The sequence below is a fragment of the Rhinolophus hipposideros genome, assembly GCF_964194185.1.
Source record: "Rhinolophus hipposideros genome assembly, chromosome: 21".
NCBI classification, from domain to species: Eukaryota; Metazoa; Chordata; class Mammalia; order Chiroptera; family Rhinolophidae; genus Rhinolophus; species Rhinolophus hipposideros.
The window spans coordinates 37,680,829-37,928,640 of NC_138067.1; the positions used below are offsets into that span (position 1 = coordinate 37,680,829).

Genomic DNA, 247,812 nt, shown 5'->3' on the forward strand with positions numbered 1-247,812 from the left:
GTGACCAATATCACATATCCATTGGGTTTTATCTGGTCTGTTGGCTCTGCATTTGTTTAGGTACATGAACGCACAGATTTTGAGTACGTGTGTTTTTTTCTTTTGCCTCGATGTGTCATGCTTAACGTATTTTTTTTAATTGAAGTACAAGAAAGAGCACAAATCGTACGTGTTTAGGTTGGTGAATTGTGACAAACAAGCATATCCATGTGACATTCACACAAATCAGGAAACAACATTCCCCATCAGTCACCAAACTCCTCAAGCCCCTTCCCAGAGCTACTTCCCAAAACATAACCACCAGACTGATTTCTAGCAGAGTAGTTTTGCCCCGTTTTGAGTTGTATATAAATGGAATAATTTATTGTGTCTGGCTTCTTCCATTCAACATCATGTCTTTGTGATTCTTCTATGTAATTACATTTGGTTGTAGTTTCTTTCTTTTTGTTGCTGTATAAACCGATTTTCCTGTGATGGGCATTTGATTTGTGTCCATTTGGGAGCTGTTGTGAATATTGCTGCTGTGAGCATTCTAGCACCTTTCTTCTGATGAACATTTAGTGTGTGATTCGAAAGGGTAGTACCCAGGAGTGGAATAAATGGGTCACAGTGATTCACATGATTCTGCCAAACCTAGTATATTAGTCAATTCAACCAAAGCTCTCTTAGCAATATGTTTTTGCTCCTTTCTTTTTCTCACTAAATGAAGTCATCATGGATGTTTTTTTCACAACAGAAATTTAGACAAGCACAGAGTCCATTCTCTTTAGCTTTTCCATGATGTGACATACTATATAGTTTCAGACCCCCTCTCTGCATCTCTTCTTCTTTCTTCTTCTTTTCCATTTTCTCTCCCCTGGTCTCAAGCTGTGCTCTCCATGACGTGCTGTCTGTCTGTCTCTTAGCCCATGTCCTCAGCACCTGCATCTCATGAGGTGATGGAACGCTCCTGGCTGGGCCCAGCTTGTAGTGTGAGAGTGTCTCCAAGCCCCCGGGACTCAGAGAAGCCTCATGGAGGGAGGGAGGTCAGAAAAGGTCCTGGCATTGGTGTATTTGCCGCCCACAAGGCCCGCAGGGATGGTCAGCACCAACAATAACAAAGGAAAACCACAAAGGAAAAGATTTCTGAAGCAACCACAAAAACTCAAATGGCATAAAAAGGGTGTATTTGATAATATCCAATTTATCTTAACGAGGACACCATGGGACAAATATCAGATGACAGAGCAGGGAAAGGGATTTACAATGTCTAAAATCAATGAGACATTACTATTTAGAATGTAAATGCAACAGCTGCAAATCAGCAAGGAAAAAAGACAGCAACTCTGATAGAAAAATGGGCAAAGAGCAGGTGACAAGGAAATGCAAAACTCTGACAGGCATCTGAGAAGATGCTAGAAATGACTGGTAACTGATCAGGGAAGGGCAAATTAAAACAACAGTGAGTCATCCAACAGTGAGTCTGGCAAAAATTTGAGGTTGGAAAATGCCAAGTGGAGTTTGGGGATGTGGGGACCTGGGGATCCTCACACATTGATAGTGGGCACCCATTCTCCAGGGCACTACTTAGTCAAATTAAGTATGGCATGGAGCTGTCACCCAGTAGTTAGCTCCTGGGTGTGCAGACCGAGACATCCTTCCTTAGTTCCATAAGGGGACATATTCAAGGATATTCACTGTAACGTTATTGCCAGGGAGCTGCGGGCAGCCTGTGTGTCCATCCCCAGAGGAGGGAGTAGCTAAACAGAGAGGGACAGGCCCCAGGGAGTTCCTGCAAGCCCCCCAGACACAGCCCAGGGCCCACAGAGCAATATGAGTAGGTCTTAAAATACATGATGACTGCCAAAAAAAGAGAAACACTATTCATAACTTATGATATAATGCATAATGACACCGAATAATTTTATATATAAAATTCTAAGGAAAAACAATATTTAATGTATATGTGTATATTATGTAATGTATAATAGGTAAACATATAACTGTATTGTACTATATAATTGTATTAGCCTAAAGATATAATTATGCATCATATAATTCAATAATATGGTAAAACTTATGTGCTATATATTACAATTGTATCAATATATCAATACTTAACTATGTAATATGTAGCAACTTATTATACACTTAACATTTAATGTATAATTTTAATGAACTGAAAGATATTGCTTTGTATACTTAATAAGCACCATTAAGTGTTAATAGTTTTAATAGCTCCCTGTATCAATCAGTTACCATTCCTCATGGAAGCTTTCCCTCGACCCCAGGTGGCGGGGACTATTCCAAATTAGCCCAGTTGACGGAGGAGGAAACTGAGGCCCAGAGGTATGAATTTGCCTCTCTGGCAGGAGGCCCAGGTGTGTGTGCTTCCTGAATTGGCCCCCCGGCCTCACAGCTACCTGTTTCAGGGAACTGCAGAGGCCTTCCACCTGAGCTCCCAGGACAGAGCTGGATACCCTTCACCAGACTCCGTTAGTATTTATAAAGCCCAAGGTTCAGAATCTGCATAAAGGAATGGCTCAGCTAATGGAATCTGCATAAAGTCATGGAGGGACTCAGGTGGCCTCTGGTAAGACGGAGGGTTAGAACACTGGAGTCAGGGTCTGGCCCTGGGGAAGTGGGTTTTGTTATAATTAGGAGATTTTAAAGAAATATCAAGCCAGTAAAGCAGAATAGTTAAGAACCCTGGCTCTAGGTTCAAATCCCTGGTTCAGCCGCTGTGTGACCTGGGGCAGGTCACTCTACCTCTCTGTGCTCAGCTTTCCTCATCTCTAAAATAGGCTCTGTGAGAGTACAAGGTTGAACAATTAAGTTTGCGAACTTATCCTAGAAAAAACGCTACACACCTCATTGCTGAATATCACTGCAGTCACCTTCGAAGTCCTCCCCTTGGGAAGCTATGCTCTGATGCCAGTGCCTAGTCCACCCCTCATGCAGTTTTGGAACTCTTTTTTCTGGAATGGCCAACAGAGGTGTCATCATATTACCTTTGATGTCCTGAATGTCATCAAAATGTCTTCCTTTCAATATTTCCTTGATCTTCGGGTAAAGAAAGAAATCACTGGGGGCCAGGTCAGGCAAGTAGGGAGGGTGTTCCAATACAGTTATTTGTTTACTGGCTAAAAACTCCCTCACAGACAGTGCCGTGTGAGCTGGTGCATTGTCGTGATACAAGGGCCATGAATTGTTGGCGAACAGTTCAGGTCGTCTAACTTTTTCATGCAGCCTTTTCAGCATTTCCAAATAGTAAACTTGGTTAACTGTTTGTCCAGTTGGTTCAAATTCATAATGAATAATCCCTCTGATGTCAAAAAAAGGTTAGCAACATCGTTACAACAAGTTTGCGAACTTAATTGTCACACCTCTACTGGCTTCACAAGATTATTGTGAGAACTATATCATTTATTCTGGTCGTGATCTTACAACTATACATGGTAAGGACCACACATTTTTAGATCCTTCTCTAAACAATGTGAATAATGTCAGGATTGTTGTGAGAACTAAATGAGACGCTGTAAAAAGATCTTAGCTCAGGACCTGAAATGCAACGCGCACACAAAAGATATCTGCTATGGCTATTATTCCTGCTTCATCAATTTTAACAATAATAATAATAGTAATAATAATAATAAAATAAGAAACAACAGCAATAATAGTAACACTTACATAACATTTACTATGCATTGGTACTGTTTTAAGTGCTGTAAATAAATGATCTCATTTAATCCTTGCAACAGCCCTGTGAGGTAGGTACTATTAATATCCTTCTTGCCAGTTGAGGGAATCTGAGGCAGAGAAAGGTGAAGTGACTCGTCCAAGGTCACACAGGGGAGTGACAAGGATGAGACTCGGATCCGACTGTCTAGCTCAGAGTCCTTGCTTTTAATCACTATGTATGCTGCTTTTTAAAGTCAGGAGAGCTGGTGCACATCTCCGCTCTGTTGTATGACATCAAGCAGGGGCTCCCTGCTCAGACCCTCAGTTTGCAGTCTGTGAAATGGGAGGATGGCCACTTCTTTACCGTGGAGGTGGAGAGAGGGCAGCTACCTTCTAGACACTCCTACACCCTGCACCATGCCACGCTTACCTCTGGCTAACGTTTGGGGTCTGTGGGCGAGGCTCTGGCGAAGGGGCGGGGCCTGTGTCGTCCTGGCCCAATGGGGACCGGAGGGCGGGGACCTCCTTCCAGCTCTGTCCAGCACGCAGGTCCTCTTCGCAGTTCCATCTGCCTCGCGGGTGCCTCTGACGTCCCCAGAGGTCTCTGACCCTGGCCCGCCCAGCCTGACTCCCCCTCCTCCTATTCCTCGACCTCAGCACCGGCCCCTTGGGCCTCGACATCATGGGTGACGGAGGAGAAGGCGAAGACGAGGTCCAGTTCCTGCGGACGGTGCGTGCCTCTGTGTTATGGGTCTCTCGGACTATCGCTCGGGTCCTTCTGAATGTCTCTCTGTCTCTAGATGTCTGTCTTGATTGCTGGTAGTCTCTGAGACTCGGGGTCTCCTCCTCTGTCTTTTTGGGTGACTGTCACTCTGTCTTTCTCAGTGTTTGTCTCTCTTCGTCCCCCACACCCCCCACCTTTCTCACCACAGCGAATTAGCAGAATTTGTTACTGCAGAATGGGGTGGGGGATCTTCCGTCGCCTTCTCTTCTGACATTAGCGATTTGTCCCGGAGAAGGGGGCTGGTGAGGGAGCACCCCCTCCCACCACCCTGGAAGCAGGCACTTAGGGGAGGTGGTTCTAATTCCTGAGCTTAATTTAGCCGCCCCCCCCCTCCCAGCCCTAATTCTCTTCTTGCTCCAGACTCTGACCTATTTCAATTCTTGGGAGGGGGCTGGTGGGCTGGGAGACCCATCTCCTTTGAACTGCAAGTCCTGAGGGGCTTCTGTGGGTCCCTTGGGTTTTCGGTCTTCTTTCTTCTCCCCTTGGTTTTGGGGAGGAGGGTCAAATATGGCTGTTAATGGTCTCTGAATAGTGTCTCTCCCTATCAGTCTCTTTGGGTGGTCTCTGTGTCTCTGTCTCCCTGTCTCTGGCTTTGTCTTTGTTTGGCTTCAGGCCCTCTGCATTTGCTCTGCCTCTCTAGCTCTGTCTCTCCCTGCATCTCTGATCCCTGGCTGGGGGCAGGGATGGGAATTGGAACAACAGGTGTCTCTCCCAGAATAGCCCACTTTTCTGGGGCCTGGGCAGGAGACAGGGAGATGGGGGGAAGGACTGCCCATCTTGGAGTCCTTCCCACTTTTCCCTCCCAGTGGCTCAGCTGAATGTGGGGTGTGAGTATGGAAGGAGATGTTCTCTCTTTTGGGCCAGGTCTGCTGACCCTGCACTAGCCCGTCCCCTCCCCCCTCTGGGCCCTGGGAAATGCTGACACAGCATTCGGGACCCAGAATAGGACCCTGGTAAGCCGGTCTGGTTTCCTGGGAGGGAGGAACAAACAGCTGGGGCTGCTAGTGAAGGATAGGGACAGCTGGACATGTGGCTGTGGGAAGAGGCCTAGCTTCACCCTAGACTCTTGCCCCAGCTCCAGTCCCTTCATAGACACCATGATGGGTTGGGCTCTCCCTCCTCCCTGGACCTAATAAGACCATGGCCGTGGCTATCAGCCCCTGAGCCACTCTATGTCAGGCCCTGTGCCCAGGGCCTCGGCCTTCCGAGGCATCTAATTATATCCTCACTGCCCTATCTTCTGAGGTAGGGCCCTATCTTTATCTTCCTGGGAGATGTGAGGGAAACCGAGGCCTGAGTGGTGGAGTCATTTGCCCAAGGTCAAGGCCAGGAAGTGTCTTCTCTGGATGCCCCTGGAGGCCAACCCTCTTGCTTTCACAATTGGAAAACTGGGCTCAGTGTTAAGTTCTAGAGTCTTGGCCCTGGTATCTCTTGGCTACGGAGTGTGTTCTCCTGAAATTTATTGAGGTTGTGTGGTGGTTTTCTCAAACTTTTTGGACCTCATTCCACCAGTAAGAAATATATTTTACATTGCAACCCAGTACATGCACATACACACATACATTATTAAAAAATCAACTTTATTTAAGTATAATTGACATGTAGTAATTATACTCATTTTAGGTGTTACAGTTCAGTGAATTTTGACACACTGTGCATAGTTATGTAACCACCATCATAATCAAGACAGAACGTTTCCTTTACCCCAGAAAGTTCCCTCTTGCTCTTTGAGGTAATCACCCTGCCCATCTATTTTATGTCACTATAGATTCTATTAGTCATTCTTGTATTTCATATACAATATACGCTTCTTGTCTTGCTTCTTTTGCTGAGCATAATGTTTTGACCTTTATCCAAGTTGCGTGTATCAAAAGTTCATTTCTTTGGTGCTGAGTAGTATTCTATTCATTGTGTAAATATGGCACCATTTGTTTATCAGTTCAGGTGCTGACAGACATCGTGTTGCCTTCAATTCATGTTATTATGGATAAATTAGGTGCATTCACAAACCTATTTTTAACTGAAACAAATTTCATAAAATGTAGGTAGCCCTGAGAACACAGAGCATTGTTGGTATTTTCTGTTCTTGCTCTACTTATTTCCCCTTTTAATCGTGGTGGCCATGGACCCCCAAACTGATTTCATTTCCCTTTAATGGGTGGCGACCTCTAGCCCCACCCTGTCTGGGGTTTCTCAAAGCATGGCCTATGTCAGCACCTCCTGAGGGTTGGTTAATGATCCAGATTCTTTGTTCACCATACAGCCACTGAATCAGGCTCCTGGTGTTGGTTGGGGGGGCGGGGAGGAGTGCTGGTGGAGAAAGGAAGCTGCAATTTAACCAGGCCAACACCCCTTCATTCTGCTGCAGAAGTTGGAGAATCATTGATGCAGCAATTAGGCCTCCTGTCTTTGGTTTATATCCTGGCTTTGCCATTTGCCTGCTTCCTAACTTTGGGCAAGTGATTTTTCTTTTTCTCTCTGAGCCTCAGTTTCCTAATCTGAAAAGTGGGGACAGTGCTCCCTTCAGCAGTGCACAGACTAAAATTGTGCTATAAGGATTCAAGGAGAAAAATATGTACTACAAGGATTCAAGGGGTCCATGCAGATATCTCTCTGAGCTCATCTCCCACTCTCTTCTTCATTCCTGCTGCTACCACCATCCTGTCCCCTTTGCTATTCTTCAACACATTTGGCCCCTTCTAGCCACAGGCCTTTGCACAGGCTGTCCCTTCTTCCTGGAATGTTCTTCCCCCAGAGATGATCAGGCCTGATTCTTTCTCATTACTTGGATAAGCTTTACAGTTTGGGATAGAGTGTTAGGCTCAGCTTCAATGACACCTCCTTGGAGAGGCTGTCACTTCACCCCCTCACTGATGTCATTCCTACCCCCAAAACCACTCTCTTACATCACCCTGGGTAATTATTTCCGTTACACTTATCATTGACATTAAAATTAGAAATCTATTCACCTATTTACTGCGTCTCCCCCACAGAACGTCAGCTCCATGAGGACGGCTTCTGCCTATTTTGTTTACTGCCCTATGTCTCGTACCTAGATCAGTGACTGGCAATGGTCGATGCCTGATCGGTGTCTGTCAAACGAGTGTAAAGCCCTGAGCATAAGGCATAGTGGACCACCCTGCTAAACAAACGCAACTGTATGCTGCATATGAGTACACACCTGCTACGATGTCCCTGTTGGGGCTTATAGAGTCGAGCCATTGTAGGACCTCCTGCCAAAGGGTCGCCTCTCACTCCCTCCTCCTCGGCTGGATAGACAGACTGAGGGCTGCCTGTGTGGGGTGAAACTGAGGGTTGGAATGTGTTTGTGTGATATGCTGGGAGGGCTGGAAGCCATATGGCCTCAGGCGGGACACCTAAGCCCCGGGAACCTGTTTCCTTGGCTATAAGATAGAATAACCACTGCCTTCCTCAGCAATGAAGAACTGTCGTCTCCATCACTTTAGATAGAGACCTCTATCAGTAAAAATGATGAGCACTCCCCGTGTGTATTTATATGCATTATAAATGTAGATGTGGGCTACATAGTAATATGTTAAGAGGTGGTCTAGTGTTCTAAGAGTGTGGCATATAGAGCCAGAGAGTTGAGATCAAATACCTGGTAGCTATACCGTATGCCAGCTATGTGACTTCAGGCAAGTTACTTCGCCTCTCTGGGCCTCAGTTTCCACAGGTTCACATAATAGGACTTACCTTAGAGGTTTATCGTGAGGATTCAATGAGTTAATGCATGTTAAGTTATTGGATGGAAGGGGACCCAGCACATAGAAAGTGCTTCTTTTTTACTTAAAATTTTAATTTATAATCTTGAAATCATTTCAAACCTAGAGATAAGTTGTAAGGTTAATTCAAAGAACTCCCATATGGCCTCCCGTCATTTTCCCCAAGTGTTAAGATCTGGCACATCTGCTTTCTCCCTCTCTCTCTCTCTCTCTCTCTCTCTCTCTCTCTCTCTCTCTCTCTCTCTCTCTCTCTCACTCTTTTTCTCTCTGTCTGTCTCTCTTCTCTCTCACTCTCTCTCCATTTTCTTTCCCTGAACTGTTTGAGAGTACATTGTGGACATGATAGCCTTAACCCCTAAGTACTTCAGTGTCTGTTTCCTAAAAAACAAGGCTAGTCTCTTACAAACAGCAGTAGTTACCACAGTCGGGAAATTTAGTATTGCGACACCATTGTCTAACTCACAGTCCTTATTCAACTTTGACCTCAGCGGCAGCACTGTCAATTCATGGTATTATGGATAAGTTAGGTGCAATCACACTCCTGTTTTTAACTGAAACAAGTTTCATAAAATGTAGGTAGCCCTTAGAACACAAAGAGCATGTTGCTATTTGTGGCATTTCCCCTCCATCCAGGATCCTGTCCAGATTCTGGCATTCTGTCCAGATTCAGAAAGTGCCCCTTAAATGATAGCTATTATTAAGATCAGTACACAGAAGAGAAATCAGAGAAAGCTGAGCTTAAAGGCCATTGAACTTGAGGTGATCAAACTTTCTACCCTCTAATGGTTCACCTTGGGGACCCCACCTGGGAGGCCTCTGGAGCCAACTGGACTGGGGTTCAAATCCCAGCTCCTCCTCTTCTCAGTGGGGTGGCCTTGGACAAGCCATGTCCCCTCTTTGAGCCTCAGTTTCTCCATTTTAAAATGGGGACGACACTGGCTCTTATCTCATGGGAATGCTAGCCGTATGTGGAGCGTTCAGCAAAGGCCCCTACTTGATAAATTGCAAGGGTGGGTCCCTGGTTCGTGAGAAGCGTGGGGTGAGTGGCCAAGGTATGAAGTGCATGTGTGACGTGGGCGCCAGCAAGCCCTGACCCCTGGGTCTCGCCCCCAGGAAGACGATGTGGTCCTGCAGTGCAGTGCCACTGTGCTCAAGGAGCAGCTCAAACTCTGCTTGGCTGCCGAGGGCTTTGGCAATCGTCTCTGCTTCCTGGAGCCCACCAGCAATGCCCAGGTCTGCTCTGGAGGGAAGGCGGGGCCAGGCGGGTGTGGACAGGAGAGAAAACGGGGAGGGGGCGAAGAGGAAAAGGGGCTGGGGGTCTGAGGTGGGTAGGGGGGAGTTCTGAGGAGAGAGGGGCAGGGGGCCCGGGGGTCTTAGAAGGAAGGTTTCTGAGGGAGCAGAGGGCCTTGGATCCAAGGTGACAGGCCCTGGAGGGTTGGGGGCATGCTGGCAATGGGCTAACTGCGGAGGGGGTGGAGGCTGAGAGGTGGAAGGAGCCTGGAGACTGAGGGTGAGGTGGACTCCTGGTCTGAGAGAGGAGTTGGCCTGGGGGATGGGGCAGGGGCAGGAAGAGGGAGGGGATGTGGGGTCTGATGGGGGAAGAAGCCAGGGTCTGTAGGGGGCCCAGAGCCTTGGGTCCAAGAGGGAAGGTGTCTAAGAGCCAGAGGTGACCGAGGTGACAGGTGGGAGACTGGGAAGGGGGTTAAGATTGCCCTCCTGTGATTTTGCAGCGGTGTTCACAGGGTCTGAGGGGGCAAGCAGGAACTGGGGCGGCGCTGGTCATGGCAGGACATGGGGATCCCTCTGGGGGTGGAGAGATTTGGGTTACCTGCAGGGAAGCGAGAGGCGCCTCCTGGAGGTGGGGCAGGCACAGTGTGTCTGAGGGCAGAGGCACAGGCTGAGGCTCCCTCGGAGATTAGGTTTAGGGGGTTTAGGGGACCTAAGTCGGAGGGTGGCGTGGAAGCTTCCGTGAGGTTTGGGCAGGGTTCAGGTGTTTGAGGGAGGCACAGCAGAGGTGATGTTTGTGAGGATTCAAGGTGTTTGAAGCCGGTGGCAGAGGGCAGGGCTTCTTGGGGGATGGGGGTCAGGTCTGGGTCTTTAAGAGGTGTGGGCATTTAGACTAGGGGCAGGCGGTGCCCCAGGTCTCCGGGCCTTCAGGTCCCCTGCTCACATCTGTCCCCCACCCCAGAAAGTGCCCCCAGATCTGGCCATCTGCTGCTTCATCTTGGAGCAGTCCCTGTCCGTCCGAGCCCTGCAGGAGATGCTGGCCAACACAGTGGAGGCCGGTGTGGAGGTGAGGCTCCAACCGCGGGCCCGACAGGGGGTGGCGTGACGGGAGGGCGCGCCCGGGCTCATTTACCATCTGCTCTTCTTCCTCTCTCTGCCCTGCCCCCAACAGGCCCTCAATTTGGATAAGTGGGTAGGTCTGGCCTTGGGTGTCACCTGTCTTTCCCACATCTCCTGACCCCAGGCCTGCCTCTTGGGCCCACATCCTGCACACCGGGGCTGGGGTGTCTCCCCACCCCAGCTGTCAGGGGCTGTGGCGCCCAGAACAGGCCAGGAAGGAAGGCAGGAAGGGGGTGGAGGTTTCTGAACCCCTGTCCCCCTCTACTGCTCCTTCCTTCTCTTTTGCATCCTTTTCCCCGACCCTGATTCCAGCTCTGTCTGCATGGGACCTATCCCGTCACCTCTCCCATCCTAAGTGTGGGTCCCCTCTGGTCCAGGAGTGGGTCCATCATGTGATTACGTGGCCCCAACACATGGCCCCCTCAGAGTATGGGCATGTGAGAGCGGGATGGAAGGCATGTGCAGTCGAGCAACCGGGTGTCACCCCCCCCAGAGGGCCGAGTCTCCTTGTGCTTGGGGGTGTGCGGCAGCACAGGGCAGGTCCCGATGGGTGATGTTCAGATCTTTAACGACCGGAAGGACTGTACCAGTGCACACTGGCTGCAGCTCAGCCATGTTGTGACAGGTTAGCGCAGAGGGGCCGAGGTCCATGGAACATGAGATACTGGGGTGTCCCTGGTACCTAAGAAGGGGTCCAGCCTCCCTATGTGACTTGGGGGCCTGGTTAACAAGGTGAAGGAGGACGGGAGGACAAAATGGGCTTTGGGGAACATAGAATATCCCATCCACAGACTTCTCAGAGACAGAGCCCCGGCTTCCATGGGTGGGGAAACTGAGGCAGAGAATCTGTTGAGAGTCTAAGCGGAGGCTTCCTTCATCTAGGCCTGAGCGTGGTATTTTATAGGATAGGCCAGGTGTGTTGGGGGCCACCTGTTCTCACTCTGTGCCTTCCCTCCCCAACCCCACAGTCTTCTCAGGGTGGGGGACACAGGACACTCCTGTATGGCCATGCTATCCTGCTCCGGCATGCGCACAGTGGCATGGTGAGTGCATCTGGGGGGGCACGGGGGGTGAGGATGGGGGAGCAGGGAGCCGAGAGTGCAGTGCCTGCTAGGAGGAGGCTGACCTCCCTCTATGACCCTAGTACCTGAGCTGCCTGACCACCTCCCGCTCCATGACTGACAAGCTGGCCTTCGACGTGGGGCTGCAGGAAGATGCAACAGGTGTGGGGGCTGAGGGGGGGGGTGTGATGGGCACAGGCTAGGCAGGGAGTTGGGGTATGAAGGTCCATAGAGCTAGGGGGTGGGCATGGGAATGCTCTGGGGGTAGCAATGGGGGCCTTGGTGGCAGAGAGTCTGCGGGTACAGATGGATACATTTGGCTGGAGAGAATTGGGCCAGTGTGGGGGAACACTAGGGCAGGAATGGGGAACTGTGAGTCAGAGAGTTGGTGGCAGCAATAGGAGAATTTGGGGCAGAAGGCTTGAGAGGCTCAGGCCTGGGAATGACTGGGGAACAGGTTCTCGGCAGCCATCATCCTGACAGCCCCCTCCACAGGTGAGGCCTGTTGGTGGACAATGCACCCAGCATCCAAGCAGAGGTCGGAAGGAGAAAAGGTCCGTGTTGGGGATGATCTCATCCTCGTTAGTGTCTCCTCTGAGCGCTACCTGGTGAGCAATCCCACCCCTGTCATGGCTGCTACTGTCCCTGGGGCTAGAGGCGCAAGGGGTCAGCCCCATCTCATCACTGGTCTCTGGCCCCAACATCCTGACTCCCAATTTCCGGTTTCCTGATGTTTGACATCCAATTCCTGCTTTCTGACTCCCCCATTTCCTGACTCCATCCCGGTTTCCTGACCTGTGATCTCTATTTTCTGTCTCCCATCTGCTGCTCCTCCCACTTCCCATCCCACTTCGGGCTTCCACCCCTGGTTTTGGCTTCTGCCTCTGGAACTATTCCCCCACCACCATTGTCTCTGACTGCCACCTCCTGGCTGCCCCCAGCACCTGTCAACGGCCAGTGGGGAGCTCCAGGTTGATGCCTCCTTCATGCAGACACTGTGGAACATGAACCCCATCTCCTCCGGCTGTGAAGAGGGTAAGACCCCCAGACTTCGGGCCCTTAAACTGAGGCCCCCCCAAACAGATCTCCCACATTGCCCCTCAGACATGTCCAAACAGAGCCTTGTATCCTCAGACCCCCCAAACTATGACCCTCACACTTAGATCTCAAACTGACCCCAAATCCAGAACTCAGTATCAGATGCCCAACCTCAGACCCCAAAGTGTTGGTCCCCAAAGCTCACACCCCAAACTCAGGTCCTGGAGACCAGACCCCTAAACTTAGATCCAAGCTTAGAACATTAAATTTAAAGCTTATCCCTGACCCCAAGCCTCAGCCACCAAACCCAAAGCCCCTAAATTCAAACCCAGATCCCCAAACCAAGACCTCTAATTAAGACTCCAAACCACAGTCAACCCACCTCAGACCTTCAACTTTACCCTCAAATTTCCAAAGTCATCTCCCCAACCCTCCATGCTAAGATCCCAAAGTGTGACAACAAAACTTTGACTCCAACTCTCAGAGCCAAGGCCAGACCCAAGCTGAGACTCAAAGCACAGATCCTGAATCTCAGACTCACCTACTTCAGAGACAACCATCATAAACCCGGGCCCTAAGTTAAGCTCTGGCATTCAGACCCAGTAAATATCAGAGAACATGAGACTCAAACTTCTAGCCTCAACCTCAAAAATCCAAACTCAGACCCACAAAGCCCCCAACCTCAGCTTTGCACACCCAGACCTCCCAAACTTATATCCTCAACCTCAGACCCTAAACTAAGCCCAAACTTAGCCTAAATCTCAAACCCTGAAACTCAGATCTCCAACTGCAACCCTGAAGCCAACCCGCAGCCTCCCGCAGGGGAGAAGCAGGTCCTCGGACTCTGCTTTGGCTCCTGGGACTGTCTGGGGCTCCAGCCCTACAGTGACCATCTTCCCTTGCTCCTCTGCAGGCTATGTGACTGGGGGCCACGTCCTCCGCCTTTTTCACGGACACATGGATGAGTGTCTGACTATTTCTCCTGCTGACAGTGATGACCAGCGCAGGTCTGGGCGGGAGTCAAGAGACCCTGGAGGAGGGCAGTGAGGGAGGGCAAAGTTTGGCTGGGGATCTGGGGTCCTATGAGTGGCATTAGGGATCAGATTCTTGGGGACTGGAAACTGAACCCCTGACCTCTCTGTCTCCCTTGTCCCTAGACTTGTCCATTACGAGGGGGGAGCTGTGTGCACCCATGCCCGCTCCCTCTGGAGACTGGAACCTCTGAGAATCAGGTGAAGGCGGTGGGGGCTGGCTAGGCTGGGGAAGGGGTTAGGGGCTGTGGGGGCTGGGCGGGGAGAAAGGGTCTTGAAGGAAGAACTGAGGAAGAGACTGGAGAGCTTTGAGGGAAAACCAGGGGAGCACAAGAGAGCGATGAAGTCCTCAGGATCCTGGAATCCTGGAGGAAAAGGAGGTCTTGGGAGACGGTGCGGTGTTCCTGAGGGAGAGATTGGGGGTCCCAAGTGAAAGTGAGGGGAGTGGAGGGGAGAAAACGATGGGCCTGGGCAAACTGGAGCCATGTGGGGAGCTTAGAGGATGCTGTGAGGGCCTGAGAGAGGACTGAGTTTCCTGGGGAAGGACTGGGGGTCCTAAGAGAGATTTAGGGGCCCTGAGGAAGCTCTGGGTCTGGGAAGAGGGCTGGGGGCTTGAGGAGGTTTGGAGCTCCCTGTGGTGTCCGTGGGAGGCTTGCGAGGGGGTCCTCTGACCCCCTTGCCCTCACCCTCTGCAGCTGGAGTGGCAGCCACCTGCGCTGGGGCCAGCCGCTCCGCATCCGGCATGTCACCACGGGGCGGTACCTGGCGCTCACCGAGGACCAGGGCCTGGTGGTGGTTGACGCCAGCAAGGCCCACACCAAGGCCACCTCCTTCTGCTTCCGTGTCTCCAAGGTCGGTGGGGTCAGGGTGCCCTCCTCATCTGGAGCCCCAAATTCTGCCCCAGGGCCCACTCTGCAGTCTGTCAGTGGGGCTCCCCCATTAACTACACAGGCACAGGAAGCTGACCTCTGCCCCTGCCCCTGCAGGAGAAGCTGGATGTGGCCCCTAAGCGGGACGTGGAAGGCATGGGCCCCCCTGAGATCAAGTATGGGGAGTCGCTATGCTTTGTGCAGCACGTGGAGTCTGGCCTGTGGCTCACCTATGCCGCTCCAGACACTAAAGCCCTGCGTCTTGGCGTGCTCAAGAAGAAGGTGGGTGCCTGGCAGGGGGAAGGCGTGGGTAGGGACAGGAAGGGGCCTGCGGGGTGGTCAGGCCTGAGAGTTCACGAGTTTGAGGACAGGACTGAGAGAAAGACCCAGACTGAGAGAGAAACTGAGATTGAGAAAGACAGGCAAAAAGGTAAAGGCAGAGGCAGAGATATGGAGACAGAAAAATAGAGAAAGACAGAGAGAGAGATGGAAAAGACAAAGTGACAAACAGACTGAGAATAGCATTGAGCAAATTAATGAGTACTCATGTTGTTTTGGACGTGTGTGTGTGGAAAAATAGGCAAGATATACACACCTGTTCCCTGCCCTCCCAGTGCTCAGAAATGATGAATAAACTGCTTTAATGAAGTATGTAGTTTTATACCTGAAGAGTAGGAAAGTTACTTTTGTCCACAGGCCTTGAGGTTGGTTTGTTGCAAAAACAGAAAGAAGATCGAATTTGTCTGGAGCAGAGTGAGTGAGGGATAGTAGAGGGGCAAGATGAGGACAGAAAGGAGATGGGAGAGGTCATGTAGGGCCTTGTCGGCCATGGAGAGGGTCCTGCCCGAGTGTCCTTTACCTTGCACGAGAGTGAGTTTTGAGCAGGCGTGGGTGGTGACCTGACTCAGGTTCCTTAGCTGCTTGTGGGAACAGACTGGGGTGGCAAGAGCTGGAGCTGAAAGACCAGGGAGAAGATTGCTGCAAAGGTACATGTGGGAGATGACAACAGACAAAACCATGGTGGGGACGGTGGCATGGGGAAAGGTGGCAGATTCTGGGTATATTTTGAGGGTAGGGCCAACAGGTTAGAAATCAAGGTAAGAGAGAGAGGGGTTGAGGATGATGCCATGATTTTCGCCCTGCAACTGGAAGGTTGGAAGTGCCATTAACCAACCAAGTTGGGGACAGTCAAGTAAGTGTCAGCTTAGGAGGACAGGGATCTGGTGTTTTACCGCCAATGTCTAGCGCAGACTCACTCAATAAAGACTTGCTGAGTGAACGCGTGGGAAGACTAGGGAGGCACTTGTTTGCAAAAAAAGAAGCTTGTACAGTGGTACCTTGGTCTTCGAACGTTTCTGTTGATGAACATTTCGGTTTACGAATGCCATAAACTTTAGGGATCTATGGTATCATTAGATAGTCAAATTCATGCTAAATTTGCAGTTTTAGGGGTTGATTTTAAAGGTCTGGAACGGATTAATCCATTTTGCATTACTTTCTATGGGAAAACCGTGCCTCGGTTTTTGAATGTTTTAGAACTCCAACGGTCTTCCGGAACAACTACATTAGAAAACTGAGGTACCACTGTAGTTGGAAACATGAGCAGAGGATGATATTTACAGCCACAGACTAAACGAGGCCCTGGAGAGATCAGCTCTGGGGAAAGCCAGCACTGTGATGGCCTCCCCTCCCCGAGGGGTGGTCAGGCATTCTGTTGGGAGAGCGGGACAGCGCTGTGGTGGGGGAATGTTGAGTCAGTTGTAGATACAAGAGGAGAGGGTGTGGCCTGGAGACAGACAAGATAGTAAGAGACAGAGAGGGAGAGACAGGAAAAAGAGACACAAGTGTGGGATAGAGATGAGAGAGAGACAAGGAGAGAGAGAGAGAAACAAAGATGGGCAGCCAGAAACAAAGTGGGACACAGACAGACAGAGATAAAGGAAAAAGAATGAAAGACACAGACGAATAAAGAGGCATAGAAAGAGGAAGGGACTGGCAGAGAGATTTGGTGGAGGAAGGAGGCAGCTTCAGGGCTAGAGTCCGGGGTTCATGGCCCTGGGTGGTTGGGCAGCCTCCTGACTTCTCTGTCCCCTATTGCCAGGCCATGCTGCACCAGGAGGGCCACATGGACGATGCACTGTCGCTGACCCGCTGCCAGCAGGAGGAGTCCCAGGCTGCCCGCATGATCTACAGCACGGCTGGCCTGTACAGTCAGTTCATCAAGTGAGCGACGTTCCCACTCTGCCCTGGGAGCCAGGCCACACCTTGAACCTCATGCTCTTGGGGTTCAGGCACCTGACTGCACTTATCTCACCTCTGACATCCACACCCCTGCTACCATACATATGACCACTGACCTCTAAACTCCTCTACATACTTGACCTCTAATCTGACCTTGATAACCATCTTTGACCTGGCATCCCTGACATCTAGACCCTTGACCCTGGCCCTCCCCAGCCGTGACTCCTGCTTCCACCACCCCGTGCCTACAACAGGCTCGAGACCTAGCTCCAGCTCTGCCCTTGGCCACGATGCGACCTCAGACCAATGCCCTTCTCTCTGAGTCTCAGTCTTTCCCTCTGTTAAATAGGTGTGTCTGTGGGAGTCCTGGGGGCTGGGGGTGATACGCGAGACAGCGCCTTACAACCACAGTCAGCGCTCCAGGCTCCAGGCTGACAAGTGTGCGGTTCCCGCAGGAGCCTGGACAGCTTCAGCGGGAAGCCGCGGGGCTCAGGGCCGCCGGCTGGCACAGCGTTGCCCATCGAGGGCGTCATCCTGAGCCTGCAGGACCTCATTGGCTACTTCGAGCCGCCTTCTGAGGAGCTGCAGCACGAGGAGAAGCAGACCAAGCTGCGCAGCTTGCGCAACCGCCAGAGCCTCTTCCAGGAGGAGGTGAGGGGAGGGACGGGGTCTGTGGGCGTAGGGGGCGGGGCATAAGGGAGGAGTGGGGTGGGGCCTGAGGGACAGAGAAGTACAGGTCTGAGAGAGCGCGGGGCGGATGGAGGGACAAGAGGAAGGCTCTGCGCCTGTGCCAACAGGGCGGGGCGAAGGATAGTGGAAGACACGCAAGGGGGCCGGGCATTGGAGGAGCCGGGATGGTGTCTGTGGGGGTGCGCCCTGCGGGGTGGGAGGTCAGAACCAGAGTGGGGCCTGGGCCTGGGGGCAGGGCCAGAGGTGGGTCTTCTGGCGCCGGGGAAGGACCTCAGCCGGGGTCGGGGCTGGGAGTTTGCGAATACGAAGGGAAGATATATGGGGTCTGAGTGGGAGGGGCTGAGAGGTGTTGGAGGAGGGGGCTAGACAGGTCAGAGGATCTGATGTCTCCACAGGGTGATGGGGGTACATGTTTATTGAAAGGCTTCCAACTTGGTCCCCCTCCTCTTCACCGGCTCCCAGTCTGATGGGGAAGGCAGACCCAGAAACGATAGTAGTAACAATAGCAAAACTTACTTACGGAATGGAGTTAGTATACGCAAAGTGCTTAGAACAGTGCCCGCACGTAGTAGATGCTGTATAAGTGTTAGTGGTATTTATTACCTTGAATATAGCTTTTGCTGTGTATTTAAGAGTGCTATATACATTACATCCTCTGATAGTCCCATCGGGGATAGTAATTTCCGTATTACAGATGGGTCACTGAAGCTCAGAGAGGTTAAAAAAACGCATCTGATAAATAAATATGGTAGGGGATATGGCGGTCAACAAAACAGACAAAATGCTTGTTCTTATGGAGATGACATAGGGGAAGGATAGATGATCAAATAAAAGAAGAAAATTATATGGTATAGTAAATGATGATAAGTGTAAGGAAAAAACTAAAGCAGGGCAGCAGCAGGGAGTGCTGAGGGTGTTGCAATTTAAAATGGAGCGGTCAAGCAGGGAGCCTGAAGGAAGAAGGAAGGGAGCCATGTGCACACTGGGGGAAGGATAGAGAGGAGACAGAGGAGTGAGCAAGTGCCCAGGCCGTGCGGTGGGAGTGTGCTTGGCAGGCTCCAGAATAGTGAGGAGGGCAACTGGAGCAGAGTAAGCTGGGAAAAATGGGAGGAGATGAGGACGGAGAGGTGACAAGGGCCAGGCCATGGTGAGGACTTTGGCTTTGGAGCCACAGGAGGGTTAGGCCTTCTAAAGTCACAACTGGTTAGTGCCAGAGCTAGTCTTTGTGACCCCAATCTAGTTGTGCTCTGAACCATGAGGCACTGCTTCTCTTCCTTGTGATACGGGCCCCAGGGTATAGATGCAATTGTCACAGCAGCACTGTTTGTAATAGCCTACAACTAGAAACAGCCTGAATGTCCACTAACACTAGAATGGACCCACAATGTGGCATATCATACAATGGATATGAATACACTCAGCAATGAAGATGAACAAATTACAGCTACAGGCAACAGTGTTCTTGAATCTTAAACCATAATATGGAGCAAAAGAATCTACGTACAAAAGAATACTTACTGTCTATCCCAAATTCAAATATAGGCAAAAGTCCATTAGATTGTTTTGTGATGCATACATAGGTGTTAAAAATAGAAAAGCAAGGAAAGGATTTCCATAAAAGTCAGGATGACGGTTTATCCCTGGCAGAGAGGATTGTGCAATCAGAAGGGGCATCCAGGCAACTTCTGGGTGGCTGGCAATGTTCTCTTTCTTGACCTGGGTCATGGTTATACAGGGATTCTTGATACTGGTTTGTTAAACCATATACATTTGATCTTTATTATTCGCAGATTCTATATTTGCAAATTTGCCTACCTGCTAAAATTTATTTGTAACCTCTAAGTCAATACTAGCAGCACATTTGTGGCCATGTGCAGGCTGGCAAAAAATCTTACTCATTTGACATGCGTGTTGGCAGCTGAGGTGGAACAAGGCGATACTCTGCCCTCTCGTTTTGCTCGCATATTGTAAACAAGTGTCCTTTTCACTGTATATTTAGTACCACATTATTTTGCATTTTTGTGCTTTTTGTTGATTTTGCTGTTAAAATGGCCCCTAAGTGTACCGCTGAAGTGCTGTCTGGTTTCCCAGACACAAGAAGGCCTTACAGGGAAAACGAGTGTGTGAGATAAGCTTCATGCAGGCATCAGTTAGAGTGCTGTTGGCTGTGAATTTAATGAATCAACATTATATATTAAGTCAGTGTGTTTAAACAGAAATACACATAAAACAAGAGTCTGTATTGATTGACTGACAAACATGTGCCCAGGAGGAAATGTGCTCAGAGGAACTGCCTGTGTTTACGCCGGGAGCCATGGTTCAGTATTCACTAATTCAGTCCTCACGGTGACTTAACAAAACCTAAACACCACGAGTGACAACAATTGACTGTATATGTTCTAGGTGCTTTTCTGTATGTCTGTTATAATTCACAATAAAAAAAAGACAAAAGATTAAAATATAAATTAAAAAAAAAAAAAAGAGAAAGCGAAAAAAATCTCTGATGGCTGGTATGGAGAGTAAACCGGGCCAGCTGGGACCAGGAGTGGGGTGCTTGGAAGTGGAAAGGATAGAAGGAACACTGGAAAGGAGAAGCCCAAATTCAGTCCTGATGTTAATAGGCTGCGTTATGTTGGGGATAGAGGCACAGAGGACAAGGACCAACTCCTTGTGGGGAGCCAAGGAGGAAAGGAGGGTGACAGAAATGAAGGCGGATGGAGCTAATGGTACTGGTTAAATCTGGGAACTCACTGTCACTAGTGTTGAAGGAGTATGAAGTCCAAGAAAGGCCAGGAAGGGAGGGCCTGGGACTCCTGTGGTGACCCCTTGTTTTCCCCACCTCAGGGGATGCTCTCCCTGGTCCTGAATTGCATTGACCGCCTAAATGTCTACAGCACCGCTGCCCACTTTGCTGAATTTGCTGGGGAGGAGGCAGCGGAGTCCTGGAAAGAGATTGTAAATCTCCTCTACGAACTTCTGGGTGAGTGCCCTAGTCCTGACTCCTCCCGGAACTCCCCAGGTGCCAAGTCCTATTGGGTCTGACCCCTCTTTCCACCCTTAGCCTCTCTGATCCGTGGCAATCGTACGAATTGTGCCCTCTTCTCCACCAACTTGGATTGGTTGGTCAGCAAGCTGGATCGGCTGGAGGCCTCATCTGGTAGAACCTAGGGGAAGGGATTGGGACTTGGGGACGGGAGGGCCACAATCACCTCACCTCACTTGATTATCTGTGCAGGGATCCTGGAGGTGCTGTACTGTGTCCTGATTGAGAGTCCCGAGGTCCTGAACATCATCCAAGAGAACCACATCAAGTCCATCATCTCCCTGCTGGACAAACACGGGAGGAACCACAAGGTCGGCCCCTCACCCCTGACCTATCATCCCCTGAACTCTGAACCCTCACCAAACCCCTTGGTCTCAGAACTTCTTACTCCCCTCTTCTATCTTATCTCTTAACTGACTCCTTTTCCATTTGCTTACATCTCAACACAAGGGTCTCCAACTCATGGTTCTTATATGGATTCTGGGTCACAGATGTACTTCATTAGCTCTTGAAATAGTTTTTTTAATTTCCTATATTTTTCCAATTTTATATCCTTTAGGTGGGGTGCATATACACTCTTCACGTTGCCACAGGTCCTACCGGTTCCCACTGTATTATTTCTAACCACTTCACAGATTTACATGATCCACCTGGCCCCTGAAGATACAAGGTGTCAACCCCTGCTGACCCCTGTGCCCTCTCACTGACCTGACCCTTTCATTCTTCCCTGACTTCTAACCTCTTACTCTAGTCTCTCCTTTCTTACATTGCTAATGCTTTATCTCAACTCATGAGGCCCCTAGTCCCTTGTTTGACCTTTGTCTTTGACCCTTGACCTTTTTCTGTGATCCCTGACCTCCTACTTTCTCTACCTCCCCTCGGTCAAAATCCCAATCTCCTGTCCTGACACACCACCCTGACACAGCTTCCCACCCATGGCCTCCCATAGACTCCTGCCCTGGTGCCCTTGCTTTCTGACCTCTGACCTTGACTTCCAGGTGCTGGATGTGCTGTGTTCCTTGTGTGTGTGTAATGGCGTGGCTGTGCGCTCCAACCAAGATCTCATTACCGAGAACTTGCTCCCTGGCCGTGAGCTTCTGCTGCAGACAAACCTCATCAACTATGTCACCAGGTCTGGCCCTAAGCCCTGACCCCACCCCAATCTCACCCTGTCTCAGAGACTTCACACCCAGGTGGCTGTCCCTTCCTCCATCTCCTACCCCCAGACTTAACACCTGGTCCTCACAGATGGCTGTCTGTCTGTCTGTCTGTCTGTCTGTCTGTCTGTCTCTCTCTCTCTCTCTCTCTCTCTCTCACTCTCTCTCTCTCCTCCCCACTTCCGTCTCTTTCTATTTCTATCTCTCTCTATTTCTCCTCCATCTCTTTCCCCTATCTCTACCATCTCTTCTCTGTCTTTGATGTCTTTGCTTTCTCTCTTTATCTCTTACTGTCTATCTCCATGTCTGCCTCTGTTTTCCTGTGTATTAGCTCTTTCTCTCTCTCTGTCTGCCTGTCTCTCTGTCTCTCCTTCTCCCCCGCCCTGCAGTAGCCTCACTCTCCTCCCCACCTCGCCCTCATCCCCTCCTTCGTCCCCCCTCTCTTGCAGCATCCGCCCTAATATCTTTGTGGGCCGAGCAGAGGGCTCCACGCAGTATGGCAAATGGTACTTTGAGGTGATGGTGGATGAAGTGACTCCATTCCTGACAGCTCAGGCCACCCACCTGCGGGTGGGCTGGGCCCTCACTGAGGGCTACAGCCCCTACCCTGGGGGCGGCGAGGGCTGGGGCGGCAACGGCGTTGGTGATGACCTCTATTCCTATGGCTTTGACGGGCTGCATCTCTGGACAGGTACCTGGACCCTTCCAGGGGACCCTCAACCCTGACCACTGAACCTAGTTTCTAAGCCTCTCACCACACACTTGGGACTCTTGGGATACTGACCCCCCAAACAGGCCAACTTTTGACCCCTTACTCCTCGTTTCCCAAGACCCTAACATGTTTCTTCATAGTCTCCAGAACTCTGACCCCAGAGCATGTACGATCTCTGACCCTAAAGATCCCAGGAAACTGGCTGGATTATTATGATCTCTGCTGTTTGACTTCTGACCCCAAAAGCTCCAGAACCCTAACTCTAGGAGAGCTTTCATCTCTGAACCCACAGCTCTCAGAATCCTAGCATCAAGGGAACCTTGACCTCTGCCCTGATTGCAGAGCTATAGGACCCTCCCTGGGAACATTTAATCTTAGGGTTTCCAACGTCCAGACCCCATAGGATCCTCTAATACCTGCCCTTTGTTTCTTGAGACCATTGGTCCCATGGAACTACTGACTTCTGACCCCTCCCTCCTGGTGACCCTGGTGCAGGACATGTGGCACGCCTGGTGACTTATCCAGGGCAGCACCTCCTGGCCCCGGAGGATGTGGTCAGCTGCTGCCTGGACCTCAGCGTTCCATCCATCTCCTTCCGCATCAATGGCTACCCTGTGCAGGGGGTCTTCGAGGCCTTCAACCTTGACGGACTGTTCTTCCCTGTTGTCAGCTTCTCGGCCGGTGTCAAGTAAGGACTTACCCCTGCCCCTCGCCAGTCCCCAGCCCTGGGACTGTCCCGAGATGGCTTCCCCAAGCACTCCATAGCCTGCTGTGAGGCCAGGACCCAGCAGCCCACTCTTAGGACTGACTGGCCAGACCCGTATGTGAAAGTCCCGGTGACCGTGACATGATCCCAGACACTTTCAGTGTCTTCCCCATGACCCAGACCCTCGCACTGACCGCAGCTTCTCCCCAATTTCATGTCCTTCCATGTCCCCAAAATTTCACAATGACCTTCTAATAACTCCAGACTCTCCCGGTGACCTCTTAAATGCCTTCAGACTGTCCCAATGACACTATGCCATTCCAGTGACCTCCAAACGACTCCAGAACCTGACAGTGATCTTCTAATGACCCTAAACCCTCCCACTGATCCCTCCCAATGATCTTGGACTCTCCTAATGACTCCATGCTCTTAACAGTGTCTCAGGGACCCCTGCGTCCCCAGGGATCTTCCAGTTGTTCCGTAATCTATCTCCCAGTGACCACTCACTGACTCCAGTATTTCAAAGACCTCTCAATAACTCAGTCTTTTCCCAATGGCCCCATGCTCTGTGAATGACTTCCCATTCACCATTTAGTGACAATTACGGTTATCTCGAAGTTACGCCAGATTCTCAGTGACTCCCAAATGACCTTATTCTTCATCTTCCCCAAATCTTCCAATATCCCCAAATGTTCTGTGGACCTAGCTCCTCCCAAAGACCATCCCGTGACCTTGCATTGACTCCCCAGTGACCCCACACTTTCCTTCTTTTGCTCTCCAATGATTCCCATTGGCCTCAGACATTCTCTTTGACCTTAGAATTTCCTTTCTGACTCCTAAATGACCTCCATGACCCTATGGCTTCCCAGTGACCTCAGGTATCCCCAGAACCTTCCACTGATCCCAGGATTTCTCCTGTACCCTTACTGAGCACAGACTGCTCCCTGTAAGCTACCCCACCAGTGACCTCATTCTTCCATCCAGGGTGCGGTTCCTACTTGGTGGCCACCATGGCGAGTTCAAGTTCCTCCCCCCTCCTGGCTACGCCCCATGCCATGAGGCTGTGCTCCCACGAGAAAAACTCCATCTGGAACCCATCAAGGAGTATCGGCGGGAGGGGCCCCGGGGGCCACACCTGGTGGGCCCCAGCCGCTGCCTCTCACACACCGACTTTGTTCCCTGCCCTGTGGACACTGTCCAGGTACTGCCTACCCTGCAAAGGTTTCCTGAAGAAACAGACTCCCTTAGGAGGCAGGCAGGTGGGGAGCTGAACTGGAAGATGGGAACCTTGTTTAACAGATCAGGAAACTGAGGCAGAAAAGAGGCAAAGGACTCTCTTAAGGCAGACTCCCAGTTTCAGGGAATCCTCATTGTAGCTCTCTAAAAAAGGATTATTGTTACCCCCCAATTTACAATTGAGGAAGGCAAGGTCCAGAGACGTTAAGCAACCTATCCAAGTCACACAGCCGATTTGAACTCAGGTGGTCTGATTCCAAAGCCTATAATTTGTTGGGCACCTTGCCTATTCCAGACCTCTCCCACTCCTCTTATCCCAACCCTAACACCTCACCTTCCCTCCAAGCATGTCCCTATAGGAGGGGATATAAGTCATGTTCAAGTGCCTGACCAGAAGGGTTTGATTTTTAGTATGTCACCGTGGGCATGTGGCTTCACCTCTCTGTGCCTCAGTTTCCTCATCTGAGGAAAAGGGGATAACAATAGAACCTGTCTCATAGCATTGTTGTGAAGATTAGATTAATTAATATATGTGAAGTACTTAACAGAGTCCCGAATAAGTACTCAATATGGTTCCTGTTAGTAGCAGTAGTAGAAATATTATTCCCAGGTGAACTTGCCACCCCCTTGTAGCCAGGCCAGAGCCCTGGGCCTCCTCCTGGATATCTCCCCACCCCACCCCCCAACCTGTCAGCCTCATGGGCTGTCCCCTTGGCTTCCTAGACGTCCTTCCACCCACTTCTTTCCTCTCCACGGCCCACCCTGGTCCAACCATCATTATCTCTTGCCTGCAGAAGAGCAACAATATAAATATTTATTACACAATGTGCCAGGCATTTATATAAACTATATAACATTTAGTAGTTTATGAAAGTGACTTCACTGAATCCTTATGAGGTATTATGAGTTAAGTAATGTTCAGATCTTCACTGCACAGAGAAGAAAAGACTCATTCATTCATTCAGCAAACATTTCCTAAGCCTCTCCTCTGGGCCTGGCTCTAGGCTGGGCAAGCCTGGGAAAATGGCAGAGACTTAGGAGGCCCCAGGTCCTGTCCTCTTGGAGCTCCCAGGACACAGGGAAGACAGACCCATTTCCAGATAATCCCTTAATTCTGATGATGCTAAATCTTTATTCAGCTGATGTCAGTCTTAGAGTCAGGGCGAGGTAATGGGGAACAGGGCTCAGAATAGCAAGAAAGGTCAGAAGAATGTGCTGGGGGACTGTTCTCCGGACGAGGGGTCACAGCGCAGGTTGGAAGTAGCTCTGGGACTCACAAACGTCCCCTGCTCCCAGATTGTCCTGCCTCCCCATCTGGAGCGTATTCGGGAGAAGCTGGCAGAGAACATCCATGAACTCTGGGCACTGACTCGCATCGAGCAAGGCTGGACCTATGGCCCGGTAAGGGGCTGCCTGCAGATGAGGGAGTCAGGCTAGAGTTGCTGTGGGGCAGTGAGCATGGCGGGGACAGTGGCTGGGGGAAGGGCCTCTAGGGCACTGGGAGAACTTGGGGTTAGGGTGGCAGAAGGAAGGGTGGGAGGTTAGGGGTCGTAGTCCAGGAGTGTTGTGGGAAGGGAAGTGGAACCAAAGGCTTGACCCTGGGGTTTCTCCAGGTTCGGGATGACAATAAGAGGCTGCACCCATGTCTTGTGGACTTCCACAGCCTACCAGAGCCCGAGAGGAATTACAACCTGCAGATGTCAGGGGAGACACTCAAGTGAGCGGCGTACCATGGAGCAAGGGCTGGGCCTGACTGCTGGTGGGGGGGACAGCAAGGCGAGGCAGAGAGACAGAGACTGAGAGAGAAGGTGAGAGAGACAGACAAAAAGAGAGAAGAAGGAGGCAGGGATTGTGAGGCAGAAACTGACAGAGAGTGAGAGAAACCAAGGCAGAACGCAGGGTAGTCAGTGAGAGAGAGAGAGAGAGAGATAGAAAGAGAGAGAGAGAGAGAGAGAGAGAGAGAGAGAGAGAGAGAGAGGCAGAAGGAGACAGAAAGAGGCAGATGGGAAAAGATAGACACAGTCAAAGAGATAACGAGACAGAAACAGGGAAAGACAGGAATCAGAGAGACAGACTGAAACAGAGAGGTAGGGACAAAAACACCCAGAAAGCCAGGAAGAGATGTGGAGAGAGCTGGAAATCCAGACAATGGCGACAGGGACTGTGGGAGAGGAGCCAGGGGAAGGGGCCTGTGTGGTGTGACCCGTCCCCCTGCCCCCTGCCCCAGGACTTTGCTGGCACTGGGCTGCCATGTGGGCATGGCAGATGAGAAGGCGGAGGAAAACCTGAAGAAGACAAAACTCCCCAAGACGTGAGTGTGGGCAGCAGGTCCCATCTGGGGAATAGAATGAGGGGTGGGGGTGCCATGGTGAGGGTTGGGAGCTCGAGGGGTCTTGTGGGGAGGCTGAGGTCAGAGACGAAGGGGCTGAGGGTTAGGGTGAAGGTCATAGGGTCAGGGGTAAGGGCTCTGGAGTCAGTGGAAGTGCCCTGGGGAGGTGTCAGGGTTGGGGAATCAGGAGTTCTGCGGGGGATGGAGTGGGTTGGGACTCAGGGTCGTACTCTGCCGTGGAGGCAGGAAAATGAGCGAGTAGAAGACGTTTCTCTAAGTTAGAGGCCAGGGATCAATGGAAAGAGGTGAGGAGCTGTCGGAGTTGTAAGTAAGGGGGCTAAAATGATAGGTGAGCGGTCAGAGATCCTCAGAGGTCAAGGACTTCCAAGCCAGGAATCTGGAGCTATAGGGTCCTGGGGTCAGAGGTAAGAAACCTCAAAGCTAGAGGTGAGAGGTCAGAGTGTTCCAGGGTCAGAGATAAGGCTCCCCAAATCGAAACAAGGGGGTCACAGAAACCAGAGGTCAGTGGAGTGAAAGCCCTTGCTAGGGTCACAGGATTGGAGGTCAGGTGTCTCAAAGCTTATTCGAGGGAGTCATAGAACCCTGATGTCAGAGATCAAAGGTTAGAAATTCCCAAACTCAGGGCTCCTGAGGTCCTGGGAACAAGAGTCAGAGGCAGGGACCCCATAGCACAGAGCCAAGAGTGGAGGGGAGGGTCCCCTCACCATCGCAGCCATACCCACAGGTATATGATGAGCAACGGGTATAAGCCGGCGCCCCTGGATCTGAGTCACGTGCGGCTGACGCCGGCGCAGACAACACTGGTGGATAGGCTGGCAGAGAACGGGCACAACGTATGGGCACGAGACCGCGTGGCCCAGGGCTGGAGCTACAGTGCTGTGCAGGATATCCCCGCACGCAGAAACCCTCGCCTCGTGCCCTACCGCCTGTTGGACGAGGCCACCAAACGCAGCAACCGGGACAGCCTCTGCCAGGCCGTGCGCACCCTGCTGGGCTATGGCTACAATATTGAGCCACCTGACCAGGAGCCCAGTGAGTGCTGACCTCTGGCCCCTAACCTTAACACCCACCCTGACCCCGACCCCTGATTTCTGACGCAACGTAACTCAGCCCTGGATGGGTTACATCTACAACATGGACCTCTACCCCCAACCCTGACCCTTACTTGACCCTGACCCTGAACCTGATCTTGATTAACCTTGACCTAATTCAAGCTGTGCCTGGGCTATGGCTACGCACCGAGCAGCCAGACCAGGAGCTCAGTGAGCACTAGCCTGACTTCTGACTCCAGTCCCTGACCCCCAGCTATGACCTCTAACCCTTAACCTCTGGACTATAGCTACAACATGGAGCCACCCAACCAAGGCCTCAGCCTCTAACCACACTTCTTACCTATCCCTGACCCCCATTCCCAACCTTGACCCCCCACCCCTGGCTGTGTTCCTCAGCCTTCAATTTCTCAAGCCCTGGCTCCAGCCCTAGTTTCTATCCCCTCCCTGACCCTGACTCTGATTTCCTCTCTCTGATCCAGTTCTCAACCCTTGATTCTAAACATAGACCTTCATCTTGACCCTTAACCCCAGACCATGACCATGACTGACGCAAATTCCTCCCTCTATGTCTCTGTCAGTATCTCTTCTCTGAGCCTCTGACTGCTAAAGACAAGAGGGGAGGAATCTCACTCAGTAGGTCCCTCCTACATTTCTCTGACTAGTCAGAGATGTTCCAATTCTTCTCCTCTGACACCAAGGAATTGTTCCTCTTTCCCCAGCTCCCCAAGGTCCTTACCTTCTCTGGTCTCTCCCACTAAATTTTTGGTGTCTTGGGATTCACTCCCCACCCAGTCTCTTTAACTCCGCCTGGCACCATTTGTAGGTATGGTGGACAGCCAGTCCCGTTGGGACCGGGTACGCATCTTCCGGGCAGAGAAATCCTACGTGGTGCAGAGTGGCCGCTGGTACTTTGAGTTTGAGGCAGTCACGACGGGCGAGATGAGAGTGGGCTGGGCAAGGCCTGAGCTGAGGCCTGACACGGAGCTGGGAGCCGATGAGCTGGCCTATGTCTTCAACGGACACCGCGTGGGTATTTCCCTCAGCTCCACTCTGCCAGGCCCTGTATTCCCTCCCACAACTCATACACTCCAACCCTGCCTCTATCTGTGCCCCACTCTGTTCACACATCCCTGCATCTACCTTACCACTCATCCATGCATCCATCCATCCTCTCCTTTCTATGCTTATATCCGTCCATCATGCATCTCTCTATCCAACCATCCATTTGTCCGTTCATCCATTTATCCACAAATGCAATTATCTGTCCATCTACTCATCTACCCAGATAATCACTTTCCCATCTACCTTTTCACCTATTTATTCATTTATTAGTTTAGCCTCACACCTATTTAATCAGTTTGCAATTTCAATTATCTATCCATTCATTTATCCAGTAATTTAATGCATGCATTCATCATTCCATCTATTTATCCATCCATGCATCCATGCATCCATCCATCCATCCATCCATCCATGCATCCATCCATCCATCCATCCATGCATCCATCCACGCATCCATCCATGCATCCATCCATCCATCCATCCATCCATCCATCCATCCATCCATGCATCCATGCATCCATCCATCCATGCATCCATGCATCCATGCATCCATCCATCCATCCATCCATCCATCCATCCATCCATCCATCCATCCATCCTTCCATCCATGCATGCATCCATCCATGCATGTATCTATTTGTCTGCCGTTACTTTCTCCCTCCCTTGCATCAACCCATGGGGACTCGGTTTTCATTTCATTCTTCTATACAAACACCCTGCTTCCCATCCTCCCATCTCATTATTCACTTACCTATTACGGGGGCATAGGGGTATATATGGGTCTGTATGAGGGACACTAATAGGCTCAGTTTTCATTTCCATCCCTCCACTTGCTGCTGCCCCCCACCTCCCACTACCACTGTAGTTGTCTGCATAACCCCAGCTCCAGCTGTGGACACTGTAGAGAACCCAGGCAGAAGGGGTGAGATACAGAGATTAGTGGGAAGTGAAAGCATGAAAACCTGTCCCTTATATTCCAAAGATCACGGGTGCAAATGTGGGGAAAGATGGGGGACAGTGTGGGGTGACCTCTTCTGTCCCACATGAAGACATACATGCCTTGCATGTATATCTTTACATGTCTGTTCTTGTTTCTGTACATCTGCATTTCTCTGTGTCTCCCCCACGCCACGTTTTCCCCTTGCCTACTCACAGGGCCAGCGCTGGCACTTGGGCAGTGAGCCATTTGGGCGTCCTTGGCAGTCGGGTGATGTTGTGGGCTGCATGATCGACCTCACAGAGAACAACATTATCTTCACCCTGAATGGCGAGATCCTCATGTCGGATTCCGGCTCTGAAACAGCCTTCCGGGATATTGAGATTGGGGATGGTGAGCGCTGGCCTCATCGCCCCCTTCTGGTTTCCTTCTATTGGATCGAACCCTATACTGCGCCCTCCAGCCTCCCCCTCTTCCACCCCTTCCTCCCATGGTACCTCCTCCCCATAACTGCCCCTGCCCTGCCCACCTATCCTCACCCTGCCCATCCATCCCCTCCCACCAGGCTTCCTGCCCGTCTGCAGCTTGGGACCTGGCCAGGTGGGTCACCTGAACCTGGGCCAGGACGTGAGCTCCCTGCGGTTCTTTGCCATCTGCGGCCTCCAGGAAGGCTTTGAGCCATTCGCCATCAACATGCAGCGGCCGGTCACCACCTGGTTCAGCAAAAGCCTTCCCCAGTTTGAGGCCGTGCCCCTTGAGCACCCCCACTATGAGGTGAGGAGCAACCACACTCAGTACCCTCTGCTCTGCCTCCAAACCTCATTCTTCCCACAACTGTCCTCTCCGAGTTTCTCCTTTTCTTCCTTGTTAACCCATAAGCCATGTACAAGGGGCTGTCAGGGCAATGGGCTCCCCGGGCTGCCTGGTAGGGTGTCACCTTGGCAAACCACAACATTTCTGAGCTCTAGGTACCTCACCTATAAAACTGGGGAAGGGAGAAAAGAGAAACTGGAGTAAGTGACCCCAATGGAAATTTCCAGTCCTTGTAATTAATTACCTGATCCTAGAACAAAGTTTAATGAAATGTAAATCCTTGGGTACCTTTTGACATTTTCCTTAGTAATTGTTATGTTTGTTTGTTTTTAGTAGCTCTTTATTAATCTGAGCATCCTAATTTTTAGATGCTAGTACTTCTCTTTCCCAAAGTTTAACTCAGGATCAGACTCTGATCCTAAGTATCCCACATAGACCAAAATGATAGTATGTTGTGCTTGTGGTAGTCCTCTCAATCTGGGAAGAACTTGAGCTCTGTGGGACTGAGGTTCAGCTTTAGAATCAGACAGATCTGGAGTTGGCCTCATACCTGCTGTGTGGCCTGTTACCTTGAGCATGTGACTGTCTCTCCTGAGCCTCAGTTTTCCCATCTGTGGCAGTGTTCGAATCTCCCTCTCACATAATCTTCCTCTTTCTCTTTTCTGAATCATTTGAGTAAGTTGGAGTTATCATGTCTCTTTGCCCCTAAATAGTTCAGTACACATTTCTTCAGAACAGGTTCTGCTCTTACAAGACCTGCACGCAGTAGTTATGAAAATCCGGAAATTTAACACTGATACGTATTATTATTACCTAATTCACAATCCATATTCAAAATCTGTAAATTGTGGTCATAATGTCCCTTTCTATTTTTTGGGTGTAGGGTCCAATCCATGATTACATGTTGCATTTCATTATGTCTTTTTAGTCTTAAGATAAAATGTTTTTGAGTCTTTCTTTGTCTTTTATGGCATTTACATTTTTGAAGCGTATAGGCCAGTTATCGGGCAGACTCTCCCTCAGTTTGGGTTTGTCTGATGTTTCCTCACGGCTGGGCTCGGGGACCGTGTATTTGGCAGGAATACTGCAGCAGCGATGCTGTGTGTGTCCTGCTTGCTGCAGGAGAGCAGGAGGTACGTGGCGTCACTGTCTCAGTACCGATCAGTTAACTCTGACTCTTTGATTAAGGAGGAATCTGCCAGGTTTGTCCGCTGCAAAGTTACTATCTTTGTCTTTATAATTACTAAGTAATTTGTGGGGAGGCATTTTAAGACAGGGTAAAAATGGAAGGGTTTTAGGCAGGGGAATGTCCAGTTTAGATCTGAATTTTGGAAAGGTCCCTATTGACAGTGGATTGTCGGGAGCATGAGTGGAAGCAGAGAGACCAGAGAGGTGGCTGGACCGGGAGGTGGAATGGATGTGAGCCTCCCAATTCCTGCCACTGCCACAGGCTATTCTCAACCCAGAGAACAGAATGCTAGACAGCAGTGAGCCTGAATGAACTCACGTACACACAACCCTGCGGCTGAGTCTCACAGACATAATGTTGAGTGAAAGAAGCCAGACGCAAAAGAGCACATCCCGTGGGATCCCATTTGTAGGAAGTTCGAGAACAGTCAAAGCTGATCTGTGGTTTGATAAATCAGGAGCGTGTTAGTGTGAAAGGATCGTGCAGACATTTAGTTACTTTGCACACAAATCACAGGAGGGAGATGGTCAGTTGCCGGCTGTCAAGGAGCAAAGGCCAAACAGGATTAAGAAGAAAGAGGAGAGAGAGCAGACTGCAGACAGTCTGGCAACAGCCAATTTTAGTTACACAGTTTTGGGGTGAATTCTTTGGCTGTCGAGGAGGACAGACATGTGTTTCAGTAATTGGTCCCTGAGGAGGTCAGCTTGGGAGGGGCATCAAAGAAAGGGAAACGCTCCAGGTGTTTATGGAGTCTCCAGAAAACTTTTGAGAGTCTGTACTTGGCAGGCACAGGACATGCAGCTACCAGCTTCTGTCTCTTAGTTAGGCCAGGTTGTGGCATTTCCCTCATCAGGGTCCTTCATGGTCTTTGAGAAGGTAGTGACTGAACAGGCACCAAGGAGGTTTGTAGGGGCTGGTTGTTTTCTGTTTCTCTTTCTGGGTGCTGGGCACACAGGTGTATTTACTCTGAAAACTCATTGTGCTGCGCACCGATGATGTGTGCGCTTTTCTGAGTGTTATGTTTCCACATATAAGTATAACAACAATTTTTCTGGGGAGATTTTATAAAACTCTGACCCTTCTGGGCTGGGCTGCTCTCCCTAAGAGATCAAGATGACAAGGCCTTTGCTCTGTTCACTGCTGTGTTCCCAATACCTGGAACAGTGTCTGACACACAGTAGGTATTCAGTAAATATTTGTTGGATGGATGGATGGATGGATGGATGGATGGATGGATGGATGGATGAACAGGTGGATGGATGGATGGATGGATGGATGGACAGGTGGATGGGTGGATGGATGTGTAGATGGGTGCATGGATGGATGGGTATGTGGATGGATGGACAGACAGATGGGTGGTTGGATGGGCAGACAGACGGGTGGATGGATGGATGGATGGATAGATGCATGGATGTACAGGTGGATAGATACAGGGATGGACAGATGGGCAGATGGATGGATGGACAGATGGACGGACGGATGGATGGATGGGTGGATGAAGGGCAGGTGGGCAGATGGATGGATGGATAAGATAGATGACTTGATCTGGGGTAAGGTCTGTACATAGGTAGGTTTTGAAAGCTCCCCAAGCTTCAGTGTCTGACCATAACTGCCACTGTACAAGGTGCCCAGACAAAGGGTAACAGATGGCTGAACACACCCGATGGCCAAGCTGTGTGCCCCACAGAGAACTCATCCACCCAGAGGAGGGGACTCCTTTAGCTGAGGTACTCTAAGGCCTAATGGTGGCTCTTTGTGTAAGCAGGTTTAGGACCAATGGCCTAGCCTGCCCGCTAGGCTCAGTGCTTCCTGCCCCCACCCTCAGGTGGCCCGTGTGGATGGCACTGTGGATACGCCCCCCTGCCTGCGCTTGACTCACCGCACCTGGGGCTCTCAGAACAGTCTAGTGGAGATGCTCTTTCTCCGGCTGAGCCTTCCAGTCCAGTTCCACCATCATTTCCGCTGCACTGCAGGGGCCACACCCCTCGCATCCCCTGGCCTCCAGCCTCCTGCCGAGGACGAGGCCCGGGCAGCAGAACCTGACACCGACTATGAAAACCTGTGCCGCTCAGCTGGGCGCTGGGGCGAGGCTGACGGAGGCAAAGAGGGAACTGCCAAGGAGGGGGTGCCTGGGAGCACCCCTCAGGCTGGGGTAGAAGCCCAGCCTGTCAGGGCGGAGAATGAGAAGGATGCTACCACAGAAAAGAGCAAGAAGAGAGGGTGAGTCAAGGGTTGGGCAGGGCGGGGCCTGGGGTCTGTCCTAGGACCCCCAGTTAGGAATCCTCAATAACTTGAGAAACCCCACTGTATCCCAAAGTAGCCCCATATATGCTAAGTGAGTAAGACTACTGAGGGATCTTATCATGTCTCAAGTGAATGCCATTATTTTCCTGAGAAGCTCTAATTTCCCTGAGAATGTAACATTGGGGTGCCACACTGTATCTATGGAAAATTCCACTGTTCTTGGGGTACCTGTTGGGCCTCAAAGCATCTTACCCAATGGACTTCATTAACCATGGACACTAAAAGGAGCACCTCAGTATCTTGGGAGAGTTGACTGCACCCCAAGGTATATCAGTGAACACCAGTGGTTTTCTAAAATAGGGTAATTTCTGTGTCTCAAATATACCCCCAAAAAACTATTTCAAGGGAGACCCTCAAAAGGCATTAAACTTGAATTGAAATGAAATCTAAATTCCTCCTACTATGGTAGTGGTTTTCAATGGGATGTATTTTGGGGAGTGTTTGGAAATGAAAGAAAATTTTGGTTATCAGTTTTGGGGGTGCTGCTGCTGGGGTCTCCAGGGATTCTTCCTGCTTTCAGTGTACAAGTCAGTGCCACACGTGAAGAATTTTCTTTTCCCAAATTCTTTTAGCACCCAAATGAGAAATGCTGCCTTAGGGGGACCACTATATGCCCAAAAGGGAACCTCCATGTTCCCAGAGGCACCGCTAACACTGGGTGACCCGGCACCCACAAGTACAGAGCACAGTACCTCCTGAATGGGTTAGGCTGGCTCAGCTGGAAACTCCATTCCTCTAGAGGCAAGGCCTTGGGTATTGGAAAGAGGGTGTAGTTAGGATGGATGTGGGGGCCATGGATGTTGTGCTGGGAGGACTGGGGGACTGAGCTTGAGATCTGATTCTCATGCCACCTCTCCCCACTACCAGGTTCCTGTTCAAGGCCAAGAAGGCTGCCATGATGACCCAGCCACCAGCCACGCCCACTCTGCCCCGACTCCCTCGCGAGGTGGTGCCTGCCGATGAGCGCGATGACCCTGAGATCATCCTCAACACCACCACGGTGTGAACCGGGGCCCTCCAACTTCGGGGACCCCTCCGCTTTCCAAATGTCATGCTGTCATCCCCAGTAACTGCCCAGGCCAGAGAATACCTCAGTGTACACAGGAGACCCTCTAATACAGCACACACTGATTTAATCTTTTGAACCCCTAAATCCGTAGAGCGAGGGGCCTAAAAATTGCCAGGAACACAGTGAAGCTATAAGGAACATTAATATAACTCTCAGGCTTCCCCAAATCCAAGGGATAAACCGTTATAGACTCGGGACTCCAATATTTGTCTTCATCCATATAAACTTAATACCTCCAAATTTAATAGCTATTCTAGTATATTCCTAGGAACCAAAAATTAACAGTTTTCCCAATATAGTTTTGGGATTCCCCAAATCTGGAATATTTTCTGAGACAAACAGCCTAATGGTTAGGATCATGGGTGACCTGGATGCCACTTGGGTAAGTCACATCATCACTCTGTGCTTTCTCGTCGGTGGAAACTCTATGGCTTTCCAAATAGTAAAGTGGGGATAAAAATTATACCCACTTGATGGTGATTGTAGGCATTGAGTTCCTTGGTAAGCTAATTAGTGAGCTATTTGTCAGTCATTATTTATTTGTAACTTTTCTGCAATCGGGGGAAGGACCCAAATTTGGGGTTATCACAAAATAGTCCCAAAGGATTCCCAAAGTTAGAAATACACCAGTAGACAGAAACAAAGGGACATAGACCCAGGGAGTCTCAAATCCAGCAACTCCTTATTAAATTCCCAGAAGACAGTGAGAATCCAGAGAAAACTACATCGAGTTCCAGGGAAGCCCTGTGTCATCATTCTTCCAGAATGACCACTGGTATCCCCTTTGCCTCTCCAGTACTATTACTCCGTGAGGGTCTTCGCTGGCCAGGAGCCCAGCTGCGTGTGGGTGGGCTGGGTCACCCCCGACTACCATCAGCACGACATGAACTTTGACCTCAGCAAGGTCCGGGCAGTGACGGTGACCATGGGGGATGAACAAGGCAACGTCCACAGCAGGTGCCGGCACGGGTGGGGATTGTGGGAGGCGGGCGGTCAGCTCTGGGTACTTGGCTCAGAAGCTTCCCTTCTTCTCCTCCTCTCTTTCTGTTTATTTTCCTCCAATGCCTCCTGCTCTGTTTTTTCCCTTCTTTCCTTTTTCCATTTCTTCTTTTCCATTTACTTCTCCTTTTTCATCTCACCTTCCTCTTTCTATGTTACCTCCTTTCTCTGTTCTCTTCTACTGCTCCCCTTTCTTCTCCTTCCAGCAGCCCCCACCAGCTTCTAAACTCCAAGGGGCTCACGTCTGCAGGTGGTAGTCTGGGGAAGGGCTCTGAAGGCGTGGTATTCTAGGAGCTCAGGGAAGAGAGTGCCCATGGTGCAGAATGCATCGGCTAAGGATTCATGCACTCACCACCCCTGTCTCTTCCAGCCTCAAGTGCAGCAGCTGCTACATGGTGTGGGGCGGGGACTTCATCAGCTCCGGGCAGCAGGGCCGGATCAGCCACACGGACCTTGTCATTGGCTGCCTGGTGGACTTGGCCACTGGCCTAATGACCTTTACGGCCAATGGTAAAGAGAGCAACACCTTTTTCCAGGTAAGCCCAGCCCTCTGCAACTTAACGCTAGCATCCTCGTGTCCCAGTATGCTGGGACAACTGTCCTAGACACCCCTGGAGGCCAGACCCTAGAGAGACAGGACAAAAACAGCACCTGGTCAGAGTTGGGAGGCTCCTGGGAGACCGCCTCATTGAACCACCCATGGAAATGAAGCTTAGAAAGGACGAGACAGAGCATAGCTTTGACCTTAGATAGGGGTCCATATTACCTATGGGGCTAGGTGCCACAAGCGCTGCCTTTCACCAATGGGAACACGCTAGGGTGGACCAGAACCTAAGGTGGGCTTTTCCTTTTCAACATTTGATTATGAAAAATTTCAAACATACAGCAAAATTAAAGGAATTGTACAGTGAACGCCCATATACCTACTACCAAGAATCTACCATCCACGTTTTACTACACTGGCTTTTTCACATATTTATTTACCTATCCACTCATTAATCCATCTAAAAAAACTTTATTTTAAACGGAGAACTTTAAAAAGTACAAAACAGGAATAGTGTAACGAATCTCCATGTCCCCATTCCGCAGCTTCAGCTATCACCCACTCACAGCCAGCCTGGCTCCATCCTTTTCTCCCACACTCACCTTCACTTCTGTACCGACTGGATGACTTTGAAGGATATCCCAGACATCATATCGTTTTGTCTCTTTTCAGTATACATCTATAAAAGATAAAGATTTTTCTTTTAATAAAGCATAACCACAATACCACTATCACCGTTAAAAAGTGCTAATACTTCCTAAGTATCATCAAATACCCAGTCCATGTTGAAATTTCTCTGGTTGCCTCAAAAACATCTTTATACCGTTTGTTTGAATTGGAATATCAATAAGGTCATATATTTTAATTGGTTGTGATGTCCCTTGAGTCTCTTTTCATGTGTAGATTTCCCCCTCCATCTCTCTCTCTCTTTTTTCTTTGAAATGTATTTGTTGAAAAGACCAGGCTGTCTGTCCTACAGAGCTTTGCTCCTCAAAGTGTGGTCCCCGGACCAGCAGGGTCTGCTTCACCTGGGAGCTTGTTAGAAATGCAGAATCTCTGTGAAAAGATGATCAACGTCACTAATCATCAGAGAAATGCAAATTAAAACAATGATTATCACCTCATACCTGTCAGAACGGCCATCATCAATACATCAACAACCAAGTGTTATCCACGATGTGGAGAAAAGGGAACCCTCTGAACTGTTGATGGGATTGCAAATTGGCGCAGCCACTACAGAAAACAGTATGGAGGGTCCTCAAAAAATGAAAACTAGAAAGAACTATCAGAATGACCCAGCAATTACACTTCTGGGTGTTTATCCAAAGAAATCCAAAGCACTAATTCAAAAAGACATATTCATCCCTATCTCCATTACAGTATTATTTACAATAGTCAAGCTAAAGAAGCAACCTCAGTGTCCATTGATAGTCAATTGGATAAAGAAGATCTGATACACACACACACAGACACACACACACACACACACACACACACACACACAGAGGAATATTACTCAGCCATAAAAAAGAATGAAATCTTGCCATTTTTGACAACATGGACGGGCCTTATGCTAAGTGAAGTAAGTCAGACAGTGAAAGATAAATACCATATGATTTCACTTATATGTGGAATCTAAAAAACCCAAAATAAATGAACAAACAAAACAGAAACAAATTGATAGGTACAGAGAACATTTTGATGGTTGCTATTATAGATGGGTTGGGGGGTTAGGGAATATATCAATATTATTGTAGCAACTATGTGTGGTGTCATGTGGGAACTAGACTTATTGGGGTGATCACTTCATAAGGTGTATAAATGTCTAACCACTATGTTGTACACCTGAAACTAGTATAATATTGTATATCAACTGTAAAGGAAAAAAATTTTTTTAAAGAAAAATGCAGAATTTCAGGCCCCTCTTCAGACCCACTACTCAGAATCTGCATTTTAACAAAGCCCAGGGGATTCTTGTGCACGTTGCCATCTGAACAATGCTGGCCTAGTTCCCCACAGTCAGGTTCTGTGGTGTCATTTTAACACTTTCCTCTGTCCCCTGTTTTTCCTGTAAACTGGGAGATGGGTCCAAAGGTGCGATTAGATTCAGGTTTGGTTTTGGCCAGATTGCTTCCCACATGGTGGTGTTTGTGGTGATGGAGCCTGGGTGGGTTCCACTGGGAAGGTCGAAGGGGCTGGAGGGAAGGCGCAGTCAGAGAACGCTTTCTGGATTTTAGAGAATGAGTACACTTGGAAGAGAAACACGAATGGCATTCACGGTGGGGGACATGATGTGAGCAGAGACCCAGACAACAGGTTGCCCTGGGGGAGTTGGAGGAGGTTGTCCTGGCTGGATCAGAGGTAGTGTAGCCCAAGAGGGACCTCAGGGTCCCTGTGGAGCCCGCAGAGCTGAAGCTTGGATCTTCAGACACCAGCAGGGTCAGGATGGGGCAATGAGCCCCAGAGTTTGGGTTCTAGAGTCAACACCACGCCCAGCTCACCTTCCTCACCCTGCCCTCTTCTCCCTTGCCAGGTGGAACCCAACACGAAGCTCTTTCCTGCTGTCTTTGTCCTGCCCACCAATCAGAATGTCATCCAGTTTGAACTGGGGAAGCAGAAAGTAAGAGTGCAGTGATGGAGCATGCTGAGGCGGGAGGTGCAGGAGGCCAGGCTGGCAGAGTGGCCAAAGGGGAGGGGCAGTCGGGAGATCTCCTCGGAATCCTGACCTGTGCCCCATGCCCCCAGAATATCATGCCACTGTCGGCTGCCATGTTTCTGAGCGAGAGCAAGAACCCGGCCCCACAGTGCCCGCCGAGGCTGGAGGTGCAGATGCTGATGCCCATCTCGTGGAGCCGCATGCCCAACCACTTCCTGCAGGTGGAGACATGGCGAGCCGGCGAGCGTCTGGGCTGGGCCGTGCAGTGCCAGGAGCCGCTGATCATGATGGCGCTGCACATCCCTGAGGAGAACCGGTCAGGGCCAGCCCAGCCACGCTGTGGAGGGGGGGAGGGGTTCTGCAAGCCCTCTGGGGTCTGAGTCCAACTCAGTGCCCCCCATCACTACCACAGGATTTTAGACAACACCTCAGAAGGCCCCAGACCTACCTTGCTATCCCCAGATAACATCCCAGGGGGCCTGAGAGCCATCTCAGTGGACCCTAGACCCACCTCAGGGGACCCAGCCCCAGCCCAGGCATCCCCAGATACACTCCAGGTAATCGCAGACCCACCTCAGGGACCCTAGGCCCTTCTCAGAGGACTACAGACTTATCGCATGGGGCTCCACATCCATCTTAGGGAGCTCACGCAACACGACGGGGACCTCAAGTGCACCTCAGAGGGTTCTGGACATGACTCAGAGAGGCCTGGCTGCACCCCAGATCTCTCAAAGCCACTACAGGGAACCCAGACACACCTGGGCAGAGGTCCGTTCGCATGGATGGCAGGAATGCTCTTAAGGACTGAACATGGCCAGGGATCTCAGGCTCACCCCAGGAGGCCTCTGACATGCCTGATCTTTCCTCTGTTCATTCATTTGACAAATAGCTGTGAAGTCCTCCTATGTGACCGGTGGCGTCCTAGGCTGGAGACACCAAGCCCTTGTGAAAGGACATTCTGTTACGTGCACACATAACTCAGTGGGCTCAGACCCATCTTCAGGGGTCCAGACAGATCCATGTATTCATTCAACAAATATTTATTGAGCACTTACTATGTGCTAAGTCCTGTTTAGGTGTTGGGAACGTAGCAAAAACAAACAAAAAACCAAACAAGCAGAAATGTCTTGCCCTGGTGGTATTTACATTCTAGTGATGCTCAGATGTAACCAGGGTACGAAGACTTGCCAGAGTGGGGTTCAGGCCCAATCCCAGGATCCCAGATACATCTCAGGGGCACCAGATCTTCTCTGTGGAGTCTCAGATACCCCAGAGTGCCAGGTCTTCCCAGGGGGCCCTCAGACCCCATAGGGATTTCCAGAACCATTCAGAGACTCCTGCGACCCAGCTCCACAGACCTCACAGAAACTTGGCCTAGCGGAGCACGAGGGCCACCAGCACTCACCTGAGCACCTGTTTCCCTCTCTCTGGTCCGTGTCTCTGTCTCTGTCTGTGGCCCGTGTCCTTCGCAGGTGCATGGACATCCTGGAGCTGTCGGAGCGCCTGAACCTGCAGCGGTTCCACTCGCACACTCTCCGCCTCTACCGCGCAGTGTGCGCCCTGGGCAACAACCGCGTGGCGCATGCTCTGTGCAGCCACGTGGACCAGGCGCAGCTGCTGCACGCCTTGGAGGACGCTCACCTGCCGGGCCCGTTGCGAGCTGGCTACTACGACCTCCTCATCAGCATTCATCTCGAAAGTGCCTGTCGCAGCCGCCGCTCCATGCTCTCCGAGTACATCGTGCCCCTCACGCCTGAGACCCGCGCCATTACCCTCTTCCCACCCGGAAAAAGCGCAGAGAATGGGCCCCGCCGCCACGGCCTGCCTGGCGTTGGCATTACCACCTCGCTGCGGCCCCCACACCATTTCTCCCCTCCCTGTTTCGTGGCTGCCTCGCCAGCTTCTGGGATGGCAGAAGCACCGGCCCGACTCAGCCCCAGCATCCCGCTGGAGGCCCTGCGGGACAAGGCACTGAGAATGCTGGGGGAGGCGGTGCGAGATGGTGGGCAGCACGCGCGCGACCCTGTCGGGGGCTCTGTGGAGTTCCAGTTTGTGCCGGTGCTCAAGCTTGTGTCCACCCTGCTGGTAATGGCTTCCTCCTGGTCCCCTCTGTCCCACTCTTCCACATTTCAAATAGTCTGTCCACATGTACCTCAGCCCCTCTCCCATTTACACAGTCACCCATTTGTCTCCCCACCCATACGTCCTCCACCTTTCAATTTACCCCTCTATTATCTACTCATCCTTCATTCGCTTGTTCTTCCATCCATTCATCTGTCATCTATTCATATGTTTATAACCCTTCTTTCCATTCACACAACCAACCATCCATCACTCAAGGACGGAGGATCCCTCCATCCTCCAACCCTCTTCCATCCATCCATCTATTCATTCAAATGTACCCCCATCTTCCCATCTGCATCTGTATCTACTTATCCTTCCATGCTCCACCCACATATCAATCTATCACCCGTCCATGTAGCAATCTGTCCAGTTTTCAATCTCGTTGTCTATTCCCCCTTCCATTCACTCATGGACCTTAGTCTGTCACCATTGCATCTACCCATCTATCCACCTACCCACTTGTTTATTAACCTGCCTTTCCTTTCATACATGCTGTCGTCGTTCTTTCTCCCTGCGCATCCATCCCCCCATCCGTCCTCCACAGACCCACCCAGTCTTTCGTTTTTCACCTACCTGTCCACCCATTCATGCGTCTCTCTATCCACATGCGTGGTCCCCGTCCACCTACCTACACATCTATCTGGCCACGCCCACCTATTCAGCCACTCACCAATCCATCTATTCTTCATCCTTCTAGTCATCCTTTATTTCATGTACTGTTTCATTCACATACCCATTTAATAACTCACCCATATAACCAACGATCTTTTCATCCACAAACCTATCCACCCATTCATCCGTCCATCCTGACCCACCCATGGCTATGTACCCATTTGTTTATTTACCCATCCACTCATTTACTTGCTCATGTATCTATCAAACCATCCATCCACCTACCCACTTATCTATACATCATGTATCCTCTGTCATCCATCTACCCACCTTCTTTTCCTCCACCTTGACTTCACCTCTCCCTCCATTACCCACCCATCCACCCATCTCCCCTTCAAACCTTACTCTTTCATATTTTAATTCAGCCATGCAGTCACCCTGTCCTTCCCCCATTCAGCCACCTCTCTCTTTCCCAACTCTTCTTCTCTTTTATCTACCCACTCTCCGTCCATGTGTTAGCATTTTCATTATGTTGACTGACAGCTGGCATATGCTGGGAGTTATAAGAGCCTCCATCAGGTGGAGGGTGTTCCAGAGTCACATGTGCTCAAGCGTGGGAGAAAAGACAATTACTTGGGAAGGAAGAGGTGCTCATGTTTGGCTAGTGGTCTGGGCCACGTGGGTGGGACACAGGGTGTGGATCTGGGGAAATCTTAAAGAGGATGGATGGCAGGGCAGTGGGATGCCATTCCTGCTTGTGGGAGGAACCATAGAGCCAATGCAGGACTGAATCTGTCATGTGCAGAAGAAGCAGGTCTGGGAAGTGAGGCTGGGACTTGATTAGAGAGGCTTTGCAGGCCACAGTGAAGGACCCAGGCTTTGTCGTGTAGGTGATGGGAGTCTTTGGCGATGAGGACGTGAAACAGATATTGAAGATGATTGAGCCTGAAGTATTCACTGAGGAAGAAGAAGAAGTGGAGGAAGAAGAGGAGGAGGAAGAAGATGAAGAGGAAAAGGAAGAGGATGAGGAGGAGGAGGCACAGGAGAAAGAAGAGGAAGAAAAAGAGGAAGAAGAGACAGCAGAAGGTGAAAAAGAAGGCTTGGAGGATGGGCTGCTCCAGATGAAGTTGCCAGAGTCTGTGAAATTACAGGTGGGCTGGTTCTTCCTGTTTTCCACCTCCACCCAGGTGGGCTGGGAGATACAGGGTCTGGGACGTCGTGAGTCTGGGTTTGTCCCCAGGCAGTGGGGAGCTGTGGAAGTGCATAGAGCAGTGGCGTGCTGCTGGCTTGGAATGATCTCTCTGGTTTCCAAAAAGGAAGTGAGTTGGAGGAATGAGACCATGGAGAAGTCTGGCTTAAGGATCCAGGCAGGAGACAACGGGGACTGGACCAGGGCAGCCCCATGGGGAGGGGAGAGAAAGCAAGACAAATTTCAAGGAAGTCCTAATGGTCTCATTACCATTCCTCCTACTGCATGGCTGTCTATGCAGATGTGCCACCTGCTGGAGTATTTCTGTGACCAAGAGCTGCAGCACCGTGTGGAGTCCCTGGCCGCCTTTGCAGAGCGCTATGTGGACAACCTCCAGTCCAACCAGCGGGACCGCTACAACCTCCTCATGAGAGCCTTCACCATGTCTGCAGCTGAGACTGCCCGACGTACTCGCGAGTTCCGTTCGCCACCCCAGGAGCAGGTCCTCTGACCCCTGGCCCTGGTTGGCCTTACTGTCTAAACCCCAACCTCAACCTGTCCCCTACTCTAATCACTAATGGTGCTTTACCTCTAAACCTGTTCTTGATCTCTGACCCTGATATGTTAGTCTCTTACCTTCTCTGAATCAACCTGACCTCTGAGTCATACAGACTGACTGATCCCTTTCAAACCTCTAGTCTCCCAGATAGTCTTCATTGACTTACTCTTTGACTCACAAACTTAGACATGGACTCACAATTGGATCTGTGATCCTTGACCACAGTGTTCCTGCTCTGGGGTCTCTGACCCTCATTCTAACCTTTGACCTTCTCTTAGATCAACATGCTTGTGCACTTCAAAGATAGTGAGGAAGTGGAAGAATGTCCTGTCCCTGAAGAGATTCGACAGGATTTGCTTGAATTTCATCAAGACCTGCTGGCACACTGTGGTAAGGAGAGGGGAATCAGACAACCCTCCTGCCAAACTTTCTTCTAAAGTTTCCCTAAGGTTTCCTGATCTTAAACATCTGTAGTATTGGTGTTATATAACTGTTGGTTGGTTGGTTTGTTGGTTGAATGAATGAACGAACAAATGAATGAACGAACGAATGAACGAATGAATGAATGACTGACTGAATGAATGAATAGATGTATTAGTGAACAGATAGATGATGAGTGGAAGGATATGTTTATATGGGTATTTGAGTGGATGTGTATATGAATGGGTGGCTATAGGCAGATGGATGAGAATGGAGAGATGGCTGGCTGGAAGGATGGATGAATGACCTTCATTGTTCCTGATAAGAAGTCAGCTGACAATCTTATTGAGATTCCCTTATAATGCGTTGTTTTCCTCTGGCTAGCTTTCAAGTTTTTCTATTTGCCTTTGTCTTTAAATAGTTTGAGTGTGATCTGTCTAGGTGTAGAGCTCTTTGAATTTATCCTACTTGGAGCTTGTTTAGTTTCTTGGATGTGCAGATTAATATTTTTCATCAAATTTGGGATTTTTTGGTCATTTTTTTTTCTGCCCTTTGCCCTTCTCTCCTTGGACTCCCATTATGTATGTATTTGTATACTGGGTGGTGTCCCACATGTTTCTGAGACTCTGTTAGTTTTTTCCCCATTATTTTTCTGTTCTTCAGCATGGACAATCTCTATTGTTCTACTTTCAAGTTCACTGATTCTTTCTCCTACCAGCTCAAATACCATGTTTCCCTGAAAATAAGACCTAGCTGGACAATCAGCTCTAATGTATCTTTTGGAGCAAAAATTAATATAAGACCCAGTCTTATTTTACTATAATATAAGACCAGGTATATAATATAATATAATATAATATAATATAATATAATATAATATAATATAATATAACATGGGGTCTTATACTAATTTTTGCTCCAAAAGATGCATTAGAGCTGGTTGTCCAGCTAGGTCTTATTTTCGGGGAAACACGGTATGTGGTCATACCTCTCTAGTGATTTTTAAATTTATTTATTTATTTTTAAAATTTATTGGGGTGACAATTGTTAATGAAATTACATAATTTCAGGTGTACAATTCTGTATTACATCATCTATAAATCCCATTGTGTGTTCACCACCCAGAGTCAGTTCTCCTTCCATCACCATATATTTGATCCCCCTTACCCTCATCTCCCACCCCCCAACCCCCTTACCCTCTGATAACCACTAAACTATTGTCTGTGTCTATGAGTTTTTGTTTCTCATTTGTTTGCCTTGTTCTTTTGTTGTTTTTGGTTTATATACCACATACCAGTGAAATCATAGGGTTCTCTGCTTTTTCTGTCTGACTTATTTCGCTTAGCATTATACTCTCAAGATCCATCCATGTTGTCACAAATGTTCCTATATCATCTTTCCTTAACGCCAAATAGTATTCCATTGTGTATGTATACCACAACTTCTTTATCCATTCATCTATCGAAGGACATTTTGGTTGTTTCCATGTCTTGGCCACCATAAACAAAGCTGCAATGAACATTGGAGCACACGTGTCTTTATGTATAAATGATTTCAAAATTTTTGGGTAGATACCCAGGAGAGGGATTGCTGGGTCATATGGTAATTCTATTTGTAATTTTTTGAGGAACCTCCACACTGCCTTCCATAGTGGCTGCACCAGTCTGCATTCCCACCAACAGTGTATGAGGTTTCCTTTTTCTCCACAGCCTCTCCAACACTTGTTACTATTTGTCTTGTTGGTGATAGCCATTCTGACTGGGGTGAGGTGCTATCTCATTGTGGTTTTCATTTGCATTTCTCTGATGATTAGTGATGTTAAGCATTTTTTCATGTGCCTATTTGCCATTTGTATGTCCTCTTTGGAGAAATGTCTCTTCAGGTCCTCTGCCTATTTTTCAATTGGGTTGTTTGTTTTTTTGTTGTTGAGTTTCATGAGTTCCTTGTATATTTTGGATATCAGACCCTTATCGGAGGCACTGTTTGCAAAAATCTTCTCCCATTCAGTCGGTTGCCTCTTTATTTTGTCGATGGTTTCTTTTGCTGTGCAGAAACTTTTAAGTTTCATATAGTCCCATTTGTTTATTTTAGCTTTTACTTCCATTGCCTTTGGAGTAGTCAAATTCAGAAAATGCTCTTTGAACCCAAGGTCCATAAGTTTAGTACCTATGTTTTCTTCTATGCAGTTTATTGTGTCAGGTCTTATGCTTAAGTCTTTGATCCATTTTGAATTAATTTTGGTACATGGTGACAGATAACAGTCCAGTTTCATTCTTTTGCACGTGGCTATCCAATTCTCCCGGCACCATTTATTGAAGAGGCTGTCTCTCCTCCATTGTATGTTTTTAGCTTCTTTGTCAAAAATTATCTGTCCATATTTATGTGGTTTTATTTCTGGGTTCTCAATTCTATTCCATTGGTCTATGTGTCTGTTTTTCTGCCAATACCATGCTGTTTTGATTATTGTAGCCCTGTAGTACAAGCTAAAGTCAGGCAGTGTGATACCTCCAGCATTGTTCTTTTTTCTTAAGATTGCTTTGGCTATGATTTTAAAATTTTTTATTGTACTTTTCAAACCCAGAATTTCTATATGATTATTTTTATACTACCTACCTGTTTATTAATAATCTCTATTTGATAAGTCACTGTCATCATATTTCTCTTTAATACTTTAGACATGGTTTCTTTTAGTTCTTTGAACATATTTACAGTAGCTGAGTTAAAATACAAATGCTTTAAAGAATGAATAAATGAACAAATATATGAACATACGAGGTGTGATCAAACAATATGGTGAATGTTTAAATTTTAAAAAAATGTGTTACAGCAAAAGAACATATTGCCATAAATCTTCCTCAAAATACTCCCCCTTGCTTTGAACACACTTATCCCATAGTTCTTGCCACTTTCTGAAGCAGTTCTGGAAGTCCTCTTACGTGAATGTCTTTAGTTGCAGTGTCATGACTGCCTCAAAGTCCTGAATCATTTTGACTTTGAGGAAGAGCCAGAAGTTTCATGGTGACAGACCCAGTGAATAAGGTGGAGGAAGACACACTGTAATGTTTTTATTTGACAGAAATCGCCACATACCAGAAGCGATGTGTGACACAGAGCATTGTCATGATGGAGGATGATTTAAGGCACACTTTAAAATCCACCTTCTCTCAACTGTAGCTCACACCCGACTGACTACACTGAACAATTTGAAACTTGTCACACACTGTTACACTAAGGTTTGATGTACCACTTTCCATATTGAAGGTCACCGCCTTTCTGTTGGATGGCACTCGGCAGCAGCATTCACCATATTTTCTGATCACAATGGAAAGGCTCCATGTCACACATCACTTCTGGTATATGGCAATTTCTGTCAAATACAAACATTATGGTGTGTCCTCGTCCACCTTATTCACTGGATCTGGCACGGTGCGACTTCTGGCTCTTCTCCAAAGTTGAAATAACCATGAAAGGTAAATGTTTTGAATTGGTTTTGAATTGATTCAGGACCTTGAAGCAGCCATGACAACACTACTAAAGACACTCACGACAGAGGACTTCCAGAACTGCTTTAGAAAGTGGCCAGAACAATGGGATAAAAGTATTTGAAGCGAGGGGGTGTATTTTGAGGGGGATTAATGGCAATGTGTTTTTACTGTAACAAATTTTTTTTATTTAAACTTCACCACATTTTTGGATCATACCCCGTATAAAGAAATAAATGAAAAACTCCATGAACGCACACATGAATGAATGAACAGATGAAGGACTGAAGAAGCGAATGATTAAGCAGTTGAATAAGCAAACAGATGAGTGCAACCCCTTCCCTTTTTGACCACCGGCAGGAATTCAGCTGGAGGAGGAGGAGGAGGAGCCAGAGGAAGAGGCCACCCTGGGCAGCCGTCTGATGAGCCTGTTGGAGAAAGTACGGCTGGTGAAAAAGAAGGAGGAGAAAACCGAGGAGGATCTGCCTGCTGAGGAGAGCAAACCTGGTGAGGGCTGGGCCATTAGGGAGGGGCCAGAGTGGGGTGGACGTCCCTGTGCTTAGGGAGCCTGTGGGTCCAACACGGGCCATGAGGAGTCGTGCAAGGGAAGAGTAAATGGGTATTAATGAGAGGAGGAGTGGCGGGCAGGGTGAGAGAGGGGGCATGCTGGAGGTGTGGCCCAAATGTGGGGCCTGCGTAATATGTGTGTTGGACCAGGATGGCATGTGGCCCTCTAGAGCAGACATACATCCAACCTTAGGATGATGGCAACTCCTGCACCACTGGGGTTTCCATATCCTTGTGGCGTTTCTTTGTTTTTCTTTCTTGGTGAAACAATGACCATGCTGAGGGATTAGAAAAGCAGTTATGATAAATGTTGGGCCAGTGGGTCATTATGCAAACTGTATATTAAACCCCATCTAACGAGGGTAGAGTCCCTGATGTTGGTACAGGGTTTATTCTACAACATTTAGGAAACTTTTATTGGGCCAACCCTGGGCCAGGCACTGTTGTCAAGGCTGGGAAATCACAGCCCCTGCCCTCAAGGAGTTTAGAATATTACAACAGATACAAATATGCATATACCATAATGTCAGGTGGCCATGGGTACTATGAAGAAAAACAAAGTGAAGAGAGAGGGCCAAAGATGAAGGGGTCAGAGTGAGAGAGTGAGGCGTGCAATGAATGGTCTGGGGAAGGATGATTGGTACAGAGAGAACAGCCAGTGCAAAGGCCCTGAGACAGGATCGAGCTTGGTGCATTTAGAGATCAATGTGGCAGCTAGAGTAGAGTGAGCAGCGGGAGAGGGGCAGGAGTTGAGATCAGAAGTGATGGGCCAGATTGTTTGGGCTGCAGGAAGGAAGGTAGGATCAACACGTCACAGGTCATGACCTGACACCATCGTTCAATGCCAGTGCCTGGCAGTTTCTCTTAACCTTGAGACACAGGAGACATCTGTCTTCTTTACCAGAAATCCTGGGAAGGAAAAGTGTTGGGAGAGAAAGAGAGATAAATGTATGCTGGCTGTAGGAAAGGTGAGGCCCAGGAAGAGGGCCAGGGAAAAGAAAACTGAGTTATTCTGACATCATTTTCAAGTGCTGCTGAAGTCCTCACAGTTTTTCTTAGTGTCTGTTGACTCTTGTGATGAAAAGTTGGCAGTATTTTTACAAAACAAATATAATTGAGGCTTGTGCTTTCACAAGGTGCATAGCTCAGGTGTTCTGTAGTGATTCCATTTCTTTTTCCTCTTGAAACTTGTAGGCACCCTTATGAAAAGAGTATTAGGGTGAAGAGAACAGATAGACTCTTAGGGCAATAAAAAAAAAACCTGCCAGCATCCATGTACTCCTGACAGGTGGAGGGTGGGGAGGGTTAGTCACTGAGACGCCTCTGGAAATAGGGGCACCTTCTGCATTGCTCAGGCTCAAGGCTGTGTCCAGGCAAAGTGTTCTGATCCTTGCTTCCCATTCCCAGAATCGCTGCAGGAGCTGGTGTCCCACACAGTGGTGCGTTGGGCCCAAGAGGACTTTGTGCAGAGCCCTGAGCTGGTACGGGCCATGTTCAGCCTCCTGCACCGACAGTATGACGGGCTCGGGGAGCTGCTGCGTGCCCTGCCCCGGGCGTACACCATCTCGCCATCCTCCGTGGAGGACACCATGAGCCTGCTTGAGTGTCTCGGCCAGATCCGCTCACTGCTTATCGTACAGATGGGCCCCCAGGAGGAGAACCTCATGATCCAGAGCATTGGGTAAGGCACAGCCCCCTCCCCTGACTGCACGTCTCTGGGGAAGGGAGGTGAGCCTTCCTGGCTCCGGCTTGTCCCCTGGGTCATGTCCTCTGGATACAATAATGTCTCTCCCTCACTTTTGCCCTCTCTCCCTCACTCCTCAGAGTGATATATTCCTGATCCCAGTAGCTCGCCCATCTCCCTGGGTAATGTCCCCTCCCCTTACCTCTCCACCCACCCCTGGGGAACAGCTTCTACTCAGCTGGGACTCTTGACACAAAGGTCATCCCCCCCCCCCAAGCTCAAACGGGATGGAGCCATGCCTACCTCGTAGAGTCCTGGTGCAGCTTTAGTGAGCTCATGCTCACAGTACTAGGAATAATAACAGCATTGAGCACCCACTTAGTGTCAAGTGTGCCTCATTCATTCAGTCAGCAAACATTTACTGAGCACCTACTGTGTGCCAAGTCCTGTAGGGGATACAATAAGTAGTATGACAGAGGTCCCCTCCCTAGGGGAGCCCACCTGGTGACGGCTCCCCGAAGCGTCTGGGGGCTCGCCCTGGACTTGTGCCCAGCTCTCCATCTGTCCACAGGAACATCATGAACAACAAAGTCTTCTACCAACACCCGAACCTGATGCGGGCGCTGGGCATGCACGAGACCGTCATGGAGGTCATGGTGAACGTCCTCGGGGGCGGCGAATCCAAGGTAAGGGGCCTGGCTGGGCCAGGGAGCACAGGGGCGGGAGCAACAGGAAGTAGACGTTGACCACTGGCCCACCCTGCCCGGCCCAGGAGATCCGCTTCCCCAAGATGGTGACGAGCTGCTGCCGCTTCCTCTGCTACTTCTGTCGCATCAGCCGGCAGAACCAGCGCTCCATGTTTGACCACCTGAGCTACCTGCTGGAGAACAGCGGCATTGGCCTGGGTAAGCACCCCAAGGCTGGGGCTGCCCCCCAGAGTCCACTCCTGGCAGTCCATCCAGGCCTGCCCCACTCTCCGCTGGCTCACTCATTCATTCAGCAAACACTCACTGGCAGCTCACCCTGGATCTGGCCCTATGATGGGCAGTGCTGGGGGCACCCACACAGCCCTGGGCCTGGCCCTCAGGGGGCGCACAGTGCCGTGGGAAAGACAGACCCGTCCCAGACATTGACAGCCCAGAGTGGTCAGGCCTAGGATGGGAAAGCCCAGGCCATAGGAGACACCTCACCCAGGATGGAAAAGGGGTGGTCAGGGAGGGCTTTCCAGAGGAGGTAAGATACGCAGGAATGAGACAGATGGCTATGAACCTCTGAAGAACATTCTCACCACTTCTCGCCCCCACAGGCATGCAGGGCTCCACACCCCTGGATGTAGCAGCTGCCTCTGTCATTGACAACAACGAGCTGGCCTTGGCGTTGCAGGAGCAGGACCTGGAAAAGGTGTGGAGGGGGCAGGTCTGGCGCCTGCGGGCACCTGCTGATTCGGGACCCATTCTCAGGGGTGAAATTATTCAGAAGAGGAATCATTTGCAGGGAATGATAGGACCCAAGCACTTATTCATGCGGCTGGGGACAAATCCGTGCCCCACCCTCCCCCTGCATGGCCTTGACGTGTTTTTTAGCCTTCTGTGGCCCCACGTCTATGTGCAGTGATGGGTGTGGGCTCTGGAGTTCAGCAACTTAGATTCAGTTCTCCCCACTCCCTTGCTGTCTGGCCTTGAACAAATGACTTAAACTCTCCAGGTCTCCATCTCCTCATATGCAAAGTGAATATAATAATAATAAACAACTTCACAGAGTTCTGAGTTTTAAATGAATTAATCTGTGAAAGCATTTACAAAACAGTAAGCTCTCGATAACAGTTATCCACTATTATATTATTATTTATTTAACAAACATTTATTGAGCACCTACTGTGTGTCAGGACCTGTCCAAGGCAGTAAGGGTATGCTAGTGAATGAGACAGTCAAAAAGTGTTGTCCTTGTGAAGCTGATGTTCTAGTTGGGATAATAAACAAGATGAATAAATGAAATGCGTGGTGTACAAGGTGTGATCAAACCATACGGTGAATATTTAAATTTTAAAAATTATTGCAGTAAAAGACACATTGCCATTAATCCCCCTCAAAATATTCCTTCTCACTTCGAACACACTTATCCCATCGTTCTTGCCACTTTCTGAAGCACTTCTGGAAGTCCTTCCTCTTTCCTGAGTGTCTTTAGTTACGCTGTCATGGCTGCCTCGATGTCCTGAATCAGTTTGACTTTGGGGAAGAGCCAGAAGTCACACGGTGACAGATCCAGTGAATAAGGTAGTGAGGACACACTGTAATGTTTTTATTTGACAGAAATTGCTGTACCAGAAATGATGTGTGACACGGAGTGTTGTCAGGATGGAGGATAATTTATGGCGCACTTTAAAACACACCTTCTCTCAACTGTAGCTCACACCCGACTGACGGCACCGAACAAGTTGAAACTTGTCACACACTGTAACTAGGTTCAACGAGCCGCTTCCCCTATTGAAGATCCCTGCCTTTCTGTTGGATGCACTCAGCGTATTTTCTGATCACAATGGAAAGGCTCCGTGTCACACATCGCTTCTAGTAGGGCAATTCCTGTCAAATAAACACATTGCAGTGTGTCCTCATCCACCTTATTTGTTGGATCTGGCACTATGCAACTTCTGGCTCTTCCCTAAAGTCAAAATGACGACGAAAGGTAAATGTTTTGAATTGATTCAAGACATAAAGGCAGCCACTAAAGACACAAGATTCAAGATATAGAGACAGCACAACCGCTTCAGAAAGTGGCAAGAACGATGGGATACGTGTGTTCATAATGAGGGGGCGTATTTTGAGGGGGATTAATGGCATTGTGTCTTTTAGTGTAATACATTGTTTTTAAACATTCACCGTATTGTTTGATCACACCTCATATTAGCTAGTGACGAGTGTTAAGAAGAAAACAAGTGAGCAGGAGAGAGAAATATCAAGTGTCAGAAGGGTGTCGAAGTTCAGACAAGAGTAGTCAAAGCAAGCCTTGCTGAGAAAGTGACTTTCAAGTAAACTCTGAAGGAGGCAAGGTGCTGTATAGACAGTAGGGGGAAAGAGCATTCCAGGCAGGGGAACAGTCAGTGTGAAGGTCATGAGGCAGGAGCGAACCTCATGAGTTTGTGGAACAGCAAAGAGATCAGTGTGATTGGAGCAGAGAAGGTGAGGGACGAATAGTGAGAGATGAGGCAGGAGGTGATGAGGGTGGGCAATGAGGGTTATTGTTTGCCGAGGGATCCAGAGATAAATCAGATTGCGGAGCTCCAGGCATGAGCAGGGGAAGAAGGCAGTGTAGGTCTGGCCTCAGACTGAGCCCCACCCTCCACCCCTAGGTGGTGTCCTACCTGGCCGGCTGTGGCCTCCAGAGCTGCCCCATGCTCCTGGCCAAAGGCTACCCAGACATTGGCTGGAACCCTGGTGGCGGTGAGCGCTACCTGGACTTCCTGCGCTTTGCTGTTTTTGTCAATGGTGAGGCAGGTGGTGGTGGGGGGGCGGGAGGCTGGGCTCACTAGCCAAGGGCTCACTCGGGTGTGGCCCATATCTTGAGCCACAGGTCTGGCCTGGGCAGGGAGTAGGGTCACAGCCCGGCATGAACCCTTGAGGAGCTGGGTCCAGGGCTGCATGGGGAGAGAACCTGGGCAGTGGCTCACGGGACCTCCTGACCCCGCCTGAGCCGCTAGGTGAGAGTGTGGAGGAGAACGCCAATGTGGTGGTACGGCTGCTCATCCGCAAGCCCGAGTGCTTTGGGCCGGCCCTGCGGGGTGAGGGCGGCTCGGGGCTGCTGGCTGCCATCGAAGAAGCCATTCGCATCTCCGAGGACCCTGCTCGGGACGGCCCAGGTGTCCGCAGAGACCGGCGGCGTGAGCAGTGAGTCTCCCACCCATTCCTCAACAGAACAGCCTGTCCTCCTGTGCCCCTTGCTGCCTCCCCCATACCACCTGCCTTCCCCTGCAGCTTTGGAGAGGAGCCTCCTGAGGAAAACCGGGTGCACCTGGGACATGCCATCATGTCCTTCTATGCGGCCTTGATCGACCTGCTTGGACGCTGTGCACCAGAGATGCATGTGAGACCCAAAGGCCGGGGTGGGGGTTGTGTGTGCATGGCCAACCTTGAACCTCTTCAGTCAGGCATTCAGCAACATTGCTTGAGCTCTCACTATGTGGGTGGTCCTGGGCTAGGCAGTGCTGAGGACAAACCAGGGACCAAGAAAGCCCCAGGCCCTGCTCTCCCAGAACTCCCAGTCCCGGGGGGTGGGGGGAGCTAGGCATTGAGAGCTGGGGTGGTCAGTGCTGCAGTGGAGAAGCACAGGCAGGCGTCAGAGCTCAGTATCCTAGAGTTAGCCCCACAGAAGGGAGTCCTGTTCCCTCTTGGGTCAAGAAGGGATGGAATGGGGTAACGACCAAACGGGGCACAGATTGCCTCATGACATGTCCACCTCCCTGCTCCAGCTAATCCAAGCCGGCAAGGGTGAGGCCCTGCGGATCCGTGCCATCCTGCGCTCCCTCGTGCCCCTGGATGACCTCGTGGGCATCATTAGCCTTCCACTGCAGATCCCCACCCTGGGCAAAGGTGTGGAGGGGGCGGGACTCAGCAAGGGAGTGATGCTGGGAGGGGGTGGGTGGGTCCGAAGGGCACCCCTGACCCCCTGTGTCCTTGCCCACAGATGGAGGTCTGGTACAGCCGAAGATGTCGGCGTCCTTTGTGCCAGACCACAAGGCATCCATGGTGCTCTTCCTGGACCGCGTGTATGGCATCGACAGCCAGGACTTCTTGCTGCATGTGCTGGACGTGGGCTTTCTGCCCGACATGAGGGCAGCCGCCTCACTGGACACGGTGAGCAGCCCAACCCACCTTCCTGCCTCCAGAGTGGGAATAGCAGCCGCACTCTTGTTTGTTCTGAAATTGTATGCATATCCTGATCCTCCCTCCTCCACCATTAAGATAGAAAACAAAAACCAAGAAAAATTCTGAGTTCTGGTAAAGGGGGTATGGAAATCTCCAATAGCTTAGGTTATGAGAAATAATCCTTCTCAATGACGGCTCAACGTCATGGAGGAGACACAAAGACCTGTGCACAACAATAATAACAGACGGTGACAAGGACAAGGAAGATGAAGGCTGAGCACTGACCACTGGTTTGGCCAGATGGAGGTCGCTGATGACCTTGGCAAGCAGTAAGGCGGTGGGTTGAAAGCCTCACTGGAGAGCGTTTAAGGAGCCTGGGAAGTGAGGGACAGGGGACAGTGAGTGTTGAGTCTTTACACAAGTTGGTGACAGAGGAGGCAGAGAAACAGCGATGTGCTGGAGGGGTGACCTTCATCAAGAGAAGGCTCTTCTTAAGGTGGGAGAAATAACTGTTGGCCATTAACTGGGAAATTGAACACAGAAACTTGAATCTATAACCACAAGCTTGTCAGAAATACAGAGAGCAGAGGAACAGTTAACTGGCACCGCCAGGAAGTGACTAGCCAAAGCCAAAATGTATGAAATTCCACGGGATTCGTGACCCAGTTTCTTCAGCAATAAAAAGTATTAAATAGAAAAAAAAAAGTATTAAATAGGGGAGAAAAGGGGATAGGATAGTTACAGATAAAAAGACCTAAGCGGTCCCATCAGCCACATACAGTGTACTGACCTTCCTGGGGTCTGATCCAAACAATCCCAGCTAAATGCAAAGCAATTTTTGAGACAATTGGAGAAGGCTGATCATGAATATTAAGACTGTTAATTATGTGAGATGTGATAATGGCAGCCTGGAATATTAAATAGAAGTACTTGTCTGAATGGAAGTACATATTTAAATATGTTTTGGTAAAATGATATATGGCCGGGGGTTGCATGGAAATATTACAGGGAAAAAGATGGAGTTAGAGGAAATAAATGTGCAGAAGGTGGACATCTGCAGTACAGTCTAATCTGGGTAATGAGGTTTCATTAATTGGCTTCTCCACTTTTGTATGTGTTTGCAAATTTGCGTAGTCCACAGTAATAAGGGAGCAGGTTTGGGGAGAAGATGAGAAGCCTGGGTCATTTGCCCAGAGTTGTCCAGTGGGGTGCCAGGACAACCCCAGAAGCGCTCAGTGGGCTTGATGTCCCCACTCTGCACCCCAGGCCACTTTCAGTACCACAGAGATGGCGCTGGCACTGAACCGCTACCTGTGCCTGGCGGTGCTGCCACTCATCACCAAGTGCGCACCACTCTTTGCGGGAACGGAGCACCGTGCCATCATGGTGGACTCCATGCTTCACACCATATACCGCCTGTCCCGTGGCCGCTCGCTCACCAAGGCACAGCGCGACGTCATCGAGGACTGCCTCATGGCACTCTGCAGGTGGGGCTGGACGGGAGGGCATGGGCCGGCCCCCGGGGTGCGGCAGGCCTCGAGGTGAGAGCCCACTGTCCCCCGCATTTCCCCGCAGGTACATCCGCCCGTCCATGCTGCAGCACCTGCTGCGGCGCCTGGTGTTCGACGTGCCCATCCTTAACGAGTTCGCCAAGATGCCCCTCAAGGTGAGGACAGATGTTCTTTAGCGCTCTCACTCTCGTTTCCTTGTCCTGCCACCTGTTTGCTCCGCCCTCGGCCTATGGGGCTCATTTGTATCAGCACCGCCCAGGCCGTGGAACCTGTAAATACGAAGGCATTCGTTAGCATTCTCATTTGCATACTGGGATTCCCAAGACATTCACTTTTCGTCATGGATGCGGCTAACAGGCCCTAATTAGCATTTAATTTGCCTAACAGTGAACCAGCCCACACCCATATGAGCATAGATTTGCATGGGGTACACCACGTTTGCTAATTAGCATGCTTATTCTCATGCCCAGACCACCAGCCTTCTACTATTATTATGAGTGCATTTCTTTGAATAAACAGTACCACAGCTGTTCTGAATATTTGCACACTATGTCCCATTATTTTTTCATTTGCATGCTAGTTTGCATGATGAAATATGCCTAACTCAGATATCGTCAGTATTTTGTATAATTCATCTAAATCAGTTCCTATTTTCAAATTTGCATAGTGGATGTGGAGGCCCTCTTTCCAATTACCATATATTTGCGTGGGGTGCTGCTTAAGTTTCTGTTCAGCATGATAATTCACATAAGAGCAGATCTCTCTATCTTTATGCCCATTTACTCACAACCCTATTCATGAATTAATATTAGCATGCTTATTTGTGTAAAGCAACACCAGACAAATCCAGTTCTGGTTTAATGCCCATCCTGACTCTAAATTAGAATGCTAAATTTGCATAATAAACGGTTCAATACCACTCCCCACTAAGCACACCATTCCCCTTTATTAACATATCATTTGCCTACATCTCCTTCTTAATGTAAAAGCACTGGCAGCCCTGGGCCTCTCTGGACCTCATTTGCCTGCTAATTGCTTACCCCCCATCACTTACATATTCCCCTCTGGCTCCCCCTCAGCTCCTTACCAACCACTATGAGCGCTGTTGGAAGTACTACTGCCTGCCCACAGGCTGGGCCAACTTCGGGATCACCTCAGAGGAGGAGCTGCACCTCACAAGGAAACTCTTCTGGGGCATCTTTGACTCGCTGGCCCACAAGGTCTGAGCACCTGGGGTGGGAGGCCTGCAAGGAGTCTGTTTGAAGGGTTTGGGGTCCAGAATGAAATCCCCAAATGTGGGGGTCTAGGGAGGGAGGCAGTTCTGCATGTTTGGATCTGAATCTACGAGTTGGGTCTCTGGTTCGGGTGTCATGGAAGAGGGGATGGGCCTCTCATTTGGGGGCTTGGAGAGGGTAATACATGGGTGGTTTGAGCGTCCAGATTGGGCTGAGGTTTGGGGTTCAAGAAGAGGGACCATGATTTGTGTTTGGGAGCTCGGGGTGGATGGTTGCAGATGGGAGGGGTGAATTTGAGGTCCTAGGGCTCAGCCAGGCCTACCGTGACCCCCCGTCCCTGGCATCCTCAGAAGTATGACCAAGAGCTGTACCGTATCGCTATGCCCTGCCTGTGCGCCATCGCAGGGGCCCTGCCCCCCGACTACGTGGACGCTTCATACTCTTCCAAGGCCGAGAAAAAGGCCACGGTGGATGCTGAAGGCAACTTTGATCCTCGGCCTGTGGAGACCCTCAAGTGAGTCCTAAGGGCAGGAGGGGTTGGGGCCTGTGGACTGGAGGAGAACATGTCAGAGATGGAATGAGGGGCCAGCTCTAACATCTGCTGACCCTATCCTCCTCCCTCATAGTGTGATCATCCCAGAGAAGCTGGACTCCTTCATTAACAAGTTTGCAGAGTACACACATGAGAAGTGGGCCTTCGACAAGGTTGGCACATTAGGGTCTTCTCCTCCCTAGGACCCCCCACCCTTACCAGCCTTCCTCAAGACCCCAGTTTTCCTGAGACCCTGACCTCTTCCTGGGACCCATAGCCTCTTCTGAAACCCTCAGCCCCTCCAGGGTTCCTCCTTTGTGTCCCCCAGCTTGCTGTCTACCCCTCATCCTGCCACCCCCTCCCCCAGCTCCATAGTGGCACTGCCTCCACCCATGCCCTCTCCATCTCCAGATTCAGAACAACTGGTCCTATGGGGAGAACGTAGATGAGGAACTGAAGACCCACCCCATGCTGAGGCCCTACAAGACCTTCTCAGAGAAGGTGAGAAAGACTTGGGGCCCAACATTGGGGGTCCAAAATGAAACCTTCAAATTTGGGGGTTCATGGATGAGTGAGTCTGCTTCACGAGCTTGGATCTGGCTGGGTCCCCCTCCATGGATTGTGCCTTCCCTTGAACTTGGTTGCCTCCCCTAGACCTGGGATTCCTTGTGTTCCTCCTGGAAGAGTCAGAGAGACTGGGTTTGATTCCTTGACGGTACAACTTCTCTGAGTCTCATGTGTAAGATGGAATAATGAGAGTTTGTTTGGGAGGCTCTGGTACAGAGCAGGGAAGAGACCTGGGTTCAAATCCAACCAGACCACTTCCTAGCCAAAGTGCTCGGGGCTTTCCCCTTCTTGGGACACAGGAAGCCAAGGAGGCTGAGCAGGGGCTCCTAGCTCTGCCTCCCTTTCATCCCATTCCACCAACTACACCTCAACCTGTTTACCCCAGGACAAAGAAATTTACCGCTGGCCCATCAAGGAGTCCTTGAAGGCCATGATTGCCTGGGAATGGACGATAGAGAAGGCCAGGGAGGGTGAGGAGGAGAAGACGGAGAAGAAAAAAACGCGGAAGATCTCCCAAAGTGCCCAGGTAGAAGCGGGGTGGGGGCCAAGGGAGGAACCATGGGGGTGAATGATAGAATAAGGGGTGGGGCCAGGAGAATGGGGGGTCAGGTAGGAGATGGAGTCAGGGGAAGGCTCAGATCTGGGAAAGGAGAGGGCATGGGTCTGAAGAACTACAAAGGGCAGAGGGAGCCTTAGAGACAGGGTCTTGAGGAGAAGACACAGAGCAGGGGTCTGGGGCCAGGTGAGGTGGGGCCTGGGCTTCCCATCAAGTTCCCCAATCTTTCCCTTGTCCACGCAGACCTATGATCCCCGAGAAGGATACAACCCCCAGCCTCCTGACCTTAGTGGAGTTACCCTGTCCCGGGAGCTGCAGGTGAGACTCCTGATCCTTTATTTGGGGGCGTGGAGGTTTCTGTTAGAGTGGGGATGACATCCTCTGATTCTGGGCCTTAACTCCTACGCCACTCCCAGGCCATGGCAGAACAACTGGCGGAAAATTACCACAACACATGGGGACGGAAGAAGAAGCAGGAGCTGGAGGCCAAGGGTGAGGGTGCCCATCCGACCACCGCACAGACACCCCCCTTCCCACTTGTTTGCGGTCCCCTAGTCATAGCCTCCCGAATCATAAGGACCTAAGTTAGAGTTGTGACTTTCATCTTCAACAATTGCTTTTTAACCCCCTGATCCTCCATTTCAGCATTTCTACTTGGGGATAATAGCGTTTACTACCATAGGGTTGTGGTGAGGATGTGACGAGCATCAGAAAGCAATGTTTTGGTTATTCTTATCTCTGCCTTTATTACTATAATTCTACAAGCCCTCAACTGCAGGAACCACTTCAATGAGAGTGGCCTGAGTCCCTCTTTGCTGTCACAGGTGGTGGGACCCACCCCCTGCTGGTCCCCTACGACACCCTCACGGCCAAGGAGAAGGCACGCGATAGAGAGAAGGCCCAGGAGCTGCTGAAGTTCCTGCAGATGAACGGCTATGCGGTCACCAGGCACGTGGGCTGGGAGCTGGGCCTGGAAGCGGCGGGAAACCGGGGCAGAACCTGCAGGACAGAAGCTAGGAGAACCAAGGGCAGGGTAGAGGAGGAGGGGACGAGGGGAGGAGGCTAGGAGGGTGGGATCTAGAGAGCAGGGGCGGGGTCAGAGCCCGAAGGAGGCTTAGAGGGTGGGGCCTGGAGAACAGGGGCGGGGCCATGTAGAGGAGGAGTCTAAAAGAGTGGGGCGTGGGGAGCAGAATTGGGACAGGAGAGGCCGGGAGGCTAAGAGGATAGGGAGTAGAGAACAGGCAAGTACAGTCCAGGGAAGAGCAGGGAACTCTAGGGGACGTGGGGTGAGGCAGAAGCTGGCAGAAGCAGGGTCTGGGGGAGCAGGGGTCGAGATAGAGGAGGGTGGGAAACAGGACGTTCTGCCTGTGGGCTGACCCCTCTCTCCACCTGTCCAAGCAGAGGCCTTAAGGACATGGAGCTGGATTCGTCTTCCATTGAGAAACGGTTCGCCTTTGGCTTCCTGCAGCAGTTGCTGCGCTGGATGGACATTTCTCAGGAGTTTATCGCCCACCTGGGTACCCAGAAGTCCCTCCCTGATGCCTGCCCTCCCTGGAACCCAGTTCCTGCATGTGTCCTTCCTCCCTTCATCTAATTCCTGTGCCAGATAGTGTTCTAGGTGTTGGGAGTAAGCAGTGAGCAAGATAGACAAACACCCCTGTCCTCGCCACTTAGAGTCCTGTGGGGGGATTCGGACAACTTACATCAGAAATAACTAGATCACTTAGCATGTTGGAAGGTGTATAGTGTTATGGGAAGAAGAATTCACTAGAGCCAGCTAAGGAATGTGGGGAGGGGAGTATTCCAGGAAGACCTTGCAGGAACCGGGGAGGAGCAGTGGGACATCTGGGGAGAGTATTCCAGGCAGAGGAACAGCCAGTGCAAAGGCTCTGAGAGGTCTCTAATAGGAATAATAGGCCCGTGTGGCTGCAGCAGAATGACTGAGGGGGAGAGTGAGAGGGAAGGGGGTCAGAGAGGTGACAGGGAAGCTCATGGAGTGGAGTGGCTTAAATGTATGGAGATCTCACATTTATTTCAATGTGTCATATTAGAAGTTTTTGGGTCTTTATTTAGAAGTTTGGTGATGCTTTTGTAACCAGAAATATGCCGTAGGAACTTAATTCTTATTTATATCAATTAGACTGTGGTCAAAGTGGTTTCCTTAGATGTCATTTTGCTTCAAGTTGCAATTTCTAAGAACCTATTGAGGACGTTAGGTGAGGACTTACTGTATACAGACCTCCAAGGTGGGAGGAGTAGTACAAGGACTTTTCTCACAGCACCAGGGACATAGGAAGTGTTTAATAATGAGAGTCAGCATTATTATTTTAACAGTATTAATTACTCTCACCATTATGTTTGAAATTGATTTCCATTTTAAATTGAATGCTAACAATATCAACTTCTAGTTTCATTTGATCCATCATTCTTTTATTCCAAACTTACTCAGTGCTGGGTATTGACGTTTAGGAAGAAAAGGGCTTGTGATAGGTGAAGAGGGGATCCCAGTCTGTCCTCTTCCCCATTTTCAGCCTCAGGAAGGGTTTGATCAAGGAATTAGAGGAGCAGATGAAAGGTAGGAGAGAGAGGTTTATCTCAAAGCCAACAGAGGTGATTTCATGTCAAGAGTTTATCTTCCATCATATCCTAACTGCCCCATCAGAATACTCTGAGTTCCCTAGCCTTGAATCCATCATGACCTCTATTTACCCTCCCCCACCAGAGGCTGTGGTCAGCAGTGGACGAGTGGAAAAGTCCCCACATGAACAGGAGATTAAATTCTTTGCAAAGGTCAGAGGTGGGCTCAGAAGCTGGAGGGGGCTGGGGCTGGGTGGGCTCTCCTCACCCTTCACTCAGTCCCCTTCATCTCTTCCCCGCCCCACCCCCCAGATCCTGCTCCCTTTGATCAACCAGTACTTCACCAACCACTGCCTGTATTTCCTGTCCACACCTGCCAAAGTGCTGGGCAGTGGCGGCCATGCCTCCAACAAGGAGAAGGAAATGATCACCAGGTGGGCTGCCCTGTGACCTCTGACCCAGACCCCTGACCTCACAGTGTTATACTCCTAGACCCGTTACTCCAACCTTGGATCTTAGGGGCTCTGTCCTGGGTGCTGGGCAATGACCACTCTACCTGCAGAGGCCGTTACAGGGCTAGGGTGACCAACCATCCTGGTGTGCCCGGGACTGAGGGGTTTTCCAGAATATAGGACTTGTAGGCAAACTAGGATGAACTGGTCACCCTGTCAGAAAGGGAGACCAGCCTCCCCACCCCCCAACATGCCAGTTATTGCCTGTAACTTTCAAGGTTGCTCATCTCTCTGCCCCACCCTTCTGTCTCCTTCATTTTCCTCCCCATCCTACCTCCTCCTGGCTCTGTCTTCTGTCCCACTCCCCCTGTCCTTGCCTCTGCTAATGTATCACCACTCTCCTTGTCCCCTGGGAGTCCTCGCTGTGTTTCTGCTGTTCTTCTGTCCCTTTCTCTATCGTCAGCCTCTTCTGCAAGCTTGCTGCTCTTGTCCGTCACCGAGTCTCTCTCTTTGGTAAGTAGCGCTGTTCCCAGAACCCTACTTCCTAATCTTTCCTCTCTTCCCCTCATCACCAACGCCCCCTGAAGAAATATGGCCCAGGTTCATGCCTTAATTTGAACAATCGTCACTGTTCTTCCTCAGGACCCAACATGGCCTGGGTAGTCCTGGGGACAGGGCAGTGACTAGGATAGCCCTGGTTCCTGCCCTCATGGAGCGCCCGGGCCAGTGGGGGAAAGAGACGCATCACCAGACAGTGACGGCCTAAAAGATCCGGGTTGGGATGAAGGAGGGTCAGGGAGAGGGGTCAGGGCGCAGATGGGAGAGGGACAGACAGGAGTCAAGGCATGAATGGGGAAAGAAAAAGGGCCTATGGGAGTTCAGGTGGGATGGGGGTGGAGGTGGGGATGGGGAGAGTTCAGTTGGGGTGGATGTAGAGAGAGGTATTATCCTATAGCCCTTCCTTCATCCTAGCCTGTCTTTTCCCCTCAGGGACTGATGCCCCAGCTGTAGTCAACTGCCTTCACATCCTGGCACGCTCCTTGGATGCCAGGTAGAGCTACAGGTCATGGTGCCCAGTCTTAGACGCTCAAAAATCTAGACTCTCAGATTCTAGAACTGGGATGTCCCCACTTCCCTCCTAGGACCGTGATGAAGTCAGGCCCTGAGATCGTGAAGGCTGGCCTCCGTTCCTTCTTTGAGAGTGCCTCGGAGGATATCGAGAAGATGGTGGAGAACCTGCGGCTAGGCAAGGTGTCCCAGGCGCGAACGCAGGTGAAGGGTGTGGGACAGAACCTCACCTACACCACTGTGGCTCTGCTGCCCGTCCTCACCACCCTCTTCCAGCACATCGCCCAGCACCAGTTCGGAGATGATGTCATCTGTAAGGGCTCTTGACCCCAAGGGCAGGAGTTGGGGGGCGGTCAATGCAGCCAACACCACCCACCCCTGTGTGCTTGAAAGAATCCTCGGGTGTTTAAGTGTGTATTTATTGAGCAGATGTATTGCTGTAAACAAAGTGTGCATTCAGTAAATTAGGAGGTAATACAATGAGTTAATTAGGACATGAGTTGAGCGACTCGATTAAAAGACTCGAAATCACCATAGCTTAAGCAAGATAGAGTAATATTTCTTTCTCATGTAACAGTCTACTTGTAAGTGGATCTTAATGTCAGGATCCCAGGTTCCCCCCATCTCTGGTATCTCTGAAATACTGCCTTTATTTATATGGTCCAAGATGGCACACCATTCCATCCTCACTCTGGCCAGTAGGAGAGGAGAAAAAGCAAAGAGGAAGGCACCCCAATTCTTTTAAAGGAACAACCTAGAAGTGTCCCACATCACTTCTGCTTACATCCATCCCATGGGCCAGAACTTAGCACATGGCCCCATGTTGCTGCAAGGGAGGCTGGGAAAGTAGAGTTTATTCTGGGAGGTCATGTGATGAGCTAAATATTGGAGGTCTATTACTAGGAAGAAGAGAGGAACAGAAAGAAGGTAAGAGCAGATACTGGGAGTCAATTAGTGTCTGCCATGTTTATCCTACCAAGTGGCACCTACAGTGTGTGACCTAGCCTGGGATCTTGTGACAGAGTAACATCCTGTTTTTAAAGAGACATAGGCAAGATGAAACACCTGTCATGACACTGTGTTCAGATGCTCAAAAGAACCTTATAAGGTGTGGCCTGGATCCTGGTGGAGCCAGGAAAAGGACAGAAAGGGCTGGTGTGAGAGGCCCTCAGGAGGCTGAGAGGTGGGCTGTGGAAGGGAGGCGTCCAGCGTGAGGCCCAAGGCCCTGGCCTGGGGACCTGGGGACAGCGGGGCCTCCATAAGATATATTGGAAGAAGTAACAAGTTTGGGGGAGAAGTAAGTTTGGGACTCAGTGGTTGTGAGGGGACCAGGGAAGGCATTCAGGATGAGCTTCAGGGCTGGTGGGCTGTGGAGTCTGAGGGATGGTGAAGTCATGTTTCAGCTCACTGTTTATTTGAAATTAGAACACAGTGATAAAAGTAAGAAAAGAAGTACTTACATGGGATTTTTCTTTCACGCCAACATTTTATTTTGAAAATTTTTAAAACGTACAGAAAAGTCAAAGGAAGAGAATTGTTAAGAATTTGCTCCATTTGCTTTACCTTTCACTTTATGGGTGAACCTTCTTCTGCAAACTTTTTTGTTGAAATTTTGAATCTGAGTTGTCCACATAGTAACATCGCATCCCTAAATATTCAGCCTGCATCTCCTGGAATAAGAACCTCCTCTCATGTAACCACAATGCCAGTATCTGACTATACCTAACCTGACTATACCTAACCCTATAATCCTCAAAATGCGTTTGATATATACAGAGGGTGCCAAAAACATGTATACACATTTTAAGAAAGGAAAAAATTGTAGAACCCAGTGAAGTTTCTCTCACGGGTCGGTAGTCTCCTTTCAAACTAGAACAGCCTCCTCCACCCTGCCCTCTTTTTGTCATGTGACATTTGTGAGGTCGATGAGGTTCTTAACTTGGCCTTCTGGGGGCAGGGTGGGGGGTGGATAACCTAAAATTGTGGTCAGAATTGCATGTTTGTTCACATTTTTCTGTAGAGAGTATCCATCATTATCATCAAAGAGATCCGTGACTCCTCACAACTAGCCTTCATTGAGTGCCTTGTTTTAATTGCTTTCCAAGTATTAAGTCGTTTGACCCTCACAACAACCCCTATGAGGAAGACACTATAAGATCCCCTTTTTACAGATAAGAAAACTGAGGCCTACAGAATGGCATTTGCTCAAATCACAAAACTAGTAAATGGAAGGCTGGCTCTACAGCCCCTGTTCTTACCCACTGATTGGAGATAAGGGAGGAAGGGGGAAGACTGGTATAGTGGGCACATCCCTAACCCTCACATCGCCAATCCTCTCCCCCTTTCTCTCTCAGTGGATGACGTCCAGGTCTCATGCTACCGAACATTGTGCAGTATCTACTCTCTAGGAACGACCAAGAACTCTTACGTGGAAAAGTAAGGAGAGATAGCCATAGTTTGGGCCTGGGGACTGTGGGAGCTCAGGGAATGGCGGGCGCGGGAGAAGATGGGGGTGACTGAAAAGCAGGGGAGATGTTCCACGTCTTCCACAACAGACAAGCAACACTACAGCAGGTGCAGTTCCCCAAGGCGGCCACATGAGGGCGCTCAGGGGAAGGCCGGCACAGAAAGTGGAGGCCAACGGTGGGGCCGGGAGGGGGAGCCAGGTGAGCACCAGGCACTTAGTGGCCAGGATGCCAGGTTGTTTTCCTTTGGAAAATAGAAACGAGGGTGCCCACAGAAATGAGGGTGGCACATACAAGCCATGGGACGCAGGGGGCACAAGGGAGGGCCCTGCCCACGTGGGCTCTCCTGAGCAGGAATCATCTGTGGAGCAAGCCTGGGGAAAAGGCCGTATCAGTGCCAACTGGAGAGTGGCAGCTCTGTTCCATAGGGTGATGGGGAGTCACTTCTGTGGAGGCTGGGGCTGGGCAGAGGGGGCATGGGAGCTAAGTAGCCCTCTTTTCCAGGCTGCGGCCAGCCCTTGGGGAGTGTCTGGCCTGCCTGGCAGCGGCCATGCCAGTGGCATTCCTGGAGCCTCAGCTGAATGAGTACAACGCCTGTTCAGTGTACACCACCAAATCTCCCCGGGAGCGGGCCAGTAAGTAGTGTGGGGTGGGGCAGCTGTCGGGGTTCCATTCCACCCAGCACCAGGCCTAGGGGAGAGCCAATTTTGGGGACAGTATGGCCCAATCTGTGCTGAGGGTTCCTCAGCTTGGGGGTGCTCAGATTAGGGAATCTCAGAGTTTGTGGGGGCCTGGTTTGTGGCACATACACTGAGGTCTGGGGGTGATGGGTTGGCATGCCCTGACCCCTTCCTGCACCCCAGTCCTGGGGCTCCCCAACAGTGTGGAGGAGATGTGTCCTGACATCCCGGTGCTGGAGCGGCTCATGGCAGACATCAGGGGGCTGGCTGAGTCGGGGGCCCGCTACACAGAGATGCCGCATGTCATTGAGATCACGCTGCCCATGCTGTGCAGCTATCTGCCCCGCTGGTGGGAGCGTGGGCCTGAGGTGCCCCCACCCGCCCTGCCCGCCGGAGTCCCCCCGCCCTGCACAGCTGTCACCTCTGACCACCTCAACTCCCTGCTGGGGAATATCCTGCGAATCATTGTCAACAACCTGGGCATCGATGAGGCCTCGTGGATGAAGCGGCTAGCTGGTGGGTCTGGGGGCGCCAAGCTCCTGAGGGGGGCCCTGATCTGACAGGCTGAGGGGAGATCCCAGGATGGTCCCCTGGGAGTTGGGTGCAGCCAGGGTCTAGGTTTTCTCGGGGTAAAAGACCAAGGGTCCCTGTGAGGAGTCAGAATCTCAGGCTCAGAGGGTCTGGGGTGGATGGATGGTTCTGGGGAGTCCTGGAGGCTGGATTCTGAATTTCTGGAGCCTTGGAGTGTGTTCGGTCAAGGATTAGGGGCTCAGCCAGAAGCCTGAGTTCCTTATACAAAGGGTCAAAAGATGAGGTCAGCATTAGGGTCCCTGATATGGATGGGATTATAGGTCAGAGGTCAAGAAATGAGTCTTTAAAGGGATGGGATTCCTGGTTCGGAAGTTCTGTGTGAGGAATTGGGTCAAACTAGAGATTGGGGCTGGGATCCAAGACCAGGGTCAGAGGTCAAAGGCAGGGGTAGGGAGGCAGGGGTCATAGTCAGAAATCATGTAGTGAGGGAATCATGGTATATGTCAGGTCAGAGGTTAAAAACTGGGGTGAGAGGTCATGGGCTAGGGTAAAATATCAAGTTAGGATTTAAATGTTTGGGTCAGAAATCAGGGACTTGTGTCAGACTGGGGTGACCGGTTGAGGTCAGGGGTTATGGTTGAGATCAGACTATGTCTGAGGTCAGGCCTGGTCCCAGGTCAGGAGATGCTGGGGTCAGAGGCCAAGGTCACGCTGGGGTCAGTGATAACTGCTGGGTCAGAGGCATGGGTCAGCTGTTATTGGATGGAAACAGGTCAAGGGTGGGATCAGAGGTCATAAGTCAAATGCTGGAGTTAGAGACTAGCCAGCAGTGAGTGTCCCCCATTTGCTCCTATAGTGTTTGCCCAGCCCATTGTGAGCCGGGCCCGCCCAGAGCTCCTGCACACACACTTCATCCCGACCATTGGGCGACTGCGCAAGCGGGCAGGTAAGGTAGTGGCTGAGGAAGAGCAGCTGCGCCTGGAAGCAAAGGCAGAAGCCGAAGAGGGTGAGCTCCTGGTGCGAGATGAGTTCTCTGTGCTGTGCCGGGACCTGTATGCCCTCTATCCACTGCTCATCCGCTACGTGGACAACAACAGGTCAGCATGTCCCCAGCCATTCCCTCCCACACCCTCTGGCCTGACTTCCAGCTTCCCTGAACCCCATCTGACCCCTTGCCTTCTGACTTGCTATAACTTTCTACAATTCTCACCTGGCCATCTGCCCCGTCCCCTTTGCTTCTGGCCTCACAAAATCCAGCCTGCTGATGTTTGCTCCCCTCCTGCCCCCTTATACTTCCTGAATCTGAGACCCTGAGCAGTTGCAGTGTCAGCCGTAAAGAACCCTGCTTTTCCCTCTAGCACTGGGTCTCCAGGCTTGGATAGACAAGGTGTTTGATATTTGTGCAATGAAGTCCAATCATCAGGCCTTCCTCCATTATTGGGAAAAGAAAGGAAGATAATCCAGATGTAGCTAGCCTAATTTTCCCCAGGTCTTCAATGAAAGGGCAAGAGTGGGTACCAACCAATTCCTAGCATCTCCCTAAAATCAGAAGCACTGTTTAAGGAATGATTAATTGCTAGGTGCAGCCTAATCCAGGGATAGCAAGTAAATCTCAACTCCAAGTTCCATCCTGGTTGAAAAAGATTTTAAAGTTGCCCCAGAGCTTTGTGAGAAAGGGTGCTCTGATTGATTAGTTAATACTATCATGGGAGAGAGCAAAACTGGGACGGGGTGGTGTGCATTCTGGATACATCTTGCACATCTGTCTTTGTGCTCACCAGTGGGTATCGCTGTGCTGTACGGTAGATTCCTAGGAATGGGAGTGGTGGGTTAAAGAATTTGAACAAGTAAATTGTGATACATTCACACAGTGGAATACTACATGGCAGTATTAGTTACCTGGCAATGGCAGTGAAAATAAACAAAGTTGCAACACACATCAACCTGGATAAATCACACAAACATTAGGTTGAATGAAAGAACCCAGGAAAATAAAAAAAAATAGAGTACACATCATATCATCTATTTATGTAACATTCAAGAACAGAAAAAAATAATTCATGGTCTATAAGTCAAGATAAGGGTCATTTTTCAAAAGGAAGGAAGGGGGAGTGGCTGGGAGAGGCTGGGTGGTTCTGGGGACTGGAAATGTTCTATTTCTTGACTTGGGTGGTGGTTACACAAGTATGTTCACTTTGTGATAATTCATCAACTTGACAATTTATATGTATGTTGTACTTTAATAAAAAGGTTAGAGAAAGAAAAAAGTTTTTAAAGGAATGGTCATTTACATTTTTTAATTATCTGAAAGGCCCGATTACCCTAGAAAACTCTACCCCTCCCATTGGGGTCTCTGGGTCCCCCTGACTCCCTCCCCTGAGATCTGTGTGGCCCCCTCTCCTGTGGTCCCATCCACATCCCTCACCAGCCTCTTCTGGGCCACTCAGGGCGCACTGGCTGACGGAGCCCGACCCCAACGCTGAGGAGCTGTTCAGGATGGTGGGCGAGATCTTCATCTACTGGTCCAAGTCCCACGTGAGTCCCTGTCCACTTTACCCAAGAAGCTGCTGCTCGGAGATGCCCTCCCCCAACCCTATCTGACCCCCAGCACTGCCTCTCCCATTAGAACTTTAAGCGCGAGGAGCAGAACTTTGTGGTCCAGAACGAGATCAACAACATGTCGTTTCTGACTGCTGATAACAAGAGCAAAATGGCCAAGGTGGGTGCTTCGCTCTAGGAGGTGGACTTAACAAGGAGGGAGGGAACACCCCCCCCCCAGGGCTTCCCACCTGCCCCCTCCTCACTCAGCCAGCTGCCCATCTGCGTCACATTCCCTGCAGCCCTCCTCTTCATCTCCCATTTCCTTCTCATATCGCGTTATCCCATATCCCCCTTTCCTCTCCCCTAACTTCTCAGAACTGCCCTCTGCAGGGTTCTAACGAACAAACCCACCCACCCTGAGTCAGGTCTGGGAGTGCCCAGCTAGGGGAGGCGTGTCCACTGGGCAGAGGAACCTGGGTTGGACCAACCTGGAGTTGGGCCTGGGGTTGGCTGAGGGACCGGGGTAACCTTTCTTGTCTCTGTCTGCCACCTGATGAAGCAGGCGGGAGACGTACAGGTCAGCTCCTCATCTGGAACCTTCCGCATGATTCTTGGCTAATACCCTCTTCCCCACAAACCCCAGCCTCTGCAACCCCTCCAGAAAACCCTGCCCCTGTTCTCCACCCCTCATCCTTGGCTCCCAGCCAACCCCCTTGGCTCTCACCTACCCCCTGCACTCACCCCCAATCATCCATTCCCTTCCCAACCCTCAGCTTTGGGCAGTTTCACTTTTTTTTTTTTTAACTCATGTTTAAAAAAAAAAAATCTCTCAGCTTTCCCCAAAGCATCGAAGCATTGTGGGCTGAGGTCCTGAGGAATGGGAATGGGGGTGGGACAGGCACGCGCATGGTGGGTTTAAGCCTTGGGCTCTGGAATCAGACAGACTTGGGTGAGAATCCTGACTGGCAGTTGGCTGTGTGACCTTGGTCAACAGTCTTATCCCTTTGAGCCTCTCAATGGCATGCAGCCAGTGGCCCATGGCCCAGGGCTCTGCAAGGACACAGTGAGATGCTGCATGTGCGGCCTCCGTATTGCGAGTAGGTGTGGATGTGGCTCTGGCCAAAGCTTGTCACCAGGGCTTCTCATTGGCATGACTGGGGTGGCCCTGGTCACAGGTCTGCACTCAAGGCTTCAGAACACGGCTGTGGAACTCCATGCCCGGTGTTTCTGATGCCAGATCTTTCTGTATTTCTTCTGCATCTTCTGTCTTCCTGTCTCCTTATCTGTCTGTCTCTCAGTGTCTCTCTTTCTTCCAACTTCTCTTGTCTCTGCGGATTCTATGGTTCTGCATCTTTCATTCTTAGGAACTCAGTCTTGGGATATGAAGTGTGGGTTTGTGCACGTTTTGGGGGAGGTTGTCCTGGGAGTTCTTAGGGGATTCTGGGAAAAAACTGCTAGAGGTTGAGAAAGGCCTGGAATTTGGGGCAATCTGGAAGGGTGTGGAATAGAAGTTGGGAATCTGGGATAGGGGTTTGGGTCATGGGGGGACAGGCCTGGGGATGTGAAGTGAAAGATTAGCAAGGTCTGGGGTGGAAACTGAGGCTCTGAGATTGGGTTGGGGCTGAGGGCTGGAGTGTGGACAATGGCTGGGGGTTGGGGCTGGGGCATGGGGCTGGGCTGGGACTCAGGCTAGCGCTGATCCCCATGTCCCCACAGTCAGGTGGCTCAGACCAGGAGCGCACCAAGAAGAAGCGCCGTGGGGACCGGTACTCTGTGCAGACATCGCTGATTGTGGCCACTCTCAAGAAGATGCTGCCCATCGGCCTAAACATGTGTGCACCCACTGACCAGGACCTCATCGTGCTGGCCAAGACCCGCTATGCCCTGGTGCCTTTCCAGCCCCATTCTGGGAACCTACCAGGATCCCACTCACACCCCACCAAGCCCCTGGGATCCTACTGACCCCTGTCATCCCACTGGGAGCCCTCCCTTCGGATCCTACTGAATCCTTCCCCAGGATCCTGAGGATTTACTGGGACCCTGGGATGCCCTGAGTCTTCCCCTAGGATGCTGAGGACCCTACTCAGGATAATGCCAGAGCCCTGGGACCTAAGGACCCTACCGGGGACCCCACTGAAACCCAGAAATGCCACTAAGACCTCTGGGGCCCAAGGATCACATGGAGCTTTCAGGAATCCTACTGAACACCCTCCCCTAGGAATATGCCAAACTTGTTAGGACCCTGAGGACCCCACTCGAGATACCATTAGCATCCCTGAGACTCCTCTGAGCCTTCCACCGGGACCTCCCCAAACTCCTTGGTACCCACTGAGCCCCTCATGACCCACTGGTCCTCCCCTGAACCTCTGGGTCCCCAGTGAACTCTTCAGCTCACTATCCCTTTCCCTCCAGAGGGCCCCTCCCTCTGGACCCTGTTGATACCAACTGAGCTCCCCCCAAAACTCTCAGGGGCCCAGTGAGCACCTTGTGACCCTAAATAGCCCTGCAGGGTCCTAATGGCCCTTTCCCCAGGTCCACACAGAATCCTCTGAGCTCTCAAGAATCCTGGGGATGGATCAATTGACCCTGCCCCTGAACCGTCTTAAGTCCTCTGAGATCCCAAGGAGGCTTTCCAGGACTCTACTTACCCCTTGGATGGGATAACAACCCCCCCAATACTTTTCAGCTTCAGAGACCCTAAGAAGCCCTCCCAGGATCCTGTCCTGAGACCCCTAGAACCTCCCCCAAGGACCCTGCTAAGCAGTCTGACAACCTATTAACCTCCTGAGGCCCTGAAGACCACTGACTTCTCCCCTGGTAACACAAGCGACTCCCTAAAGGCTCCCAGAACCCTAAAGGCTCCTTCCCTCAGGACCTCAAGCTCCTCCCAGGACCTGTGGAGTCCTGCCAAGACCTCAAAAAGCCTTCCAGGGCCCCCCTGACCCCTCAACTTGGTCCTTGAGGGCCCCCCTCTCCTGGGACCCTAAGGAACCCCACTCTACTGACCCCTCCTTTGGCCTCCATGTCAACCCCACCAGTGACTTGGTTGATCTGCCTGAACCGCCATGACCTCTGACCTGGCCATCTCCCTTATAACCCCCTCACCTCTGATCTTCAGAAACTCTCCCATCTCCCACTTACTCGCAGCCCCACTCGGACCCTCCTCTGACTTCTGATAATTCCTCTGTGGCCTTATTTGACCTTTAAGGATGTCCTCGTGTCACCCCCTACCTCCTCTCACACCCCCACAAGGTCCCTCTTGTCTTTGCTGTATCTTTGAGGTGCCTCTGTGGCCTCTGGGACTCCACTCTGACCACTCCTGACTTTTGGATCCTTTCTGTTTCTCTCTGCTCCTCCCCTTGCAAATCTCTCACCAGCTGCTGGGGCGACAGTCCTAGAAGGGAAAGGGTTGTGGGTCAAGGAGGACAGTGGGCCCTCCGAAGTGACCCAGCCTGGTCATGTTTCCCCAGAAAGACACGGATGAGGAGGTCCGGGAATTTCTGCAAAACAACCTTCACCTTCAGGGAAAGGTATGCCTCCTTAATCTGCATCAGGGCGCGTCAGGATAATAGCAAAAATAATAGGCAACGTTTGAGCACTTACTGTATACCAGGCATCAAAGAAGGAATTATTTGTTGTGGCTCGCCTAGAACCTACACTACACAGCATGGGGGGGGGGCAGCTGGAGAAGCCACACGGTGCCGAGCCCCGCCCTCACGCTTCCCCCAGAAGGTCGGCTGAGGGAGAGGGAGCAAACAGGGCAGAGGTCCTCATGCCCGCTGGCTGTCCTTATTCCTTCCAGGTCGAAGGATCCCCTTCTCTGCGCTGGCAGATGGCCCTGTACCGGGGCGTCCCGGGTCGCGAGGAGGACGCCGACGACCCCGAGAAGATCGTGCGCAGAGTCCAAGAAGTGTCTGCAGTGCTCTACCATCTGGAGCTGGTGGGCGAGGCCAGAGGGGTGTTACTGCTGAATGGCCGAAGCTTGGGTCTCTGAGCGGGGCAAGGGGCGGGCCTTGAGTCTGTGGGTGGAGCCTGGGTCGAGACTCCAGTTTCAATCGAGGTTTAGAATGGAAACGTGGATTGGGGAGCACAACCTGGTGCTCGATCTTGGGTCAGGGACAGAACTTTGGGTCTGGGAATGGGTCCTGGTGGAGACTCCTTGACTCTGTGGGCAGGGCCTTGGGTGGGTCTTGGGGCGGAGCCCGGGAAGTCTGAGCCGGGCATAGGGGAGAAATTTCGTTCTGGAAGCTGAACCCAGGTCAGAACTTTGTTGGTGGAGCCAACGTGTTATTTTGGCCCTGTGAGTCGGCCTCAATTTGGACCGGGGCACAAATGGGCAGTTTCACTTGGAGCTGGAGGTAGGAATCATGCCAGGGGCAGAGTCTGGGGACATAACAGATTGTCCCGCTCCCAGGTCGAGCACCCTTACAAGTCCAAGAAGGCTGTGTGGCACAAACTCTTGTCCAAGCAGCGCCGGAGAGCGGTCGTTGCCTGTTTCCGCATGACCCCCCTGTACAACCTGCCCACGTAAGACCCCCAGAGAGGAGGGGAGCTAGAGGGGCCTCAGAGAAAGGGTGGCTGAGGAGGCGGGAGGATGGAGTGCCAACGTGATGGGGTCCTGAGGATTAGTTGGGGGAGGCAGAGGCAGTTGGGGGAGGTGAGAGGAAGTGCAGAGAGAAGGTCCCACTGTTGCCCCACACCCTTCTCTTTCAGGCACCGGGCATGTAACATGTTCCTGGAAAGCTACAAAGCCACATGGATCCTGACTGAAGACCACAGTTTTGAGGACCGCATGATCGATGACCTTTCGGTGAGCTGGGGCCTGCCTGGGAGTGTGGGGGCAGAGCTGGATAGGGCTGGGGCGGAGGCTGCTCCTTGCACACCTCCAAGGGTCGCCCTTCACGTTGAGGGGGATGCGAAAGGCAGCTCCTGGCTTGGGCAGAACCAGGGGAGGGTGCAGGATGTGAGGGAAGAGAAGAAAACCCAGTGCACCAGGGTTATGGGGTAGACAGGAGGGGACTCTAGAAGCCTCTCCCACAACCCCCACCCCTCTCTCCAGAAAGCTGGGGAGCAGGAGGAAGAGGAAGAAGAAGTGGAGGAGAAGAAGCCAGACCCCCTGCACCAGCTGGTCCTGCACTTCAGCCGCACTGCCCTGACTGAAAAGAGGTGAGGACCCTTCCTACGTCTTAGAAGAGGAACCCTCTACCCCCTGCTGTGTCCTAGGGGAGCCCCACACTGATCTTTCAGTGTCACTTTATTAGGATGGCAGAGCCACCATGTACCATTGGACAGCTGAGCACTTCACAGGGCCGTCTCCTCTGAAGGGTTCACATCACAAACAATATCGATTTTGACTTTTCTAGAAGAAAGTGTCTTACTCAAAGAAAATCACTATGTTATAGGAAAAAAATCAGTATATTATGACAGATTTTCAACAGATGGAAGTGAGGAAGGAGGGCCTTTTTCTAACTCACACGAAGTCTTCATATGGGTTCATTGCAGTCCTGGGAATAAAAAAAAAAAAGTCATGGGCCCATAAGAAGGGTGCTGCTACTGCTGCTGACTGGGACAGCAGATGACATTTAGCAAGTGCTTATTATGTGTCAAGCACCATACGAAGTCAGCACTGGACATCGGTGTTTCCCCACTTAATCTTCACACTATAAGATAGATACTATTGTCAACTCTTTTTTGTGGATGAGTAAATGGAGGCACAGGGATTTATTTTTCTCACATGACATGAAGTCAGAGGGTTAAAAAGTCCAGGCCTGGGCAGTGACACAATTACAGTCAAGGGTTATTCAGGCTGACAGGCTTGTTCAGGCTTTCTGCACTGCCATTCTGAGCTATTGTTTTGTGGTCAGAAGATGAATGCTGAGCTTCCAGACATGACCACATGCCGGCAGAAAGAAAGGGAGAGGCTTTTTCTTCCTCTGTGCAAAACCAAGATCTTTTTATCCAAGAAGAGAAGCCCTCCCTGCTGGGCTTCTGCACATATCTCTTTGGCTAGCATCCTGACATCAGGCCACCGCTAGCTGCAAGGGAGTCTGGGAAGTTGCGTGTCCTGTTTTCTGTCCTCTGGGAAAGCAATGACTCTCTGGAGTTAGACTGTCCCAGTCTGAATTCCAGTACGAGCTGTGTGACCTTGGCCAAGAAGGTTCTTTTTGCCTCAGTTTCCTCATTGGTAAAAAGGCTAATAATATATATACCTAATACATTGCTGTTAATGTATATATAAAGCACTTAGAGCAGGATCTAACTTAGGGTAAACACCTAATAGGTCTTGACCATTACTATTATTACTATTATTATTATTATTGAGAAGACCCAAGGACGCGGTGGTCATAGTTGGTCATAGTTGTCAAGTGAGCCAGCAGGTGACAAGATGGACCCGGAAACTTCAGCCTTCCCTCACAGCATTTTAGTAACCCCAGTGGAAAGGGACCACGTCTACCAATAGCTCCAGCAAAACTCCCAAAATGAGTTCCACTGGACCAGCCTGGATCTATGACCATCTCTGACCCGTTATTGTGGCCACGCAGATAGAAAGTACTCGTTGGCTCAGCCTTGATCACAGGCCTACTCTGGCAATGGACAGTCTCCCCGTGTGAACCTCACAGCCTGAGCATGGGGAGGGGTGGCTTTCCAAAGGTTAACTGGAAGCTGCTATCAGACGGGCGTCCTCTCCACTGGGTTCTGACAATCTCCCCAATTTCTTCCTCAGCAAACTGGATGAGGATTACCTGTATATGGCCTATGCTGATATCATGGCAAAGGTGAGGCCCTGCCCCCACCCTGCTCCCCAGCTGCAATGCCTGTCCCCTGAAAGGGCTGGGGGTAGACTGGGGTATCGCCTCTGTTTCCCATCATCCCTAACTGATGTCCCATCCCCAGAGCTGCCACCTGGAGGAGGGAGGGGAGAACGGCGAAGGTGAAGAAGCAGCTGAGGTTTCTTTTGAGGTAGGTGGGATCAGGAGGTCCTAGAGAAAAGGGATGGGGGACCTTAACTTCAGTCGTCCCCTTTCATTCAGCTTGTGCTCACCGAGCAAAGCTGGCCCTGCTCTGTGCTGAGTGATAGTGGGGACACAGCAGTGAGCAAGTCAGTCTATGTATCAACCAGACACCACTCTCGGGGTGATGAGGACAGCTGAGGCAGAGTGGTCAGGGTGGGATGGGGGAGGTACAGCAGGGGGGCTAGAGCTGGGGAAGCCAGAGAAGCTCAAGGGGCCATGGAAGAAGTTCACGTAGCACAGGTAAGATTCCTGACGCAGCCTGGGGGGCAGGGCATCAGGGAGGGCTTCTCAGAGGAGAGGGTATCTGAGCAGCAGGACAAAAGGCGTGTGCCAGGACAAGTAAAGGAGAAAGGTGTTCCAGGCAGGGGACACAGCATTTGCCGAGGCCAGGCACTGAGAAAGAGCTAGTAAACACACAATTAACCCATCCATTCACCATTAAGACAATCAGCAAGCATTTCCTTAGGTTTCTTAATCTCTTCTGTTCCTTTTGGCATCTGGTGAAGCTGTTCTCAGAATCATGTTTTTAAATGTGTAACATGAATGCGTAACAGAGGAAATAAGTATATTAAAATAGTTATCAAAATATTATTTTTAAATGTGATACAGTAATATCTATATTTCTATCAAATAAGATCTAATAGTGGGTCCAACCGCTACTGTAATTGGTAAGTAGTGAGGGATATATGCAATACTTTGAGACGTCTACAAAAATGTGACATGGAAACCTCTATGATTCTTATTGGTGACACAACTATGGGTTCACGATTCATGGCCTCATCCATAATGGGAGGAAATGCTACATTTCAGTTAGAGGGTGGTAAATGTAAAAATAAACCTTTTTTCCTCATTCAAGTTCACAGACTTCCTAGATTTGATCTTTTGACCCCTTGGAGGTTTTTGGGCCCAGGTTAAGACTGCACCACGCCCAGCCCTGGGCAAGGTGCAAGGGGCAAATCGCAGACTTCAGTCCCAGGGGATAGAGGAGGCTCACAGTGGAAGGAATGAGAGAGCTTGGGCTCATACAGCCCCGTGTCCCTGGCCCTGCTGCAGGAGAAGGAAATGGAGAAGCAGAGGCTTCTGTACCAGCAGGCGCGTCTGCACAACCGTGGGGCTGCGGAGATGGTACTCCAGATGATCAGTGCCTGCAAAGGTGCTCTCCATCTGCAGCCAGTCCTCCTCAGCTCCCACCCTGTCTTCACTCTCCCCAACCCACCCATTTCCTGTGGTCCCCACGGCATGCACTCCCACCCCTGCACGCCAGTGGTTTGCATACACAGCCTCGCCCTCGCATGTTCCACTCGCCTTGCGATTTCTCGCTCATCCTTCAGGCACAATCCCCCTTGCCCACTCCTGCACTCCTTCTCTCACATCCCCCGGGATGGCTGTGTTCTGGTGGGTGGAGGATGCTTCTCCCACACTGCGCAGGCTATCTTTTGACCACCTCCTTCTCCAGGAGAGACGGGCGCCATGGTGTCCTCCACCCTGAAGCTGGGCATCTCCATCCTAAATGGGGGCAATGCTGATGTGCAGCAGGTAACAGGAGAAGGGACTAGGGAGGAAGGCCGAGAGGGGTGGGAGGTTCCTGTGTGACTCCCGGTTTCCTTTCCCCTCCGGCCCCCTCTGCAGAAAATGCTGGATTATCTGAAGGACAAGAAGGAAGTCGGCTTCTTCCAGAGCATCCAGGCACTGATGCAGACATGCAGGTGGGCTGTCGTGCGTTTCCTTTAGTGAAGCTGTTTGGGGCGGCTGTGCCCCACTCCTGGGACCACTTCCGGTTCTACTTCCACCCTCTGGCTTCCAGGAACAGAGGCCCACGCAGACCAGCTCAAATGACAGGGAGTTTGTTATAAGAATTCACATGCAACATAAGGGAGGCATAATGCCACAGTTGTTAAGAATGAGTTGGGGGCCGGCCCGGTGGCTCAGGCGGTTGGAGCTCCATGTTCCTAACTCCAAAGGGTGCCGGGTCGATTCCCACATGGGCCAGTGGGCTCTCAACCACAAGGTTGCCAGTTCCAACTCCTTGAGTCCCAAACTCCTTGAGTCCCAAGGGGACGGCAAGGGATGGTGGGCAGTGCCCCCTGCAACTAAAATTGAACACGGCACCTTGAGCTGAGCTGCCGCTGAGCTCCCGGATGGCTCAGTTGGTTGGAGCGCGTCCTCTCAACCACAAGGTTGCTGGTTTGACTCCCGCAAGGGATGGTGGGCTGTGCCCCCTGCAACTAGCAACAGCAACTGGACCTGGAGCTGAGCTGCGCCCTCCACAACTAAGATTGAAAGGACAACAACTTGATTTGGAAAAGAAAAAAAAGGCCTGGAAGTACACACTGCTTCCCAATAAAGTCCTGTCCCCTTCCCCAATAAAATCTTTTAAAAAAAAAGAATGAGTTGTATTATGGATCCAGGCAGCTGGAACCAGAAGGCTGTTGCATTCAAGGGGCACCCAGCAGCAGGGAATCCAGGTGCTCTCTCTGTCGACCCCTATTAATGTGACTGTACGACTGCCTACTTTTGGTCTCCTCTTGCTGTTGACTTTCTCTGAAGTCTTTTACTAACTGATGGTTTCTGTATCCTCCTGATTTCAATTTGTACGTATGTCATCCTCACCCCACATTACTTCATAGCTGCCAACTCTCAGTTTCTGCTTCCTCTTGATCTCTGCTCATTCATGGTTTACTATGGCTCTCCATCTACCACGGTGGGGGACTGAAGGGCCCTGGAAGAGAAGGGCAGAAGCTTCAGCACATCTTCCCGTCTTTCCTTTCTTTCCCTCAGCGTCCTGGATCTCAATGCATTCGAGAGACAGAACAAGGCAGAGGGACTGGGCATGGTGAATGAGGATGGAACTGGTGAGGCTTTCTTTTGGGTTCCCCCCTCCCTGGGGCATCCCCTTCCCTCAGGATCCACCAGCTCCCCCAACACTGCCCAGAGTTCTCCTCCTCCAAGACAGCCCCTCCCCGAAACCATGCCTCTCCCCTACCCCATGCAGTGGTCCCCAGTCCTGCCCCCCATTTCTCCAGGGTCTTCCTCCCCGTGGTCCCCACCCGTGGGTATCCTTTTTGTCCAGTGTTCTCTCACCTATCACCACAGGGGCCCCACCCTCCACGTGCCCCAAGTCTCCGGCCATGGTTGCTGTTCTCTCATTAATGTCCTTAATCCGGGTTAATCGAATCTCCTCTTTGCTGTGTTGTGATGTGTCTAACCTTTCTGCCCTGATCCTCGCCTCCTGCCTGTCCACCTCTACCTTTCCATCTCTCTTTCTCTTCCTTCTTCTTTTTTCCCACTGCTTTTACCGTCATTTCTGACTCTTCTCCTGGCTCCTTCTGTCTCCTTATCGCTCTTTCTGTGTGGGTTGTCTCTTTCTCCGTGTCTGTCTTCATCCCTGACCGTGTGTCATGGTGTGTGTTTTTCTGTGTCTGTCTCCTTCTGTCTCTCTTTTCCCTCTTTTCTCCTGCTTCCTCCTCCCATCCTGTTGGCTGCCCCAGTCATCAACCGCCAGAACGGTAATTCCCCCCACCCATTCCCCTTGCTGTGCTACTCTGCCACCCCGCCCTTCTAACCCCCACCACCCCGTCCACCTGGGGGCTGAGGATCTGGGGCATCCAGGGAGGGCGGAACCCTTCAGTGGGTCAACATGCCCACAGTCTTCAGATCAGGGTCCAGAGACCAAGATTCGGGTCCCAGATTAGCCACTAACACCTGGGGCTATGAACAAGGCACTTTCCTTCCCTTGGCCTCAGTTTCCCCATATATAAAGTAGAAGCTAGAGAAGGTGGCAAAGACCCCTTTCCAGATGGATGCTCTTGGACTTCCAGACCCAGATTCACAGTCCTCGGGATGGGGTGACCCCCCCCCACTCCCACCTACCCTGCTCTCTGCGCCACAACCCCGGATTGGTCGGGTCTGTGGTTCCCATCCACCAACCGGATTGGTTGCCCCCAGCTTCCACTCTGATTGGTGTGCGGGCATCCTCTGCACCTGCTCTGGTTGGCCCATTTCATTGTCTAGTCTCCCCTCTCTCCCCTGCAGCAATCTATGATTGGCTTCTTTCAGATGCCCGTTCTGATTTGCCCATGTTTACACACCTCCTCCTCTGCTTCTCCTGGATTGACTGCCTTCAGTGCATTTGAGCCAATTGTCTGGCTTTCAGTCCCATCCCATCCTGCTCTGAGCCTTAGCCTGAAAGTGACCCCAACCCCAACCCTATAATCCATTAACCCCAGGGCCCTGGAGGGGGGCTGAGGGAAATGCCAGCTGCTTGAACCTCTGCTGGACCCAGCAGACACTGCTGGACTTCACATAAGTGGTGACATCAGAGTATGTAGAAAGACACTTGGGGCCCAGCTTTCTGTATGACTCAGGGCCCTCAGGTCTCCATCTGCTGATGTCATGGATTCTGTGATCGGGACCCCCTTGTGTCAGTGTCCTTGAAGTGGTGGCTGCTCCTCCCAGTGCCCCTATGCTTTGTGCATGTGTCTGCAGTGTGCATGGGCTATGTGCACACATGTCCCATTTCCTGACCTCTTCTGGGCCTGCCCCGCTCTTCCACCCAGGAGAGAAGGTCATGGCAGATGATGAATTCACCCAAGACCTGTTCAGATTCCTGCAATTGCTCTGCGAGGGACATAATAATGGTGAGGAGGAGGGATGGGTGGGGTGGAGAGGAGGCAGAGTTTCGGGGTCAGTCTGGAAGTGTTTCCTGAGTTAATCTCTAGTCCTCTCCTCCCCCTATCAGTGATGGCCTTACCACCCATGACACCATGGTCCTTCATCCTTTACTTTCAGCCAGGGTCAAGCCCAATCTACCCACCTTCCTAAATCTCTCTTGAATTTCTGTAATTTAGACACTTTCCTTCACTTTCACTTGCTCTGGCCAGTCCAATTCCCCAAAAGCAATCTGCCAAAAAACAATGTGGCCAAAAATCAATTCGCCCAAATGTTCAATTAGCCACATGCCATTTTTCCACAGGCATTTTGAAAGTGAGTAAACACGGTGGATTTCCGTACTTTAGGTCGGTAGAGGGGAAAAAAAATCACACGGTATTTTTTAATGAACCTATTAGAATCACTTATTAATTATGTTTATAAAATACTTTGCAAGGAGGAAGGACTACAGATTCTTTCCTTGCTTAAACAAGAGTTTTCACAACATTTGTTCTGGTTCAGGCAATTTTACTAGATTAACATAGCAAGTTAATTAAGCAACATTGTTGGTGAGAAAAATAGAACCCCATATGGCACACATAGCTTACAAAATTAAAAGGAAAGCCCAAATTCTGTCCAACAAATATTTTATCCAATGCTATTTCAGTGTCAAGGTTGTGGTTGTAATGATTAGCAGGTGATTATGAAACCAGACTGTCCAGAAATTAGCCTTCATGAGAAGAATGGGAATAATTATCAATTTAACTTCCATAGAAGCTTTACCCTACTTGGCTTGTGTTCTTTAAGGTAACTGATTTATAATTACCTCAAATCTCCACTCTTTTCAACAAAGGATAAAGCATAATCTTATTGCTTTACATTCTCAAAAGCTCATGTCCACAACTAGTTTTTCTTCAAGGTTTATTAAATACCTTTGTGCCTTGTGACTAGAGTTTCCTTTCTTGAATTTTAACTAAGGTGGAATCAGACTTTGGGTTTAACATGAATTTTATAACTTGGGTCTATGACTTTTTGGAAATGAGAACATTCTCATAGGTGGGATTTCTCCCAACAAATTTGCAATCCAGTCCTCTGCCTAAATTCGTGGATTCATGAACCAGCCCAATCAAATAAATATTTAAAATATCTTTCAAATCTCAGATGCCTTGCATGTCTTGAGTATTCAAAGAAGACAGAAGGTTGGTCTCGTTTTGTTTGCCCATGTCTGTGACAGTGTTCTCAATTAAGAGTTCTTTACAAGAGTCGGGAACTAACCATTTAGGCATATAGTCCAATTTAAATGAACACGAAGGAGTTAGAAAACAGAGTTGATGAGAAAACCTGTACATTTGCTTATAAAATCTTGACTATTTGAAGAGACTATTTGTTTATAATGTGAAACCAGGCAAAATGGACATGCAGCCTGATACAGTGATTGTGAAGTGGCTATAGGAAGGTCAGAAGTAAGACTTTGGGGGTGGAAATCCTTTCAAGGGCCGTTAAAGCCACCTGTGCAACATGACATTGCAATAAACATTAAAAGGACTTCATTAACGCCCGTGTTTTTTGCCTTGATAATGTGATGAATTGGTCATTTGGCAAATGGGTATACAGAGGTGGTTCTCAAACTTAAGTGTGCCTAAGAATTACCTGGAGGCTTTGTTAAAATACAGACTTCTAGGACTCACCCCAGAATTTCTAATTTAGTAGTCCTGGGGTGGAGCCCAGGAACGTGAATTTCTAACAGGAGAAATCCCAGGAGATGCCGAGGCTGCTGGTCTGGGGCCACACTTGGAGAACCACCACTCCTAAGTGCAGCTCTTAACCTCAACACTCTCTTTAAGGCCCTTTAACAAGAGCTAACACTCATTGAGCACTTAGGTACCTAAACCTTTATGTATGCTAAAGCATTAAAACCTCATAACAGCTCTATAGAGTCTACTCTGACGACCACGTTGATATATGGAGAAACAGGCAAATCTGTGCCAAACAGAGAGGTTCAATAACTTGCCTGATCAGAGCTGGGAATTCACACAGCCAACTCCTACTTACCTTTCAGGTCTCAGCTCAGAGGTCCCCTCTTCCAGGGAGCCTTCTCTGACCACCGAGGCTGGGTCAGGCATCTCCACTGGCTCCTCCAGCGCCCTGGGTTCTTCCCACCATAACCCTGATCATTCTGCCCAGTATTCCCCACCACCACCCCTGCCACCCATGAACAGTGTTTTTTTATTATTCCCAAACTTCTCAACCACACACTGAAGTAGAGAGAGAATGGTCTACTAAACCACCAAATACCCATCACTCAGCTCTAGCAGTTACCAGCTTTCTGCCATAGAACAATGTTTTTCAAATAATGGAAGCCAACTCACCAAAAGGGTCGTGAATCAATTTATCGAAGAGGTTGTCATCCTAATGGCACATTGGAATGCCTGGGGAGCTTTAAGATACTAAAGCCTAGGTTTCCCCCCCTCCACCCCTCCCCCCCAGCCAGAGATTCTAATTTAATTGGTCTGGGGTGGAGCCTGAGCATTGGGATCTTTTTAAAAGCCTCCAGGTGATTCTAATATGCAGCCAAGGTTGAGAACTACAGATTTAGTGGGTTGAGATCAGAATCCTTATAGTTAACTAGACTCGTACAGAACAGAAAATACCAGAATGCATGGCACATAGTAAGGGTATGTGAAACTTCTGCTTCAGGTATATGTGGATATAATTTCAGATTAAACATGTGTACTGGATCTCAATGTAAAATGGTTTTCCACTGTGGGTTGCAGTTAGAAAAAACTGAAAAATTACGATACGAAAATATGAACTTCACAAGGGCAAGGATTTTACTGTTTTACTGCTGTATCCCTAGGTCCTAGAACAGTGCCTGGCACATAGTAAGTGCTCAATAAATTTGTAGTACCAAAGAGTAAGTGGCCAATCTTTATCACCCATTAGCATATAGTGTATGCTTAATAATTATATATTGAATAAATGAACAAAGAAATGTCAAATGCTTATCTCCTCTGACTTTTGGAAAGCACTCAATAAATATCTGTATATCGAAGGCATTCAATAAAAATTTTGGAAAGACATGGAGGACTAAATCTCCGTTTCGCTCTGCTACATTGTAGGTGCTCAAGAAACACATTTTGGGGAAAAAAATGAATGACTACATGACTGACCTTCCACCACATCTGGCATATAGTAGGCTGACAATAAATATCACATAAATAAATAAATGATCCCCCATCTTCCTCTGACACACAGTAGGAACTTGACAGTTATTAAATAAATGATTATAAGCCTTCTGGCATACAACAGGCACTTTATTTAAACCCGCATAAATGAATAAATAACCCATTGTCCACCTCCCCTAGCACATAGTAAATTCTCAATGAATGAATGACTTTTCATCTCTCCAGATTTCCAGAACTACCTACGGACACAGACAGGGAACACGACCACTATTAATATCATCATCTGCACAGTGGACTACCTCCTGCGGCTGCAGGTGAGGCAGTGAGGCCGTCCAGGTGTGACCTGGGTCGGGGGCTGGGGGGCCCTCGTTGGCCCGGCACCCCCTCACACCCTGTCCGCCCACCAGGAGTCCATCAGCGACTTTTACTGGTACTACTCCGGCAAGGATGTCATTGAGGAGCAGGGCAAGAGGAACTTTTCCAAGGCCATGTCGGTGGCTAAACAGGTGTTCAACAGCCTCACCGAGTACATTCAGGTAGGGCCCGCCGGCTGGGGCAGGGAGGGGCAATCCCACGCCCCGCCTGGCGCTCACGCAGCCCTCTGCCCCCACGCTCACCCGCCCAGGGCCCCTGCACCGGGAACCAGCAGAGCCTGGCGCACAGCCGCCTCTGGGACGCCGTGGTGGGATTCCTGCACGTGTTTGCCCACATGATGATGAAGCTCGCTCAGGTTCGGGCCCCTCTGCTCTTCCTCCAACTGTTCCCTGGCATCCCCAACTGGCCCGTTTCCAAGTCCTGCCCCATCGGTCAGTTTCTCATACAAGGGCTCCCGGCGTGGTCCAGACCGGTTCCCTCCCCGTGGCCTAATCCATCTTCCTTCTGGATTGGCTCTCTGCATGACCCCGCCTCCTCCTCTGCCACCACCAATCGGCTGGTTTCCCATCCACACTTCCATTGGCCTAACCTTTGGGCCCCGCCCCCTCTGGCCTAGGAACTCCTCTATGATTGGTTGGTGTTCTTTTTTCTCTGATGTCGTCATCTCAGATTCCGACAGCCTTGGGGATAGGACACCCGTAGGCTTCTAGATCAGGGCTTGGGGCTGATGACGCTTTTGGGGCTAGGGCTTGGGGCTGATGACGTTTTGCTTCTTTATTCTGCTTACGGCAGATGACGCCCATCTCGGTCATCCATGATGTAAGGTCCCTGTCGAGCCCCATCTCCCATTTCTAGAATCTTCGTGCTCCGCTTTCCCCGCCACCCCCGACCCCTTTGCAACCTTGTCAGTGTTTCATGAATACCTACTTTATCCATTTGCTCTGCTTCTGTCTGGTTAACATATTTAAGACTGCCATATACATTGCACCAGGGCTAACCATCTGAAGGCGCATCATCCGCATCCCAGACATCATACCACGTATATTGTTTTTATTACAATAGTTTTCCAGCAGATGGCAGGATTCTGTACATTTATTATAATTTTCCAACTGGAAGCTTTCTTTTTCTTATTTACTCAGAGATGCTGCAGTGGCTGGCAGAAAACCTGTCCAGTGGCATCTGACTTTTTGAAAGGAGTTGAATTTAGGAATGCAGTTCCTCAGTATCAGTGCAGTTGAAGTAAGGCTGTTGGTGTAATCTTAAAATTCTAAAGATTGTTGGCATCTTAGAGTTCCAAACCCTACAGTGTTAATTCATCAGCAATTATCTAGGGTCAGGTTGCAAAGGCTAGAAATCCCATGCAAAATGGTACCTTACAGGGGAGAAGAAAAGAATTTATCAGTTCACATCACAGGTCCAGGTCCTAGAGTGATGTCAGCAGAAATGTCTGACTCCTGTCTGGCTTCATTCTCAAGCAGGCTTTCCCCAGGGGTTGAGAAAATGGTGCCCTAGGCTTCCATACACCCCACTAATAGCTCCAGAGAGAAAATCCTTCTTTCCCGGGAGCTCCAGGAAAACAACTGCAATTTTCACTGATTGGGTTATTGGGTCACATGCCCATCCTTGAACCATTCACTGTGGCCAAGAGAAGGAAAACTCTGGTTGGCCAGACCTGGTCATACGTCCACCCGTAGAACCAGGAAGATGGGTTTAGCTTCACATCTTATAAAAGTGGATTTAAGAGAAGCAAGAGCTGGATCCTGGGCAGGTACACACTACAGGTCGTCATTCATCTTAGGATCTTGAGGTCCTGGAATGTTGGAATCAGAATGCAGAGTTTTGGAGGTGTGGAAATGTGTTAGGATTAGACTCAGCAACCCTAGAACTAGCATTGGGGTAGAGGAGCCTTACATCCCATTGCTCTGCTATCCTTCCCCCTTCTCCATTTTATTAGGTATAATCATATGAAGTTACCGTTTTGTGGGTCAAAATGGTCAATAATTGGCAATTTTATGTAGTTCAACCTAATATAATAGGGGCTATGAGGCAGAACTTGGACCGTGCTAGAAGCTTCTGTGGGTCTTACATGAGGCATTGTGACAGGGGAGGCAGTGTGTTCCCACATTCTTTCCAAATGGCTTACTGGAAAGCACATGACTGTGTCCTCTAACCTTCTTCCTGAATCCAGAGTCCCACTTTTTCCATCACATATTCATTCAACAAATAAGTGTCAAGCACTCATTATAGACCAGACACAGTATTGAGCTCTCATCCCCTCCCAGATCTGTGTCTCTGACCCCAGTATTTGTCCCTGTCTGTGTCTGCTCCAAGCATCTGCTCTCTGAACACCATACTCCTCCCAGCCTTCTTGTCTGCCAGCCCTTCCCCCTACACATCACCTATTGGGCCTACTTCCCCTGAAAAGCCTACCCCACCCCCACACTCTTGTCTCTCTGCCCCTTCCCCTGCTTCTGAGGAACATGTCTGGACTCGGGTCCCCTCGGAGGTAAGAGGGGAGAAAAAACAGGGGTCTTAGGCCCTGCTGGGTGGGTGAGGAGGGGCAGAAGCAGCTGGAAGTGGGGGAGGCATCTCTGCAGAGACCAGCCCTCACATAGCTGGGATGTGCGGTCTCTAGGACTCGAGCCAGATCGAGCTGTTGAAGGAGCTGCTGGATCTACAGAAGGACATGGTGGTGATGTTGCTGTCACTACTAGAAGGTAAACACCCAGTGTGGGGGGGGTAGCGTGGGGTACAGAGGTGCAGACAAGCCTGAGAATGGCCCTCTGAGACCCAGGAGACCCTAACCGTCAACCCCATCTGACATCATGTCAGGGTCAATGGATTGAGGTACAAGTCACATTAACTGGCTCAGCAGACACTTAGTGAGCACTTATTATGTGTCAGGCCCTAGCTGTACATGTATTAGTTTATTGAATCCCCAGAGAAATCTTAATAAGGTGGGTGGGCTGGACACTTTTTAGAATTTATGTACTTAATAGTGACTTATTTATTTGCTAATGTATCAGTTAGCTTTTGCTGTCTAACAAGTATCCCCACAACTTAGTGACTTAAAACAACCATAATTTATTACTAATTAATAAAACAATTTAACTTGTAGACAGCTGTTTTTCTTATTGAGGTTCATAAAAAGTGTCCTCATTCTTTTGTTTGGCTGCATAGTACTCCATCGTGTGAGTTACAATGATTTATTTAAACGCAACCCTATTGATAGACATTCACGTTTTAAAAAATATTTGCTATTACAATGTTGTAATGATTAATTCTCCTACCGTGTTTCAGTTTTTTTGTAACTAGTCATTATCTTTTTTAAAAATCAGAAGAAGGTTCCCTTTAAATATCAGATTTCCAGCTTTTCTTGAAAAATTAAAAGATTTGGTGACTCTGGGCTCATGTTCTCACACGGCAAAAATCAGCTGGACTGGGGAGCATTTTCTCAATCCGTTGAGATTTTGCTTCCTAGCAATTGTCATCAGTTTGGCTCAAATAAACTCTTATAAGCTTTCTCTTAAAAAAAATAAATCAGCTGTACTGAATTAAATAGCTGAATTATATCAGTGTTAAATCACCTGATTTTGATGATTGCACTAGAATTATATAAGAGAATGTTCTGTCTTTTAGGACATATGCCCTGAAATGTTTAGGGGTAAAAAGGCCTTATGCCTGCAGCTTGCTCTCAAATGGTTCAGGGAAAGGCGAGAGAGAGAGAATTATAAAGCAGTGTAGCAAAGTGTAAACAGTTGGTGAATCTGAAATATGTAAGGGATCCCTTGCACAATTTTTGCAACTTGCATGTAAATTTGAAATCATATTAAAATTGAAAGGTATAAAAAGAAGCGAGAGCCAGTTTGCTACAGTCTCTACCTCTCTCCGCTGCATACCTTTGGCTTGCTCACTCATCTATGGACCTGTTTGGCCTCTGTGGGCCTAGTGGAAGGCTTAGGTGTGTGAGCTCTGAGGTCACGCATCCCTGGGTTCAAATCCTCCTCACACCCTTACTCTCTATGTAACCCTGAATGTGTGACTTTCTCTGAGTCTCAGTTTCCTCATCTGTAAAAAAGGAGAGGAGCACACCTTCCTTACAAGGATGAGATCATGCTAGCACAGGACCTCGCATGGCATCTGTCACCTGCTGTTAGCTTTTGCCATGGTTATCTTTACTGATGACTCCTCCAGCTATCAGGGGAGGTGAACAAAGACAGGATCAGCCAGGTTCGCACATGATCCTGGTACAGATCAAGAAGTAACCTGTGCCCTTTGAGGGGAGGCTTGGGAGCTGGCTGGGGAAACTTCCACCAGCACAGCCAATCTTGGAGAGCCATGGGTGGCTCCTGAGCTGGAGAGGGAGGCAAGCCACGGGACTCCACAAAGGAGGCTCTGCACTGACCTGGGGCTGCCCACAGGGAACGTGGTGAATGGCATGATTGCCCGGCAGATGGTAGACATGCTGGTGGAATCTTCGTCCAACGTGGAGATGATCCTCAAGTTCTTCGACATGTTCCTGAAACTCAAGGACATCGTGGGCTCGGAGGCCTTCCAGGACTACGTCACTGATCCCCGTGGCCTCATCTCCAAAAAGGACTTCCAGAAGGTGGGTGCTGGAAGGTAGATGGGGAGGGCAAGTGCCAAGTGCCAGTCTTACCCCTCCTTGATGCCTGCCTTGGGCAAGAGACTTCTCTGGGAGCCTCAGTTTCTTTATCTGTGAAATGGGATAAAACAGTCCTTGGGGTTGTTTTGAAGATGAAATGCATTAACACAAATGAGAACCATTATTTCAACTATAATCGTTCATAGGTATAATGTTATCATTATTATAAGTAGAGATCAGTGATTTAGTTGATAAACTTCTACTGGGTTTCTCCATTGTGTTGGGCCCTGTCGTGGTACCATGGACACAGCAATGGCAGAGACAGACATAGTCCTGCCTTCACGAGGCTTATAGTCTAATGGCAAAGGCAGTCACCAATGACCATGGCAGGTCGAAACAGTGAGGCCGCTAGAAGGGAAATGCAGGAAGCAGCTTTATCCAGGAGCCCATTCATCTGCCTCTGTTAACCCCTACACCCCAGCTCTACCCTGTCTCCCTATGTAACTCCAGGGAAGTCACTCATTTGCTCTGAGCTTCAGGTTCCTCCCCTGTGAAACGAGGCTAGGATAATAACATTCACTGTCTCACAGGACCTCTGGGAGGGTAGATAGTGCCTGGAACACAGGAGCACTCAAGAGATGTTAGCTACTATTTTTACAGACATACCTTGGAGATATTGCAGGTTTGGTTCCAGAATACCACATGAAGTGAATCATCGCACTAAAGCAAGTCACATACATTTTTTTGTTTCCCAGTGCATATAAAAGTTATGTTTACATTGTACTGTCGTCAATCAAGTGTGCAATAGCATTCGAAAACAATGTACATACCTTATTTAAAAATATTTTATTGCTAAAAATAGCTAACCATCATCTGAGCCTTCAGCAAGTCAGAATCTTTTTGCTGGTGGAGTCTTACCTTCAGTTTGTAAAAATCACAGTATCTGTGAAGCGCCGTAAAGCAAGACTCGCCTGTGCTATTGTGACTGCCGGATTGTTTCCGTCCATCACCATTTTGCGAACTTTTTTTAAAAAATAACTCCCTCCTTTGTCAAATATATGGTGATAGAAGGAGAACTGACTCTGGGTGGTGAACACACAATGGGATTTATAGATGACGTCATACAGCATTGTACACCTGAAATTATGTAATTTCATTAACAATTGTCACTCCAATAAATTAAAAAACAAATAACTCCTTTGAAGTTATAATTTCAAAGGAGTTATTTCAAAAGAAATTTAAAGAAATATCAGCCAATTGCAATGAGTGCACCTTGTTTGGATCCTGGTTCAAACAAGTTGCAAAAAAATTATATGTGATATTTATGACATTTGGAAACTTGAACACTGACTACATACTTAATGATTGAAATAACTGCAGATATTTTTATTTTGTTTTTGCTTAGGAGTGATAATGGCCTTGTGGCTTATAAGAAGTTGCAAGAATAGTAAACAGAATTTCTGAATACCCTTCACCTAGATTGCCCAAATATTAACTTTTTACCATATTTGCTCCATCATGATTCCCTTTTACCTCTAAATACTTCAATGTGTATCTCTTGAGAACACGTTCATTCTCTATATAACCACAGAATAGTTATGCAAACTGGGAAATTAACACTGCTATAATGCTGCTATCTACAGAGCTTATTCAATTTTCATTCACTGAAGACGTGTTTCTTCCCGGTCAAGGATCCAATCCAATCAGGGATTGTATTTAGACATCCCATCTCTTTAGCTTCCTTCAATCTGGAACTCTTTTTTGATGTCTTTGTCTTTCATGAGCTTGACATTTTTAAAGAAAAAGGCCAGTTGTTTTCTAGACTGCCCCTCAGTGTGGGTTAGTCTGAGTTTTCATCATGATTCAATTCAGGTCATACATCTTTGGCAGGAATATCTATCATGGACGTGTTGTGTCCTCAGTGCACCGTATCAGGGGGCAGGCGATGTTGGTTCTTCCCGTTACTGTTGGTGTTAGCTTGGCTCATTTGGTTAAGGTGGTGTTTACCAGGGTCTCCATTGTAAAGATACTGTCATTCCCTTTAATATTTTGTGAGAAAGGACTGAGAGAGGGCAGGCAGCTCTTGGGAGGAGTGGCTGAGAGGGGCGTGGGGAGAGATGCAGGGAGGCTGAAGATAACTGGGAGGCTTGGGGCATTTTATTTTTAACTCTGGAGCCCCTTTGTGACTATGTAAATATCTTGCTCATCCTCTGGGGTGAGCGTCCATTGACAATTCTTGCCTGGAACATTATTACTATGGTAGCTGCAAATGGTAGTTTTCCAATTTCACCGTACCCTTTACCTTTATTAGGTACCATTTTACTGTAAGGAAAAGTTTTTTTTCCTTCTCTTCCATTTATTTACTTATTAACTAATGAATATCAGCATAGGTTCATGGCTTCTTCTTTTATTCTAGGGGTCGCAATCGCTACTGTTCATCAGCATTTAAATAAGCTCAGGGTCACCTGGGTTAAAAATAAAACGCCTCATGCCTCCCAGTTGTCCTTGGAACCTCTCTGCTCTCTCCCTCCCTCTCAGCCACTCCTCCCAAGAGGAGTGCCCTCTCTCACTCCTTTCTCACCTCCCACTCCTGCCCTGAGTTAGGGCTTGCTAGCTTCTGTCCCTGTCACTCTCCTGAAATTATTTCAAGATCATCAGTGACCTCTTCACCCCTGAATCTTTCCTCTAACTTGTCATCTTGGCAGCATTTGCCACCCTCTGCCATTTCCTGCCCCCAGCAATGCCTGCTTCCCTGGGACCCCCACCTTCTCTGCCAACCCCCCGAAGCCTCTTAAACATCACTGTCCCTGAGCCCTCTACCTTCAGAAAGAAGAATAATATTTACCATGTTCTCACTCTGTGCCAGGTCCTATGTGTAAATGAATTACAGTTGACCTTTGAACAACACGGGATTGAACTGCACAGGCCCACTTATAAATGGATTTTTTTTCAATAAATACACAGTCAGTCCTTCATATCCCTGGGTTTTGCATCTACAGATTCAACCAACTGTGGATTGAAAACAGTATTTTCAATCTGCAGTTGGGAATCTGCAGATGGCCGTGTGCATTGTTCTTCACCATTTTATATAAGGGACTTGAAGCATTCGAGGATTTGGGTATGTGTGGGGGTCCTGGAACCAGTTCCCTGTGCATACCAAGGGATGACTAAAGTTTTCAGGGAGTCGAAAGTTATAGTCAGATTTTCAACTGTGCAGGGGGTCAGTGCCCTTAACCCCTATGTTTTTCAAGGGTTAACTGTAGTGCATTCAACCCGTATAGCAACCTTATGTGGTACGGACTATTTTTTACTATATTACAGAAGTGGAAACTGAGGCACAGGGTGTGAAGTGATGTGCTTAAGGTCGCATAGCTAATAAGTGACAAAGCTGGGATTAGACCTCAGGCAGTCTGGCTCCACAGTACACTGCCTCCGGATTCATCCATTTATCTAGCCCAGTAAACAGTCAGTGAGCCCTCCTGGGTGCCAGGCCCTGGCTGGGAGTCCCAGGCCTACTCTCAAGACCAGTAGGTTTAGGGAGAGGGTCTCAGTGAGGGCTGCAAGAGAACGGAAAAGCACTATGCTGGAGCTAACGTGCACCTCATTCATAATTTTAAAATGATCCTATTCACAAAAAACAAAATCAACAAAATGAAAAAGCCGCCAATGGAATGGGAGAAAACATTTGCAAACTACATATCTGATGAGGGCTGAATATCCAAAATATACAAGATATTCATACAACTCAAAAACAATAAAACCAATAACCCAATTTAAAAATGGGCAAAATACCTGACTAGACATTTTCCCAAAGACATGCAGCTGGGCAACAGGTACATGAAAAGATGCTCGGCATCAGTCCTTGTCAGGGAAATGCAAATCAAAAACACAACGAGATATCACCGCACACCTGTTAGGATGGCTGGTATGAAAAAGACCAGACATAAATGTTGGTGAAGATGTGGAGAAAAGGGAAACTTTGTCCATGTTGGTGGGACTGTAAATCGGTGCAGCCACTGTGGAAAACAGTATGGAGATGCCTCAAGAAATTAAAAATAGAACTAGTATATGACCCAGCAATTCTACTTTTGGATATTTATCCAAAGGAAACGAAACCATTATCTCAAAGAGATATCTACACTCCCATGTTCATTGCAGCATTACTCACAATAGTCAAGATTGGAAACAACCTAAGTGTCAATAGATGAATGGATAAAGAAGAGGTGGTACATACGTGTGTGTGTAAGTGTGTATAAAATGGAATATTATTCAGCCTTGAAAAAAGGAAATCCTGTCATTTGCAGCAACACAAATGAACCTGGAGGGCATTCTGCTAAGTGAAAGCAGCCAGTTAGAGAAAGACAAATACCTCATGGTATCACTTACATGTGGAATCTAAAAAAAAGTCAAATTATAGGAACAGAAACAGAAAGTAGAAAAGTGAGTGGTTTTTAGAGGCTGGAGGTGGCATGCGGGGACAGGGAATAGGGAGAGGTTGCTAAAAGGGTACAGGCTTTCAGTAACAAGAAGAATTTTTAAAAAATGGGTAAAGATCTATCTCGACTGTTCAGAGCTTCACAAATCACAAGATTGGATGGCATGTATACAACATTTTTGCAGCTCATTATCTCTATTTTACAAAGTTACAAACAATCTGTAACTTTAAAAATGCATTGGTTTTATTTTTGAAAAGATAATACATTCACATGATTGAAAAAGTAAAACATAACAAGGTATGAAGTGAGAAGTCTCATCCCCACCCCTTTCTTAACCTACTCTTCCCCCACTCCCACTGCTGTGAGTAAACATTAATTTCTTTTGTATCCTTCCATCGTTTTTTTCCAGATATTGTCATTGTCCTCCTTTCTTACATAATAGGTAATGAACTACATACACTAGGCTATATCACTTAACAATATATTCTGGAGATACAGGGAGTGTCCTCATTAGTTTTTTACAGGTGCTCAGTATTCCACTGTATATAGTATACGTATATACTATGTACATATATACTATATGTATGTATATATACTATATGTATATATATACACTATACTATATATATACTATATGTATATATACTATATGTACTGTATATAGTATATATATGCTATACTATATATATACTATATGTGTATATATACTATCCATATGTATAGTATACATATACTATACATATATATAATAGGTAATATATATGTATAGTTTATTTGATTATTCCCAGCTGATGGACATGTGCTTTGTTCTCAGTCTTTTGGTATTACAATGCATGCTGTAGTCAGGGGTGCCGTGGATAGTTGTGCAAGTTGTGCACTGTACAAAGGAGCAGTTTATAGCACAGATATTGTAAATGTGTACTGCAGGTTTCTAGCAAATGGAAGTAAGTGTGCTAAGGAAGGCTCCCTATGGGCTACTAGCAATGCTGGCTACAACACTTACCCTTATGTACATCCATCATTCTGTATGTGCAGTTGTATCGAAGATAAACTTCCAAAAGTGGGATTGTTGGGTTGAAGGGTAAATGTACTTGTCTTTTGGACGGATTTTGCCCTCCGTTTTTCCCTCTTGTTAGCAACATGTGAGAGTGCCTCTTCCCCCACAGCTTCACCACCAGACCACATTGTCACATATTTGGATTTTTGCCAATCTGATAGGTGAACAATGGTATCGCACTGCAGTTTTAATTCATATTTCTCCTGTTATGAGAGCAGTTAAATCATCTTTTCATGTTATTTAATACTACTTGTTCAGTGAAATGACCATGCCCTTGGCTTATTTTCCTATTGGGATGTTGGTATTTTTCTTCTTGATTTCTAGGAGCTCTTTATATATTAACTAATTATAACTTTGTTAGTGATAGAAGTTGCACCTATTTTTCCAAGTTCATCATTTGTCTTTTGATTTTGCTTATGGTGACATTTTTTTTTTGTTTTTGGCCATGCAGGATACTTGATTTTTATGTAGAAAATCATTTAAAATATTGAATTAATTTTTCATGAAGGAATTGAGAACTTACAGCTATGATGGAGGTCACCTGTGGGCCCCACCACCAATCCTGTTCTCATCCCACCACTCCAAAGGCCGCCACTCTTAGCCTCTTGGTGTACATCTCTCCAGTTATTTATTTCTGCATTTATGTTCATATGTAAATTTGCATTTAAAAATATAGCGTTGTTTTGTAGTTTCCTAAGTCCTTTGTGGTTGACAGAGTTCTTGACAGTTTGCAAGGCGCATCTCCATTGATAAGGACTTTGCAGATTCCGAAACATCTTCAGTTTGGAAAGCCCTTTCTGATGGTTGCAAACACATTTCAGGCTACTAATTTATTCTTGGGCAGCACTATTTTGAGGTTTTCTTTATGAGTTTTTAATCTGAAAATATTTGTATATGTATCTCTAAAGACTTATTTTTTTAAAAATCTTTGTCGAGATAGAATTCATATACCGTAAAATTCAGCCATTTAAAATGTACAATTCAGTGATTTTTTTCGTATATTCACAGAATTGTGCAACCATCGCTACAATCTAATGTTAATCACCCCCAAAAATAAACTTTGTGCCCTTTAGCAGTCACTTCCCAGTTCCCCCACCCAAGCCCCTGGCACCCACTAATCTACTTTCTGTCTCTATAGATTTGCCTATCCTGGACACTTCCTATAAATGGAATTGTATGATATATGTTCTTAAAAGGCTTTCCTTTTATTTAACAAGCCACAAGGTCATTATCACTCCTAAGCAAAAACAAAATGAAAAATATCTCTAGTTATTTAAATAATTACGTATGTAGTCAGTGTTAAAGTTTCCAAAGCTCATAAATATCACATACAATTTTTTGCAACCTCTTTGAACCAGGATCCAAACAAGGCCGTCCCATTGCAATTCGTTGGTATTTTTTAATCCTCCTTTTATCTACTACTTCTCCTCCATCACTTTTCCTTTTCCTGATAGTTTATCTGCTGGAGGCCCAGGTTGTTGGTCCTGTAGAGCAGCGTTGCCCGATAGAAATACGATGTGAGCAACATGGATAATTTAAAATTTTCTAGTACCCGTGCTTTAGAAAGAGTAAAAAGAAACACATGAAATTATTTTTAACCATGTTTTATTTAACCTAGTATATCCACAACATTATTTCAACATGTAATCAATTTAAAAATTATTAGATATTTTACGTTCATTTTTTTAAAAATTTAATTTGAAAATTTTTTTCCCCTTTTTCCGCCTCCACCCCCCACTCCGGTTCAAGCCGTTGTTTCTCAGTGTAGTTGTATAGGACACAGTTCCCTTGCTCACGCTGATATTCTGAACCTTGAGCTCCCCACAGCTGAGGCAGTCCCTGGGCTGCTCACAGCCGCTCTTGGCAGCTCACTCCAACCTCTAGCTGCCGGCTGCAGCCCAGCTCCAGGGAGAGCTGTTGTTCACAATCTTAGCTGTAGAGGGTGCAGCTCACTGGCCCATGTGGGAATCTAGCTGCCACCTTGGCATTAGGAGCACAGCGCTCCAACCACCTGAGCTACTGGGCTGGGCCGGCCCCTGTTCATTTTTTCATACTAAGTCTTCAAAATCCAGTATGCACGCATATTTTACACTTTGAACACATCTCAGTTTGCCCTGGCCATGATTCAAATGCTCAGTAGCCACATGTGGCTTGTGGCTGTCATTACATAGTGCTGTCTTAGTTGTAGAGTTTCCCACAGTTTGGATCTGGCTGATACATCTTTGTGGTGTCACTCAACGTGTTCCTCTGTCCCCTGTGTTTCCTGTAAACTTGGACTTAGGTCAAGAAGCTCAATAGATTCAGGTGTGGAGTTTTGGTTTCTGGGGTGTTTTTTTTTTTTTTTTTTTGTGAGCACCTTCCTTTGTGGTGCTGCCTCCCATCCATCAGGAGGCACATCCTGTCACACTGTCTTTTGTTCTGTGATGTCAGTAGCCGTTTGTGTCAATGCCCAGATGCATTAGTTCATTCTATTGCAGAAGGGTGATCTTCTCATTCCTAAATGCCTGACCATTTACCAAGCTTCATGTGGTTTCCCAAACTCTTCATTAATCTTTGTATTCTTACAGCATGCTTTTCTGTTTCTCTATGGTTTAAAAGACAAGTTCAGGATTTAAAAAAAAAAAATCTTGACTTTTTAATTTTCAAAAAATTTAACAGTTGTAAACTCTTCTCAGTATTCAAGATGCTTAATTCATTTGACAAATATGTGTTGGGCACCTACTGTGTGCATCAGTGAGCAAAACAGAGACCCCACCCTCAGAGCTGATGGCCCAGTGGGGAGGGTCAGATGAAAATAAATAAAATAATTTCAGATTATAATCTGTGGTCTGAAGAAAATTAGCAGGGCAGCATGCAAGAGAGCATGGGTGGAGTAAGCCCTGTAAACTGGGTGGTCGGGAAAGGTCCTTCTAGAAGAGGACACTGAAGCTGGGAGATGAAAGTTACCATGTGAAGGTGCGGGGAGGTCGTGGCATTCCATGTGAAGGGGACAGCAAGTGTAAAGGCTGCAAGGTGGGAATAGAGGGGTGCAAAGGAGGCCATGGGGCAGGAGAGGCCTGTTGTAGGGGGAGAGGAAGAAATAAAGTCTGAGAGGTGAGGGGGGCAGATGTGCAGGGACTGGTTGGCTTCAGGGAAGACTTTGACTTTGACTTTTAACCTGAATGAGATGGAGCCACGGGAGGATTCTGAGTTGGAGTTGGGGGGTTGAGGACGTGGCCCGACTCAAATGTTTCCAGAGTCCCTCTAGCTATGTGTGTGGATAAAGGGAGAGCAGGGAGATCAGGAAGGAAGTTGCTGTGATGGTCCAATGGGAGACAATAGAGGGTAAAACCAGGTGGGAGCCATGGAAGGGGCAGAAATATAGGGGTCCTTGACCGTTGAAAGCAGGGCTGACAGATTTGCTGATGGATAAGGTGTGGGTGGTGAGATAAAAGAGAGGAATCAAGGATGACTCAAAGATTTTAGCTTAAGCTTCTGGGTGGGTGGTGATGCTATTCCTGAGATGGGTAAGTCTGTGAGAGGAGAGGTTTTAAAATCAAGAGTTTAGTTTTGGCTATTTCCAGTTTGGGGTAGAGATCCACAAAGAGATGTCAGGCAGGGCTTCAGCTGGAAGTGTCTGGTTTCTGGAGAGCAGTCAGGGCTCGGATGCAGATTTGGCCATCATTGGTGTGGGATGGCATTCAGAGCCTTGCGTTTCAATGATATCTCCATGGAGAGTGTATATTTAAAGAAAGGGATATAAATTTCAGGTTTGGAGTCCTCCAATCTTTAGAGGTCTGGAAGAGAAGAAGACTTCAGCAAAGGAAACTGATAACAATCAGAGAAGAGAGTATTTCAAAAGAAGGGGGTGGGCAAATGGACGATGACAAAGAGAGAGCAGCAAAATAAGAGCAGAGTCCAGAACTGAATGGAAGGGACGGAATCCCAGACCTCTGCGGGGGGGGGGGGGCGGGGGGGGCTTTTAAGAGAGGCAGTGTCACACTAGTAATTTGGTGAAGGGAGGAAAGAAGGTGAAGAGTTCCTGTGTGATTATGTCTCCACGCTCTGCGGTTTCTAGAGCCCTTCATGATTTGCAAAGCATGTTACTCATTTAGAAAGCATTTTGCAAAGTTCTTGACTACAAAGCACTTTTTAGAGACAGAAAATTTCGCTTTTGTTCATACCCCAGAGCAGCATTTCTCAAACTGCATGTTGCAACCTACCTGTGGGTCATGAAATTTAGTTAAGTCATGACCAGCATCTTTAAAAATAAAACAGAACATTATAGAGTGCGTTGCATAGCAAAAGTCAGAATTGTGTCGTGAAACTTTTGTGTGGTTGTTTTTTTGTGTGTTTTTTTTGTAAAATGGATTCTTACTGTGGGTGTAGTCAAAACATTTGGAAAACTGCCCTAAAGAGCCTCTTGCAAAAACTGCATAGGAGATCAGCACCAGAATGTTCAATGAAACTGGAAACAACCTCCATGTGCATCATCAGGAGAATGAGGAGAGTTATATTTATACAACAGAAATACTACACAGCGGTGAAAATGAATCCATTTGATCCATATATCAACAAGGATAGATCCTGAAAACATAGTTGAGTGAAAAAAAGCAAGTTTAAAATTACATGATTATAATAGCAATTCTTTCTATTGAAAAACACACAAGATACTGGATCTATTTTTGTGTGTGTGAGAAAATTGATGGGATAAAGGTTGTAGAAGTATTGACTCACGTTAGGAAGGATACACTAAGTCCAGAATAGTGGTTCCCCTCTGGGAGGGTGGGGGAAATGGAGCAAAAGAAGGATACACAGAATGCTCCAATCATACCTGTAATGTTTTAGTCCTTAAACAGAAAGTATTTGAAAAATATGTCATCGTGAGCATTTGTTAACTCTGGGTGATGGGCATGTTACTCCTTATTCCCAGGTGAAATTCAGAGGCCTCCATTGTGTCAATTGTCAATATTTAGTTACTGGAAATGGTTGGGGGGAGGGCCTTGAGAAAGCAGCAGAAATGGTGGCCTGTATCAGTCAGGGCCCTAGCCTGGAGGGGGCTGGCTTGGAGGAAAAAGTCGTTACCTAACTTGGAGATAGAAGGAGCTGTGTGGACAGGGCTTCAGGACTCACCTTGGAGTGAGGGACACAGCCAGTACAGGGAAGAGGCCAGGGCCGGAGAGAGAAATGCCACATTCAGTTCTCTTCCTGCTTCCTGACCCCAACTGGATGGACCCCACCTACAGCCAGAGGGCCAAGAGAGCCTCTGGTCCAGACCATGGGTGCCATCAAGCAGGTGAAAGGGGGAGAGGGAGGAAGGATGGAGAGCGGGCCTTCAGGGGCATACCAGGATGGCACATAGAGAGCACGGGATATCATCTCTTACCATTTACTACCAAAGTGCTGAATTTCATCAATTCACATCTTACCATCTCTGAAAATGGAATATATCTTACAGTGGGTGGCAGCTCAGCTTTGTGGAAATGAAGCATTTTAATGGCTGATGCAACCTTGGTCATGCCAACCTGCTGAGTGTCAGCTTTGGGTGCTGGTGATATGATTCTGGACTTTTCTGTCTTTACGAAAAGTCCATAGTTGTTTTAAGAGGAGCATTGAGGCTCCCTAGGCCAACCCTCTGACCTCCCCCTCACCACTGCCCACCCCTAGGCCATGGACAGCCAGAAGCAGTTCACCGGTCCAGAAATCCAGTTTCTGCTTTCGTGCTCCGAAGCAGATGAGAATGAGATGATCAACTGTGAAGAGTTTGCCAACCGCTTCCAGGAGCCAGCTCGCGAAATTGGCTTCAACGTGGCGGTACTGCTGACCAATCTCTCGGAGCACGTGCCACACGACCCGCGCTTGCGCACCTTCCTAGAGCTGGCCGAGAGCATCCTCGAGTACTTCCGGCCCTACCTGGGCCGCATTGAGATCATGGGCGCCTCTCGCCGCATTGAGCGCATTTACTTTGAGATCTCAGAGATGAATCGCACCCAGTGGGAGATGCCACAGGTCAGCGTGCATGTTCACCTTCCGGGGCTTCCGGGATGCTCCTCTCACTCTGGACCCCACATGGGGCTGTGCACGCTTTGCACATCTGCTCACCTTCGTACACGCCGCAGCATCAGCGTGCCCTCCCTGTGGCTGCTCACACACCATGCCTACCACTTGCATACTCACCTTGGGAGCCCGTATGGTCCCGATGCACCCAAGGCCATGCATACCGGAACCCACACGGTTATACACTCCTTGCTCCCCTTCCCAGCAGCACCTGGTATGCCCTCTCTTGGCCCTGGCCCATCCATGCCCACTCTGCACATTCACCTTGGGGACCTGGGTGGGGGGGCCTGCTGGCCCAGCCCTCACCAGTCACTGTGTGTGCCCCAGGTCCTAGCACACAATGCCCAATCCACTTATTCTGGGCCTACATGTAGGTGCACATCTCTTGCACACTCATTCGGAGGTAGCCCTGGCATGCCATACTGTTGTCCACCCCTCACTCATTCACTTCCCACATGCCCTCAGTGTAACCCTAGCACACATAATTACCCATGCACATTTGGACCACGCTCTTAAACTCGCCCACAAGAGCTCCTGCATGGCCTTGGTGGCCAGGCCTACTCCTTGGCTTGATGTGCCCTATCTCAGCCTGTGCCCATCCCACAAATGTTTGAATACCCCTTACACACACACTTGCCCCAAGATACACTCATGGGGCCCTGGTAACCCCCACCGTCACACACTTAGCTTGCGTGTGGTTTCCATTGGCCACTTTCTCACACTCTCACATGCCCCTCGCACACCTGCAACCCCCATTGCCCTGGTGGCCTCCTGCTCACACACATTGCATGCCAAGCCTGCGTATCCCTTGCCTGCTAAGACTGTGGACCCCTTGCACACCCCTTGAACTCACACTTCTTTTGTTCCTCAGCTGCTCCCAGGTACCTGCACACTCCTCACATGCTCTTGCACACCTCTTCCCACTTCACACTTGTAGCCCATGAGGCTTGTACTCCCATCACTTCAACAACTGGGCCCCTCGTGTCTCCTTCTCAGTGGGCACCTGGCTCATGCACACCTGGGCTCATCTCCTACACTGAGCGTTGTCCTTATGTTCTGGGCCCTCTTGCACTGACTCCCCAGTCCCCCTTGTACACTCATGCCTGCCTCACATGCACTGATTCTGTGAATTGTAGACCCCTTCCACACTAACACTGCCCCCCATTTTGGCCCCACGCCCTTGCATGCCTGCCCCGTGTGCTCGTGTCCACAGTGCACACGGAACCCCACATCATGGCATAATTCCTAGTTCTCCCATGATGCCACACCCTCCTCACACCGGCTTCTTCCCTTAGTCCCTGGCGCTCTCTCACAAGGCTTTTGCACATCAGCCCCCACACATATTCCACAGGAACCCTCAAGAGTTTGCACACTCACCTGTGTCCCTTGGGGCACCATTGCATACTTACCTCCCCAATCTGGCATAAAAATGGTTGCACCATCCTTGCACCTGGGTATCTGCTGCATTCACTGCTGGCCCTTCACACTCGTGTCCATTCTTTGGGAGCTCTGACCTCCCCTTTGCCTGTCACGTGCCCATGTGACACTCATTCCCTTAGTGTTGTTCCTTCAAATACTGACTGCCTCTTGCTCATCCTTTCCCATTCCCACTTTCCTCTGCTGGGCAGGAGTCCACATATTGGTGTAGACCTGGAGTACTCCTGCAGCAGTCTAATAGCAGACACCAGGTAGCATTTATTACGTGCCAGGCGCTGTTCCAACCCCTCAGCACTTATTAACGCCTTTAATCCTGACACCAACCCTAAACATAGTTTCCCAATTTACAGAGGGGGAAACTGAGGCCCAGATTGTTACGTCTCAATCACCCAGTTACTCAGTAGCAGAATCAGGATTTGAACCCAGGCAGGATGGCTGCGTAACCATTTTGCTCAAGTACTATACTCTGTCTCTAAAAGAAGCTAAAATCCTATTCTAGAGCCAGCTTGTTGGGAATTCGCACCCGGAACCCCACACGTGCCACCTCTCAGCTGTGTCACCTGGGGCTGGTGGCTTTCTGGGCCTCCATTTCCTCACCTGTAAAATGGGGTTAGGAGCCCCCACAGGTTTTTGGGTTAGGATTCAATGAGATAATATATTAAGATGCCTGGTACGAGGCCCAGCCTTGTTGAAGTTCTTACGAGAGTACCTCCTGCGAGCGCTATATATGTTTACTATTAATAACGAAAATGATGAATTTTGCTTTAAATTACTAAAATACAATTAATAAGCATATATATTTAATACTGCTATTAATACCAATGCGTCGAGCGGGGGCTGCTCCAGTGACCCCTGGTCCCCCCACCTCGCCCCTCGCCGGCTCCTTAGGTGAAGGAGTCCAAGCGGCAGTTCATCTTCGACGTGGTGAACGAGGGCGGGGAGTCCGAGAAGATGGAACTCTTCGTGAGCTTCTGCGAGGACACCATCTTCGAGATGCAGATCGCCGCGCAGATCTCGGAGCCCGAGGGCGAGCCCGAGGAGGACGAGGACGAGGGCGTGGCCGAGGCGGGCGCCGACGGCGCGGAGGGGGGCGCGGCGGGGCCCGAGGGCGCGGAGGGGCCGGCGGCGGCGGGCGCGGCGGCGAGCGCGGCGGCGGCGTTGGCGCGGGCCCTGCGCGGGCTCAGCTACCGCGGCCTGCGGCGGCGCGTGCGGCGCCTACGGCGGCTGACGGCGCGCGAGGCGGCGACGGCTGCGGGCGCGCTGCTCTGGGCGGCCGTGGCGCACGTGGGCGCGGCGGGCGCGGGGGCGGCGGCCGGCGCGCTGCGCCTGCTCTGGGGCTCGCTCTTCGGCGGCGGCCTCGTGGAGGGGGCCAAGAAGGTGACGGTCACCGAGCTGCTGGCTGGCATGCCCGACCCGACGGGAGACGAGGTGCGCGGCGAGCAGCCAGCCGGGCCCGGAGGCGACACGGACGGCGAGGGTGAGGGCGAGGGCGCGGGCGACGCCGCCGAGGGCTCCGGCGACGAGGAGGCGGCGGCGCACGAGGCCGGCCCGGGAGGCGCTGACCGGGCGGTGGCCGTGTCCGACGGGGGCCTCTTCCGGTCCGAAGGGGCCCCGGGAGGCCTTGGGGACATGGGTGATTCGACGTCGGTGGAGCCGCCTACGCCCGAGGGCTCCCCCATCATCAAGAGGAAGCTGGGGGTGAGGGTGCAGTCGGGGGCTTCGGGCTTTGGGAGAGATTGGGGGTAGAAGGGACGAGGGAGAAGAGAGACTCAGAGACAGGGACGCACAGAGGGAGAAATGGGAGAGAGCCTGAGAGGGACACTCAGAGACACAGACAGAGAAATGGACTCAGATGCAAACCTGGAAAGAGGCTTGGGGTGAGGGGGAAGGGGGTGTTTTTTGGAGAGACAAAGGAAAAGAGACCTGGAGCCACAGAGAGGGGGAGAACCTAAAACCCACTGAAAGGAGAAACAGGACCAAGAACTAAACAGATCTGAGATAGGGTCCGAGACGCGGGAAAGACCCTCAGAGGTACATGGTTGTGGGGAATCAGGTCGCCCACCTGACCAAGACAAGACCCCTGTAGCATCCTCAGGCCATGGTGCCAGGAGTGCCATGGGGTGCTGTTGTCAGGGTATGGGAAGCTAGGGGAGAACAGCTCCACTTGGAGTCAGCCTGACCCAGCACATTGCTTGGGCAAGGCGCACCACCTCTCTGAGCCTCAGTTTCCCCTCTGTGAAGTGAGAGTTATAATCCCTCTTCCTTCTGGTGCAGGGAGAGTAAAACTTAGACTGCCCAGGGGAAATGACTGGAAAGACACAAAGGAGCAGGCAGGGCAGCACTGAGTGGTGCTGGGATGGGGGCTCGGCCCTAATGTTTACCCTGCCCCCAGGTGGGTGGAGAGGAAGAGGAGCTGCCTCCAGAACCAGAGCCGGAGCCAGAGCCTGAGAAAGCCGAGTGAGTGGTCTTGGGGCCCAAGGGGCCCAGCCCCTATCACTGCTTCCCTCCTGGACTGGGAGCCTCCTGAGGTTAGGGCCCAAGCTGTGTCCTCAGCATCACCCAGCCCCAGGATCTCACAGAGGAGGGGCTCTGTGAAAGGGAGGAGAGAAATGAATGCTCCTCTCTGACCCCCAAGCCTTTGTAAGGCCCTCCCCTCCACCCAGAACACCTTCCCCATACTTCATTTCAGTCTTCCTCATCTTCCCCGTTTTAACTCATATATCTCTTTCTCCAGGAAGCCTACCTTGACACCACCCTCCTAAGTTGAAGGGGTGTCTCTTCTGGGCTCCCATAACTCCCTGAGCTTCCCTCATGGCAGCCCTGACCAAATTGGGCTGCTACTGCCTGGTGATGGGTCTGTACCCCATTGCACTGGAGCCCCATGAGGACAGGGCCTGAGTTTGTCTCATCACTGTGTCTCCAGTACCATCTACACCTGGGCGAGGCATGGGGTGGGCCACCAGTGCATGGCTTTGAATAAATGAATGAACAAATGAATGAACGAATGAACAAATTGCCCAGACACCTCCTCACTCTCTGTCCTGCCCTGCAGTGCCGAGAATGGGGAGAAGGAAGAAGTCCCCGAGGCCCCACCAGAGCCCCCCCAGAAGACAGCACCTCCTCCACCCCCTCCAAAGAAGGAGGAAGCCGGAGGCGCGGGCCTGGAATTCTGGGGAGAGCTGGAAGTGCAACGGGTGAAGTTCCTGGTGAGGACCCAGCAAGGGCACACTGAAACTGTCTTCACACCACCTCTTCTCCCCATCCTGTTCTTGAGCTCACCTGTACCAGGCTGGGGAGAGAGCAGAGATGACCCCAGACAGAGCCAGGACCTGGGCATAGGGCAGCATTTTCAAGTAGTCCCCATAGGGCTTCTCATCCTCTCCTAGCTAATGATCCTTATTTGAACCTCCACATCTTTGCTCATCTGGGACCACCTGCCCAGGCTTCCCACCCCCATCTTCTATCCAGAGCTCAGTCCCATTGAGGCCACAGCTCTGTTCCTCCCACCATGGCCTGTTTCTTTGCTGTCAGCCTTTAGGTTGGAACCACAACACCAGCCCCAGCTACTCCTGTTGGGGGAACAACTCATCCAGGTCAGGAAGAAGGGAGGGCAAGGCACAGGGCTCTGTCTGCTTTCCAGGCCCAGCCTGACACAAGGGACTGAGGGAAACATGTTGGACATAAGGTGGTTCAGTGAGGGTTCATGGGAAGAATGAAGGATGAAGAGAAAGTAGAGTGAAAAAGAGGTAAAGCAGAGAGGATAACCTCACACGGGGAGCAGCAGAGTGGTTGGGAGCATGGACTCTGGAACTTGGCTGCCTGGCTTCAAATCCCAGGTCTGCCACTTCTTGGTTATGTGCCCTTGAGCAAGACATCTCACTTCCCTGAGCCTTAGTTTCCTCATCTGTGAAGTGGGTGTTTCAGCAATACCCACTTCATGGGTTGTGAGAATTAAACAAGTTCATACAAATAAAGCTCTTACCCCAGGACTTGGTATACAGTAAGCACTCAATAGGAGGTTGTGGGACCAGTTATTGAGGACCCAGGTGCTTGTTTTGTGGGTGAATGATGGAATGGATTCTCCAGGGAAGAGGGTGGACTGTGAGCTCTCTCTGTCTTTCTCTCCCCATCTTAGAACTACCTCTCCCGGAACTTTTACACCCTGCGATTCCTTGCCCTCTTCTTGGCATTTGCCATCAACTTCATCTTGCTGTTTTATAAGGTGATGGTCATGAGAGTCCAGGAGGACCTGCTGTGAATGGGAGGCTTAGCCCCTAACAGGTTCCCAGGGCCTCTGCAGTTTACCGGGGAGAAGGTGTTGGGCTCAGGGTTCCCAGCAGGGTTCAGGCTGGACACTTGGATCTTGGGACCCTCGTGGGGGTGCGTGGGGGTGTCTGGTCCATCTGGACAGATGCCTGAGTGCCTGCGGGAGTTAAAACAGGGAGCTGGTTCTGGGTTCCCTGCTCAGCTCTGCCACTTGCCAGCCCTCTGCCCCTGGGTGCAGGCCGTTGCCTTTGCAACACCCACTGATTCATTTAAGCCTTTTGGCTTTCATGTAAGCTAAAGAGAAACTTGTATGGAGGAGGAAATGGGCAGTTCATGGAATGGAAGGAAAGGGCTAAGAACTAGGCCTCCTAAAGGACAAAGGGACCCTTGGGGTCTTGCCAGGGACCTAGATAACAGGACAGAGAGGTGGTCTAGCAGAGTGATCAGAGCATGGCTTCTGTGAGATTGAATCCTGGCTCTACCACTCACTGGCTGTGTGATGTTAGGCAAGGTGCTTAAACTCACTGAACCTCAATTTTCTCATCTGTAAAATGGGATAATAACAGCTGTGGGGATTAAAAGAGGATTTATATGTGTAAAGCATTTAGAATAGTACCTGGCATACAAAAAGTGCTGTATAAATGTCAGCTGCTACTAATTTTAGTATTAGTGTTAATATTAGTGGTCAGTCTCTAAAGGGTTCAACTATCGGGATGATCAACTCTGTTTTCAGTCCTTCTGTCATTCAGTTCAATAGTCAAATTCCCAGCACAGAATCTGATTTGCTAGCTAGCATCTTGGGCCCACCCCTTGATCGTGATTGACAGTCCTGCAGAAACTGTATCTGACAGGGGCCCTATCCAACCTCAGAAATGGAGGCTGTTAATTTTGTTAGTGGGTTCTGGATATGGCAGACCAGGTACCAGGACACCAAGGTCCCTGCCCTGACTGACCTCTGCCCCCCTTCAGGTCTCAGACTCTCCACCAGGGGAGGATGACATGGAGGGCTCAGCAGCTGGGGACCTGGCAGGAGCTGGGTCTGGTGGTGGCTCTGGCTGGGGCTCAGGGGTCGGTGAGGAAGCAGAGGGCGACGAGGATGAGAACATGGTGTACTACTTCCTGGAGGAGAGCACGGGCTACATGGAGCCTGCCTTGCGTTGCTTAAGCCTGCTGCATACACTGGTGGCCTTTCTCTGCATCATCGGCTACAACTGCCTCAAGGTGGGCCATGACCATGATTCTAGGAAGGAGCTTGTGTGTTGGGGGTGGGGGTGCTGGGGCACTGGCTGAGAGGACCTGGGGCTGGCACGGCGGGATCTCATGCAGAGGTTGGGACAGAGGGGGCTTGGAGATGGAGTAAAGGCTGGGGGTTTGGGTACAAGATTGAAGATGACATTCAAATTGGGAGGTGATGCGGGTCATAGCTGAGGAGCTGGGTCCTGGGACTATGTTAATTTCTGGATCAAGAGGCAAAACTTGTCATTGGGAATAGTATTTCCTGCATGTTGGTCAGTTGGTGAATTAAGATCTGTGGGAGTCTATGGGGTCTCAGACATAACGTGGGTGCTAAGGTGGGGATGTAGATTCTGACATCAACTATGTCTGGGTTTTGTGGTGCCCCATTAGGAGTGTTATGAGAGTTCCAATTTGAATTCCGTAAGATCTGACTTTTAGGAAGTCTTGATTGGATGAAGAGAGTTCTTTTGGCTTAGAACTTTTGCATATGCTGTTCCTTCTGCCTGGAATGCTTTTCCCCACTTCCACCTCCTTTCACCTGCCTCTGTTTTGTTCATCCTTGAGCTCTGAATTCAGACCTCCCTCACTTGGGAAGCGCCAGGCTGCATCAGGCACCACTTCTGTGCTCTCCCATTTTTCTCCCGTCTCAGCTCTGACCCCTCTGCCCATGCTTCTCTATCAATATCCTAATGACTCTGGGAAGGTTCCTCTGATGTAGGGGCTCACCAAGGCTCCAGCGTGATTTCCCAGCTCCTGCTGAAGCTGTGCTCTCTTGAGGTGCCTGACGCCCACCCCTTTGCCTCTCTGCAAAATCTAGGTGCCCCTGGTGATCTTTAAGCGGGAGAAGGAGCTGGCCCGGAAGCTGGAGTTTGACGGCCTCTACATCACCGAGCAGCCTGAGGACGACGACGTAAAGGGGCAGTGGGACCGTCTGGTGCTCAACACGCCGTAAGGGCCCAACCCCCACCTCAGGGTGGGTGGAGGAAGCAGAGCTGGGTTTTCACTCCAGTCCAGGTCTGGGCCTCAAAAGACCGGGGTTCTGGTAACTACCAGCCCTGACTCATTCTCCCCAAGCCTTGGTCTTCTTCTTTGTAACATAGACACATTTCCTGTGCATTAAGTTACCCCTGGAGGTGCTGGTGACACATGGAGATTCCTGGGCCCTGGCCTTGGAGATTCTGGTTCAAGGTGGAGACCAGAAACCTGTATTTTAAACCTTGTTCCCCTGTGGTATTCTCACCCAGGTGCCATGAGTGAGAAATGTGAAGTCATTTGGTGTTTAAACTGAGCCCAGGCAAGGAATGAGGGTGTGTGAGGGCAATGTGATGGGAGTGGTGACCCCCAAAGTGCACTCCCAGCCCACTTCCCTTTTCCACCCAGATCAAGTCCCATTACACTTGTCCATACAAGGGGTCAGCATTGTAGAGGGGAGACATTTCTAGAATAAGAACACCAGGTCAGGTTTGAACCCTAGCTGGGAATTCTTGGTCAAGTCACTTAGCCTCTGTGCCTCAGTCATCTCACTGTAAATGGGGCTAAATAATAGCACCAACCTTACAAGGATCTGTAACCATGAATGAGTTCATGTCATTTCTGGGGCACAGTAAGTCCAAGATAAAGGTGGGAAGTTATTTTACTATGGGGTCCTGCCTTAGTAGGGGTGTTGTGAGGAGGGAGAGAAGTCACACCAAGCACACCCTACGCTCTCATTGTCACCATCAAAGGCACATTTAACTCACGTTCAAGTACACATGCTTCACAAAAAGAGAGACATCTGTTTAAAATAGTGTCTGTCGAAGGTATTTGACTTCTAAATACCATTTCCCATGAAGAGGAACCAGACTCCTTAGAAGAGTGGCAGATTTCAGGGCTGGGGTTGGGAAGTGCAAGATGAGCCTGGATTATCCTGTTGTGTCAGAAGCAAGGATATGCTTGATAAAAAAATGGTGCCGTGCTGAAAGGACTCAGCCGCCAGCTAGAGGGATGCCCACTGGGCAAATCAGGGACAGTGTGAGAATCAATAAGAACAGGAGGTGCCATGAATTGAAATATATCAAATAAGTCGAAATCCATGGAGTCATGATAAATCTCCACTCTCCCCAACCCCCCCCCAAAAAAAAAAACACTCACTGGCCACCTTTGCAGGGTGCTAGGGCATCAACTCATCAATTGGAAAATGGTAAATAAAAGGCCAGAGTCATCAAATTAAGGCAGTGTGAGAAGGCACACCATTCCCCTGGAGCTGGAGCAGGGCCAGGCTGCTGACTCAGGGTCCTCCCCACCCTTCACACGCAGGAGTCTCCCCACCTGAGTGCAGGTCTGTGTCTTTGCACATGCGGGCTCTGAATACAAGCCACCTGCCTCACCTCTGCTCCATCAAAGATGGCAGTGGGGTGATGGTTGACCTGGGGCAAACTTCGACAGCCCTGGGGTCTTTAAAGCCAGACCCTGAGTGAGAGTGTGAGGTCCCATGTAAGAAAAGCATTGGAATTTCAAACCACCCTGGCCTGACTGGTGGCTCCTATTCCCTCCTGCCCTGACATCTTGCTGTCTCTCGCTCTCTTGACAGGTCTTTCCCCAGCAACTACTGGGACAAGTTTGTCAAGCGGAAGGTAAGAGGACATGGATGGGAAGATGGCAGGGCCTCCTGAGCTGGTCCCTTCCTGCCACCAGGCTATTCCAGCTCTGTCGAGGACTTGCTTTGTGTGCAACTTTGGGCAAGGAGCATCTCAGTTTACCCATCTGGAAATGGGCACGATAATCACCTCTCCCTCTCTGTAATGAGATGATACATGTAACAAGCACAGTATAGTGCCTGGCACAGAGTAAGTACTCAGTAAATACTAGCTTTGAGGGAGGAAGTGAGGCATACTCTTTTAAGCACACAGACTCTGGAGCCAGATTGCCTGCTTTTCTACTCCTAGCTGTGTCAAGCTTTCTGTGCCTCAGTTTCCCTCATATTCAAAGTAAGGTAATAATAGGGCTGGCTCCACAGGGCTGTAAAGATTATATAACCTACTATGTGAGCAGTATCTGGCACATAGGAAAACACTAGATAAGTGTTACCGTCATTTATTCAGTAAAATGTACGTCGAGCTCCTGCTGTGTGCCAAGAACTGTTTTAGGAACCTGGAGTCCAGCAGTAAGCACAACAGTGATTATGACATTTGAGTTGGAAAGACAGAGGATGAACATATCGATAGCGTTTAGGTGGTGTTAAGTGTGTTGGCCAAGAGAGGTTGCTTTTCGTTGTAAGGTGCTTGGGAAAGGGCAGGCTAATTAAAAAGAAGGTGAGGGAGTGAGCCAAGTGGAAATCTGGGGGAAGAATGTCCGCGGGAACAGCCAGTACAAAGGCCCTGTGGCAGGAGTGTGCCTGCTGTATTTGAGGAGGTGGTCGGTGTCTGGAACAGAGGGAGTGAAGGTGTGAGTGGGAGGAGATAAGTTCTTAGATGACAGGGGACCCAATTGTATACGATCCTTGCCTACCTACCTAATAAAAAAACAATTAATTTGGCTAATGAATCAGCTGGACCTTTATCACTTTTGGACCCTCCCCCTGAACATCTGAACAAAGCTTTGGCCCTTTCCTCCAGAAAAATGCACCCCCAACTTCTCCCACAAAGTTCAGAACGTCCCCAGAACCCCCCATGCTGGCCATGGCTGTCCCCACCTCCAGCTGTGTCTTCACAGCCCCACGCTGTCCTGTACAGGTTCTGGACAAGCATGGGGATATCTATGGGCGGGAGCGGATCGCCGAACTGCTGGGCATGGATCTGGCCACTCTGGAGATCACAGCCCACAATGAGCGCAAGCCTGAGCCCCCCCCCGGGCTGCTGACGTGGTGAGCCGGGCAGACCCTGCACAGGCCTGGGGTAGACGGGTGTGGCCAGGGGCGAGGGGCGGACGCTCGGGCATCTGGCCATCCCTCTTCCCCCACCCGCACAGGCTCATGTCCATCGACATCAAGTACCAGATTTGGAAGTTCGGGGTCATCTTTACAGACAATGTGAGGAGGGTCCTGTAGGTGGGGAGGGACCTGCAGGAAAACGGCCCTAGGAGCACGGGGGGCTCCACCCCCACGTATCCCGGACCAGGGACTGAGTCCTGAGCCCCTATGTACCTCTGATCCTAGGGTTCCTTCTGACACTCCCGAGGCTCCTTTTTGCCCAGAGTGCTCTTGAATTTCTAGACTACATCCTCTGCGGAGGATTCCCCACCTCACCCCAGGATGGCTTCTCCCCCAGAGTGCTCCCAATCCTTGAAGTCCTCCCCAGCCAGAGACGGCACCCTGGCCTCCAGAGCACTCCCAAACTCTCGCCAGACCCCCTGGGTGTCCTGTGTCCCAGAGTGCTCCCCTTGAATCCCTGCATGCTCCCTGACCCCAACCCTGTGTCCCTGACCCCAACCCTGTGTCCCACAGTCTTTCCTGTACCTGAGCTGGTACATGGTGATGTCCCTCCTGGGACACTACAACAACTTCTTCTTTGCTGCCCACCTCCTGGACATCGCCATGGGGGTCAAGACGCTGCGCACCATCCTTTCCTCTGTTACCCACAATGGGAAACAGGTGGGCGAGGATCTGACGGAGAAGTGTGACCCTGGCAGGGATGAGCTTGGCAGTCTGAGTAGGGGTGGAGGAGAGTAAGGGCCGGCCTGCAGGGGTGAGGAGGGGCAAGTGTAGGCCACCGAGCCAGGATAGGTGTGGATGGTGAGACCCTGGGGGGAGAGCCACATGGTGAGGGCCCCAGGTAAGGGCCCGGAAGGCTGGGCATGGGGGAGGGGCAGACCGAGCTGCGGAGCTGACCTGCGCCTGCCCCCCCAGCTGATGATGACTGTCGGCCTTCTGGCCGTGGTGGTCTACCTGTATACCGTGGTGGCCTTCAACTTCTTCCGCAAGTTCTACAACAAGAGCGAGGATGAGGATGAGCCTGACATGAAGTGTGATGACATGATGACGGTGAGCCCCTCTCTCAGGGCCCTCGGGCCAGTGACTACCCATCCCTGACCCTTCGTTTTCCCATCTGTAAAGGGGGTTAATAATAGTACCTGCCTCGTAAACTTAACTGTGAAGTTTCAGTGAGCGGATGCTTGTGAGATACTTTGAACAGGACCAGGCACATAATCAGCGCTCAGTAAATACCAGCTTCTGGTGTACTATTATCTGAGCCTCTAAAGCTATTATTATTGGAAAGGTTTTCAGGCAAAGTGCCCCGTGCCTTGTGGTTTGGGACAGGTTTCTCAACCTCCCCGCGCTCTGGTGTCCCCACCTGTCAAATGGGTGTATAGTAACAACACCTACAACCTAGGGTTGCTTTTAGGACTTAGAGGTCCTCCCTGACCATCTAAGACTTAAAAGTCTGAGAATAGTGCCTGGTGTGTGTTAAGGATTACACAGATGTTAGCTACTGTCCTAATCTATAATTAAAAGTGTCCCCCAAAGTACCAGCATGCCACACAAGTTTACATTTTCTCTTCTAATGGTGGTCATAACCCAAATGGACTTTAACCTACCAGGGGCATGCACCACAGTTAAAAGAATCATGTGAGGCCTTTATCTGAGAAGATGGCCTGTCATCTGGCGCTGTGCCCTCAGGTCACAGTCCAGCTCCTCAGCCTGATATTTGAAACCCCACCAGACCTGGTCTTACCACTCCTAGCCTTGTTCCCATCATAGCCACTGGCCTGAGCTCTTACTCAACACAACTGGGTTCTCTCACTTCCTGGGGACACAGAAAGAACGAGTGTGCAGTCTCTCCCAAGGGCCAGGCAGACTGTGTCCCCCACTCTGCTGAGAATTTCTTGTGGCTCCCTAGAGCCATGTGGATGAAACCAAATCCCCTCACCATGGCTTACAAAGCCAAGGAGAACCTAGCCTTGCCTGAGTCTTACCACAGTGTTTCTTGCTTTTTTGCGCTCTGGCTGCCTGGTCCCCTTTCACTTCCCCTAAGGCCATGTATTTCCTCCCAACTCAAGCCCTTTGCTTCTGACATTCTTCTGCCTCCCACCCTGGCCCTACATGCACACACACCCCTTTACTTGACCCCCTCACCTTTCAACTTAAATGCTGCCTCTTACAAGAAGCCCTCTGTGACCATTGGCTGGGCCTCATCTCTCTCCCTGCTCTTTCTCACAGGAGCTCTATTTTGTAGCTTCGCTGAACCTCTTTCAGTTCCTCACAGGAGCAAAATATATTTTTTCCTCCCCACTGATGGCGTAGCACATGTGGCTTTCTCTGTCTGGAACAGTCTCTCCCACCTAACACCTCCTTCAAGTTCCAGCTCACGCGTGTCTTCTCTTCCAGGAAGCCTTGCCTGATCACCCAGGCTCAGGCTTTCAAAGCTTCAGAACTGCCTGTGCTTCCTCCATCTCCCCCTGAACACACTATTCCTCGCTCATCCCAGCCCTGACCCTATCACAACTTTGTCACTATCTGATGCCATGTTTGTGAGCCCTGTGAGGGCAGGACCCAGGGCTGTCTCAGTCATTGCTGTGTCTCCTGCCCCCCAGCCCAGGGCCCTGTAAGTACGTGGTGAATGTCGAATGATCTCATGTGTGACCAATACGCTTCTCACCCTCCACCCACAGTGTTACCTGTTTCACATGTACGTGGGTGTCCGAGCTGGTGGGGGCATCGGGGATGAGATTGAGGACCCAGCAGGTGATGAATATGAGCTGTACCGGGTGGTGTTTGACATCACCTTCTTCTTCTTTGTCATCGTCATCCTGCTGGCCATCATCCAGGGTCAGTGCTGGTCGGGGTTGTGGGAGTGCCCAGAGGCAGACTAGCTCCTTTAAGAGTTCAGGCCCAAGGTGGGTGGCCGGTTAGCGCAGTTGGTTAGAGCGTAGTGCTGGTAGCACCAACGTTGCCGGTTCGATCTCCACATGGGCCACTGTGAGCTGCGCCCTCCTGTAAAAATAAATACAGGTCCCAGATCCAGTGCGCCTGGATCCGTATCCCAGCTCCTCTCCCTACTGTAAGACTTTGGGCAAGTCACCTCTCTGGGCCTCAGTTTCTCCATCTGTAAAATGGGGATATTAATGATGCTAACCTCAAAGAGTTGTGAGAATTAAGTCAATTCATAGGTGTTAAGTGTCTGGCTCATATTAAGTGCTCAGTGAACACTAGGTATTAGTATTTTTAGGAAGCAGGGTGAGGTTAGGGATAGGGGGCCTGGGAGGCTCAAAGGTAGGTAGCCAGAACTGGGTCAGAGATTGGGCCCTGACTTGTACCCTGCCACTCCAGGTCTGATCATTGATGCTTTTGGTGAACTCCGAGACCAACAAGAGCAAGTAAAGGAAGATATGGAGGTAGGTCAAGTCTGGGGCCAATTCAGAGGGATTATGGGACCCTGGGGGTCAAATGAGCAACTCTGATATCTCCTGCCCGCCCCCCCCACAGACCAAGTGCTTCATCTGCGGCATCGGCAGCGATTATTTCGATACCACACCGCACGGGTTCGAGACCCACACGCTAGAGGAGCACAACCTGGCCAATTACATGTGAGTGTGGCCCTGCTGACCAATCAGGAGGATGGGGCGTGGCCATCAACAGGGGGTGGGGGACTACTGGGCCTTGACCAGTTAGGGAAGGGGGTGTGGTTCTAGGTGTGGATTCCCAGCCAGCCAATCAGGAGAAGGTAAGAGTGGTCCTGACCTGTATACCGCTGCCCTCCCCTCCCCAGGTTTTTCCTGATGTACCTGATAAACAAGGACGAGACAGAACACACGGGTCAGGTAAGGGGGTATTAATGGGAGGACAATGGGCAGGGACATGGAGAATTTTAGTATAAGGTCAATCAGCAGGTGGCAGTAAAAAGCTCATGTCAATGTCAAGCATTTGAAGCTGTGACCAACACTCCTATCCCCGTACCCCAACCTTAGGAGTCTTACGTCTGGAAGATGTACCAAGAGAGATGCTGGGACTTCTTCCCAGCTGGTGACTGTTTCCGCAAGCAGTACGAGGACCAGCTTAGCTGAGTCACCCCCAGCTGGACCTGCACCCCCACCACAAGTGCCTTATTCTCACAGCAAACCCCTTAGCCCCCAGAGCCCTCCCCACAAGGCGCCAAGGGGAGAGTGACCATGGACTGGAGAAATAAAATCTGTGCTTCACCCCTGACATCAGCGTGTTGGATTGTTGACATTTGGGGGTGGATGGGCATCCAGGGACTCTGCCCTCCCCCCAACCCCAGAAAAACAAGATGATATCAGAGGCTGAAGGCATGTTTATTGGGAAACAGGTATGTCATGAGCACTAACGTGTGTCCGTTGGGGAGGGTGCAGAGACTGGTTCTTAACACCCCCAGGGACTCATTCCTGGATGTAGAGGTTGCTGGGGGCAGTAGGATCATCTGCTGGGCGTGTCTCCACCACCACAGGCCTGGGAAAGGAAAAGAGAAATCAGTCCATTTGTTCATGCATTCATTCATTCATTTATTCATCCATTCATTCATAAAGGAGTTAATAGAGGCTGTGGGCAAAAGCAGTGAATGAGCAGAGAGGGTTCCTACTCTTGGGGAGCTCAATCTAGAGTGGGAGACCAATTACATGAGTGCAAAGAAGCATGGGGCACATAGCAGGGACACCCTAGCCCAAGGGATTAGGCAACATGCCCTTAAAGAATGGATGGTAGAGCCTGAAAAAGGCTCAGGAGGGAACTTGGTGAAATGGCAGGGAAGACTGTTCTGGGTAGAGAGAACAACCTTTGCAAGGCCTTGAGGTGGTAGAGAGCCTGGGGCTTGGCTACAGAAGTCATGGTCTTGTGGGATGTAACCAGAAATGGGTATTTATCTTGAAGCCACAGGAGGGTTTTAGATGGGGAGAGTGACAAATTCAGATTTGGAACTTAAAAGACCCCTTTGGCACGTCAGAAAGCCACGGGGGATTGTTGAAAGGTCTCTCACTGGCTAAACCTGGGAGTATATGTGCCTAAAAATAATAACAGTAATAGATTATAACCTATAGAATAAAATGGAAATCCATGAGACTGTGCTGAAAGATATATATATATATATATATATATATATATATATATATATATATATATGTATACATAAATTGTGGAGAAAGGACAGCTCTTCCCTACAGTAGAATGCCAACTAATAAATATAGAAGGAATGATACAAATAGAAAATCACCATTTAGTAACCATGCTAACAATAGATTCAGGCAAAAGTCACCAGTAGATGCTAAAACTAGTAGGTGAAAGACTGATTGAGAAACAGGATATTTAGTGTCAGAAAATCATCCAAAAAGATACAGTAGTTTTTCTCCTCACAATCTGCAATTTCACTCTCCAAGGTTTCAGTTACCCGTGGTCAACCACAGTCCAAAGATATTAAATGGAAAATTTCAGAAACAATCCATAACTTTTAAATTGCATGCCATTCTACGTAGCATGATGAAATCTTGTGCTGTCCTGCTCTGTCCTACCTGGGATGTAAATCACCCCTCTTTGTCCAGCATACCCACTCTGTATATGCTACCCTCCCATTAGTCACTTAGTAGCCTTCTCCACGATCAGATCAACTGTCTCAGAATCACAGGACTTGTGTGCATTGAACCCTTAGAGTAGCCTAACGTTGCATTACAGTGCCTGTATCATTCACCTCACTTCATCCCATCACATAGTCATTCTGTCATCTCACATCGTCACAAGAAGGGTGAGTACAGGACAATATGATATTTTGAGAGACCACATTCATGTAACTTACTATAGTATATTGTTATCATTGTTCTGTCATTACTGGTTATTGTTGTTACTCTCTTACTGTGCCTAATTTATAATTTAAACTTGATCAAAAGTATGTATGTATAGGAAAAAAACAGCATATATAGGGTTTGATACTATCTGTGGTTTCAGGACTGCGGGTCTTGAAACATATTCCCTGCAGATAAGGGGGGACTACTGTACTTATTAATACAAAGGAAAACAGTAACTTTCTAGTGGAGAAACCTAGCTGACTGCACCTTAACCAAATGATCAAAGGTAACATCACCAGTGATAAGACAAATGGACATGTGCCTCCTGATTGAATGCGCTGTGAAGGACACACCATGACCTCGGTGTTACTCTTGCCCAAAATGCTTAACCTGGAAACCTCAGACCCAATTCAGGGACATTCTGTAAAACAACTTTCCTACACTCTTCAAGAGTGTCAGGTCATGAAAAACAGTCCAAAGAACTGTTCCAGGCCAAAGCCTAAAGGAACATGAACCCATCGTCCTGGATTGTATCCTGGGCCAGAAAAAAAAAAGTGTTTTTTGGTTATAAAGAGTATCATTGGGACAACTGGTGAGACTTGAATGGGTGCATGGATTAGAAGGTAGTGATGGCTGCGTGTTATTTTCTTAATATTGACAGCTGCACTGTGGTTTGTCCTTCCTTGATTTAGTAAACATACACTGAAGAACCTAGGGGTAAAAGGATATCATGTCTGCAATTCACACCCACATAGTCAAAAAAATTATGTATGTATGAGAAAAATAAAGCAAATGTGGTTAAAAAGAAAGTTAACATCTAGGGAATCCGGGTGAAGGGGATACAGATTGTAAAATTTATTTTTGCAATTTCTCTGTGAGTTTAAAGTTATGTCAAAGTAAAAAGTTAAAAATGAAAACAGCCCCTTGGGTGCTGTGTGGGGAATGGACTATAGGGGTGGAAGCAGGGTGAGCAGGTAAAAGAATGTCCACGCCAAAGATAAGGTGTCTGGGGACAGCGCAGGAGGCCCTCTCCAGAACAGAAGTAGAAGCTCCCCTCCCAGGTCCCCTGTCCCCTTTCCCAAGTCTGTACCTGGGGGAGCCAAGCAGACGGAAGGTGAGCGTGGGGTCTCTCAGCTCCTGCAGCAGCTGGGGGAAAAGATGTGTGTGTCAGCATCTAGAAGACTCCTCCCTCTCCCTTAAAGAGAGCAGGGGGAGGTTTCTGAACGTTTATCCTCACGTCCAGAAATAATCATTCTTGCCAACACCACTAACCAAGCAAGTTAACCTCTCTGTGCCTCGTATTACTAACATATGAAATCATAGCACCTACCTAATAGGTGATCTTAAGATAAAATACAATACAAACATATAAGAGCAGAGTAGGACACATGGTAGTCTATGAGCTAAGCACCATTTTTCGTTCTGTTTTCCAGATGAGAAAACTAAGGCACAGGAAGATTAAGTCATTTGCCTAAAATCTCTCAGCTGGATTCCAACCCAGGCAGTCTAGTCCATGCTCTTAACCCACATGTCTCTATAGTAACCCCCATTTTATAGTTGGGAGACAGACTCGGAGAGAAGCAAAGTCCCTTGCACAAGGTCACACAATGGCCTGGGATAAACTATGGACCCAAGAGACCCTGGGGTAGAGAAGGGGACCTGTCTGAACTGAAACTGGGGGAAGCTTCTCCTCCCCGACTTCACACTCTGACTCAGTTCTCCCAGTCCATCTCGTGAATGAGATGACTGAGGTGGGAGGGGCGGGTTGTGGACCTTGGAACGGAGGAACATACCTGGTCAGAGCCTGGAGCCCACACCTGCACCCCATGCTTCCAGAAGGCCTGGAGCCGCCCACCGACCATAGCTAGGAGGAAAGCAGTGCCTGTTACTGTTCGGTATCACTTGCGCCTCCGCTCTGGACCCCCGGCCCTCCCATCCCTGCACGTACCCACGGCTTCCACCGCTTCAGTCATGGGGATCTCGGGAGTTCGAAGCCCACGGACTGGGGTTCCCTCCGGAGTCACCAGCTTCAGAGATCCTAGAAGGGGGAAGAGAGAGGGCTTACAGAGCGGGGCTTGGAAGGTTACCGAGGAATTGTAATAAATTCAGTGTGAGAAGCAAAGTAGAACGGGCAAACCTTGGAGGGGCTCAGCGTTTCTGGGAGTCACAGGGTCTGGGGGGCGGAGACCCAGGAACGTGAGGGAAAGACAGGGACAAGGGTCCTTACCGTCCATCAACACCATCACCTTGTCTTCCTCTACTTGGGTCACCTGTACTGGTCCCTTGTGCTCTGTTTGAGAGAAGGGGCTTCAAGAACAAATTCCTCCCGGTCCCTCCTTTCCGCTAAGTACCTTCTCCGTTCCCAAGCAAGTAGGCTAAACCCCGCCCACCTCAGCGGCCCCGCCCCGTTGTCGATCTCACCAATTGTTCATACCTGCCTTTCTCCCTGCCGCGCCCCATTATCAGGTTCAACCCCTTCCCAATTACGCCAGGCTAAGCACCGCCCAGCCCCCTAGACCCACCTATTCCAGCAGCCGCGCCCCCAGCGAGACCCTGCCCCACTCACGCGTGCTCATCTCGCCCAGCCAACAGGAGAGCGCGCCGAAGCGCACAGTGTGGAAGAGCACCGACTTCGCTGGCCGCCCGGGACTCACGCCGATGCACACGGCGGGCAGCTCGGAGCCTGGCCCGCTCAGCAGCGCGAACACTGGCAGAGGCGTGGGCAGCGGGAACAGCACTTGCTGCGGGCACACGGGGAGGGGCGCGCTCAGAGGCTTGGGGCGGGGCCTGCGAGCGTGGCCTTGGAAGAGTGGGCATGGGCTTCCCAAGTATTTTCTGGGCTTTTAGTCTTGGGAGGTGCCATCTAGAAATTTTAGGGGGTGAAGCCTCAGAGGGTGGTGCCGCCTTAGAAAGAGACCGGTGTGGCCTCAGAGTGGGCTTGGCTCCCGTTTGGGGACGTGCTCCCTGGTGACTGATAGGCAGGACCCCTCTGGGGGGCGTGGCCTCAAACGTAGCAAAGTCTCCTTAGAGACTCAAAAGACCTGAGTGGGTTCTCTTTAGATACGGGAGTGGGGGTTTGGGGTGGGGCATAGGGCCTGAAGAATAATTAGGCCAGGGGTGAGGGGCGGAGCTCAAGGATTGGGAAGACCTCAGAAGGTGGAGCGTCTAGCGCCGACAGCAAGTGGGAAGAACCTTGGGGGAGATTGGGGCGGGGCCTCGAGTGAAAGAGGGGTTTCTTGGAGCTCTCCACCGAAGTCAGCCTCAGCAGGCTCCCTACCCGGACCAGCAGGAACTTGTTCATGGGGTGGTACCACTGAAGCAGAACCACAGAGGTCTCCAATGCCCCGCACAGGAATGGGCCCCCGGAGCTCGCACCCTCCGCTGTGGGGATGGATAAGGATCCGTTAGAGTCAATCCTCTCTTCCCTTTCTCGCCCCCCAAAAGGTCACACATCTTTCCCCGGGCTCAGGACGCCCGGCCTTAACCCTGCAACCCTCTCGGGTGGATGCGGCCCAAGCCCCGCCGCTGGCTCAGCCCCTCTCTGCCCACCCAGGGGGTTCTCTCTCACCCACACAGCACGCCCGGCAGCCTTTTGTGTCCTGGATCTTGGTGGAGACCATGTTCTTCCTACAGAAGAAGGTAGGTGTGAATGGAAGGTAGGCAGAAAGGGGGGATTACAAGGGTCTGTGCTACCATTGGCGGCTGGTACCTTGCCAGTAGCCGGTGGGGACTTATGTGAGCGATGGGGCTTCCTGCTCTGGTCTCCTTCCGTTCCAGCAGGCCCAGAATGCTATGAGAATACAGGTGGGGGGTCTTTCCTGCAGTGTGTATATATGTAGGGGGAAGCAGGCAGTTATAGAACACTGGACACTCCCACGTTTCCCCCTTAGCTTCACTCAGCCCTATCACTTGGTCTGAAATTTTCAAGTCTCAAGCACTTTTCATTTATGCATGTTTCACTTAATATATTTTAAACACCCACTGTAGGTCAGGCACTGTGCTTGGCTCTGGTGAACAGTGGTGAGTAAAATAAATACATTCCCTACCCTTTGGTATTTGTAGCCACATGAGAAAGTACAGGCGTTTAACCAGTCAGATGAAGTTACACACATTACAAAATTTAAGAAGAACCCTATCTAGAAATTCTTTTAAAGTTTGTCATCACAGATGTAATATTAACTAGCTCATGAATCCCATTTGGCTTGGAGTTTTCCCATACATTAGAAATTCTTTTACACAAAATGTTTATAAAACGATACAAAATTTTAATCTATAACTTGCTCACTCTATCTTATTAAAGTGTGAGATAAGTTCTAATTGTCATCTGAACATCAAAGAAATTTAAAGACTGTGGAAATTCCCTCAAAACTGACTTGAGAGGTAGGGACTATTGTGAGCCCCATTTTATAGACCGGAAAACTGAGGCTCAGGGAGCAGAAGTCTCTTGTCCCAAGTTCCACAGTGAAAGAGTGGCTGTGATTTGAACCATGGGCTCTGCGAAGGGATCCTAAGTTTTTTTCAGCTGTGCCCATCTAACTCCCAACCTCCTGTCCCCTTAACTTCTGGCCCCCACCTCTCCCACCCACCCCACAGCCAGACCTGAGAGAGACATGAGGACATTGTTGATGGAGTACATCCAGGTAGTTCGGCTAGAAAAGAGCTGCAGAGAGTGGGGGAGACGGTTCCTGTAAGACCCCAGCAATCCCCAACTCCAGCCCCCCACCCTTAGTGCACCCTGGGTGCTGTCCCTCACCATCTCCAGGGTGGCCTCCTGATCATTCCGGTTCAAGATGAAAATGCCTTCCTCTGCCCCCAGAATCAGATGCTGGTCTGGGGAGGGGGCAGACATGAGGACGCTGGGACCTGCTTCATCTTGTGGGACCTCCTAGACCCCCACCTGTCTTACCTCAAACTTCTCTAACTCTCACCCCCACCTCAACACTCCCAGCCTCTGTTTCCCCAAATCTGAACCAAAACTCTGACCCAGTCCCTTAGCTGGTCTCATTCTCACCTACCTGTGACTTCCTACCTGCTGGTGGTTCTTCTATCTTTGACCTGCAAATCCAGACCCTCTGTGCCCTGAGTGCTGACCCAAACATTACACATGTGTCCTCAAATAGCCCTCTAAGTTCTATTCCTCTTTCTCCCTCCCCAGTTCTGGTCCCTAGAGGCTAATCCTTTCTCAACAATGACCTTCAAATTCAGACCCCCACTAAATACAGCTTTTTCTGTCCAGTGTGACCCTCCCCAAACTCTAGTCTGTGTCTTTAACATTTACCCCTCACTGATCTTGTCTCCACATCTTTGATCCCCAAACTCCATCCTTTTCTGCTACATTCTAATCCCTAAAATTCCTGACCCCCAAACGCTGATCCCAGCCTCTCTACTGTTAATCTACAACTGAGGTAACATGGTCCAACTGTCCCCATCTTGTACCCCAAACTCTGACCTTTCTGCTATATCTGATACTCTAATTTTCCTAGTTTTCTCTCTCAAACTCATCTTCCCTCTAACCATCTTTGACCCCTAAACCCCAACTGTAACTCCAGGCTGTGCCCCTGCCTCAGCTCTGCCATTCCCCACCCTGTAAAGACCTTCCCCAGTCCCTGCCTTTGCACCTTCCATTAAGATCCCTCCCCAGCTCCCCACGCTCTCCACGACCCTCCTGAATGCCCACCCTTGGTAGAGGGGTGTGTCCAGGCAGCTGTGCTGTGGATCCGGAGGGGGCAGCCGTTGAACAACTTTACAAGAAGGGCACATCCCTAGGCAGGCCATGAAGAGCAGAGCAGGAGAGCCAGCAAAAGGGAGGAAGAAACAGGAACGTGCAGTGGTTAAGACTCTGGAGCAGGAGTGCCAGGGTTCAAGTCCTGCCTGTGCCTCCTCAAAGGTTTATGATCTTGGCAAGCTACATATCCCTCTCTGCCTCAATTTCCCACTCTGTGAAATGGGAGATAATACCTATCTCTGACATATACCTCTATCTGTGAAGGTTTACAGCACATAGACATGAGAGCAGTATCTGGCAGGGAGGAACTGCTCCATAAATGTCACCTGTTATCATTAATAGTTTTCCCACTGCCACCCCCACCCCTACCGGGCGTCCACAGCCCCATCCAGAGGTGTGAGTTCTCAGCATAGCTGGCTTCACCTTTCTCTTCATCTTTTCCGTCTTGGGGGGCAACAGTGGGGGTTGGTCAGGCTCCCGGGGGGGTGGGTTCCAGAGTGAGGGTTCTGAAACAGGGTGGGGGGAAATCAGCCCCAAGGACCCCCCCACCTCTGCCCACCTCCCATCCCAGCCTGCCCCGTTACCTGAATGGGCAGTTAGGTGAGGGCTTCGGGTGACTGGGGGAGGCCCAAGATGGGGGGTGCGTGGAGGAGGCCCACTAGCACAACGGACTAGCACGCCAGGGCTCAACTGCCCGTCCTCCCCAGCCCCCCCGGGACCCTCGTCTGATGGACAACGGAACTTGGGCTTTGGAGACAGAGAAGGGTGGATAGTACATTAGATGATATCAGAGAGAGGTCACCCTGCCATCCCAACACTGCCTGCTTCAGAACTGACATTTGGTCTCCCCACAATGTCCTACCATGGCTCCAGCCTTCCCCTCTAATCACCCCACCATCAACATACTCCAGCAGTTAAAGGGTTAGAACTGGGTGCACCAGCTACTGACCAGTGTCCATCAAGCTAAATATTTTGAATTGGACCCCTAGGTTCAGGGAGGCCACTTCTGATCCCAATGTGCTCTCATCCCATCTCCCAGACTTCAAGGGACCCGGTGTCCCAGACTCCAGCCTTAAAGCGCCCAGCACTCCAGCACCCTGAACCCCCCGCCCTCCAGTTCTGGCTCAGGGCATTACCTTGGGGGGCAGCGGAGGAGGTGTGTCCTCTGCAGGGGTAGGGCTAAAAGACAAAGATGGATAAGCAGGTGGGGGTGTGGCAACAAGGACAGGGTGGTTCAGGGCTGGAGGTCTGAGCTCAGAAGGGTCAGGGGTGACTTGGTCTAGGCTGGAGCTGTGGACTAAAGGACAAATAATCATGATGACAATAGTACCAGCAGCTTTTAGAGATCAAGGGCTGAGAAGGCATCCAGTCTCTAAATTTTCATGGCCACCTAGTAACACAGATCATATGAGCTCCTAGGGGTTAGGTGCTCATGTGAGCCCATTACAGATACAATATGGGCCCTGAGGCCTGGGGGCTGACTGCTGGGGTTGAGGTTGGGGTCTAAGGTCAAAGATCGGGTATGGGGGAAATTCCCAGGGGCCAATGTTCAATCTGAGGTTGTGTGAGAAGATGAGGAAAGATGAAGGCCTATGCTTGAGGTCTGGGGTTTGGAGCAACATCTGGGAGGAGCTGGGGGCTGAGATGGGGTGGGGGGGTCCAGGGCTGAGCTGGATAGATGGGGAAAGAGCTCAGGCTGGAGGACATTCTGGAAGGAACTGGGATTGAGGCTAGGTGGAAGCTGAAGTTGGGAGTCAGGTGAAAGGTCATATAAGATGGAAGGAAGGTAGGGAGCTGGAATTGGGGTGGGCTTGGAGGTCAGGGGTCTGAGGTGAAAAAAAGTGAAGGGTGGAGGTTGGGTGGGGTTAGGGAACAGGGCTTGGGGAGGAAGGAGGAGTGAGATTGGGTCACGGGATGGGTGGTAGAAGGAAAGTAAAGGCTGGGTTGGGGTCAAGATGGAAGCAAGGTGAGGGGTGTAGGAAGGTGGCGTTGGGTGAGGAGCTGAGGAGCGGAGGGCCCGGCCACTCTTACATGTCCACGTCATCGTAGTCATCGTCAGACTCTGATAAGTTCCTCCTGAGGAGTGACAGGCATGAGCTCAGGCGGTTCCCACTTATCCCAACACCCTCCCCTCCCAGCCTAAGGACTGCTGACCTAGGACTGCTGCTCCTGATGTCTCCAGGGGGCTGTAAGCGAGCCTGTGGGATAGTAAAGCGTAAGCAGTGGCCTAGAAGAAGGGGAGGGCATCTGGGATGGGATGAGCGGGGGTGGGGAGTGGCATCTCACACTGTCAGTAGCGGGTCTGGTCTCTATTCCTCTGAGCTTCCTGAATTCCATGTGCCGTCCTGGAAGGGAGTGGGGTGGAGAGGTAATACAGTGAACTGGGGAGATGGATTGAGAAATAGAAAGTAAAATTGGGGACTTTGGAGTCGGGCTCTTAGGATTGGACCTGTCCCTGAAGGAGAGGGATCTTGATTTACAGATGTCTCAGGGTTTGGCATCGGGGAAGTGGGGGCTCAAAGTAGTGATAGAGTGTTCATTTTCAGGTTCCATTTGGGTATCAGGCGTCTGCCATATTTCTGAGGTCTCTTTGGGGTTAAGAGCAGTGATGACAAGTTTTACAGGGTCTATTTGCAGGTCAGAAAGGTGGGGTCTCTACAGTCACCTTGTACGTCGGGGTGATGAGGTTCTCTGGGGTATATCTGGGGTACCCCCAGATGGTAATGGGAGTCTCTGAAGGTCTGTTCGGAAGTGATGAGTGATTCAGGGGTGAAGAGGCTCTCTTGAATCTATTATTGGGCCAGGTGTCCCCAAGCTTGAGGACTCTACTCACGACAGCAGTCTGCATCTGGAATCCCCAGAGAGCTGGAGCGATGGGTGGATCTGATCCTCCGAGGGATGGCAGGGGGTGGCTGGGCAGAGTGACAGCTGCCTCAGGCCATGGCCTCCAGCAGTGCCACCACCCTGCGGGTGCAGCCTGGAGCCCTGGGCTCTCCCATAACCTCTGTGCCCCCAGCCCTGTGCCAAGTCTCCCATCCTCCTTCCCCTTTTTCCTTCCAGGAGAGGCAGCCGGAAGACGCTCCAGCAGGGGCACAGCTTGAGCAGGCCAGGAGGTTCCAGGGCTTTTGTCAGCCAGGGCCCCTCACCTCAGGCTCCTCATCTTCAATCTCGCCAACAGGGGCCCCCTTCCCTGGGTTCCTCAGTTTGTCAAGAAGATCTAGGATCAGGCCTCTATTTAGTCCTGGCTGGGACACCAGTTGATGCTGGGTGAGGAGAGGAGGGTGTCATCAGACAGAGGGCTGGTGTGGAGGGAGAGGTTGGGACAGGGGCTTGAGAACCTGGCTAGGGGAACAAAGGGAGAAGGCAGGGAACTCTGGGGAATTGTGACTGGGGAATTCTGAGGAGTTTGAAGGGATTAAAGAATTTAGTGATCCTGGTAGGGGGGCTTGGAGGATTCCAGAGGTGTCTTAGAGAGGACTGGGCTTCCTGAAATTCCAGAGTACACCAGGAATGGGTCTTGAGGCCCTTGGGAATTTGTGAGTGTTAACAACTCAGGGTATCTTGGGAAAGGGTCTGGGATACAAATTGGAGGGTCTTGGTGGGGGCGCTGGGGAATTCTCAGGGACCAGGGACTTTGAAAGGGCCATGGGGTTCTGTGGAACTAAACCATCAATGCTCTAGGGAGTCATGTGGCCCTGGGGAATTGTGGGGTGAGAATCAGGGGGGCTTCGGGGAGGGGAGTTTTACACTGAGCATCTTGGTGGCACCAGGTCGTTTCTTGGGGCTCTTGGTGAGGGTGACTTTGACAAAGTTGTGGAAGGCAGCCGACCTTAGGAGGAAGAAGGGACCAGAGACTGTGCCATCGGACAATCAACCCTGGCTCTGCCCTCCCTTGATTCACCTTCTCCTACCATTTGCCTTTCTCCTTTAGCCGAGGGGGCTGGTAGCCACTCTTGGTCATGAGGAAGAGAACTCTAGAAGAGTAAAGAGAGAACATGGCATTCAAATTCCCAATGAGGGCTTGAGGGGCCCCCAGTAGCTCTGAGGTCAGCAAGGAGCAAGTGAAGGACAGAATGAGAATGAGGCTTAGGTTTTAGGATGTACTGGGCCACCACTTCTAGGGGACACCTCTTATCACACTATAGAGCTATGGCAGTCCAGAGGGAGGCTCAAAATGGGGATCGCTGAGTTGGGGGTTCCTGGTGTGGAGGGCTGAAGAAAATGCTTTCTGGGTTGAGGGGATCCTTGGGGGGTCTCAGACTGGGTTTGGAGAAATGGGGGTTCTCCCATAGGAGGGTCTTGATGTGGGGAGGCAGGCTGGGGTGTGTTCAGGGTCAGGACTGGGCAGGGTCTCTGGGCTCTGGGGGACCTGCCACACTTGCCTACCTGAGAGGGTGCACATCAAAGAGCGGTGGCTGTAGCTCAGCTAGTTCGATGGCTGTGATGCCCAGGGACCAGATGTCACACAGTTCGTTGTATCCCCCTTTCAGAGCCACGGCCGCCACTTCTGGAGCCATCCTGGGGGCAGAGACCCTCAGAGAGCCAGGGGTGACACAAAGAGGAGGGGGAGGGGAGGCTCCTTGTTGTGGGGATTGGAGGGAGGAGAGAGACAAAGTAAGGAGAATGGATGGGGAGAGGGGAGATGAGGCATAGAGAGGCAGATGCAGAAAGAAACATAAAGATGGAGAGAAAGAGACAAAGAGAGAGACAGAGAGTGAGAGAGAGAGAGAACAGAGAGAGAGAGAGCTGCACACTGAGACAGAGAAAAAAGACAGAAATCGATAGATAGGGAGGGACAGACCAGGATACAAATCAACACAAACACTTAGAGAAACAGGTGGAAAGGGGACCAGAGAGACCTAAGTAAATGGAAAATTCAACAGAGAGACAAAGAGAAGACAGAATGTTAACAGAGCAAGGCAGATTCAGGGAGGAGCCAGAAGATTTCCAGAGATCAAGGTAGAAAAGCCCCTGCTCCCCACCGCACCCCTAGCTGCCCGCTGGGTACCCCTCACCAGTAGGGTGTCCCAATGAAAGAGAGGCGTCGAGCCAGCGTTGCCCCGATCTGGGCTGAGATACCAAAGTCAGCTGGAGGCAGAGAGAAAAGACAGAGTGACCTGGGGTCCCCTGTCCCCTCAGGCCCCCAGCCAGGCCCCTCTGCAAACTCCCCAGCCACACTCACCCAGTCTGACCTCTCCAGAGTCATTGATGAGGATGTTGGCTCCCTGGGGATGAGGGAGCCTTAGAGGCTGGCAGAGACCACCATTCCCAGCCCAACACTGCCTCTTGGTTCCCCGCCCCACAGCTCAACACCACCCTACACCTTCCAGATAACACTCCCATCTCCTGGGCCCCCCACCCACCACGGCCACCTTTCTGCCCCTAGACCACCTTGATGTCCCGGTGTATCTTCTTCTGTGAGTGGAGATAGGCCAGTCCCTGAGGAGGAGGGTGGGCATGGGGGCTATAAGAGCCTGGGGACTGGAGCAGGGCCGCGCCCCACCCAGGCCCACCAGGCCTCCACTCACCTGGAGCACTTCTCGGCAGACATAGCTAATCTGGAGCTCTGACAGGGGGCCTGTCACTGCAAAGATCACCCCAGGGCAGCATTGGCTGGGAACCAGGAATCCTGCCCCTGGGAGCCCTGGGTCCCCACCCACACCAGCAGAGAGGGTGCCACATGCAGAAGGGCATACAGGAAGGGACAAGTACATGGGGAGATGGAGGGGTGATCAATGAAAGAAAGAATCAGTAGGGAACCAGAGGCCAGAGGGAGACAGAAATTCATTCAGCAGACATTTACTGTGTATTTACTGAGTGCCACGCACTGTGGTAGGCACTGGATGAGAACGACAGATCCCTGCCCTCCTGAAGAGAACATTCCAGTGGGAGAAGCCAACAGTAAACCAGAAAAAGTAAAATATGCAGTACAGGAGATGCTCATACTAAGAAAAACAATGTAAGAGGATCACAGGAAACATATATGGGAAGGCGATGACATGTTACAAGGGCTGGTCAGTGAAGGCTCCTCTGTGTACAGAGTAAGTGATAGGATGAAGATGTGAGCAGTTCCACCCAGAGGAGGAACAAGATCCCGTGCAGAGGCTGGGAGGTGGGAGGGTGTCTGGTGGGCTTGGAAAGCAGCAAAGTGGGTGGACGCGGGGCAGGAGATGAGGTTGTTCATCTTGGGATGCAGTGGTGGTCAGACTCATGGGTCATGATGGGGGCTTTTTTTAGAGGGAAATGGAAGCCATAGGAGGGCTCTACACAGGGTGACGGGACTCTGCAAAATGAGAAAAGGCAGAGGTACACAGAGACAGACAGACAGAAGCAGGACCAGATCCAAACTGAGACAGAGAAAGGTGGTAAGAGACCAAAAAGTGGGAAGACAGACATTTTGAAAGAGAGATACAGAGGATGGAGAGGGAATGACAGAGAGAGGTGGTCAGAAAACAGGTCTGACTGTCGGGCTGTGTGAGTTACTTCCTCTCTGTGGGCCTCAGTTTCCCCCCTGAGGACTTCTTAATAAAATCATTCCTTTTCTGACATTTGAAGTGTTGGGCTGGAGGGACACAGGGAGATAGTCAAAGACAGAGAGGTAGGCATCAGAAACTGAGAGGCGATCAGAGGTCCACTCCACCTCCACCACCAAATTCTTCAAGAGCGTGAAAAGGTGGGCCAAGAGAGGATCAGCTATTCATTCACTCATTCAATGAAAATGTGGGCACCTACTATAGCCAAAAAATGCAGAAATACTCAAACACACGAATAGACAGTGAGAAAATGCAGACATAGAGGAAGATGGGGGTGGACAGAGGGGATGGTTGCATGCAAAAAGATTGGGCTGGACTGTCAGGTCCTAGAGGGCAGGGACCAGGGTCCACTCAGTCCCACAGTATCCCCAGCCAGACCCAGGCCCAGAGGAGGGGCTCACTGTGAGAAATACGGACCAGAAAAACAGTCTTAGGCGACACAAACACAGAGACAGGAGAGGTGGATTGAAGCAGCAGGAGCTGCCTGGATCCCCTTGCCCTTCCTCTCACCTTGGTAGATGTCCTGAAGAGAACCAGCCCCACAGAATTCCATGCAGATCCAGAGCTTCTGCAACCTACAAAAATGCAAGAATAGTAATAACAATAATAGTAATAAATTATTATTGATAGGACAGCCCCTGGCTCACTGTCTTGTTCTGAACTTTAATGTAACAGCTGCCATCTCTATCTCCCCTTGCCAGAGTGGGATGATCCCACTTCCAATTTATAGATGGGAAGTTGAGGCTCAGAGGAAATGTATGTTCAGGATCAACTGGGCTTGAACCCAGGTCTTTGGGCTCCTAATCCAGGGCATCCTCCACTGTACCATGATAACCTCGGAAACAGGGCAGAGATCTCACAACCTGTAGAGGTTCAGAGGGACACAGAGGCCCAAGGTGCCAGGTCTGGGGGACAGAGGTCATTATTGGGGTATCTGGGATATTAAATTGAGGGTCAAGGAATTTAGGGGTTCATATTGAAAGAGCAGAGAGGAAAACGGGGGGATCCGAAGGGCAGGATGATGAAAGATCAGTTGTAGGAAACTAAGTTTCAGATTGATTTGGTTACTATAAAGAGACCAGTTTTGGGGACCCATGATCAGAAATGGGAGTTCTGAATTGAGGGTTAGATTAGGGGGTGTTCTGTTCAGAAAAGTGGGAGTTTGGACTGGGGATCAAGTTAGGGATGCCCCAGTAAAAATGGGGGTCCAGGATTGGAGGTCGGGTTAGGGAGTACTCTGGTCAGGAATGGGAGTGCTGGGGTAGGGGCTGGGCTGGGTCCCAGGGCGGGTCTGAGGCTCATCACCAGAGATAACTCCCATGGTAGGCCACGATGTTGGCGTGCCGGCAAGTTTTCAAGATGAGGATTTCCTTCTGAAGTGTGGAAACATCGTCGTCTGTGAGGAGGGGCAGGAGAGAAAAGGCCACTGCAGGGAGGGAGTATGGGGACAATCCCAGTGTCCCAGGAGGCGGGGGTGGGGGGTGGGGAAGGAGCTCCTGGGTTCTCTCCTCACCAGGCTCCATCTTCACCATCTTCAGTGCCACCAGGTCCCCTTTCACCTTGTCTCGAGCCTTGTGAAGGGGAAGTTGGCAGTCAGACAGGCTCCATTCCCCTGAATTCCTCCTCAGCATCCTTGAGCCAACGCCAAGGGCTGGGACCCTCTCACATCCCCTTCCCTTCTTGGGCCTCACCCCAAAGGTCACTAGTTGGAGGGGGTCCTCCAAATGATGGGGGGGTCCTCACCTTGAAGACTTCCCCATAGGTGCCGCCACCCAGCCGCTGCAGCAGGTCATAGTGGTCCCGGGGATCCCTATTAAAGATGTCCGGGTCCACGAGGTCCATTCCTGGGGGCTGGAGCTGGGCCTGCGCCCAGGGGCCAGCAGGGCCTCAGGGTTCAAGTGCTGGCACCTCCCTCCCTCCCCACACGCCCTGCACCCGCCTTGCCTCCACCGGCTGTGGCCTCCCCCTTCCCCACTCTCGCTTCCTGCCCCAGCCCGGCTGCACAGCCGGCTCCACCCCCTGTCCCCTGGGCCCTGAGAGTCTTGAGGGGCAGCTTGCCTTGGGACCCAGGGGACCCCCCCACCTTCAGGGCCTGGGGCTGAATGTAAACCAGATGCAAACTATCTTAAGTGTGAGCTGGTGGGTGCCTCAGCACCCCCTCCCCCGTTCTGGGCGGTGGCTGAAAACCACAGATGAACCTCTGCTGAGTGCTGGAGGGTTTGGCCACAACCTAGAGATGGCAGGTTTGCACAGGGATAACCATGCAGTGTACATCACCGTTAACCTGTGGCACATACATGCACTTAGTGATACCCCCGTGCGGTGCACAGACCAGTCGACGTGCACATGCCTGGATACTTGTATACACACGTGTTATGTACCCAGAGCACGACACATGCCTGTGCATTCACGCCTGCCGTGTGCAGAATCTGTACCCACATAACAGGACAGCATACATGGGGCGCTTGCCTTCACCCACAAGACTGGAGTCTACAGGGACGGGGTGCAATCCTGCGGGATCCAAGAGCCCTTCACCCCCGCCCTTACGGGGCAGAGCACGACAGCTTTGCGGGCCTCCACCCCGGGAGTTAGGGTGGAGCGTGAGGACCAGTCTCCGGACTTGAAACTGCGGAGCTCAGAATGCTGCCTCAGGGGTTCAGGCCTGGGGGAAAGGGGCCCTCGCAGAGCACCTCCCTTGGGACTTGGCCACGGCTCCAAGGGAGCGCTCCTCCGTGCATCCCAACTCAGTTTCGTGGATTCACTGCCGCGCGTAACGCGACGTGCGCGCACGCGGTCCAAGACCCCTCTCCTTCCCGGAGAGCGCGAACCCAAGTCCGGGCCAGCAGGGAGCACAGCCGGGGAAAAACCGAGCCCCGCCCCCTCGCCCCGAGAAGGCGCCGGCGCACTCAACTTTTTTTCACGCTCTCGGGCCAGCTCGGGTGCAGCGTCTGCGCACGCGCCAATCGCGCCGGTTGGGAAGAAGTCACGTGGCAGCCGCCGCCGAAGCCTTCCCTTCCACCGCCCCTGGGGCTGGGGCGACAACAGTGACGTAGTTTCCGTTTCCGCTGCCTCTTCCTTTCCGGTCCTCCAGGCAGGTTCATCGGCAGGGACTTGGGCTCCAACCCGGGTGTGGGGCGCGACCACAGTCATGGCGATGTTTGAGCAGATGAGAGCGAACGTGGGCAAGTTGCTCAAGGGTATCGACAGGTCTGAGCCCGGTCGGAGGGAGCGCTGCTGGCCAAACGGGGTGGAAGAGGGTCTGGGGGCAGCAAGGGCGAGTCGGAATGCTGGGCTTGCGCTGCGGTGGGACTTCTCCGTCGTCCTGCAGGAGATGTTTAAGGAAACAGCATTGCAAAGACTTAGAGCCAGGAGATAGCCTTGCCTACCACTCCGCCTCCCCCTTTCATTGCCTTAAGGCCTCTCAGCTCCTCAGTGTCCTCTTTGTCTGCTCCTCGGCCTCTCCCTGTGCTTCATCTCGTCCTTCTTTCCCCCTCCCCATGTCATTCATCCAACATATGTTCACTAAAATCTACTGTCAGTGCTGGGCAACGCTGGGGATCAGAGATGACCACGACAGCGGTAGGCCGAGCGTTCATGGAGTTCCCCGTCCAGAGTCCAGACAAACTGACAATAGACAGCGATGGTTGGGAGCAGGCAGGGCTGTGACGGGGGGGCAGCTAGGAAGGAGAGGATGGGGCCAGACGAGGGTGGGGGCCTGGGGAGGGGAGGAAGGGGTGGCTGGTGAAGATGTCCAGGCGGCCAGGCATACAGGCTGCCATGACTGAGTGGGGTCTGCGGAGGCGTCCTAGGCGTCCGACCCAGGGCTGTGACGGAGCTCAGAGCTTAGGCTCAGGTCTGGGATGTGGATACATTTTATTAGAGTTCCTAGAGCTGATTCAAGACTTAGGTAGAGCAAGTGGCCGGTGCCATATTTAAAACGAAGGGGGGGAGGAGCAGGTTACTGTGCCCTACCCCCCCCCCCCCAATACAGTGACTGGCTTCATCTCCTGTCTCCTCTCTGCTCACCCCTCTTGACTCTCCTCTAGGTACAATCCTGAGAACCTGGCCACCCTGGAACGCTATGTGGAGACACAGGCCAAGGAGAATGCCTATGATCTGGAAGCCAACCTGGCTGTTCTGAAGCTGTGAGTGTTTGCCTCCACGCCCACCCCCATGCCAGGGGCTAGCAGGGTACGACTCCCAACACACATGTACACCCCGATCAGCGTAGCTCAGGTTTGCCTGCTCTGATACAAGTGTAGTCCAACTCTCCTGCTTCTGGCGTCTTCCCCTCAGCTCTGCGCCTGTGAGATCCACCCATTTTCCATGTGGCAACAGTGTGTTTGTCATTGCTGTATAGTGTTCCACTGTGTGACTGTGTCCTAACTATCGGTTCTGTTGATGGATGTTTGGGTTCTTCCCTCTCAGTACTTAATTCACACACTACTCACTGTGTAATTTGTACAGATTCATAGCCTCTGTTTTGGTCTCTGTAAAATGGTGGTAACAACGCTTGTATTTGTGGGGTTGTGTAGAATGTTACTGATGATAACTGCTGCGTAGTGAGTGCTCACCATGTAGCTGCTGTGCTCTAAGCTTTGCATATATTAATTCACATAGATGTTGTATTGGGAAGGTAGGTGTGGTTGTTACTGTCCCTTTTTGCAAGGGAGGAAACTGACGTATAGAGAATTTAAAATAAGTAGTTCACAGTCACTCAGCCAGGAAGTTTAAACCCAGGCAGTCTGGCTCCAGAGCCTTAACCACTACTCCTGGCCGCTACTTGTATACTCATTTGTTTGTGAGTCACTTAACAGTGTCTGCCTCACCGGGTGGTTGTAAGGACTAACTGTCCCCGTGTACAAAGCAGGAAAATAGGGTCGGATCAGAGAGGTGAAGGTCACTTAACCAGAGAGTGCTGTACTTGGGATTGGAGCCCAGACATGTCCAGCTCCCGGGATCTGGGCCAAAGCAGTGCACATAGCCTGCCTGGCACCTGGCGAGGCTCTGGGACATGGAGATACCACTCCTGCTATGTCTTGTTTCCCTTCTCAGGTACCAGTTCAACCCAGCGTTCTTTCAGACCACAGTTACCGCCCAGATCCTGCTAAAGGCCCTCACCAACCTGCCCCACACCGACTTCACACTGTGCAAGTGCATGATCGACCAGGCACATGTATCCTTCCAGCTCCCCGGCCTGGGTGTATGCGGGGTGGGGGGGATGGGGCAAGGGAGGTGAACTCCTAGGGAAGGCGTCTGCGAGTTCAGCCACAAACACTGAGTACCTACCTGCTCTTGGTGTGGCCTGGTGCTGGACTCCCAACCTGTCCTGTGGTACCTGAAACAGCCCCACCCTTACAGAGTTCACAGTCGAATGGGGGAGACAGGTCCCTTGTCACTGACAGCCTGGAGTCAGGGCTTGGAGATACGGGGGCCAGAGGGGGCCCTTGCCTGGATGTTAGGGAACACTTCCTGGAGGAGGGGCCATCTGAAAGATGAGTTGTTAAGTGAAACGCTAGAGAAGGGTGATCCAGGCCGAAAGAACAGTATGTCGGGAGGCCTGGAGGAAAAGAAGAGCTCAGTGCTCTTTTAGAGGCCACAGAAGAAGTTCAGCATAAGCCATGTCACAGATTTCAAAGTGGAATTTGATCAGACTCAGAAAGGGCACTGGGGAGCCAGAGAAGGCTTTAAAGCTGTAGAGTCGTGGAGGTACTTAGGCTTTAGGAAGATTCCCATGAGGGTTCCTAGCTGAGTAAAGACAACCAGGCAAGAGGCAGGCGGGGCTGGGGGCTGGGCACCAGGCAGGAACCATGAAGAGATGGATTGTCAATTAAACTTCATTTTATGTAGCTTCAGTGCCTATTTGACACAGTGCTGGCCTTTAATGAAAAAAATCAGTGAATTGATTCCCACCCCCCTCCCCTGTGCCAACTGCTTTTTTTTTTTTTTTTGGTGGCTGACCAAAAAATAGCAAAATCCTCCATAGCTTAACACTTGGCCAGGTGAGCCTCCAGCCTTTTTTTAATCACTTGAGAAACTTGGCAGAGACCTCTATGCTGGGCCCTATGCTTGTAGAGCTCACAGTCCCAAGGGTGTCGCACACACCTGCCCATTAGTGGCTAAGCTGAGAAACGGCCGCTTACTCACTGAGCCTGCTCTGCCAGGTGTGTCCATGCCATGCGAGTGCCTGCCTTCTGAGAGATTGTCCCCCTTTCCCAGGGGTCTCTTCTGGTGGCTTTAAAAAAAAATAGGCATATGATATGCTGTTAAAAGTACAAAGTGTACAGTGAAAAAAACAAGGCTTCCTCCTTCTCATATCCCAGAGCCACCCTGCTCCCCTCCCAGGAGGCAACAGTTGTTTACAACTCTTGGGGACCTTTCCACAGATATCCTTAGACACCTAGGTACAGCTGTGTGTGTTTATATACACACATGGCCCCCACCCAAATGGTAGGCTGTTATGCACGTCGTTTTGTGTCTTGCTTTTTTCATATTACAGTGTGTCTTGTCACATTCTCCATATCAGTTCTATATGAGTTGGCTCAATCTCTGTGGGTGGGCCATTATTGATCTAACTGTCCCCATCATTGGATTGTTAGGTTGTCTCTCACCTTTTGCCATTACAACTCATGCTGCAGGGAATAGAAAGTGGTGGAAGGGGAGGTCTGGTCTAGGACTCTGCTTCCACAGTCATCTGCCCTTAGCTCTTCCTCCTCCAGCAAGAAGAACGACCAATCCGACAGATTTTGTACCTCGGAGACCTGCTGGAGACCTGCCACTTCCAGGCCTTCTGGGTAACTTCCCTTGGGTCCCTGGGCAGGCTAGGTGACTGAGCCACATGGAGCAGACTGCTAAAAGTCAGGACCGAACACATTGATTGGCTGCCTGGCCAGGGGACCGGCTGTCCCTGTGTTCCTAGCTCTTTGCCATCAGTGGCAATGGGTCCCGTGCTCAGCACTTTGCGAATGTGAGCTCATGGAATCATCATCCTCACACACAGCCAGGACTCGTAGGTCGTCTGCCCACAGGGCTCAGGCTGACACACGCTCCCTTCCAGCAAAATCCTCCAGCGCCTGAACACTTTCCTTTTCTTGCTCTAACTGGAGACTGGTCCTCCACTTCTGCAGCTTCCCAAGTGAGAGCCACTGCCTTAGACTTGTCTTCAGCAATAACTGTCCCTTCTTCTGGCTGTGAATGTCAAATGTTTCCACCCTCTGACCACTTCCTCCTAGTTTCCCAGTGCACCCCGTGAGGTCTGCAGCTCGACATTCCTCTGTTCTGCTTCCTCCTTTAGCATAAGTTGCGTGTCCCCCCACCACACACACACACACACACACACACACACACACACTCACTCACTCACACTCTGTATCTGAGAAGATCAGTGAAGCTGGAGGAAAGACCATCCAGAGCCCATGACAACCATGGTCCTCGGCCCCTCCTGGCTTTCCTCTCTTGTTTATTCTGTCCCCGCTCCCCTGGCCAGCTTTTCACACCTTCGCCCCTGCCCCCTTCCTTCTCACCTCAGCTTATGGTCTGGCTTCTTGTTTTGTGGGAAAATAGAACAGCCAAAGCAGAACTCGCACATGTCCCTGCTTCAGCCCTGACCCCCATCACAGCTGACCAAGCACTTATCTGTTCTAGTGGGTGCGTGGTCCCTCCTCCCATCTCAGGCACCCCTTCTCTGCTGCACTGACCCCTTTGCTCACACCCACTCAGTGGCGTCGCAACAGCTTTTCTCCCTATTGCCTTGTAACAACAAATGTGGTCTTCCTGGATTATTTCTGTCACCACAGAATATGTGTACCCTGGAGTTAGTTCTAGCCTAAAAAGGAGAGCTCTCCCTGAGTTCCACATTCCCACCAGCTCTGCCTCCTGCCTCTTTTCTCTGCTCCCCTTTACAGCCATGCTCCTGGTCAGGGGACCCACTGTCCCCGTTTCCCCAGGTCTTGCCTGGTTTTAAAACTGGAAGTATCATGTGCCAGGAAACCCCTCAGTCTCAGGCAAGTCGGGACTGCGGGTCACCTTGCTCCTGGACAGGCTGCCTGTACTCACTGCCCCCTGCTCCCTTGAAGTCCCTCCACTCGGGTTTTTGTGACCCACCCTCTGCCCCGCCTCCCCCTTGTGCCCAGCGCAAACACTCCATGAAACTGCTCCTGTTGACATCAACAGTGACTTCCCCGTTGCTAGATCCAGTGGGCTGCTCTCGGGCCCCATCTTCTCTGTCCTGCCACCTTCTGATAGGTGGTCGTCCACTCCTCCCTCAGACCCTCCATCACTTAGCTTCCAGAACTCCTCTCCTGGCTTTCCTTCCACCTCAGTGGCTGCTCCTTCTCATTGTCCTGGTGGCGTCTTCATCTCCCTCACTAATGTTAGAGGGAGCCCTTGCTGAGAGGATGACATTTGAGCAGAAACCTGAAGGAGGTGAGGGTGCTAGCCGTGGGCGAGGAGAGTTCCAGACACAAGCAGCCAGCGCAAAGGCCCTGAGGTGGGCGGCTGCCTGGTGTGATGGTGGAACAACGAGGAGGCCCCTGTGCTGGAGTGAGGGGGTGAGTGGGAGGAGGTGAGGGCACAGAGGTAACGGATGGATCCTGAGGGGCCTCATGGGCCACGGTAGGACATGGTAGGCCTTTTCTCTGGGTGAGACAGGAGCAAAGGGGATGGTTGAGTGCAGTTAACTAATCTGTATCTGTCCCCTCTCTTGGGACTGGGACCTGTCTTCCAGATTCAAACCTCAGCTCTTTTCTGGGGCACATCACGTAGCTGTTCTGAGCCTGGGTTTCTTCATCTCTAAAATGGGCATGACAACATAACTTACATCATAGGGTAGCATACAGAAGAATGGCTGTGGGAGGAATGTTCAAGCGTTAGCTTCTGTTAATATCAGCATTCTTTTTTTTTTTTTAATTAAATTTATTGGGGTGACAATATCAGCATTCTTGATATTATTAACATTGTCAACACTGTCATTCCTTTCACAGCAAGCCCTGGATGAAAACATGGACCTCTTGGAAGGTATAACTGGCTTTGAAGATTCTGTCCGGAAATGTAAGTCCGTCTCTGAGCCCGGGCTCCCCAGTGGGGGAGGGGTGGAGAACGGCAGGAGGCTCCTGGGAAGCGGCTCTTTACCCTCTTTGTCCCTGATCTCCGCAGTCATCTGCCACGTCGTGGGCATCACTTACCAGCACATTGATCGCTGGCTGCTGGCCGAGATGCTCGGGGACCTGACGGGTAAGGCTCTCTCGGGGTACCCAGTGCCGGTCTCGGAGGTTGGGGGTGGTTAGGGCAGTGGGCCTTAGCCAGCTCCTCTGGTGAACCTCACTGTTCACCTGGTCCCAGCCGAGGGAGGAAACAAGGGATCAGTATAAGACATGTCCTTCCTTGGGGGCAATCTATGACATTCATTCACTTATTCTATATAAATTACTGAGTGTGTACTCTGTGCCAGATACTGTTCTAGGCCCTGGGGACATGGCATTGCGCAAAACAGAATGGCTCAGATTTGTTCTCATGGAGGTAGCATCACAGATGACAGATTAAGATGATGTCCATGTCCAGTGGCGATTCGTGCAAAGCAGCGGCGTATAGAGCTGGGCAGGGTATGAGGCGGGCAGCCTGAGGGCAGAGCCAACGTGAGGATCCTCAGGCAGGAGACGGCCTGGCCCCTGTCGCGTTCGCCCAGAGGCTGGAGCAGGGCGTGTGGGCTGGGGGGAGGGTGGCGGATCTCCAGATACAGCAAAGCTGCTGAGGACTTCCTCTTGAGTGACGTGGAGCCATGGAAGGGTTCTGAGCAGGGGTTTTACCAGAGCCCTCCAAAAAGAAAAAAAATGTCTATTTGCTTATTTTTGCAAAAAGAAACACAGAAAGGAATATTTTTAAAAACATAAGGAAAATGGAGCAGAGGTGGGGGGTGATGAGAACAGGAAGGTGGGTTGGGGGTGAGATTTCTCTGCATACCTTAGATAGTTTTGCCTTTTGATCCGGGTAGTTTTTTGGGGGTGTTTTTGTTTTGTTTGTTTGTTGAGTGGAAGCTAACTTTTGGACACTTTGTGTCAGGCACTATACTAAGTGTTTTACATCAGATGTTTTACATTGTTAAAAGTGAAATTAAGTAAAAAGGGGTTGGAGGAACCCTTAGAATTGAATATGAAAAAAAAGCAGATGACTTTGTATCAAATAGTTACACAGAAAAGAATTCCTTCAAGTAACAGTACACCCTCTGGCCCTACGCCTTTGGTGGCATATTTTCTAAGGGCAAAAAAGAACTGCAAAGAAATTCTCAAACCTGTCATAGGCTTATTGTTAGTGGTAATGAGGACATCATGATTTTGAAACCATTTCATGGAGGTCGTGGGAGAAAGCAGATAAGTAAATACACTGCTGCTATTAGGAACCAAGATTTGTACTGGGAGAGAAAAGGGGTAGATAGAATAAAAGAAGCTAAGACAAAAGCCCTGTCTGTGATGGTAAGGATGAGAAGGCCAAAAGTCTCCCCCTGGTGGCCATTTGGAGAATGAAACTAGCAGTGCAGGCTGTCACAGGGAGACCTACAATCTGGCTGCTGCTACTGTCCAGACAGAAGATAACTGCTGGCTTCTGAAGCAGCGGGGCACAGAGGGCGCCCTGGCCTTTGGCTTCCAGGCTCCCTGGTACTGTGGGATCAGGGTGACCGAAGTCCCTGTGCTGCCTGTGTCTCCTGCAGACAGCCAGCTAAAGGTGTGGATGAGCAAGTACGGCTGGAGCGCTGATGAGTCAGGCCAGATCTTCATCTGTAGCCAGGAAGAGAGCATTAAGCCCAAGAACATCGTGGAGAAGATCGACTTTGACAGTGAGTGGTGGCCCAAGGCCTTAGGCTGTGGGGCAAGGGGGAGCCGTTCCACAGAGACCAGGGCTGGGGCCCCCCAGGACCATGGTAGATATGTTCTGGTTAGGGCTAGGAAATTTGCACCTCCCAGACTCCACCGACCTCTCCTGCCACAGGGCTGCCGCCAGGGAGGAATAGTGGGGGTGCTGGATGTCTTCCCCTGTCACCCTGTGTCCTGCCGTGCAGCGCTCAGTTAGACTTCTTGGGGTCTGAGGGGGCCTTGCGGGGTGTCCCCACACCCTTAGCAGTCCCAGGAGCTCTGTCCCATTGTCTCCTTTATCCTTGGGGTTCCTGAGCCTCAGCCCTGCCATCTGCTAAAATGCAGAAGAACGCCAGAAAGTGCACACTGTGGAGTTGGGTTAGCCGGTTGGGGATCCGGGTTCTCTGCTGTGTAGCTGTGTGACTTTGGGCCAGTGGTTTTACTGCTCTGTGCCTCCGTTTTCTCATTTAAAAAGTGGGGCAGACAGCACCAGTAATTATGACAAACACTAGATCTTTACATTTAAGTCATTTGATCCTCACGTCACCCTGCAAGGTAGGTGCCATTAAAGATACTTGTTGGTACAGCACAGCTTCTCAGTACAAACCAGTTCATTGGGTGCTTAATTGAGGAACGAGATTGAGTGGGCAGTCGTCTCCATACTTGGGGACTGTGAACCTCACTCTAAATGAGATGTGCCCATTGTGTTGGGGTTCTGTGTGAGAGTTCACTGGGGCAAAGGGTTCTTCACCGAGGAGATACAAGGCTAGCATTCTTGTGTCTTGCAAATAGTACGTGTTGTTTGTTAACGATAGAAATGACTACCTCTCAGCGTAATGCCAGGCATTGTTCTGAGCCTGGCATTTAATCCTAGGATCCTATAGGTTAGATGTTTCATACACATGGGGAAACTGATCCTGCCTGGTACGTGGCAGAGCTGATATTTGAACCTAGGCCTCCTTGCTACAGAGTTCAGGCTTTTAACTACTTCTCCAAATTGCCTTTGTGATGGTGACTAGGGTCCAGGAGGGGGCTGTTACCGGCCTCTAAAGATTGTGGGTGCTGTCGTTGGGGGCTGGAGGTTCATCTCCCATTCTTCCCACAGTGATTCTGGTCCCCCCTTCTCTTCTCAACAGGTGTGTCCAGCATCATGGCCTCCTCCCAGTAACTTTGCAGGCGTTTAATAAAGCTTTGTTGACTTCTTAGCCTTGCTGTCTCCTCTTCTTTGACTTCCTGTCTCTGCCCCTCACCCACCAGAGGGAGCCCAGGAGCAGCCCTCTGCTGGCCCTAGTGCTGGGGCCCCCAAGAGCAGGGCTTCCACCTCCTTTCTTTTCTTGGACTTTCTCCCCTGCTGCCCTGCTGGGCCTCAGCAGTGGACCTTCCATTCTCACCTTCTGGACCTTCCGTTCTCACCTACTTGACCTGTCCCATCACCAGTGCAGGGCAGGCGTTTGGTGGTGAGTCAGCAAGGAGGAGAGTGTGACTGGGACAGGAGCCCAGCCCTGCAGCAGGCTCTAGCTTGGGCCCTTCTGCCCTTGTGGAAACGTAGCTGAACAGGAGCAGCCTCTGGGTTCCTGGTGAAGGGAGGCACACCTTTGCCCCTGGGCCTCACGGATCAAGCACTAATGGCCCAGGGCAGTGACTGTAGGGGGAGGGGGTAGGATTCTGGCTGCTTCCACTCCTGGCTGCTGCTCAACTTCTGTTCCTCAGTTTCCTTAGAAGGGGAGAATGGTGTATTCTTGCCAGAGGTGGGAGGATTTCATGAGCTCTTGCCAGTAAAGATCTCTGACCAGGTCCCAGCCTGTTTTTGGCGCTTAGAAAACACGAGCCATTGTTAATGTCAGGCTCAGTCTGTCTGCAAGGTTGCGTACTAGTCCCTAGCACTGTTCTGTTTGAAGAGAATACAAGAAAATTTGTATTTTCAACCAGGACTTGCTTCCCCAGCCCCAGCCCCAACCCCAGCCTATGCCTGCTAGGAAGGCCGAGCTCATGTCCCTTGATCCTTAGCTGGGTTGGTTCTGTGCCATTTTGCACATGAGGTATTTATTCCAAGCATTCTGGCAGATGGACCTTGGACACGGTCTTCCCCTCTATGCCTGTTATCTGCAGGAAGGGGGTGGGGACAACAGTGACTGCCGTGGGGTAAAATGGAGGAAATGAAATACCATGATAGGTGCACAGCGATTGGTGTGGACCCGCAGCTGCCCCTAAGGGAGCTCTTCGTTCTATGACAGTGGCTTTGCCTATGGAGAGGGCAGTGGCAGTGGCCGAGCTCCCAGCCCTGCCAACCCTCCCTGGTGGTTCTGCACTCACCCATCCTCTGGGCACGGACTTGGGGAGCCAGGGCAGGGCAGGATACTCTTTGCCCTGGGATCCAGAGCTGAGCAGCAGCCAGGAACTAGGGTGTGTCCAAATCCTGGGGACAAAGTGTGCTTCTGTAGCTCAGGACTCAGGAGGCAGCTCTAAAGGGGGATAGCAAGGGGGAAGACGGACGCCACTACCCGCCGAGTTGATTGTGTGGTTATTAAAAGGCACCTCGGTGTGGGCACAACTCTCACTCACCCATTTGGTAGGTGCCCTTGTGTAGGCGCCTCTGCACACATGGCCACTCCGCAGGGAAAAGGAAATGACCTGTATCTCCTTTGGGAGCCATGTCTTGTCATGCTTGGCTGACCTGCTTTTGTTTCAGGAGTATCATCCTTTGAGCAGCTAAGAGGCCCAGCTCTGGAGAAAGACTGCCTGAGTTCACACCCCTGCCCAGTGGCCTTTGGGCTTCTTAGCCCAGTCTGACAGCTGTGAGTGCCCACTTCGGTAGTTGCTGTGAGTTAAGGCACGTGAAGACTTTAGAGCACCTTGGTACGCTGTAATCGATCATGAACTTGTTGCCTGTCTTGCTCAGGCTCGGGGCTGCTGTTCCAGCTGCTTCCATAGTCACCCCTGGATATCCCAGGTATCTGTTCATGTTCCCAGCCCTGGGAGGACACAACCCTCTCTCCTTTGTTTCGCTGAAGTAGCATTAATCATGGGTAGAAATAAATAATGGGATGCAGCACTTACTCAGTTCTGACGGCAGTCTTGAGAATTTTTTTTTTTTAAAGATTTAATTGGGGAAGGGGAACAGGACTTTATTGGGAACAGTGTGTACTTCCAGGACTTTTTTCCAAGTCAAGTTTTTGTTCTTTCAATCTTAGTTGTGGAGGGCGCAGCTCAGCTCCAGGTCCAGTTGCCGTTGCTAGTTGCAGGGGGCGCAGCCCACCATCCCCTGAGGGAGTCGAACCTGCAACCTTGTGGTTGAGAGCCCGCGCTTCAACCAGCTGAGCTGTCTGGCCACCCGGGAGCTCAGCGGCAGCTCATTGACTTCATTCTAGTTGCGGGGGGCGCAGCTCGCTGGCCCATGTCGGAATCAAACTGGTAGCCCTGTTGCCCAGAGCTCACACTCTTAACCAACTGAGCCTCCCATCTGCCCCCAGTCTTGGGAATTTTAAGAAGTGTGGAAATGGTGAACCTAAAGCTAGGGCCCATTGGCCATACCCCTTCACTTAGAGCCCCTTCTGGTCCCTTCCTGCCCCCTCTGAGCCCCTGCCCTGCTGTCCCTTGACCCTCACTAGACAGCAGCTGTTATTACACACTGTCCATGCATGGCCACTGAGAAGTGACGGTAAAGCTGACTAAACAAGTACTTAATGTAAACCTCACTGCCGAGGACCGTCCGCTTTGTCTCTGAGCCATAGGTCTGGGAGGTTTCTCAGGGTCCCCTGGGAGCAGGCAGGGAGGGGCAGACGGCCCATCGCCGAAGGGCCTTTCCCTGCTGACCAGGCCCAGCACAAGAGCCTTGGGTTTGTTCGCCAAGTCAGGCAGGAAGAGGCTGCCTGCTGCAGCCCAGTTTTGGAAACTGCCAACCGTCCTGGGTCTTTGGCCAGGTCTCGGCATCCTCTAGGGAAATGGGCTACTGCACAGGCCTGGCGCCTTCCTTTGCTTGCCATTGGACCCCTTCCAGTGCCTTTAAGAGAGGTGGGAAGAAGCCCTTGCAGCTCCCATACCTGGAGGAACCACGTCTTCTAATCTCCATCCCCAGTAGTTGACTGACACAATCCCTTCCTTTCACACTGTCAGCCAGTTCCTGCTCTGGTCTAACTCAAACCCTTACCTTCTTACTTTCCCTGACAACCATTCCCTTCAAGTCCTTCCCTGAATTCAGTAAAGATTTTCCCACTCCCCTGTTGCTCACTTACAAAACCTAGAAGCTGTCTTGAGTTTTGATTCTTACCTCTGTTTCATCCCTGCCTTCCACCCACCCCCAATCAAAGTCGTGACAGCCGTGTCTGCTTCATTGCCCCAAATCCTCCCACTGCCCTTGCTCCATGGCTCTCTTCGCCAAGACCCTGGTGCTGTCACCCTTATCTGGACCATTGTAGCAGCCTCCTCAATGGTCTCGTGCTCACTCCACCTTCTATAGTCTGTTCGCCATGTGTGGGTAGGGGGACCCTGTGAACAGCTGAATCAGCTCCCAGCCCTGCTTAAAATCCTCCCATTGCATTTAGAATAAAAGTCATCATATGTCAATCTTATTTTAATAAAAACTTCCAATTCCTCACTGTGGTTTTAAGTACGTTCATTCATTCACCTAGGGTTTATTAAGCTTCTGTCTTGTGCCAGACGCTGCTTCAGAGACTAGGGATACAGCAAAGACCAAAACAAAGATCCCCACCCTCATGGGCTGACATTCTTGGGAAGGAGACCGATAAATACAATACATCCATCAATCACGTAATATGGTACATGGTGACCAGTACTTTGGCAAAAAAATAAAGCAGGGAAGGTGTGGGACGCTCTTTTAAATATGGTGGTCAGGGAAGTTCTCACTGAGGAGGTGATGTTGCCGCAGAGACCTACAGGAGAGGCGGCTGTGAGCCCTGGGGATCCAGTGTCTGGAGCAAGTGATCCAGGCACTGGCAACAAGGTATCACCAAGTACAAAGGCCGTGAAGCTGGAGCATGCCTGGTGTGTTCCAGAAACAGGAAGGACGCCTTCAGCGTGGCAGGAGCTCAGAGAGCAAGGGGCAGAGTGGGAGGTGAGCTGGGAGAGGAAATGGGGACGAGGACAACAGGATGTAGAAGACCTGGGGGTCTCGCAGATGCCACATGAGTCTCAGTTGTTTCAAAAGTGGGGCTGGGCTGGGCCAGGGCAGGAGAAACTGCAGCCTTTCCTCCTTTTCTTGACTTTGACGTGTGTCTGAGTGTAGTGCCACGGGAGGGTTGTGGGCATACGAGAGAGGGACTTGATTTGACTTGGGTGTTCACAGGCTCCCGCTGGCTTCCTGTGGGAAAGGGGACGGAGGGAGCAGGCAGCCCTGGTAAGTAGGCTGCTGCGCTGGTCTAAGCTAAGACAACTGTAGGGGGATGGGGTCAGGTTGGGGCCACCGGGGCAGGGGAAAGTGGGTCGATTCTGTATATACTGTGAAGATGGAACTAACAATTTCCTGAAGAACTGGATGTGGGGTGTGAAGACAAAGAGGAGTGAAGGATGACTGCAAGATTTGTTGCCTGTGTAGCTGGAAGGATGGGGGCATCATTCACTGAGATGGGAATTCCTGTGGGGTGATCAGGAGCTCAGCTTTAGGTATTTAAATGTGAGGTGCCCATTAACGTGGCAATGTCATTTATCTGTATTTGCTTATTTTTTGTTACCTCCCTCACCCCCATATTAGCCACTTGAGAACTTATCATGCTCAGCATTATATCCTCTGTGGCCAACAGTGGTGTCTGCCACATAATGTGTGCTCAGTGAATGTCGAATGAATGAAGATAGACAAGTCCAAAGACTCCTCTACTTTCCCAGGCAGCAAATATGTATTCCAATTTACCTAATTCCGATATCCATTTCGTGAATCCTTCAGGTCTTTGTTCAAATGTTCTCAGCTCATGCTTGACTTTTCTCAATTTATCTTCCTGGCATATACTATATACATCTTAAAATTTTGTTGTCTCCCTTCACTGGAACGTAGTTCCATGAAGGCAAGGATTTTTGTCTATCTTGTTTAATGCCAATGCGTAAAACATGGTTTGGTACACAGTAGGCGTTTAATAAATATTTGTTGAATTTATGGTGCTGAATGGGACTACATTCCACGCCTGAGCACGTTAAGGCCTGATGGCGAGACCCACCTTATGAATCATTCATCATCCTGGCCCCGCCCACACGCAGAGGACGCGCGCGCTCACGCGGGAGAGGGAGCGCGGCTCGTACACGAAGCGAAGGAGCGGCGGGGGAAGTGGACTCTGCGCAGGCGCCGAGCGCCCTGAGAGCCGGCTGTCTCGGAGCCTTTCTGGGCTGGAGGCGCGCGAACCAGGGAGGGCGGCGGCGGCGGCGCGGTGCGCAGGCGCGGCGAGTCGTGCGCAGGCGCGGGCGGAGGGCGGGCTGAAGCAGCTGGAGCGGCGGCGGCGTCGGCGGCGGCAGCTCGGGCAGAGGGGCGGGAGTTGAGGCGGGAGCAGACGGGCTGGTGGGCGAGCGAGAGGCGGCGGAATGGTGGACTACCACGCGGCGAACCAGTCGTACCAGTACGGCCCCAGCAGCGGGGGCAATGGCGCCGGCGGCGGGGGTAGCATGGGCGACTACATGGCCCAGGAGGACGACTGGGACCGGGACCTGCTGCTGGACCCGGCCTGGGAGAAGCAGCAGCGCAAGGTGCGCGGCCCGCGGGCCGGACGGGCTGGAGGGGGGCTTCCCAAGGGAGGCTGGGGGCCGGGAAGGGGGTTGGGAGGTCTGTGATGGGTGGGGGTCCTGAGAAGGAATTGGCGGGTCTGGGAAAGGGTGTGGGGTCCTGAAAAGGAATTCCAGAACTTGAACAAGGAATTGGGAGTCTGAAAAAATAATTGGCGGCTGAGTGGGGAATATGGAAGTCTAAATAAAGGATTCGGGGATCCCGATGAAGGAATTGGAGGGTCTGGGCGGGGAATTGGGGGAACCGAGGAGATGATTGGAGAATCTAGAATGGAATTGGGGTCTGAGGAAGGACCGGGATGGGTTGGAGTGCTGAGGGAAACGGGGAGCCTGGAATTTGTGGGTCAGGACAGAATTAGGGTTCCGGGAAGTCTGAAGGGGAGCTGGAGGACGGAGGGGGTTCTCTGGAATACAGAAAGGTCTGAAGAGGATTGGAATTGTGGGCGCCGCGGGTGGGGGAGTTCTAAAGGAGATGAAGATTCTGGAAGTCTGAAATGAAGTCGGGCTAGTAAGGAAGGGATTGTGGAATCTGGAGGACAGTGGGAGGACTAGGAGCCTGGGGAGGCGAAAGGAGGAGAGGGGCTCAGGAAAGAAGTGGGTGTGAAAGGACACGGGGCTCTGGGCGTGAGGATGGGTAGGGGTGCGGAGTGTAGGGGTACCAGGTATGAGGATGGGTAGGGGTGAGGGGTGTGAGGAGTGGTAGGGGTGTGAGGAGGGGTAGGGGTGCGGGGTGCGAGGAGGGGTAGGGGTGCGGGGTGCGAGGAGGGGTAGGGGTGCGGGGTGCGAGGAGGGGTAGGGGTGCGGGGTGCGAGGAGGGGTAGGGGTGTGAGGAGGGGTAGGGGTGTGAGGAGGGGTAGGGGTGCGAGGAGGGGTAGGGGTGCGGAGTGTGAGGAGGGGTAGGGGTGTGAGGAGGGGTAGGGGTGCGGGGTGCGAGGAGGGGTAGGGGTGCGGGGTGCGAGGAGGGGTAGGGGTACCAGGTATGAGGATGGGTAGGGGTGCGGGGTGTGAGGAGGGGTAGGGGTGTGAGGAGGGGTAGGGGTGCGGGGTGCGAGGAGGGGTAGGGGTGCGGGGTGCGAGGAGGGGTAGGGGTGCGGGGTGCGAGGAGGGGTAGGGGTGTGAGGAGGGGTAGGGGTGTGAGGAGGGGTAGGGGTGTGAGGAGGGGTAGGGGTGCGAGGAGGGGTAGGGGTGCGAGGAGGGGTAGGGGTGCGGAGTGTGAGGAGGGGTAGGGGTGTGAGGAGGGGTAGGGGTGTGAGGAGGGGTAGGGGTGCGGAGTGTAGGGGTACCAGGTATGAGGATGGGTAGGGGTGTGGGGTGTGAGGAGGGGTAGGGGTGCGGAGGAGGGGTAGGGGTGTGAGGAGGGGTAGGGGTGCGGAGTGTAGGGGTACCAGGTATGAGGATGGGTAGGGGTGTGGGGTGTGAGGAGGGGTAGGGGTGCGGAGGAGGTCTGGGAGTAGGGATCTGAAGGGAGAAGTCAGGGGCCTGTAAATAAGAAGTTTTCGAAGATGAGATTTATTTGGGATGCCCCGTTCTAAAGGGAAGATAAGGGGAATGAGGAACGGATGAGGGGCGGAGAGGCTGAAGGGGGTACAGAGAGAATTAGGAGAGTTTTGAGGAGGCTTTCTGAAGAACCGATGGAAGGTTGAAAAACACAGGAAAGGGTTGGAGGAGCCGCAGTGAAAAGTCTGGAAAAGGTGAAAATGGTGGGAAGGAATGTGAGCCCGAATGGCAGATAATGGGAGGGTGGTTTAGTGTAGGAAAATGAAAGTCTCATTAGGAAGGGAGTGTGTGAGGGATAGACTGAGGAAGGTGGTGTTTAGTTTGTTTGTTTCGTGGGCGGTACTGCTTCTGGAGATGCAGTCCGGGCTGGAAGTGGGTCTGCGTTGTGCAGGGAGAAAAAGTTGTGTTGGGAGGAAGAAGTGAGAGTGTCCCGGAAGAATTGTGTCTTGGGGGTTAGGAGGTGAGGAGCTTCTATAGCAGGATCTGGTTTCAGGTGGCCCTCTGGGATGTGGAAGCAATTTAGGGGAGACCCACAGTAGTGGAAGGGAGATCAAAAGGGCTGGGAGGCCCAGAGACGGGGTCGCGTGTGTTGGGGAGGGGGAGCCCCGCGCTGATCTGAGAGGGGTTGAGTGTGTTTCCAGGAAGAGCTGAAGGAGTGTGGTGAGTGGCTGTGTGTGGGGGACGCTCATTTAAAGGTGTTGTCTGCGAAGAGGGTGGGAAGTCCTTGAAGTCAGAGGCATCTCGTGTGTTGCGGAGATCTGACTTTTCTTCCCAGATTTGTTACTCATCAGCTCTGTGGTCTCGGGCAAGATCCTGGAGCTCTCAGTGCCGCCTGGCATCTGTGATTCTACAAAAGTGGACGTGTGTGCTGTTGGGACTGTAGGAGCGTGGGCTTGGTGGAGCTTTTTCAGGAACACGGGGGCAGACTCAAGGGATTGGAGCTGAGGAAGGGGAGTGGAGAGAGTGACTGGAAGCTCCTGGAGGGTGTGAGTTGGTGCTGTGGGGCCCAGTGCGGCAGGCCGGGAGGGAGGGGAAAGGAGAAAGGAGCCGCTGTTCCAAGTTGTCCCTGGGGTGGGGCCTGGCATAACCTTGGGTAGATTACCAGCCTCTGCTTGAATTTCCTCATCAGTGGGGGTGGCGGATTGGTCGTGGATTGGTGTGGAGTCCTTATCCGTTGCCCCACCCACCTCAGGGTGAGCAGGTTGAGCTAATCTGACATAAAAATGATTTCTGTGGGGACGGAGATGTATGTCGTGTGCAGTCTGAACAGTAATTTATTACCTGAGGCAGGCAGTGCTGGGTTGAAAAAGGTTCAGAGTTGCCTTTGGAAGAGACATGGAAAGTTGGGAGGGAAAAAGGGGGCCGTGGAGTTGTGTTGGAGAATGTCTGGGATCTGTCTTCTCCAGCTCCAGGTGCTTGAGCCCTTGACCTCTTTTCCTCAGGTGGTAGGAATGGGGGACCTCCCTTCTCCTCCCTTCCTGTCTTCTGCCGCTCCCCAAGTGACTCCTTTTGCCAGCTCACTTCCACTCCCTTCTGGGAGTCAGGGTGTGTGCTGCTCTGTGGTTAGTCTCCCTTGCACACAGGGTGAGGCTGGGCACCCTCCAGGCCCTGGGTGGCAACCAGGGCTCACCGGAATCCCAGTCTTGCTGCTGTGTTTCCTTCTTCCTCCTCCTTCCCTCAAGGACTAGGCAAGGTTGAGGGAAAGGGTGGCTCCCAGCATGCTCTTCTACCAGTGCTTTAAGGCCAGATTCCAGTATGTCCTGCTTTATACCTACTGTGGCAAATATTTGCACTTAAATGTTCTTTGGGGAAAAATACTGCTTCACTGCCGTGCACTTTCCTACTGTTATAAGGTAGGGATTCCTTATAAAATGGGGCAGGAGTAATGGAAAGAAATATACACACCAGTTTGTACTGTTCTCTCCCTTCTGAGAGGAACCCCCACCCTCACCCCCAAACAGGCTGGCTTCTACATTGCAGTGTTGCTTTAGTAAATGACAGATTGCTCTTCTTGCCTCTTCAAGGCTGAGCCACTGGGCATGGGGACAAGTGACAGTCCTGAGAGTTTCCTGTGCATACTCGCTCTTAAAACCTACATCTTAAAACCTACATCTGTAGGCTCTTAAAGCACGTGGAGTTGAATTCTTTTAGGAATTAAGCAAGGGTTGGCCCAAGTGCGGGGGTGTGAAGCCTTTGCCTTTCCTGACTTGTAGGGACCTCTGTATCCAAGGCATTCCCCAATACGTAGGTTATATAACAGTTCTGACATGGGAAGACCCTAAGTGTTCTCCTGGGGGTTGGGGGAAGGACAGGTCTGGATTTGGAGCAAGTTCTCAAGCAATTACAATTCTGGGCCACAGTTCCCTCTCCCCAGTGTCTGAAAGGGGCTTGGGTAGCCTCACCACCCCCTGCTCTCCTGGACAGCTGCTCTAGAATTTGTCACAGCAAGAGTAATGCCTCCTGATTGCTAAACTTGCCTGTTCATTGAAACATCACTGCTTGCAGGGCCTCAGTGTTTTCGACTCTGACCTTTGGCTCCGGTATGTTAGATGTGAGTTAATTATTTGAAAGTTCTATGGTGTTTTGTTTTTCTCCGAGTAGGTTTTTTTTTTTTTGTTTTTTTTTTTAAAGGCTGATGATGGAGGCCCCAAAGTAGCCATCTGTTATTTTGTTCCATTACTCTTAATTGCTTGCTTCTTAGGATCTGGCTAAGACTAACAGGTCCTTAGCAGTTTTCCAAATTGAATAACATACTTACAAAAAAACAAAACACAACAACAACTACCACCAAAGTCAATTGTCATCTAGAAATAAGACTAGTGAGGGGGACAGGTATACTCTGCCCTCTTGGGAGAGAGGTGAGGGGCGCTATTCAGCTGCTATCACTCTATTTTCCCTTCTCCCCAATGTGTTTTATAACGTAGCTTTCCTGATGACTGCAGAAGAGTGAGGTGTGGGAGTAGAGCACCCTTGTAGTCACTCACACGCGTTCAGTTGAGAGCCGAAATCCGATTGGTGCCATGGAGTGGTGCCTGCTGCTTCAGCTACTCCTCGGCAGTCCAGGCTGTGGGCCCGGGATTGCCCTCTGCCTTGTGAAACACCCTCCCTGGTTGCAGTGAGGCCAGCAAGGAGGCTACTTTGGCAGCAGGGAGCTGACTCACTCTCCAGTTGGAACTGGTGCTAAATGGTTTCATTTAATAGCAGCTGATTGCCTGGCCTTGAGTGGGCGAGTGGGCTGCCATGTGGGGAAAGTTTGGTGGAAGTGTTGGGGGAAAACAACCCCGGAAATGAGGGTGGTGTTTTAATATCCAGCTGCTGCTGGTGCCGTTAACCGCCTGAGATGTAGTCAGGGAGCCTTGCACTCTCAGAATGTCCTCTTCATCGGATGTCAGGGCAGCAGGGACAAGTCTGGCTTCCAGTCTTGAGCCTCTGGGTTGGGGAGTTCCGCCATCTAAACATATACTCCAGTCATGGCAGCCTTGAGCCAGACAGCGCCCGTTTTCCGAGTTAACTGAGTGGTACAAGTTATCTGGCAGTGCTATTTAGCAGATGACTGCCTTGAGAATGGAGCCAAAAAAGAATTGATTTGGGAAGGCTCAAGGAATTTCTGAGACTTGAGAGGAACACTTTCGGCATTTGCTGTATTGATTTATAGTGTGCTGGGACTTGTACAAGCCTTTGGCCAGATCTAAGGGTTGTTCTTTAAAAAACACACACACACACAAAACGATTCCCTTCATGCTTTTACTTTGGGAGTGAGGGGAGGTGGAGCAGGGAAGGGCAAAACTAATTAGCAAATGGCTGTCTTCAAGCTTTCTGAATAGCTAACCTGTCAACATGTTTATCTCTTCCCTGACATTTAGTATATTTTAGATCAGTGTTTCCCCCAACTTTGTCCCCGTTTCCTCCACTTAGCGATGTCCGTGTTCTCACATTCAGTTCTCTTTCCTCAGTTTCCTTCCGCTGCCTTTATTTATGTATTTATTTTACTGAACAACAAAAGCACTCCTGTTACCTTCAGTCCTCCTTCCCCCCTTTTCTTTTTTCATGGAAATAGGAGGCAAGTGATAGCAAGTTGGTAATTCAATGGCAGTGGTAACTGAAACACTGACCTACTAAAAGGTAGGCGGAAGTTTCTACGTGGGCAGATGCAGATCCTGTCATCCGTGGAGGTTTGAAAGAAGCCTTTATGTCATGGGTGGTTTGAGTCTCCTTTAGCATGAGTTTAAACTGAAACATCAAAGGGCAGTTATAAGGAAACTGAGTTTTACAGTGTTGGCGGTCTAGGCACCAGAATTTGTTATAAAGTGTCTGAAAGTGGCACAGGTAACAACACTTGGCTTTTCTTTAAGGTTTATGAGTAACATTTTAGTTACTGTCCCAGGTATCAAGGAGCTTAAGGTTCAGTGAGTCAAAAGAAACTGAATCATTTAAAATTCCAGCCTCTGTTCGAAGAGTGATCTTATTGGGGGTGGCCGGGAATTAACTGACTGGCTGGGAGTCTCGAGAAGGATCCCGCCTCCTCTAGAAAGTGAAATCTTTGCATACATTTAGCAGGCAAGAGCGTCCTGACCTCAGTGCTTGGAAAGTTCTGTCCAAGTAGTGGTCTCCCTGGGGTTACAAAAACCCCTGAGATATCGGCCTTGGTGGTGTGCCTTTTGTGGCTGTGGTGTTCTTTTAAGTCCTCCCCCATCCCCTTTCCCTCATAAACAACAGATGCCTGAACTTGGAATGTCTGTGGAATGTCTTTAAAAGCTGGTTGGTGTAACTTGGTTGCCGAGGCCAGTGGTCTTTTTCTTCGATGTAGTTTATTGAAGTGTTATCGAAAAGTGAGTGCATCGAGCGTACTTGAGATTTGCTATTTGCCACCTGTTTGTGTGCTGCCTCCTGCCTTCCTGGGATGAGTCTCATTCCTCCTCCTGTGTTTCCGGAAGGGACAGTGGTTCCCTGGTTAGAGCAGTCCCTCCGCCCTGGTCAGCAGACCTCTTATACTTCAGTCATCTGTGATTTTCCATACCTACTTTTTCTTTTACATAGGTAATAACTTTTCTTTAAGTCAATTTGTCTTTTGTAACTTAAATTTTAAAGGAAAAGTTATATGAGTGTGGTAAACGGAAAAGCCAGCTTCTCTGCCCATAAATAGAAGGAAACCTGGAAAATAAACAGGCTGAAAACAATAATGTTGCTGAATTCTAGCTACTGTGTTTCCCCCAAAATAAAACCGGGTCTTATATTAATTTTTGCTCCAAAAGACACAGTAGGATGTGTTTTCAGTAGATGTCTTATTTTTTCATGTACAACCATCTACATTTATTCAAATACAGTCATGTCGTCTTCTTGTGGAACGTTGTCATAATGTACTAAATGCATCCGTCTGGCTGACAGTCTTAATGGGGGCTTTTTTTCGGGGTGGGTCTTATTTTCGGGGAAACATGGTAGGTACTATTCCCGCTGAAGCCTCTGGGCCTGAGGCCTGCTCCTTTTGTTAAAAAGGAGAGTGGCAGGTGTTGTTGAGGTGCTAAAGGCCCACAGTACCAAGCAGAGACTTCCTCTTTGAAATAATCAGAAGTTTTACTAGAGAATCAAAGGGAATAACCTTCTCACTCTGATTCAAGGTTTAATGTAGGATGTGGATAAACTTGAACTCTCCCATGTGTGCATGCCACACTTGGAGAAACCTTTATCTCGTTGATCTTGTTTGACCTGGGAAATACTCCAGGAACGACAGGGCAGAGTGATGTACTCCGAACCCCATCTTGCTCGCCGAGCCCAGTGTCCCACCACACGCGACTTGAACATGTGGCTCATGATTGGCTGACACTGGATGTGTCTCTGCTTCCAGACGTTAGGATTTTTTGATTTTGGGTTTTTAGGAAATCAGGGCCACATGGTAAATATAAGAGCTATGGGGTCCATCACTTGCACCTCACACAGCTTTTTCTTTTTAAGACTCCAGCTTTCTTACACATCTACTCTTAAAGTTTGGCTGCTCCCATGGATAAAGTACACTGCTACCCCATCTGGGTATTTGAATCCTGAATTCTGGAAGAAAAGCAGTGCCCTCCTGCGGAGTTAAGAAAGACTTATTTAAATGTTTTTCTTCCAAATATCAGAACAGAACAGAGTCTTTGTCTTCCAGTGAAACCATCCACGTGGGGCAGAAATAGTTGGAAGTGGCAGTTTCTGCTCTGCAGAACGCAATGAAGTCATCTTGGGAAATATCGTTGACGGTGTTGAAACGATTGAATGGGATGCTAGAACACCAGCAATACAATAGCATTTGTGTCTTCAGCTTTGGGTAGGAATAAAGAAGACATTGTGGTTTGTTTTATGCTTTTTAAAGTTCCCCCCCCCCAAAGGTGTGGGGCTGACTGATGTCTGTCACTGGCTTTCTAGTGGGTTTTTCTTTTCATCCCCCCGCCCCCGACAGCTGTTGAGAGTGGGTAGAAGCCACAGTCTAGGTAGATGGGAGGACTGCGGAAGGAAGGCAGGCAGTACGCCTTACTCCTTGTTCTCCACACGTAAAGGGAATACATTCGGTTTTTTAATCTTCAAAAAGCCCAAGGTAAAGTGTTTCCATATCTCACCTCCTGAGAGTTCTAAGAATGTCTTAATTAGCAGCCATCCAACGTAGGGCACTGCAGGAAGTAATGTAGATGCGTTTCTTTTTTTTTGTTTCAATACATGCTTCATTTTGATGGCTGAGAAGGCCAATTTGAGGTTAGGAGAAACATCACAGGAGGAAGCCTGAAAGTGATTCAACAACCAGCCACGCTGTGGAGGTTGCTTGAAGGGAGTGTTGCTCAGGGAACAGCCAACACGTTAGTGCCCTACTATCAGTCTAAATCTGGGGATGAGGAAAAGGTATTGAGTTGATATTGCCATGGAAACCTAGTTGCTTACTTATTGTTTTGGGGAGTGCCTCCGAGAACCAGAGGCAGTACTAATGGTGGAATGTTGGGCTACCGGGCAGTAATACAATGCTGCCAGCTGGTCTCACAGGAAAATATGCTCATGCACGGCAGCCATGCTGGGTAGGGCCACCACGGGCCTCTGTTCCCTGCTGCAGGAATCGGCCAGTCCATTTGATCGATGAGGGCTGTATATTTGCACATGAGAGAGGGAGAAGAAAAAGGAGAGTACGCTTTTGCGGCTGCGACGTGCGCTTTTCCTTTAGGCATTTAGAGTTGGAATCTCAGCTATGTGACTTCTTCATAGCAGGGCAAAATGTGCCTGCGTCTTTTGCCTGCTTTCACAAACATTGGCAAAAAGAATTCAAATTTCCAGCAAATCCCAAGCGCATTTCATTCCATGATAAACTTTTTTTAAAAAAAATCCACATCCTTCCTACCCAACTCTGAAAGTAAATAAACCTTTTCCCCATCACTTCCCCCCTTCTTTAAGGAAATTAGTATTTTTATGTTGGACTCAGTGATGAAAATATTAAATGCTTTTACAAAGTCTTCTTTGGCTGTTACTGGCATGGCTTGTGTGTGGAGGAGTCAATTTTTTGTTTCGTTTTGTTTTTTTAATTTTATTAGGCTTGTGTGATCTTCCAGTTTTGGCCTGTGAAATAAACTCAGTTGCAGAATTCAAAATGTCTGGAAGCAGCCAACTTGCTTGGCTGGTTCAAGGGCAGTCTGATGAATCAACTCTTCTTACAGGCTGTCTGTTAACCAGGCCTGGAAGGTATCCAGACGGTAAACATCACCAGGATTGTGAGGCAGTTATTCTTTAGTTTTATGTATGTATGTATTTATTTATTTATGGTCATTTGAGCTATGTTGCCAAGTCTGGTAGGATCTGACTTTCTGTCAAACAGAACGGTCTGTATCAAGGTGTCTTTTTCAGAGCTGTCAGCCTCGTAGTCACCTAGCACTGTTGTCTACTTGTGGGACCGGAGGGGTCACCTAGACCAGCTGGGGGCGGGCTGCTTCATGACCATTTTGAGAAACTAACTTTCCCTTTCCTTTTGTAATTTTCATTAACTTACAAACTCAGGACAGCACAGAAATCATTTCACTGAGGGCTCTGAACCGGTTTAGGGATGATTGGTTAATGGATGGTGGCCCAAAGCTGGGGAAGGTCAGGGAGTGGCGCTCAGCTCCTACCTGCTGCACAGAAACATCCCAGAGATTCAAAGGGAGCAAGCCATGTCCATAAAAACAGACGAGTCTCAGCGCATTGAGTTCTCTTAGCAGCTACCTTAGACTTGAGAAAGTTCTGGGCCTCTTTAATAAACAACCACAAACCAATCCTTGCCAAATACGGCCTGCTCCAGGGCCATAGGGTTAGCTTAGGAGACAACTTTCTTGCCTAAAAATAAATGCATGTTCCTATCGAACATTCCAAGCATAGTTTAAACATGAGAGTTCTGAGTAGAAGTCAGGCTTTGTGGGTTCAGTTCTGTCAGTGTGGGCAGTTGAGGGACTTGGGGGGAGCTTGCTCCCTGCTTTTGGGATTGGCCTCTGGCCACCCAGGAAATCGGATGACCAAATGCACACCATCTTCCATTTCATTTCTGTATGTTCTTGATCTACTCACAGGCTGATGGGGGAGACAGAGAGCAAGCATGTAAATAAAACAGTATTTTCAGATAGGATTATGTACTGTGAATTAAATAACAGCAGTATATTACTCTGTGTTGGGCACTATTCTCCGTGTTTTACCTGGACTGACTTGTGTAATCCTGTGAGATAGGTGTTGTTACCTTTACAGGACAGTTGCAGAAATGAATTCTTGGAAGGTTAAGCCACTTGCCCAAGCGACAGTGGCAGGATTTGAACCAAGGTCTGGCTTTCAGGCCTGTGCTGTCACTTCAGTGCTACAGGCTAGTGATTGGGAATGGCCTGGGGAGAGGTCGCTCAGGGGAGGAGGACAGTGCGGGTATTTTACATCAAGGGGGAGAGCTCCAAAAGTTTGACATTTTAGCTGTTCCCTGCGGGATGAGAAAGAGGGAGCCAGGAGAACATTAGGGGAAGGCTGATCCAAGCAGAGGCAGCGGAAGTGTGGAGGCTGTGATGAGCAGAAAGAAAGCCAGAGTGGTTCAGAGCAGCTCATGGAGAAAAGATGGGCACAGCCAGATCTCTTAGAGCTTTGTTGTGGGAAATGGGAAGGGGGAAGAGGCCTATAGTCTGCAAATTCAGCCCCTCTTAGGCTCCAGCAACCTCATGCCTCCAGAACTCTGTCACTGCAACCCTTTCCTCTCAGGCCCCCTGGACAGGCCCGACCAGAACTAACTTCTAAAGTGGAAACCCCAGGACTGTAGAACATTAAACCAAACAAAAGCTTCAATTATCTCTGTGATCATTGCTGCAGGAGACACCTGTGTTTGATTAAAGCCTTGGTAACTATTAAATCTGGAGTTTTACGGCACTGTGTACTCATATTGGCTTTGTAGTGTCTCTCTTACAGAGCTTAACTTTTACCCATGAACAAATTCCAGCCCCTTCAGTCCCATCAAGAGGCCGCTTGATTTACAAAGCATCTCCGGTGAAATGTTGTGTCTCCCTCTTTGAAGTGGGAAGCCAGGAAGCCTGTTTTTCTTTTTTTAAAACTGGCTCTTCTCCTAGGTCCTTCCTTTCTCTAAATCCCTTGTCCCTTTACTCACTATTTCCCCGTTGTTTCCTTTGGTCCCGGGGAGCTGTAGGTAGGTTGGTTCTAGTTCAGAGACAGACAGGCGGACTGATTCACTCTGATTTCCAGACCCCACTGAAAGCCAATCCAGGAACACGGCAGATTTCGTTTGGCCCATGGCTCCCCATTTGAAGGCACGCCTTGTCAAACTAGTTATGTGGCTTTTGCTCAGGGAAGGAGGAACAGTGACAGAGCTTGGGACTATCAGTAGACGCGCCAGAAAACTAAGTTCAGGGATCATAAAGTATCCATTGTGACTGTGGGCTGGGATTCTCTCTACCCTGCCCTTGATGCGATTTGGTAGCAGAAATCACCCCTGTCGCCAGAATAAATGAGGGAATGAATGTGAAGGTGTCCTATAATGGCATGGGCAGCCCAGCTGCTTCAGCTGGAAAAAAGACAGCGAGGTTTCCATTCTCCTGGCAGCATACCCATGTGAAGTTGTTAAATCTTTTAAGTAGCTGTATAGGAGGGGAGATAAGTATGTTTTTATCCTTATTCCCTTAAATACAAAAATAAAACTTCCCCGTTATAAAACTGTTTCAGAGTGGGAAGAAAGTATATGGCGAATGGAAAATGTGTCTGATTATATTGAGTCCTACCCCACGTTTGGGATACAGCTGTAAGTTTCCACGGTGGGTGGCTTATTATGCATTTATGCTGAGCTGAACCTGCTCCAAGCTGTTCCTGCAGAAAGAAAAGTCTTTCTTGGGGGAGAAGCTATCTCTTTCCAACACACTGTAAAGACTCAGAAGGCCTTTTGAAAGACTTCAGCAGCCGCCACTTGGGTAGCAGAATTAGGGGCTGCTGACCAAAGTGGGTCTGCATTTTATAGCCAACTAGCATCTTGTGTAACATGAGTTGGGGCTTCGTGGGCCCTGGAGTCCAGCACTCAGGTAGAAACATGACCGCCAGGGCCAGACGACAGCCCTTGCTGGGCCCCTCTGCAGAGCGGAGCTCCGCGCTGAGCCTTTGGGGTATGAGAGAAACCGGAGCCCCGGCCCATGCTCTCAGGGAGCTCACCGTGTAGTTGGGGACACAGCAAAGCCACAGGAGACTTCAGAAGGACACTAAGCGGCACAGCGACAAGCTCACAGCACTCTAGCCGTGTCCCGGGAGAGGAAAGGGGTGAATAAGGGCAGGTGGGGTCAGTCATGGAAACTTTCATAAAGGAGGTGAGTGTGCAGGAGGGATGGGCCTTTGCCCAGCTGCGGGCAGGTTTCTGGGGGCAAGTGTCAGGGGGTCCCGCGCGTGCAATTGAACAGCTTTCCGTAGCTGCCTCTGATGAGCAGTCCTACCAGTTCCTTCCCCTGATGAGCCTTGTCTTTGGGGTGTTTCACGTTTGAGGCACCATGTTGGTATTTCTTAGCCAGGCCTTGGAACCTCTGAATAGCAAGACCCCAGGTTCTGAATCCATATCCGTTCACATACCAATTGCTTTCACCACTATGGTGGGCGTGCCAGACCCCTCCCCAGGTGGGAGTCTGCTCTGACTGAGCCTTTTGAGGCATTTTCAGTTTACTGGTGGTCCCTTCAGAAGAAGCACAGGCTTCAGAGAAAGGAACAGAGACTCCCTTCTTATGTCCAAGGGTCTCTCCAAGCTTTGTGCCTCATGACCCCTCTCGTGTGTGATGCGGCCACTGTCTGCCAGTCCAAAGACCACTCACAGCTGGGACTGGCACTTCTGTGTTGAGATCATGGAAGTGAACGCGGCCGCCTCCCGACAGGCTGGCTGGTTTGCTCTGCCCCCATTAACATGCCGTCCCTGGAATAAGGGTAGCCTAGAAGGGTTCTGCCTTGACAGTTTATTCTTGCCTGCCAAGCTCAGCTTCCAGGTGCTATTCTTTTTTCTAAATAAATGCCTTAGAGCTGGCTTGTAGAACTTAGAGTTCCCATCCCAGGAAATACTCCAGTGTGTTTTTTTAAAAATTAAAAAAAAAAACAAACCCTCATTCATATGCTCATGGCCAAATGTGTGACTCAAATACTGCATTGCCCTTGATATGCTTTCCCAGAATTGACATACTTGAGTTGCACTCCGGCCTTGCTGTGAGATAAGGTCGGGGTGCTGGCCCATGTTTCTTTCTTTGTGTGGTTTCAGGTTGTTTTTTCTTCTCCCATAAATGATGCTTGAGAGCCGTGACATAGCTCAACTCATGTAAATAAAGTAGTGGCTGAAATCGTCCAGTAGAACTTGGCCTCCACCTCTTAGGCGGCCTGGCACCAGTAGGTTTGCCAAGGGTGGATTTGGAGGGGATGACGAGGGTGGCAGGTGTCTCCTGGAATGAACCAGTCTCTGTAGCTTGGGCGCTGGAGCTTAGGGAGAGAGCTGCAGGATATCAGCACAGCCCGTTTCCGTTTCCCTTTTCCAGTTTGTTACGCCTTTCAGGCAGGGTCTGCCTGACAATCCCTAAAAGGTGCCTCTGTTTGCCCTTTTGAAAGGCAGAGGTGTTAGGGGAGGAGAGCACCTGGGGTATGTAGTTGGGGTGCATTGCCCTATCCACATTCTGGGAAGGTTTCTGGGGAAGAGACTGCAGAATATTCAGGGTCAGAAAGCTGCTTGCATGAACCCATGCACTGGGAGGAGCCTGCTCAGCAGTGGGATAGCCGATAGCACCCAGCCTACCCACCAGACGATAGCAGTCGGCTCAGGTGTCACTGCGATTCAGGCTGTCTCCTGGCCCAAGCAGCTGCAACCTGGGGTGGGGGCGGGGCTGTTGAGAGCTCTGAAGCTACTGTGAAGGGTGCTTCTGGTGACAGAACTGGGAGACAGTGAAAGGTGAGGTGTGGGAAGAGGGCTTGGGTCAGGACCCAGCCTTTAGGAGACAGACCTGGGCTCCACACCCGTCTCCTCCACCCCGGTTGCGTGGCCCTGGTAGGAGTAAGCCTCAGTATCCCTTGAAAAGGGCCATCGTCCTACCTCACAGGATGATTCTAGGATTAACTGAGATAAATACTACGTGCGAAGCGTTGACACAGTGACTGGCAGATTGTCAGTGCTCACTCAGTAAATGGAGCTTCTCCAAACGATTTCAGCAGCCCACCATCCTACGGCCAGGCGGAGTCTGCTGCTTGAGCCTCCTCTTTAAAGGGAGTTGAAAGGGTCCACTGAAATACTCAGCTCAGTGGAAAGCCAAACCGTATACCCCCGTTCCTGAAGTCCTCCCTCAGGGAGCTCCCAACTCGAAACCCAGCCAGCAACTTCAAAGCAGCAGCCTCTGTCAAGTGGCAACTGGCACTTGAGCTGCAAGTGACATAATGTAGCCCTCTCCCTGGCCTCTGGGTCCACCTGGGCCTCATTACCTGGGAGGTGGCTTATCATTGCAGAGTGGCAAGCCCAGAACAGTTTTGTGTCTGGATGAGCCATCAGCAGTGCCAGCAAGGCTCTTTCATGAGAACTCAGCTTATTATTAAGTTTGGGATGAGCTAAGGGCTCATTCCCGGGGTCTCCTGCTTCCCCAAAGCAAGAACAAACAAACAAAAACAAAAACTACTGACTCAAGTTAGAAACGACCCACCGCCTTGAGTCAGGCCACCTTCTCTCAGCTGGTAATGATGTGGAAACAGGAAGAGCTTCCCAGTGATAAACCCCAAAATAACTGCCTCAAAACGCTGTCACGAGGGACCTAGAGGTGTGCAGGAGCCGGTGCCCAGCTGCTGACCCGGAACCAGGAACCTTCTAGAGGGCTTAGCGGAGCCATGGTCCTTCCAGGCCTCCTTCTCCACTGTTTCTCACAGCCTGCTGCTCCAGCCTCTCTTCTGCCTTCCTCCTGCCCCCTCCCCTTCCCAAGGTCACTTCCTGATGCCATTCTTCATCTTAGCCTCTATCCCCCCAAAAGCAATCAAATCCACAACCTAATAAGGCAAAAGAATGAGGAGAATGTCCGCCTCTCAGCCTCTCCCCTAACAGGGCGCAGACCCGAAGCAAATTTGGAAAATGTTACAAGGGAGTGACAACTGACTGGTGTTGAGGGGGTGGAGGGTGGCCCATTGTTGGCAGCAGGCTGGACCCTGCGGGAGGGCCACCCGAGTTGTGCTTTCCAGACCCCTCTCACACAGAAAAGTGCGTGGAAAAGAACAGCTCGCTGCATCTCCAGTTGGGAGTCGCACGCCAGGAGAACTGCGTCCACCCATGAAGAGTCCACCTGGGAGGCTGCTCGGAGAGATCTCACTTCCTCGCCATTGGGATTCGGCAAATCCAAACACATTCTGCCTCTGAGATGAGCAGTTTTCTTCCCCTGATTGTGCCAGGGTTAAATTAGCCCTGGCGTTAATTAAAACTTGTCGACACTTAGAGTGGGGCCCCCAGAAACCTGTCACCCCTCCTACATCATTATCCCAGGCTAATCAGCCCTCCCCAGTGCACAGTTTCCACTTGGGAGGAGGAACAAGCCTCTTTCAGCCGGGAGCCCTGGGGGAGGGGTGCTGACTGTCCAGCCCCGCTTGGTTTTGGAAGGTCAAGCTTAGTAATTAACCTAAACTCTTCAGGGAGGGGGTGAAGGAGCAGGAGCCATCTAAAGATGGACCAGGTCTTTCAAATTGCTAATTATCAGCAGGCATGAGGTCATCTGTAAATATATCTAATTCTTTAGCTGTAATTAAGGTGCTCGTTAAAAGTGCAGGGAAGTTCTGTTTTTTTAAAAGGAAAAAACACAAAAAGTCTTTGTTTCGACTTGACAGGATGGCTCAGACCAGGGGAGGACTCAAGGCACAGGACTGACTAGCTTCCTGCCTTAAGAGCCTTTACAGGAAATTCACTGCAAACAATATTGGTGACCCTGCCAAAGAGGCAAACCTGGGGTGATGTCATTGTTCAAAGCTGTCACTGCCAAGCATGGCCTTTGGGGAGAAGGGTTGGTGGGATTGAAACAGGAGTTTGTGTGTGTGTGTGTGTGTGTGTGTGTGTGTGTGTGTGAGAGAGAGAGAGAGAGAGAGAGAGAGAGAGAGAGAGAGAGAGAGGAATAGTTGTCTCGAGAAGAGGCAAGTCAATTGAAAAGCTGGGCAGGAGAGAAATCACAAGTGTGGGGGCGTCATCTTTGAAGTACTTAGCTAGGTTCAACTTTCCTTGTTTTTCCAAGTTTAAAAAAATTCTTACTATTTTTGCTCTTCAAAATGCTGCTGCTTTTTCAGAGACAGCCTTTTCTGAGCCATTTCCCATTTAGTGCTCTCTTGGGTAACTGGCTGTTACAGGCTGGGATCTGTGGCCCACGGGGCAGGGTGCTAAGTTGGGCACTAGGTAAATGCCACTGCTCTGAGAACGAGAGGCTCCATCCGTGAGAAGTGTGGAAACTGAGACACGGGACAAGGTGAATGTATGTGTTTCTTCCACAAAAACATTTTGGAAAACACCCAGCGCCAGCGAGTTGGCGTCTAGAAGCTCATCTTCCCCTGTGCCTCCCGGAACCGTCTGGAGCATCTTTGAAAAAAGGACAAACTTTGCATCTTGTCCTTTTTCTTCTGGCTGGAAGTCTAACCTAGAGGCATAAACACAGTCTTAAAATGAAAGCAACAAAAATAAACTCGAACCAGCCCTTCGTGAAGACATTAATGCAAAATATGCAAGTTGGCTTACTATTTACATGGCAGAAGGCAGTCAGAAGAAGGTCCAGGCCTGGTTAAGGAGTTACGCCTTTTGAGGTGCCTGTTCCTTAGAATTCCAAATAAACCACGGGTAATTTACTCAGACGGGGTTATGATGCGGTGTCTCATTTCATGCTTTTGCAAAGTCCAGTTTCTTGATGAAACCTCTGAATTGCTAATGCAGGATCAGGATACAGGGTGCCCCTTACACCCTCCTCTCCTTCAAAAACATCCTAGTAGCTTTAGAAGGAAGTTTGAGGATTAAATAGGCGAGCCATGTAAGTTTCCTATGGTTCATATCCTGTGATGTGTTTAGTATTCTCCCCTCCCTCTGCTTTCAGCTGACATTTACTGTTAGGCTTGGAGATAACAGCAAGAAAGCAAGCCACTCTAGCTGTTATCCTCTTAGCAGTTACATTCTGGAGGGGAGAATGGACAGTGAATGAAATGATGGAAGTGAACCTGATATTAGGGTGACGTGTAGATGTGAATGTGGTCTTTGGTTTACTGCTTACGGTCTAACTGAAATAGGCCCATTGACGTTGCTTTCCTGTGTTTGGAAAGGATCTTTCCAACATGCTGTACGTGTCTAGGAGCCCAGGTGTTCAGGGCTACCTCTCTTATAAATCGACTTTCAGATGAGTCCTGAGCGTGTGGTTCTTGGCGTGTGGTTTTGTACGCCCCCCCCCCAGGGCTGAGGAGTCATTTTGGGATCCAGCTTTTCCTGAAGCTATCCTGGCTTGGGACGTGTTTCTGGAAAGAGATAACAGATGTGGGCAAGAAGGATACATGTCCTGGCCAAGGACACCAGACTTGACAGGTGTCCCCCATCAATGGCATCTAGCATTTCTATGTGGGAAAAATGTAGGTGGCCCAGTCTGCTCTCAAATGGATGGGTAGAGGACTCGTCTGGAAGCTGCAAGCTCGCTATTTTTACTTAGATTGCGCAGGTATTTGAGGCAGCTGGGCAGGAGCTGCTGGCGATCACGGTTGGGGGCGGGGAGGAGTGGCAAAAGCCACAGCCATTACTTAGAAAGATGGTTGCCCTTGGATTCCGTGAGCTGCTGCTGGATTCCGGAGCTGCTTTGTGCACTTGGAGCCACGTTTTTTGAGGTTACCTGCCAGGAAGCTGAGTCCCGTGTGGCCTCAGGAAGTTGGTGAGGTTAGCACCGCTTTCTGATGGGTTGGTAACAGTACCAGGGCTGATACCTCATAGTCGTATCTCTGGGATTTTGTTTTTGGGGACACTTCGGAAATCGTCTCTTTGAATGCTGGCTCATCGGCTCATTAGGTAGCTTGAAGCAAGAGTCGAGGGAAGGAGGGAGAGGCAGTTGCAGCCCAGCCAAAAATCTCTAGGCTTGGTCCTCAATGTATGGAAACTTTAGTGCTTTTCTGATCTTTAGTAGAAATAGCTGTTCACTTTTAGCACTAATTGAAAAGTGTTGGCAGTTGAAGGGGGTCGTCCTTCAGGACCCTGCAGAGCCAGTGTATCTGGTGTTTCTGACATTTTCCTGACCATTCCTTTCTCCTCCATTTGCCGCATCTCAGCCTCCCAGCCCCACCACTTAGATAGGGTGCCTAGAAAGAATGTCTCCTAGCCCCCCAGGAAATTTGGTGTTTCTACTCAGGGGAGTTGGAGACCACGTAACACCCTCCACTCCCACCCAGGATTTCAGGCCATCTGTGGGAGCAGAGGAGCGTGGTGGGACGCACGTCAAAGGAGGCTGGAAGCTGAGCCGGGCATCTCTGCCCTCAGTCCCCTTTCAGGGATAGTGAGACCGATTGGGTGGCTCCATCTCGCCCTGTAGCTTGTCACTCTAAGTGGGTGGTCCTGTCATCTGGGCCATACTGAGGGGCACGGGTATGAGTGCTCCTGGTTTCCTTCTGGAGCTGAGGGACTATTGTCCTGGATTATCACAGGGCAGGTGACAAAAACCAGTGAGGTAGCCTGGGTGGGGGTGGGGTAGCCACTACTTAGCCTCAGCTGATTGTGGCCAGGTGGGGATGAGGGCCTGGGACTTCATTTTCTAAGAATTGGGAAACCCAGAGTTTTATGGGGCAATTCAGCTTAAAAACAAAAACACCTGAAAACAAAAACCTGTAGGCTTCTCAAACTGGGGCCTATTTGGCCCCCAAAGCTACCCATTTGTGACCTTTGACCTCAGACATTTGCATGGTTTTCATCTCATCTCAGCCTCTCCTTTAGTTCCTTTTTCCCTCTTCACTGGATTGTTGCTGCTTAATCCTCTTAAAGGGAAGAGAAAATCCATATTCTTTTGCTTCTTGGTGACAGCGCTGATAAAAGGTGGTTGAAATGAATGGCAGTGGAAAGGGGGTTGCCTTATCTGTTTTTCCACCTCTGGAATCCTTCCTTCTCCCCATTACCATAGCTAATTAACAGTTAGCTCCTCAAACTTCCTCTCACCATATGCATACTTTTAGGGTCTGGCTCCATGTTTCTGGGAACAAAAATAGTGGAAGGTTTTTTTGTTTTTGTTTTAGGAGGCTAAATGACACACACTTTCATACCAAGGCAACTGCGCTGCACACACAATACTCTGGTGAACAATGCCAACCTTCCAAATGAACTGCCAGTGCACAATTTGCCCCCGAGTGGAAGATGCACAGAAACACTCATTTAGGAGTGATCACTTCAGTTTGACTTCTGCGAGATGGGCAATCCAGATTTTGTGCAAGACATCAAGTCTGAGACCTGTGGAGATAGAAAAGCCAGAACACAGCATCAATTACTGATGAAAGAGTTGATGGATTTCAGAGAAATAGACTATACTAGGTGTGCAATAAATTTGTTGATTTGGGGGGGGAAAATTGACACTCATCCCTGAAAAATTCATATAATTTTTTTCTCTAATCTCCAATTGAGTCCGCTATTATGGGATTAATGGCCCCACAGAAATGAATCCTTATCAGACTTTGCATTTGGAGCTGTCTGTCTGGGGAAAGCCAGGAAACTCTATAAAGGCATCGCCCTCAACTTTAACTTTTCTGGGCTCTGTCGCCTCTGCACTGGTTTGAGTATTTCCTGGCCCGATTGTTTTCTCAAGCTGGCCTTGAATCCTTAGATGTTATTTGTGTGCCTAGAAATAGCTGGAGGAAAAATGGTTGTAATGCTTTGCATTGCTCACTGCCTCTCTGTGGATGGAAACTCTGCAAGGGAAAGGGCTTTCCACCCAGAAAAGCAGCTGGGCGGAGGAGACTTCATTGGATGAGACTTTATTGTCTGGCTGGCCTATCCCATTATGCCAGCAGGGCTGTCACTTTGCCACAGTAATTAGGATGAGAAAGTTTTCTGACTCTCCACAGATTGGCAGCCCGCGGTTCATTAGGGTAGAGACCAGAACGGTGGGAGTTCTCAGAAGTGAGAACTGCCAGCCATATGGGCCACACAGGGGTGTTTGTTACATGAGGTTCTATTTTTTGCTCTGTGTCCCTTTTGATGGATTTGGAATAAATGGAGGAGGAAGAAAATGAATTATGGAGGGAAAAGGAGAGGTAGAGCAACAGATCAATAAGGAGGAGAAACCCTCTCACCATTGTTTAATAATTGATCCCAGTGTGATTGACAGAGAAGACGGGGTCCCCAGCCGTTGTGCATTTATTGAGCACTTAGCCAGTACATGCCATAAACAAGGTACCAGGTAGAGATGTGAATGAAATTGTTTTTCCTGTCCTCATGGAGCTTACAACCCAGTGGGGAAGAGCGGCATTAAACAGCAGCAACGACAAAACACCAAGTGTATAGTGTTCCAAATTGTGATCATTGTTGTGAAGGAAAAGAGCAGAGCCCTTTAAGGGGGTGGAGTGGGGAACTTGCCACAGGTTGGGCAAGAGCCATTAAGGCAGCGCTTTCTGAGATGGCGACAGTGAAATGAGACCTGGAGGGTGCACAGGAGCTAGCCTAGAAGAAGAGTGTCCCAGGCAGGAGACCTGAGGAGCGTGGGAGGAGAGAAATAGCAGTGGGAGCCCAGTGGGGAGGGCGGTGTGAGATGAGGTCAAAGAGGAGTGCAGCCAGAACGTGCTTCTAGTGAGGAGTGTGGATTTTATTCTAAAGGCAACAAGAAAGCACGGCTTCCACAAATACTTATTTTATGCCAGTCACTGTTTTAGGCACTAGGTGTACATACAGCTGTGAAGAAAACAAACTGAACCATCCTTGCCCTTGTGAGGGCTCTAAGTCGAGTGGAAAGACATGGAAGCGTGTCCTTTTTTTATGACGGGACAGATCCCATGACAGTTCATAAAGCATAAGCACTTTTCTGTTCCTTCAGTTTATCTTCACATCAGCCTTGTGTTTTTATCCCCACCTTACGTGGTGAGGAAACAGATTCAGAGAGGTTTTGTGACTTGCCCAAGGTCACTCAGCCAATAGACGACAGAACCAAGACTCAAACTGTACTCTTCTCCTTTTAGGTTATTTTTCCCATGTCAGGGATGAGTGATTGATTTTCTTCTCTCTCACTTCATATCCCCCAGTAGTAAGATTCAAGAGCTCTCGGCGATCCTTGGCCTTCCGGCATGGAAGAGCATCAAGCACATAGGATTTGGGTCCTGGAGGATGAGCTGTGGTGAGAAGACAGAGGTGGTGTGTCCCTGCTTCAGTAGCCTAGTCAGGCCAGCCCAGGGGCATTTCACCTTCCCTCAGCATTTCAGGTTAGAGGCAAGCATTTGACCGAGCGACACCTCGGGGGAACCTGTCTAAATGGTAGGGAGTTGGAGAGCTGACTTGGCTCTCTGGGTTCAGTCTGCCTATATATGGCTTCATCTCAAGGAACAGGTGATGGCACAACTCAAGGGAGTTGTTTTCTTTGTTGCTGGTGGGAGGTGCCCAGCTGCATTCCTTTGTAGACAAGCACAAACTAGATATTTTTGAAATTGAAGGTCTGAAACCAGCCAAAGAATGAATCCTGGTCTGAAAAGCATGTGGTGAGAGGACAGCTAACCTGGCTTGGGTGTTGCCTTCTCGACTTTGTTGCTTTTTAATAAGCCTAGAAATCTCTCTCAAGAGGGAGGATCTTTGTGAAAGTCTCAAGCGTGTTCTTTGTGGCTGACAGCGGAGGCCTGCAGTTGTTGGAAGGGCTCACGTCGTCTTGCTATCGTGTGCACTTTGGCTGATGAGGTGCTAGGCCAAGGTTCCAGCCGCTACCAGAGGGTTTCCTGACGAAAGGTCAACTGGATGGGCCCAGCTCTTTCTCGCCCAGCCGAGAGGCCTTGTAACAGAGAGAGACCAGACCCTAGACACCCGAGGTGCACGGCCGGGCCAGGCAGAGGCTGCAGCTGGGCCCCTGCGTGTGTTCTCGGGCTTTCTCCTGTGTTGGAGGCTGTGGACTTGGCTTCTCGGGAACACAGGCCATGAAGCCAGAGGCTCAGGTGTTGATCCTGGTCTGGTACTTGCTGCCCGAGGGACCTTGGGTAACGAAGCCTCGGTTTCCTCATCTACAAAACGGGGCCAGTAACGTAGCTCCGTCAGGGTTGTCAGGACTCAGTGAGGTGATGGCGTGGGCTTGTCTGGCACCTGGTAGAGATCAGTAAATGGTGGCCGTTTTCATTATTGTTCGGCCTGCTGAGGTGGGGTTTTGCGATGGAGGCTTAACGAGGTCTCTGGTGGGGTCTGGAGTCTCAGTAGGAGTGAGTAGTTGGGGGAGTGAGGATCGTGGACCCTTTCTTCAACCAGGAAACTATAGCCGAAGAACTACGGAATCAGAGCTGTCTTATGATGTAAATTTGAAGCCAGCTGCTCTTTGAATATTGACACTGAGTTCTAGAAAGTTCAACCGCTAGATGTGTGTGCATTAAGCATTTAAAGGGTCCTGTTAGCAGGATTCTTAGAAAGAGGCAGCAATCTCTCGCTCATCCTGGTTATCTCAGACACAGCGTGATGGATGGAGCCCCTGTGGTTTGGGGACAGACTCTGGGCGAGGCAGCTAAGCCAGGACAGGCCGAGTGCCTTGTTCAGCGTGTCCTGTGAGCCTTTGGGCTGGAGACTTTGCTGCGGGAGGCCAGGGGGCCCCGTCGTGCCTCTGACGAGGCCGGAGGAGATATTACTTGTCCTGCAGAACACCGCCTGTGCCCTTCCTCTGGGAAGCCTTCCACCCGCGCAGGGCCTCGGGGGCCGGATGTGGAAGGTAAACAGGCAGCTCTTCTGTTCTTTACCACAGACAGGCCCGGAAAGGCCCACGTTGCAGCTTTTCATCTCAGGAAGCCCTGAGGTCCCCCGGCTCTCCTGAAGCAGCCTGATTGTCCCTTTGCAGGAGCGTAACCAGGTGCTCCAGCTCTGTGGCCCAGGCTCTGATGCTCACGTTTGACCCCCTCCAATCCAATCTCCACGTGGAGCCAGATAGTGTCCTGCTTAAAATCGTGATTGGGATTCCTTGCCCTCAGGATCAAATCTGGAAGTCCACCGGGCCCTCCACGATCTGGTCTCTCTAGCCTCCTTTTCCCCTTCCATTGTGTCACTGTACTCCAGGCACACCAGCTCCCTCCTGCCTCCATGCTCTTTCCTACCTGTGGAACCCTCTTTCCCTTCCAAATCCCCACCCAGTTCCTCATACCTGAGTTCTGAGTTTATACTCCTATTTGTAGGGAAGTGGGGCCTGACACCTCCCTCCAGCCTCGGTGCCTTTCCTCTCTTAGGGGCAGGCTTCTCACCTCCACTGCTTTTACCTCTGACCATCCTTTGCTCTCTCCACCCCCCCTCAGGAGACTGAGGGCCGTGAGAGCAGAGACTGAATCTGTTTGTTCAGTTGCTGTGTCCCTAGCATGTGGGACCATGTCTGGCAAATATAGGTTTTCAATAAATATTTATTGAACGAGTAGGTCAGTAGCCAGCCAGTCAGGCAGATAGAATGGCCCTGCCGCCCATCTGTCCAGCCATGTATTTGAGTGCCTTTGCTTGGTGTTAGGGGCAGAGATTGGTCACTGAGGGCACTGTCACTTTCCAGGCCCAGGTCACTCTGCAGGCCAGTTGCGTCTCATCAAAGAGCTGGCCCTTTGCTGAGCTCCGTGTTCTGGAAGGTCATAAGAAGTACTCCCTGGGGACACTTTGAGGCAGTTCAGTATCAGTACCTGCCGGTTATGAGGCACAAATAGGATACTTTTCAAGTGGGGGAAAACGGGGAGATGAGATATCACTGTCACCTGAAGAGGTGCGAGAATCATTGTGAGAACAGAATTTATCCTATTTTGGGTAAATATTGACCAAGCTAGGTGTCCACACGTTATGTGCTGGGCACAGGTCTAGGCACAGGGACGCGGTGGTGACTGAGCTGGGAAGGCCCCTGCCCTCAGAATGCTACACGTGGCTAAATGCAGGGAGGCCTTCTTTTTTTTTCCCCCTTTTTTTAACCTTTCCTTTTTATACAGAAATTGCTACCTGTAGGTCGAATGAACTTTTATGGTAAGAGACAATAAAGTGTTTTGTTTCTAGGGATAGCTAAAATCATAAAAACAGCCCTGTGGTTTAGCTGGCTGGCTGCCTTCCTGAAAGCCCGCTTACCGGTGTGCTGAGCTCTGGGGCAGCCCACTCGTCTCCCTGTCCTGAGCTGCGCCTGGAGATCTGTGATACAGGAAAGGAAGTGCAGTCAGGGCTGTCTTTGGTGGCCATTGTTATTTATGGGGCATTGGCAGAGAAGTCAGTACTGTGGAAAATCTAGAGAAAGATAGAGGCTGCACGGTGTGGTTGGGCAGAATTCGATAGCTCCTCGGCAATCTCCAGGCCATGGGACCCAGAGCGACACGGCCGCCCCGTCTGTGCTGTCGGGCTTGGCCTCGGGCTTTGTCTGCCATGTCCCTCCACACCTTCTCTGTCAGCATGAGCAGTGCGAGGGAATCAGCCACTCTGTGTTCCCGGGCCCTGCCCCTGGGACCTTCTCTGTTCGGGAGACAAAACCTGAGACTGTTTCTCCTTTTAAATGCAACTTTGTTCTGCAGGAGAGGAGAAGAGCAAGAAAAGAGATGGCCTGTTCGTTTGACGATAGTAAGGTGTGCTCTGATATGCCTTTGAAAAGGGCCCGGTCCCCTCAGCAGCCTTTGCTGGATAATGAGAGGAGGGGAACACAGGGAACTTAGTGGGAAACTGAAGCTGGAGGGGGGGTGGGGCAGTCAGGTCTGTGTCTCTGGGAGGAAAATAGAGTGGGGAGGGATGGCCCACAAGCTGGGTTCTGCCCTGGGAAAAAGAAACGTGCTTGGATATTGTCCTTGCTGCTCAGTGATTCCATTTCCTCACTTCCCAGCCTGCACAGCTCCCCTGAGTCTGCTCTCAAAGATCTCCAGAGACTTCCATCCCTGAGGCTGTGCACAGCACTGCCTACTCGGGAGTGTTGGGCACGTCCTCTGTATCAGGTGCTGTATTAGGTGTTGGGGACACAGGTGGTGGTCTCAGCCTCTCTGCAATGCATGATCCTCCCCCCGACCTCACACACACGAACATGTACAAAAGTAGAGAGAATCTTTATGTAGCAATCGCCCGGCATCAGCAATTACCAACATTTTGCCAAACTTGTTTCATCAGCTTCTCCCAACACACTCCCCCCTCAGACTATTTTAAAGACAACCCCAGACATCACACATAAATGCTTCAGTATGTTTCTCTAATAGATGTGGATGTGTGTGTTTTTATATAACCACACACTGTGATACTCGATGCTTCTGACCATGTCTTCAGAAAAAACCCTAAACGCCTTCCTTGACATCACTTCTCTGCTTCTCCCATTCTCTCTTCTCATCCCTTTCTCTGAATTCTCTCCCTCGCCCCGCCTTTTAAATGTGGACATGTCACAACGTCCTTTTCCCTGGAGGACTTTATCTGCCCACCTTCCCCTGGCCGCCTCACATCTCTGTGGATGACTCCCGTGCGTCTAGTCCTGACACCCTTACCGTTCTCTGTCACTCTCCAGTGCAGTGGCTTACTAACAAGTCTCTGTCTCCTATTAGACTGGCAGGTCCTTCGTGGAGGAAGCTTGTCTTATTTCTCCCCGTATCCCCAGGACCAGCAGCATGTTCGACTGTAGGAGAAGCTCAGGCATGTCTACATGAGTGACCGAAGGAAGGCACGTGTGAGCAAGGGGCCTTCTTGCTGAGATTTAGGCTTCAGTTCCCGACCACCAGTGGGCTGTGTGGTACATACCTCACTTCCAGCATATCCCAAACCACGCTCCGTCTCCAGTCCTCTCTGGTTTCTCCGTAGCCGGGTTTGACCTTGCCCCATCCATAAATCATCCGAGTCCGGTTGAAACCTTGGAATCATCTTTCGAGTCCTCACCATGTGATGGGAACCAAGTTTTACTTATTTTTTTCTGTCAAATATCTCTTAGCATCCTGACCTTTTTCCTTTCCTTTGTTACTACTGTTGTCCTAACTCAGGACCACATAGTGGGCGCTTAAAAGTGCAGATTTTAAAGTCAGACGGTCTGGGTGTGAACTGCAGTGCTGCCCCTCGCTCCCTTGAGCTGTGTGACTTCGGGGAAATGCCTTAACCACTCTGTGGGGCTAAAGTCTGCCTCCTAGGGTCGCGTTAATGTTTGCGTGTCCTTTGCACCGTGCCCAACACACAGGAAGCATGCTGACGTCGCTCCCTCTGCCGCCGCCATCGCCATCCCTCTCACAGCATGTGTTCAGGTCTCCCGCGGTGCCCTCCTAACTGGCATCACTCCAGTCTCCTAGTTCATCTCGCTGGCTCCATGAACATTATCTCTCCGAGACTCCTATCTAACCAGGTCACGCTGAGAAACCTTCCCACCCCCGCCACCCAGAGAACAAGTCTGAGTGCCTCGGCCGCTCTTCCTTCTGAACCCAACTAACACCATCTCCTGCCACCTCCCCTGAGGGGGGTCCCAAACGTCTCCTGCATGTTTGTGGGTTTTGCTCTTGATCTTCCCACTCTGGGAAACAACCTTCTTCCCAGGTCACCACCTATCGGAATCGCGCTCCTCTTTCACAGCCCAGATCAGGTGTCGCCTGACCCCTGCTGTCCTCGGATCACACTGCCCTGCAGGGACTGGCTCACCAGTGTCCCTGCTAGCTGGACCATGCTCTCCTTCAGGGTGGGGCTGGCAGGTGCTGTGGGTCTCCCCAGACCTGTGCTTGTGGTTCTCGTCACTTGTCCTGAAGCTCCGTTCCCCAGGAGATGGGAAGCTAGCTACCCGAGGCCGGTTTCACCTTAGTAGATGCTGAGTTAAATAAACTGAGGCTTTCTCATTCTGGCTGCCTTCCACTTTTTTTTTCTTCTTCTTTTTTTTTTTCTTATCTCAGAGGAGAGGATGCTGTGAAGTTAGAAACTGACGGTAAGGGGTTTGGGCAACTGTGCCATGAATTCAGGTTGTCTTTTTCTGGTTCTCCCCATCAGGTTCCATGGGTAGGCAGCAGGCCAGATACTGGGGGAACTTTGGGACAGGCCTTCCTCTCTTCCTTTTGTTTGTTGCTCTACCTTACCGAGGGAGCAAACTGGAATGGCAGCACGTGAGGTGTCTGCCTTCCCCCAGCCGCCTGCCACCCACAGAGCAGAGAGGATCAAAGGCTTTAGCTGGGGAGAGAGCGACCTTCACGCCAGTGGAACCAGAAACTCCTTTTTCCTTCCAGCACTCGGCCTGACAGAGCCCTGTCTTCCCCCTGACCTGGTGGAACGTAGGGGCTCCCGTGGATGGGGCCACACCATTTGGAATCGGTTTGGCATGGAGGATTTAAGATTTAAAGGAATAATATATTTCCGCAGCACAACTGTTTTTCAAGTTGATTCTCATGTGGATCTGCCATATCATAAAATAGATAAAAAGAGCTGCTGAGGCTAAATTTGAGTAGGGGGCACCTCCCTTCACCCCTGGTACTCCCTCAAGGCAGCGCTCTTTTGGGAACGTGGTTTGAAAATCACTCCGTGGTGGAACTTCCACTGCTCCGCTGACGGAAATGTCCCACTGTTGTGGCGTCCCTTTGTGAAGTCCCCTGTGGTTGGCCTTCAGGCCTGTGTGTTTCTAAGGAAGGGGAGGTGGTCCTGGGTCTACACGTTGGATGCATCTTCGTGCTATGGGTCCTTCTGGTTCTGTATGTGTCTGGGGCGGGGGAGGGGGTGCTTTGATAAAAGGACAGCAATCCTGGCAGCTCTGCCTTCAGAGTTCTCTCCATCTTCACTGCCGCAACCCTGCCATCCACACGGCGTCCAGCAAAGTCTTCCTGTCACACCATGACGTCCTCCCAAGGCTTCCTGTTGGTCTTAGAGTAAGAATTCCCCCGCCCCCAAGGCCTATGAGGTACAGTGTGAACCAGCCCCTACTTCTCTTCCTCTAGGCCCCCTCTGCTCCAGCCACGCTCCCTGGAATGATCTTCCTCCTGCTTGTCAGTTGGTTGGCTCTTTCTATTTGTTCAGGCCCAAATGTCACCTCTCTAGAGAGGTCTCCCTTGACTGGCTGGACTTGATTCCCTCCCCCGCTGCCTCCCTCCTCCAGGTGCTCTTTGCTACATTACCCTGTTTTATTGCACTATCACTATCTAATATCTTCTTTTCCTATGTATTGTCTCCTCCACTAGAATGTAAGCTTCATGAGGGTAGGGACGTTATTCTGCCTAATTCCAGTGCTCAGAATAGTAGGTGGCGTGTGGTAGATGCTCAGTACATTTGAAATTGGAATGAAGGAATGAATGAAGTTTGGGAGGGGCTCAGAGCAGTGAGTCTCCCCCTTTCGGTGGTCTGGGGCTACCTGGGATAGGGTGTCTGGATGCCAGCCAGCATTTTGGGCCCAGGCTGGGATGACTCTGGAATCCTGTGGGGCCCAGTCTGCTTTGGTTCTCAATCAGTGTCACGGCTCTCGGGCCTAACCATTTTGTCCCCTGCTGGTCCGAAAGGCTCTGCCTCTCCTCTTTTGGAGAGAAAGCAGGTGGTCGGGGCTCTCTGATCCCAGGCAGGACTTGCTGTTCCGCTCCAGCCTGAAGTTGATTTCCTTCGGGCCCTGCCTAGAAGCCGGCCTGCGAACAGAGGGAGGGGTCTACAGGCCTCCAAGCCACGTGTGGGGAGGAGAGGAGTATAGCCACGTGGCCTGGCAGCCACTCCTCCTCCCCACCCCCCCTCTGAAGGCGCGCACTGGCAGTAGGGCTGCACCTTTATTTTATGAGCCACCAGTGATAGCCCGTCATAAATTGTTGTCTCCTACCCTTTCGGAGCTGCTTTATCTTCTCTGTAGTCCGGGAAGGGATTTGATGCAGGCTCGGTTAACACGTTGTCATTGTACCCATATAAGGCAAACTCCTCGAGTTACTTTCTACCTTGGCACAATCACAGGAATGTCAAGGTAACCAGGCCACCTCAGCATAGCTCTGATTCTCACCGGTCACCTGACTTGCCCTCCCTCTCCCATGACTCGCCCTACAGCCCAGCACCAGGTCTGCTGTGCTTGTGGCACATGGAAACAACCAAGGGCCTCCTGGGTGGCACTCGGTTTTGTGTCTTTCTTAGAGGGGACCGAATGCGAGAACCTATGTGAGGTACCTCACATGGGGCCTGACAGGGCAAGAAACAGAAACAGAAAGCAGCCTTGGCCAGACTTGAGGTTAGTTAGGAGATGAGGTGTGTTGCAGCTCTGACACCTACCAGCTGTGTGCCCGTGGGCCGATCACTTCAGCATGTGGAGTCTTATCTGTAAAATGAAGAGCATGCAGAACAAATCCTGGTACACAGAAAATGCTCCACAAACATGAGTCACTTGTGTAATTCTATTAGGATGAGCCCTACACCCCACCCAATCATAAAAGCACCTCTTGCTGTCTTTAAGGCTCAGCCCCTTAGTAGCTTTAATGGGGCAGATTGAGCTGATACGCAGAGTCCCTCCCTGGAAAACTGAACCCACACCGTCATGATGGCACCCCGTTACAGCGCCCCCATACCCAGAGCCAGCTCCTCCTCTGTTGTTACAGGGCCAGAAGTCAGAGCTGCCCCTGAAAATGGCGGGGCCCCTTCCTCCCCTGACATCCCCCTGCTGCTGGAGACAGCCGCCTCTGTGAGTAGTGTGGTTCGGCCCGGCCTGAGTACCAGCCCAGGAAGGCCTGTAGGTGGGGCACCAGGGTGAGGGTCTAGCCCTGTCACGCTGCCAGGCAAACGGTTTCACCATTTTTAATGGAGCAATTATGAGTCAGAGGTTTCAGTCTCTCTTTACTGGTTCCTCCCAATCCTATAATTATCCTTTGGCTTTAGGGCCTTATTTTGGTTTTTCTTTTTTAAAGTCCTCCCAAGACATTGGTAATATTGTCCATCTCATATGTCCAAGGGGTTGAAGATGGAGTGAATATGACAAAAAAAAAAAAAAGACCCCAAATCTAGAATGATTTCTTAACCCATAGAAACTGTGCCCCGTCACTATCTTAGTGTCACGCCAGGAAATAAAGCCAGCGCCTGCTTCCATGAGGCTGAGGGCAAGAGTGGGTAACTCTGAACACCACCAGTTAGTTACCTCTTGCCAAACTCCAGACGCCAAGCCAGGAATTTCTGGTCTGAGGCACCTCCCAGATTGACCGATGGGTTCATTTACTCCCTCATCTAGTGCTTACTGAGCCCCTGCTCGTTGGCCAGCCCCCAAGAGGAGCTGCACTGAGCCTCAGCAAAGGGCGGGCCGGCCGATGAGCTCCCAGCACCTCCGTGGGCCCCATGCCCGTGCCCGTCCCCTCAGAGATGAGAGGAATTGATGAGGCAGATAATGCCCTATATTCTCTCAGCCTCCAAACTCACCCTGCTTCTCAAAGGGATCGTCTTACCGTCAGGCTCTGAGAGTGGGAAGCCAGTGGGCCAGAGTATATGTGAAACAAGGGCATATCTGTGAGCGCTGCCCCAGGCTCCGGTTTCCCCCCCGTGTGTCAAGAGCACAGATTTTCAGACCAACCCATTCCACCCTAGCCATGGCATCCACCCCTAGACACCCCTCCCTGCTTTCACTGGAGCAGGAGAAGGCTTCTGACCTGACCTGAGCCATTGAATCAGAACGTCCCAAAACAGGAAAAGGGAAAAGGATCGCCAAGGAGGAGTTTCACTTGTGAAAAGCGACACCCATACCGCTGTTAGAGCTCACTCCCTAGCCTGGCATAATTGTCCTTCCGCCAACAAGGCACAGTTTATGGATCTTGTAAATTCCAGCAGAAAACGAGCTGTCTGCTGGAAGGTGAACAGAAGGAGCAATGGGAGTGTTTGCCATGCCTCCCGATGCCCTGGCCACGGCACTCTTTGCACCTCTCAGTTTTGTTGGGGAGTTCCCCGGGTGGCCCCCGTGGCACAGGGCAGAAGTAGCACTTGGCCTGAACCACACTCAAGTCCCATCAATGCCCCTGCTGACTTTTTCCTCCCAGATGCCTGTTATCTGGATGAGCAAGTCCACGGGCAGATTTGTTCGAGCTAAAATGTTCATTGTAAAGGCCGGACCTCTTAGGCACCTGTTAGGATTCCAAGGCACACAGTCCCAAGGCCAGAACTGGCTCATTTGGCTATCTTTTTAAAAGATCAAAGTTTAAACCAGACGATCTTTAATCTCCCCTCCCACCCCGAAACTTGAGCCCAGCTGTAAGCCATTGAAAGTAAATGGGGTTTTTGTAGCTCAGACTCCCTGTTCTCCTGGTGAAGGGCCCCCTGTACCCAATTGTTTCACAGCAAAATGCCAGAGGGGGCCAGAGGAGGCGGAGGGTAGGTCTCAGCCTCTGCTGCTGCCCTCATTTAAAAACGGCCTTTTGGGAGTGGAAGTTTCTCTTTTAAAGGTAGCTATTTCAAGGTAGGCCTCACCCATCTCCTCCTCTTCCTGCTGCAAAGCTCTCCTTTGAGAGCTGAGCACGGCCTCCTACCTCTGTCCTGTGGGCCCCACCTGCCATTAGTGCAGACGCATATCCTCCAGTGGATTCTGTATGGAGAGGGCAGGCTCTTCCCCGTTGGGGCAGCCCCAAGTCTGTGGCATGTAAGCTCGGTAGCTTTGGGTTGCTTGAGACAATCTCAGACTGGGCCACCTCCCTGCCCTGGGCTCCCTATCTCTTGCTTCTCTGGGGTTTCTTGTAGCTCCAAGGGTCCAGTTTAGTCTAACAAATCCAGTGGCAGGGGCTCCCTGGTTCTCCCTGGGCCTCAGATCCCTTATTTGTAGAATGAGGGGATTAGATGAGAGTGGTGGTTCTCAACTTCGGCTGCATGTTAGACTCACTTGGTAAGCTTTGTAAAATGTTATTCAGGACCCACCTTCAGGGAATCTGATTCATTTGGCCTGGGGTGAAGTTCAGGCATTTTTAAGAAGCTCCCAGGTCCCATATATTTATTATCAGTTGATTTTCAATAAAGATATATTCAATGGGGAAAGAACAGATTTTCTAGTAAATAGTGCAGAGATGCCTGGATGTCGACATGCAAAGAATGGAGTTGGATCTTGAGTTCGCACCATATACAAAAAGTTAACTCCAGTTGGATCGAAGACCTAAATGTAAGAGCTAAAACCATAACATTTAGAAGAAAATATAGGCATAAATTTTCATGACCTTGGCAATGGTTTATTAGATAGGAACCAAAAGCAACCAAAGAAAATAATTAAATTAGAATTCATCAAAATTAACAACATGTTTGCTTCAAAGGACACTATTAAGAAAGTGAAAAGACAACCCTCGGAATGGGAGAGAATATTTGTAAATTATATAGCTGATGCGGGTCTAGTGTCCAGAATATATAAAGAACTCTTGCAGTGCAACGATGAAAAGATAAATAAACTAGTGGGGGGAAAAAAAGGGCAAAGCACTAGAATAGACATTTTCCAAAGAAGGTAAACAAATGGTCAGTAACTGTATGAAAAGATGCTCAACATCATTAATCATTAGGGAAACACAAATCAAAGCCACAATGAGGTACCACTTCATACATACTCACTAGAATGAGTGTGCTAGTCAGATCTGACTATTCTAAAAGTCAGACAATAAAAAGTGTCGGTGAGGATTTGGGGCAATTGGAACCCTCATACATTGCCGGTGAGAATGTAAAACGGTGCAGCCTCTTCGGCAAACATTCTGATAGTGCCTCGAATGATTAAACATGGAGTTACTATGTGACCCAGCAATTACACTCCTAGGTTTATACCCTAGAGAACTGGAAACATCCGCGCAAAAAGGTGTACATGAATGTATGTAGCAGTGTTATTCATAATAGCAGGTATATGATAGCAAAGGTAGAATAATTCCAATGTCCATCCACGTAGGAATGGATCCAATATGGTGCATCCATACAGTGGAGTATGATTCCGACCAAAAGGAATGACGTACTGAGACAGGCTACAGTGTGGATGAACCTTGAATACATGGGAAATGAAAGAACCCCGTTACAAAGGCTACACACTGTATGATTCCATCGATCTGAAAGGTCCAGGGTAGGCAAACCCATAGAGCGAGACAGTAGATTTGTGGTTGCCAGGGCTGAGGGGGAGTGGAAATGGAGGGTGACTGCTAACAGTTTTGGGGTGATGAAAGTGGTCTGGAGCTCGATAGTGCTGACAGTTGTACAACCTCATGAATATACTAACATGTACTGACTTTTATACTTTAAAGGGGTGAATTTTATGGTATGTGAATTAAACTCTAAAGTAATATTGATTCTCCAAACTGTACACATGACCAAAAGGAGTACATGCGCACTTGTGATCCAGCAACTCTGTCTCCATGTTGTATTAGTTGTCCATTGCTGCGTAACAAATTGCCTGGAAGCTTAGGGGCTTAAAACAGTAATTATTCATTATCTCGAAAAAGAGAAAACCAGAAAAGCTCCTGGGTAATTCTAACGTTCAGCCAGGGTTGAGAATCGCTGGATTGGAAGGCTCTCTGGAAGCAAGAAGAACCAGGTCTGATCGTGATATTCCTTTACTTATTTCGTAGTCAGGTGGCCAGGCTGAGGGAGGGGAGGCTTGGGGAAAGATTGCTTTGTGTCAGCCACCAGGCTGCAGCCAGCAAGTTGTGGAATCCTAAAGAGGGGTCTGGCTTCACCAACTGCTGTGCTGATAGCGACGATGGCACCTTCCGGAACAGGAATGAGATAGCAATGAAGAGAATGTCTACTGATCACTCACTCTCTGCCAGGCTTTGTGTGCAGTGTTTCCTCCATATTGTCCTGTTGAATGCTCACATGGTATCTGTTATCCTCATTTTACAAAGGAGGAAACTGAAGCTCACAGAGGTGAAGTTTGTTTTCTGAGGCCACACAGTGAGTGGCGCAGCGAGGATTTGAACCCACGTTTGCTAAGATTCAAGAGCCCTTGCTCTAGAGCACTGTGTCACGGTCTTCTCTCCTCGGCCTGCCTTCTTCCAGCCCACCAACTGCTACCCACCAGCTAGGCTCAGCCCTTGAACCATGGTCTCTGCAAGGCCAGGGGCTTCGGGTGCCTGAGCGCATGGGGCTGCTGAGGGCTCCTCTTCCATTGGACTGGCAAGTCGAGGGCAGTGTCTTCCCTGGCTTGTTTATGGAATAGCTCCAGCTCCAGGACTATTTATGTGAACTCTGGAAAGCAAGTTTTATCCCTAAGTAGGGACCCTCACCAGTACAAAATGGGATTAGAACCTATGCAGTCATAAATGACTGGACATGAGAAGCCCCAACACTTCCATTCATTCTAGGATTTACTGAGCACCTACTGTGTGCAGCAAACAGGACCCCACTCTCATAAAGCTTATGTTGCACTTGGGAGGGAGACTGGTTATGGACAAAGAACATCATTTCTGATAGTGATAAGTACAGTGAATAAGACAAAACAGAGTAAAGTGATTGCATGGAGGAGACAGTAAGGCCAGGGGAAACCTCCTGGCGTGATGACATCTGAGGGAAGTCCTGAGTGATGAGAAAGAACCAGCCCTGTAAGGAGCTAGAAGGAAGTATTAGACCAGTGTTTCTCCGGAGGAAGGGACTGCACTCCAAATCAGTCCACTGTGGCAACGACATGCACACTTTCTGGTGCCTCGCAGGGGATTGGCTGAGGCGGGAACATTGGCTACAGGGGGCAGGAGGGGTCGGGGGGCGGGGGGGGAAGGGTGGTTTCTGGATGGACACGCAGGACCTTTGGAATGCTCACTGCTCCACTCCTCGGTATTTATACCTCTCCTTCAACTGGAAAGTCAGAGATTTGTCATGTAGGCTGAGAAAACTCCGAATAAGGCAACGCCAAGCCGGGACATAAGAAGCATTCCATATTCCCTGTAATTGCTTTCAAATTAGCTTATGTCGTCATGGGGCAGGCACACACAGCATGCCCTGCTCTGCCCCTGGCTGGATATGGAGTTGGGTCCTGGATGGGCAGCCTGTTGTGTCCCCACATCACAATACTACCCGCCCTGCTCATCCATGTTGGTGGGGCTAGCTGAGTCCTACGCTGCACGTGCCTAAATTGTGGACATGTCATCATGACCAGTTCATTTTCTGTCTCTCAACCTGGTCCCAGCCTTTTATCTCCTTTGGATCTGGAAAAGGTAATGAATGGATCTTCAAAAACCTGGTCCCATACACCACTCAGAACCATTCCATAGGCTCTGTGGGCTCCCTGGACGGAGTGATGCAGGTGTAGCCAGTGCAATCGCCTTTTTGTTTGGGCCGCCAGTAACCCAGATTCCAGAAGAAGGCTTAGCCGTCGGGCCCTGAAAGCTCCTTTATAGCTAGTGAAGCCCAGGGCCAGGGGAGCCGTCTCTGCTTTCAGGAGCTGAAAAGGTGCTCCGCTGGGGCCAGGCTTTGCCTGAGGCCTGGCAGTAACCTGGCAGATGGGTGATAAGAAAGGTGGATGTCTACCCAAAGAATAAATAGTTCTCCATGCCCTGTGTCCAAGCCCCGGACACCCTTCCCGAGGACGTGTGGAAGCCGGAACCGTGGGCAGCGTCAGAGGCCACAGCAGGCAAGGTGGGCGTTCAGGAGGTGGGATGGCGCCCTCCCCCTCAACGCAGTTGGTGCCCCAGCGGAGCAGCAGACCCAACACGTATTGCGGAGATGAGGTTTGAAAATTCCCAGCACCCTAGGGAGCCCTGTCATGCCTCCATGTTTCCTAAGGGTTTACTGCGGCCAATTCCATCCAACCTGGGCCTAGGGAAGAGACACGCAGCTAGCTGGTTCTGGGTCAGATCTTGGCCTGTGACCTGCTAAGGAGGTTTGTGGTGTACAGAGCAGAAGGCGGGGGATGCACTAGGAGGCCGTGAACAGGTTTTCCTAAACTCTTGTCAAGCACGGAGCCGCCGGAATGCACCTGTGAGTCTGTTGTGCAGCCTCTGACCCTGCTCCAGGGGCTCTCCTTAGCGAACAGTCAAAGCCAAAGCCAGCACGCTCGCCCGCCCCGGCCTAGGGACTGGCCCGAGGGGGTGGGGGCGGTTTCTAGGCCCAAACTGACTTTGCAAGAGACTGCCTTTATTCTGGGCAGAGTGGAATTCCTTGGACATTTCCCTGCACACCACCCCCGGGGGTACTAAGAACCTGTTTTGCAGCAGGAAGTTGTTAGGAAGAAAAGGAAAGCTTTTCGGTCAGCCGCATCCTACTGGGATCCTTTTTGCATTTGCCATCCCTCTGCCCACTGGACCGCCAGCCATTCTGTTGCCCGTATCTTTCAAATGTTTGTTTCTTATTCAGTGACCAGAGTAGAGGGGGTTTACCTCTTTGGTTTGGGGGAGGGAGTCATCGATGAATGGCTCATTAAAGCCCATTGCTGCCACATTCCTGGCTCCTTAGGTCACCTCCCGAACAATGTCCATCATTCATTCACCCGGCCACCCCACATCCTGGCTGTTGGGAGGGGTCCCTGTGACACAGGAAGGACTTTATGGCCAGGGATGCCAGCCGCCTCTCCCTCCCCCACGTATAGAGTGACAAAGCAGAAACGGCTCTGCAGCCCCTCGGAAGCTTGCTTTCTCTGGTGCCGTCCCTGCGGGGCCTGGGCCTCTGCACAGGGAGTGGTGACCATGGATCCCAAACACACCAACAAGCTCCTCTTTCTCTCTCCTCCCACCCTCCCATTCGCCCCACTCACCCTGTGCTATTTTAGCAACAAGAAAGGAATCTCTAACAGGCTGCCAGTGTGCAGAGGCAAGTTTGGGAGGCGCTTTGTGGTTTTGTTCACGTGTGTTCTCAAAGACAGACGAGTCCACATCCTTCCTCCCTAGATAGGTCAAGGGCTGGGTGTGAGCTCCCTCCCCAGGATGACAGGGACAGGCTGGGCGCAGCGGCGTCACCATTGGCATCATGCCTGCCTCCCATATGGCACAGGCCACCCTTTAAGAAGCAGGCGAGCATTTGGAGGCACAGCTCTGCCTACCTGCCTGGCTCTGTGAGCTCGCTCGCCTCCAGCTCAGGGACAGATGGGGCCGGAGCCCTTGTTGACCTGGTTCTGCTGGCTGTGCTTTGCCAGGCTGCTACCTGGCATTCCTCTCAGATGTTGTGGCATGAGTACCTGCCCCATGTTTGTGCTGATCACCTGTGTGCCCTTAAGACACATCACTTCTCCCTGCCTCAGTTTTCTTGGCTGTAAAATGGAGATGATGATATGTCACATGATGAGGGGTTGGAGGTTTTAGAGTTACTGTGTGTAAACAGTAAGAACTAGCAATTAGCAGCTGTTGTATAATTACCTTTAGCATGCCCGCTCCCCTCGTCAGAATGTCAATTCTGTGTCTGTTTTGCTTCCTCCCGTGCTGGACCTAATGCGGTTCCATGTCGGGATTTGTCGGCCAGGTGAATGCATTGAGTGCCTCTTAGGTGAGGCCCTGGGGACGGCAGCCGCTCAGTCAGTCCTGGCCCTGGAAAATGACCCTTGATAAGAAAACCCAGGTGCACTCAATGCTTTTGCTTTTCCCTCCTCCCACAGAGGCCAGTAGCTCTGGGCCCTCCCAAATGAAATCGAAACCTTGAGCTGGCATTTCTCGGTCACGATCGTCAGCGTCTCCACCATCACTCCTCTGCCTTCTTCCTCCTGCCAACTTTCTCTCGGGGCTGTTCAGCCTCTTTCTTGGTCATCCCACACTGACCCTTGTCCCCTTCGGTTCAATCCTCATGCAGCAGCAGCCAGCGTGACCTTTTGAAGGCCCCATGAGGCTGGCCCTGCCTGCTTCCCGGCACATTTTACTCCCCCCTCCCTTTCCTCTCTCCAACGTGCTCTTTGCACACGCTGTTGCCCATATCTGGAAAGCCTCCCTTATTTTTGTATTGTTAACGCTTTCTCAGTCAGATCAGAGTTGGAGAATCACCTCCTGAGGGAAGCCTCCCCGTGTCTGCCCTACCACTAGCTCAGGAGCTGTCGGAAGCCTCTCTCTAGCTCCTCGTCTGGGGGTGTGAGGGAGGAGGACAGGTGCAGCACAATACCTCAGAGCGTGGCCTCTGAGCTCACTTCCTGGCTTTAAATCCAGCTCTGGGACTCTGCCAGGTGTGTGACTACCTGTGAGTAAGCCACGCCACTTCTCAGACCCTTGGTTTCCTCATCTATAAAATGGAGCAATAATAGCACGTACCTTAGAAGAGAGTTCTGAGGATGAGAGAAGTTGATACATGACAAAGTGCCTAGAACAGTGCCCGATGCCTACTTCGCTATGTAGAAGCGTCTGCTGCAGTTGTTACTATTACCACTCTTCCCTCTGTAGTTGAGTCCTTTGCTTAAGGGGCTCCTCGCCCTCATCAGACTGGGCGCTCCATAGCATGCAGCCTGTGCCTGCTTGGGCTCAGTTATGTACTCGGCACAGGGCCTGGCCCTGGGTTCACAAGCTTGTCGAGGAAATGGCTATGTACCCCGGGTGGCCTGGGGCAGTGGGAGCAAGTGGGACTTGTTGGCAGTCAGACTGACAATTTTGCATGGGGGGGGTGCATTGGGTGCATGAGGCCTCCGTCTGCAGAAACCACCCCTCCGCACTACCCGCCCCACATCTTAGTCTAAACGCGGTAGGGAGAGGAAGTGGATAAGCAGAATGTCATTTTTGTAACCAACTAGAAAAAGCTATGAATTTTTAATGTCCCATTCAAATTCCGGCACCTACTCACCAGTCACGCTGCATGGAGGAGTGGCCATCCATGGTTGACTTGTTCTCTGAGGATGGCCTCACGAGGTCACGCTCTCCTTGCCCAGAGCTCAGGGTTCCTTGAGTCTCCAGTGTCAGTGGACGCCCCTCGTCTTCCAGGAGGAGAAAACGAGGCCAAGCAGGGCATGGAGTGAAGGTGTGGGGTTGTCGGTGGAGTCCCCCTTTTGTGTCTGTCAGGCTCAGGAGGAAGTTGTCACCACGTGGGCCAGGCGGGTGGATATTCTCCCCAGGTACCTGCTCTGTGTTCTGCTTGGGACTCCGCCTGCTTCCAGGCAGGGAGGCAGAAGTACGTGACCGAGTTACCACTTAATTAAAAACAGACCTTTCCTTGACATGTGTGTAATGCTGAGTATTTCATCTATGCCTGGGCACAGTCCTAAGTGGTTTACTCGCGTTATTTTGTTTAATCTTCATTTAAGGGAAGAGATTATTGTCTTTATTTCCTCACCAAGGAAGCGGAGGCTCATTGCTTGCCCAAGGTTTCCCCGCCGGCAGGTGGCCTCAGTGGCAGAGGCAAGATTGGAACCCAGGTCTGTGGGAGCCCCAAGCCAGAGCTCGTGTTTACTGCCCAGACAAGATGAGCAAAGGTGCAGCGATGCGACTGGTGGGTAGTGCAGTGACCTCCTCTTGTGAGGCTGGATGGCCCGAACCCAGTGAGGCCAGGTTTGTTCAAAGCCTCCACAGGTCGGAGTAGGCACCATGTTGAGAGCGGCTCCTGCAATCTTGGTTCCCTTCCCAACCATGAGGTGGGGGAAGGGTCTTTGCAGAGGGGGAAGCAGTGGTGAGCGTGTGCGCACACAGTTCACCTGGCACGTAGGCCGGCACGGTGTCAGAGGCTTTAAAGCATCCCCCCACCACCCAGTTAATCCTTACCGCAACTACAGGACATAGCGTCTGAGAAGTTTTCCCTGCAGAGAAGGAAACTGAGGTGTACGTAGGTGAGGTCACGTGGTTGGGAACTAAACAAGCAAGCTGAGGAGCCGGCCTTCAGACCCAGGCCTCTGCCCCTTCGGAGCACGCAGGCACAGCCCAGGCAGACTGAGGTGGTCGCCCTGCCTGCAGACCAGGTGCCTGGGCCTCGGCCCAGCAGCTGCGGGGACGTGCCCTCCACGACTTTACCTCTTGCATCCTCAGCCGTGGGGTGTGATTGGCCACTTTGCTGCCCGGTGGCATATTTGGGGCACATGCAAGAGCAGAAGCCCAGCATTCCCTGCTGCTTCCTGCCCCAGCCTGGCCTGCTGCTGCCCTCGCTTTGCAGGGCTGCCGAGCTGCACACCTGCTCACTGCCCAGCACCGAAGCCGCCGGTGCTTTGGGCATTTAAAGGCCTGTGGGATGGGAGGTAATCCCTAACCCTCTGACAGTGTGCACATATGCACGGGGCCTCCAGTGAGAGCCAAAGCCACTGGAGAAGGTCCCCCCGATGCTGAGTGTGCCGGCGTGGGCCAGCAGGGCACAGAGAAAGCTCTCTGTGGAGGAGGCGGTGGGATTTCAGGAGAGGAGGGGATTCTGGGAGGCACGGGACATCGCGAGAACTGCCGTTTATTGGGCACTTGCTATGCGCTCTGCGGGCATTGTCTCCTTGAATCTTCACACTGGCTGTGACCTAGGTCGTATCTTCGTCACCACATTACCAATGAGAAAACACTGTAGGAAGGTTGGGTAACTTGCCCATGTGGGTGGTGTAACCAGCAGTCTAGCCCTGCTTTGCCTGAATTCAGAGTTGTACAGGGGAAGCGTGGGAAATGAGATAGGGAAGGTAAATTCTTACGTTCCTTAATGAGAACCTGCTTGGTGGCCAGAGCTCAAAGTAGCTCATGGTATGGGAGCAGAAGACAGTGCATAACTGATAAGACACCAGAGATCTGCAAAGAGGAGGCGACATCCAGGTCAGAACTGGGTTGGGGCAAGCAAGTAGTTTTGGGCGTCCTGGAGGAGTTGGCCTTTGGGCTGATTTTGAGGGAGGGGACGGTGCCGGCTAAGGCCAGGCAGGAGCAGGGCAAAGGCATCCTTAGCTGAGGGAACAGTCTCACGCAGGAAGGGGGCCTCTGTCTCCCATGCAGAGGAACTCGCCTTCGTGTTGGTGAGAAGCTGAGGGGGAAACCCCGGCCCACCAGCAGGTTGTTGTGTACCCCTCCCTCCCTCTGCTTGCCTTTGGAAGGAAACCTCATGTGGTCCCCATTGGCACAGCGTGTTAATTAGGTGGCTTCTTTGTCTGGGAAGGGCCCTGTGTTGAGTCTCTGAATGAGCAGGACGGTGGCAGTCATCAAAACACATGGTGCTTGGCCAGAGGCTCCTTGGAAGCCCCTCGCCCCCTACGTGGCCTCTGCCTGCGCCGGGCGCGGAGTGCTCTCTTGTGCTTTCCTGGCTGTCTGCCCACGTGCATGCTGGTCCCTGCAGAATAAGCAGGGTCGGCTGCCGGGCTCCTATGAGAAACAGGCGCTGGGTTTTTCCCAGACCCTGCTGCGCGAGGTGGAGTGGGCCAGTTTTCCCAGAAGGCGTCTGGGCATGTCCACCTTAACTGATGTGACGTGCTTCCCTGGCACTGATGCCTGATAACGTGCCCCAGCCAGCACGGGGCTGAGTGGTGGGTCACCACCAGGAGGCCCAGTGCTCTGTACTTGGGTGTTCCGGGTTTGGGATTTGGGCTTGTTGTCTGTGGCGCTCTCGACCTGCAAACGCCCTTTCACCTTCCAGCCTCCTCATGGCCTGTGACCCACAGAAACTTCCTCCTCAGACAGAGCTGCCTGACCCTGGCGTGGGTGCCTGCCTCCCACTTGCCTTGTAGCACCCTCTAAGATACATTGATGTTAAGATTTGGAAAGCTAGGGTGTGGCATGTTCCCCAGGGAACAGAGGGCATGTGGCCTGTAGGGAAACAAACTGGGGCGTGCTCAGGGGTAGAGGCTCTGTGTTCCCGGCCTGCAGGGGAGGTGCTCCAGGGGCTGACTGGAGGAAACCCCTGGACTTTATAGGAGCCTTTTCTCTTCTGACAGCTTTCCTGTCCCAGCTCACCCCTGCCAGCAAGGGGGAAATATTTTGCTGTTTGAGCTCCTACCTGAGGGATGGGGGGACACAGTGCCAGCTGGGACACATGGTCTAGTCTGCCCACCAGGTGGATGAAGGCTGGCTGTTGTCTGTCCAAAAGAATGTAAACTCCATGAGAGCAGGGCCCCTGCCTCTTGTTTCCACACTTGGGCCTGGCACTCAGTCAAGTTTGCGTGACTGAACGAGCAGGTGACAGGCTGTGGCACCTCTGTCTGCTACGTGTGCCGGCTCCCTCAGGGTGTCGCAGAGAGAGCACTTGCTCCAAGGGTGGCAGACTTGGGTTCTAATCCGCACTCTGCTGCTTGTCTACCAGGTGGTTATGCGGTGGGTCTGTTAACTACCCTGAGCCTCAGTTTCCTCAGATCTACCTGCCTGGGTCACTGTAAAGATCTGAGACAGTGTTTATAAAGGGTAGAGCCCAAGGCCATGGCCCAGCCCCTTTGCTAGAAGCCCCCGCAGCCATGCTGACCCTCTCGGCCCTCTCTGCACTGCCTCCCCAGACCTTCACAGCCTGGTGCAACTCCCACCTGCGGAAGGCCGGCACACAGATCGAGAACATCGACGAGGACTTCCGGGACGGCCTCAAGCTCATGCTCCTCCTGGAGGTCATTTCAGGTGAGGCTCCTCTCCAATGGCGAGCAGCCCACACGTGGGACAGGTGGCCCTGTCACAGCGGGTCCCCCGGGTGTGGCCCACCCCATCCTGTTGCTGCTAAGAAGAGTGAGGCTTTTAATGGCTGCAGTAGCCCTCTGAGCATGGGTGTGTTGGGTGGGACCAGCGTGCCGTGGCAGCTGGTTCAGAGAGCAGTGGGAACCCTAACGCTTCTCTTCTCCCCCACTTTCTCAGGGGAGCGGTTACCAAAGCCGGAGCGGGGCAAGATGAGAGTGCACAAAATCAACAATGTGAACAAAGCACTGGATTTCATCGCCAGCAAAGGAGTCAAGCTGGTCTCCATTGGGGCGGAAGGTGAGCTTGGATGGGACCGCTCAGTTCCTGACCTGCGGGCTCCGAGGTCCAACCTCGGTTTTCTGATCAAAAGTAGTGTTGGTGGCAGAGCCCTTGGGGTGCTTAGAACCCAATATATCCTGAGCTACAGTGGCTCCCTCAGTGTGACGCTGGGCCCACAAGCTCCCATTCCCCTCCACCTACAGGATAATCCAGTCCAAGACTGGGGACTCCAGGGCAGGCTTCTTCTGCAGGGAGAGAAATGACTTTGACTGGGACCCTGGATGCCCTCACTCGCCCTCCTTGGGCCTGAGAGACACCTTTCCCAAGAGCACCTTTGCCCTTAGGCTCCCCCTGGTATCTGTGGGCAGGAAGGTTTGCGGAGGAGAGAAGAGCACTCGAAGCCCAGTGGTGTCAGGGCTCTGGGGCAGGGAGTGCGAGTCCAAAGGTCGGTGACCAGACTCTGCTGGCTGCGCGGCCTGTGAGAATTTGGCCTCTTACTTCATCCCCAGGATCCTCCTGTGCCCCGCGGGGATTCCCAGACCTGGGAGCCTCTACTCCAGGCCTTCTCCCTGGAGCACCAGGCACCAAGCTCTTGTCGTGAGCTCCCAGGCACTTCTGGGGACTCGGTGAGGTCTGATGGAGCCCAGCGGTGTCCCAGTAGCCTGGGCTCAGAGTTCTGCTCATTAGTAAGAGCAGCGTTTCCTACATCCTGACATCCATGTTGTCCCAGCTTTTAGAATAACAAAGAAAACTAATTGCCGTTAATGACAGGGCTCTGAGAATTTGGCCAAGACTCTAGGCCAGAGTGCCTGTACTGAGTTCCAAGGCTCTGCCCCCACCCGGGACCTCTCTGGGAGAGGGGTGCCAAGCCTTGCATGCCACAGTCGAGGTGGTTGGTGTTTGTTTAAAAAAATCAAACCCAAAAATTCAATCAGGCCCTGAGACTTTTCTGTCCTTGCATGGATCTTTTCCTCCTGGCTGCATTCCAGCCTTCTGCTTCTCACAGCTGCATTTATTTTGCTCAAATGCTAGCCTGCAAATGCAAAAGGGGTTAGAGGAGAGACCCGTGGCAGTCATCAGTTTTCATTTGGAGAAAAACTCAGTCTAAAAATGTTCTCTGTTCTTGCCCGAATTGGTTCACTCCCAATCCCTGTGACCATCGGGCCTTGGGACAAAGCTGGAGGGCAGCCTCCTGGAGACATTCTGAAGGCTTTGGAATACCTGAGAAGCTCAGCCCCACCCTGCCCCATTTCCCTATCCCACCACATGATCTAGGCAGGTGCAGGAATGTGGCTTCCTTGTGGGGGTTATGGGGGGACAGGAGTTGGAGGCACAGCTGCAGGTCCGCGAAGCAGCTGGTGGATGTGTCATGAGAGAAGCGGTCTTCTTCCCTACAGGAACTCGCTAAGCCCTCCGTGGCCAGCTTCTCCTGTGTAACCGGCTGGGGGTGGGCTCTGTGGCCTCCTCTCCAGATTGCCCCCCTGGCTCTGGTTGTCTGGCACTTGGGAGAAGCGCAGCATAGCTTGCCTGAGTAAATCACCACCTTTGCCCCACACTGGGAAGGCTCTGACTGGTTTCCGGGTCTGGGGTTCTTAGCCCTAGGAAAGGACTGGCGGACATTCTGTCTTTCCCCTGCTTCCAGGCAGCAGGCTGTGCATATTTCCTTATCCTGAAACTAAAGCTGAAAGCTGCCCTCGCCCCATAGCTTCACTGTGGGGAGCTTGTCCTTTGTGGTTAACAGAGCCCCCCTACCCTTTCCTGTTGTGTATGTCCTTGGGGAGGGTGGGCCCCATCGTCTGGGTGACCAGTATACCTCCTTTTCAAGTCAAGCCCATCCTAGAGTTTTCTGTTCTTGAGGGTCAGTGAGCAAGGTCTCTTGAAGTGTCCCTCCATTCGCCCCCCACTCTCCTTGCATCTGGTATGCTGCGTGCGTGGGGGCAGAAGGCATTTAGAGGACTGCCAAAGGCGTGTCTGGCTGACAGACTTCTCCAGGGTGAGGCCACTTGCTCTCCTGTCACCCAGCAATAGACACACGGTGGTGCCCTGAGTGTTGCAGGAATGACTTTTCCCTGAGTTGCTGAAGCTGAAGAATGTGTGATCCAGAGCCTTCCCCCTCCCCCCAGAAGTTGAGAGAGGTTGGTTTTCGGTTTGCTAAGAAAGCACGTTCCTGTCAACTGGTCCTTGTGCCCCCGCTCTCCCCTTCCTTAAGCAACATCGTCTCTTTCTCCAGGGCCAGGGCCAGGTACTGGGGAGGCAAAAATGATCGCAGAGGCAGACAGTGAACAAGTAAACAGATACATGCTTCCAAGTGGCAGTCGGGCTGTGAGGGGAAGGGCAGTGTGCTGGGGAGAGAGGCCCGAGGACGGGCGCAGGGAGCACCGTTAGACTGGTGGTCAGAGAAGCCATTTTGGGGAGGTGACGTATAAGCAGAGGCTTCCAGGATGGGAAGGACCGGCCGTCTGAGGAAAGAGCTGAGGGACGCACTTTGTGGGTGAACTGGAGGTGTGAGGCCCTTAAAGCAGAGCTTGTCTGGCTTGTCGAAAGTGCACAACTGGAGACTGCGCTTTGGCAAGCCAGCGTCTTTGGGGAGCATGGCGCTAGGTCGCCCAGGCCAGACTCCAGGACACGGGGCTTCATTTTAGGCACGGTGCGGCTTTCAGTTGGTGAGTGACACAAATCTGATGCACCTTTTAAAGGGACCCCCATAGCTGCTGCGTGGGGGTGGATTGCAGGGGAGGGCGTAGGAGGCAGCGCGTCAAGCTCTGGAGGGGACACCAGTGGCTTGGAGAAACGTGGCAGCACTCGGGTTGGAAGGAAGTGGGCAGGTTCTCAACAAACAGTTGCAGTGTGCACCCACTGCAGGGGAGACGTGACCATCACGGTGCGATGGAGGTATCAGCAGAGGGTTGGGAACAAGCCTCCCGGCCGAGCTGGGGTAAAACAACGACTTGGCCGGGTGGGCAGAGGCCTGTGTGGCCGAGGACACACGTGTGCAGAGGCTTTGGGGACAGTGCTTCCCGGAGTGTTCAAGGACGTCTCCCAGTGCGGGTGGTGGAGGACAGGCTGGGTGGCTTGTTGGGTGGTCAGAGCTAACTCTAGATGGCTCAGGAAGGTGGCCTTGGGGTGGGGGGGTCTCACTGGGTTAACAACCTTCTCACCCTTCGCCCCCGCCCGGCCTGCAGAGATCGTGGACGGCAATGCAAAGATGACCCTGGGGATGATCTGGACCATCATCCTCAGGTTCGCCATCCAGGACATCTCTGTGGAAGGTAAGAGCCCGGGGCCTGCGGACAGCAGAGCGCCGCCTCCTCCCCAGCCGCGTTCCACCCTATTGCAAGACGGTCGGTTAGGGTTTCGGGCGTTTGTCTTCGTGCTTTGAGGCTTGAGGCTCTCCCCTATTTCCTGGGCCTGGCCCTGCTCAGGAGTGGTTAGTGGAGATGCTGGCCCAGGCTACAGGTGAAGGGGGTCCCCCTCACAGCTGGCCAGCTGTGGTTTCTACCCAGAACACTTAGCTTTCATGGCTTCCATCTCAATGGAGCCTCACATCACCGTCAAGAGGGCATGAGTGGCCCCATGTTAGCCAAGGAGCCTGAGTCGCAGAGCACACTAGTGACAGAGTTGGGCTCAGTCTGGTTCCCCTGAGCGTCAGCACCTGCGTGTTTCCAGTTAGCACCCCACCCTTTGCTTCCATGGTCCCAGGGTCAGTCCAAGCCACCCAGGAACAAGCTGCATCATTTCCCTGCAAGCACCTGTGTGCAGCACAGGATGAGAAAAGCCACTTGGACCGGCATGTGGAGGGGGCTTCTGGCGACAGGCCACAGCGGTGACCAGGACCCATGTGTTCCTGCCCTTATAGCACTCCCAGTCTGTTAAAGACAGTAGAGCCTAGGCCCCTCCCACTGCGCTTCCCTGAAGCCCTTGCGGGATCTGGGAGAGGCTGAGTGGGCGGGGCCAGGTGCTCACGGCCTTGCTGGCGCTTCTTTCTGTTCAGAAGAGGCTGGGGCCTGTGTGACATAGTGTTCTGGCAGTTAAAGGCACAGGCTTTGTGGTCAGAAACATGGCACAGGTTCAGACCCTGACACTGTCCTGTCACTGCCACTTCCTGGGGTGACCCCAGCAAGTGGCTTCTTGGAGCCGAGCATTTAGATGGGCGGTTAGGATCAGTAGAGATCTGTCCGTGTCTGGAATGGGAGGGGCCGTTACTACTGTCACTGCTGCTGCTGTTGTGTCTGGTGGCCTCTCCACTGGGTTCTGCTGGAACCAAAAGTACGATCCCACTGGGTTGAGTTCTGAGGATTTTGTGTGAGCCAGTGCTCACTGTCCTCGTGTGTTTTGCAGAGACCTCTGCCAAGGAAGGGCTCCTTCTCTGGTGCCAGAGGAAGACGGCCCCGTACAAGAACGTCAACGTGCAGAACTTCCACATCAGGTGAGAGCTGGCCAGAGCCCCTCAGCCCGACTCATTCCCTTGTCTCTTCCCGGGACCTGAAGCACTGTCCCCCCACCTGTCCTCTTGTCCTCTGCTTTTGTCACAGTCTGTGAGATGCCGGCCCTCAAGGAATCCCTCTCCCTGCCACTGGTCCCTGGTTGCCTATCGTAAGGTCCCTGCGTCCTCTGAGGAGGAGGTAGCCGCAGCTGCCTCCCCATCCTGGGCTGGAGGCCGTGAGGCCTGGCAGCCGTGAGGCCTGGCTGTCTGGCAGGCTTTATAGAATCTTCTTCCTCCCCAAGCAGGGTGACCCTCAGAAGCAACAACAAAGCTCTTCCTTTGTTTTGGCCTCTCAAGAGGGACCTGTCCTTAGAGTTGCTAGTGAATTGAGTGTTGGGGAAAATATACTCTGTCCCCCGTGAGGAACAGGGCTCATCCCTGCTGTGAGCCTGCTCTCCCTCGGGTGAGAGAGGAAAGTGAGACGTGTCCACTGTCACTGGAACACACACAAGCACAGTCAGCGCCACACGAGGTCCAGTGTCGCAGGAGGCAGTGTGGCTTGGTTAGGAGCAAGGCTTTGGGGGTGGTCCTGAGGTCAGATCCCACTTGGCCTTGTGACTTCACCACTCTGAGCCTCTGGTGTCCTCCCGGGATGGATGGACTAGAGATGGGCACACATAAGAATGAAGAATGCAGCCTCATGGGATCCGCAGAGGTCCGTCTGTGTCCCTGGGCTCTCCAGGGCTCGGGCACTGGACGCTGTGGACTTTTCCATTGTGCTGTGCTGCTAATAGCACATAGTGCCTCCCTCGAGTTCCTGCCACCGACTGCCTGGTCCTCTCTGCACTGCTTGTTCATTTATTTAGTCAGCCAATAAATATCTGTGCGGTGCCTGCTACGTGCCGAGAATGGGGATACAGCAGCACCAAAATGAGTCCCTACCCCCTTGGAAAGTTACATCACAGCAGAGGGAACCAGTGGTTGACAAAGGTGCAGATAAACCAACAACATAATTTTACACAGTGAGAAGTGCTATACAAGGACCACCAAATAGGGTGAGGCGATAGAAAGGAACCTGAAGAGTACCTTGGTCAGGGGTGGCCTTCCTGAGGAGGTGACGTTGAGTTTGACTCCGAAAGAACAAGCCCGTGGAGGATCTCAGAGAGGAGAATGTGACCAGCCTCGCTTATGACCAGCTGTCACTGCTCTGAACAAAGACCCTCATGCCAGGCCACATCCTGGCATTCATCCAGCCTATGGGGCAGGTCAGCGAGGATGCGGAGGTCACATAGCACAGGCATCGGCTTCCCGTGCTGGGCCATCTCCCCTCGGGGGCCTGTCCATTCAGTGGAGCCTTGCGCGCATAGTGCTGCATGGGTCACGGCGCTCCCAGCACCAAGCAGTCATAAAGGATTGTCATATGTCAGGCACTGGTCTAAGTGTTTGCCTGTTTACTTATTTAATCCTCACAACAACCCTTGAAGCGGGTACCGTTATTATCCCTAATTTGCAGACATGGAAACAGAGGTAGCAGGTGATAGGACTTGCCCACAGTCACACTAACAGGAAGTGGAGGAGCCAGGATTTGACCAGACGGCTCAGCTCCAGCAGTCGTCCTCAGCCACCTGCAGTGCCTGGCTCACACACTGAGCGACCTCATTCAACAGGAATCAATCATTGCTGTGGGTGCCCAGGGCCTTTCCGCACGCACATTACGGCGAGTGGGCCCCCTCATGACCTTTGCCTTTCCTCCCCCAGCTGGAAGGACGGTCTTGCCTTCAATGCCCTGATCCACCGACACAGACCCGAGCTGATTGAGTATGACAAGCTGAGAAAGGTATGCATCTCACATCTCCCACAACGGCCCGCAGACACCCTGAGTCTGACCCCAACTCTGGATCACGTCTCCCAAGTTCATCTATCCCTGGCTTCCAAAGCTGGATTCTGTGGTCAGATGGTTCAGTTCTCGCCTCCCTTGCTCCCCTCGGACACTGTCCTCTTCTCCTTCCATGAGCATTGCAACTGCCGGGGGTTATTTTAGGGCCTGGCCAGCCATGCCTTCTAGCTCTCCTTCCTTAACTTCTCAATTCTGGAAGCATTCCCCCTCTGCCCATGGGGAAGAGGAGTAAGGAATTCCAAACCATCTCTGCTAGCAGGCATTTCCTAGGCAGGGCTGTGTACAAAGCTTGAAACCCTATAAGACACAGGCCCTGCCCTCTTGGAGCTCCCAGCCTTGTGGGGAAGGCAGGACACTGTGTCAGAGCAAACCAGCTGCACGAGGCCACGCATAGGTGGTCAGGCTGAATGCGGTGGAGAGCGGATAGGGCAGAGGAAGCATAGTTCACCTGGGTTGGCACGATTAGAAGGGCCTCTGCAGGAGGAGGCAGCCTAGAGCCAGAGAGAGGGCATTCCAGGTGGGGGAGGCAGGGCCTCACTGAGCCTGTTCAAGCCACTGAGGAATGGAATTGGGCTCTCACTGGCAAGCGGTGAGGGCATGTGGGGAGGGTCACTGTGCAGTGGGCTTGAACCCCATCAGCGGTGGGAGACGGCATGAAGGAGCGGTTCAGGCAGCTTGGAACGTGGAGATTCGTTCTGCTCTCCACCCCCAGTGCTGTCTCAGGTCTGGATCACACTTCCCGGGTTTCAGGACAGGGGCTTAATCTGGGGTCTGTGGATGGTTGGAAATTGTAAGGCAAGAGCACACTTGCATTTTTGCTGGAGAAAAGTCCCTATTTTGCCCCACCGTGATTTCCAGAGGCTCTTTTGGGTTGGAATTGACTTGATCCAGGTATCCCTCCTGTCCCCAGCAGCACAGGTGGCTAAGAACTGCCTAAAGGGCCCTTTCTAGTCCTGCCCCTCCCCCAGATCTCTCCCTTCCAGGCCAGACCTGCTTCTCATTTGCTTCTGCATCTTGCCCCTGACAGAGTTCTTCTTTCTTCTTCCCTCACCTCCCTCCCCCCAGGACGACCCGGTCACCAACCTGAACAATGCTTTTGAAGTGGCCGAGAAATACCTAGACATCCCCAAGATGTTGGATGCAGAGGGTAAGTACATCCCTCTTTTCAGTCAGCACCTTGTTTCTGGGGATGACTTACGGTAACTTCAGAAAGCTGGCAGCGCCAGCTAGAATGGCCGAAGGAATCTGGGTGAAGCGGGGACACATGGGTTCAGTGTGTTGCCATGGGAGCCAGAGCAGGAGCAGTGTGCGCAGGCCGGACACGCTCGGGTGGAACAGGGTGAAGAGCGGGAGGGGTGCTGGAGGAGGGTCCACTCTGGGGGCTGCCACTGGGGCCAGGGCTCAGGCACCCAGCAGAGCCCTGCCTGACCCAATCCCATCCCTCCCTTTGGGGGGCAAGTGAGGTGGCCAGGGAGGTGGCCAAGGGTGTGACACCTGTGAATAAGCCAGGCCTCTACCTGCCCTGCCTGCCGCAGGCTCGGAGTCTGGAGCCACCAAAGTGAAGTGTTTTGTTTTTTCCTTTTCCGGCTTTGCTCCACTTCCCGGCTGTGCACCACCCCCAGCCAGGACCCATGCCTCTGGCCTCTGGCGGCCCTTGGGATTGACTGTCCAGCAGCCCCTTGAGGCTTTTCTCAGAGAGGAAGTGGCCTCATTTTAATTCAGTTCCCACAGCCTTGGCCTTTCTAGAGAAGATGGGGGTGGAGGGGCTGAGGGTGTGGCCAAGCCCACCAGAATCACCAGAGGTCACTGAATCAGCTCTAAGGGTCCTTCTCCCAGGGTGGCTTTGACCTTGGGAGCCTTTGGATCCCGGTGAGTGACCCCCCTCCCCCGCCCCTACTTGGGCAGTTTAACCCTTGTTGTTCACTTGCAGACATCGTGAACACGGCCCGGCCCGACGAGAAGGCCATAATGACCTATGTGTCCAGCTTCTACCATGCCTTTTCGGGAGCGCAGAAGGTACCGGGCAGGGCCAGGCAGGCCCACCTCGCCGCCACTGCCCAATGCCGCTGCTGCCTCTCGCCTCCCGTGCTCACCTCATTTCTCTTGCAGACGGCAGTGGCCTCTCTGACTGGAAGCCACCCCCCCACTCTGACTCCGTGGCATTGCTGCTCCTTTAGTCTTTGCTCACACTGCCTATTGAGTGCCTGATCTGTGCCAGGCTCCATTCTGGGCACTGAGGATACAGTCGTGACTGAGTCAGGCGGGGTCTCTGCTCCCAGGGAGCTTACATTCTAGTGGGTGAGGCAGACAACAGGCACGTCCTCGGATCAAGTCCTGGTGTGTGGTTAGGCACCTTAGAGAACGGTACAGGCCAGTGGGATGGAGATGCCTGAGCGCTGCTTTAGCTGGGGTCGTCGGGGGGGGGGGTGGTGAGCAGGCTTTGGACTGAGGAACAGGAGCTGTCACGTGGAAATCTGTAGGAAAAGGATTCCAGGCAGAGAACAGATGTGGTGCAGAGGCGCTGAGGCAGGTTTCTTTAAGGAATGGCTGGAGAGGGTAAGCAAAGAGAGGAGAGTTGGAAAATGAGGCCAGAGAAGGTGACGGAGCCACACTGTGTAAGACCATTATAGTTAGGGATCAGGAGTTGAGGTTTTATTCTAGGGCCCCAGGAGACCGTTCATGCTAAGGTGGTAGGCGGTCACTTGAGACGTGGTCTTACATTTTGAGAAAGGTCAGTTAGGGTTTGACTCCTTCAGCACCAAACAAGTCTTCCTTTCTAGAGCCAATGGCTAGGGTCATAACCCCAGGCCCAGTTAGGCGAGGCGTCCACCTATTCGGACCTCCTTTCCCCTCTTCAAAATCTCCGCAAGATGGGCCTGCAGAGCCAGAGCCGGGGTTTGGCTTCCAGTCCGGAGCAAGCGCTATTCCTCCTGCATGAGCCTAGGTCCCGGACCTGGCCACCCTCCCTGCATCTTTCACTCTCTCCTGCCTCTCTCTCTCTTTCTCTCTCTCTCTGCGCAGATATTGTAGGCACTCTGAGGCCAGATGAGAAAGCCATCATGACTTACGTGTCCTGCTTCTACCACGCTTTCTCGGGGGCTCAAAAGGTGAGCTGGGTGGGAGCCCCCCTCACTGCTGTGGCTGGAGGCTTGCCCTTGCCGTGCTCCTCATGTCCCTGCCGCCTGTCTGTCTTTGGGGTCCTGGCCAGGCTGAGGGCCGCCGTGGCATGAGGACTGACCTGGTCAGGCAGGTGTCTTGTGACCGTGGGCTTCACTGCCAGCACTGAGCTGGCGCTGGTCCAGTGCTGACACGCCACAGATGTGCTGTGAATACAGCCCACCCTGTGAGGTGGGTGGGGGTGTCCCAGCTGCTCAGGGCACTTGAGTCCCAGCATCACCTTAGATGGCAGAGCTGCAGTTTGGACGTGTGCTCCTAACCACTCAGCTGTCCCCTCCCCTCATTGAGCCACACGGGTCACCCGCCTGCTGCACTGCCTGTGCCTTTTCACCAGGGGCACTGGTTTTTCTACCCGTCTGCAGCTCCTTCCCCTCCCAAACAGCCCAGGAAAGGCTAAGCCAGAGCAGCTTCGGGGCATCTCTGAGCCTGCTCCTGGTGACCCAGCTCTCCGGGTCACTGTCCCCAACAGCCCCTCTGGCACAGGCAGAGTGGTCAGAGGTGTGTTCCCACTGGCAGTTCTCCCTGAGCCTGGCTGACCTCCTGGTGCCCGTCAGGGGCGCTCTACATCCATGGCAGTACACCCAGCTGCCCCTGAGGCATGAGGCCCCCCAGAGGCCTGGCACCGCTATCCCCTCCATTTGCCTCCTCGTTTCTGGTCTTGGGCAGCAGTGCACTCCTAGTGACTTAAGTTTATGTCACCAGTTAGCAAGTCGGCAAGGAAGAGGAGAAGAAAGTAGCTCTCGTTTGTTGAGCACTTAGGACATGCTGGGCACTGTGCCAGGACTCCACATGCACTTAGAGAGTCCTTTAAACGCCCCTGTATGGGGGGGGGTACCATTGTCCCCATTTAAACGAGGAGGAAATTGAAGTTCGGAGTGGTGGGGAGCCATCCCTGAAGTCACAGGACAGGGACTGTGTGCGCTACCTCCTGTGGACCACCGTCAGAGCCTCGGGTCCAGCAGGTGGTCAGTCTGCACTGCCCTGGCTCTGCCACCTCTTAGTAGTGTGACTTTGGATAAGTCACTTCAGTTCAGTGTCCCCATCTGTAAAGTACCTGTCTCACAGGATTACTCTGAGGATGAAATGCGCTCACGCGGGTGATGGCCTTAGGACCATGCCTGGCCCTGTCAGTGCTCCCTACATGGTCAGGTAGCTGGAGCAGCCGTGCCCCTGCCCGCCCTGATTCTTCCCAGCCCCATGCTGGAGCTGTGTTGCATAGCCTCCCGCCACCTACCCAGCATGCAGTTGGAGCTCACAGGCAGGGAGAGTGGGTGGGGGTGGGCAGTGATGGACGATTTCTCACCACAAACCTTGACTAACAGCACGTGTGCCATTGGACTTCCCCACTCCCCCTCCCCCCACCCTCAGTGGGCCCCAGGCCAGCCTCCCGCCCCCCACCACCACCACCACATTGCCCTCACAAGAGTGCTTTCTCTTCCGCCCCAACCAGGCTTCTGTGTTTAGAGCTGGGCTCCATGTGGTGGGGGTCTGGAGGCTTGGAGGCCTGGAGGGGTTTGTGGGAGTAGACACTGGCAGGAAGGCCCAGGTGAGAGCATTTGCAGGTTTTGCAGTGGGGCCCCACTTGTCAGGGAGAAAATAAAGGCCAGGCCCTTGGGTGCTGCCATTCAGTAAGGGCAGTGCAGGATCCAGGCTTCTTTCTCCAGCCCGAGTCTGCTTCTCAGGCCAGCCTTGGATGCTTTTGTTGTCACTCCTGTCTCCCCCCACCCCCGAGACTCAAGCCCATCTATTAAAAGAACACTCTCTGGGGTTTGTTTAATTTTATAAATACAAGGCAAACCCCAGGCCTGGTACAAGTATGTCCAAACCCTCCTGATTATTTATTTCTAGTCTTTAAAGCATTTGTTCCTTGTTCACTCATTCATTCATCAACCCCAAGTACCTAAAACACACCGAGCGTTTAGTTGGGTGCCAGGAACTCAGCAATGAAACAAAACACCAGCAGTTGCCACCTTCGTGGGTCTGCACAGCAGAGTGGGTTTAAGCTTGGGGTACCATTGTCTCTTCCAAGTTAGAGGTCAGGGACTAACCTCCACAGCTCCCCTGTAAGCTGCAACCTTGGCTCTGCTTCCTGCGCTCCCTTGGGGCTAGGTGTTCACTGGCTGAGGCCCTGGGGCCGATGGCGTGTCTGGCAGCATGACGGTGTATGTGTGTGTGTGTATGTGTGTGTTCACACCAACCTCAGCTGGTCCCCCACTCACCTCCCCGCCTGCCTATCCCAGAAGCAGCATGTGGATGGCAGAGGCAGGACATCAGTGCCTGCATCTAGTTGGGTCTGGAGCCATCCCCAAGCCTCTCTTTTCCTTCCCCGCCACTCTGTAGACCCTCCTCACTATTTCTGTTCCTGTTCTGTTGCCGTTTCAACTCTTCCTCTTGGACCCTTTCTGTGCTTCCTGAAAGGTACCTGGTCTCTCTTGTCCCTGTGTGGCACCCCTCACCCTCCTCTCCACACCTTGTATCCCCCCCAGCAGGACAAGGCAGGACATTGGCCTGTAGTTCTGGGCAGAGACGAGTCACTGTCTCCACCGTGCCCTGCTCTTTGAAGCCCTGGCTCCCTTCTGCCCTGTGGATTGTGACTTCTGCCCCATGAGCCATCAACCCCCACCACCAAGGGGAAGATTAGGAAAGCGCCTAGCGTGCTCTGCCTGTATACTGAGCACCAGGCTTCTTAGGGGGCACCAGCATCCGCACCCTCTGCCCTCTCTACAGCTCGATGGTGCTCACCCTCCCTGCAGCCTGCCTTCCCGCCCACAGGGGAGACTCCATCCAGGGCTTGTCCCAGTGGAAGACCCCACCCAGCCTCATTCAGCCCTCCTCTTTGTGGGCCACTAGAGAGCCTGTTAATCCATCCCCCCCACTGTGGGAGGGCTCCGCAGCACCTCCAGGGTCCAGGCCAAGAGAGCTGAGGGCCTGAGCAGTGAGCTGTGGGAACTCGGGCAAGGGCTGTTAGGACTAAGGCAGTCAGGGGGCCGTCTCGCTGGAGCTACACCTCCTCTTTTTCCTGCCTTGGGGAGTTCTGTATGGGCCATGGATGAGCCAGCTTTCAAGGGACATGCTTGTCAGGAGGGAGGGTCACCAGCCCCCAGGCAGCCCTGACTGTATGTGCTTCCTCCGCCCCAGGCTGAGACTGCAGCCAACCGGATCTGCAAGGTGCTAGCTGTCAATCAGGAGAATGAACACCTGATGGAAGATTATGAGAGGCTGGCCAGTGACGTAAGTGTGCCACTCACCTCCACCCGCAGTGAGCTGAAAGATCGGGTCACCTTTGTTACCCTTGGCCAGAGGTCATGTGACACTCGCAAAGGGGCGAGCAGGTGTAGCAGTGAGACTTTCTAGAAAAGGTGGTCAGGTTACAGACTGTGGACTTCATCCAAGCCAGTATGTGACCTTTCAGGTTGGTTTCACAAGGCTAAGGGTCAAACTGGTGTGTTGCCCTGCTAGCTGGCTCCTGGGGTCTCGAGCTGAGGTGCCTCCACAGATACTCAAGGATGGAACTTTCTGGAAACTGTGCTGCTTTAGAATCATCTGGGGAGCTTTTTAAGAATGGCCATTCCCACGCACTCCCAATGGAGACACTGATTCAGTAGAATGGAGAAAGACCGAGGGCTGATACGAAGCCTGCTGAGACCGCAGTTTGTCATGGCAGGCCCTTGGAAAGCCCTACACCCACACAGGCTGCCCTCTCCACAGCAGCCCTGCCAGGAGGGAACTTGTACTGCCCTTTTTTCCAAGTGAGGACACTGAGGCCCAGGGAGGGTCAGGTGCATGTCCAGGGTCACAGGGCCGGTGGGACAAACCCAGGCAGCCCCACTCCAGAACCTGACCCAGAACATCAGTTGCGAATGTGGGTGATCAGTACATCTCTTCTGGATTCTCTCCTTTAAAAATTTCCATATTAAAAAAATAAAAACATTTAAGCTCCCCAAGGGCAGCAGTTTGACTGCTCTACTAGACCAGTGGTTCCCAGACTTTGAGATTTCATGGACCAGGAAAATTTGGAAAAAGTATTTGACAGCCAATCTAAGGTGGCCGACTTTATTTTGCGAAGTTAAGCGGTATTTTTAAAAGAAAAGGCTACCGTCTGCTATCACCATGATTTCCAACATCAAGAAAAGGTTAAAGGTTATATATCTTAGAATCCCAGCCCTTCCCAAGAAAGGGCAGTTGGCACCATTTATCATGATGTAAACACACAAGGGTACCTTTGTCCTTGGTTTTCTTGTTTTGCCAGAGGTTGGCACTGGGAACCACTTCTCTGCGCACATCTATGCTGCACAAGAACCGATTTTACTCTCCTGGGATGGGTCTAGAATTTCCAGTTTGTTTGCTTGTTTGTACCCTGTCCTCCGTCAAAGACATGAGTGGTTCATAAAAATACATGTCGCCTTCTTTTTCAGTTTACTTTCTAATTTTTAGCATCTCAGGTCCTGTGCGTGGCGCTAATTGCCCCCTAGTGAGCCAGGCGGGCTGCCAGCCCTGCTCTTGAGGCACTGAGTCAGTGAGACCCTGGCAACTGTGGCAGCGGGGCCATGTGGTGGGGTGTGAGGGGGAGGCCACCCAAGGAGGGGCCCTGCTTAGATATGAGGAAAGGGAAGACCAGGAGCAAAGACACAAACAGCAAGTAACCAGAGAACAGCACAGTGGTTCCAAGGGGGCACACATTCCTAGAATTCCCTGCTGTGGGATCCCAACAAGAATCGTGGAGAAGTCGGGCTGGGGAGCAGGGTTGATCCGGGTCCCATGTGCCCATAAGCTGGCGGGGGGCCCTGTTAGATTCTGAGGGCCCCCTGCAAAGGCCACATGGCTTCTTGTGGTCCCACAGCTCCTGGAGTGGATCCGACGCACCATCCCCTGGCTGGAGGACCGCGTGCCCCAAAAGACCATCCAAGAGATGCAGCAAAAGCTGGAGGACTTCCGTGACTACCGGCGTGTCCACAAGCCACCCAAGGTGCAGGAGAAGTGCCAGCTGGAGATCAACTTCAACACACTGCAGACCAAGCTGCGCCTCAGCAACCGGCCCGCCTTCATGCCCTCTGAGGGCAGGATGGTTTCGGTGAGGGCGGCGCTCTGGGGCGGAGGGGCTGAGGGTGTTCAAGGCCCAGGAGGCGTGGCCCAGCTCCGGAGCCCTGCCTGCTGCCTGTGGGCTACAGATTCTCCAGACCAGCCCGGGCTTATTTGGCCGGCACAGTCTCTGCTAACTAGAATGTCCAGAGCCTTTGGGGTGCAGAGGTGGGGTAGGGGTATACTTAACACTTTGCCCCCCATCACTCCATCACAGCCTCGAGTTTTACACCCATCCTCAAACCACACATAGTTTGTGTGGAATTGTTTGAATTTGGCACCCCAGTCAGCCATGGCTGCCTCGTGCTTGAGGCCCCTTCTCACGGAGGGACAATACTATTCCCTGGAGAGTCACCTTCTGGGTCCCATAGCTCCATCCATGGCATTCATTCCTTTTCATTCATTCATTTAATCCAGAAGCACTGATTGCACCTGCCATGTGCCGGGCCCCCTCTGGGCACATAGATGTAGCAAGGCGGGGTGGACGCGACCCAGCCCCCATCTGCGGCCTTCCCACCAGCATTCCTCAGGGAAGCATCGCCCTCTGAACGCCCCTGCCCTCTCCTGCCCCCACAGGACATCAACAACTGCTGGCAGCACCTGGAGCAGGCGGAGAAGGGCTACGAGGAGTGGCTGCTGAATGAGATCCGCAGGCTGGAGCGGCTCGACCACCTGGCAGAGAAGTTCCGGCAGAAGGCGTCCATCCACGAGGCCTGGACCGACGGTACGGCCCCCGGGCTCCCTCCCTCGGTTCCTGTCCCTCGGATAGATAGAGACACGCACACATGCATGCACACATGCGCACAAACGCACACACCACCCTCCTTTCCTGCTGCTTGGGGATGCGCATGTCAGAAATGCTGCTTTGGGTTCGTCCAGCTCTGGGCAGCAGAAACCAGTCTGGGGCCTGGTCCTCCTACTGCCCGTCTGCTCTGGCCTCAGCGAGTCCTTACAGGAGGGCCCCTTCCTGGGTCCAGAGACCAGTCCTCCAGGAATGCAGCCGAGCCCCGTCCCAGCTCCATAGGGAAGTGACCCTTCCCCGTCAGGGGCGGGGGCGGGCTCGCCCGTCGCTGGCAGCCTGCATGCAAACTGCCTTCCCTCTCCCACACTCTTTGTGACCAGGGGCCGCACAGTGGCGAGCCCTGCTGGTGGATGGGTCTGCATTCCTGAGCACAGTCCTTAAAAGCCAGGGCCAGAGCCACTCCTGGCTCTGCCGCCTGACCCCCAGCCACCCACCCTTCTCTGTGGCCCAGCTTGGGAGCGCCTTCTAACCTTCTGCCCTGTCCCAGCGCCTCCGTCCTAGGGGCCTGGCCCCCCTGCTGGGCAGCTCCTCCCACAGGGGCAGCAGTGCCTCCTGTGCCTCGGCTGCAGCTGCCTGGCCCCTTGGCTTGGGATGTGGAATTCCATCACGTCCCTGGCCCTCGGTCAGGGCCCACACCATGGGTGGGATTCCAGATACCAGGGCCTGAAACGGCCAGTGCCTGGGAAGCCGAGAGGCATCCACAGGACTCCCACCCTCCCACTTCCTTCCCTACTCTGTCTCTGCCCCCTGCCGCCACTCTGCCGGGCAGATTTCACACTTCCTGGCGTTGCTCAGGGTGGATTTGCATCCCTCCCACCCCTTCAGCTCACCATGAGGTCCTCATTGAGCCTCTGAGGGTTCCTGCAGCCCCCTCCCAGCAGCCCCAACGCTGGCCAGGATCTGAGACACCCTCCCCAGAGGCCTCACCCCTGCCAGCATGTGAACATGCAGCTGGGCGTGACGCGCAGACCTGGGCCCACGTCACCATGTCCCTGGCTGCAGCCCACCTGCGCCCTCCTCACAGTAGCTCAGGAGGCTGTTGTCCGGCAGCAGGCTGTGCCGGGGAGGAATGCAGAGGGAGAGCCGGGGGCAGGCGGGGAGGAGGCCTGCAGGCTGGGATGCAGGCGCCTCCCTCGTGCCTGGCAGAGGTGGTACCCAGGGTCTCACCCCCCCGGAGGGGGCTTGCTGGCGTTTGCTTCATTTGTTCATTCATTCATTCCACGAACACCTCTTGAGCCTTTTCCCTGTGCAGTCGTTCCCCAGGTAGGTGAGGTCTCTGCCCGGGCAGCTCACAAGCCGTCAGACTTGGGCATTTCTCGAATTGAAGGGCCCTCGTGCACATCAGTGGGTTTCCCTGTACCCGTGTCCCACGCGCTCTGACTGAACTGTTTCCTCCTGTCACTATCCACGCTCTGTGTCACCACTGTCACTCCACAGGCTCTGGCCGGCTTCCCTCTGGATTTCCCTTCTCATTATCAGCTCTCAGTCCCTTGCCTGGGGCTCTAGGAAGCCCCGGGAAGATGGTCTCCTGAGGCCCAGGGGTGTGGGTGTGGAGGCCCAGCAGAGTCCCCTCCCAGGAATGACTCGGGCCTGGCCTGCACAGGAAGGCGGTTAGGAGAAGTTGGCGCCGTCTCGTGCCGGGGCAGACTGGCCGGTCCAGTGGCCTCCCGGCGGCCCCGCCCCCGCCCCGCCTCCCCACGCGTGTGTTGGTATCTTGGCATCTGGCTCTGGTCTCACGTCAGCCCGGAGCCCCCGGCAGGCCTGCCCACTGCCATCCCCCATATCTGCGGCCTGCAGCCTCTGTACCAGCCCACTATGCAAGACAGGGGGACAGACCAACCTCGTGGTCTCTTACCATCCCCCACAGCTTGCAGGGTCCAGGGTTGAGGAAAAAAACAAAACTGAGCCCGGTGTCACTTCCGTGACTGCCCCCTGGCCTGCATCCCAGGTGGCCATCGCCGTGAGTGGCCTGCTCCTCCCAGTCTTCCAGAGCACCCCGTGCCAGCCCTTGCTGAAACTCTGCTGAGGCAGGAAGTGGTAACCTACTATTTCGGTTTCCCACCCGTGGGAGAAAGCAATTTGGGGAAGGGAATTGCAAGCTTGCCTTTGTGGTTGAGCCTCCTACCCCAGGGCTAGGGTGGCAGGGCCGGTGGTATGTCTCCCAGGCTCCTGCCTCCTGCATGCCAATACCAGGCCCTGTCCTCGGGGTGGCTCACATGCGATGGTCCTGGCTCCATGCCTGCCCTTCTCGAATACCACCTCACTGAGGCTTTAGACTAGGTGCTGGTGTTGCCCCATTTCACAGATGAGGGAACAGGCCGGGAGAGGCGGGAGAGACTGCGTGCCATCCCACTGCACCAGGAGGGCAGCTGTTGGTCTGAAGCTCTGGTGCTGAGCTGAGGGAGGGTGGGGGGGTCTCTGACCTGCCACTCCAGGGGCAGCCTAAGGCGGCTTTACCTGAAGCAGCGCCCCTTTCCAGGCTGGCATTTTTCTCCAGTTCTGTAATACCTTACTATGCTTACCAGGCTCACTTGAGCTTCTGTTCTGAGGTGTGTAATTAGCCAGACTCCAGGACTAATAATAGTGTTTCTCCTTTCCTTCAAAGGGCCTGATGATGGGCCCTACCTCACTGCACGTGGAAAGCCCTTAGGACAGTGTAGGACACGTAGATAGGGCCATTATCCCAAGGGAGCCAGCCCCCAACGTGCCAGGGGGCAGGCAGAGGGGTGGGCTCCTGAAAGAACCCTGACTGGAACACTTCTCTTCCCCCCCTCCCCCCCCCCCCCCCCCGCTGAGGCACGGGCTGCACCCTCAGCCACTTCTCCAGATCGCAGCTCTCCACAGATGGTGTCTACCTTTCCAGCCATGGTAATATTGCCCGGTTCTCAGGGCCTCCTACCGCTGTAGGACACTAAGATTAGAACACGCAGGTTGAATTGGGGTATCTGGCTCAGGCCCACCACCACCACAGTGTCTCCCAGCTCCATCCGGGACGTAGTTGGGCTTAGAGATCTCTGGAAATGGCAAGGTAAAGGGTTCCAGAAGTTTCTAGCCTGCGTGGTGCCATCCTCGATAGGCAGGATGTGGGGTTTGTCCCGTTTTCCCTCCCTCTGGTTGGACTCCTGCTGCACTGCTGTCTCAGTGCCTTCTGCCCTCCGCCCACCCAGGGAAGGAAGCCATGCTGAAGCACCGGGACTATGAGACGGCCACCCTGTCAGACATCAAAGCCCTCATCCGAAAGCACGAGGCATTCGAGAGCGACCTGGCCGCACACCAGGACCGCGTGGAGCAGATTGCGGCTATTGCCCAGGAGCTCAAGTAAGTGAGGGCTCACAGGGTCCCATCACCCACTTCCCTCCACAGCCCACCCAGAGCAGTGGTGGGCCACACCACTACTGCCTCACGCCTGGAGTAGGGTCTCCCTCACCCCTCCGTTCCCATGCCAGCTCCTTATGGGGTGATGCCTTTTGCCCATCTTGTCTTAACCCTGGATAAGAAACAGATTATTTTACCCCTTGTCCTGATTCTTCAGGCGGCAGGGGTCCCTCGGCTCCACCTCCTTGCCTGCCACACCAGGGAGATCCTTGGCCCCCTGATGGGGGGGGCACAGCCCAGCCCCACGCCCACCCCCACCCCCGCTCCTCCTTGAGGGACTGGCTGCAGAGTGCACAGAGAGCCCATTGTTCTTCGGGCTCCTTCCCTCTCCTGCTCAGAATACACTATTGTAAGAGCTTCTAGCCAGCCGGCTTCTTTGCCCTCCCTTCCCTGCCCCAGTCAGATAAACTTGTGCACACAATTAGTACACTGAACCTCCAGAGCCAGTGAATGTGGCCTTATTCCACCAGCGTGCAGCCAGCAGCAGGGAGGACCCAGGGAGTGGGAGGCCCAGGCCATTACTTCATGGAAAATCCGCAGGTCTTGGAGGGGCGGCAGGGTTCCTAAAATAGCCGTCTGCTCAAAAATAGGATCCTTGGCTAGTCCTGCCCCTTCCACAGACACCCCCACCCCACCACAGTCACCCTGAGAGTTCTCCTTGTTCCTATAAGGCTGGGGCCCAGCGTGGTGCCCAGTAGAGCTCCATGCCGGGGAGGGTTGGTTTCCTCCCTGACTCACTCCCTCCACATTGCCCAGTTGCTTGGGGGTCTCCCGTTTGCTGACTCAGAGACAGAAGTAGTGTCTTCTTTCCCTGTTGGAGGCACCCCTTGGGGTCCTGCAGCCTCTCCTAGGCTGGAGACCCTGCACCGGGCATGCCTAGGCGCAAGAGGGCGAGGCCACAGACGCAGATGTCTGCAGGGTTTGTGGGGGGTGGGACATGGGCAGGTTCCCCAGTTGACGTGCGAGCCCCTGGAAGCTGCTAAGAAACAGACTTGGAATAAATCCGAGACCAGCCTCCTTCTCAGGCACTGGGGAGCAGCCATGTGAAACCCATTACCCTGAGCCAGGGAACAGGCGGTCCCTGAAGCAGCTTTCTGGACAGTAGCCCTAGAGAAAAGAGAGGGAGGGCTGTTTAGGGTGCTGTCAGTTCCCCCCAAGATGAGTCGGGCCCGAAGGCCGGCTAGAACGAGCCTGGAGGGACAACCCATATGAGCATTGATTAATGGCCCTGATAACAACTCACGGAGCATGAGTGCTCGGCCTGTACCAGCTCATTTAGGTCCCCAGCATGAATGACTGACAGCCTTAAATGTTGATGCCCCCCCCCGTGATATACAGGGGAACTGAGGTATGGAGAGGCCAGTGGCCTTGCCCAAGGTCACACGGGTAAGAAGTGGTCAAGACAGGAGTGGAACGCAGTCCTCCTGGCCTCTGAATCGCAGCCTTGCTCCCTCTCCCATCCCTGCCTGCCCACCCCGTACCCTCCCTGCCTGTCTGCTCTCCAGGCAGGTGAGACAAACCATCTGGCGATCCCCGTGTCCTATTCTTCCCCAAAGCTGTTCCTGCTCCTCACCCCTCACAGGCCCCCAAGGTTTTTCCTGTACCCTGACTCCCTAGGGCCCTGCTGCTAAGAGTATCCAAGTGTCTGGACTGCAGGAAACGGGAATCGGGGGGCTGATGAGGTGGGGTGAAGAGGCAGGGAGCATGGCTGGTGGCCAGGAATGATTGTATCAGTCCAGTGTTTCCCAAACCTCAAGTCATTCGAATAATAATACCTATAACCGTAATCAGCTCACTCTTTTCCTAAATATATTATCAATTGCCTAGAATGAGATTGCAAGCTAGTTCTGTATTTTTTTCTTAATACCCATTAAAATAAATACATTTAATAAGTAGCCGTTGCTGCTTTTACCTGTTGGGTGCCAGGGACTGCTCTCAGCACGGCACATGCACTGAGTGACTTGCTCTCCACGATAACCCACCACCAATTTGCAGACGAGAAAACAGGTGTCCACAGTAGGGCGTTCCCTTGCCCAGGGCCGCACAAATACAGTTATGCAGCCAGAATTCAGACCTGGGGAAGTGGGCTCTAGAGCCCGTGCTCCACCCAGCGCGCTCTGCTAGACCTCCTTTAAATGCACAAGCAGTCCGCATGCAGGATTGGTTGAGGACTTCTGGGTGCCCATCCCCTCTGTCCCCCGAGTGAGCTTATTGTTGCAGAGCAATTCAAAGTGGAGGAGCAGGAGAAAGCCCTCTCTGTTACTCTCTCCCACAACCCCAGCCCTTGAATTCCTCCTGTCCGTGGGGACCGTGGGCCAGGGGGTTGATGGATGACTAATAGCCTTCAATGTTGATGTCCCCTGGCACCAGGGCCTGGGACAGCTGGGGGCAGGTGGGTCCAGGTACACCCTTGACGGCCTCCGCCGGGCCTCACTGCTCTCTTCCCTGCCCGCAGCGAGCTGGATTACTACGACTCCCATAACGTCAACACCCGCTGCCAGAAGATTTGCGACCAGTGGGACGCCCTCGGCTCTCTGACCCACAGTCGCAGGGAAGCCTTGGAGGTGAGATGGGGCAATGCACCTGGAGCCTGGTGCCACCACTGCCCTCGGGGACGTGCTCTGAGCCCTTGGGGTCCCCGGACACCTCCCCACTACCCTCCCCTTCCTGTTTGCTGACTGACCTCCCTCCACTGTCCCTGCCCCCCCCATGCCAGAAAACAGAGAAGCAGCTAGAGACCATTGACCAGCTGCATCTGGAATATGCCAAGCGTGCAGCCCCCTTCAACAACTGGATGGAGAGTGCCATGGAGGACCTGCAGGACATGTTCATCGTCCACACCATTGAGGAGATCGAGGTCCGTCCCCGCCCGCCCTGCTCGTGGCACCTCTGCAGGCCTGGGCTGGCCCTCATCCCTTCTCTTCCCCCAGGGCCTGATCTCAGCCCACGACCAGTTCAAGTCGACGCTGCCGGACGCCGACAGGGAACGGGAGGCCATCCTGGCCATCCACAAGGAGGCCCAGAGGATCGCGGAAAGCAACCACATCAAACTGTCCGGCAGCAACCCCTACACTACCGTCACCCCCCAGATCATCAACTCCAAGTGGGAGAAGGTGGGCGGTGCCCGCGGTGGGAGCTGGGTGAAGGGGCCGGGGGAGGGGACCGCACGCCGACCACCCATGCCCCACCCGCCCCCAGGTGCAGCAGCTGGTGCCCAAGCGGGACCATGCCCTCCTGGAGGAGCAGAGCAAGCAGCAGTCCAATGAGCATCTCCGCCGCCAGTTCGCCAGCCAGGCCAACATTGTGGGGCCCTGGATCCAGACCAAGATGGAGGTGAGGCACTGTCGCGACGCCCCGCTGAGCAGGAGGTCAGCCACCCCTGTGAGCGTGGAGGCCTGGGGGACGTGGGTCCCAATTCACTGCCTAGTGGGATTTAGCGGGTGGTAAGATGCTGTGGATGGAAATGGCAGCACCCCCAGAGGGCTGCTTGGTCGAGGAGTCACATAGACGTGGGTTCGAGTTTTGACCCTGCCCTTGACTGGTGACCGTGAGCTCAGGCAGTGGAACCGTGCTCCTCAGTTTCCTCATCTCTAAGATGGGGGTGAAGCAGTTCTTTCATTCCTTTGACAAATGCTGCCATGCGCTTTGAGCACTGGTGTAGCTGTGACCAAGGTGGTCTGAGCCCGACCTTCATGATGTGCCCACAGTCACCCTCGTGACCCAGCCGCGGGGAGGTTGGTAATGATGCCAGCTGTGACTCTGGCCACCACTTCCTGAGCGCTCACTACGCGCCAGGTACATGCTGACCCGGGCAACCCCGCTGAAACTCCCCACAGCCGGGACGGGTGTAGGCGGGGCAGCCCTGGCTCAGTGGCCGCCACACAGCGTGGCTGCCGTGGAGCTGGCGTGCTCCGTGCTCCTGGGCCAGGGCTCTGAAGTCAGCCACGCCTGGTTCAGAGCCCGACCTGCCTCTTACTGTGAGAAGTTGCTCTCTTTGGGCCTCAGTTGCCACGTCTGCAGACAGGGCCCCTCATAAGGGGTCAAGGGAGCAGTGATGTGAGGCGCGTGTAGCGCTTGGCACAAAACTCTCAGCGTGGCTGCTTGTACGCTAGAGGGTGGGACCAGAGGGGCCAGTGCGAGCTGCAGGCCTTCCAGGAGGGGGCCCCTGGGCAAAGGCGAGGGCCCGCCACCCCACCTCACGCGCGGCGCCCTCCTGTGCAGGAGATAGGGCGCATCTCCATCGAGATGAATGGGACCCTGGAGGACCAGCTGAGCCACCTGAAGCAGTACGAGCGCAGCATCGTGGACTACAAGCCGAACCTGGACCTGCTGGAGCAGCAGCACCAGCTCATCCAGGAGGCCCTCATTTTCGACAACAAGCACACCAACTACACCATGGAGGTAGGGCGCCCCCCGGGCCCTCGCCCTGCCCTCCCTGTCACTGGCACGGCAACAGGCCTCTGCTGCTTCCTCTGTCTCCTTTTACTCTGACTGAAAAGATTAGATCAAAATGGTTACTGTTTCCTACTAATACGCTCCCATCACCATGACAACACACATCTCAGGACAGGCTTCTGGAGAGCTGGGAGGGCCGCACCTGCCCGCGGCGGCCTCAGCACTTGGTCCTGCCAGCACGCGTGGAGTCCGTGCGCTCCGGCTCTACAGCCGGGCTGCAGTGACAGGGCTGGTTGCGCGGGTTACCACCATATTGGGAGCTTAAAACCATCCATGGTGACCACGCACACCACACGTGCCGGAAGAAACAAAAGGGTCTTTTTCCCACCAGAAAACCAGTTAAACATTGCCCAGCATCCCTGTGCAGTTTCCATGTGGATCCCGACACAGGTATTGGGCTCTGGCCCTCAGCTGCATCTGTCACCAGAACACGCACCCTGATGGTTGGCAGAGGCAGAAGGCGGGTGCCACACCTGTGTCCCTGTGTGCAGATGTGGTGACCAGGAGAGTGTGGGGCTGCACTGGCATTTGGGAGTCATCCAGGCCACGTATGCACTCTGTGTGGGGAGAACCAGTTCCAAGGTGCCCTCAGTGGCAGCCACAGGGGTCCCAGGACCCCACAGGCCTGGCCTGCACTCACGCCCGTGCTCCCCCCGCAGCACATCCGCGTGGGCTGGGAGCAGCTGCTCACCACCATCGCCCGCACCATCAACGAGGTCGAGAACCAGATCCTCACCCGCGACGCCAAGGGCATCAGCCAGGAGCAGATGCAGGAGTTCCGGGCGTCCTTCAACCACTTCGACAAGGTGAACGGCTCCCCCCACCCCTTGGCGTCTTCCCCCCCTGCTGTCACCACTGTCACCGTCCCATCTTGCCCCCTCCATCTTTGCATTTGTCGGTTCATTCACATCACAGTTGCTGCGTGTTGGCCGCTGCTCGTGGGCTGGTGGGGCCTCAGCCACACGGAAGGGGGTGCAGAGGGTATCACCTCCACCCACAGCCCGAGCACTTTCCCCCGGGAGGGTAAGGGGGTCCCGAGTCCTGTCTCTGGGGCTGTGCCAGTGAGACCCTGGGACTGAATAAATTCCAGCACACCCGAGGTTTGAGACCTGGCCCGTGAATCTCGTCACACGTACACATGGTGGTCTTAGAATTAAGATTTGTTCTGCAGCCCCTTTGGAGGGGCCTGAGTGCCAGTTTGCCCCAGTCCCCATCTAGCCTGTTGGCCTGGTGTCACCTGCCTTCCTTCTGCCTCTGGGTAGGAGTGTGCAGCCTCAGCCGTCCACTGTCAAGCAGGGACCCTGACCTCCCGAGCAGGGAGGGGTGCAGTGCCCTTTCTCCCACCCCAGACCCTGGAGGTGAGGTGCGCTCCCCGCTCCCTCCAAGTCCTAGGACGCAGTTTTCAATCCTGCACCACTCAGCTCCCACCCCACTCTGGCCCAGAGGCAAGAGGAGGCCTCTGGCTGCCCTTCAGACCACCCACGCCCCTCCACCTGCCCCCGCTGTCCCTGGCCATCACCTCGTCCGTGTCACCTCTAACTCTGTGTTTCCCTCCCCCATGTGTTCCCCTCCCCCCACCACCCTCTGCATGTGACCCTGACCCCTCTCCCCACCTCTGCGCTGGCCTGGCCTCCATACCGCCCCTTGCGCACCTGCCTGCGGACGCCCGGCAGGACCATGGCGGGGCACTGGGGCCGGAGGAGTTCAAGGCCTGCCTCATCAGCCTGGGCTACGACGTGGAGAATGACCGGCAGGTACGCGTCCCCTGGGCCCCAGCGGACCATGGCATTAACTGCTCTCTCTCTCTCTCCTTCTCTCTGTCTCCCCTCCCTCACCATCCCACCCTTTTCCGTTGTGTGTTCCATCTCACCGGCTCTCTTGCCTCCTCACTCCCTGTGTCTGTCTGGACACCTGCCCCCTTACCTGGTCTCTCGGGGCCGCCTCTGTGTCCCCTGCTCCTGCCACTGTCCTGTTTTTCCGCTGTGCACATGGGGTGGCCCCTCTTGTCTGCTCTGGGCCTGGCCTCGTCTGCTGTGCCTGCGTCCTGGAGCAGAAGCAGACAGGCAGCATGGACGCCGACGACGTCAGGGCGCTGCTTATCTCCACAGGACATAGCCTGGTACGCAGCCTCCGCCTCCCTCGCTGCTGTGCCGCTCCCCCTGCTCCTCTCCCCTCCTCCCCTGCTGCCCCTCCTCCCTTTCCTCCTCCTCTTTGCGCCACCCCACTCGAGTCTCCACGTCCTCGGGGACACCCCTCCACCAGAGCAGTGCAGCCCCACCTCCCCCTCCTGTGCTGCGTCTGCGGGGCTGGGGTCCCTCCGATGACTCCCCGAGCCCCCCACCTCCTTTCTGGAGTCCCTGGAGAGAGGAGGTCAGGCTCCGGCTCTCTTCCCCTTTCTTTCTCTTTCTCTCTTTCTTTCTTCCCCACCCTCCAGAGCTGACTTGTGAGCCTAGGGCTGAGGAGCAGCAGACATGTTTGATCTACAGCTCACTGCCCACTTCCCAAACGCGTGGGAGGAGAGGGGAGGAGCAGAGGGGACCATCCCCGTGTGGGCCACGTGAGGCAGTCAGCCTGGGGAGCCAGGACCCTTGGAGGCAGGCTGGCGACGCGGCCTGCACGCCGGGGTCGGGCCCTGCCCTCCTGGCCTGGTTGTGCCGGCCGGCCGGGCGCAGCCATGCTGCCCTGCTCACAGGCCGCCCTCCCCCGCCCGCTCCCGCCCGCAGGGCGACGCTGAGTTCAACCGGATCATGAGCGTGGTTGACCCCAACCACAGCGGCCTCGTGACCTTCCAAGCCTTCATCGACTTCATGTCCAGGGAGACCACGGACACAGACACGGCCGACCAGGTGATCGCCTCCTTCAAGGTCCTGGCCGGGGACAAGGTAAGCCAGACCCGGCGCAGCGCCTGGGGCCGGCGGGAGGGGCTGCGGGACCGGTGTGGGGTGCAGGTGGCCCAGAGTCCCGCCCTGCCACCCCCAGAACTTCATCACAGCCGAGGAGCTGCGGAGAGAGCTGCCCCCCGACCAGGCTGAGTACTGCATCGCCCGCATGGCGCCGTACCAAGGCTCCGATGCCGTGCCGGGTGCCCTTGACTACAAGTCCTTCTCTACAGCCCTGTACGGCGAGAGCGACCTGTGAGGGCTCCTCTGGGCCCCGACCGAGCACCCCTCCTCCCCGCCTCCAGGAGGGGCTGGGGGAGCCCAGTGTGTCCGCCCCTCTGCGCTGTGGGGCCTCCCCGGTCCCTTCCCCTGACTCTGTATCTATGCAAAGCGTTCTGTCAGTCCTTTCGGGGTGGCCGGGAGGGGCTGGGGCCGGCTCTCTCCTCTCTCTTGTGGTTGGCCAGGAGGTTCTCTCCCCTCCCAATGGACAGGGGAACAGGAACCTTTTGGGGTCAGCACTTCTGGTCTGGTAAATATATGTATTGTTTGTTTTTTTTTAAACTATGGAAGGGACAGTGAGTCCCCACAGCAAAACAGGTCCCCTCTTAGCCCTAGGAACGTTCTCCACACCCTGTCCCTTGCCCGGAGGTCCTGCCAAGGCCTCCCACATCCAGGCCAAAGCCCTATGTGCCTTGTCCAGGAACCATCCGCACCTGAGATGGGCCCAGCAGAGGGCACCACAGCTACCCAACAGGAAAGAGGACCCCATCCCGTTCCCTTTGCCCCTCCCCCTTTACCCCTCCCCCTTCCTTTGCGATTGCCAGGAGATGAAGGGGTGCAGCTCACCCCCCCCTTTTCTGTAGCAGAGGAGTGGGGTTGGGCCGACCAGACTTTTGCTCCTGTCCCCAGCCAGCCCTCACCTTGCTTTGTCTGGACCTGCGTCTCTCAAGATTTTCTAAGGACCAAAAACAAGCAAACAAAAAATTAAAAAAAAAAAAAAAAAGTCACAAAAAAAGCTATAAAAAAAGAATTAAAAACTTTCAGAGAATTACTATTTACTTTATTAACTTACGGATTTATTATATAAATATATATTCACCTAGCAACATATCTTTGCCGCCTCTTGCTCTCATAATGAAGACAGCTGATTTGCTATCCTCCCCCAGCCCCTTACTGATTTTTCTGTTGTCTGTCATCAGGCATGGGTCTCTGGGGACCCTCCTGAGGTGGAGGGTGGGCTGCTGGCCTGGCTGCCTGTTAGTTGATGGTTTTGCTCCTATCTCCCACCCACCCACCCCTTTTTTGAGTTTATTCTGATTGTTTTTTCTCGGTTTCTGGATAAACCACCCCTCTGGGGACAGGATAATAAAACATGTAATATTTTTAAGAAGGCGTCCCACAGTGTCCTCTCTTTTTCTCCTCTCTCTGTTCTCTACTTCTTACCAAAGCCGTGATGGAGCACCTATTCCCAGAGTGAGGTGGGGCCTGGGCGTGCCATGATCCCCGTTCCCATGGGTATAAAACCAAGACCGCTGTTGGGGTCCCAGTGTGGGCCAGGCACTGTTCTAAGTGAGTGACGGTGACTAACTCACATAGCCTGCCCAAGAAAGGTGCCGTGACCATCGCTGTTCCCAGATGAGGCGAGCAAAGCACAAGGAAGTGCAGGGACTTGCCCAGCTGGGGAGTGGTGGGCTCAGAACCAACCCCGGACAGGCCGGCTCCTGAAACAATGCTCGATGACGGCTGAACGTCAGAGCATCTGCCGCCCCGTGCCAGGCAGGGAGCTGGAGGGGTCGCAGGAAGCTGGTTTCGCTCAGACCCCTCTTGCTGTGGAATAAACTCGGGTCCGGGCTGGCAGAAGGAAAGGCAGGGCTCCTGGCAGCTCTCCTGCCTCTGGCTGCAGGTGCTCCCGTGCCAGGATCCTAGGAGAAGGTGGCCACCTCCATCCACTGGGCGAAAGAAGACAGCGGGCTTGAAGCAAAAGCCTCCGGGACTCCTGCCACAGCCGCCCTGTGCCACCCTCTCCCTCCGGCCCAGGCTCACCTGGTTGCGGGTCAGGCAGATGACACCCTCGCCTCCATCCAGGTGCTGGCTACAGTGGCCTGTGCAGAGAGGGGCGGGGTAAGCACCCACCTCCCCAGATGGGGATCCCCTCCCTCTGCCCCATCCGTGCCAGGGTGGCACTCACGGAAGATGAAGGTGAGCTGGGCCACACAGGACACAAAACGCTCGAAGTCCACACGCAGACGGCTGTCCCGGTAGCGGCTGGTGAGGGCCTGGGTCAGCTGGTTGTTGAGGTGGAAACCTAGGGGGAAGCCACCTCTGAGCCTGAGCTGCTGTGAACCCCACCTCAGCTTGGCACCCCACCCTGACTCCCCAGGGAGACAGACACTGTGGGGCCTGTCCCCACTTTTCAAATCCCAGCTGGTGGCTACAGGCAGCTCCCTTCACTTCTCTGGACCTCAGTTTCCTCATCTGTCAAATGGGGACAACAGTAGTCCCGACTCCATAAGGTTGTGTGAAGATGTCCTGTGCAGAGCTTAGGACAGTGTCTGGCACATACCAGCTCTGCGTCTGTTATTTCTCCTTTAAACTATGCAGAATTTCTGCTAGTGGGCACCGGGGGATATTTCTGTGCAGCAAAACATTCTTGTCTGTCCCACTTGGAGTCAATTTCTTTATGCTCCACATCAAGGGGGCTTCTAAAGTTTAGAAATCATTTCTTATGAGGAATCTCAACAGAGGCTTCTAAAAGCCACAAACAGTGGTTTTCCCAGGTCACAGGTAACCCTCCGGGACTCAAGGCTGCAGGGTGACTCTCCCTCCGTGCCCCACACATCCAAACACAGTGCAAGGATAATTTCACGGGCCTCTGCTGCCTCCTAAAGCCCAACTGCCCCCCAATTGCATTCATTTAACACGTTTGTCAAGTGCCACCACATGCTGTGTCCTGGTCTAGGTGCAGTGAACAGTCTTGGTTGGGGAGCCTGTGGCCTCTCCCTGGTGTTGTGACCTCTCATGGGTCACTCTGGCCTTCATCTGCCTTCAAGGATTGGGGGCAAAGTGCCCCGGGCTGTGGGAAACCCCAGTAGAGAAGGCAGGAGGGGCCAGTTCCGACTGCCCCATCTGGAATTCCAGCCATCCTTTCATGGAAACTGTCGGCTTCCTCTGGCCACTCTTCGGGGGCCCCATGGCCTGTGGTGCCTGGCGTGGAATCCTGCCCAGGATCCCCTCACCTACTTTACTGGGCCCTAGTGACCATGACATGGTACCTGTCCCCAAGGCCGCATTGTCCCAATCTGCCTGTGGCCCTCGCAGGTGGCAGCGCATTTCCCACTGCCCTCCTCTACTTGGGTTTTGTCTTTCTCCCTGTGTACTGCTGTTCCCTCTGCCCAGAACACCTTGTCCTCTTCGCCCAAGGCATTCCTGGCCTACACTCCTTGAGGAAGCCGTGGAAGACCACCCCCCCTCGCCCCAGCACAGAGCCTCCAGCACCTCCTCGGGGCTCCCACAGCTCCTGTGCCTGCCCCTCCCCTCCCTGACCACTCTGGGCTGTCACTGTCATTGGTTCTCTGGCTGCCTCTGGACTGGAAGCCGTGGGAGGTGAGGGGAGGGTTTCTGGTCACCACTGAACCCCCAGCGCCAGCCTGGTTTCTGGAGCACGCTTCCTGCTGGCCCCTGTCCTCCTGGCATTCCCTCCTCCAGACAGGAGCCCCACATGCTCTGACCCTAGACTTGCCTCTGCCTCTTCCCTCTCATACATATTTGAAAATGTTAGAGCCGAGGGCCTCACGAGGCCTTATGGGGGCTTTGTCAGTCTTTCCTCTGACCACCTGCCCCTCTCCACTTGGCTGCAGCCACACTGGCACCGTCTTCATCTCCATCCCTGGCTCCCTCCACACCTCTGGGCCTAGGGGCTATTCCCTCTGTCAGGAATGCTCTTACCCCACTGTCCCAAGGCTCACTCCTCCTTCAGATCCCCCCTCAGTCCCCAGCGAGGCCTTCCCTGACCACCCACTCCCCTGCATGCCCTATGGCCCTGGCCTGCTTCCTTTTCCTGCCACAGCACTTATCACCATCTGACCTGGGTGTCTTATTTGTAGTCTGCCTGTGGCAGCAGACCTCAGCCCCACAAGAGCATTTGCTCAGTCTTCTGCCTAGGATAGCAGGCCTGAACCAGGCACTCAGCGGTACTGAGTACATGGTACAAACGCCATCTTCCCCTCACTCTCTCTCACCCCTGCTTCTGTCTGTCTGGGACTCTGTTTCTCATTGTCCCATGTCTCATCTTTCTGACTCCATCTCTCCCCGCTCTGTCTTGGGCTCCTTTCTTTCCTTGTATGTCCCTGGATCTTTGATCTCCCCATGTGTCACCCTTCACTTTGCTGCGGCAGATGAGCCCTGGGTAGGTGGGGATCTGGGAGCTCCTGTCTGATCCCTCCATCCCCCTTTACACAAGGGGAAAGGTCATATTCTTGCAGCCATCCTGTGTCAGAGCCACTTTACAGAGGGCAACGGAGGCCCACGAAGGTGAATTCATGTGCCCAGGGCCACCAAGGAGTAAGTCAGTAGTTAGGATTCCAACCCAAACTCAGAGGAATCCAGGACATTCTGCCATGATTCCCGGAGGACACCAGCTTGCACGTCTCCCCTCCCAGGATGCCCTGTGCCCTCCCCAGCCCCCTCTCAGGCCCAGCCCCTTCTCACACCCTTCTTTCCCCACACAGACAGGATTCTCCCCCGTGGCTTCTCAGGGTCACCCAGTCCTTGCCAAGGGCTGACAACAAGCTAAGGTGTCAACTTTGTGATGGCAGCAGCTGAGTGGGCAGCTGGGCCTGCAAGAGAACGGGGGCCAGGAGAGGGAGCCAATCCTGTCCCCACGACCCACCCCAGGACCTGTCCATACCTGCGGCATTCAGCGCCAGCCTCAGCTCGTGGGAGTTCATGGTTCCCGAGGTGTCCTGGTCGAACTTGTCAAATATGGCCTGGGTGGGGAGGAATAGGTCAGTCCCACCCCCAGGCCCTTGAGCTCCCTGAAGAGGGCTGAAATGGGGCCTCAGAGGCCAGACGGCCTGGGTTCCCACCCCAGCTCCCTTTCTTCCTGGCTGCGCACCCTAAAGCTTCACCACTTTAGGCCTCTGTTTCCCGGTCTATAAAATGGAATCAATAGTAACACATGTAACAAGGTTACTGTGAAGACAAGTATCTACCCAGTGGGGCCTAGTGAGGGCTCAATAAATGGAGACATCACTATTAGTATGAAGAAGCCTTGGACCACTTTTTCCTCACATGGATGGTGTGGGGGGGGGGGGATCACCGCCTCCCATTGGTATACAAACAAAGCCGCTCAGAGGGGAAGTGACTGGCTTGAGGTCACACAGCCAGAAAGGGGCTGAGCTGGGAGCTGAGATAATAGCCCAGGACCAGAGCCTGTGCTCTTTCTTGATCCCTGAGCTGCTTAGTGCCCTAGAGAGACCAGAGGGTGACGGGGCAGGGATAAGCCAGCCAGAACCTTCCAAGTTGGTGTGGTCCAGTCACCCTTCTCCCTCGGGGCCCTGCTAGCCCCCAGAGTAACCATGCCCCTATTAGTAAAATGCCTCTTCTTCCAGGAGGAGGTGTCTCCACCCAGCCCCCCACCTTACCTGCCACTCCTGGAGGTGGCTCCAGAGCTGCTGGAAGTGGTGCAAGGCCAGGCTTCGCCCATGCTGGGGATGGGACATCTGGTTAATGTCCCCAAAAGGGGAGCAGAGGCCTCGCCATCCCCATCTTCCCCACCCAGGCAAGGCCCCCATCATATACCCCAAAATACTGTAGCAGCTGCTCACAGGTCCTGAGCCCAATCTCTCTGGAGTTCCGGGTGTGGGACCTGGCTACAGGAAACAAACAAAAACCCTGAACTTCCTGTGGACTGGCCATCACTGTGAGTGCTAGGGATTACTGAAACCCCGTTTTAGAGAAACTGAGGCACAGAGAGCCAAAGGAGTGCTGGTAACTAACAGAGCTGGGATTTGGACTCAGGCAAGGGGGTTCCCAGTGCTAGGAGTCACACTCCCTGCCTCTCCCTTAGAGGAAGGGGGCTTATGAGTAGCCATGGTCTTAGCCACCGGTCGTGCCACAGGACCCAAGTGTGGGGAGATGGTTTCAGTGTAAGCCCAGGTTTCCCATGGCCTAACTCCAAGCAGCATCCTGGATTAACACACACAGGGATCTACTGTGGTCCCCAACTCACCAGGCTCCAGGGCAATGCTTAATAAGGCCTCGAGCTGACGGGCACTGAGTTCTTCCTCCTGGGCAGGGAGAGAGCGGGCTGTGAGGCCATTCACTCAGGCAGCCATTCAGTTGGCAGCTCTGGGCCTGGCCCAAACAGCATGCTGGGTGGCACTGGGGACACGGCAGAGACTGAGTGAACCCAGGCCTGCCCTCTTAGAGCTCAAGGTCCAAGGAGGGTGGTCAGGGCTGCAAAGGGGAAGCACTGGGTGGTGGGAGCCCGCAGTGGGCATGCGGCTGACCGGGCTGAGAGAGGGTCAGGAGAGTTTCCAGCGAAGGGCACATTAGGAAGATGAGGGTTTGCCCAGGGAGTGAGGGAGAGAAGGCAGCCAGGCTGAGGTGCAGACAGAAGGCCCTGAGGCAGGTAAGAGCTGTGAGCATTTTGAGAGAAGGTCGTGAAGTTTGGGCGGGGAGGGAGGTACTAAAGCAAAATGAGACATTCAGGATGAGGCAGGGGTTCAAGGGGGATGGATGGGACCCCCTTAGACCTGTCCGCCCTCCTCACCTCTCCTGCCAGCTCCTGAAACAGCCGCTCCAACCCCAGCTCCAGGGGAATCAAAGGGGCCTGCAGGGTTGGGGGAGTTTAGTTCTGGCCCAGAGGGTCCCCACCCCACCCCGTGGTGCTCCCTCCGGGAGCAGCCCCTCACCCTGAGGGCGTGCAGATCCGCGCTGATCACGTCGTCGATCTCCCTGCAAATTACAGGCCAGAAATGGGGAAGGGGCTGCACAGTCCGCGCCTGGGGCTGGGGGCTCGCGGGCTGTCAACCCAGGGATCAGGTGGGGTCTAGGCGGGATCTAGGGGCCCTGGGCTGATCCACGGGGCTGGGGGCTCACACAGCGGTGTGGCGGCGCTCGGAGAAGATGCGCAGCGTGAAGTCGGCCTCGTCGCCGGCATGGGCGACGCTGGGCACCACCAGGTAGTGGCCGGGGCGCAGGCGGCAGCGGCGGCTCACGTCGCGGCGGGCGCTTAAGGGCGAGCGGTCGGCGCGCAGCAGTCTCGGCAGGAGCGCGCGACTGTGCGGGGTGTCCCAGAGTCCCAGCAGCTGGGGGACAGGGGCCGCGTGACCATGACCGCCCAAGCTCACCCCACCCGGCGGTCTACTCACCGCACCCCTCTGTTTGCCGCGTGCAGACAGATTCATCCTCCCATCAGCCAAGCGCACCCCAGGCCTTCCCTGCCCCAGTGCTGGTTGTCCGAGCCCCTGGGGGGGACCGAGCCTGGAAGCTGGGGTCCCATCTGAGACCCACCTCCTCTGGGATCTGTCAGAAGGAAGAGCAAGGGGAGTCAGGGCCAGGGGGAAGGTGGCCGCCCCTCAGAGTCCCCTCCTTGCCCCCTGCCCCGCTTTTCTTCCTATTCTGCCCTCATTAAGCCGGGGTCCCAGCCCCTCTCCACCCCTCCTGGACCCGTCCCTCCCGTCTGTCCCTTCTCTGCTCCTTGTCTCCTTGATCCGCAGGCTCCCCACCCCTTTCTCTGATTCCTTCCTGACCCTTCTGATCCCCAGCTTCTCTCTGTTCTCCCTAGTCCCTCGGTCTCTCCTTGACCCCCCTGGATTCCCGCAGCGGCTCAGCCAGGGGTTCCCACCTGGAACACGTGGAAGCACACGGTGAGGTAAGTGAGGCCCTGAGCCCTCAGGCAACGCCGGTTTCGCTGGATGAGTGACAAGAGGACAGTGCACTTGGGAACTCGGCCCCCTCGAGCAGGGCCCCGGGCACTCACTGCCCCCCAGCCCCCCCAGGGCCCCTCCTCATCGTCCTCTTCCTCCTCATCAGGCTCCAGCAGTGTCAGCCGGAACTGGGGGTTGGTCCAGAAGGTTTCTAGTAGAGGAGAAACAAATGGAGTTATCTCACCTGCCACAGGCCCCCTTACTTGCCTCTCAGGGCCCCTCCAGGCCTCACCGGAAGTCGTCTGGCTCCCGCCAGAGTTGAAGCCTCGCACCCAGCGGCCGTGGAAGATGTGGACGTGCCAGCCCCCTCCGGCAGGGCTGGGGCCCAGCACCTCAGGGCTCAGCGAGCAGATCTGGACAGTGTTGAAGTGGTGGAGGAAGTCCTGCAGCTCCATCCTGGACAGTGGCCAGCAGTCAGACCCGGCCCAGCCCCCACCACCCCAGGGCCCCAGCCTCCCAAGTATCTCAAGGCCCTAGGGTGACTCCCAAATCACAAAACCTCCCAAATTCCTCAGATAGTGCCAAGTACCTTTCAGTCCACCAAATAGTATCATGTCGCCAGAATGACCCCCAAGCCCCTGAGCCCTCCAGCTCCCCGAGATTTCTCCAAGTCCTCAGAAATGCCCCCACAAATAGCCAAGATCCACAAGTTCCCTTCAACTGTTGTCAAATTGTCTTCAGATCCCAAATATTAAGACCCGCAGACTCTCAATTACCAACAAGTATTGTTCAGACCCTCAATATTGCCAAATCTCAAGAAATGTCCCAGGTGTCACCAAACCCCCTCCATTGCTCCAAATATTACCCATCCCTCTCCAGCCCCCCAGAGATTACTATGCCTCCAAATTCCCCTAATATCACCGCTAATTCTTCCTCGACTCCCCCAGATAGAACCCCACTCCAAAATTACTGCTGATATGGACAGTCCATCCCCACTAGGGACCCCTCTGCGTGAACTTCCACCATGTCCCTTCAAGCAGGACTCACCATCTCAGCCTCACTGCTGGGCACCTCTGCCCTACTCACCAGAACTCACCATCCTCCTTCTTCACCAGCAGGGCATCTCGCCACTCAGTGGGAAGCGCGTCCCAGCGTGGGCAGCTGGAGAGACAGGGGGTGTGAGGAATGGGGGTGGGGCTCAGCCCCCCATCACCACCCCAGATCCATCCCACCTGTCGCTCCAGGCCCCGGTCCATTCCACGCGGCCCCATGGGTTCCGCAGCCGCAGCAGCCGCACCTTGGTGAAGCCCAGCGACACCTGAGGGCGGCATCGTCAGTGGAGTTGGCACCTAGACACCTCAAGCCAGCCCACCCATGGGGGATGCTTACCTTGTGTGTGCCCGTGACTGAATACGCATGTCCCTTCACCAGCCCGTCTTCTGTGCGGTACTCACCCCGATCACTCTGGGCGGAGGACAGGGGACGGTGAGGCCACGGCAGGAGGGTGGTTGCTCCTCTCTGCCCCCCCACCTACCTCCTGCCACCAAAGCAGGAGTCAACCAAAGCACCCAACTGAGTGGCACAGGGCTCTGAGAGACGATGAGAGTTGGTGAGTGAAGGAGAGAGAGGAAGCAGAGAGAGGGAGATGGAAATGAGGCAAAAATAGAGAGGGCCGGCCCTGTGGCTCAGGGGGTTGGAGCACCATGCTCCTAACGCTGCTGTCGCTGGTTCGATTCCCACATGGGCCAGTGAGCTGCGCCCTCACCAACTAGAGTGAAGTCAATGAGCTGCCACTGAGCTCCCGGATGGCTCAGCTGGTTGGAGCTCGGGCTCTCAACCACAAGGTTGTGGGTTCAACTCCCACAAGGGATGGTGGGCTGCACCCCCTGCAACTAGCAACGGCAACTGGACCTGGAGCTGAGCTGTGCCCTCCACAACTAAGACTGAAAGGACAACAACTTGACTTGGAAAAGTCCCGGAAGAACACACTGTTCCCCAATAAAGTCCTGTTCCCCTTCCCTAATATATTAAAAAAAGAGAGAGAGACAGAGATAGATGTACAAAGAAAGATAAACAGATAGAGGGAGATGGAAAGAGGCAGAGAAACATAAGAGACAAAGTGAGTCAATTAATAACTGAATATAGGATGAAGTAAATAAATGAGTGAATGAGTTAGACCGACTCAGTGAGTGAACGAATATGTAATCAGGTCACAGATGAACATGTGACCCAAGCTGAGCCCATGAAAATCAATCCTGGGACTTCTGTTGAAATTCTCAGAGAAAGACCCTCTTCCCTCCGGAGGTATTTGTAAGTGCTTCTTTTGTGTCTGTGACGGGAAAGCCTGCCTGAGGGAAGCTAACCCAGAACCAGGAATAGAAAAACACCTTCACAACATCTGCTAAGCACCTGGCTCCCGCTGTGCCTGAAGCTCGTTAGTTCTGAGAATGTTTGATTTGTGAGAGAGAATAAGCCAATGTGAAAGAGAGGAGAAGGACAGGAACGCTTCCCCCTCCAGCTGTGACTGTGCATTTGGTCCTGGAGGAGGGGGGTGGGTCTCCATGGGAGTCTGACTCTCTCACCAGGGCAGTGGCGCCCACGAGGGACTCCTTGGCCAAGGCGTGGCGCAGGGCCGAGAAAAGGCCTGCGGTATCTTGCCTCAGGTAGAGCACCTCACCCACGCCGCCTGTGAAGTCCACGAAAGCCTCATTCATGTGACCGCCTCGCATCACCTCATAGGAACCGTGGAGCCTGTGGAAGCAGGTCTGGGGTGGGGGTGTCTGAGGCATGTAGGAGCACCTCGGCAACCCTGGGATCTGGGGGCCTCTGCTCCAGTGTGTGTGGTCCCAAGGGCTACCCCTGAAATTTGCAGACTCTTGAAGTAGGGGACTGTGGCACCCTAGGAAATTGGGTCTCTGGTCTCTGAGCCACCAGGACTGCATGATTTGAGGGTCACAGGAGAGCTCTGTCAAAATTCTGGGCATCCTGGGGGCTGCGTCTGAAATTTTAAATCTCTGGAAGATAGATGTCTGCTTTGGGGGTAATCTGCATGGGGCTTGTCAGAAATTTTAGATCCGAAGGATGGGGAAAAGTAAAGATTTGGGGTCCCAGGTCTTACACTCACACTCAGTATATTGGGGATGCTTTGGGTTTCTGAAGGATCAGGATTGTCTGAGATTACACGTTCCCCAAGGGGATATATCTTAGATTTGGGGATGTCAGGGCCTGATAAGAGATTTCCAGCTCCTTAAGAATTCTGGGTGCTTGGTGGGTCTCTAGGAATGTTTTGTGCGCTGTGTGATGGAGGGAGGTGTCTACAGTTTGGAGGTCCTCAGGAGATGGTGTGGCATTAGAGCCTCAGGGAGTGTGACTTGGTTTGGGATCCTTAGTGGGACGTCTAGAGGATCCCAGAAGATGGGGGGCTCTGGCTGGGACTTGGGGTTGCAGCCAGCGGTGGGGGGTCCTTACTTGGCATAGGCCTTTTCCAGGAGGGGGGCCCAGAACTCATTCCGCTGTTCTGAGTGCACGAACATCAGCTTCCCCTCACGCACAGGCAGCTTGTCATCCACCACGACGTCCACCCAGTGGCCAAACTGCCAGAGCTGGTGGGGGAAGGGGCAGAGCCCAGGCTCAGCTTCCAACCTCCAGCCCCACCTGGGCCCCAACCTCTGACCCCTGACCCTGCTGCACACATCCAAGAATTCCAGCCCCAAGAGAACAATGTCACTTTGGGGATACTGAGGCATGAACAGAGGAACCGAGCTTTACCTGGAAGTGGAAGACACCTGCGTAGCCATCTCGGAAATCCTGTCCAGGAGGGACCACCCGGCACAGGAGTTTGGGGTACAGAGTGAGGGAGGCAGCGGCCGCAAGAAACCAACAGTTACCTGAGAGGAAAGAGGAAGACTGAGGCCCAGGGGGAGAAGAGACTAAGGGGATGGAGGAGAGGTGCCAACAGGAAGACTGAGGGCAGAGGTGTCAGGATTTTAGCTACAATTTGCAGGATCAGGGACTCAAGATGGGTTCAGTGGTCTCACCCAGGCGCCCCTGACACACGTCTGTCCGGCTCATGTCCTCACAGATGAACTGAGGCTCAGCACAAAACTCCTGGGGGTGATGGGAATTCCAGGCCTCAGCCAGGAAAGGAAAGGAAGGAGCAACTGGGAGGTCAGACAACTGGGTCCCCTCCTGCCCTCATTGCTCCCGAGTAATGAGCTCCTCCAATCCCAAGAGAGGCTTGTAAAGCCTGCAGCAGGCCATCGCCTTCCCTGGACCTCCCTGGACCCAGAATGGCCGAGCCTGTTCTGAGCTGGTCCCACGGTGCCCCTCCTCCTTCAGACCCAGGAGCCCAGGTCCCCAGCCCCTCCTCCCCCAGACCCAGGAGTCCAGGCCCCCAGCCCTTCAGACCCAGAAACCCAGGCCCCCACCCCCTCCTCCCTCAGACCCAGAAACCCAGGCCCAGATATCTGGGCCCCAGTCCCCCCTCCCTCAGACCCAGAGCCCAGCCCTCAGCCACACTTTACATGGGGCCTCATCCATTTCACCCCTTTGGCCTTCTCTGAGTCCGGCCCCAGCTGGTCATAGCCAAGGGCATCAGGGCCAGCAGGGAAGTAGGGATCTCGGAACAGGATCCCTTCATCCAGGCAGGCTGCTCGGATTGCCTCATAGTTCTGGCCTCGAAAGGGCTTTGGGCCCCCAACTCCAGGTCCTGCCTCATCCACCAGCTGGATGGTGACCTTCCCGCTGCCACACGCCATCTGGACACTCTGAGCTCACAGGCTGGCCCCTGCCCCTTTAACTTCCTGAGTCATGGGGGCGGGGCCTCCCCTCCATCTGAGTTCCAATGGGGGTCTTTACGCAGTGAGGAGTCTTCCCTCATTAATACTAATTGATGGTTTGGAGTGCAAGGGAGCAGGGACGCCTCTTCAGTGGTTTCCTCCCCAAGGCGTGGGGCCTTCAGTTGTGGCGAGGGTAGCAGCTTAATGGGCTTGGACAGCAGCAGGAGGGAAGGTGGGCAGAGCTGAGGGAGGACCGGCTGCCACTGTGGAAGTGCCTAGAAGGAGGTCAGTGTGGGGGGTGCATTTCAGCCAGCTTGTCCCAGCATGTCTCCCTCTGTGGGGCTGAGAGAGCGGTGTGTCTACTGCTGTGTGTGTGTCTCTCTCTCCAGCTGACAATTTCTCTCTGCCTGCCATTATATCTCTCTTCTCCATCTCGGTCTCACTGTTTCTGTCCAGCTCTCTTATCTCCTTTTGTCTTTCTCTGTTTTCTGATTGTTTGTCTCTGCCTATGTGTCTCTCTGTGTCTCTCGTCTCCATCCTTCTCTCCTCTTTCTGTGTCTCTGTTTCTCTCTGTATATGCCTTGTGTATACTTCACTGTCTGTCCCTCTTCATCTTTCTCTGTCCTTTTACCTCCAACCACTACAGCGGGACCCTGAGCAGTCAGGACCCCCATCCCTGACAAAGCAGACCTTGTTGTCCCAGGCAGGGCAGACCCTGGAAGGGCTGCTCTGCACCTATCTGCCCTGGCCTGGGAGCCGGGCCCTCCAGTGACCATGACACCCTGCCCTGCCCACACAGGGCTCAGGGTCTGGTGGAGCCGTATTTCCCCCAAAGAATACTGGAGCCATTGGAGAAGAGGAAGAAATAGGTTCCAAGAGGCCCGAAATTCAGTTTTTGTCCCAGGGGACCTTCCATCCTCAGTGGGGGTCTCCTGCCCTAACAGAACTGTGTCACCTCTGTGTCACGCAGACGTTTCTTGGCCCTTCGGCATTCTTCCCTCCAAATGGACCAACAGATATTATCTGAGCCTCCCAGCTGTGTGGCCACGAAAAGAGGGCAATGAAACATGTTTTCTTCCTAGAGAATTGCCAAGATCCCCCTACCCCCATTATGTAGCAGGTGACATTGGTTAGGGCTCAGAGGGCCTGGGTTCCAATCCCTGCTCTACCACTAAGAACCGTGGGTCTTGGACAAGTCACTTAACCTTTGTGCCTCATCTCTGCAATGGGGGTAATAACAGGACCTACCTTGGAGGGTTGTTGTGAGCAAATGAGTTAACATGTGGGATGTGCTCAGAGCAGTGCCTGACACAGGCCAGGTACTCAGTAAACAGTAGATGTTATGACTACATCCTGTGGTCCCATCCATGGTCACCTTTCACCTCTGGCCACGGTTTCTGCCACTTCCAAGGTCACCTCTGCCATCCTGCTATCTGTTCTCCACATTCCCACCCCATGAGGCCAAAGCCCTCTTCCCTTCATTTGCTCCAAAGTACCAGTAACAGTAGGACGAAGCTTTTATAAAACCCGATTGACATCCCCTCCCCGGCCTCGGTCTGCAGGCCCCTCTGCTCCTCCTAGGTCCCTACTGGCGGCCACGTTGCAGGGCTCTGGTCACATCCCACAAACTAGCGTTCCCTTGATCATCACTTCTTACATCCGGAGTACCAAACATGCCTTTCCCGGCCAAGGTAAGAAAATGCACTGAGGCCATTGTAGTAGGCGTCTGCTGCTGAACCCAGCATTCCCTACCTCTTTTTCTGGAATCAGCACCCCCTTTATGTTTTAAAGATCCACCTGACTCTCAAGCCTTGAGCCTCTGGCAGGGCTGGCTCCTCCCCACAGCTCCAGGGGAGGGCGTTTGACCCAGACCAGCCAATCGGAGCAGCGCACACCCTGGCCACACCCCCTTATTCCGAGTCGGGGAGACTCCAGGCGGGGTTTCTCTTTCCCTGGGGCCCCTACGCTGACTGGCTGTAAACCCGGAGTGGCAGGATTCTACCTTGACCTCGTCAGGAAACCATGTCTGAAAATGAGGACAAGGTGGAGCAAAGCAGAGTGAAGCGATGGGGAAAGAAACCAGATTCCCACAAGCATGGAGCCCGTCCATCCTGAAATGTGTGATTTCAGGATGTGCCTGAAATCAGACTGTTACATCGAAAGAGCCAATAAATTCTGCTCTTCTCTTTTTCCCAGCTCTTATTATTTTATTTTGTTATTAGCAACCAAAAGAAACCTTCACAATTCATTGGCATGAGTTCTGGGGCAATGCACCAGCCTGAAGATCCCCTGTGAAGGAAGCTGACACAGCCCAGGAGTAAGGGATGTGGTGCCAGCTGACTCCGGTTCCACCCCGCCTCCTTACCTAACCAGCAACGTACAGATGTTCCTGCTTCACCAAGTTAAGGCTGCACTTGAGCCATTAAAAAAAGATTCTGCTTAAAACACTATCATGATAATGAAAAGCCCCTCTCTGACCCACAGAGAAAGCAGGTATATGTTATACATATAATAGCAAATGCCTACTACTTATCGAGCCCTTGCTGTGACTGCACCAGACACTGTTCTAAGCACTTCACAGTACTGTCTCATTTAATCCTCACAGGAACCGGTAGCAAATACCGTAGACTAAGGGCTCAAATGACAAACGTTTATTTCTCGGTTCTGGAGTCTGGCAGTTCCCCATCAGGGTGCCAGCGTGGTCGGTTTCTGGTGAGAGCTCTCTTTCAGGATTGCAGACCACAGCCTTCTTGCTGTATCTTCCATGGTGGAGAGAGAGAGCTCTGGTCTGTCATCCTCACTTTCTAAGGACACTAATCCCATCATGGGGGCCTCACCCTCGTGACCTCATCTAAACCTAATCACCTCGCAAAAGCCCCGCCTCCAAATACCATCACATTATTAGGGCTTCAACATATGCATTTTTGGGAGGGGTACAAGCATTCAGTCTATAACAAGGGTAAGCCTTAGAGTGACCCCCATTTTACAGATGAGGACACTGAATGTGGGGACAGAGCCAGGAGTGCAGTTTCCTGGTTCTCGGCCTCACATAGAAAGGTGCTGGCTCAGGTAGTAAATGGCCATCAACTGTGATTGGATGGCCATCAGCTGTGGCTAGTTGGCCGTCAGCTGGGACCAGTGAGCCATTGGCCACTAATATAACTGCCGTGGCTACGCTAGCAGAAAATGGGGGCTAGCAAGAAGATGGTGGCTGGCAAGCGTGGATTGCAGTCAGCACGGTGGAGTGTGGGTTGCAGATTGCAGAGAAGCGGACGGCAGGTTGCAGATAGTGTGGCTCTTGCTTCCTGTGTCTCCAACCCAGCCGCCAGCAAGACTACAGTGGTATGACTCCCCTATCTATGACTCTAGGGTGTTCCTTTTTGGCCTCACCATGCCCTGCGTTCTTACATGGGGAGCGGGAGCTGAGCCCCCGCCTGTCGCCCCTCACGACACTGAGGCACAGAGAAGTGTGGTGCTATGTCCATGCTCTCACCGTTGCAGAACTAGGATTTGAATCCGGTGGTCAGGCTTACTAATTATGCTGTATTGCCTCTTAAAAGACAGTACTCAGAACGTAAGAAGACCTCCTATAAACAACAGTTGACTCAATAGAAAATGGGCAAAAGGCACAATAAGCAATCACAGAAGCAAGAACCAATAAGCATATGAAATCATACTCAACCTCAAGGGAATGCTAGTTAACACCATTTGAAACACCATTACACTCACTAGATTGGGAAGAAAATTAAGAAGCCTAGGCCGGCCTGGTGGTTCAGGCGGTTGGAGCGCATCCTCTCAACCACAAGGTTCGACTCCCGCAAGGGATGGTGGGCTGCGCCCCCTGCAACTAGCAACGGCAACTGGACCTGGTGCTGAGCTGCGCCCTCCACAACTAAGATTGAAAGGACAACAACTTGAAGCTGAACAGCGCCCTCCACAACTAAGATTGAAAGAACAACAACTTGACTTGGAAAAAGTCCTGGAAATAGATACTGTTCCCCAATAAAGTCCTGTTACCCCTCCCCAATAAAAATCTTTAAAAAGAAAAATAAAATAAAAGAAAATTAAGAAGCCTGAAATTGGCAGATGTTGGCAGGGTTGGCAGGGATGTGGAGCAACAGGAGAACAGATAGAGAGGTATAACTTGGTACAAACACTTGGACACTTTGGAAGACAATCTGGCATCACTCAGTCAGTACCTACCCTGTGACCCAGCAATTCCACCAGATAAATGTATCCGGAAGAAATACATGTGTTCCAGGAGGCATGTGTAAAAGTGTCATAGCAGCACAGTTTTTAATAGCAAAAACCTGAAAACAACTCAAATATCCATCAACAAAATGAGAAAATTGTGCGATAGTCATACAAGGGAGGATGACACAGAACTCAGAATTGGATGCACTGCAGCTACAACCTGGGTGAATCTTAGAAACATAATGCGGAGTGAAAAAAAGCAGCCTCAGAATACCCGTGGTACGATACTGTTCTTTAATTGGGGAACAGTGTGTACTTCCAGGCCTTTTTTCCAAGTCAAGTTGTTGTCCTTTCAATCTTAGTTGTGGAGGGCGCAGTTCAGCTCCAGGTTCAGTTGCCGTTGCTAGTTGCAGGGGCGCAGCCCACCATCCCTTGCGGGAGTCGAACCTTGTGGTTGAGAGGACGCGCTCCAACCAACTGAGCCATCGGGGAGACAGCTCAGCTCAAGGTGCCGTGTTCAATTTTAGTTGCAGGGGGCGGAGCCCACCATCCCTTGCGGGACTCGAGGAGTTGAACCAGCAACCTTGTGGTTTTATACTTTCTCTAAAAGTATAAAAACTGTTAAAGACAACCAAAACCAATAAAAGTATTCATTTACAATAATTCATCAAAATCATCAAATAGTCAGTTGGTCTCCACATTTCCAATTGTCTCGTAAATGTTATAAAATTGTTAGTAATTTATTTGGGTCAGAGCCCAAATAAGGTGTATTCACTGCAATTAACATGTCTCTTAAATCTCTTTTAACCTGTAGGTCTTTCTCTCTGTCTCCCTCTCCCCCTCCCCCTCCCCCTCCCCTCCCCCTCCCCCTCCCCTCCCCCTCCCCCTCCCCCTCTCCCTCTTTCACCTTACAATTTTTTTTGCTGAAAACCCGGATCCTTTATTGTGAAGGGTTTCCCACAGTCTGAATCTGGCTAATGCACCCCCTAGTGGCATTTACCATGTGTGTCTGTCTCCTGTCACCCCATAAATTGGGTGTTAGCTCTAGATGCTTCCTCAGTTGCAGGCTTGGTTTGGGGGCAACATGACTTCCTAGGAGGTGCTTGGCCTTTCCATCTGGTTGTCTCTGCATTTGTGAGGTTAGCAGCATGTGCTCACGCCCTGCACCTGTGAATGCAAGAGGGGGGTGGCAAAACAGTGATGTTCTAATGCTTTATTGCATTTCATCTTCACGTAGTAGGTCGGTGCAAAAGTAATTGTGGTTTAAAAGGTTAAAAATAATTGCAAAAACAGCCATTACTTTTGCACCAACCCAATAGTACCTGGGATGTTATATAAAAGAATACGTCCCCTTATCTGCTATTTACTTTAGTTGCCCTGGAGTACAGTTCATAAAAGAAAGACAGGATACTTTCTTAATCCTTTCCCTTTATTTACCACTTTTTAGAGAAACCCTTGTTTATTAAATATCTGTACATGTGTCAGAATTCCTTTGGCGAGCTTTCATGGCAACAAATTACCTAGTAGTGCGGTTGTGTAGAGGAAAAGCCTCGCTTCAATTCTTGGCAGATACTGATACTTCCCAAGAAGAACTGATACTTGAACATGACTAAATTGTCTTTAATCAATATCCATCAGAAGGCAAGTATGCTGGAGAATGAAGGCCACACAGATGGAGGGGAGCTGAGTCCTGACTAGCCTAGACTGGCTAGAGACAAAGCAGTTGTTGTTGGTTAATAGCAAGCAGGCAGGAACAAAAATGGGCTCACAACCTCTTCTGTAATTTTGGTGAACTCCCAGCAGGCTAGCCGTCTAGGTGTTCTGAACTCATCTGTCATGAAAGGTGCATTTGAGGTGAACTTGACCACATCCTTGAGGAACATATTCAGTTATCCATATAGCGGGCATCAGGGGACCAGAATCCTGGAGCTGCTGACTGAAGGATCATTTAGAACTCACGTTTGGGCTGCATTCCTGATGGTGAATGATGAAGGTTTACTGGATTCTTACACACTGTTTAAACAAGGGTGGGAAGTGTCTACAATATTTTAGCCAACATTGCATGCTACCAATAACAGTCCCTTTTTAACACATATTATGCTAATTATTGATAAGCCACTTAATACCCAATGGAAATCCATTTCTAACACTCATCATGTTAATTAATGAAGTCTCTGGTGTTTCTCAGAGACAAGTAGTTGAAGCCCTTGCAGTAATTGTCTATTTGGCTTTTGATAAGATGATGGCTTACTATTCTGGAAGTACACATTCCAGCTCAGGCCAACTGATAGCCCCTACATAGAGTGTCACTTAAGTGACACATATATTTATATCACTCAGTTTCTTAGAAACAGACTATGAGACAAAGAGCTGCATGCGGAAGGGTTATTGGGGAGTGGTCTCAGCAGACACCCTCAAAAGGAAGTGATGGGGACAGGACTAGACAGAGAGGAAAGCTGACACACAACCTGGTTGGAAGAAGCCTCAGACAATGCTATGAAGAGCGCTGGAGCTGGAATGGCCACTCAGAGTTGTTCCATACTGAGGCAAGGGGGCCCGGCCTTTGTATCCTGGTACCTTCTGTCATTAGCATCGCCACCCCCTGGGAGAGGCATAATGATGGGTGAGGCAGTTCCCTGTGACAAAAGGCACTTTCCAGCAAGGCACGCAGCTGTGAGATATGAGTTGCCCGAAGCCCCAGGGTTTCCTAACTCTGTCCACTATGAGGTCCTGTCTGGGGAATTTTTCTGTATGTTTGTGATTGTTTCAAAAGCAGAACAAATATTATCTAAAAACAATTGCACTGATCATTAAAAATGATTTTGCAGGCTGGACTGGCCTTTGTCTCCTTCATGCTGCTTCGATGGGCACATAGAGGCCTGAATACAGGGAAAGAAGGGGAAAAGAATAATAAAACCCCAAACTATGTCAACAAAAACTGGAATGAACTACTGGGAAGAAAGAATAATTATATTATCTCCTTCATATTACATGGGGACAGTTAACAGATAACATTTAATTCTTGACATTGATAATTAAGTAACCATAGGCTTAAGTATGGCCTTTAAAAAAATTTATAGTGAATCACTAGTAGAATAAGAATAGGATGTATAGCTTTCAATCCAAAGGACTAGCTTAAAAAGAAAAGAGAAGAACATATAATCTATTTGGCAAAGGTCAAAAAACAAAGAAAAATGCTGGGAATCATAAGAAGTAAAAACAGAAAGCGTGAAACAATGACTAAAGGAAAGCCAAGAATATCAGTTATAACAATAACAACATAACAAAATTATAACATACCAATTTATACAAAAGTGTAAAACTAGGGTAAATCAACAAACAAAATTGTATTATAATGATGGTTGCGCAACCCAGTGAATACACTAAAAAACACATTGATTCATATGTTTTATACAGGTAAACTGTGCAGTGTGTGAACTATATCTCAATAAAGCTGTTACTTTAAAACAAATCAGATGGGATTGGAGTTGGGGAGAAGGAGAGTTAAAACGTTCATTCTGAAGTATCTCTGAAGGAAAAGTAAATCAGTAGGACTTACCCTACTAAATATTAACATATGTTATAAAACTGAAATAAACAGTGTTATAGTAACACAAACAGAACAATGGAAGAAGAGAAAACCTAAAAATACACCTCATCATGTTTCAGAAGTTGCTGGCTACTTATGGTGTCAACTCACATCAATGACACAGTGACCAACACGTTGTTCAGTTAACACTTTGAAAAATATGTCACTTCTAGATGGATTAAAGAATGGAATGTAAAATTTACAAAGAACTGAAAATATCTTAGAGTTGAAAAGGATTTTCAAGCATAAAAACAATGTATGCAATTGCAAGGGGAAACTGTACATTTGACTGTGAAATCAATCAAAAGCTTCTGTGCATCAGGAAAGCATTGAAACAATATTTAAATGCAAGTGACAATAGGAAACTGGGAAGTATGTGCAACATACTTGCAACATATGTGACAGAAAAGAGTTTAGTATCCTTCATTAATAAAGAATTCTGACAAATGAATACTCAAAACTCCCCAGTAATAAAATGGACATACACAAAAGCAATAAAGTTGATGGAATAAAATGTGAAAAAAACACATTAATAACAATTCCAAAATAAAACAAAGAGATATTTTTAGCTATAATATTCAAAATTAATACACTTGTATTAATCAGGGTTCTCCAAGGAAACAGAACCAATGGGATATCTATCTATCTATCATCTATCATCTATCTGTCTATCTAGTAGATGTAGCTATTTGAAGTGAAAAACAAAAAGTTTTAAATACAGTGCAAATTTTAGTTTTTTTCTGAGCCATTTATGAGTAAGTTGCCAACAGTCTGCCTCTTCACCTTCAAATACTTTACTCTGTATTTTGTACAAAAAAGGAACACTCTGCACTATACACACGGTACGACAGAGGTGAAAATCAGGAAATTAACACAGATGGATCATTACCTAATCACCATCTAATCCTCAGACCCTAACCACCTTTACCAGGTATGCCAATAGTGACTTGCTTTTTTCACTGTATATTTTTGAAATTTGAAGCTTACGTGGCTATGTTATCTTTACAATTTTTTTCCATGTTCAAAAACTGCATGACACAGACCAATAAAATAAAAATTAATTCATTTAACAATAAGCCATGAGTACCAATGGGTGCCTGAAAAAATTGTTGAACTTCGTCCAGTCTTGCTGGTGCCACAGGATTTTGCACTCCGCCGCAGTCGAAACCAAGGTAACAGACCCGGCTCCCGCACAAATCGCCAAGATTGCAAGGTCCGCAGCAGCCACAAGGGGGCGACAAGTCCCAAGATTCGCAAGGTCCCGGGTGCCCAGCGGCGACCCAACCGGCGGGGGCGGGGCTCAGGGCTTTCCCGGAACTCGGAACCCAACCCAAGGTGCGGGACTGGTCCGCTGCCACCGCCCGGGCTCCATCCCACAGCCCAGACACACGCCGATCCGAGCGCCTCGCGGAGGGTGCGGGGCTCGGGGTGCTCGCGTGGTCCTGGCTCTCCCCACCCCCCACCCCGGCCACTTGGTGGTGACGGGCAAGCCCCCAGACAATCACCACCTAGCGGTCGGGGGTAAACTGGGCGTCTGTCCCAGAGCGTCTGCTTCCCTTCCTCTCCAGAACCACTCGGGGAAGCCGAGGGGGAAGAAATGTGGGCATTGGGCACAACACGGCAGCGGGGACACAGGAGCTCCGCCCTTCGAGTCGCCAGCGGTCCGCTGGGCACCTGCCGCTTCACTACGCGTCTGCCTCGGGGCGCACACGGGCGGGGGCCTATCCGGACTCGGGGACAGATGGGAGGCGGGCGACACCCGGATCTGCTCCCCAGCCCGGCCCCGCCCGAGCGTCTCCAGGCAAAGCGAGGTCAGGGGAGCCCGGAGAGGTGGGAACGAGAGGGACGGCGCGAGGGTCTGAGAGATCTCAGGCCCCGTGTCCGCGACGTTGGGGTCTCCAAGGGGCCAGTCGTGTGGGGCCTCGGCCACCTTTTTGCAGATGGACGGGTGTGGAGCTCGGTTAGATCCGCTGAGGGGGCACCCAGATCGGGCTTGAGCCCCCCTAACGCCACCAGATCACCCCAACAGCATGACCACCTGATGCTTTGCAAAGTGCTGCAGGAGCACCAGCCCAAGCCGTGCAGACAAGGAGCTGCCTCGCTGATTGAGGCCCCGACACGCCCTCGGCCACGGAATTGCTGTGTGACCCGAGTCAGTGTCCAACCCTCTCTGAAGTGCTTTCCTCGTCTACAGGAAGGAGACAGAGACACAGAGGAGGTGCCCAGAGCTATGACTTTATTTGCCACCCAGACCCGGGACTCTGTCCCCGCGCCGGCTCAGAAGATCTTCACAGACTCCAGCTGCAGGTCGCCGCCCACCTCCATCACGCGCACGCGCTCGGGCTGGATGCGGTAGTGGAAGTTGTGGAATTCCGAGTCTCCGACCACCACCTGCAGGGCCGAGGGGTCGGTGCTTAACGTGGCCGAGGCCACTGCGGGGCCCCTTCCCGACTCGAACCCGCGCGGTGTGACTGGGCAACCACGTCACCCGCCGGGCCCCAGGTCCCCAGTGGGAAAACCGCCGAATGTTCATCTAAGCCCTTGTCCTGAGGATGCAATGAGTTGACTGTTGGCACAGGAGCGCTTTGTAAGTGTTTGCGGTAGATGTTGTTACCACGAACGCGGCGTCCACTGCCTCACTCCGGACGTGCAGATTTAAAGTGGGGAACGGCTGGGTGGTGGAGGGTCTGCAGAGGCCGCTCCCGCTCGCACTGTTTCTGAGCCCTGACTCCCAGTGCATCCTTGCCTCTGCCGCAGAGCCCCGCCCTCAGGTGGCACTGAACAGGGAGTAGGGTCCTGGGTGGAAGTCGGGGCCACGCCTCTCCGCTAGGACCCCCACCCTCTGGGCACTTGGCTCTTACTGGCTCTGTCCCTGCCCTGCACACACTTGCCCTCTCACACCAGTGGGGTTGCGCCACGGGAGTGAGAGGGACTGGGGACAACTGCCCAGCCCTGGCCACGCCTTTGCTCCCCACCTCCACCAGGGCCTTGCTGGCCTCCAACGACAGGAGTGACCGGGTTCATGGCGCCCACACGTGTGGCAGAGACTCACCTTGAAGCCTTCCTTGGTGGAGATGAGGAGCACGTCGAAGGGCTGCCCACGCTGGAAGGGAATGCCATGGCCACGCTCCTCCTTGCCCCAGGTGCCCTGTTCCTTGGTGTTGAAGACCACCACGGACTCGTCCAACCGGGGGTTGAAATGCAGGGCGGCCTCACCGCCCTCCTCATTGCACAGCAGGTTTACATAAAACCTGGGGGTGGGGGATGTTGGATAAGTCAGGAGCCAATGGACCGGGACTAACCAGTGCAAGAATATATCCAGATTTACAGGGACCTGAATATGTCACACACCACAGAGGAGGCGTTGTGGACCGGTGGCCAGGGAGCCCACATTCCAGGGTGACCAAACACTTATTGGGGGCCTAGATACAATCCATCTAGCAAGGGTCACTGTGCTATCGCCTGGGTTCCCCTCATTTCCACCATCTTGGCTTTGAGAAGGTGCTGATGGCCAGGGCGATCCCAAGGGCTGGGAACAATACCAGTAACTCTACGATTCACAGGCACCCTATTCCCAAGAACCTTGAAGTTCCCAGACCCAGGAAGTCATAGGAGTGATTGCTTAGACCTTCCAGGTGCCCAGGACACCTCCAGATCACAAGACGTATTTCCACAGTTCCTGGGGACTCAATCTCGAAGTCATAGGACTATAGATAGGAACCCTGACATTGCCCTGGTATCCCCAGATTCTTAGGGACCCCAGCTCCACAGTTAGGAGACCAAGTTGTGAAGACCTCAGGTTCCAGAAGGTTGGAAATGGCCTGGGAATTCCAAGACCCCTGGTGTGCAAAGGTGACCCTGGGGCCCTCACACCCCCTTACCTCGGGGGCATGGGATCACACTGAGGTCTCACCTGCCAGCTTTATCAGGGACAACACCACGAATTCTCATCACGGTTCCGACTCTGATGCCCTCGGGCAGCGAGGTCTTGTGGGGCACATTCTGCAAAAGCCGGGGTGTGGGGGCGAGTGAACCAGGGAGACATCACAGAGACAGATGGGCCACCCCAGGAGAAAACAACCAGGTTGCCAACCAGCAGAATCAGAGAAGAAAGGGCACAGAGAGAAGAAAAGAGAGTCAGAGACAGGGAAGCGGATGGAGAGTGAAACACAAAGAATTAAGAGAAAAATATTCAAAGAGAGAGAAACCAAGAGGAGGCACTACGAAAGTTGGAAGTGTTAGGATAGGACGGGTCCACCCAGAAGCCAGCGCCCAAACACTTCACAGCACACCAGAACACCCACTTTCTCCTTTGCCAGGCCCCAGCCCCTCTCCTAGTCTGGAGCAACCTTGGGTCCAAGACCCTCCCAAGCCCCAGGTCCCCAAACACTCACAGAGCTCCCTGCCATGGCTGCGATGATGGGATTGGCAATGGTGGTGGCGGGTATGGCTGCTGGGACCTTAAGCCAAAGCAGGCGTGGCTGGCCCTGCTGACTCACCCCATCCCATTCCCCACCCACCACCCACACCTGGTATAGACCCTGAGGCCTCTTAGCTGCCTCCATTCACTGAGTGTTCCCAGGTGAACTGCCTCTCTCCTTTGAGCTAATAATGATAGAATTTAATAACAACAACAGAGAAGGCTCATCAAGCCACCATCCATCCAGCTTATCTTCCTGTTGCCTGGTACAGAGAAAAACTCTTATGCCCATTTTGTCGTGGAAAACTTGAAGCCTGGGAGACTAAGTGGGGGGCTGGAACTCTGACCCCTATCCCAGATTAGGAACTGCTGCTTGGGGCTGGGGTTGTGTCTCCACCGAAATTCCAGTCTATGCTCCTGTAATATAACGGTAACCATGACAACAATACTGGGAAAGGGAGCTCTACAGGGCAGGATTTGTGCCTGATGTTCGGTGCTGTACCCCAGTGCCTGGAGCCGCGGTGCCTGGCACACAGTAAGTGCTCAGTAAATATGGGCGAAAGAAGGAAGAAAAAATAACAGCTGCCATTTACTAAGCCTCTGGGTCTGCCGAGCATATGCGAGACCTCACTCACTGATGCACACACCCGCCGTGAGGGAGGGCATGGGTCGCCCCCACGTTAGACAGGGAAACTGAGGCTCAGAAAGAGGAAGCCATTTGCCGAAAGACATAGCTGTGCAATCCTATGGCGCCTGGGTCTCTGGCTTTCTTCATCTCTGCAACTCCTGTCTTGTTTATTCCGTCTCTGGGAATGCCCTAGTCTCTCTGTCACTCTGTGTCTGCGTCTCTGTGTCCCAGTGTCTGACTCTGCCTTCCAGGTGTTCCTGTCCTGTTTCTCTCCTTTACATCTGTCTCTTTTTCTGTCTTCCAGAACTACTACCACTCTCCTACCTGGTTTCAAGACAAGGGGGTGGAGTGTGGGGGTGTCCTAGGACCCCCCCCAACCCTTGGACCAAGGAAGAGAACAAAGTGGGACCCCCCACCCAGGCCCATTTCCAGACCCCATAGCCCAAGACTCAAAAAGAGGAATCTAGAATTGGAAGGGTATGGTGGGGGTGTGGGAGAATGCTGAAAGATGATTCTGGGGAGCTGAGCAGATACCCCTGCTACAACCTCGCAGCCCACTTCTTTGCTTCTATTGCCCCACCCCGACCTCCACTCTGCCTCACCCACAGCGGGAAGAGGCCTGGGGCAGAGACTGCTCTGGAATGGAAACTTTGGGTGGAGACAAGCAGACTCAGCCCCTCATGCACTGTCCCCCACTGCTCCCCAAGCCTCCTAGACTCTCCATCCTCCTCACCACACAGGAGGTACCCCAGGTGGTGGTGCAGTTGGGGAAGCAAGTGCCTTGGAGAGGGAGGATGGGCAGCTACATTTAGACAAGGGCTACAAGCGCCTCCGTTTTGCAGAGGAGAAAACTGAGCCTTACAGAGGGGCAGACTCTCAGCCAAGGCTACTCAGCAAGAAGGCGCAAGAGCCTGGGCTGGACCCCAGGTCTGTGTGACGAAGTCACGTCATCGGACTTTAAACAGAGGATAGAGGGGCTTGAGGGTATAGCACCGACAGCTTGGGGTGGAGAGATTCCCGGAACCATGGACTCCATGGCTCTTACCAATGAGGGTGGCCATTTCTTGTCCCATTTTGTACTGCTACTGTATCCCAGGGACTCATCTTCTGTCTGATTTCCTCATTGTGACAGGATATTTCTTCACATCTGCCAACCTGCAAATCCAAACTTGACTTTGGTGTTTGGCCAAATGTTTGCACTCATTCTGTTATCAGTTTGATTTCTGGTCCATTTCTCGTAGCTCAGATATTCCCATCTTTGATGAGTCTCATTTACTTGTGTTAATTGTCTTCATATCAAATATGGAAATAAATTTTCTTTTAAATTTGTATTAAAATATAGCTAACTTATATATGTTAGTTTTAGGTATACACAATAGTCATTCAACACTTAAATACTTAAAGCAGTGATCACCAGGCTAAGTCCAGCAACCATCTGACCATGCAACGCTCTCACAATATTATGGACTATATTCCCCATGCTGTACATTACATCCCCGTGACTTATTTGTTATATACCTGGAAATTTGGACTGCACATTCCCTTCACGTTTTTCCCCCCTTTTTAAAATTTTCAATTACAGTTGACATTCAATATTTTACATTAATTTCAGGTATAGAGCACAGTGGTTAGACATTTATATAATATAAGCAGTGGTCCCCCTGACCAGTCTAGTACCCACCTGGCCCTATACATAGTTATTACCATATTATTGACTATATTCCCTATGCTTTACTTTACATCCCCAGGACTATTTTGTAACTACCAATTTGTACTTCTTAATCCCTTCACCTTTTTCACCCTGCCCCCAAATCCTTCCCATCTATCACCCCAATAAATCTAGTACCCATCTGATGCCTTACACAGTTATTACAGTATTATTGACTATATTCCTAATGCTATACCCTATATCCCCATGACTATTTCGTAACAACCAATTTGTACTTCTTAATCCCTTCCCCTTTTTGACCCCTCCCCCTCCCATCTGGCAACCACCAAAATGTTCTTCTCTGTGTCTATGAGCTTGGTTTTGTTCTGTTTGTTTATTTTGTTCTTTAGATTCTACACATAAGCAAAATCACATTGCATCTGTCTTTCTCTGTCTGACATACTCCACTCAGCACAATACTCTTGAGATCCATCCATAGATGGCAAGAACATATTCCCTTCCATGGCCGAGCAATATTCTGTACATATGGACCACCTACTCTTTATCCATTCACCCATCAATGGACACCCAGGCTGCCTCCACATTTTGGCCATTGTAAACAGTGTTGCTATGTACATATAGATGAACACATCCCCTCAAAGTAGCGTTTTGGGTTTCTTTGGATAAATACCCAGAAGTAGGAATACTGGGTCCTTCTTTGTCTTTTGTTATAGCCCTTGTTTTAAAGTCTATTTTGTTTGGTATAATCACTGCTAACCCAGCTTTTTTTTTTTCCTTTCCATTTCCATGAAACATCTTTTCCCCATCCCTTTACTCTCAGCTTGTGTGCCTCCCTCAATCTGAGGTGAGTCTTCTGCAGGCAGCACATGTAAGGGTCCTGTTCTCTCATCCACTCAACTGCCCCACCCCCTGATTGGAGCATTCAGTCCATTTATATTTAAAATAATTGTTGAGGGAGGAAGGGTGGCTCATTTGGTTAGAGCCCAAGCTCTGGGCAACGGGGGCTGCCGGTTCAATTCCCACATGGGCCAGCGAGCTGCACCCTCCGCAACTGAAGTCAATGAAGTCAATGAGCTGCCGCTCAGCTCCTGGGTGGCCAGATGGCTCAGTTGGTTGGAGCACGGACTCTCAATAACAAGGTTGCCTGTTCAACTCCTTGACTACTATAAGGGATGGTGGGTTCTGCCCCCCACAACTAAGATTGAACACGGCACCTTGAGCTGAGCTGCCGCTGAGCTCCCAGATGGCTCAGTTGGTTGGAGTGCGTCCTCTCAACCACAAGGTTGCCAGTTTGACTCCCGCAAGGGATGGTGGGCTGTGCCCCCTGCAACTAACAACAGCAACTGGACCTGGAGCTGAGCTGCGCCCTCCACAACTAAGACTGAAAGGAAACAACTTGACTTGGAAAAGTCCTGGAAGTACACACTGTTCCCCAATAAAGTCCTGTTCCCTTTCCCCAATAAAATCTTTTTTTAAAAAAGTTATTGTTAATATATACATGTAGTTATTGCCATTTCATAATTCATATTGTTTATCTTTTTTTCATCTTAAAAAATTTCCTCTAACATTCCTTGTAATACTGGTTTGATGGTGATGAAATACTTTAGTTATTATTGTTATTATTATTTTGGTCTGGGAAGCTCATTTAGAAGTCCTTTGATTCTAAATGATAGGCTTGCTGGGTAGAATAGTCTTGGTTGTAGGTCCTTGCTTTTCATCACTTTGCATATTTTGTGCCAATCCCTTCTGGACTGCAAAGTTTTTGTTGACAAATCAGTTGACAGTATTATGGGAGCTCCCTTGTCAGTAACTAACTGCTTGTATGTTGCTGCTTTTAAGACTATTTCTTTGTCTTTAACCTTTGGCATTTTAATTATGATGTGTCTTGGTGTAGGCCTCTTTGGGTTCATCTTGTTTAAGACTCTTTGCGCTTCCTTAGCTTGTATGTCTATTTCCTCCAGGGAAGTTTTCCATCATTACTCCTTCAAATAGGTTTTCGTTGCTTTCTCTTTTCTCCTTCTAGTACCCCAATGATGCAAACGTTGGTACAATTGATGTTGTCTCAGAGGCCCTTAAACTATCCTTATATTTTTAGATTCTTTTTTCTTTTTGCTGTTCTGATTGTTTTCTGCTACTTATCTTCTAAATCACTGGTTTGAGCCTCTGCTTCGCTTAATCTATTGTTGATTCCTTCTAATGTATTCTTCATTTTAGTTATTGTATTCTTTATTTCTAACTATATATATTTTTGAGTATATATATTTGACTATATATATTTTTTTGACTATATATATATTTGCTGACTATATATATTTTTTCCTATCTCTATTTTTATGTTTCCTATCTCTTTGTTGAAGTTCTCCCTGAGATCATTGAGCATCCTTATAACCAGTGTTTGGGATTCTGCATCTGGTAAGTTGCTTGTCTCCATTTTGTGTAGTTCTTCTGGAGCTTTGTTCTGTTCTTTTATTTCGTATATGTTTCTTTGTCTCCCCATTTTGGCTGCCTCCCTGTGTTTGTTTCTATGTATTAGGTAGGGCTACTATATCTCCTAGTCTTAGTAGAGTGGCCTATGTAGTAGGTGTGCTGTGAGGCCCAATGGCACAATCGCCCTGGTCACCTGAGTCGGGTGCTCCAGGTGTGTCCCTTGTGTGGGTTATGTGTGCCCTCCTGTTGAGCCTCAATTGCTGTTGGCACATCGGTGCGTTAGGTTGACCCTCAGGCTGGCTGGCTATGTGGGCTAGCCGTTACTACAGTGGAAGAACTGTTGTGCAGGGGCTGAATTCTATGAAATAGTATTCACTTTAGCACAGCCCTGGTGCCTGCCCAGTCTGCCCTTGGGTGTGTCATCTTTGGAGGCAGCCAGGTGATGCTCTGTCTCCGTCTGAAGCTGGCCACCGGGTGTGCCAGCCCACAAGGCCTCTTGGGAGAGGCCCTGCTGCAGGCCAAGTTCAGTGACAGCCTGGGCCCTGCCCTCAGTGGCCACCCCACACTGGGTTTGGAGTTAGCTTGAAAGGCCCAGCCATGAACTGAGGCTGGCTGCTGCTAGTGCCAAAATTTGGGCTGCTCAGCCAGGCATACGGGACATGCTGAAACCAGCTGCTGCTTGTTTGGGTTTTGTAACCTTTGAGAAAGTTTAGTAAAACCTGTAGCATGTGCCAAGACAGGCCATTTGTATGGAAAAGCTACTAGACGCAGCTTGGGTGTGCCCGAAAGTTGGGTGGGGCAAGTCTTAGGGAATCACCAGGGCAGGGCAAACAAATGGCATTAGCCAGGTTGATGGCAACTCAGATACGGTGGCTGCCTGCATCTGCATGATGGGAAGGGAAAGGACTCAACAAAGAAACAATGGCTTCTGCCAGCACTTCTGTCTGGGAGAAAGATACCTTACCAGCCCTCATCCTGATGTCATACATCTCAGTTCCTCCCTGTAGGTCCCTGGCACCTTTCAAGCTGCTGCCGCAGTGCTGGAGCTCAGAGCCAGTGCATCTGTCAGAAAGTAAGCCCATGTGTAGGCCCTTTAAGAGGAGCGCCTGGACCTCTAGCTGCCCTCCATCTCACTCAGCCACAATCTCCCGGTTTTCACAGCCAGGAGTTATGGGGACTTCTCTCCTTAGCACTGGAACTCGGGGCTGGGGAACCTGGTGTAGGTCTGGAACACCTCGCTCCTCTGGGAGAGGGAACCTCTGCAGCTGAGATATCCCTCCTGATTTTTAACAGTCACACATGGGTGTGGGACCAGCCCATTTCACATCTCCACCTCTTTTACCGGTCTCAAAGTGGCTTCTTCTGTATGTCCTTAGTTGTAGGACATCAGTTCAGCTAAACTTTAGGCAATTGTCCATGATGGTTGTTCTGTAGTTGAGTTGTAATTTTGATGTGGTCCTGATAGAAGGTAAGCACAACATTTATCTATTCCACCGTCTTACTGGAAATCCCCAGAAATACATTTTCGAGAGCATTGTTTTTCATTTCCAAATAAGTTGTGAATATATTTATTTCCCAGTACTCTTTATTCTCAAGTTATACTTCACATTCATAAATCATGGGGATTTTAACAGGATACTTCGATGAGTTTTGACAAATATGTAGACTTGTGCAACCAGCATCCCAATCCAGTTTCCTCCAGCCTCCACCTGCCCCAGGACATCACTGTCATTCCTCAGCATTCAATAGCCACAAAGTTCATTTGTCATGAAAAGGAAAAAGAGGGGATTCCAGCAGGATGAGTTGCCTGAGTTTTGCCCTCCTTCAGGAAATAACTTTGGTAAAAAGTAGCCAATTGCACCCAGGGTGGTTGGAGAAATTGAAAATCCCAGGCTCTGTCAGTGTCAGCTTCTTGGTGACTTGTTTTTGTTTGTTGTTTGTTTGTTTTGTTCACAGTGAAGATAGCCCAGGGGCTGCTTTGGTTTTGTAGGTGAACTTTCAAATGAAAAAAAAAATGACACAATAAAAAAAATCTGACTTTTTCTTGAGCTAGGAAGCCCACTGGAATCCTTACAGTTCTATTTATAAATATAGTAAGT

At 51.6% G+C, this 247,812-nt stretch overlaps 6 protein-coding genes across 16 annotated transcripts; 3 read left to right on the forward strand and 3 right to left on the reverse strand.

The window, feature by feature from the left end:
* The first annotated feature begins 4,278 nt into the window (after positions 1 to 4,278).
* RYR1 (ryanodine receptor 1) lies at positions 4,279 to 115,916 on the forward strand. Of its 4 annotated transcripts, XM_081030847.1 has the most exons (107): positions 4,279 to 4,390; positions 9,301 to 9,420; positions 10,376 to 10,480; positions 10,586 to 10,606; positions 11,502 to 11,576; positions 11,678 to 11,756; positions 12,090 to 12,202; positions 12,536 to 12,629; positions 13,546 to 13,639; positions 13,790 to 13,864; positions 14,359 to 14,515; positions 14,650 to 14,814; positions 16,634 to 16,755; positions 17,229 to 17,424; positions 20,308 to 20,443; positions 20,525 to 20,620; positions 20,699 to 20,817; positions 21,505 to 21,638; positions 22,113 to 22,354; positions 22,871 to 23,063; positions 24,066 to 24,282; positions 25,614 to 25,718; positions 25,931 to 26,034; positions 26,545 to 26,628; positions 27,392 to 27,699; positions 28,543 to 28,745; positions 29,937 to 30,111; positions 30,284 to 30,492; positions 33,546 to 33,940; positions 34,892 to 35,024; positions 35,890 to 36,050; positions 36,463 to 36,628; positions 39,170 to 39,256; positions 39,382 to 39,608; positions 40,765 to 41,377; positions 42,919 to 43,179; positions 43,519 to 43,719; positions 44,055 to 44,166; positions 48,039 to 48,185; positions 49,653 to 49,926; positions 50,501 to 50,615; positions 50,702 to 50,834; positions 51,236 to 51,330; positions 53,276 to 53,411; positions 53,624 to 53,810; positions 53,898 to 54,006; positions 54,392 to 54,512; positions 54,607 to 54,776; positions 56,055 to 56,275; positions 56,364 to 56,454; positions 57,379 to 57,519; positions 57,885 to 58,048; positions 58,161 to 58,239; positions 58,478 to 58,567; positions 59,019 to 59,159; positions 59,433 to 59,507; positions 59,606 to 59,681; positions 60,014 to 60,137; positions 60,591 to 60,706; positions 61,912 to 61,979; positions 62,079 to 62,200; positions 62,682 to 62,731; positions 63,209 to 63,269; positions 63,361 to 63,599; positions 65,641 to 65,722; positions 66,256 to 66,386; positions 66,615 to 66,947; positions 67,819 to 68,059; positions 69,410 to 69,497; positions 69,589 to 69,681; positions 70,066 to 70,080; positions 71,220 to 71,390; positions 72,974 to 73,033; positions 73,306 to 73,443; positions 73,918 to 74,030; positions 74,217 to 74,313; positions 74,563 to 74,669; positions 76,228 to 76,279; positions 76,398 to 76,463; positions 77,570 to 77,669; positions 77,973 to 78,052; positions 78,146 to 78,222; positions 79,295 to 79,368; positions 80,005 to 80,022; positions 81,073 to 81,153; positions 84,574 to 84,662; positions 84,756 to 84,884; positions 84,974 to 85,078; positions 87,359 to 87,440; positions 89,145 to 89,332; positions 100,469 to 100,810; positions 103,184 to 103,993; positions 104,688 to 104,752; positions 105,348 to 105,501; positions 106,431 to 106,517; positions 107,531 to 107,782; positions 108,615 to 108,745; positions 110,367 to 110,409; positions 111,508 to 111,638; positions 111,743 to 111,803; positions 112,218 to 112,364; positions 112,620 to 112,754; positions 114,383 to 114,539; positions 115,041 to 115,105; positions 115,197 to 115,297; positions 115,480 to 115,531; positions 115,679 to 115,916. In XM_081030847.1, exons 1-107 carry the CDS (start codon positions 4,343 to 4,345, stop codon positions 115,772 to 115,774), a joined length of 15,129 nt encoding a protein of 5,042 aa, XP_080886973.1. In that variant the 5' UTR covers positions 4,279 to 4,342; the 3' UTR covers positions 115,775 to 115,916. The 4 variants fall into 4 exon arrangements, with proteins under 4 accessions (XP_080886973.1, XP_080886974.1, XP_080886975.1 ...); XM_081030848.1 differs by lacking the exon at positions 70,066 to 70,080; XM_081030849.1 differs by lacking the exons at positions 10,586 to 10,606; positions 70,066 to 70,080.
* An 88-nt stretch (positions 115,917 to 116,004) lies between these two features.
* Positions 116,005 to 132,361, reverse strand: MAP4K1 (mitogen-activated protein kinase kinase kinase kinase 1). 2 transcript variants are annotated; one of them, XM_081030852.1, is made up of 32 exons: positions 132,214 to 132,361; positions 131,501 to 131,567; positions 131,271 to 131,328; positions 131,063 to 131,153; positions 130,268 to 130,332; positions 128,753 to 128,808; positions 128,616 to 128,663; positions 128,407 to 128,449; positions 128,240 to 128,312; positions 127,611 to 127,742; positions 127,136 to 127,198; positions 126,972 to 127,053; positions 126,371 to 126,487; positions 126,058 to 126,136; positions 125,511 to 125,569; positions 125,379 to 125,422; positions 125,256 to 125,300; positions 124,361 to 124,403; positions 123,809 to 123,971; positions 123,648 to 123,730; positions 123,177 to 123,261; positions 122,253 to 122,329; positions 122,099 to 122,159; positions 121,209 to 121,317; positions 121,068 to 121,126; positions 120,777 to 120,880; positions 120,066 to 120,240; positions 119,727 to 119,789; positions 119,448 to 119,537; positions 119,293 to 119,363; positions 118,590 to 118,645; positions 116,005 to 116,177 (listed from the first exon to the last, which is right to left on the reverse strand). In XM_081030852.1, coding segments are annotated over exons 1-32 (2,433 nt in total). In that variant the 5' UTR covers positions 132,216 to 132,361; the 3' UTR covers positions 116,005 to 116,107. The 2 variants fall into 2 exon arrangements, with proteins under 2 accessions (XP_080886978.1, XP_080886977.1); XM_081030851.1 differs by lacking the exon at positions 132,214 to 132,361 and having other exon boundaries at positions 131,501 to 132,061.
* A 454-nt stretch (positions 132,362 to 132,815) lies between these two features.
* On the forward strand, positions 132,816 to 141,808 carry EIF3K (eukaryotic translation initiation factor 3 subunit K). The gene is made up of 8 exons (XM_081033202.1): positions 132,816 to 132,964; positions 133,804 to 133,902; positions 134,813 to 134,933; positions 136,477 to 136,551; positions 138,739 to 138,805; positions 138,911 to 138,988; positions 140,460 to 140,585; positions 141,738 to 141,808. Exons 1-8 carry the CDS (start codon positions 132,906 to 132,908, stop codon positions 141,767 to 141,769), a joined length of 657 nt encoding a protein of 218 aa, XP_080889328.1. The 5' UTR covers positions 132,816 to 132,905; the 3' UTR covers positions 141,770 to 141,808.
* Positions 141,809 to 146,998: 5,190 nt separating this feature from the next.
* ACTN4 (actinin alpha 4) lies at positions 146,999 to 217,531 on the forward strand. Of its 7 annotated transcripts, none has more exons than XM_081031976.1 (22): positions 147,005 to 147,285; positions 189,603 to 189,717; positions 189,949 to 190,068; positions 193,233 to 193,319; positions 194,389 to 194,476; positions 196,232 to 196,310; positions 197,436 to 197,517; positions 198,301 to 198,386; positions 202,686 to 202,778; positions 204,388 to 204,618; positions 205,203 to 205,350; positions 208,596 to 208,746; positions 211,259 to 211,367; positions 211,520 to 211,660; positions 211,734 to 211,916; positions 212,002 to 212,136; positions 213,025 to 213,204; positions 213,918 to 214,064; positions 214,932 to 215,012; positions 215,312 to 215,377; positions 215,982 to 216,140; positions 216,238 to 217,525. In XM_081031976.1, the coding sequence occupies exons 1-22, from the start codon at positions 147,124 to 147,126 to the stop codon at positions 216,394 to 216,396; spliced, it is 2,802 nt and encodes a 933-aa protein (XP_080888102.1). In that variant the 5' UTR covers positions 147,005 to 147,123; the 3' UTR covers positions 216,397 to 217,525. The 7 variants fall into 7 exon arrangements, 6 of the variants coding, with proteins under 6 accessions (XP_080888104.1, XP_080888102.1, XP_080888103.1 ...); XM_081031977.1 differs by lacking the exon at positions 198,301 to 198,386 and adding an exon at positions 199,392 to 199,477; XM_081031978.1 differs by lacking the exon at positions 215,312 to 215,377 and having other exon boundaries at positions 146,999 to 147,285; positions 216,238 to 217,531.
* A 528-nt stretch (positions 217,532 to 218,059) lies between these two features.
* CAPN12 (calpain 12) lies at positions 218,060 to 228,765 on the reverse strand (the record flags this gene model as incomplete). Its single annotated transcript, XM_081032285.1, has 21 exons — positions 218,060 to 218,086; positions 218,181 to 218,239; positions 218,326 to 218,442; positions 221,044 to 221,122; positions 221,780 to 221,842; positions 221,937 to 222,007; positions 222,367 to 222,424; positions 222,910 to 222,969; positions 223,052 to 223,094; positions 223,239 to 223,447; positions 223,653 to 223,664; positions 223,987 to 224,219; positions 224,301 to 224,464; positions 225,095 to 225,169; positions 225,241 to 225,326; positions 225,398 to 225,472; positions 226,591 to 226,759; positions 227,477 to 227,610; positions 227,777 to 227,895; positions 228,046 to 228,115; positions 228,532 to 228,765. 21 exons carry the CDS (start codon positions 228,763 to 228,765, stop codon positions 218,060 to 218,062), a joined length of 2,157 nt encoding a protein of 718 aa, XP_080888411.1.
* A 10,081-nt stretch (positions 228,766 to 238,846) lies between these two features.
* On the reverse strand, positions 238,847 to 240,978 carry LGALS7 (galectin 7; the record flags this gene model as incomplete). The annotated part of the gene is made up of 4 exons (XM_081031294.1): positions 238,847 to 238,960; positions 239,622 to 239,820; positions 240,483 to 240,571; positions 240,964 to 240,978. The coding sequence occupies 4 exons, from the start codon at positions 240,976 to 240,978 to the stop codon at positions 238,847 to 238,849; spliced, it is 417 nt and encodes a 138-aa protein (XP_080887420.1).
* Positions 240,979 to 247,812: the final 6,834 nt, after the last annotated feature.

Excerpts from the sequence above, each read along its gene's own strand:
- MAP4K1 (XM_081030851.1), bottom strand. The coding sequence starts at position 131,599 with ATGGACCTCGTGGACCCGGACATCTTTAATAGGGATCCCCGGGACCAC. Across the intron at positions 128,450-128,615 it reads AGATACACCGGGACATCAAG|GGAGCCAACATCCTCATCAA; the intron begins GTGGTCTAGGGG and ends CCTCATCCCCAG. Across the intron at positions 116,178-118,589 it reads CGTCTGCTTGGCTCCCCCAG|GCCTGTGGTGGTGGAGACAC; the intron begins GTACAGACTTGG and ends TTCCTTTCCCAG.
- RYR1 (XM_081030847.1), top strand. The coding sequence starts at position 4,343 with ATGGGTGACGGAGGAGAAGGCGAAGACGAGGTCCAGTTCCTGCGGACG. Across the intron at positions 28,746-29,936 it reads ATGTCTTCAACGGACACCGC|GGCCAGCGCTGGCACTTGGG; the intron begins GTGGGTATTTCC and ends GCCTACTCACAG. Across the intron at positions 68,060-69,409 it reads CGCTACGTGGACAACAACAG|GGCGCACTGGCTGACGGAGC; the intron begins GTCAGCATGTCC and ends TGGGCCACTCAG.
- EIF3K (XM_081033202.1), top strand. The coding sequence starts at position 132,906 with ATGGCGATGTTTGAGCAGATGAGAGCGAACGTGGGCAAGTTGCTCAAG. Across the intron at positions 132,965-133,803 it reads TTGCTCAAGGGTATCGACAG|GTACAATCCTGAGAACCTGG; the intron begins GTCTGAGCCCGG and ends ACTCTCCTCTAG. Across the intron at positions 133,903-134,812 it reads AACCTGGCTGTTCTGAAGCT|GTACCAGTTCAACCCAGCGT; the intron begins GTGAGTGTTTGC and ends TTCCCTTCTCAG.
- ACTN4 (XM_081031976.1), top strand. The coding sequence starts at position 147,124 with ATGGTGGACTACCACGCGGCGAACCAGTCGTACCAGTACGGCCCCAGC. Across the intron at positions 197,518-198,300 it reads CAAGATGTTGGATGCAGAGG|ACATCGTGAACACGGCCCGG; the intron begins GTAAGTACATCC and ends GTTCACTTGCAG. Across the intron at positions 198,387-202,685 it reads CCTTTTCGGGAGCGCAGAAG|GCTGAGACTGCAGCCAACCG; the intron begins GTACCGGGCAGG and ends CCTCCGCCCCAG.